The 288,358-nt window shown below is 44.3% G+C and overlaps 1 protein-coding gene and 1 non-coding gene across 6 annotated transcripts; both read left to right on the top strand.

The window, feature by feature from the left end:
- Positions 1-104,621: 104,621 nt before the first annotated feature.
- On the top strand, positions 104,622-228,387 carry npr3 (natriuretic peptide receptor 3). Of its 5 annotated transcripts, none has more exons than XM_078550751.1 (9): positions 104,622-105,287; positions 145,508-145,630; positions 149,935-150,107; positions 201,155-201,290; positions 207,043-207,137; positions 210,284-210,413; positions 210,823-210,907; positions 222,265-222,320; positions 225,484-228,387. In XM_078550751.1, exons 1-9 carry the CDS (start codon positions 104,639-104,641, stop codon positions 225,570-225,572), a joined length of 1,536 nt encoding a protein of 511 aa, XP_078406877.1. In that variant the 5' UTR covers positions 104,622-104,638; the 3' UTR covers positions 225,573-228,387. The 5 variants fall into 5 exon arrangements, with proteins under 5 accessions (XP_078406877.1, XP_078406868.1, XP_078406904.1 ...); XM_078550742.1 differs by having other exon boundaries at positions 210,284-210,422; XM_078550778.1 differs by lacking the exon at positions 225,484-228,387 and adding an exon at positions 224,218-225,079 and having other exon boundaries at positions 210,284-210,422.
- Positions 140,016-140,265, top strand: LOC144688909 (small nucleolar RNA SNORA53). Its single transcript, XR_013578506.1, has one exon. It is a non-coding gene; the product is annotated as a small nucleolar RNA SNORA53 (small nucleolar RNA).
- Positions 228,388-288,358: the final 59,971 nt, after the last annotated feature.

Genomic DNA, 288,358 nt, shown 5'->3' with positions numbered 1-288,358 from the left:
ATCATATTGGCTATTGGCATTGTTTTAAATTTCACTGATTGTAATTCTTGTAGTAGTGAAAAAAAAATCTTACATAGTCATTGGTAAAAGTGCCGAAAATTGGCAGTGACAAAAGCTGAGAATTACAAAAAAAACAAACGCTTACAAAACTGTTTGAAATTTTACCTGGAGTGAACTGTATTAAACTTACTTTGCAAGAACTCTTCTAGCATCTGGGATGAAGCTCAAGTAAGGTTTTTTCCAAAGTTAGTGAGAGGGAAGTAAAAGTAGCATACATAAAACAAAACTCTCTCCAAAAGCAGCACAAAAGAATGATCACCACAAAAATGTGCCATTCGTAGCACAAGAATGTAAAATATTTTCATGAGAGATCCTTTAAAGGGAATCCACAGAAGCTGGAAAAGCTCTAGGCAAACCTGAGATATAACTTATTATGCACTTTTTCAAAAAAATCACAAATGGTCTTTTGTGGATTTCCACTTTGATTAGAGTGTTCATCTATCCATCACAGACAGCGGAGGTTCTTTCACTGCAATGCCATTCAACTGACTCTGAATTATGCAAAAAGTCAAAAGCCAATGAGATGTGGTTAAATGTAGAATAATATAGCAAATTTATTCACCGCAATAACTCAAGAGAAAATCTAATATCTTAGGAGCTCTCGTAAATTGCTCGTAAATGTGGCGCTCGTCTGTCTCTGTGAAAAAATGAGAAACATGTGAGAAATAAGAAAAAGATTCAGTTAGCTGTTTTCAATTTGTCCCCGGTGGAAAATCTAGGCTTTGTAAAATGTGTATCTTTCCAAGTCATCAAATACAATTTTGATATTCTACATGTGTTGATGCAGATATTATTCAGCATATTTGGAATATCACTGTTAGTGGCTTTTTTCAGCACACATTCAAACATCTTAACAGCTATGCATTTCATGCAGTCCTCCACACTCCTAGATAGAAATATCACTGGACTGGAGTCTCCTCCCATGGTGGGTTAGTGTCAGGGCAGTCCTAATACCTGTCAATGTGACTGTTATGAACTGCTACATAACCTCTGCGCTCCCAAGTGTCGGATTTGGGGGGGTACCTGAAAGATGCACTGGGGAATCCCTCTGGCAAATTCCCAGGTAAGGGTTTGCATGGCAAATGCCGAGAAGTGCACACCTCCTCTGGACAATTGTGCTGCGCTGGGAACCATCCAAAAATGTGACTTAAATTGCAAACTTCGGATGGTTCCAACAGGGTTATATCAATAGTTGCCCAGAAAAAGTTAGGAGAATTAAAACCTCTTCTAACTTCTGAGTAACTATTGCAAAGGCCCAAAATGACCCCACGGGACTCCCCCACACTACCGACTATGCCCTGTCCCCCAACCCCACCCCCAACATCAGAGTTCTTTAGTGCAGCCAAGACAAATGGAGTGCAGCTGAGCTAACTGAGTGAAGACTTGGAGTTTGGTGAGAAGTTTGGTGAATATCTGATAAGTGGGTAAGTTCTATTCTATCCCTAAGGTTTAAAATAGTACACAACTTAGTGGTAAAGTTAATAAAATATATCAGAAAGAAATAAGAACTGGAGTAGTCATATAAATACTGTTGCTAAAAGAGCAGGTCAGAGGCTAGGAATCCTACGATGAGTAACGCATCTCCTGACTCCCCGAAGCCTGTCCACCATCTACAAGGTATAAGTCAGGAATGTGATGGCCAAGGTATGTCCTGTACACAAAAAGCAGACAAATCTAACTCAGTCACTTTCCAAACCCACGACCACTATCATCTAGAAAGACAAAGATAGCAGATACATGGGAACACCACCACCTGGAAGCTCCCCTCCAAACCACTCACCATCCTGGCTTGGAAATATATCGCCGTTCCTTCACTGTCACAGGGTCAAAATCCTGGAACTCCCTCCCTAACAACACTGTGGGTGTACCTACACCACATGGACTGCAGCGGCTCAAGAAGGCAGCTCACCATCACCTTCTCAAAGGCAACTATGGATGGGCAATAAGTGCTTGCCCTGCCAGTGAAGCCCATATCCCATGAATGAAAAAACTTTGGCTCCGTGTCATTGAGCTGGAGACTGAGCTGCAGACTCTGCGACACATTAGGGGAGGGGGAAAGTTACCTGGATGCTTTATACCAGGAGGCAGTCACACCACTTAGGATAGGGCCTTCTGGTTTGGTCAGTGGTCAGGGACAGGAGGGTGTGACTGCGAGTGAGGCAGGAGTGCAGGAGTGTGAGCCTTTGCAATTGTCCAATAGGGTTGAGGTTCTCTCAGCTAATTTGGATGAGTGTGGGAGCTCCAGGGTGCATGAGCAAACTGACCATGGCACCCTGGTACAGGAAGCCATTCAAGTTGGGGGAGCAAAAAGGAATGTAGCGGTAGTAGAGAACAGTATAGTGAGGGGAATTGACACTGTTCTCTGTAGCAAAGTATGAGAGTCCAGACAGCTGTGTTGACTGCCTGGTGCCAGGGTTCCAGACATCTGCTCAGGGCTGGAGAGAAACTTGCAGTGGGAGGGGGAGGATCCAGTGGTTGTGGTCCATATAGGTACCAATGACATAGGCAAGATGAGGAAGGAGGCTTTGCATAGTCAACATGAGGAGCTAGGCACTAAATTAGGAAGCAGAACCTCAAAGGTAATAATTTCTGGATTATTATTTGAGCCATGTGCAATTTGGCATTGGACAAATAAGATTAGGAAAATGAATACAAGCTCAAAGACTGGTGTGGGAGAAGTGGGTTGCGGTTTGTGGGGCACTGGCACCAATATTGGGGAAAGTGGGATCTATACCGTTGGGACAGTCTACACCTGAACCATGCTGGAGCTGGTGTCCTCGCAAGCCACACAACTAGGGAAGTACAGAGAGTTTTAAACTGAATAGTGGGACAAGGGATCAAAATTGGGAAGATGTGGTAAACCAAAGAATAGAGAGAGGGCAAGAGAGACAGGTATTAATATGGGAAATGATAAACAGACTGTGACAGGAAGGGACAGAGAGTACAAATCTAAGAGTAAATCAGCAGATAAGGCTAGACATTACAAAAATAATAAAGGGACAAAACTAAAGGCTCTGTACCTAAACACACGTAGCATTCGAAACAAACAGATGAACTGACAGCGCAAATAGAAATAAATTAGTATGATCTGATAGCCATGACAGAGACATGGCTACAGGGTGACATAGATTGGGACCTGAATATTGAAGGGTATACGACATTTAGGAAGGACAGGAAGTTAGGAAAAGGTGGAGGGGTGGCTCTGTTAATTAATGATGGTAATAGCATATTAGAGAGGGATGATCTAAGTTCAGGAAACCAGGATGTAGAAGTGGTTTGGGTTGAAATGAGAAATGGTAAGGGCATGGGGTCACTTGTGGAAGTGGTGTACAGGGCCCCCAATTGTAACTACATGGTAGGACACAGTATAAAAGAAGAGGTAATAGGAGCTTGTCAGAAAGGTACAGCAATAATAATTTAACCTACATTTAGACTGGAAAAATCAGATGGGCAAAGGTAGCATAAATAAAGAGTTCATAGAATGTTTTCAGGATAGTTTCTTAAAACAGCATGTTCTGGAGCCAACCAGAGATCAGGTTATACTAAATTTAGTATTGAACAACGAGATAGGATTAATTGATAACCTCATAGTGAAGGCACCCCTGGGTAGCAGCGATCCTAATATGATTGAATTTTACATTCAATTTGAGAGAGAAACGAGTGCCTCCAAAATTAGTATTTTAAACTTAAATAAGGGCAATTATGAGAGCATGAAATCAGAGCTAGCTAAAGTGAACTGGCAAATATGGTTAAGGGATATGTCAATAGATGTTCATTGACAGACATTTTAAGGTACATCTCAAAATACACAGAATATATATATCCCAATGAGAAAGAAAAATTCCAAGGGGAGGGCCCACTATCTGTGGTTAGCTAAGAAAGTTAAAGACAGTATCAAACCTAAAGAAAAACATGTAATTACACAAAGGCGGGTTGCTGGTCAGAAGATTGGAAGGAATATAAAGAGCAGCAAAGAATGACAAAAAGATTAATAAGGAGAGGAAATTAGAGGACGAGAGAAAGCTAACTAGTAATATAAAGATGGATAGGAAGAGTTTTGATAGATGTTTAAAAAGAAAAGAGTTAACAAAATGAATGTTGGTCCTATAGAAAGTGCATCTTGGGAATTGATAATGGAAAGTAGGGAGATAACAGATGAATTAAACAGGTATTTTGCTGCAGTCTTCACAAGTAACATCCTGGAAATAGCTCTTTTTTATTCATTCACCAGATGTGGGCTTCGCTGGCTGGGCCAGCATTTATTGCCCATCCCTAGTTGACCTTGAGAAGGTGATGGTGAGCTGCCTCCTTGGACCACTGCAGTCCAGGTGGTGTAGGTACACCCACAGTGCAGTTAGGGAGGGAGTTCCAGGATTTTGGCCCAGTGACAGTGAAGGAACGGCGATATATTTCCAAGTCAGGATGGTGAGTGACTTGGAAATCAGGAAATGGAAGGGAGGGAGGAACTTGAGAAAATTACAATCGCCAGAAAAGTGGTATTGAGCAAATTGTTGGTGCTGCGGATGGATCTTGAAAGAAGTGGTTAGTGAGATAGTTGTTGTAATGGTTTTAATTTTCCAAAATTCCCTAGATTCTGGAAAGGTTCCATTAGATGGGAAAATAGCAAATGTAATTCCTTTATTCAAAAAGGGAGAGAGACAGAAAGCAGGGAACTATAGGCCAGTTAGCCTAACATCTGTCATAGGGAAAATGTTAGAAGCTATTGTTAAAGATGTTATAGCAGGGCACTTAGAAAAATTCAAGGCAATCAGGCAGAGTCAACATGGTTTTATGAATGGGAAATCATGTTTAATTAATTTACTGGAATTCTTTGAAGGAATCACATGTGCTGTGGATAAAGGTGAACCGGCGGATGTACTGTACTTAGATTTCCAGAAGGCATTTGATAAAGTGCTACATCACAGGTTATTGCAGAAAATAAAAGCTCATGTTGTGGGGGGGTAACATATTGGCATGGATAGGAGATTGGCTAGCTAACAGGAAACAGAGGGTTGGCATAAATGGGTCTTTTTCTGGTTGGCAATATGTGGTGAGTGGTGTGCCACAGGGATCAGTGCTGGGGCCTCAACGTTTTACAATTTGTATAAATGACTTGGATAAAAGGACCAAAGGAATGGTTGCTAAATTTGCTGATGACACAAAGTTAGGTATGAAACTAAATTGTGAAAAGGACATAAGGAGGCTACAAAGTGACGTAGGTGGGTTAAGTGAGTGGGCAAAGATCTGGCAAATGGAGTATAATGTGGGAAAATGTGAAATTGTTCATTTTTGCAGGAAGGATAAAAAGGAAGCTTATTATCTAAATGGTGAGCGATTGCAGAGCTCTGAGATTCAGAGGGATCTGGGTGTAGTGGATGAATCGCAAAAGGCTAGCATGCAGGTACATTAAGCAATTAAGAAAGCTAATAGAATGTTATCGTTTATTGTGAGGGGAATTGATTACAAAAGTATGGAGGTTATGCTTCAGTTGTACAGGGCATTGGTGAGACCACATCTGGAGTATTATGTATAGTATTGATCTCCTTATTTAAGGAAAAAAGTAAATGCATTTGGAGCAGTTCAGAGAAGGTTTACTGGACTAATACCAGGAATGGCTGTGTTGTTATATGACGAAAGGCTGGACAGCTTAGGACTGCATCCACTGGAGTTTAGAAGAGTAAGAGGTGACTTGATTGAAACCTTTAAGATCCTGAGACGCCTTGACAGGATGGATGTGAGGAGGAGGTTTACTTTTGTGGGAGAATCTAGAACTAGGGATCACTGTTTAAAAATAAGGGGTCGCTCTTTTAAGACAGAGATGAGGAGAATTTTTTTTCTCTCAGAGGGTTGTGAATCTTTGGAACTCTCTTTCTCAAAAGGTGGCTCAATAACCTTTCACCCCCTTGTTAATCCAGAATCTACCAAGCTCTGCCTTAAAAATATTTAAAAACTCTGAGCATAGACAGGAATGTGGGGTTGAGGTTACATTCAGATCAGTATCATCTTATTGAATGGCGGAGCAGGCTCGAGGGGCCGAGTTCCCTACTTCTGCTCCTAATTCGTATGTTTGTAAGTTTGTATGTTCGTTATGGTCATGTATGAGCCAACTAACCTTTTTTGTCTTTAAGAAACTGCTTTTCTATGGGCCAGAGAACAGAAGAAGGAGAGACGCCCAAGAAGCAGGACTCCTGAAAGTGTACACTCTCTCCCTCTCTCCACCTACCTTGCAAGTGCAAGACCTGCCTGTTACTGGACTATCCACTTGCCACAGGCAGTGTTTTAAAAATCAGTCCAGCAGCTGCTGTCTCCAGAGGAACAGATAAATCATCCATCAACGTCTTCAAATTGTCTCCATGCTGAATCCTGAGGGACCATTGAGCCAAACATAACACCATCCACTAATGTACAAGATCCATATATGACTAACTTTTACTAGGCTTGAAAAAAAATTACTTAATCTATCCTCTCACTTTGTAACTTATCTTTGTGTGTGTATGTGAGCTCTTGATGCACGAGTGTGAGAGTTGGAGCATTTTTATGATTTTTATTTAGACTGGGTGTTGAGTACAATAAATACAACTCTCTTTACTTTTTAAAAACTTAAAAGGAAACTTGTCTACCTGTCTGTGTGTGTCTTTAAAGTTAAAAACTCACTGAATTGGCAAGCATATTTAAAAAAAAACCCTGTTGTGGTCAAACAAGGAGTGGAAAAAGAGGGGAGCGAGATTAGCTCTTTTCACCTGATCATAATAACAGTCTTGGCCCAAAAATGGACATAAGAGCTGATTTCCAGAAGTGAGGTAAGAGTGACTGACTCTGACATCAAAGCACCATTTGACCGAGTGTGGCATCAAGGAGCCCTAGCAAAACTGGAGTCAATAGGAATCAGGGGAAAAACTCTCCACTGGATGGACTCATACCTAGCACAAAGAAAGATAGTTGTGGTTGTTGGATGCCAATCATCTCAGTCTCAGGACATCACTGCAGGGGTTCTTCAGGATAGTGCCCTAGGCCCAACCATCTTCAGCTGCTTCATCAGAAGTGGGGATGTTCACTGATGATTGCACAATGTTCAGTGCCATTCGCAACTCCTCTGGTGCTGGAGCAGTCCATGTCCCTATGCAGCAACACCTGGACAACATTTAGGCATGTAGTTAGGTGGCAAGTGACATTTGCACCACACAAGTGCCAGACATTGACCATCTCCAACAAGGAGAATCTAACCATCTACCCTTGACACTCAATGGTATTACCATCAATGAAATCCTCACTATCAACACCCTGGGGGCTATCATTGACCAGAAACTGAACTGAACTAGCCATATAAATACTATGGCTAAAGGGCTGGTCAGAGGCTGGGAATTCTGAGGCAAACAACTCACCTCCTGACGCCCCAGAACCTGTCTACCACCTACAAGGCACAAGTCAGGAGTGTGATGGAATACACTTCAATTCCCTGGATGAGTGCAGCTCCAACAATACTCAAGAAGCTTGATATCATCCAGGGCAAAGTAGCCTACTTGATTGGCACCCCACCCACCACCACCTTAAATATTCACTCCCTCCAGCACCGGTGCAAAGCGGGAGCAGTGTATACCATCTACAAAATGCACTGCAACAACTCACGAAGCGTCCTTCAACATCACCTTCCAAGCCTGCAACTTCTACCACCTAAAAGGACAAGGGCAGCAGATGCATGTGAACACCATCACCTGCAAGGTCCCCTGCAAGCCACATACCATCCTGACTTGGAAACATATCGTAATTCCTTCACTGTTGCTAGATCAAAATCCTGGAACTCCCTTCCTAACAGCACTGTAGGTGTGCCTACACCACATGGACTGCAGCGGTTCAAGAAGGTGACTCACCACCAGCTTTTCAAGGATAAATAGGGATGGGTAATAAATGCTAACCTTGCTGGCGACGTCCACATCCCATGAAAATATGTAAAAAAAAATTACTGTGCACAAAGCCAAATAAGGTTGTCTCAGTTTTATCCTCTAGAAGAACATGGCTTCATAGGGCAGGATTTTTCGGATGGTGGGGTTTCCCGCCTACCACCCAAAAAGTTAGCAAGGAAAATGCATTCCCATCGATCTTAGAAACATAGGAACACAGGAACATAGGAGCAGCAGTAGGCCATTCGGCCTCTTGAGCCTGCTCCGCCATTCAACGAGATCATAGCTCATCTTCCACAATATCATTTTCCCGCACTATCCCCACATCCCTTGATGTCTTTAATATCCAGAAATCTATCATCATCTGTCTTGAACATACTTAAAGACTGATCCGCTACTGCCCTCTGGGGTAATGATTTCCAAAGGTTCACCACCCTCTGAGTGAAGAAATTCCTCCTCATCTCTGTCCTAAATGACCTACCTCTCCTATACTGAGACTGTGTCTCCTGGCTCTAGATCCCCCAGCCATGGGAGACATCCTTCCTGCATCTATCCTGTCGAGCCCTGTAAGAATTTTGTATGTTTCAATGAGATCATCTCACATCCTTTTAAGCTCTAGGGTATATAGACCCAGTCTCCTCAATCTCTTTTATAGGACAATCCCACCATCTTGGCAGCCCCACAGCCATCCGAAGAGAATTAATTGGCTGGAGATAGAACTCCCATTATGGCCGCTCACTTGTTTCCTTGGCTTGAGTCTTGTTTCTTTGAAAAATACATTTCTATGTATTGCTATGCCTTTGAAATCTCTCTGCGACTTCAGCCCAGATTTAATAGGAAGGTGGTTTCTGTACTGGCCTGGGGATGGGGGGTGGTGGGTGGAATTGTGTGCGGGAAACCTGGAAATCAACTAAGCCTGAATCTGTAGTCCAAACACAATTGCTCCAATTCATTTTGACTTCCTGGTTTCATGTCTCCACCTATGTGTGAAGAGTACCTGCATGGTATGATCTCAAACAAAATAAAAACAGAATTACCTGGAAAAACTCAGCAAGTCTGGCAGCATCGGTGGAGAAGAAATCAGTCAACGTTTCGAGCCCTCATGGCCCTTCAGCAGAACTGAAGCATAGTTTCAACAAGGGAGAAATATAAATTGGTTTAAGGTGGGTGGGGGGGAAGAGACACATTGAGGGTGTGGTGTGAGCAGATAATCAAAAGATGTCAGAGACAAAAGGGTCAAAGAGGTGTTGAAGGTGGTGGTCTTTGTCTGAGAAAAGTGCTAATTAAGAATGCAAGACAGGATATTCAAAGTACAGCTCTAGTGGGGGTGGGGTGGAAAGACTAAAGGTTTTAGTTTTAGATTTAAAAATAATGGAAATAGGTGGGGAAAGAAGAATCTATATAAATTATTGAAAAAAAAGGCGGGTGGGGGGGGGAAAGAAACGGGGTGGGGATGGGGGGAGGGGGAGTTTAAGATCTAAAGTTGTTGAATTCAATATTCAGCCCAGAAGGCTGTAAAGTGCCTAGTCGGAAGATGAGGTGCTGTTCCTCCAGTTTGCGTTGGGCTTCACTGGAACAATGCAGCAAGCCAAGGACAGACATGTGGGCAAGAGAACAGGGTGGAGTGTTAAAATGGCAAGCGACAGGGAGGTTTGGGTCTTTCTTGCGGACAGACCGCAGGTGTTCCGCAAAACGGTCGCCCAGTTTGCGTTTGGTCTCTCCAATGTAGAGGAGACCGCATTGGGAGCAACGAATGCAGTAGACTAAGTTAGGGGAAATGCAAGTGAAATGCTGCTTCACTTGAAAGGAGTGTTTGGGCCCTTGGACGGTGAGGAGAGAGGAAGTGAAGGGGCAGGTGTTGCATCTTCTGCGTGGGCATGGGGAGGTGCCATAAGTGGGGGTTGAGGAGTAGGGGGTGATGGAGGAGTGGACCAGGGTGTCCCGGAGGGAACGATCCCTACGGAATGCCGTCAAGGGGGGTGAAGGGAAGATGTGTTTGGTGGTGGCATCATGCTGGAGTTGGCGGAAATGGCGGAGGATGATCCTTTGAATGCGGAGGCTGGTGGGGTGATAAGTGAGGACAAGGGGGACCCTATCATGTTTCTGGGAAGGAGGAGAAGGCATGAGGGAGGATGCGCGGGATATGGGCCGGACACGGTTGAGGGCCCTGTCAACGACCGTGGATGGAAAACCTCGGTTAAGGAAGAAGGAGGACATGTCAGAGGAGCTGTTTTTGAAGGTAGCGTCATCAGAACAGATGCGACGGAGGCGAAGGAACTGAGAGAATGGGATGGAGTCTTTACAGGAAGCGGGGTGTGAGGAGCTGTAGTCGAGGTAGCTGTGGGAGTCGGTAGGCTTGTAATGGATATTGGTGGACAGTCTATCATCAGAAATTGAGACAGAGAGGTCAAGGAAGGGAAGAGAAGTGTCAGAGATGGACCATGTGAAGATGATGGAGGGGTGGAGATTGGAAGCAAAATTAATAAATTTTTCCAGGTCCCGACGAGAGCATGAAGCAGCACCGAAGTAATCAAAACTGCGCGTGCCCCCAGTTTCATTTTATTCTTCGCCTCATCCGTCGCCTCAACAAGAAACTTTTTCTCTTTCTCTCAAGTGCTAAGGAACGCAAGCTCCAACAACTCATCGACTCTAACACCCATCGGGGACCCTCCACCCCTGCTTGTCCCTCCGTCCTCACCCCATCTTCCAATCCCAGCCCCAGCCGCGTATTCACTATACCCCCTGACCTTCCCCTCTCCGATGCTGAACGTTCAGTGCTCAGCAAAGGACTTAGTTTCATACCCTTACGCCCTCATCTCAATGAATTTCGGGCTCGGCATGATGCTGAACTCTTCTTCCGCCGTCTTCGTCTCCGTGCTCACTTCTTTGGGCAGGAGTCCTCTCCCCGTTCAACGGATCCTTTTACCCACCTCCAATATTCTCCCTCCACTTGGACCCCTCCCTCTGGATTCTTACCTTCTCTTGATCTTTTCATTGAGAACTGTCGGCGTGACATTAGCCGTCTCAATTTCTCTGCTCCTCTCACCCATTCTAATCTGTCTCTCTCTGAACTCACTGCACTCCGTTCTCTCAGGTCCAACCCCAACATTGTCATCAAACCCGCTGACAAGGGTGGTACTGTTGTTGTCTGGCGCATTGACCTCTACCTCGCGGAGGCTGAGCGTCAACTCGCAGATGTTTCCTCCTACCTCTCCCTGGACCATGACCCCACCACAGAACATCAAGCCATTGTTTCCAGGACTGTCACTGACCTCATCTCCTCTGGAGATCTTCCTCCCACAGCTTCCAACTTGATAGTCGCCCAACCTCGGACGGCCCGCTTCTACCTCCTACCCAAAATCCACAAACAGAACTGTCCTGGCAGACCGATCGTGTCAGCCTGTTCCTGCCCCACGGAACTCATTTCTCGTTATCTTGACTCCCTTCTCTCTCCCCTTGTCCAGTCCCTTCCCACCTACATCCGTGATTCCTCTGACACCTTACGTCACATCAACAATTTCCAGTTCCCTGGCCCCAACCGCTTCCTCTTCACCATGGATGTCCAATCCCTCTACACCTCCATCCCCCACCAGGATGGTCTGAGGGCCCTTAGCTTCTTCCTTGAACAGAGGCCCCAACAATCCCCATCCACCACTACTCTCCTCCGTCTGGCTGAACTTGTTCTCACACTGAACAATTTCTCCTTTAACTCCTCTCACTTCCTCCAAATAAAAGATGTGGCTATGGGTACCCGCATGGGCCCCAGCTATGCCTGTCTCTTTATGGGGTATGTGGAACATTCCTTGTTCCAGTCCTACTCCGGCCCCCTCCCACAACTCTTTCTCCGGTACATCGATGATTACTTCGGTGCTGCTTCATGCTCTCGTCGGGACCTGGAAAAATTTATTAATTTTGCTTCCAATCTCCACCCCTCCATCATCTTCACATGGTCCATCTCTGACACTTCTCTTCCCTTCCTTGACCTCTCTGTCTCAATTTCTGATGATAGACTGTCCACCAATATCCATTACAAGCCTACCGACTCCCACAGCTACCTCGACTACAGCTCCTCACACCCCGCTTCCTGTAAAGACTCCATCCCATTCTCTCAGTTCCTTCGCCTCCGTCGCATCTGTTCTGATGACGCTACCTTCAAAAACAGCTCCTCTGACATGTCCTCCTTCTTCCTTAACCGAGGTTTTCCATCCACGGTCGTTGACAGGGCCCTCAACCGTGTCCGGCCCATATCCCGCGCATCCTCCCTCACGCCTTCTCCTCCTTCCCAGAAACATGATAGGGTCCCCCTTGTCCTCACTTATCACCCCACCAGCCTCCGCATTCAAAGGATCATCCTCCGCCATTTCCGCCAACTCCAGCATGATGCCACCACCAAACACATCTTCCCTTCACCCCCCTTGACGGCATTCCGTAGGGATCGTTCCCTCCGGAACACCCTGGTCCACTCCTCCATCACCCCCTACTCCTCAACCCCCACTTATGGCACCTCCCCATGCCCGCGCAGAAGATGCAACACCTGCCCCTTCACTTCCTCTCTCCTCACCGTCCAAGGGCCCAAACACTCCTTTCAAGTGAAGCAGCATTTCACTTGCATTTCCCCTAACTTAGTCTACTGCATTCGTTGCTCCCAATGCAGTCTCCTCTACATTGGAGAGACCAAACGCAAACTGGGCGACCGTTTTGCGGAACACCTGCGGTCTGTCCGCAAGAAAGACCCAAACCTCCCTGTCGCTTGCCATTTTAACACTCCACCCTGTTCTCTTGCCCACATGTCTGTCCTTGGCTTGCTGCATTGTTCCGGTGAAGCCCAACGCAAACTGGAGGAACAGCACCTCATCTTCCGACTAGGCACTTTACAGCCTTCTGGGCTGAATATTGAATTCAACAACTTTAGATCTTAAACTCCCCCTCCCCCCATCCCCACCCCGTTTCTTTCCCCCCCCCACCCGCCTTTTTTTTCAATAATTTATATAGATTCTTCTTTCCCCACCTATTTCCATTATTTTTAAATCTAAAACTAAAACCTTTAGTCTTTCCACCCCACCCCCACTAGAGCTGTACTTTGAATATCCTGTCTTGCATTCTTAATTAGCACTTTTCTCAGACAAAGACCACCACCTTCAACACCTCTTTGACCCTTTTGTCTCTGACATCTTTTGATTATCTGCTCACACCACACCCTCAATGTGTCTCTTCCCCCCCACCCACCTTAAACCAATTTATATTTCTCCCTTGTTGAAACTATGCTTCAGTTCTGCTGAAGGGCCATGAGGGCTCGAAACGTTGACTGATTTCTTCTCCACCGATGCTGCCAGACTTGCTGAGTTTTTCCAGGTAATTCTGTTTTTATTTTGTTTTGGATTTCCAGCATCCGCAGTAGCTTTTAGCTTTTTGTTTTTATCTGGTATGATCTCAGCTGTATTTAATGGAACAAATGGACATTGAAGGTGATAAGGATGGATGATGGGCATAAAGAAAAAGCAGCCCCAGTTTTAATGACGGGATCACTGCTGCAGTCAGGAGGAGGAGGGACAGACTCTTCTCAAATATTGGGAGGATGAGACCTGCAGCTCTCACCAAGAAGGCATGGTTAGAGTTAACTGAGAAGATGTGCAGCAGGAGAATTGTGCCCAGTCCATAGATGCAATATAGAAAGCAGTTTAATGACCGAACCGGGTCGGGGTGAGTACATTTCCTGATTCAACCACATCCTGTGCTTTAAGTACTCTCCCCCTTTACTTTTCTTGATAAGTGTACATAATCTCATCATTCCCCACACCCACTCAAGTTTCAGCAGCACCGAGCCCTCATTTCCTATGCACTTAATTAACTCCCCATTTATCAATCATTCGTTGACACGCACTGCAATCATTATGCAATGTGATACACATACCTCCTAAGCACCAAATGCACTGCATCTTTGGGGTGAATATTTAACTTCACTCACTAAAAGCTCTGTGTTCTTGCTCCTTGTAGGAGAAGAAAGCACAAAGCATATGGAGGAACAGGATTGGAGATAGCTCACCACAAATAGCGCAGCTCATTGATGCAGTGGAGAATGCCCTGGAGATAAGTGGCACATCTGCATCCGTCTCAGTAAGCAATGGTGAGGCAAGAAATGCACAGAAAGCTGGTGACAGAATTACATATATCTCTGACACTCATATTGACTTTATTTCATCAGTGACTGAACTATGAGATAGCCCCTATACTATTTACAATCTACCTAATGGTGCCGATTCATCTCAAAATAAACTGCCCTCTAGGCAATTCATTGACCTTGGTCGACTTGGACATACAAGCACACAAGAACAAAAAAGACAGGTAGTATGCCATATGGCTCATTGAACCTGCGATGCCATTCAGTACGATCATGGCTGATCTTGACCTTAAACTCCACTTTCTATACTGCACCCGAAATATCCCCTGATACCCTGAGAGATCAAAAATCTGTCTATCCTAGCTTTAAATATAATCACTGATGGAGGATCCACAACACTCTGGGATAGAGAATTCTGAAGATTCAAAACCCTTCAAGTGAAGAAATCTCTCAATTTTTGGTCCTAAATGATAATCCCTTTTATCATCAGGGCTGTGACCCATGTTTTAGATTAGCAGCAAATGGAAACAACTTTCACTGTCTACCATTTCAATCTCCTTCAGAATCTTTTATGTGACATACCAGAAATAAAGGATAACCTAGGAGCTAAAAAGTGAAGAAATTAATTAATAACAGCAGAGAAAAGTTTATTTTATTCTTTCATGGGATGTGGGCATTGCTGACTGTGCCAGCATTTACATTGACCATCTCTAATTGCCCTTGAGAAGTTGGTGTTGAGCTACCTTCCTGAACCGCTGCAGTCCATGTGGTATAGGTACACCCACTGTGCTGTTAGGATAGGAGTTCCAGGATTTTGGCCCAGTGACAGTGAAAGAATGATGATATATTTCCAAGACAGGATGGTGTGTGACTTGGAGGGGACTTAGCAGGTGGTGGTGTTCCCATCTATCTGCGCCCTTGTCTTTCTTGGCAATAGAGGTCAGGGGTTTGGAAGGTGCTGCTGAAGGAGTGTTGGTCAGTTGCTGCAATGTATCTTGTAGATGGTACTCGCTGCTGGCTCTGCATTGGCAGTGGAGGGAGTGAATGTTTGTGGATGGGGTGCCAATCAAGCTTTTCCCGGATGGTGTCAAGCTTCTTGAGTGTTGTGGGAGCTGCACTCATCCATGCAAATGGAGAACATTTCATCACACTCCTGACTTGTGCCTTGTAGATGGTGGATAGGCTTTGGAGAGTCAGGAGGTGAGTTACTAGGATTCCTAGGCTCCGACCTACTCTTGTAGCCACAGTATTTATATGGCTAGTCCAGTTCAGTTTCTGGTCAATGGTAACCTCCAGGATGTTGATAGTGGGGGATTCAGCGATGGTAATGCTATTGAACTTCAATGGTCAAGGTTGGATTCTCTCTTGTTGTAGATGGTCACTGCTTGGCACTCATGTGGTTTGAATGTTACTTGCCACTTGTCAGCCCAAACCTGGATATTGTCCAGGTCTTGCTGCATTTGGACATGGACTGCTTCAGTATCTGAGGAATTGCGAATGGTGCTGAACATTGTGCAATCATCAGCGAACATCCCCACTTCTTATGATGAAAGGAAGATCATTGATGAAGCAGCTGAAGATGGTTGGGCCGAACACACTATCGTGAGGAACTCCTGCAGTGATGCCCTGGAACTGAGATGACTAACGTCCAACACCCACAACTATCTTTCTTTGTGTAGGTATGACTCCAACCAGCGGAGTGTTTTCCCCCTGATTCCCATTGACTCCAGTCTTGCTAGGCCTCCTTGATGCCACACTCTCTCAAATGCTGCCTTGATGTCAAGGGCAGTCACTCTCACCTCACCTCTGGAGTTCAGTTGTCTTGTCCATGTTGAAACCAACGCTGTAATGAGGTCAGGAGCTGAGTGGCCCTGAGCTGTAATTCAGATGGGGCAATGAGAAGTATAAATATCTACCTGAACTGCTGTAAAAACTTGTCTCCGTTTCCCTTGTCAATTTGTTGAGCCCTGGGAAGCCCGTGCTGATCAAATTAAATTTGGAGGCAAGTTAGAAACAATTTACAAACAGTTCATTACCATTACCTAAGGATTAGTGTGCACTGGAGTACTGCTTTGGGCTCCGTTAGAAACATAGGCCGGGATTTTCTGCACCCACCCACCACCGCGATCTTCCGGTCCCGCTGCAAGTAAATGGACTTCAGGCAGGGGCACCGCCTCGCCCGCGTCGTGTCCCACCCGCGATGGGGCCGGAAAATCCCGGCCATAGAAACATAGAAACTAGGAGCAGGAGTAGGCCATTTGGCCCTTCGAGCCTGCTCTGCCATTCAATATGATCATGGCTGATCCTGTATCTCAACGCCATATTCCCGCTTTCTTTCCATACCCATTGATGCTCTTAATATCCAAAAATTTATCAATTTCTTTCTTGAATATACTCAGTGACCTGGTCTCCACAGCCTTCTGTGGTAGAGAATTCCACAGGTTGATCACCCTCTGAGTGAAGAAATTTTTCCTCATCTCAGTCCTAAGTGTTCTGTCCATATCCTGAGATTGTGGCCCCTGATTCTAGACTCCCCAACTAGGGGAAACATCCTCCCTGCATCTAGTCTGTCCAGCCCTGTTAGAATTTTGTACATTTCAATCAGATCCCCTCTCATTCTTCTAAACTCAAGTGAATAGAGGCCCAGTCGAACGAATCTCTCCTCATACGACAGTCCTGCCATCCCCGGTATCAGCCTAGTGAACCTTCGCTGCATTCCCTCTATGGAAAGTATATCCTCTCTTAGGTAGGGAGACCAAAACTGCATGCAATGCTCCAGGTGTGGTCTCATCAAGGCCCTGTATAACTGCAGTAAGACATCCTTACTTCTGAACTCAAATCCTCTTGCCATGAAGGCCAACATTCCATTTACCTTCCTAATTTCTTGCTGCACCTGCATGTTTACTTTCATTGACTGGTGTACAAAGAAACCCTTTGTACATCCACATTTCCCAATATAACACTATTTAAATAATACTCTGCCTTTCTTTTTTTCACACCAAAGCATATATCTTCACATTTATCCATGTTATACTGCATCTGCCATGTGTTTGCTCACACACACAACTTGTCTAATTTGCCCTGAAGCCCCCTTGCATCCTCCTCACAACTCACTACCCCGCCCAGTTTGTGTCATCAGTAAACTTGGAAATATTGCATTTGGTTCCCTCATCCAAGTCATTTATATATATCATGAATAGCTGGGGCCCAAACACTGATCCCTGCGGGACACCACTAGTCACCACCTGCCATCCAGGAAAAGACCCATTTATTCCCACTCTCCGTTTCCGGTCAGTCAACCAATTCACAATCCATGTCAGTGTATTACCCCCAATCTCGTCTGCTTTAATTTTGCCCACTAGCCTCTTATGTAGGACCTTATTAAAAGCCTTCTTGAAGTCCAAATACACCACACCCACTGGCTCTACCTTATCTATTCTATTAGTTACATCCTGAAAAAACTCCAGTAGATTAGTTAAGCATAATTTCCCTTCCATAAACCCATGCTGACTTTGTCTAATCCTGCTTCCCACGTGTTCTGTCACCATATCTTTTATAATAGACTCTAGCATTTTCCCCACTAATGATGTTAGGCTAACTGGTCTGTAATTCTCCGATTTTTCTCTCCCTCCTTTTTTAAATAGTGGGGTTACATTTGCCAGCCTCCAATCTGTAGGAACTGCTCTAGAGACCATAGAATTTTGGAAGATGACCACCAATGCATCCAATATTTCCAGGGCCACTTCCTTTAGTGCCCTGGGAGGTAGATTATCAGGCCCTGGGGATTTTTCAGCCTTTAACCCCATTAATTTCTCTATTCACAATATGTATCAGTGATTTGGATGAGGGAACCAAATGTAATATTTCCAAGTTTGCTGATGACATGAAACTTGGCGTGAATGTGAATGGTTAGGAGGGTTTTAAGAGGTTTCAAGGCAATTTAGACAGGGTTGAGTGAGTGGGCAAATAGGTGGCAAATGCAGTATAACGTGGTTAAGTGTGAAGTTATCCAATTTGGTAGGAAAAACAGAATGGCAGAATATTATTTAAATTGTGATAGATTGGAAATGTTGATGTACAAAGAGACCTGGGTATCCTTGTACACCAATCACTGAAAGCAAGCATGCAGGTGCAGAAAGCAGTTAAGAAGGCAAATGGTATGTTGGCCTTCATTGCCCGAGGACTTGAGTACAGGAGCAAGTATGTCTTACTGCAGCTGTACAGGGCCTTGGTGAGACCACACCTGGAGTATGGTGTGCAGTTTTGGTCTCCTTACCTAAGAAAGGATATACTTGCCATAGAGGGAGTGCAGCGAAGTTTCACCAGACTGATTCCTGGGATGGCAGGATTGTTGTACAAGCAGAGATTGGGCCGACTATGCCTGTATTCACGGGAGTTTAGAAGAGAAAGATCTCAATGAAACATATAAAATTCTGACAGGGATGGACAGACTGAATCACAGAATCATAGAATTTTAACGGCACAGAAGGAGGCCATTCAGCCCATCATGTCTGCACTGGCTCTCCAAATGAGCATTAAGACCTAGTGCCATTGCCTACTTTTCCCCCATAGCATTGTTTCTATTCAAATAATCATCTAATGCCCTCTTGAATGCCTCAATTGAACCACTCTCTACCACACTTCCAGGCAGTGCATTCCAGACCTAAACCACTCGTGTGAAAAAAATGTTTCTCACGTCACATTTGCTTCTTTTGCAAATCACTCATTCTTGATCCTTTTACAAGCAGGAACAGCTTCTCCCTATTCACTCTGTTCAGCCCCCTCATGATTTTGAACATCTCTGTCAAATCTCCTCTTAGCCTTCTTCTCTCCAAGGAGAACAGTCCCAACCTCTCCAATCTATCCTCATAGCTGAAGTTTCTCACCCCTAGAACCATTCTTTTAAACCTCATCTGCACTCTCTCCAAGGTGTACACATCCTTCCTATAATGTGGTGCCCAGAACTGTACACAATATTCCAGCTGAGGTCTAATGAGTGTCTTATATAAATTCTGCATAACCTGCCTGCTCTTGTACTCAATGCCCCTATTAATAAAGCCTGGGATACTATATGCTTTATTAACTGCTCTCTCTACCTGTCCTGCCACCTTCAATGATCTATGCACATATACACCCAAGTCTTTCTGCTCCTGCGCCCCCTTCAAAATTTCACCCCTTATTTTATATTGTCTGTCCATGTTCTTCTTACCAAAGTGCATCACCTCACACTTCTGCGCATTGAACTTTATCTGCCACCCATCTGCCCACTCTACCAACTTGTCTATGTCCTCTTGAAGTTCCACACCAACCTCCTCGCAGTTCACAACTCTCCTAAACTTTGTATCATCCGCAATCGTTGAAATTGTCTCCTGCGCACCAAGATCTAGATCTAGATTATTAATATATATCAGGAAAAGCAAGGGCCCCAATACTGACCCCTGGGGAACTCCATCCAAACCTTCCTCAAGCCCAAAAAATAACTATTGACCATGACTCTCTGCTTCCTATTTTTCAGCTAATTGTGTATCCACGTTGCTACTGTCCCTTTTATTCCATGAGCAATAACTTTTCTCACAAGTCTGTTGTGTGGCACTATGTCAAATACCTTTTGAAAATCCATGTACATCAAATCAACAGCATTATCCTTATTGACCTTTTCTGTTACCTCTTCAAAAAACTCCAGCAAGTTAATTAAACACAGATTCCCCTTTAGAAATCCATGCGGACTCTTCCTTATCAACCCATATTTTTCCATGTGACTACTAATTCTATCCCAAATAATCATTTCTAGAATCTTGCCCACCACTGAACTTAAACTGACTGGTCTGTAATTGCTGGGCTTATCCTTACAACCTTTTTGAACAAGGGCGTAATATTTGCAATTTTCCAGTCCTCTGGCACCACCCCCGAGTCTAGGGAAGACTGAAAGATTATGGCCAGTGCCCTGCAATTTCTACTGGATGCAGGGATGGTGTTTCCTCTGGTTGGGGTCACAGTCTTAGAATATGGGGCAGGCCATTTAGGACTCAGATGAGGAGAAACTTCTTCACTCAGAGAATGGTGAATTCTCTACTATAGAAAGCAGTGGAGGTCAAGTCACTGAATATATTAAACCCAAAGTGGGCTGTTGCAGGTGGGTTGTGATCCTATTCTTAAAATGAAAAAAAATTAACCCTACCCACTCCTAATCCACCTGTTCTCAGGCTTAAGATTCCCTCCTAAATCTCTGTCAGCTGAAATAAGTGGAGAATGCCTGGGCCTGAATTTTGTGCTCGGCTGGCGTGAGTGGATGGCGGGCCCGGGAGCGGACGGAAAACCATCCCCCGACTGCGATCGGCCCCTGACCGTGATTTCACGCTGGCTGGCCAATTAACGACCAGCCAGCATGAAACGTGCCTGAGAAAGTCTCAGCACTGCCAGTGGAGGCGGGAAGAGGGCTGGTGCCAACGTCATCGCGGGCGAGGGTGAGCGTTTCCATTGAGCTCCCTGAAGGCAGACAGATGCCTCAGGGAGCTGAAGACCTCCAGATAATAAAAGAAAGCACAAGAATGCTGTAAAAGATGCCCATGCAGCACAATCAAGCACCTGAAAGCATACCTCAAAAAAAAAAGTCTCCAGATATTTATTTTAATTTTAAATCCTAACAGAGATTTCATCCTGCCCTTGGATGAATTCCATCGAAAATGTAAAGCCTGCTTGGCCGACTGGCCTCTCCGCCAACCGTAAGGTTAGACGGGCCAGGAAAAATTGCTCATAATTGTACTGTTAACGAGCTTAATTGCTCGCTTAATTGTCGGCAGGCGCTATTTCGACTTTTGCATGCGCCCAGAGCGAAATATCGCGCGAGTGCGCGATCACGTCAGGACGCTCGCCCAACGTCATCTCGTGCAATTTTACATCCATTCGGGTCGGGCATGGGATGTAAAATTCTGGCCCTGATCTGTCTTTACTCCATGCAAAGAATCAATAATCAGACCTAAATTTCATCATCTTCTTTCACTTGAGGAAGAAATGTTTCAGCATCTCTTAAATCTTTGAATAGCATAACCAAAGCCCAGCTAAGGGATTTAATTTATCAGGCGACTTTCTTGAAATATTGCCAGTATCTTGTTCACAGACTTTCAGTAATCCTCACTCACCAACTCCTGCATCTGCTGTATTTCAGTATCAATTCTGTCAGGTTTCTCTCTTGTGGCATTTTTTTCCTGACAGTCACCAGCTGTATCATATGGTGTAGGTTTTTTCTAATCTGACCAAGATGAACCAAACACTCTACTTCTCCTCCCCTGCAACCTTTGGGTTACTAATGCAGAGGCGGTCTTTAGGATCTCTGGATAATCTGAACACACACACACACACACACGCATAAACACTGTCTAGGTCTTGTCCTGTAAAGGAACGGACTTGCATTTACATAGCTCCTTTCATGACCTTAGGGCACCCCAAAACTTCTTATGAAGTACAGACACTGTTGTAATGCAGGAGCATAGCAAGGCCTAAAAACAAGAATGTGATAATCATCAGAAAATCTATTGGTTGAGAGGTTAATACTGGCCAGGACACTGGGAGAATTCCTGCCCTTTTTCAAATAGTACCATGGGATTTTTTTTTACACCCATCAGGGATAGACAGGTCCTCAGTTTAAAATCTCATCTGAGACTTAATTTTAAGTCTCACATTACATCAGTGCTATTTTGATGTGTCAACCTAGAACTTGTGCTTAACTTATTGGAGTGGGATTTAAATCCACAACCTTCCAACGCAGAGATGAGATTTTTAGCTCTGAGCCACGGCTGAGAGATGAGTTAGCCTACAGAGGGCAGGTGCTCTAGCTTGTTGATGTATCAACGGCCACCATCAAAACTTGTAACAATAAGGTAGCAGGGTTAATAGGGGGTGAATACAGTATTTTCCTCTCCTGCCCTATGCTAAATATGATCATTACAAGTTGGCAGGCCATGTTTGGAACATGCAATGAATTCTAATGCTCTTCACATCGTGTGGTACACTATTACTTCTGCTCAAGCCACCTGATCAGATGATGGGGATTGTCCCACTTTTCATTATCTGGCAAATGTTCTGAGGAAGCACTAGTAGCAGGGAGCCTCACCTCTCAGCAGCATGCATTGGAAAGGCAGTGGTGTCCTGGCCACAAGAATGAGCTAATTTTATCAAATCATGGAACACTTCGCCTGTTGGCAAGTGTGTATCACAAAATCATGGGTGTGCCATTCAGAAAATAGGTTTTAACATGACCTATTGATAATTTGGTGCAATTACAGCTGCATAAACTGGCTCGTCAACCTCAATTTCTGCTTTGACCTGACTTCCACTTATGCATAACTCCAAACCACAAAGGCATTCGAGCCTAGTCATTGCGCCACAAAAATGTGAGTGGGAGAAATATCCTTGAGAGACATATTTACCACAAGAAAATTAAATTGCTAATAAAAGCTTATACAAGGCTTCAAATCTATAAATAAGTAGAGTCCCACTCTTTTCTGACAACAACAAAGAAAGTAGGAAGCACACAGTAGTTTGTTCAACATCAGATGAGATCGCAGTTGAAACAGGAAGGCAGTGGAATAGTGAGGTTTTGTCGGGATTTTCCGCTCCCCACAGTCGCCAGGACATTAACTCCTCACTCCTTCGCTGCTCGCTGCATACAAGTGGTGACAGAATGGAGGGGTCATTCATAAGGTCAGAAGTGGGGATGTTCACTGATGATTGCACAATGTTCAGAACCATTTCCAACTCATCAGATACTGAAGCAGTCCATGTCCAAATGCAGCAAGACCTGGACAACATTCAGCCTTTGGCTGATAAGTGAAAAGTTCACAGCACACAAGTGTCAGGTAATGACCATCTGCAACAAGAGAAAATCTAACCATTAAATGGCATTACCATCGCTGAATCCCTCACTATCAATATCCTGAGGGTTAACATTGACCAGAAACTGTACTGGACTAGCCATCTAAATACTATGGTGACAGACTTTCTTTACATTATTCTGTAATTTAAAATTTAACTGTTTAAACATAATCAAAAATAAGCAACATTAGCAACAAATGCCTCAACCAAATCACTCCAGAATCATAGAATCAAAGAATGGTTAGAGCGCAGAAGGCAGTCATTTGCCCCATTGTGTCCATGCTGGCTCTGTGCAAGAGCAATTTAGCTAGTTCCACTTCCTTGCCTTTTCCTCGTAGTCCTGCTAATCTATCCTTCAGGTGCTTATCCGATTGCCTTTTGAAAGCCACAATTGAAGCTGCCTCTGCCAGACTCTCAGGCAGTGCATTCCAGAAGCTAATCACACACTGTGTAAAAATGGCTTTCCTCGTGTCACCCTTGGTTCTTTTGTCATTCACGTTAAGTTTGTGTCCTTTGATTCCTGACCCTTCTACTAGTGGGACCAGTTTCTCACTAGTTACTCTGTCTAGATCTCCCTTGTCTTTGAAAACCTCTGTCAAATCTCTTCTCAGCCTTCTCTTCTCTAAGGAGAACAACCCCAGCTTCTCCATTCTATCCAAATTACTCATTCCTGGAACCATTTCCGTAAATCTTTTCTCCACCCACTCTAAATTATAAAAGGTCATCATAATACTGCAGCTGTTGTAATCTATGTTTCTATTTTTAAAGTCCAGGATCCGCTAGGCCTTTCAACCACTTCAGCAAACTGCTCTGCAGCTGCAATGATTTGTACACTGATATCCCCAGCTCCCTCTGCTCCTGCACCACAGATATTCAAGTTTAGGTCATTAATGCAGGTCAATTAAAGTAGTGGTCCTAATACCGACTCCTGAGGGCTACCATCGCATACCTTTCTCTGGTCCAAAAAAAACCAAACATTTACCACTACTCTCTTTTTTCCATCACTTGGTCAAATTCATATCCTGCTGCCACTGTCTCTTTTATTCCTTGGCATTCAACTTTGCTGGAAAGCCTATTATGTATAACCTTATCAAATGCATTTTGGAAGTTCTTATCAACTCTTATCATTACCTCTCTGTATTTCATCATCAAAAAAGCTCAATCAACATGATTTGCCTTCAAAAACTCTATGCTGGCTTTCCTTAATTAATCCACACTTATCCAAGTGACTTAACTTTGTCCTGGTTTATCATTCATAAAAGTTTAACTTCAGTGGTGGGAAAGCTGACTGACCTCTAGCTGTTGGGATTATCCTTATATCCTTTTTTGAACAAGGGTGCAACATTTGCAATTCCACCCTTAATTTGCTCAGCGTCCTCAAATGCATCCCATCTGGTGTTGGGATCTTAACAACTTTAAGTACAGCCAGCCTTTCTAATACCTCCTCTTTACAGTTGTATCAAACTACTGCGAAGTCCAAAAGGAGTGAAATTTGATGGACCACCTGGCATCGACCTAGACACTGGAAATGACAGCGGCAAACTCAGCCCTGTTGACCCTGCAAAGTCCTCCTTACTAACATCTGGGGTCTTGTGTCAAAATTGGGAGAGCTGTCTCACAGACTAGTCAAGCAACAGCCTGACATAGTCATCCTCACTGAATCATACCTTACAGATAATGTCCCAGACACCACCATCACCATCTCTGTGTATGTCCTGTCCCACCAGCAGGACAGATTCAGTTGAGGTGGTGGCACAGTGGTACAGTCGGGAGGGAGTTGCCCTGGGAGTCCTCAACATCGACTACAAATCCATTGGGGCAGAATATTGTCGTCGGCGTGTGGGGACGGGCCCAAGACACTGACGCGTAAAGTGACGCAAGATGACATTGGGCATGCATCCTGATGTCATTACATGTCAGTTTGATATTGCATTTGGCAGGCGCGCTCCAGAGGTGGCTGTGCGCCCACCAAACTGTCAATGGCCCATTAAGGTCATGAAGAAAGCAATTTACCCTATTAACAACGCTTCCTGTCCAATCTTAAGGTTGGTGGGCAGGCCAAGAGGCCAAACGGCCTTCGCATTTTCCAGGAAACCTCATCCACGGGCGGGATGAGGTTTCCTGAAGGTTTTATAAAATAAATAAATAAATTTTGTCAACTTCACAAACATGTCCCAGCTCATGTAACACTGTCATGAGGGGACATGTTTAAATCATTTTTTAAAAACTTTTTTTTACCCACTTAATCTCCCTGAGGCAGCTCTGTGCGTCGGGGAGATTGCTGGCCCCGACTCTCCCTCCACCCCTACACGCATAGGTAGCGCTGAGCACTACCGGCCCGCATTACACTGGGCGGGTCTTAATTGGTCCACCCATGTAAAATGGCGGTGCGTAGCCGATCATGGCCGGCGATTGGCTCTGCGCCCACCCCGTCCACTCCCGCCAGCCCGCCCACCATAAGTAAGATTCTACCCATGAAGTCTCATGGCGTCAGGTCAAACATGGGCAAGGAAACTTCCTTCTGATTACCACATACCACCACATCACCCGCCCACCACCACCTCCCCCTTCCCCCGACAGTTGATGAATCAGTGCTCCTCCATGTTGGGGAAGCACTGAGGGTAGCAAGGGCGCAGAATGTACTTTGGGTTGGGTACAAGAAAATCTGCCATCCTTACCTGGTCTGGCCGACATCTGACTCCAGACCCACAGCAATGCGGTTGACTCTCAAATGACCTCTGAAACGGCCTAGCAAGCCACTCAGTTCTCAATGGCAATTAGGGATGGGCAATAACTGCTGGCACTGCCAGTGATGCCTCCAACCCATGAGCGAATTAAAAAAAAAACCTGGTGAAGCTACAACAACAGACTACTTGCATGCCAAACAGCATAAGCAGCAAGTGATAGGTCTAAGCAAGTCCACAACCAACAGATCAGATCCAAGCTCTGCAGTCATGCCACATCCAGTCGTGAATGATTGTGGACAATTAAGGAACTCACTGGAGGAAGAGACTGAACAAATATTCCCAACCTCAATGATGGGGGAGCCCAGCACATCAGTGCAAAAGATAAGGCTGAAGCATTTGCTACAATCTTCAGCCAGAAATGCTGAGTGGATGATCCATCTCGGCCCCCTCCTGAGGTCCCAGCATCACAGGTGCCAGTCTTCAGCCAATTTAATTCACTCCACGTGATATCAAGAAATAGCTGAAGACTCTGGATACTGCAAAGGCTAAGGGCAATAGTACTGAAGACTTGTGCTCCAGAACATGCCTTGTCCCTAGCCAAGCTGTTCCAGTACAGCTACAACCGTGGCATCTACCCGGCAATGTGGAAAATTGTCCACGTATATTCTATACATAAAAAGCAGGACAAATCCAACCCAGCCAATTAACACCCCACCACTTTACTCTCCATCATCAACAAAGTAATGGAAGGGGTCATCAACAGTGCTATCAAGCAGCACTTGCTTAGCAATAAGCTGCTCACTGATGCCCAGTTTGGGTTCCGCCACGGCCACTCAGCTCCTGACCTCATTACAGCCTTTGTTCAAACGTGGAAAAAAGAGCTGAACTCCCGAGGTGAGGTGAGAGTGACTGCCCTTGACATCAAGACCGCATTTGACCAAGTGTGGCATCAAGGAAGCCTAGCAAAACTGGAGTCAATAGGAATCGGGGGGAAACTCTCCGCTGATTGGAGTCATATCTAGCACAAAGGAGGATGGTTGTGGTTGTTGGAGGTCAGTCATCTCAGTTCCAGGACATCACTTCAGGAGTTCCTCAGGGTAAGTCCTTGGCCCAACCATCTTTAGCTGCTTCATCAATGACTTTCCCTTTGCCGTAAGGTCAGAAGTGTGGATATTCGCTGATGATTGCACAATGTTCAGCACCATGCGTGACTCCTCAGATACTGAAGCAGTCTATTTCCAAATGCAGCAAGACCTGGATAATACCCAGGCTTGGGTTGATAAGTGGCAAGTAACATTCGTGCCACACAAGTGCCAGGTAATGATTTTTTCCTTTTTTACTTACCTATGGCAGCTTTTACAGTCTGATTTCATGCTTCTCGATAGTATACTTTCACATTCTATTCTCTCTTTCTTTATCAGTTTTTAGTCCCCCTTTGCTGAATTCTAAATATTCCTAATCCACAGATTTATGACTTTTTTTTTGGCAACTTTATAAGCCACCTCTTTAGATCTAATACAATGTTTAACTTCCTTTGTTAGCCATGGTTGGAGCACTTTTGCTGCTGGGTTTTTGTGCCTCAAAGTAATGTATATTTGTTGTAAACCATATATTAATTCTTTAAGTGCCTGTCTACTGTCATACTTTTTAATGTAGTTTCCCAATTCAACAGATGCATCCAACTTGCCCCTCATACCTACTTTCAAATTAAACTACATCACTTTCTGACTTAACGTAAAATTATTATGTGTTATGGTCACTCTTTCCTAAAGGCTCCTTTACATTGAGATTATTAATTATCCCTTTCTCACTTCACAATACTAGATCCAAAATAGCCTGTTCTCTAGCTGATTCCTCAACACACTGTTCTAGAAAACCATCTCATGTACATTCCAGGAATTCGTCTTCCACAGCATTAATACTAATTAGGTTTACCCAGTCTATATGTGGGTTTCAGTCCACCATAAGTACTGTTTTACCTTTGTTACATGCAACGCTCACTTCATGATTTATACCATGCCCTACACTATGGTTTGATGGTCTATAAACAACTCCCACCAATGTTTGCTGCTCCAACATACCATCCTGGAGTCATGTCTATGCAGAAATGCCTGTTTGTTCCCCTAACTAGTGAATCACCTATCACAGTTGTTATTCCACTCTACTTCCTCTTGTCCTGTGCAGCTGAGCCACCTGTGGTGCCACAGACTTAGCTGTGGCTTTACTCCTCGGAGGAACCAGTGTCCAAAAAGGAAAACCAGTTGGTGACGAGATGGACTCAAGAGACCTGTGCACTACGTGCCTGATCCTCCTAGACTGCCTGGTGGTCCCTCTGCCCACACTCTCCTAGCCTACAGTGCGACCAGCTCTTTAAATGTTCTATCCACATAGTTCTCAAATTTGAGGATGTGCTACAGTGAATCCAGCCATCATTCAAGTTTCAAAATCTCTCCAATTACTTATATTACTCCATCCCCAATATCACTCTTTATATCACTCTATCCTCAATCTCACTCTTTATATCACTCCATCCCCAATCTCACTCTTTATATCACTCCATCCTCAATCTCACTCTTTATATCACTCCATCCCCAATCTCACTCTTTCCATCACTCCAATCCCCGCTTCACTCTTGCTATTACTCCCAAACCAGCCTCACTCTTTATATCACTTGAATCTTAATCTCACCCCTTATATCAATTAAATCCTAGCCTCACTTCATATCACCCCAAACACAATCTCATCCTTTACATAACTCCATTCCCGGCCTCACTCGTATCACTCCAATCTCAATCTGATCCTTTATATCACTCTAATCCCAGCCTCACCCTTTATATCAGTCCATTCCCAGCATCACTCGTTCTATCACTCCGATCACAGTCTCACTCTTTATATCACTCCAATCTGAGACTCACTCTTTACAAGTGTCACTCAATTGATTCCTGAGATTAGGGGGTTATTTTATGAGGAAAGGTTGGACAGGTAGGGCCTGTATCCATTGGAGTTTAGAAGAATGAGAGGTGATCTTATTGAAACATATAAGATCCTGAAGGTGGATCCTGAAAGGATGTTTCCCCTTGTGGGAGAGACCAGATCCAGGAGTCACAGTTTAAAAATAAAGGGTCTCCCATTTATGATGGAGATGAAGAAAATCTTTTGCACTCAGATGGGCCCCAGAATGCAGTAAAGGCAGGTTCATTGAATATTTTTAAGGCAGAGGTAGATCAATTCTTGACTAATAAGGAAGTCAAAGGATATATGGGTAGACAGTGTTTTTATAATGATGCAGAGGCATCACTCATAAGGAATTGGGTAAACACATTGTGGTTTCATTTATTGATACTAGCCACTTGGGAACATTAACACAGAGGTATAAAATTTGATGACACCAGAAGCAGAGCTGACTGTTGTGTGCTCTACTGAAAAACAAAAGTGAAACTAAACTGGATCACATGACACACTTCCTTCTAATGATGTCTTGTTGCAATCTCTTAGAGGCATATTACAACAGGTAGGAATGAGACGTTGAGGCCATAATCAGATCAGCTATGTGTCCCATCCAGAAGATAGGGAGCAAAATATATATCGATGTCAACTGGGCTATATTATAAAATTATTAGTTTATTTGTAAAATGGACAAAGGCTTTACCCTGACATGCCTGACTAGCCATGACTCATACCAGAGGAATTTATAACCTTCAGAAATCAGCAGAGACCTTTAAAGAGGTGCTAATGCCCCCTTTGACAGCAGAAAATCAAGTTCCAAAGAAATGCACCAACACCTAAGGCAGAGCTCTGGCCAATGGAGGTTGTATGTCGTATGCAAGGATAAAAGGGACCCTGACTCTTTTATTAAGGAAAAATGCATCCTTTGTCCAACACCCAGGCAAAGAAGTTGGAGGTATGTCACATGACCTCCCCCAAGCTGCTAGAACCTGTACCATTACCATTTGGAGCCCAGGCAGTCTATCATTTTATCACCGGATAGTAGCAGAAAGAGCTCAGTCCAGGTAAATTGCCTGGCCCTCATCTACACTGTGAACTACTGGAACATCAGAACTCTTGTTTCTGGGCCTATAAGACTAATTCATCTCCATGTACCCTCTTCCATCGGGAAAGCCCTCGCTCCTGGAAAGATGGATCACCCAGCAATAGTTTCAGCCTGCTAAAGTCTGAAGGAATACAAATTGGACTTTTAATTCTGGACCCTGGACTCCTGTGAAACCATAACTCTTATTTTTATTGTGGTCTTTTCCTGTACCCCTTTCTTTCCCTTATCCCTCTTTTATTGTATGAGTGCAAAAAGGAGCAGACGTTGTGAAACCCCTTCTGGCGTTTTGTGCATATGTAAAATAAACCAGCCCTGTTACTTTACCTTATCTCAAGTTTGTCGTGGGGTTATTAATAAAGAATTAGGTCACTCCAAACCGAAGGTTTAGGAAAACTGCACATCACTTATAAAGAGGGAAATCAGAAATCAAAAGCACCTTTCTGTTTACAGACAGGTACTGAGAGGAGAAACCAGGGCTGTTTAAATTAATGCCCCTCCTATCCATAACACACGGGCCGGGATTTTCTGTGCCCGCTGGTGTTGGGCGTGTTTGGTGGCGTGAGCAGACAATATGACGTGATCGGTTTCACGACGGCATGAAACCAGTTTGCGATCGTCCTCTCAGCCCGCCGATGGATCGTTCGCCCACTTTGGCTGGAAAACACGCTGACGTGTTTCACAACAGCACAGAAGCGACATGCACCTGGCGGGCTGCGCTTTGCTCGGGACTTCAAGGTTTGTTTGTCTGCCTTGCTTCAGTCAGCACTCGCAGTCATCAGCACCAGGCTTCAGAGACAGCATCGCATCACTTTTAGAGGGCTCACGACAGGTCTCTGCGAACATACGAACAAGGAGCAGGAGTAGGCTATTCAGCCCCTCGAGCCTGCTCTGCCATTTAATGAGATCGTGGCTGACCTCATAGTAACCTGAAATCTGCATCCCACATACTGCTAATAGCCTATCACCCCTTGCTTACCAAGAATCTATCCACCCCTGCCTTAAAAATATTCAAAGAATCTGCTTCCACCACCTTCACGACCCTCTGGGTGAGAAATTTCGCCTCATCTCTGTTTCAAATGGGCGACCCCTTATTTTTAAACAGTGACCCCTACCAGAATGAGGTTCCCGACATCTGATGGTGGGAAATGCGGCCCGCCATTGGCGTGCTGAGTGGACGATCGCAAAATGGTCGAGAAAATGATTACCAGACCCCTACCAGATCAGCCATATGTGGTGGCTTTTCCATTGCTGCAGGGCAGGGGCTTGCTTGGGGCAGGGGGAGAAGTGGTCTTAGGCAAGGAAACAGGCTGCGGAATGAGAGCTGTACTGGGGAAGGAGGTTAACCCAGGGTGTGTGTGGGGGCACATGTTGATCTGTGCAAATGGCATCAAGATGGTGAGGGCTGAGGAGACAGTCTCCAGAGGAGATGAGGCCAGGTGGACATGAGGATGTGTGAGAATGGATGGTGATGTCCCTTGAGCTGGCAGTGAGTGAGATGCCATTGGATGTGCAATGGGCTTGAGTGTGTGAGTTTAGAGTGCTAGATGGTTTCCATATCCTGGGTGCACGGATAAGATCATTCATCCTTTATCTGCACTGGATGGCCAACCTCTTCTGAGCTACATTGGCATTGATCACCACTGTCACTGCCTCCCAAGCCTGGATGCCCATCCTGTGGAACAGAGGGGGTAGAGGGCATCACGGCAGGCCTCCACAGTGTCCAAAAAGTGTTCCAGTGACGTGTCATTAAACCTGGGGCTGCAGTCTTTTTGCATTTCATGGACATCTTCCCTGCTGTAGTCATGGGCTGGGAGCATTGAGATGTGTGCGTGTGTCTGGACTGTAAATATGGTGCCCGGAGTGATGAAGCGGCAAGGTGATGGCGTGGTGGGCGAATGACAGCCCGTCCACCATCAAAGCAGCGTGTTTCCTGGGATTGCATAATTAATATGACGGGTTTGGGACAATATGGTGTGAAAACCTGCCATTGCGGCCAACTGGTAAAACGTCATTTTACTCATCCACTACTGCACTTCGTGCAAATCTGGGATGTTTCCGCCCATGATCTTATTGAATAGTGGAGCAGGCTCAAGGGGCAAAATGGACTACTCCTGCACCTAATTCATATGTTTGCATGCTCATATGTTATATCACTCCCACCAGAGCCTCAGACTTTATACCACCCTGATCCAAGCAGTGCTCTTTATATCACTCCGGTTCCAGTCTCAGGGCAGAATCATCTGTGCCCACTGGTGTTGGGCATGTTTGGTGGGGTGGGTGGACAATATGGTGAGAAGGCCAAAATTTGCGATGGTCCGTTCAGCAGGTCAATGGCGGACCGTGTCTCCCACCATTGGACGTCGGGAACCTCATTATAATACATCAACGTATCATCATAAGGCTAGCCCGCTGTGCTCATCCCCACCCCACCCCCGTGGATCGTCCTCCCATTTGCCGACGTATTTCACAACAGCATATAAAAGGCGTGTACTTGGCGGGCTGCATTTTGAGGGGAACTCGGAGGTGAGTGTCGAGTAATGTTGCGGAGCGCTCATGAGGGGTGCCTGTTGAACTCCAAGGTTGAGGCGCATTGGGGCGGGGGCACAAAGGTTGCCCTGCAGTTGCTTTGTTGGGGGGGGTGCCAAGGCAAAGGCTGTCCTGCGCTTGAGACGACTTTGCGGAGGGGGGCTGGTTGGTGGGGGGAGCAGAAGCTGCCCTATGGTTGAGGTAACTTTGGGGTGGAGGGGGGTGCGAATGCAGCCCTGTGGTTGAACATAACGCACAAACATGTGCAAGGTTGGGGGGGGGGGCGGTGGGCGAGGGAAGCGGCCACACATTAAGGACACCTTGTATAAAGTGATCATTCCTCTGTAGCTGAGGCAGTTCCAACGCAGCCACATTGACATGCTTGGAGCCGGGCCTCCAGCTTATCTGCCCACTCAAGCAAGGCAGATACATCAAAGTGCCACCAAATGCTCCAGAGCTTTTCACCCCTTGGGCACAGATTACAAACGAATGAGCATTTTAGTGGACTGCAGAACAGTTGGACAACTAGGCACATTGTACAACCTCCTTGCTAAAGCTGACTGTGGAGCAGTCAGTAATGGAGGTGCTCACAGCCCCTTGCAATGTCATCATCCCGCTTTGGACCAGTCTCCACAATGGTTCAAGCTAACAGTGCAGCCTTGCAGTGTGTGTTAGGAAAACGCCTGAGCTGAGAGCACAGCATGCAGTCCAATGGGCAAGCTGCCGTCAATCGACCAGGTGGAATGGAGTGGAGGAAGGTGGGGTTTCGGGCAGCCATGCAGGGCACCAATCTTTGGCCATCCAAGTGGTGGCCAACACTCTCTGAGATGCACTAAGGGGCTTTCAGATTTAACCAAGAATCAATGGGAATCAGGGGGAAAACTTTCCACTGCTTCAAGTCATATCTAGCACAAAGGAAGACGGTTGTGGTTGTTGGAAGTCAGTCATCTCAGCTCCAGGGCATCACTGCAGGAGTTCCTCAGGGTAGTATCCTCAGCCCAACCATCTTCAGCTGCTGCATCAATGACCTTCCTTCCCTCATAAGGTCAGAAGTGGGGATGTCCGCTGATGATTGCACAATGTTCAGCACCATTCGTGACTCCTCAGATACTGAAGCAGTCCATGTCCAAATGCAGTAAGACCTGGACAATATCCAGGCTTGGGCTGACAAATGGCAAGTAACACTTGCACGATACAAGTGCCAGGCAATGACCATCTCCAACAGAATAGAATCTAACCATCGCCCCTTGATATTCAATGGCATTACCATCACTGAATACCCCAATATCAACATCCTGGGGGTTACCATTGACCAGAAACTGAACTGGACCAGCCATATAAATACTGTGGCTATAAGAGCAGGTCAGAGGCTAGGAATGAATCCTGCGAGGAGTAACCCACTTCCTGACCCCCCAAAGCCTATCCACCATCTACAAGGCACAAGTCAGGAGTGTATTGGAATACTCTCCTCTTGCCTGGATGAGTGCCATTCCCACAACACTCAAGAAGCTCAACACCATCCAGGACAAAGCAGACCACTGGGTTGGTACCCTATCAACAAACATTGACTCCTTCCACCACTGATGCACAGTAGCAGCAGCGTGTATCATCTACAAGATGCCCTGCAGGAATTCACCAAGGCTCCTTCAACAGCACCTTCCAAACCCACAATCACTACCATCTAGAAGGACAAGGGCAGCAGATAGATGGGAACACCACCACCTGGTAGTTCCCCCCCAAGTCGCTCACCATCCTGGCTTAGAAATATATGGCCGTTCCTTCACTGTAGCTGGGTCAAAATCCTGGGACTGCCTTCCTAACAGCACTGTGGGTGTACCTACACCGCATGGAATGCAGCAGTTCAAGAAGGCAGCTCACCACCATCTTCTCAAGGGCAACTAGGGATGGACAATAAATGCTTGCCTGGCCAGCGAAGCCCACATCCCATGAACGAATTAAAAAAAAGGAAAGGTTCTTAGTATACCCAAGCTACCTCATGCATCTTTCCCTTTCATCCTGCAGAGGTAGTACATCAGGATCATGGAGCCTGGTGAACTAGCTGTACGCCTCGTGTACAGAGGCCGAAGACGATGGAGAAGAGAGTGACTGAGGTGCTTGGCTGTGCAGAGGGACGGACAGCACCCTCAGGAAGAAGAGGAGCTGGGGCTGCCACACACGCTGCCGAAGTGCCACAGCGAGTCATCGCTGGTTGGTGCCTAGCTAGACCCAGTGTCAAGAGATGCTGACTTTCATTCCTGCAGATGACCAAGAGCCAGTGTCACTGAAGACCGCGCATGTCTAGGGAACTGGTCGGTCACATCTATCAGCTACTGCCAGATTTGGCGTCATGTGGACAGGGAGGGCATCCACTGCCAGTGGCTGGGAGAGGGACCGTGGCACTCAATTTCTACACCAGTGGCTCCTTTCAGTGATCCACAGGTGACCTCAGTGGGATATCACAAGCCTCCACCCACAAATGCATCCATGAGGTCACAGAGGCAATCTTCAGGAAGGCACACAATTTTGTGCATTTCGCCCAGGACCACAACAGCCATGATGCAAGAACACTGGGATTTGCCCAGATCTCAGGGCCTCGGCCTGCTTTCGGGGTCCTGCTGTGTAGCACCGTCCTACAGCTGTGGAGCTGGAGCTACTGGGGTCACAGAGGGGATTCAGATGGGGATTCAGATGGGCTGAACATTCCCGGAGTCACCTGGGTGGATGGCCCCAGGGGGGTACACCTGCTGATACTCCTCACTATGGGTGCCCAAGGGCCCCTGGCTGACTCCTTGAGGAGAAGGGGAAACTTGAGTGAGATTGCGCTACCCCACACCCCTCTCGCATACACACTGTTGGAGGCCAACTATGGCATCAGCAACGGAGTTCAGTGGCACTGCAGTGCAGGAGCGATGTCCTGGACCAAGCCCTTCATGGCAGCCACCATCCTACTGGTGTTGACCTCGGTGTGTTGGCATGCCAGCGCTATCACCTCAGCCTGAAGGCAGACGGACTCCTCCATCGTGCCTTGCAATCTGAGGAGTGCAGTGGGCATCCCGTCCTGATGTTCCCGAGCTTGCCTTTGGAGATCCAACAACTGCGACATGACCAAGTCCAAAGGCTCGTCATCTGACTCGGACACAGCAAATTTCTGGCCTCCAGCAGTCCTCCAAGTGCCGGACGCCTGGGAAGTCCCTGCCTCTGCCTGCTGTACATCAGACAGTGCGATGTGCTCACCAGATTGTGATCCTGGGGCTGCTCTAAGCTAGGCCCCACCGAGGTGTATGTCTCTGCGCTGGTGGAGGGTGAGGGTGAACGCTGTGACGGGTCTTCAAGGAGGGGGCCTTCAGATTCCTCTTTAGCGGTTTCTTTGGGGCTCTATTGGGGGTCCTGGGTTGTGGACTCCCTCGGTTGTTTGGCAGATGCGCCTGTGAAAGCAAGGAGAGATAATTAGTGCATGGCAGTGGGCTGTGAAACAGGACACATCAGTCACAGCATGGTTGTCTGATGAATTTTGCACTGCTGGATCCTCACTTGGTAGACCAGCGCCGACCTCACTGTCAGCACAGGAATGACTCAGACCCTCACTGGCCAGCTGGATAGCTCTATTTTCAAAGTATATGAGGACCTTGATTTCAGGCATTCCTCCACCAGTCTGCATCCTCTCCCTGTTGCTGTGTGGCCGCTTGTCCTGCATGAATAGAGATGGAGAGAATGTCAGCAGGACATACAGCTGATAAGTATGCCTGGCATGTCTGGGTGGTCCCACGGACTGGATGAGGACATTGAAGGCCTGTGTCAGAGAATGAATGGTAATGTCCCTTAACTGGCAGTGAGCGAGGGCCATGTTGATGTGTGATGGGTTTGTGAGTCTGTGAGTTGAGAGTGATGAGAAGAGTGACTTATCCTGGCGGAATGGAGGAGATCATTCGCCCTTTTGTGACACTGTGTGGCTGTCCTCTTTTGTAGGGTGTTGGCACTGACCACGGCTGTCACCGCCACCCAAGCCAGGTTAGTGAGCTTGCTGCCCATCCTGCGGCCGGAGCGAGGGTAGAGGGCATCATGGCGATCCTCCACTGTATCCAAAAGGCACTCGAGGGACACATCATTGAACCTGGGGGCTGCAGTCTTTTTGCCTTTTGGGGCCATGTCTTCTTTACAGCAGTCCTGGGCTGGAAGCACTGAGAGGTGTGTGCATGGCTGCACTTTAAATATGGTGCCCGGTATGATGAAGCTGCGAGGTGATGGAGTGGTGGGCGAAAGAGAGCCCGACCACCTTGGAAGCCGCATGTTTTCCGGGAATGCATAATTAATGTGGTGGGTTTGGGATGATACGGCGTGAAAAGCCATCTTTGCGACTGACGGGTAAAGCAGTGTTTTATCCTGCCGCTACCGCACTTAGTGCAAATCAGGGACGATTCCGCCCCCAGTCTTTATATCACTTCAATCTCAGTCTCAGTCTTTATATCACTCTGATCCCAGTCTCACTCTTTATATCACTGTGATCCCAGCCTCTTTATATCACTCCAATCCCAGTCTCAGTCTTTACATCACTCCAATCTCAATTCACCCTTTATATCACTCTGATCCCTGCCTCACTCTGTATATCACTTCCACCCCAGGCTCACTCTTTATATCACTCCAATTCCAGACTCCCTCTTTACTTCACTCCAATCTGAGCCTCACTCATTTTACCGCACCACTCCCAGCCTCGCGCTTTATGGTGTGATGATGCATCAATATCAGTAATAACAGCCTCAGTGGTTTGACAGGCTGAATGGTCTTTTCTTCTGCAAGCAAAATCCAAAAGGAAGTTTTCTTTATTTCAGGCATGACTTAAATGTGGATATTTGTACAGATATTCATTCAATAATTTTCCATCAAAAATGTGCAGCTCAATTGACATTACTTTGCAGCATGCAGTGCATGTGCATGTAAAATTGTGGATTTATAATTAATCTGCTGTTATGATCCAGGAAGTAACACTAGCAGGTTTCCAACAGGATTTCCTTAAATGGCAGATTAACAGGAAATGCAAACTAGTATTTAATTAGTTTCAGTTAAAGTTTATTAAGTGACTTGAAAAATTTCAAATTGCATGTTAATGAAATGCTCATTTACACAAAGCACTTTTTCACATAGTAAACTGCGAGATAGAAATTCCCTTCAGCCAAATTTCCTGATCATTTTTACTACACTTGTATTACATTCTGCTGCACATTATTTTCGGATGGGTCTAATGTTATGATCCCAGCTGATGTTATTACTGGACAATTCAGAACCCAGAATGGAGCCTGGCATGACAGACCATAATTTTTCTTTTTTTTAAACCGTTTAGGAGTCTGCTGTTGACTTTTTAACAAAAAGATAAAACAATTATTAAGCAAGAAACATTAACTATACGACACTCGACAACAAAAAGGTTAGAAAGATTTCAACACAGGCACTAAGGAAAAAAATGATTCAAACTCACACTATCCCTTTTATCCGAGCAATACCCTTACTGACACAACACTCCAGTGAAGAGGTACCACTATTTCCACACCAAGGCTAGAGCTGGTTCAGTTGCAAAGACGTTTCTTTTCCAGTAGACTTTTGAACATTCAAGACAAGTCCTTCACTGTCTCTGGGTCAAAATCCTGAAACACTCTCCCTAACAACACTGTGGGTGTGCCTACACCACAGAGACTGCAATGGTTCAAGAAGGCAGCTCAACACCACCTTCTTAAGGGCAATTAGTGATGGGCAATAAATGCTGGTCTAGGAAGTGAAGCCCATATCCCGCAAATTAATAAAAAGAAATTGGTATCTACCTTGAGATATTCAGAAAATTCACTCCCAATTAACTATTACTTTAAATTTACAGCAATACATATGAGTTCTTAACAGCCTGGCATCATTTCCAGCTCGTGAGAGTCTTAGATCTTTTCTGTCTTCACTCTGTCGTATACCATACCAAGGGAAGCTAAAAACTGCTTTTCTTTTCTCGCCCTGTGTCTCTTTGGATCTTTCTCTGTAATCCCCTGTTGTTAGGCAACAGGACAGTTTTTCTACTTTTTTTTTGTTTTAACTTCGCTAAACTACTCATCCCATTAAAAATGCATGTATATAAACAAGCCCCCAGGTTTATCGGCTCCATCTCACGAAAACTCTAAACTGAAGCCAAACCCAAGTTTCACCTTTCTTAACACACAAATAAAAAAAGAATATGAATTAAACTTAAAGCTATACCTTGTTCCTAACACCCACAAATTTTTTTCTATTCATTCACAGGACATGGGCTTCACTGGCTGGGCCAGCATTTTATTGCCCATCCCTAGTTGCCCTTGAGAAGGTGGTGGTGAGCCGCCTTCTTGAACTGCTGCAATCCCTGTGGTGTAGGTACACCCACAGTGCTGTTAGGAAGGGAGTTCCAGGATTCTGACCCAGCGACAGTGAAGGAACGGTGATATATTTCCAAGTCAGGATGTTGAGTGACTTGGAGGGGAACTTCCAGGTGGAGGTGTTCCCATCTACCTGCTGCTCTTGTCCTTCCAGATGGTAGTGGTCGTGGGTTTGGAAGGTGCTGTTGAAGGAGCCTTGGTGAATTCCTACAGTGCATCTTGTAGATGGTACACACTGCTGCTACTGTGTGCCAGTGGTGGAGAGAGTGAATGTTTGTGGAAGTGGTGCCAATCAAGCGGGCTGCTTTGTCTTGAACGATGTCAAGCCTTTTGGGTGTTGTGGGAGCTGCACTCATCCAGGCAAGTGGGAAGTATTTCATCACACTCCTGGCTTGTGCCTTGGGGCATCAGGAGGTGAGTTACTCGTCGCAGGATTCCTAGCCTCTGACCTGCTCTTGTAGCCACAGCATTGATATGGCTAGTCCAGTTCAGTTTTTGGTCAATGGTAATCCCCAGGATGTTGATAGTGGAGGATTCATGATGATAATGCCATTGAGCATCAAGGGGCAATGGTTGGATTCTCTCTTGTTGGAGATGGTCATTGCTTAACACTTGTGTGGCATGAATGTTACTTGCCACTTGTCAGCCCAAGCCTGGATATTGTCCAGGTCTTGCTGCATTTGTACATGCTTTATTATCTGAGGAGTCGTGAATGGTGCTGAACATTATGCAATCATCAGTGAACATCCCGACTTCTGACCTTATGATGGAAGGAAGGTCATTGATGAAACAGCTGAAGGTGGTTGGGCCACCCTGAGGAACGTCTGCAGTGATGCCCTGGAACTGAGATGACTGACTGCTAACAACTACAACCATCTTCCTTTGTGCTAGTTATGACTCAAACCAGTAGACAGTTTTCCCCCTGATTCCCATTGACTCCAGTTTGCTAGGGCTCCTTAAAGCAACACTCGGTCAAATGCGGTCTTGATGTCAAGGGCAGTCATCCTCACCTCACCTCGGGAGTTCAGCTCCTTTGTCCATGTTTGAACCAAGGCTTTAATTAAGTCAGGATCTGAGTGACCCTGGCAGAACCCAAAGTGAGCGTCAGTGAGCAGATTATTGCTAAGCAAGTGATAGCACTATTGATGACCCCTTCTATTGCTTTACTGATGATCGAGAATAGACTGATGGGATGGTAATTGGCCAGGTTGGATTTGTCCTGCTTTTTGTGTACAGGACATACCTGGGCAAGTTTCCACATTACCGTACAGATGCCAGTGTTGTAGCTGTAATGGAATAGCTTGGTTAGGGGAGCGTCAAGTTCAGGAGTACAAGTCTTCAGTACTATTGCCGGAATATTGTCAGGGTCCTGAGCCTTTGCAGTGTCAAGTGCCTTCAGCCATTTCTGGATATCACACGGAGTGAATAGAATTGGCTGAAGACAGGCATCTGTGATGCTCAGGACCTCCGGAGGAGGCTGAGATGGATCATCCACTCGGTACTTCTGTCTGAAGATTGTAACAAATGCTTCAGCCTTATCATTTGCACTGATGTGCTGGGCTCCTCCATCATTGAGGATGGGGATACTTGTGGACCCTTCTGCTCCAGTGGGTTGTTTAATTGTCCACCATCATTCACGACTGGATGTGGCAGGACTGTAGAGCTTAGATCTGATCTGTTGTTGTGGGATCGCTTAGCCCTATCTATCACTTGCTGCTTATGCTGTTTGGCATGCAAGTAGTCCTGTGTTATAGCTTCACCAGGTTGACGCCACATTTTTAGGTATGCCTGGTGCTGCTCCTGGCATGCCCTCCTGCACTCTTCATTGAACCAGAGTTAATTCCTTGGCTTGGTGGTAATGGTAGAGTGGGGGATATGCTGGGCCATGAAGTTACAGATCATGTTCAAGTACAATTCTGCTGCTGCTGATGGCCCACAGCGCCTCATGGATGCCCAATCTTGTGTTGCTCGATCTGTTCAAAAACTAACCTATTTAGCACGGTGGTACTGCCACACAACACAATGGAGGGTATCCTCAATGTGAAGGTGAGACTTTGTCTCCACAATGACTGTGCAGTAGTCACTCCTACCAATACTATCATGGGCAGATGCATCTGCAGCAGGCTGGTTGGTGAGGATGAGGTCAAGTATGTTTTTCCCTCTTGTTGGTTTCCTCACCACCTGCCACAGACCCAGTCTAGCAGCTATGTCATTTAGGACTCGGCCAGCCTGATCAGTGGTGGTGCTACCGAGCCACTCTTGGTGATGGACGTTGAAGTCCCCCACAGAGTACATTCTGCTTCCTTGCCACCCTCAGTGCTTCCTCCAAGTGGTGTTCAACATGGAGGAGCACTGATTCATCAGCTGAGGGTGGACAGTACTTGGTAATCAGCAGGAGAATTGCTTGCCCACGTTTGACCTGATGCCATGAGACTTCATGGAGTCCATATTCAATGCTGAGGACTCCCAGAGCAAGTCCATCCCGACTGTACCCCACTGTGCTACCACCACTGCTGGGTCTGTCCTGCCGGTGGGATAGGACAGACCCAGGGATGGTGATGGTGACGTCTGGGACATTGCCTGTAAGATATGATTCCGTTAGGATGCCTATGTCAGGCTGTTGCTTGACTGGTCTGTGAGACAGCTCTCCCAGCGTTGACACTAGCCCCCAGATGTTAGTAAGGAGGACTTTACATGGTCGACAGGGCTGAGATTTCCATTGTCATTTCCGGTGCCTAGGTCGATGCTGGGTGGTCTGTCTGGTTTCATTCCTTTTTTGTGACTTTGTAGCAGATTGCTAGGCCATTTCAGAGGGCATTTAAGAGTCAACCACATTGCTGTGGGTCTGGAGGCACATGTAGTTTAGACCAGGCAAGGATGACAGATTTCCTTCCCTAAAGGGCATCAGCGAACCAGATGGGTTTTTACAACAATTGACAATAGTTTCATGGTCATCATTAGACTTTTAATTCCAGTTTTTTTTAATGAATTCAAATACAAACCTGGGTCCCCAGAGCATTACTCTGGGTCTCTGGATTACCAGGCCAGCGACATTACTACTACACCATCGCCTCCCCTAAATACAAATATAACTTACTTAAAACTATCTCTAGCTCCTAACACTAAACCCATGTACTTTAAATTATTTAATGTTTGCATACAAATAACATATAGTAACATGGTGTGAACTCTTGAATCATCTATGCATGAACTTCACCAGTCAACGTTCCTGTCCTTTTATATCTTGGTGGAATTAAAAATGTAATCATTTTGAATATTATAATATTACCTAGCATAACCTGGAAAGATGTTTATTTTAATCTGTTTCCCAAAGAGGTAGATTGTTTCTACACCCATTCAGAAATGACATCACTAGAAATCATGAACAAAAAAACATAAGAAATAGGTGCAGGAGTAAATACTACACCCCTCCAAGCCTGCTCCACCATTCAATACGATCATGGCTGATATTCTGCCTCACCTTCACTTTTCTCTTACTCCCCATATTCCCTGATTCCCCAAGAGATGAAAAATTCTATCTATCTCAACCTTGAAATATAATCAACAATGGAGCATCCAGATCCCTCTGGGATTGAGAATTCCAAAGGTTCACCCCAAATTTCACCCCATCTCAGCCTTAAATGATCAATCCCTTTTCCTGAGGCTATTCCCTCACATTCTATATTCCCAAGCCAAGGGAACCAACTTCTTAATGTCTAGCCTGTCCAGGCCAGAATCATGTGTCTTTCAGATAAGATCTTCATTTTTTCTAAACTTCAGAGAGTTTAGGCCATATTTGCTCAACACTGTCATCCCAGGAACCAATCTAGTGAACCTTTGCTGTATCCTCTGCAAGGCAAGTATATGCTGCCTTAGACATGAAGATGAAAACTGCACAGAGTATTACCATTAGACAATGAACTATGTTACATCAAGATTTTGAAGTTATATAATATCATTACCATTGAAAAACACACGTTAATTCACCGAGCTATAAGAAAAAAATGGATGCTGAGCCAAAGAAGGAAATGTTAAAAGGATTCACCCAGGACTTGGTTGAAGAGATGGTTTTCAAGGAAGACCTTAAAGGAGTAGACGGATGTGAAGAGGCGGAAAGGTTTTGGGATGAAATTCCAGCATGTGGTACCAAAGTGACTGAAGGAATGCTGCTAATTATAATGTGAAGGGAGTCAGGAAGCAGATATTTATGGGCACGGGAGGAGCAGAGGACTTAGTTGTAGTTCTGGAGCATGTTATAGAGATAAGAATTGGTAAGGGTCCTGGAAGCATTTAAATACAGTTACATATGAACATGGAGCAGGAGTAGGCCACTCAGCCCTTCAAGCCTGCTCCGTCATTCAAGAAGATCATGGCTGATCTGATTGTACCTTCCCACCTGTCCCTGATAACCTTTCACCCTTTTGTTAATCAAGAATTGATCTAGCTCTGCCTTAAAAATATTCAAAGACCCTGCTTCCACTGCCTTTTGAGGAAGAGAGTTGGAAAGTAGTGAGTAAAATTGTCAGGGTTGATATGTTTTTGGATCTCCCTTATAGGATTTTCTTACAGTTACATATTCCCATATAGCATTCACAATTAAATTGTGTTCTGTCTATTAAATCTGCTATAACATGGACATCATTTTTATAATAGCAAGTGCAAGGATTGCACTGACCAAATTATGCTCTAATTGTACGTTTCAATGATTTGTGTCCCTGACTGCTGAGGGAGGCAAGGGAGGAGATCGCAGGGGCTCTGACCCAAATGTTTAATTTCTCTCTGGCCACGGGGGAGGTGCCAGAGGACTGGTGAACAGCTAATGTGGTTCTGCTATTTAAGGAGGGTTGTAGAGATAAGCCAGGGAACTGCAGGCCAGTGAGCCTCACATCAGTGGTAGGGAAAATATTGGATAAAATTCTGAAGGAAACAATCTATTTCCACTTGGAGAGGCAAGGTTTGATCAGGGATAGTCAGCATGGCTTTGTCAGAGGGAGCTCATGCCTAACAAATTTAATTGACTTTTTTGAGGAGTTGACCAGGTGTGTAGATGAGGGTAGTGTAGTTGATGTAGTTTATATGGATTTCAGCAAAGCCTTTGACAAGGTCCCACATGGAAGGCTTATAAAGAAGGCAAAGGCACATGGGATACAGGATAATTTGATAAGGTGGATTCAAAATTGGCTTAGTTGTAGGAGACAGAGGGTGATGACAGAAGGATGCTTTAGTGACTGGAAGCCACATGGATCTGTGCTCGGTCTCTTATTATTTGTCATTTATATAAACGACATAGATGACTATGTGGGGTGTAGGATTAGTAAGTTTGTGGATGACACAAAGATTGGCCGGGTGGTTAACAGTGAGGTTGAGTGTCTTGGGCTACAGGGAGATATAGACAGGATGGTCAAATGGGCAGATAAGTGGCAGATGGAATTTAACCTTGAAAAGTGTGAGGTGATACACTTTGGAAGGAGTTGTTTGACAAGGAAGTATTCAATAAACGGCATTGCACTAGGAAGTTCTGAGGAACAAAGGGACCTTGACGTGTGTGTCCATTGATCCCTGAAGGCGGAGGGGCATGTTAGTGGGGTGGTGAAAAAGGCATATGGGACACTTGCCTTTATCAATCGAGGCATAGATTACATAAGTAGAGAGGTCATGTTGGAGGTGTATAGAACCTTGGTGAGGCCACAGCTGGAGTACCGTGTGCAGTTCTGGTTGCCACATTATAGGAAGGATGTGATTGTACTGGAGGGGTGCAGAGGAGATTCACCAGGATGTTGCCTGGGATGAAACATTTAAGTTATGAAGAGAGGTTGGATAGACTTGGGTTGTTTTCGTTGGAGCAGAAAAGACTGAGGGGCGACCTGATCGAGGTGTACAAGATTATGAGGGGCATGGACAGGGTGGATAGGGAGCAGCTGTTCCCCTTAGTTGATGGCTCAATAACGAGGGTACATTCGTTCAAGTTGAGGGGCAGGAAGTTTAGGGGGGATGTGAGGAAAAGCTTTTTTACCCAGAGGGTGGTGATGGTCTGGAATGCGCTGCCTGGGAGGGTGGTGGAGGCGGGTAGCCTCACATCCTTTAAAAAGTACCTGGATGAGCACTTGGCATGTCATAACATTCAAGGCTATGAGCCAAGTGCTGGTAAATGGGATTAGGTAGGTAGGTCAGATTTTTCTCACATGTCAGTGCAGACTCGATGGGCCAAAGGGCCTCTTCTGCACTGTGATTCTGTGACTCTGTGATTCAATAATTGTTCTCTGTTTAAAAGTAACCTGTTAATCTGTTCATTACCTTGACAACTCTCTTTAAATCTATGGTTTTTCTTATGGAATGATTTAATCCTTGAAGATCAAGTCATTTAAATTCTTTAATGGACCAATAGTGAATTATCAGATCCAAGACACCTAAAAGGTTGTCAATGAGAAGCGGAAATGTATGAATTAATTGGTGCTAAGTGCTGAATAGGCTATTCTTTTCACTTGCCCGGAGACAACTTTGGATTTTTCCAGCATCATTTAGTTTGCAGACTGTGATTGTGCGCCTTGTCCCACAATTCAGTTGGAGTTTAGAATCTTTTCCTTCATGAGCTAATCCTTTTGGTGCTTTTAACATTTCATTTAGCAACTTGGGAGACTGTTGTGATGTTTAGCTGTTCGTCTGGCCTGTCCCCTTAACGTCAACAATCAGATAGTCACTTAGGAGAAGTGGTCTAGATAGTTATCTCCGGAGGATAATTACAGCATAGTTGCTTTTGAGAACCTCCCTTTCTCCTCCACTTGCGATTCTCAAATCTGTTCCCAGTTTTTGCCCAATTCCACATTTGATGCCATCCAAACCGGTTTCCGCCCTTGTCACAATATTGAATGGCTCTCCTCAAAGTCACAAGTTGTATCCTATTTGACAGTGATCATGGTAAACTCTCCATCATCTTCTTCTTGATCTGTCTACAGCCTTCGACATGTTGACCACACCATGCTCTGCCAATGCCTCTTCTTCAGCTCTTCTCACCTGGTTCCGTTCTTGCCTATCCAGTCATAGCCAGAGAACCATCTGCAATAACTTCTCTTCCCACTCTCACAGCGTTACCTGTGGTGTCCACAAAGAATCTATCCTCGACCCCCCTTCCTATTTCTCATCTACGTGCTGCCCCTTGGCGACGTCATCCAAAAACACAATATCAACAGCCACATGTACACTGATTGCAGTCAGCTGCACCTCACCACCACTGCCTTCATTGTCAATGGTCCCCGCCACAAACTCCATTCCCTAACATTGGCTATTTCCACCCTTGCCTCAGCTCAGCTGCTGTTGAAACCCTCATCCATACCTCCGTTATCTCTAGCCTTGACTATTCCAATGCCCTCCTGGTCAATTTCCTATCTTCCAAGCTCCTTAAACTTGAGACCATCCAAAACTCTAATGTCTGCATCTTTACTCGCATCAAATCTCACTCACCCATTGTCCTTGTGCTCAATAATCTACACTGGTGTCCAGTTAAGCAACATCTTGATTTTACAATTCTCATCCTTGTTTACAAATCCCTCTTTGGCCTTACCGCTGCCTATCTCTGTAACCTCTTGCAGCCCCACAACCCTCTGAGATAAGGGTTCTCTTCCAATTCTGACCTCTTTCACATCCCCAATTTTAATGCGGTCCCTTTGTTGACCATGTATTCATGCTGCTGAACCTTAAGCTCTGGAATTCCCTCCCTTAATCCCGCTGCCTCTCTACCTCTCTTTTCTCCTTTAAGGTGTTCCTTAATATGTACCACTTTCATCCAGCTTTCGGTCATCTTTCCTAATATTCCTTATGCGGTTCAATGTCCAAATTTATTATAACAGCATGTCTCAATACACTTCATAGCAGCATCATTAAATAAGGCATTACACCAAGGTGGAAAAAGACTGTCTATGTGATGGCACAGATATGTGATTGGGAGTCCATTTCAAGGTCAAATATGAACCAAGATTGCGAGCAGTCTGGTTCAGCCTTTGATGTTGCCACAGAGAGGAATTGAGTCAATGGCAAAGGAGTGAAATTTTTGGCAGGGTCCAAAGACGATGGCTTCCGTCTTCCCAAAGTTTAAGTGGAGGAAATTGCTGCTCATTGGGCATGCGCTCTGATAATTTAGAGACAGTGAAGGGTTTGAGAGAGGTGACTGTGAATTAAAGCTGTGTTATCCACATGCATGTGGAAACTGACATGTTTTCAGATGATGTCGGCAAGTATATGGATGAGAACTAGGAGGGGGCCAATGTTGATCCTTGGGATACACATGAGATAACAGTGTTGGGAGCAGGAAGATAAATCATGGGAGCTAATTCTCTATGATTGGATAGATAACAATGGAGCCAGCCAAGTGCAGACCCACCCAACTGGACAATGGTGGGAAGCGTTGGAAAAGGGTGGTCAGGTCAACAATGTAAAATCTTGTTTCAATCAGTCTTATTTGATGATGTTTCTATGAAGCACCTTGGAGAGGTTTAATGTGTTGAAGGCATGAGAAAATACAAGTTTATGTCGTTGAAAGCTTCTCTACATTAACAACTACTTGTCCACTCTTTTGGTCTCTTCGGGAAAGGTCATGTTTTTATAAAGGTCAGTAAAAACACAAAATAACTAGTTGTCATACTGTTTTATAAATTTTTTTAAGATTGATAAATTGTCATTTGTTCAAGCTTTATGTCGAGCTCTGATTTGTGCTTGACTGACTTGATTGAGTTCACTGATGAAGTAATGGAGAGGACCGATAAGCGTAATGCAGTTGATGTTGTTTATATAGTCTTTCAAATGACTTTTGATAAAATACCACATGCTATACTTGTCAGCAAAATTGAAGTCCACAGGGTTAAAGGAACAATGGCTGTGTTGATAGGCAGTTGGCTAAGGGGCAGTAAGCAGAGCATAGTGGTGATAGGCAGTTGTTGTCATACTGGAGGAAGTGGTGCACACTGCCTGCAGCCCCCCCTGCCCCCCAGGGTCAGTGTTGGGATTAGTGCACTTTTTGATATATATTAATGACCCCTTCACTGCTCCCTCCCTTTCACTTCCTTTGCCCTTTCCTACTGACCTCACCCCCTTCAGTACCCCTTCTTGTTTATGCTGTTTCCTACACTTGCTGTCTCCCTTTACTTGCTCCGGCTACTCTCTGCAATCTTTCTCGTCGACATCGTTATTCATAAAAGTCATCTCTTCCTGGTCTTCCCCCAAACTTCTTGAAGCCTCCACAAATCCACATGTTGCCCATGCCCCCCCTTTGCTTACATCGCCCCTTCCTTCCACCCTTCCTCAGCCTCACACACTGCTCCATTTCACTATCCCCAAAAGCTTTTACACTTGTTGCCCTCACCCTTTAGGCTCTTATCCTTTGCTCCTCACACTTCTCCCATCACCTTTCCCCTCTCTCATCCCCTTTCCTTCCCTTATCCTCTTCATCCTTACTCCTAAATTCACATTTTCTCATACCTGCTATTTTTCCCCAGGTATTTTCCTAGCCAAGTTTGCCTGCTTTCAGTGCCTGCACTTCAATTGACCTCTTAATCATCAGGCCAGCTTCACTGATTCCTATTTATATCTATCATCTTCTGAAAGAACTGTAATATATCTGAGCCATGCCAGTGATTCCAGCTTGAGCACTAGATGGAGCTGTAGAGCCTTGCAGAGCCTGTACCTCCCTGGCTGGATCAAGGTAAATTCAAAGCAATTGCGAAATATTTACTGCTTGTTTCTTCTTTTTCTTTTAGATTTTAATTTTGAAATACATTTTAATTGCTGTTATTAAAATTATCCACAATATATATATAATCCATGATAAAATTATCGATGACAATAATAATAACTTATGACTCATAACTTTTTGGGGAGAGATAGTGGTGCAGTGGTAATGTTACCTGACTAGTAATCCAGAGGCCCACACTAATGCACTGGGGACATGGGCTTGAATCCCACCAGGCAGCTGGTGGAATTTAAATTTGTTTAATAAATGTAGAATTAAAAGCTAGTTTTGGTAATAATAACCATGAAATGATTGTCATAAAAACCCATGTGGCTAGCGGATGCCATTTAGGGAAGAAAATCTGCTGTCCTTACCTGGTCTGGCCTACATGCAATGTAGTTGCATGTGGGTGCTACTGGGTGACCGCTTTGCAGACCACCTTTGGTCTGTCCACAAGCATGACCCAGGCCTTCCTGTTGCTTGCCATTTCAACACCCCATCCTGCTCTCATGCCCACATGTCCGTCCTTGGCCTGCTGCAATGTTCCAGTGAAGCCCAACGCAAACTGGAGGAACAGTTCTGATTAGGCACTTTACAGCCTTCCGGACTTAACATTGAGTCCAACAACTTCAGATCATGAACTCTCTCCTCCACCCTCACTCCCTTTATATCCCCTTCTTTCAATATTCATTCTCATTTCTTAATTTTAATTTTTTAATGTTTTAATTTTTATTTTTTATCCACATTTTTATTTCTATTTTTATTTAAATTCATTTTTATTCATTGTTTTATTCTATTTTAAATCTTTTTTCACACCACCGTTCCCTCCCGCCACCCCACCCCCACTAAGGCCATCTTTCACTAGTACATGTTGTTCTTTTCAGAATGCTTACCCTTGTCCTGCCATTATCACATTCTGCTCTCCGACCCTAATGCCACCACCAGCACCTCCTTTAGCCAGTATCACTATCATTAACACTACTTTTTCCTTTTGTTCATGACATCTCTGGCAGACTAGTCAAGCTACAGCCTGGCATAGTCACAGAATCATAGAATCACACAGTTCAGCAGAGGCCCTTTGGCCCATTGAGTCTGCACCGACACATGAGAAACACCTGACCTACTAACCTAATCCTATTTACCACTTAGCGCATAGCCTTGAATGTTATGATGTGCCAAGTGTTGATCCAGGTACGTTTTAAAGGATGTGAGGCAACCTGCCTCCTCCACCCTCCCAGGTAAGGCATTCCAGACCGTCACCACCCAATGGGTAAAAAAGTTTTTCCTCACATCCCCCCTAAACTTCCTGCCCCTCATCTTGAACTTATGTCCCCTTGTGACTGACCCTTCAACTAAGGGGGACAGCTGCTTACTAATCCTTCAACTAAGGGGATCCACCCTGTCCATGCCCCTCATAATCTTTTACACCTCAATCAGGTCGCCCCTCAGTCTTCTCTGCTCCAACGAAAACAACCCAAGTCTATCCAACCTCTCTTCATAACTTAAATGTTTCATCCCAGGCAACATCCTGGTGAATCTCCTCTGCACCCCCTCCAGTACAATCACATCCTTCCTATAATGTGGCGATCAGAACTGTACACAGTACACCAGCTGTGGCCTCACCAAGGTTCTATACAACTCCAACATGACCTCTCTACTTTTGTAATTTATGCCTCGATTGATAAAGGCAAGTGTCCCGTATGCCTTTTTCACCACCCCACAAACATGCCCTTCTGCCTTCAGAGATCTATGGACACACACGCCAAGGTCCCTTTGTTCCTCAGAACTTCCTAGTGTCATGCCATTCATTGAATACTTCCTTGTCAAATTACTCCTTCCAAAGTGTATCACCTCAGACATTTCAGGGTTAAATTCCATCTGCCACTTATCTGCCCATCTGACCATCCCTGTCTGTAGCCCAAGACACTCAACCTCACTATTAACCACCCGGCCAATCTTTGCGTCATCCGCAAACTTACTAATCCTACCTCTTACATAGTCATCTATCTCGTTTATATAAATGATAAATAATAGGGGACCCAGCACAGATCCCTGTGGTACGCCACTGGACACTGGCTTCCAGTCACTAAAGCATCCTTCTGTCATCACCCTCTGTCTCCTACAACTAAGCCAATTTTGAATCCACCTTATCAAATTACCCTGTATCCCATGTGCCTTTGCCTTCTTTATAAGTCTCCCATGTGGGACCTTGTCAAAAGCTTTGCTGAAATCCATGTAAACTACATCAACTGCACTACCCTCATCTACACACCTGGTCACCTCCTCAAAAAATTCAATCAAATTTGTTAGGCATGACCTCGCTCTGAAAAAGCTATGCTGACTACCCCTGATCAAACCTTGCCTTTCCAAGTGGAGATAGATTGCCTCCTTCAGAATTTTCTCCAATAGTTTCCCTACCACTGACGTGAGACTCACTGGCCTGCAGTTCCCTGGCTTATCTCTACAACCCTTCTTAAATAGCGGAACCACATTAGCTGTTCTCCAGTGCCCTGGCACCTCCCCTGTGGCCAGAGAAGAATTAAAAATTTGGGTCAGAGCCCTTGCGATCTCCTCCCTTGCCTCCCTCAACAGTCTGGGACACAAATCATCTGGACCTGGAGATTTGTCCACTTTCAAACCTGCCAACACCTCCAATTCCATGTCACTCCCTATATCAATTTGCTTTAGAACCTCGCAGTCTCTCTCCCTGAGTTCGATACCTTCATCCTCATTCTCTTGGGTGAAGACGGATGTGAATTGTTCATTCAACACTCCAGCGATGTCATCTGGCTCCACCCATAGATTGCCCCCTTGGTCCCTAATGGGCCCTACTGTTTTCCTGGTTATCCTCTTCCCATTGATATACTTATATAATATCTTGGGATTTTCCCTACTTTACCAGCCAGAGCTTTCTCATATCCCCTATTTGTTCTCCTAATTGCTTTCTTAAGCTCCGCCCTGCACTGTCTGTACTCCACTAATGCCTCTGCTGATTTGCTTCCCTTGTACCTGCTAAAAGCCTCTCTTTTCCTTTTCATCGTAACCTGAATATCTCTGGTCATCCATGGTTCTCTGGGCTTGTTACTCCTTCCTATCACCCTAGAGGGAACATGTGGAGCCTGTAACCTCCCCATTTCCTTTTTGAATGCCCCCCACTGCTCCTCTGTAGATTTCCCCACAATTTGCTGTTCCCAGTCTACCTTAGGGTCAGGTCCTGCCTTATTTGACTAAAATCCGCTCTCCCCCAATCCAAAACATTTTTTTGCAACTTGTCTATTTTTTTGTCCATAACAAACTTAAACTATACCATGTTGTGGTCGCTATCGCTAAAATGCTCCCCCACCACCACCTCAGCCACCTGTCCGGCTTCATTCCCCAGAATTAGGTCCAGCACTGCACCGTCCCTTGTTGGACCCTCTACATATTGACATAAAACGTTCTCCTGTACACATTTCAATAAATCCACTCCATCCAAGCCCTTAACACTGTGTCTATCCCAATTAATGTTGGGAAAGTTGAAATCACCTAATATAATTACCCTATTGTTATTGTTTTTACACACCTCCGCAAATTATGCACATATTTGCTCCTCAATTTCCCGCTGACTATCTGGGGGATATATAATAAACACCTAACAATGTGGCTGCCCCTTTTTTATTCCTAAACTCTACCCACAAAGCTTCATTCGATGCCCCCTTCAAGATATCATCTCTCCTTACTGCAGTAACCAACTCCTTAACTAATAATGCAACGCCTCTTCCTCTTTTACCCCCTCCCCTGTCTCACCTGAAGATTCTATATCCCGGAATGTTCAGCTGCCAAACTTGCTCCTCCCTCAATCACGTCTCAGTGATGGCTACTATATCACAATTCCACATGTCAATCCTCACCCTTAGCTCATCCGTTTTACCTGTAATACTCCTGGCATTAAAGTAGAGGCCATCCAGCCTTGCCTTACTCCCTTGAAACTTAATGTAGCTGTGTTCCCTCTGACTTGATTGTTTTACTGTGTTATGACATGTCCCTATTCTGCTAACATTCTGTGTCCCCTCCCCCTGCCGAATTAGTTTAAACTCCTCCCAACAGCACGAGCAAACCCGCCTGCAAGGATGTTAGTCCCGCTCTGGTTCAGATGTAGACCGTCCCGCTTGTACAGGTCCCACCTTCCCCAGAAACGGTCCCAGTGATCCAGGAATCTAAAACCCTCCCTCCTGCACCAACTCTTAGTCATACTCATGGAATCATATCTTACAGAAAATGTCCCGGACACCACTAACATCATTCCAGCAGAGGTGGTGGCAGAGTGGTATACAGTTGGGAGATGGTTGCCCTGAGAGTCCTCAACATTGACTCTGGGCCCATGAAGTCTCAAGGCATCAGGTCAAACATGGGCAAGGAAATCTCTTGCTGATTACCACGTTCCGCCCAGCCTCAGCTGGTGAATCAGTGCTCCTCCATGTAGAACATCACTTGGTGGAAGCACAGTGGGTGCACAGAATGTATTCTGGCTGGGGGCTTCAGCGTCCACCACCAAGAGTGGCTCAGTAGCAATATTACTGACCGAGCATTCCGAGTCCTAAAGGGCATAGTGGCTAGATTGGGTCTGTGGTAGCTGATGAGGGAGCCAATGAGCGAGAAAAACATACTTGACCACGTACTCACCAGTTTACCTGTCACAGATGCATCTGTCCATGACTGCATTGGTAGGACTTCAACTGCTTCATCCACAACTTTCTTTCCATCATAATGTCAGAAGTGGGGATCTTTGCAGATGATGGCACAATGTTTAGCACTGTTCACAACTTCTCAGATAGTGAAGGAGTCCTTGCCCAAATGCAGCAAGAGCTGGACAACATTCAGGCTTGGGCTGATAAATAGCAAGTAACAGCTGCATCACACAAATGCCAGACAATTACTATCTCGAACAAGAGAGAGTCTCATCATCTCCCCTTGACATCCATTGGCATTACCATTTCAGAACCCCCCACTCTCAACATCCTGGGGGTTACCATTGATCAGAAACTGAACTGGCCTAGCCATATAAATACTGTGGCTACAAGAGCAGGCCAGAGGCTGGGGATTCTGTGGCTAGTAACTCACCTCCTGACTCCCTAAACCTGTCCACCATCTACAAGGCACAAATCAGGAGTGCGATGGAATACTCCCCACTTGCCTGGATGAGTGCAGCTCCAACAACATTCAAGAAGCTTGACACCATCCAGGACAAAGCTTCCTACTTGATTGGCACCCCATGCATCACCTTCAACATTTCACTCCATCCATCACTGACTCACAGGGGTAGCAGTGTGTACCATCAACAAGATGTACTCTCGTAACTCATCAAGGCTCCTTCAACAGCATTTCCCGAATCCACAACCTCTACCATCTAGAAGGGTAGGCGTAGCAGTTGCATGGGAACCACCTCCAAATTCCTCTCCAAGAAACTCACCATCCTGACTTGGAAATATATCGCCATTCCTTCATTGTCACTGGGTCAAAATCCTGGAACTCACTTCCTAACAGCACTGTGGGTGTTCCTACAACACGTGAGCTGCAGCGGTTCAAGAAGGTGGCTCACCACCACCTTCTCAAGGTCAGTTAGGGATGGGCAATGAATACTGGCCTGGCCAATGATGCCCACATCCCGTAAAAAAATGAAATAAACTTTGAGTTTCCCAGTTTGACTTCTAGACCTTCTGCTGCTAGACTTTCCCCATTGATTAAAAGGCTTTGAATATGAAATTGTTTTTATTTGCCTATCTTTTAATAGCTTTATCTTTACCTCATTACATTATCAATCTTATATCTTTAAATAAATTGTAAAAATAAACCCTGAGCTTGAGTTTCTGGGTCTGTCATTCATATTTACTAACTGCCATTACCCCCCTCGTACTGATAGAAACTTGGAAAAATAGAAGCAGGAGTGGGTCATTCGGCCCTTTGAGCCTGCTCTGCCATTCAATATGATCATGGGTGATCCTTTATCTCAATGCCATACCCCTTGATGTCTTTAGAGTCGAGAAATCAATCTATTTTCTTCTTAAATATATTCAGTGACTTGGCCTCCATAGCCTCCTGAGGTAGAGAATTCCATAGGTTCACCACCCTCTGAGTGAAGAAGTTTCTCCTCATCTCAGTCCTAAATGGCCTACCCTGTATCATGAGACTGTGACCCCTTGTTCTAGACCCCCGGGCCAGAGAAAACATCATCCCTTTATCCAGTCTGTCTATCCCTGTCAGAATGTTATATATTTCAATGAAATCCCCTCTCATTCTTCTAAACTCCAGTGAATACAGTCCTAGTTGGCCCAATCTCTCCTCATACAACAATCCTGCCATCCCAGGAATCAGTCTGGTGAACCTTTGCTGCACTCCATCTATGGCAAGTATATCCTTTTTTAGGTAAGGAGTCCAAAACTGCACACAATACTCCAGGTGTGGTCTCACCAAGGCCCTGCATAGCTGCAATAAGACACCCTTGCTCCTGTACTTAGGTCCTCTTGCAATGAGGGTCAAGGTTATGACACAGCAGTTGATAAAGGCCGTGTTCTCTAAATCCCAGACGGGAACTTGAACAACTGTCATAACTTATATTTTCAATTGGTATCTTTGAGATGCAGCTCTGAATTCAGGAATAAAACCACCGAGCCTCAAGAGGTTGTTTTATATTAATCTAAAGGAAACATTTATTATTTTAACAAGAAATTAAACACATGTGTCTACAAATTACTACCATAATAACTTTTAAACAAATCCCCAAATTAATCACTCCCAGGTAAACCATCACCAGGGCAACAATAACCTATAGACTTTAAACAGACACCAGGCAAAGCACATCTGACCTTATGAATTCAAAATGAGGTTCCTTTCAAATTTAGTTCCTTTGCAGACAGTTGTAGGCTTACAGGCTGGTTAGATGTTACATGCCTCTGACTCACACACACACAAACTCCTCTCGGTTTATACCTAGCTTTCCCTTTGACTGTAAATTTTCCATTGCATTACTAGTTTTTTTTAAATTTCAGCTCTTCTAACAATAAAATCCTTTTCATAGCGCCAATTTTAATAGTAAGATGAAAAAATAAACACATTGTTTGACTTCTTCTAGCTAGGTGCAAGATTTTACCTGCAGTCTTGAATGGTTTATTCAACAAATGCAAATGAACACTTTACCTTACTGTTCTCCTTACTGCTCACCCAATCTCAAAACATCTCAAAACTACTATATGTCAAAGTACCCAGACTAGCTGGCTTTAATCCAATTAAGCCACACATAGACACACATGTAGAAACACACCCTACTACAATAATAATTTTAAAATAATTTCCAATAATATTATACACATTAATATCTCTTCATGACAGCCAACATACCATTTGCCTTCTTAACTGCTTGCTGCACCTGCATGCTTACTTTCAATGATTGGCGTATAAGGACACCTAGGTCCCTTTGTACATCAACATTTCCCAATCTATCACCATTTCAATAATACTCTGCCATTCAGTTTTTCCTACCAAAGTGGACAACTTCACACTTATCCATGTTATACTGCATCTGCCATGTATTTGCCCACTTATTCAACTTATCTGAATCACCCTGAAGCCTCTTAACACCCTCCTCACCACTCACATTCCCACCTAGTTCTGTGTCGTCAGAAAATTTGGAAATATTACACTTAGTTCCCTTACCCAAGTCATTGATATATATTGTGAATAGCTGGGGCCCAAGCACTGATCCCTGTATTACCCCACTAGTCACCACCTGCCATTCCGAAAAAGACTCATTTATTCCTATTCCCCGTTTCCTGTCTGCTAACCAATTCTCAATCCATGCCAATATATTACCCTCAAGCCCATGTGCTTTAATTTTGCACACTAACTTCTTATGTGGGACTTTGTCAAAAGCTTTCTGAAAAATCCAAATACACCACATCCACTGTTTCTCCCTTATCTATTCTGCTAGCTACAAACTCAAAAAACTCCAGGAGGTTTGTGAAACATGATTTCCCTTTCATAAATCCATGTTGATGTTGTCTAATCCCATTGATATTTTTGAAGTTTCCTGTAATCACATCCTTCATAATAGAGTCTAGCATTTTTCCTGCCATTGATGTTAGGCCCTGTGGAGCAGATGGAACAGTCTGTACACAAGAGTGATCTACCTACCTTGCAGCCTATCCTGTATATTGTGTTAACAAAGTAGTTTTGAGGTAACCCACCTGAGTCAAACTCATGAGTAGGGGGAAATCTTCCCAGCATAGATTAGGTCATGACACCAAGAAAGACTAATGTCATATTTCTGTTATTCCTGGGTCTGTAATTCTCTGTTTTGTCCCTCCCTCCTTTTTTAAATAGTGGGGTTACATTTGCCACCCTCCAATCTGCCGGGACTGCTCCAGAATCTACAGAGTTTTGGAAGATGACAACCGACGCATCCACTATTTCCATGGCTACCTCCTTTAGTACCCTGGGATGTAGGTTATCAGGCCTGGGGATTTATTGGCTTTCAGTCCCTTTAGTTTCTCCAGCACTCTTTTTTAAGTATTACTAATTTCCTTCAATTCCTCCTTCTCACTAGACCTTTGGTTCCCTAGTATTTCTGGTCATAGCTCTGGAATCCTGACTTGTGCTGCTTGACATATGAATGTTTAATGAGTTCTTAAATTATGTTTCTTTAAAAAAAAATCTCTTAATCAGTAAATTCTGAACTTGTAACTGTATATATTTTTTTTAAATTTGCACCTCCCTTCCTTCCCTAACTTTCTCACTTACCCCTTTAACCTTCTGCATCTCTTATATCTTCCTTCACTCTTCCCCTGGCGATATTCTCCTCCTACCCTTTCCTAGCATCCAACATCACAGTGTTTCCTTGACTGGTTCAATTAACCTCCACCCTTTAACCATACTAGAATGAAGGACTGGATTTGGTCTTGACTTTCTGGAGGAGGTAATTTGGGCTTTGAGCAAGAGTGTAAAAGTGATAATATAAGGTCAGCTGTCCCTCATACATTGCTACTCATTTTCATTTCTACTGACTTTAATGGAATTGAAAATTGAGAGGGTTGTGTAAAGGGCAACTGATCCAATGTCACCCGTTTTACACTTTTGCCCAAGGTGAAAATTATGCTCTCTGTTTGCAAGGCTCCTGGAGATCAACTCGTGATACGTTCAAAGTTGTGAGACTGTTATCCGCTTCCTGTATCATGATCTTGTCATCCTGATTTTAGTCTAATAAGTTAATAGTTATGGTAATGAGATAATGATATGTACCATGATGTCACAGTGACATTAGTAGTCATCTTCTAGAGGATCTGTGGAGCAGATGGAACAGTTCGTACACAAGAGTGATCTACCTACCTCGCAGCCTATCCTCGATATAGTGTTAACAGAGTAGTTTTGAGGTAACCCACTTGAGTCAGACCAGAGTTACTCATGAGTAGAGGGAAACCTTCCCAGTATAGATTAGGTCATGAGACCAAGAAAGACTGATGTCATACTTCTGTTATTCGTGTGTCATGAATGCCATGTAGCCTATAGTAGGAAAGATTACCCACTGCTAGTTTAGTTATCGTTAGCTTGCCAAGAATTCATGTTTGATGCCAGAATCAGCACCGTTTTTGTTTTGTCACCTAGAAATTACATCAAAGTCCTAAGGCGGAATTTTCCATGCCTGCTGGCGGCGGACATGATAGGTGGCAGGCGCGGACAATATGGTGCAATCTGGCTAACGACGGCAGGAAGGCAGGTCACGATCGTCCGCCCAGCCCACAAAGGGCAGGCCGCATTTCCCTAAACGGTCAGGGGGGAGCTCATTGTAATACATCAGTATCTCATTAAAAGGCCATTCCGCCAGGTCCTAGGCCCACACCAGATCATCCGTCAACATCGGCGGGAAAGCACGTCAACATGCTTCACAACAGCACACAGGTGACATGTACTTGGCGGCCTTCACTTTGCGGGATCTGAGGTGAGTGAACAGCGGCGTTCTCCACAACTTGCCAGGGTCACCTGTTGCTTTGCAGTCTTCAGGGGCGCCGGGGGACCTGGGTGAAGTGCTGCCCAGCCTCGGAGGCGACTGTTTTCGGGAGCCGGGGGGGGAGGGGTGGGGGAGGGTGTTGGTGGTGGTGCCCAGGGGCAACTGTTGCCCCGCCATGGAGGTGAATGTTTTCGGCGTGGGGGGAGATGTGGGTTGGTGCCTGAGGACAACTACTGCCTGGTCCCGGAGGTGACTGTACTCAGGGTGGGGATGTCTGGGGGCAACTGCTGCCCTGGCACTGGATCCTGCGCACACACAATCGAGGTGGGGGGCAGGGTAGGCGAGGGAAGTGGCCGCGCAGTAGGGACATCTATATAAACTGACCATCCCTCTGCAACTGAGGCAGATCAGGCGCAGCTACAGTGGTATGATTGGGGTCGGGCTCCTAGCCGGCCCACCCACACAAGTGGGGTCACCAATGTGCCACCAAGCTCTCCAGACCTTACCCCCAATCATCCCAGCATAGACTACACAGCCACCTTACTGGACTGCACAGCAGTTGGACTGCATGAGCTGTACAATCTCCTCGCCAACGCTGGCCATGTAGCAGTCACTGCTGGGGGCACTCACAGCCCCTTGCAATCTCAGCATCCTGGTTTGGGCCAGTCTCCCCCATGTCGCAGGTTGACAGGGCAGCCATGCAGCACACTCACTTCTGGCCATCCGAGAGATGGCCAGCACTTCCCGGGAAATGTTAAGGGGTGGTCACACAGGGACAGGAGAGGATGCTAAGCACGCTCTTAATAACCACGTTTCTCTCTCTCTTTCATGCTGCAGGAGGACCACGTCAGGACCATGGATCCTGGTGACCTAGCTGTATGCCTGAAGGCCTACATAGAGCCAAGAAGATGGAGGAGAGAGAAACTGAGGCACCTGGCTTCACAAAGGCAGGAGCAACAACCTCAGGGAAAAGGGGCTGCTGGATTCCTGCACACACTGCCCAGGAGTGACAGCGAGCCTTGGCTGGTCGGCACCTAGCGACACCCAGGGTCTATAGACGCTGCCTGTCATTCCTGCAGATGACCCAGAACCTGTGTTGCTGAAGACTGCACATGCCTAGGGACCTGGTCGCTCATATCTGCAACTCACTGCAGGACTTAGCACCAAGGGGACATGGAGGGGATCCACTGCCAGTGGCTGTGAAAGTGCCCACGGTGCTCAATTTCTATGCCAGTGGCTCCTTTCAGGGCTCCACAGGTGACCTATGTGGGATATCACAATCCATCACCCACAAATGAATCCATGAGGTCACGGATGCCATCTTCTCCATGGCACACAACTTGTGCATTTCGTCTGGGACCGGGACAGCCAGGATGCAAGGGCCATTGAATTTGCCCAGATCTCAGGATTCCCACAGGTGCAGGGTGCAATTGACTGCACTCACATGGTGCTCAGGTCTCCATCGCTACATTCAGTGGACTTCATCAACTGCAAGGGTTTCCACTCACTGAATGTGCAGCTGGTGTGCGACCACCAGAAATGCATCCTGCAGGTATGTGCACGGTTTCCAGGGAGTGTGCATGATGCCTACATCCTCAGTCGGTCACAGATCCCTGGAGTCTTTCAGTGTCCACAGAGACTGCAGGGTTGGCTCCTCAGGGACAAGGGCTATCCGCAGAGGCCGTGGCTGATGATACCCATACGGCGGCCTCAGACTGCAACAGAGCAACGGTATAATGAAGCTCATGCTGCAGCTTGCACCTTGGTGGAGCAAACCATCGGGATGTTGAAGATGCGGTACCGGTGCCTGAACCAGCCTGGTGGAGCCCTGCAATACAGTCCACAGAGGGTGTACCACATCATCGGCACCTGCTGCGCCCTTTACAACCTGGTGCTCCAATGGGGAGAGGAGTTGTCTGAGGAGGAGATGGAGGAGCTGGAGGTCTCCTCGGATGAGGGGGACCAGAGCGGGGATGAGGGTGAGGAGGTCCTTGGTGGTGAAGATGATGGGGATGAGGCTCTCACACTGACTAGATGAGACAGGCGCATTCGGGAGGCCCTCGGCTGCCAGATTTGTGGAGGATGATGACGACATGCAGTGAGGTGACCCCATAGATCCTCACATCGCAGTTGTGAACGTTTGACTCCAGCCTGGCTTATGGCAGTGCCAATACCCTCTGAGAGAATGCTCCTGTCATGGAGACACAGCCGAAGCCCTAATAGTCGCTCGATCACAGGAGGATGATGACAACATGCAGCGAGGAAACTCCATAGATCTTCACATAGCCTCTGTGAATGTCTGACTCCTGTCTAGCCGAGGGCAGCTCACTTGCACTCCATGATGAGGGCCATTTCATAGAGATGCAGCCATGAAACTTTAGACACATCTGATGCTATGTCCGCCTTCACCACCTGAGCCCTTCAGGAGCTGGTGCACAGCATCACTGGTCACAGATGCTGGTGTGATGGGGACCAGCCCCACTTCAAAGGCGCTGAGAGCACACAGCAAGTATGAGAGAACTCTGTGGCACCTGCCCACTACATTCTAGCAGCAATGACCAGCAGGCATCAGTAATGTTTCCAGGAGTGTGAGGCTGGACCATCACTGTGACCTGAAGGCCGCACAGATCACAGGGAAGAGGCTCTGGACTGAGACGCCTGCCCTTTTATCTTGTGCAGAAAGGTTTCACATCTGAGTGACAAGAACACTGCTCATCAGAACAAGGAGCCACAGGCAGGGAGACATTCTTAAGAGTTTATTGACAATAGTGAACAGTATGTACAAGTGATCAACACCCGTGGCCAGGCTGTGCAACTACTTTTTCCTAACTTTCCTAACACTGCCACTACATCTTGGTGCTCCCCGGACATCCACAGCGGAGGTGGAGGCAGCCTGCTGACTGTGACGCCCTGTCTGTGATGACTTTGGCAGGCGCCCTCTGGCAGGCAGAGACTTGGAGGGCCCCGGCCTGTTTTCGGGGTCCTGCTGTGTGGTGGTGGCATCCTTCTCGGCTCGTGAAGCTGGAGCTGCGGAAGTGACAGGAAGAGTGGATTCGGATGGGCTGGACACCCCCAGAGTCACCTGGGTGGATAGCCTTGGGGTGTGCACATGCTGACCCTCCTCACTATGGGTGCTTGGGTGTCCCTGGCTGACTCCTTGAGGGGAAGGGATAGCTGGAGTGAGATCAAGCTGCGCAGCACCCCTCTCGTGTACAGACTGTTGGAGGTCAACTATGGCATCAGCGATGGAGTTAAGCCCGTGCAGCAGTGCAGGAGTGACATCCTGGACCAAGGTCTCCATGGTGGCTGCCATCCTGCCAGTGTTGACCTCGGTGTGTTGCAATGCAGGCTGTATAACCTCAGCCTGAAGGTGGACATCGTGCCCTGCAATCTGAGGAATGCAGCGGACATCCCTTCCTGATGTTCCCGAGCTTGCCTTTGCAGCTCCAGCAACTGTGACATAACTGAGTCCAGAGGCTCATCATCGACTTGGACTCAACAGGTTCCTGGTCTCCAGCAGTCCTCCAAATGCCGAGGACCTGGGAAGTCCCTGCCGCCACCTGCTGTGGATCAGACTGTGCACTGTGCTCACCAGTATGTGATCCTGCGCCTACTCTAGAACTCGGTCCCACCGAGGTGTGTATCTCTGCACTGGTGGAGGGTGTGGGTGAGCGCTGTGATGGAACTTCGAGGAGGATGCCTTCAGATTCCCCTTCGGAGGTTTCTTCGGGGCTTGTTTGGAGGCCCTGGGTCATGGACTCTGTCGGCTGTTTGGCAGATGTGCCTGTGAAAGCAAGGGGAGAGAATTAGTGCATGGCAGTGGACTGTGAAAGAGGACACATCACACACAGCATGATTGTCTAATGGATGTTGCACTGCTGGATGCTCGCCTGGTAGAGCAGCGCCGACCTCACCATCAGCACAGGACCGTTCCAGATCGAGGCCAACCAGCTGGATGGCTCTGTTCTCAACGTCCAGGAGGACATCGATTTCGGGCATTCCACCATCGGTCTGTGACCTCTCTCTCCCTTGTTGTTTGCCAGCTTGTCCTGCACAGATAGAGATGGAGAAAGTGTAAGCAGGATGCCTGCCAGGCTGGATGACAGATGTGCCTGGCCTGTCCATGTGGTGAGTGGTCCCATTGTCCTGGGATGGGGTCAATGACAGGTGAATGTGAGAGAGTGAATGGTGATGTCCCTTCAACTGGCAGTGAGTGAGGGCCCTGTGGATGTATGATGTGTTTGTGAGTGTGTGAGTTGAGAGTGATGAGAAGAGCGACTTACCCTGGTAGAACGGAGGAGATCATTCATCCTCTTGGGGAATGGGTGGATGTACCCTCCTAAGGGTGTTGCGCTGAGCACCGCTGCCACCGCCTCCCAAGCCGGATTGGTCACGTTGCTGCCCATCCTGCAGCCAGAGCTGGGGTACAGGACATCTTGGTGGGCCTCCACGGCATCCAGCAGTCGTTAACGAGACCTGTCATTAAACCAGGGAGGGTACTGGGCTTTTTGCCTTTGCTGGCCATGTCTCCATAGGTGGTGATGGTAGTGATGAGCTATGTGCTGGCAGCTGCCTTTTAAACATGGTGGCTAGTGTGATGCAATGGCGGAGTGATGGTGGGAGGGCAAATGAGAACCTGACCGCCATGGAAATGGTGTGTTTCCCAGGAATGCAAAAATAATGAGGCTGGTTTGGGACAATATGGCGTGAAAACCTGCCATCGTGGCTGGCGGGTAAAACATTATTTTACCCGCCCGCTATTGCACTTAGTGCAAATCTGTGAAAATGCTGCCCCTAATCATGTTATAGAGTCTGATTTGAATATTATTAACAGCCTATTATTACTTTCAGGCAGCTGCCAGGCTGCCTAATCTAATGACCCTGAAACAATGGCCCGTCAGCTTTGTCAATGGAACGAAGGATGTAATATCGTTCCCTGCAATTTTCAAAACCCTACTGCCTTCCTTCCACTGGAAAGGAGCCCTGAAAATTCAGCCTAATGCTTTAAATTTAATATGCCAATGTTTTATTAAAAGCTAATGCTATCGATCATATATTATAGTCTTTCTAGTACTTCCCTAGGGAGTCAGTGGAAAAGGATAAAGGGGAGCACTTGCAAATGCATCTGCTTCTTATTATTGGTGCCTGTATTTAATGCAAGTTGTTTCAGTATGCCAAGACATTTGATGAATCCTAAGCAAGTGATGATTGAGAGCAATGAGCAATAACTGAGCTGACAATCTTTCTGGTTTATGGGAAATGTCAACTATTTTCTTACCACAACAAAAAATCACATTGAGGTTTAGTGTTTCCAAATTGAATTTGTTCCAGGAATATTCACAAGTCATTATTCCTAAAGGGATGTAGAGATAAGCTAGAGAACTACAGGCCAGTGAGTCTCATGTCAGTGGTAGGGAAACTATTGGAGAAATTTCTGAAGGAGAGTATCTATCTCCACTTGGAGAGGCAAGATTTGATCAGGGGTTGTCAGCATGGCTTTGTCAGAGGGAGATCATACCTAACAAATTTGATTGACTTTTTTGAGGAGGTGACCAGGTGTGTAGATGAGGGTAGTGTAGTTGATGTAGTTTATATGGATTTCAGCAAAGCCTTTGACAAGGTCCCACATAGGAGACTTATAAAGAAGGCAAAGGCACATGGGATACAGGGTAATTTGATAAGGTGGATTCAAAATTGACTTAGTTGTAGGAGACAGAGGGTGATGACAGAAGGATGCTTTAGTGACTGGAAGCCAATGTCCATTGGCGTACCACAGGGATCTTTGCTTGTCATTTGTATTATTTGTCATTTATATAAATGACATAGATGACTATGTCGGGGGTAGGATTAGTAAGTTTGCGGATGACACAAAGATTGGCCGGGTGGTCAACAGTGAGGTTGAGTGTCTTGGGCTACAGGAAGATATAGACGGGATGGTCAGATGGGCAGATAAGTTTCAGATGGAATTTAACCCTGAAAAGTGTGAGGTGATACACTTTGGAAGGAGTAATTTGACAAGGAAGTATTCAATGAACGGCATGGCACCAGGAAGTTCTGAGGAACAAGAGGACCTTGGCGTGTGTGTCTATAGGTCTCTGAAGGTGGAGGGGCATGTTAGTGGGGTGGCGAAAAAGGCACATGGGACACTTGCCTTTATCAATCGAGGCATAGATTACAAAAGTAGGGAGGTCATGTTGGCGTTGTATAGAACCTTGGTGAGGCCACAGCTGGAGTACTGTGTGCAGTTCTGGTTGCCACATTATAGGAAGGAAGTGATTGCACTGGAGGGGGTGCAGAGGAGATTCACCAGGATATTCCCTGGGATGAAACATTTAAGTTATGAAGAGAGGTTGGATAGACTTGTTTTTGTTGGAGCAGAGAAGACTGAGGGGTGACCTGATCGAGGTGTACAAGATTATGAGGGGCATGGACAGGGTGGATAGGGAGCAGCTGTTCCACTTAGTTGAAGGGTTAGTCCCAAGGGGGCATAAGTTCAAGGTGAGGGGCAGGAGATTTAGGGGGGATGTGAGGAAAACCTTTTTTACCCAGAGGGTGGTGATGGTCTGGAATGCGCTGCCTGGGAGGGCGGTGGTGGCGAGTTACCTCACATCCTTTAAAAAGTACCTGGATGAGCACTTGGCATGTCATAACATTCAAGGCTATGAGCCAAGTGCTGGCAAATGGGGTTAGGTAGGTAGGTCAGGTGTTTTTCACGTGTCAGTGCAGACTCGATGGGCCGAAGGGCCTCTTCTGCACTGTGATTCTGTGATTCTGTGTGATGTGCCTACAGTGGGAGGGTTTACTAATGGTGCATTAGACATCTGAAACTCTTCTTTCCCAGAACCACCAAGATACATATGGCAGTTATTTGTTAAACAGTGAGATGTCAGGAGATCCTGCAAAGAACTAGTCAGTTTATTTAGTGAGTAGATGAGCCATATACAAGTTTGATGCACAATTCTCAACTGGAGTGGTGATGTTTGTGCTGCATTATAGGTTCTCCTAGGTTAGGAAAAGAATTTTTTCTGCTCATGGTCACTATCACTACTGCTGCACACCTGGACATCAACTGAAGACAGGATCAGTCTTGGACGATAACCGCTGTGGTTGAACAGTTTTCTGACATTCACTGTCATGGCTCATATTTGAGTAATGACAACCTGTGCTCAATACTAGCAGCAGAGTCATGGGAACACCACATGCACACAACATCCTGGCTTGGAAATACATTGCCAATCCTTCACCGTCACTGGATCAAAATCCTGGAACCTCCTCACAGAAGCATCTCCACCAAATGGAGTACAGCAGCTCAAGGAGGCAGCTCACCACCACCTTCTCAAGAACAATTAGTCATGGGCAATAACTTCTGGCATTGCTAGTAATGCCTATAGCTCAAGAATGAATAACAAATGATGTGACTGAATAATTGTGATATGAAAACATGGAAACATCAACTTTGAATGTAATATATCAACTGGCATATTCTTTCTCAGGCATACAAATTTGCTGCGGCATTTCCCTACAAAAACATTTCTAAAGTAATTTCTGTAGTGCTTTGGGATGCCTTGATAAAGTGGCATATAAACATGAGTTATTTTTTCCTTTGCATTTTTTCAATAATCATATGATTTTTATTTATTAATTAATCTTGAATAGTAACCAACATTCTTTAAAATTTCAATAGTTCAACAGTAAAGGCAAAACATAAGAAAAAGAGCTGTTCTGTGATTAATAGTATATACTTCAATCCAAGCAGCCTAATGAATAAGACAGATGATCTGAATGCACAAATAGGTGCTTGGAAGAATGATAGCTATCAATTAAATGTCACTTAAAGAACAGCAGCAATGGCAGCTCAACATTCCTGGTTACAAGGTTTTCAGATGCGATAGGGAGGAAGATAAGAAAGGGCTGGGGGGGTGGGGGGTGGTGGGGGTGGTGGGGGGGTGGGGGGGGGGGTTGGCGTTGGTGGTGGCGGTCGAAGTGTTGGTTGAAGAAACAATCACAACTGTGCAGAGGAATGATTTGTTAGACAAAGCATCATATGAAGTCATATGGGCTGTTGAACTGAGGAATGAAAAAGGGCAATCACACTGTTGGGAGTGTACCATTTGCCCCCAAACAGTCAAAGGGAGATAGAAGAGCAAATACCTGGTTAAACTGTTGAAATGTCTGGAAACAAAACGGTCATAATAGTTGGGGATTTCAACTATCCAAATATTACCTGGGGTAAATTCAATGTGAAAGGTATAGAGGTGCAAAGTTCTTAAAATGTTTTTAGGAGAACACTTTTAATATGGAGCAAGCCAAGCAGAGAAGGGGCAGATATATATTTAGCTTTAGGAAATGGATCTAGGCAGGCGGAAGGGGTATCAGTGGGGAAGCATTTTAGTGGTAGTGATCATAATTCAATAGATATGCAGTAGTTATGGAAAAGGAAACATAGCCCAAGAGCAAAGGTTTTAACTGGGGGAAGGCCAATTTACTAAGCTGAGATGTGATTTGACAAAAGTGGATGGAAACAGCTACTTGAAGATAAATCCATGTCAGAGCAGTGGGTGGCATTCAAGGTGGAGATAGTGAGGGTTCGAAACAAATGTGTTCACACTAACCTAGAACCCCCCCAACTCCCCTTGCTGGATGTCAAAGAACGCACTGAGTAAGATAAAGCAAAAAAGAAAGCTTATGCCAGATGTCAAGAATTCAGGATTGCAGAAAGCCTGGAGGAGTGTAGAACGCACAGGGGTGAAACTAAAAGGGAAATTGGGAGATCAAAAATCAAGTATGAAAAAGTATTGTCAATTAAGATCAAGGGAAACTTAAAGATGTTTTATAAATAAAGAAGATAATTAAGGAAGAGTAGGGCCAATTAGAAATCAAAATGGCAACTTGTGCGTGGAGGTGCAAAATGTGGGCATGGTTCTTAATGAACACTTTGCAACTGTTTTGACAAACGAGGATGAAGCAGACAATGTAGTTAAGGAGGAGGGGTGTGAAATATTTATAAACACAGTGAGGGAGGAAAAATCGAGGAGTTTAGCATCTTTGAAAGTGGATAAACCACAAGGTCCAGATGAAATATATACCAATTGCTACGTGAAGTATGGAAAAAAATAACGAAAGCTCTGAATATCATTTTCCAATCCTCTTTGGCCAGAGGCATGGTGCCAGAGGACTTGAAGACTGCTAATGTTGTACCATTGTTTAAAAAAGGAGGAAGGGATAGTCTGAATAACTACAGGCCAGTCAGCCTAACGTCAAAAATGTGTAAATTATTGGAAAAATTCTAACAGTATAAATTGTCATTTAGAGAAGCACATGAATCAAGGACAGTCAGCATGGGTTTGTAAAGGAAGGTTGTGTCTTACTAAGTTGATTGAGATTGTTTAAGAGCTAACAAGGAGGGTCAATGAGGGTAGCACGCTTAATGAAGTTTGAATGGATTTTAGCAAGGCTTTTGACAAGGTCCTGGAATCCCACTGGAAACAGCCTTCCAGTCACAAAACATGTGTTGACCATAACCTTTGTTTCTTGCCACTGAGCCAATTTTGGATCCGACATGCCACTTGCCCTTAGATCCCATAAGCTTTTAATTTACTGAGCAGTCTGCCATGTGTAGGGCTCAGTACTGGGTCCCTTGCTGGACTTGATATATATCAATGAGTTAGACTTGTTTATAGAGGACTTGATAAAGGCACTTGATGATATGAAAATTAGCCATCTAGTTGATAGTGAGAAAGAAAGTTCAGGTGGGCAGAAAAGTGGCAAATGGAATTCAATCCAGAGAAGTGTGAGGTAATGCATTTGGGGAGGAGAAACAAGGCAAAGGAAATACACAATAAATGATAGGATTCTAAGAAGTGTAGAGGAACAAAGGGACCTTAGAGAGTGTGTCTATAGATCCCTAAGGTGGCATGATAGGAAGATAAGGTGGTCAAGAAGGCAGATGGGATTCTTTCCTATATTGACTGAGGTCTAGAGTACAAGAGCAGGAGAGGTTATGCTAGAACTGTATAAAACATTAGTTAGGCAGCAGCTAGATTGCTACGTACAGTTCTGGTCATCATATTACAGGAAGGATGTAATCACAATAGAGAGGGTACAGAAGAGATTTATGAGGATGTTCCCAGAAATAGAGAATTTTAGCTGTAAGGAAAGATTTGATATGCTGGGTTTGTTCCCTTTGGAACAGAGGAGGCTGAGGGAAGATTTAATCGAGGTGCATAAAATTATGAGGAGCTGAGATAAAATGGATAGGAAGGATCTATTTTCATGAGCTGAGAGATCAATAACTAGGGGGCATAGATTTAAAGTAATTTAAAGGTGGAAGGATTGGAGGGGAGTTGAGGAGAATGTTTTTCACCCAGAGGGTGGTGGGGATTTGGAACTCCCTGCCTGAAATGGTGGGAGAAGCAGGAACCCTCAGTGCATTTAAAAACACTTAGATATGCACGTGGAATCCTGTAACCTACAGGGCTACACACCAAGTGCTGGAAGATGGGATTAGACTGGATTTCTCCTTTTGAGGCAGCATGGATACAATGGGAAGAGGAAGTTTTCACACATTTAGAACCATTAGGAAATACAGGCCAGAATTTTACAGTTGGCGTGCGGGCTCAGCGGGAGCAGGCGGGGGCAGTTGGGAAGTCGCCCGCCGCCCACGATCGGCTCCGCATTGCCATTTTACGTGGGTGGGCCAATTAAGGCCCACCCAGCATAAGACGCAACAGTGGGAACAGGGAGAAGGGCCGGGTGGGGGGGCGGGAGCTCAATGTCCACCGGCTCCAATGGCGACTCGGCAGCTGATTCAAAAGCGGCCGCAGCAGCTACACGAAGGCTCTCAGTGAAACAGGCGCACCTCATCATGGAGATCGTAAGTGCTGAACACGGCAGGCCCCACGTTTTTCTGATGAGTGTCTCGCTGCCCTCCTGGAGGAGGTGGCAGCACTAGGAGAGATCCTTGTCCGCAGGGATGGGGGAAGGAGCCCCCCCCGCCTCCACCCACACCCAGCCAAAATTGCCTGGGAGGAGGTGGCACCCAGGGTGAGCTCCCATGATGTGGTTCAATGATCTCCTACAATCGGGAAGGGTGAGTAACGTATTGGCATAGGTCACTTAGCAGAGCAGTAAGGAGCCCCCCCCCACCCCGGACTTCAGAATTAACATAGAAACATAGAAACTAGGAGCAGGGGTAGGCCATTCGGCCCTTCGAGCCTGCTCTGCCATTCATTATGATCATGGCTGATCATCCAACTCAATAGCCTGCTCCCCATACCCTTTGATCCCTTTCGCTCCAAGAGTTATATCTAACTCCTTCTTGAAAACATACAATGTTTTGGTCTCAACTACTTTCTGTGGTAGCGAATTCCACAGGCTCACCACTCTCTGGGTGGAGAAATTTCTCCTTATTTCAGTCCTAAATGGTCTACCCCATATCCTCAGACTGTGACCCCTGGTTCTGGACTCCCCCACCATCGGGAACATCCTTCCTGTATCTACCCTGTCTCGTCCTGTTAGATTTTATAGGTTTCTGTGAGATCCCCCCTCATTCTTCTGAACTCCAGTGAATATAATCCTAATCGACTCAATTTCTCCTCATATGTCAGTCCCGCCATCCCAGGAATCAGTCGAGTAAACCTTAGAGTGTGAGTGAATAGCAAATGTCAATGAGGCATCATCTGGGCAAGGGGGTGAGCCCTGGCTGCTTTGAATGAGTGTCTTGCGGCTCCAGGGTCACGAATCGGCTGAGACCTGTGAGGTGTCCCTCAGGTGGGGTTGGCTAGGATGCAATGGCAATGCAGGTACAGGGTGGACTAATCAATGCTCCTCTGTCCTTTCCGGAGAAGACATCTCACAACAATGCTGAAAGATTGCGGACTGGCAGAAGACCGGCCCACCTTCTAATCTTGTCCAGATATGAACAGGAGGCACTAGAGCTGGAGAGGCACCACACGCCAAGGTCATCCGGCCGCTGTGAGGTTGGGGTGCCACAGGGAGGTAAGAGTGCAGTGCACTGAGGACAGAATGTCTGTAAGAGCAACCATTCCATTGCTGTCTCTATATTGATGTGAGCCTCGAACATGGAATCTCCATTGATAATAGAAAGATGAGGGCACCCTGATCCAGGTGCCAGGCATGCACAATAATAGTGTAATGACTTCAACTAATGACATGTCCTTGTTCTTCCTTTCAGGCTCACCAGAAGCCAATCGGAGTGAGGAGCCTGAAGGCCCACCGCTGACCCCCAGGGGACAGCAACCATGGAAACGCACCTGTGTCACACTGTCTCAGTCAAGCAGGCATGAGTGCAGACACCAGCACCTTGGTGGGCATTAGATCGATGGATAGTATCCCGGTGCACAATGGTGAAGGCACTTCACACTCATTTGAGGTGCAAGCGGAAGCAGAGTGAGTCCTTGGTGCTGACAGTTGGAGGACTGCTGGGGACCAGGAACATGCTCAGTTGGTGGCTGATGATGAGCCTCTGAAGTCGTCCCTGAGGCAGCAGATGCTGGAAGTCCAGCAGGGTGTGCGGGAGGATCTGGTGGAGATACATGAGGGAATGCGTGCCATGGCCTCCGTTGTGGAGGAGTCCCTGCGGAGCATCAGCAATGCAATGACCCTCATGGCCGAGCGCACTGCCTCCTCCGTGGAAAGAGTGGCGACTCTCATGGAGAGGCTCCTCCAGGAGCTGAATCAGGGATTCATGGGGATGCGCTCGGACTTGCAAACCCTCAGACCAGCAATGACCTCAGGTGGTCACCTGGTATCCCAGCTAGGCGCCCATCCATCAATGGTGAGCAGGGAGGTTCAAAGCAACCTGACGTTGGCGCATGAGCTGCTTGTTGTCTCTGCGGCCTCCTCTCAGGGCGCTCTGGATGACGGCAGCAGCTCCTCCGCCCCTCTGCCAGTGACCGTGGCATCCGATAAGGCTGTGGCAACTAGAGAGATGCCAGCCATGCCACCGGCCGCTCTCTCCCAGGCGGGGCCAGCACAGACTCCACGGACCAGGGAACGGCCACCAAGGTCATCAAGGCCAAGAGGACAGCAGAATGGGCAGACTGTCTCCAATGCCAGTGCCAACGAGGGGGAAGCACCTAGATGCAGCACCCGCAAGTGAAAACTTAAAGCACCCTAAGCACAATACGGACTTATCACTGGTGATATTTTTTTTTCCCCAGTTTTACATTAAATGTTATTTGACGTGATGGATAACACCTTTCAATTTAGTTTGTTTTATGTACGCCAGTCACCACAGCATTAAATGTGTTTGTGGTCAACAAGCCTCTGAGTGCTTCATTAGTTCTGCAGGTGCAGGGCAACCCAGGATGTTATGAGTGACTTGTTTGTCATTGAACTTTATTGGAATGGCACATAGTTCATGTTGTTCACCAAGCAAATGTTCCTGTCATGTATCGAGTATGGAGCCTGCAGCCTTGGCATGTGGTGGTGGTTCTTATTTGGTAGACTGGCTGAAAGAGTGTTGGATCAAAGCCTCCCGGGTATCCCTGCCTCCCTGGAGGTTGCCCAGGTCAGCGTCTATCCCCTCAGTGTTCTCTTGAGCGTGCCCGTCCTCAGACTCACCGCTGGACTCATCGTCTGTTGCCAGAGCAGCTGCGTCAACATCTTATTCCTCCACTGGGTCCCCCCCTTTCCAGCACCAGATATTGAAGAGCGCAGCATGCAACCACTATCAGTGACACGCGATCTGGGGGGGTATTTGAGTACGCCCCTGAATGATCCAGGCATCGGAAGTGCATCTTGAGAAGACCTATGGCTCTCTCTACCACCGCCCTTGTGGAGGCGTGGTTCCTGTTGTACCACTGCTCAGCCTCTGTTCTTGGATGGTGGAGAGGCGTCATGAGCCACCTTTTGAGGGGATAGCCCGAGTAACCTAGCAGCCATCCATCCAGCCGGGCTGGAGCACTGAAGATCCCCGGCACCTGGGAGTGTCTGAGGATGTAAGCGTCATGGGAGCTGCCTGGGTACCTTGCACAGACTTGTAAAATCTGCATCCTGTGGTCACACACTATCTGCACATTCAGGGAGTGGAATCCCTTCCTGTTGACGAAGGCTCCCAGCTCACCCGTTAGGGCCTTGATGGCCACATCAAGATTGCACCCTGGATGAGGAGGAACCCAGCAATCACGGCAAAGCCTCTGGCTCACTCGTCCGTGCAATAGCGAATGAAAGTTAATGCACGCCTGAACAGAGCATCTGTCACCAGCTTGACACAACTGTGGACAGCTGATTGGGAGACTCCACAAAGATCACCCACCAACCCCTGGCAAGAGCCGGAGGCATAGAAGCTGAGGGCCATTGTGACCTTCAGTGCTACTGGCATGGGGTGTCCACCCGCACAGTCACAGCTGATCTCAGGGCCGATCATCTGACAGAAGGAGGTCACTGTCTCCCTTGGGAGGAGGAGCCTCCTTCGGCATTGCACCTCAGGCATATTGAGGTAGCTGCATCGCCGCCTGTAAAACCTGGCAGCAGGATAGTGGCATCTTCTGCTGCGCCTTCTGCCTTGGACTTCCTGTTGGCCCTGCGCCCTTTGTGCCTGCGCCTCTCCTCCCACAGGTCCCTCTCCTGGAGGCTGACTGGGGACACCTGGCCTCCTCCCTCTTCTGGCCCTCTCTTCCTCCACAGAGGAAGAGGCCAGCGGAGACCACAATCCCCATTCCCAGGGTGAGGGAAGGCTGTCTGATACCTGGGAGGCCCTAAATGGTATGACCCCTCCGGAGTCCTGAACTGAAGCCTCTTATTTCTGTCAAAGCAGCTCTGAAGCGAAATGAAATTGTCCTGTTCACATAAGCAAGCAGCAGCAAGTTATAATATAAAGTACAAACAACTCGCATTAGCGAGCCCACTCACCCCTCTTATCCCACCTATGGATGAGGTTTTTGAAAATGTGGCCTACCCGTTGTGCCCATGCAATGCCTGAAAATCGCACGGGCTGCATAAAATCACAGACAATTGGTGCCTCAGGGGCCTTAACTGGCCCGTTAATTAATGGCGGGCTCACCTCCATTTTCATCGTGCACCCACCTAGCGAAATATCACAACGGCGCGCGGTGATGTCATGCGCACGACCAACATCATCGCGCATCATATTATGTTCCGCATCGTACACCTAAAGTAAAATTCTGGCCACAGTCATTTTATTTATGGGCAGGATTTTTCAGTCAGCGTGTGGGGGTGGGCCCGACACGCTGACACATAAAATGATGCGCTTGTCGGGCGTGCGTCCTGACGTTATCGTGCAGTCCCGCGATATATCGCACGGCAGGCATGCACCGGAGCCGGCTGCGTGCCCACTGTAATGTAAACGGCCTAATAAGGCTATTAACAAAGTAATTATTGTCATTGTTAACGCTGCCTGTCCAACCTTAAGGTTGGTGGGCAGGCGAAAAGCCCAAGCGGCCTTCGCGTTTTTTAGGAAACCTCATCCATGAGCGGGATGAGTTCTCCTAAAGCTTTTATTAAATAAATACAAAAGTTTTCATACGTATAAAAACATGTCCCATCTCATGTGACACAGTCACATGAGGGGACATATTTAAATAAATTTTTAAACCTTTCATTTAATTTTTTGAACATCGATTCAATCTCCCTGAGGCAGCTCCATGCCTCAGGGAGATTGAAGCGCTCTTTCGCGCACACTCGCGAAAAAGTGCTGGTCCCGACTCTTCCTCCTCCTCCTGCCCACAGGTAGCGCTGAGCATTACGGCACATGTATTACGATGGGCGGGAATAATTGGCCTGCCCATGTAGAATGGCGGCACGGAGCTGATCGCGGGTGGCAATCAGCTCCGCAACCGCCCCCGCCCACTCTCGCCAAGCCCGCCCGCCATATGAAAAATTTTGCCCTATATATTTGTGAGAAGTGGTTGGAACTTCAAACTTGTCTGATGATATTGATTAAGCTGTTATTTTTTTAAAAGGGAAATGGTTTCCCCAAACGTTCCCTAAATGTCAATTGCGACCAGTGGCTAATCAATGCTCAGATAATGCACTGTTTAAATATATTGTCAATAACCTAATATACTGCACTGGCACCTAAATCACTTTTAAGTTCCAAAGCTACTATTTTTATATTTTAAATTACTTGTATAATATCCCTTAAGGTAGCATGATAGGAAGATAAGGTGGTCAAGACGGCATATAGGGTTCGTTCCTTTATTGACTGAGGTTTAGAGTGCAAGAGCAGAGAGGTAAAATACTAGTTAGGCAGGAGCTAGGGAAGGATGTTATCACACTAGAGGGGTTACAGAAGAGATTTATGAGGATGTTGCCAGAAATTGAGAATTTTAGCTATAGGGAAAGATTGACTAGGCTGGGGTTTGTTTTCTTTGGAACAAAGGAGGCTGATGGGAGATTTAATTGCGGTGTATAAGATTATGAGGGGCTGAGGTAGAATGGATAGGAAGGATACTAACACCATCATAAAACTCAGAGTCTGATATCCATGTTACGCAAATACATTTTGTTAAATTGCTAAGCGTGGTTAAAATTCAAGTTAAGCACTATGGCTTCATTTGTTCTCAAATTATCCAAATAAAAATATGTTCAATGGAAGGGGTGATATCTCAAGATGAGAAACAGGGTAACTGGGGAGTCTGGAGCCAGACCTGTCCTTTTAAATCTGCAGGCAAGGATATGTATTCCTTTTGTTCTGGAAAAGGATGGAGGACTTGACCTTGCCCAGTTATCATTTATTTTATTTGTTCATGGGATGTGGGCATCGCTGGCTAGGCCAACATTTATTGCCCATCCCAAATTGCTCTTGAGAAGGTGGTGGTGAGCTGCCTTCTTCAACCGCTGCAGTCCATGTGATGTAGGTACACCCACAGTGCTGTTAGCAACAATATTCCATGATTTTGACCCAGTGACAATGAAGGAACGGCAATATATTTCCAAGGCAGAGTGGTAAGTGGCTTGGGGGGGGGGGGGGGGGGGGTGGGGTTACTTACAGGTGGTGGTGCACCCATGTGCCTGCTGCCCTTGTCCTTCTAGGTGGTAGTGGTCGTGGGATTGGAAGATGCTGTTGAAGGAGGCTTGGTGAGTTCCTGCAGTGCATCTTGTAGATGGTACTAACTACTGCCACTGTGCATCGGTGGTGGAGGAGTGAATGTTTGTGGATGGGGTGCCAAGCAAATGGGCTGCTTTGTTCTCAATAGTGTCAAGCTTCTTGAGTATTGTTGGACTGCAGTCATCCAGGCAAGTGAAGGATATGCACTCACATTCCTGTGCCTTATAGATGGTGGACAGGGTGGGGAAGTCTGGAGGTGAGTTACTCCCCACAGGATTCCTAGACTCTGACCTGCTTTTGTAGCCACGGTATTTATATGGCTAGTCCAGTTCAGTTTCTGGTCAATGGTAATCCCTCAGGATGTTGATAGTGGGGAATTCAGAGGTGGTAATGCCATTGAATATCAAGGGGCGATGGTTAGATTCTCTCTTGTTGGAGATGGCAATTGCCAGGCTCTTGCCATTTATCAGCCCAAGCCTGGATATTATCCAGGCCTTACTGCATTTGCACATGGACTGCGTCAGTATCTGAGGAAGTGCGCATGGTGCTGAACATTGTGCAACCATCAACAAACATCCGCACTTCTGACCTTATGATGGAGGGAAGGTCATTGATGAAGCAGCTGAAGATGGTTAGGCCTAGGACACTACCCTGAGGAACTCCTGCAGTGATGTCCTGGAACTGAGATGATTAATGTTCAACAACCACAACCATCTTCCTTTGTGCTAGGTATGACTCCAACGAGCAGAGAGTTTTCCCCCTGATTCTCATTGATCCCAGTTTTGCTAGGGTTCCTTGCCACAAGCTGCCACACTTGGTCAAATGCTGCCTTCATGTCAAGGGAAGTCACTCTTACCTCACCTCTGGAGTTCAGCTCTTTTGTCCACGCTTGAATTGAGGTTATAATGAGTTCAGAAGCTGAGTAGCCCTAGCGGAACCCAAACTGAGCATCAATTAGCAGATTATTGCTAAGCAAGTGCTACTTGATAGCACTGTTGATGACCCCTTGCATCGCTTTACTGATTATCAAGAGTAGACTGATGGGGTGGTAATTGGCCGTGTTGGATTTGTCCAGATTTTTGTTTACAGGACATACCTGGGCAATTTTCCACATAGCTGGGTAGATGCCAGTGTTGCAGCTGTACTTGAACAACTTGGCTAAGAGCGCAGCATGTTCTGGAGCACATGTCTTCAGCGCTTTGCCAGAATATTGTCAGGGCCCATAGCCTTTGCAGTATCCAGTGGCTTCAGCTGTTTCTTGATTTCATGTGGAGTCAATCGAATTGACTGAAGACTGGAATCTGTGATGCTGGGGACTTCTGGAAGAGGCCAAGATGGATCATCCACTCGGCACTTCTAGCTGGAGATGGTTGCAAGTGCTTCAGCCTTATTTTTTGCACTGATATGTTGTGCTCTCCCATAATTGAGAATGGGGATATTTGTGAAGCCTCCTCCTCCAATGAGTTGTTTAATCGTCCACGACTAATCACGACTGGTTGTGGCAGGACTGTAAAATTTAGATCTGATCTGTTGGTTGTGGAATTGGTTAGCCCTGTCTATCACTTGCTGCTTATGCTGTTTGGCAGAATCACCAGGTTGACACCATTTTTAGGTGTGCCTGGTGCTGCTCCTGGCATCCCCTCCTGCACTCTTCATTGAACCAGGGTTCATCCCCTGCCTTGGTGGTAATGGTAGAGTGGGGGATTTGCCAGGCCATGAGGTTACAGACTATGGTTTAGTGCAATTCTGCTGCTGCTGATGGTCCACAGTGCCTCATGGTTGTCCAGTCTTGAGTTGCTAGATCTGTTCAAAATCTATCCCTTTTAGCACACTGATAGTGCCACACAACATGTTGGAAGGTATCCTCAATGTGAAGGCTGGGCTTGGTCTCCACAATGATTATGCGGTGGTCACTCCTATCGATACTGTCATGGACAAATGCATCTGCGGCAGACAGGTTGGTGAGGATGAGGTCAAGTATGATTTCCCTCTTGTTGGTTCCCTCACCACCTGTCACAGACACAGTCTAGCAGCTATGTCCATTAGGACCCGGTTAGCTCGGTCTGTAGCTGTGTTACCGGGCCAGTCCTGGTGATGAATATTGGAGTGCCCCACCCAGAGTATATTCTGCATCCTTGCCACCCTCAGTGATTCTGACAAGTGGTGTTTAACATGGAGGAGCACTGACTCATCCGCTGAAGTGGGGCTGGGCGGGGAGGGGGGAGTGGCGATGGTACGTGGTAAACAGCAGGAGGTTTTCTTGGCCATGTTTTACATGATGCCATTAGACTTCATGGGGTCTGGATTCGATGTTGGGGGATCCCAGGGCAACTCTCTCCTGATTGTATACCACTGTGCTGCCACCTCTGCAGGGTCTTTCCTGCCAGTGGGACAGAATGTACCCAGGGATGGTGATGGTGGTGTCTGGGAAAATGTCCCTAAGGTATGATTCCATGATTATGATTATGTCAGGCTGTTGCTTGACTAGTCTGTGGGACAGCTCTCCCAATTTTGGCACAAGCCCCCAGACGTTAGTAAGGAGGACTTTGCAGGGTCAACAGGGCTGAGTTTGCTGTTGTCATTTCGAGTGCCTAGGTCGATGCCGGGTGGTCCATCTGGCTTCATTCCTTTTAGGCTTTGTAGAGGTTTGATACAACTGAGTGGCTTGCTGGGGCACTTCAGAGGGCATTTAAGAGTGGAACCACAGTGGTATGGGTCTGGAGTTACATGTAGGCCAGACCAGGTAAGGATGGCAGATTTCCTTCCCTAAAGGACTTTAGTGAACCAGGTGGGTTTTTACAACAATCGACAATGGTTTCATGGTCATCATCAGGCTTTTAATTTCAGATTTTTATTGAATTCAGTTTCCCTGAGTATCACTCTGGGTCTCTGGATTATTAGTGCAGTGACAATACCACCACCCCACCGCCTCCCCATATCTCAGTGCAGGAGGTCCCATACTGTATCTGTCTTGCAGAAAGATTTGAAAAGCTGTTCCAAGCCCAATCAGAGATATGTTGTGGACTGTTTCCTTCAGATCATTGTTTTTTTTTATATACAATTGCACCTCACCCAAAAGAGAGGTGGTGCATCAAGACCTTGAGCATAAAATTCAACTTCAGCAGGGGCATGGCAGATTAGCTTCCCATTATGCATGCTGCCTGATTTTCCATTCCATTGACAAAGCTAAATCTGATGGAGTGCACAACCAGCAGCTGATGTATTATTGCTCATATAGTTAAATTTTCCTCCTGTGTGTTGTGTAGATAAGACCTTACATATAATTGTTAGCTTATGGATATTCATTCAGGCTTACGGTTATTAATAGAGTTAGTAAAGCATCATGTCTCTTGATTTTTTTGAGTCTGAGGAGGGAGCATGTGACTCTAAGAATTATATATGCTGCATGTGTGGTTCATTGTTTCCCCTTAACTGTTACTGTTGGGATGGAATGTTTATTCTTCTGCTATCCAAAGTGCAGGAGAGCTTACAAGAGATCTTTTATCGCATCTGTGATCTAAGTGCAGTAGCAAGGGTTTCTGTTTGATGCCACAATACCAAATATCATGCATAGAAAGTCTCATTTTATTTCCGAGAGTGTGTTCATTTAATGGAGTGATCCTTGACACTGAGCATAAGCAATATCCGAATGAGTCTAAAAATGTACCGACTTAGTGGGCAGAATTTTCTATTGTGGGAGGGAGATTGGGTACGGGCGCAGGCCTGATTGGCGCCCATGATCGGGTCTGCGCTGCCATTTTACACAGGCGGGCCAATTAAGGCCTGCCCCGCGTATTTGCTGACTCCCGTGGATAGTGGGAATGTGCGGGCAGCGACAGGCGTGCACAGACCGCCGGTTCCAATGGTGACCCGGCAGTCTGTTTAAAAGGAGGCCTGGCAGCCTCCTGTAGGCTGCTCGCAATGGCCAGCTGGAGATCCAACCACAGGGGGTCTGGAGGGCAGCAGGGCAATCTGGAGGGAAGGACAGGCTGCAGGGTCTGCCACAGGAGCAGGGCAGGCTGCAGGGTAGGCCAGCGGGAGGCCAATGCACCCCTCGCTTTTCAGATGATTGCCTTGCTGCCCTCCTCAAGGTGGTGGCAGCATGGCGGGTGGTGTTGGTCCCCCAGGGCAGGAGGAGGAGGCCCCTCCACATGATCAAACATGCCTGGGAGGAGGTGGCGGAGGTGGTGAGCTCCCGCGACGCGGTGCGGTGCACCTGGATCCAGTGCCATAAGCGCTTTAACAATTTGTTGCGCTCTGGAAGGGTGAGTACCATGTTGGCATTGAACATTTAACCCAGTAGGTAGCCTTAGCCTTTGAGGCTCCCCCCCCCCGCCCAAGATCTTACTGTCGTGACTGCATTGAACCATGTTGGGCATTTTCCTATGCTGGGTGGGCAAGCAGATAGTGCCCATGCTTACATCAGCCTGAGTGGTTCATGAGGAGATGGGTTCTCCCCAGCACCATGTGTTGCTCTTAGTCGCACATGACTAGTCTGGGGACAGCCTGCAGGAGATGCAGCTAGGCGCATACTCAAAACTCCAACACATGTCCTATTCACGGTGGTGAGATGGTGGAAGATGAGCCTCGAGGTGTCATGGCAAACAACCATCTGCTGCCATCAATGCTGCACATGGTTGCGTTTCCTTGCTATGGGAGCAAAGGCCATGTGGTTCCTAAAGTGATGTATGCAGCATGTGTCCAAGATGGCCGTTGGGGGGTGTTGGAAGTAGGCATACTATCTTTGTGTGAGTGACCAGCAGTAGCGGGGAGAGGAGGCACTGGAGGCCTGAGATGGGCCACTGTGTTTGGGGTGTACGTGCAGATGATATAGATGATATAGATGGGCTGGTCAGATGAGCTGATGAATGCCAAATGGAATGTTATGTGGAGCTGCAGATGCCCCCTCTCACACCTGAGGGGCCTGAATTGTCACCTGCATCATTTCTGCCAGGCAGGCACCAGCGCAGAGACTAGCACCTCGGTGGGCATTGCAACATCGGCTAGTGTCCCAGGGCACAGTGGAGAGGGCACTTCACAGTCGCTGGAGGAGCTGGCAGAGACAGAGAGTTCCGATGGCGCCAGCAACCAGAGGACTGCAGGGGACCAGGCACATGCTCAGTCGGTGCGTGATGATGTGCCTCTGGAGTCGTCCGCAACGCAGCAGCTGCAGGAAATGCGGCCGGGTTTGCGGGAGCATCTGGGAGTGTTACATGAGACTATGCTTCGCTTGGTGTCTGTGGTGGAGGAGTCCACACAGAGCATCAGTGATGCAATGAGCCTCATGGCCGAGCGCCATGCTTCCTCCATGGAGACAGTGGCGACTCTCGTGGAGAGGCTGCTCCAGGAGAACAATCAGATCCTCCTGGTGTTACGCTCAGACCTGCAAGCCCTCACAGCGCCAGTGACCACAGCTGGTCAGTGCCAATGTGGGAGATGGTGTGGGCTTCAAGCTTCCCAGTTCATTGCCCATCCATCCACGGTCCGAGGCGACCTCACGTCGGCGCAGCAGCTGCCTGTCGTATTTGCGGGCCCCTCTCAGGCGCTCCAGATGACGGCACCAGCTCCTCTGCCCCTCTCCCAGTGACCGCTTCGTCCGGTGAGGCTGCGATGACTGGGGAGATGCCAGCTGTGGAACTGGCAGATCCCTCCCAGGCGGGCCCAGCGCATCTGCACAGGCCAGAGGATGACCGCCAAGGTCATCGAGGCCAACAGGACAGCAGAGTCAGCAGGCTGTCTCAGATGCCACTCTGAGCGATGGGGCAGCACCAAGACGTAGCACCTGGAAATGGAAATGTAAGGCACATTAGGCAGACCATGGGTTTATCAATGGTGCTTTTCTGTTGGCCCGAGATTAGGCCCTTAGAATTTATTTTTGCTTGCTTACAGTATTGTTTTGCAATTGGGAGAACATCTGATGTTGAAATTAAAATTCAGATGTGAGACCATGGCTGAGGGCAGCTCATTTGTTCTGCATGTGTATGTGTAAGAAAAATGTCATGAGTGTTTGTTTGGACATTCAAATTTATTTACAAAGCCCTTAGTTTCTGCTGATGACCTGGCAGATTTTGCACTTAAGTGCCAAGTATGGATGTGCCAGGCAAGGCTGGTCCTGCTGATCCACTTGTGTTGTGCTAGCTGAAGGTTCGTTGGATTAAAGTCTCCTGGGTGTCGCTGCCTCCCTGGAGTATGCCCAGGTCAGCGTCTACCCCCTCAGCATTTCCCTGTGCGTGCTCATCCTTGGACTCACTGCTGGATTCATCGTATTCAGCCGCAGCCACTGCGTCGATGTCTTCATCGTCCACCGCGTCCCCACTTTCCAGCGCAAGATTGTGCAGAGCGCAGCATGCAACCACTATCACCGACACATGATCTGGGGGGGTACTGGAGTGCACTGCCTGAGTGGTCCAGGCATCGGAAGCGCATCTTGAGAAGACCGATGGCTCTCTTTACCACAGCCCTTGTGGAGGCATGGCTTCTATTGTACTGCCGCTCAGCTTCTGATATTGGATGGCGGAGAGGCGTCATGAGCCACCTTCTGAAGTGTCACCCAGCAACCATCCATCCAGCCGGGCTGGAGCACTGAGGGAGACTCGGCACCTGGGAGTGTCTGAGGATGTAGGCGTCATGGGAGCTGCCTGGGTACCTTGCACAGACTTGCAGAATCTGCATCCTGTGGTCACACACTATCTGCACGTTCATGGAGTGGAAGCCCTTCCTGTTGATGAAGGCACCGGGCTCACCTGCTGGCGCCTTGATGGCCACGTGTGCAGTCTATAGCACCCTGGATGTGGGGGAAGCCAGCAATGGCCGCAAAGCCTCTGGCTCACTGTGTCTGGCTTGCCTGGTCCCAGCGGAATTGGATGAAAGTCAATGCCCGCCTGAACAGAGCGCCTATGACCTGCTTGACACAAGTGTGGACAGCTGATTGGGAGACACCGCAAAGATCACCCACTGAGCCCTGGAAGGAGCCAGAGGCATAGAGGTTGAGGGCAGCTGTGACCTTCAGAGCTGCTGGCATGGGGTGTCCACCCACACAGTTAGGAGGGAATCTCAGGGCCAATCATCTGACAGATATAGTTGACTGTTTCCCTTGACAGTTGGAGCCTCCTTCGGCACAGTGCCTCAGACATATTGAGGTAGCTGCTTCACCGCCTGTATACCCTGGCAGCAGGATAGTGGCGTCTTCTGCGGCCCCTTCCACCTTGGACAACCTCTTGGCCCTGCGCCCCTTGTGCCTGCACCTGTCCTCCCAAACGTGACTCCCCTGGATGCTCAATGTGCACTCCTGGCCTCCTCCTTATTCTAGCCCTCCCTTCCTCCTCAGAGGAGCTGCCTCCAGTGGACATGTCACATCCCATAACCAGGAGGCTTCCGGAAAGCTACAGGCCCGCTAAAGATTCCTGACTGCAGAGTGCTGACCTGAAGGTTCAAAGTACAGAGAAAGCTATTGGAATGTGTTCTGAACTACTGCAGATCACACAGGCAAGCTTAAAATACTTTCTCCAATAAATACTCCACAAAGCAGATTGACAACCCCACTGAGCCCTCTTATCCCGCCCGTGGATGAGGTTCACAGAAAGGTTTCTCACCCGCCTGCCCGTTGCACCTGTGCACTGACCCGAAGATTGCACTGGCGCCTAAAAATCGCTGTCGATTGAAGACTAAAGGGCCTTAACTGGCCCATTAATTAATGGCGGGCGCGCGTCGGATTTTATTGCGCGCCCGCCCAGCGAAATATTGCGATGGAGCAGGTCGGGATGCTCGCCCGACATCACCGTCATTTTACACACGGACGTGCAGGGCCCATCCCCTGCACGTCGAACTGAAAATTCTGCCCAACGTGCCACAGCAGTTTGCTGTTAAACTCAGAGACAAACAAGTTCATGTGGTAAGCACCTAAAGCTGTAAACTGCTTAGAATTCAAGCTTTGAATAGTTTAAAATACAGGCAGAGGCAAAGAATAAAGGTCTAATAAAATGTGGCATTCATTTTCAAAAAACTTTGTCACTTTGGAAAGGCCTTTTGCAAGTTCATAATTTTTACATAACTGCCACCTTGTTAAAAGTTTGTGATGGTAGTGCACTTTTAGCAATTGTTTCCAAGATTAACAAAGAGTTACATTAAGCTGGATTGTTTTTCCATGCTATTTTGCAATTTAGGTGAGCATAGTGACACAGTGACAACCTAGAGATCATGGCTTCAATATTTACCAGGAGCATGAGTTTTCAGAAGAGGCCAAAAACTGCCAAAGAACCTCATTAACATATTTTTGTTCCATTTCTCATCTGGCAACCACCCAAACTATCAGCCTGGCTGGTGGATGGGAGGGAACATGAGTGGTGGGAGGACATAGCAGGGGACCCTTGGAGATGGTCCAGGCAGTCAGGAGGGGGAGAGGTTGTTGATTGGAGATAGGTGGGGGGAGGCTGGCCAACAGGAGGAGGTGGAAATTGGCAATTGCAAAAGGGGAGAAAGGTTGACAATTGGCAGAGCTGGCGACCAGGACTGGAGTGACTGAAAGCTTCTTTAAGGGGAGGGGAAGCAGTCCTGCTCTTCTCCTGGTCCACAAGAAGTGTTGAAAAAGGCACTTACCTTGTGGAGCCAACAGCTTCTGCCTCCCTTTCACTGCCAACCACTGGGAAACCCTGCAGCTGCAGCGATCTACTTAACAGACTAAAGTGTCCCAAGGTGCTTACCACTTGTGACCTTACCACCAAAGTACAAGAGTAGTAATATTGCAGGAAATTAATTTCTTCCACGTTTCCTTCAAAGTCACAAACACTATCCTGACTTGGACATATATTATCCTTCCGTTATTGCTGCTGAGTCTGAATTCTGGAATTCCCTACATAACACCATTGTGTGAGCACCATCAACATGAAGCCTGTTGTGAAGTCCATCTTCTGTGACAATTATTGATGAGCAATTTATGTGATCTTGCCAGCATTGCCTGCATTCCAAGAACAAATAATTCAAATGAAATAATTTTTATTTAAGTCATAGATTTTCAGAAAAATAACTTGCAAATGTGACTGTCAATTAAACAGATGTGGTTTTAGTTTGTTACCTGTATATAGCTTTTGAATAAATGTTTGATAAGCGGTCAACACAAAGCCAATGAGATGAACTCTGGTATCCTGCAGTTAATTTAACTGCTGCTGCCCTCTTCGAAGTCACAGATTATTTTCAAGTACCAAGAGAATAATGTAGGGCTGTCATCTAAAGCTGACCACATTAGTTAAATAATCGCAGCATTGGCCATAAGGGCCATTCCTGATAACACATTTGCCAGTACCCACCCTGAGAGCAAAGCAAATATAAGATTTCTGCCTAGGGACATTGTCCCAATATTTTGGGAGTGATAAATTAGAGATGTGCATGACTCTAGACTCCGATGTTTTACCTCGGAGCAGACAGGAAGAATGATTTATAATTTCGTCAAAATGTCCGTGGAATCTGTAATTGGTCATACAAATGTTTGAAAAGGACTTTTAAGAGTTTGCACAATTGTAAAGGGATCAATTGTAATTTTCTTGGATATTAAGAAATACTGGCCCATGTGACCTGGTGACCCTTGACCTTGAAGCAATACCAACAGGTAGGATGTTAAGGCACAGATACTGTGTGGTAAGAGACAAAGAAGAGCTGCAGCAAGGGAAGAACAGAGAAGGCACATTTACAAGGACCTGTGTGTCTAATACAGTTAGCGAGGACAGAAAGCTGAAGCCAGGGTTAGAGCATAGAATGCAAATTGGACAATTCTATGGCTATGCTTCAGCTTTGCCAGGCCATTTGATGAGGTTTATTAAAGCATTCAGATAAAGGAATCTCTGGGGAGCTTGTGCTATGAACACACTGTCATGTACCAGCTAAAGAGGTTCTGCAGGAAGGTGCTGTTTGGGTGATGACTGTGTCTGGGGGACTCAGATGGAAAACGGCTGGCGATGAACATGACTCGAGCGACAAATTGATTGAGTAGAAAAAATGAGGGATCCTACATTCTGGAGACCAATTGAGATTGCACATGGTGCCACATTTGTGCAAGGAGTGATATGGATGCTTGTAATCTCGTGAGATAGTCTTTATTGTTTCAGCTAGTCCATGCATAATTTATAGTTCATAGTGACTGTAATTTGCATGTTAATTCATGTTTAATTTACATGAATTCTGATTTGTGTTAAAATAAAAGCTACAAAAGTAGAATCTTGTTGGTAATTTCTTCATTTGGGGGTTCTTTGTTAAATTTGTTTATTTTGGATTATGGTTTCCTCAAGGGGATCTTAACAAGTCACAATCAGAAATCAATGTTTCGACTCCTGAATACGCTTTGGCTGCGACTGATGCTTCTGTGCTTTCATGGTGTCAATAAAATTGCACATCAGGTATCAATTTCCTGTTCAGGATTTCTATGAAATCAAGCCTTCCTGGCAGGCTTGATTTCTGTGTCAAGGCTTGGTCTGCTGTTGTTGACATGATGTTTTTGCCAAGTCATGTTTTTTTTTGCTACAGAAGTTTAACTTTATTTTCCTACAGCAGCCTAAGTATTTATCATGTGTGATTAAGAAAGAAGAAAGATGAGGGAATTGCAGGGTTTAGGCAGGACATTGAGAGAATGTTGCTTAGGTGGCTGATGGCATAACTGCTAATAGTGGGGTGTCAGAGGGATGCTGAGTTCAGGAAGCAGTGAAGATTAGTGCTGGAGGAGAAGTGAGGTTCAGCAGTTCTGATGAAGGAACCTTGGACTAGTTGAGTCTGGAGATGATAAAGGTATGAATGAGGCCTTCAGTGGAATATGGGCTGAGCTCTGGGTGGAGGTAGGTGAAGTTAAGGAGTTGTAAATAGCCAGTTATTGTGATAGGGAGGAACAGAGTTTAGCAGCTCCAACAAAACTCAAGAATCTCGACACCATCCAGGTCAAACAGCCTGCTTGATTTGCACCCCAAATACCATCTTAAACATTCATTCTCTCCACCACCAAGGTAGATGGGAACACCACCACCTGGAAGTTCCCTTCCAAGCCACTCAGCATCCTGACTTGGAACTAAATCACCATTCTTTCACACTTACTGGGTCAAAATCCAGGAACTCCCTTCCTAACAACATTGTGGGTGTAACTACACCACATGGACTTCAATGGTTCAAGAAGGTGGCTCACCACCACCTTTCTCAAGGGTAATTCGCAGAATCACAGAATTGTTACAGTGTAGAAGGAGGCCTTTCAGCCCATTATGTCTGCAAGGGATCTCTGAGCATTTTAACAGTGCCAATCTCCTGCCTTTTCCCCATAATCCTGCACATTGTTTCCATTTAGATAATTATCCAATGCTCTCTTGAATGCCTCAATTGAACCTGCCTCCACCGCACTTCCAGGCAGTGCATTCCAAACCCTAACTACTCGCTGTGTGAAAAAGTTTTTTCTCACCTCACATTTGCTTCTTTTGCAAAACACTTTAAAACTGTGCCCTCTGGTTTTCAATTTGTTTACGAGCAGGAACTTTTTCTCCCTATCTATTCTGTCCAGACCCCTCATGATTTTGAAACTTCTATCAAGTCTCCTCTCAGCCTTCTTCTCTCCAAGGAAAACAGTCCCAACTTCTCCAATCTTTCCTCATAACTGAGGTGTCTCATCCCTGCAACCATTCTTATAAGCCTCTTCTGCACTCTCTCCAATGCGTTCACATGCTTCCTATAGTGTGGTGCCCAGAACTGTACGCAATACTCCAGCTGAGGTCTAACCAGTGTCTTATATAAGTTCACCATAACCTCCCTACTCTTGTACTTTATGGCCCTATTAATGAAGTCTGGAATACTGTATTGTTTAGAAACCGCTCTCTACCTGTCCTGCCACCTTTAATGACTTATGTATATATACACCCAGGTCCCTCTGCTCCTGCACACCCTTTAAAATAGTATCCTTTATTTTATACTGTCTCTTCAAAGTGCATCACCTCATGCTTCTCCGCATTGAACTTCATCTGCCACCTATCTGCCCACTCCACCAATGTGTCTATGTCCTTTTGAAGTTCTACACTGTCCTCACAGTTTACAATTCTCCCAAGTTTTGTGTCATCCGCAAACTTTGAAATTGTCCCCTGCTCACCAGGATCTAGATCATTTATATATATCAGGAAGAACAAGGGTCCCAATATCGACCCCTGGGGAACTCCACTACAAATCTTCTTCCAGCCCGAAAAATACCCACTAATATCCATTAGCGATGGGCAATAAGTGCTGGTCTAGCCAGCAACACTCAGACCCTGTGAAAGATTAAATAAAAAGGAAGTTCCACGATTTTAACATTATCAGTTAAAATTCTCCCTTTTCTTCTTGCAGTATGGTAACAAACTCCACTAAATATATATTGTTAATTTGCCTCCTTTAAACAGAGTGCACTATTCTTTCACTGAATCAATCTTTATGAGGAGGACATGAACCTGGGCCTTGGTTTGCTTTGATATTATAGCATCCGAAGAGGACCTGAGAAAGTTTTGATTGAAATTACTTCTAATTTTACTTAAAAAGTTTGCCTAAATTTTATGAACGTTCACAGAAGCTTTAATTTTGAAAATCAACTAATGTAGTTGCATAAAATTGCTTTTCTAATTGGTTGAAATAAATATTTCATTTAAACAAGTTCGCAAATGTTTATCTTGGAAAGGCAAACACAGAACTATGAGTCGCACATAAGATACAGAGGATATTAATGTGGCAGAGAATTGCACCTATTTAGGATCAAATCAAATTTTTAGCTTTGCTCAATTTAAAATGTTGGTGTCAATTTACAATTAATCATTTCAAACAAGCTTGGATTGGTGCCATTATTTCTGGATCAAAGAAAAATAAATCATACCAGGAGAAAACAAAAAGTGCACCAGAACTACATCAAAGGTTACTAGGTAAAATAAGAGCTCAATGTGTAGGGGATAAAATATAAGCATGAATAAAGGATTGGTTAGCTAACAGGAAGCAGAGAGTAGGGATAAATGGGACATTTTCAGGTTGGCAAAATATGACGATTGGGGTCCCACAAGGTTCAGTGCTGGGGCCTCAACTGTTTACAATCTATATCAATGACTTGGATGAAGGGACTGAAGGTATGGTTGCTAAATTTTCACAAAGATAGATAGGAAAATAAGTTACAAAAAGGGCATAGGAATCTGCAAAGGGACATTGATAGATTAAGTGAGTGGACAAAAATTTGTCAGGAGTATAACATGGGAAAATGTGAACTTGTTCACTTCAGCAGCAAGAATAGAAAAGCAGCATTTTACTTTAAATGGAGAGAGGTTGCAGAACTCTGAGGTGCAGAGGGATCTGGGTGTCCTTTCTTTATTCATTCATGGGATGTGGGTGTTGCTGGCTCGGCCAGTATTTATTGTCCATCCCTAATTGTCCTTCAGAAGGTGGTGGTGAGTTGCCTTCTTGAACTGCTGCAGTCCATGTGGTGTAGGTACACCCACAGTGCTGTTAGGGAGGGAGTTACAGGATTTTGCAGCGACAGTGAAGGAACGGCGATATATTTCCAAGTCAGGATGGTGAGTGACTTGGAGGAGAATTCCAGGGCCATAATTATGTGTCCCGCAGGCTGGCGGGTGGCCCAACCCACCCAGCCGCAAAATAGCTCAAGATGACATCAGACGAGTGTCCTGACATCATCATGCACTCGTGCGATAGCTCGCTCGGTGGGCACATGCAGCAGTCAAAAGCGCACCCTCCGACAATTAAGCAGGCAATTAAGCCCATAAAGGGGACAATTGAATGTGATTTCTCGTGGCCTGTCCACTTTTACAGTTGGTGGATGGGCCAATTGGCCAGGCAGCCTTTACATTTTTGCTCAAACCTGGATCCAGGGCGGGATGAAATCTCCGTGGGGAATAAAACAAAAAGAGATACCTGGGAATTGGCTTTTTTATGAGATATGCTTTCAGGTGCCTGACTGTGCTGCATGGACATATTTTGCAGTATTTTTGTTGTTTTGTTTATTCTGTGGAGTCTACACTCCCTGAGGCAGCTGTCTGCCTTCAGGGAGCTCACTGGAAGCGCTCAGCAGCATCTGCGGTGACGTTGGCGCCTGCTCTCTTCCTGCCCCCACCAGCAGTGCTGAGCCTTTCTCAGTGCGCGTTTCACGCTGGCTGGCCATTAATTGGCCAGCCAGCATGAAATCGCGGTCAGAGGCCGATCGCAGTCATGGGCCCATTTCCGGTCCGCTCCCGGGCTTGCCGATTGCACAGGCCCAACGAGCGAAAAATTCAGGCCCAAGTGGTGATACAAGAATCAGTCAAAGTTAGTATGCGGGTACAGCAAGTGATTAGGAAGGCAATGGACTGTTGTCATTCATTGCAAGGGGAATAGAATAAAGAAGTAGGGATGTTTTGCTGCAGTTGCACAAGGCATTGTTGAGACCACATCTGGAGTACTGTGTACAGTTTTGGTCTCCTTGTTTGAGAAAGGATATAAATGCATTAGAAACAGTTCAGAGAAGGTTCACTCGACTGATACCTGGGAAGGGTACCATTGACTAGAAACTGAACGGGACTAACTGTATAAATGCTGTGGCGGCAACCTCCTGACTCCCCAAAGCCTGTCCACTATCTCCAAAGCACAAGTCAGGAGTGTGATGGAATACTCTCCCATGCCTGGATAAGTGCAGCTCCAACAACATTCAAGAAGCATGACACTGTGCAGGACAAAGCAGCCCATTTGATTGGCACCTTTTCCACAAACATTCACTCCCTCCACCACTGATGAGCAGTGAAGCAGTGTGTACCATCTACAGGATGCACTGCAGGAACTCACCAAGGCTCCTGAGACAGCACCTTCTAAGCCCATGACTACTACCATCTAGAAACACAAGGGCAGCAGATATATGGAAACACCACAATGTAGAAGGTTCTCTCCAAGCCACTCACCATCCTGACTTGGGAGATATATTACCATTCCTTCACTGTCGCTGGGTCAAAATCCTGGAACTCACTCCCTAAAAGTGCTGTGGATGTATCTACACCACATGGACTGTAGCAGTTCAAGAAGGCAGCTCACCACCACCTTCTCAAGGGCAATAAGAAATGGTCAATAAATGCTGGCCTAGCCAGTGAAGCCCACATCCCATAAAATGAATGGAAAAAAGGGGAGGAGGGTATCTTATGAGGAGAGGTTGGACAGCTGGGCCTATATCCATTAGAGTTTAGAAGATTGAGAGGTGATTGAAACATATAAGATCCTGAGGGGACTTGACAGGGTGGATGCTGAAAGGATATTTCCCCTTGTGGGTGAGACTTGGGGACACAGTTTAAAAATAAGAGTTCTCTCTTTTAAGATGGGGACGAAGAGACATTTTTTCTCTCAGATGGTCATAAGTCTTGGAATTCTTGCCCACAGACAGCGATGGAGGCAGGGTCATTGAATATTTTTAAGGCAGAGGTAGATAGATTCTTGACTAACAAGGAAGTGAAAGGTTATCGGGGGTGGGCAGAATGTGGGGTTTAGGCCACAATTAGATCAGCCAAGATTTTATTGAATGGTGGAGCAGGCTCGAGGGACCGAATGGCCTACTCCTGCTCATGGTCATATGCTCATATGTAGAAAAAAATACTATTAAGGTTGTAAATGCAATAATTAAAAAATATATATAAATAAAAACTAATTATTGCTGTTAAAATTGAAAAAAAGCAGTATGTTCTTTCGTCACAAATGCATCTTCGAGTCTTACTCATTGTCATATTACATCAATACCATCTTATTTCAATTAAGCAAAAACGAAAACAGCTCCATAGTTCTGGGTGGTCAGTTAGCAAGTATTGTATGAGGAAAGTAATTAAAACAGGAAAAAAAAAGAAATGAGAATATGAATAACATGCATCATTGCCAATTTTGCATCCTTTGCTCCAATCCAGGTCACCGTGGATGAAGTTAAATAGCTCCGGCAGTTTTTACACTGTTTATTCCGAGTAAAGAAAACATTCCGGAAAAGTTTTATGACTCCCAGTAATACTTTCACATGTGAAAGAAAATGCAATGCATTTTGATTCTGAGGTATACAATAAATTTAGAAACTGAGCTGTCTGTTCCTGCTGATGACGTTGATAACAGGCTTTTTTTAATCTACGCTTCCCTGACAGGGCAATATGATTGACAGCTTTGGGAACGTAGAGCACTTCCTGAAGGAAACCAGTCTATAAACGTACCTCCAGCCCAAGGCATCCTAAAACACATGACAGTAATTTTTAATAATAACACAATAGAATGAATCGTGATTGACTATCTGGGAATTGTATGCCTGTAGCCAGAAAGTCTAATTTATTTAATTGGTATTAAGTGCCTGAAATGAAAGAGGGGAATAAAAGCCTGGCAGTTCAACTGTTTGACATGTGGCATCTATTAAGCATGCCAATTTATAAATTTTACCCGACTAAACTCACAGGGGTGAGATTTTATTAATAAAGCAAAGGAAAAACAAGCACGATGCTGAGATGTTTGTTAAATCATTAGCCAGTCAGGAGCTTAATGAAAAGCAGCTGTCAGACTCTACTTAGTGTACATGGCTGCCAATTCTTTTGGGCAATGACATTAAAATATGCTTTGCAGTTCTTTGCTATATATATATATATGTATATATGACTAAAAAGTGTCAGTAAACAAACAAAAATGATTCTGCCTTTTCCCTCTGTGGAGAAATGTTAATTGAAGAAAAATAGGCTAGCAAAAGCAAGTTTTTATTCTTTTCCTTAGCTGTAATGTACAATCCAATATATTAAACATTAATATCTCAAAAATGTGCTTGATTACAATAAAGCATATTGATATTTTTATACCTAAATGGTGCAGAGCTCGAGTACTTTGAGATAATGCCTTGGGGGTGATTGGATTCTGTTAGCTTTTACACTGTCATCTGGCTTTATGTAGGCATCTAAGCCCAAAGTTGACTTGCTTTATTTTGTTGGTGTGTGATCAAAACTGCTTGACATTAAAGATTTGCAGAATCATGAAAATGTTCTGAATGTTCAGTCCAACAAGCCTGTCGCAATCATTTTTAAATACCTCAATAAAATGTTAAATACAATTTCATAAGGTTCAGGATATTATCCATTTATTTTCTCCACATTTAAAATGCTTGCTTTTACCTCACGCTTTAATTTCTGATAGGTCACCGGTGCCTGCTAGTACTAATGATTCTCAGCTGCACATAAACTTTCTTTCACTGATTTTATAAGTGACCTCCTGCAGTTTCTTAAAATATTTCGTTTCTGCAGCTTTGAAAAAAGTGGATTCCATCTTGTCGTGATAATGGGGCAAGGAAACAGAGGGCCTGGCTAATGCCACGCTGAAAGGCTTCAAAAAATTTCACATATGGAAATCTGGCTCCAACTGTACCCAAAGTAAAGGTGATAATTAAATGCAATAAGTAATTACATAGATTTGGAAATTCAACACTAATATTGAATGTCCAGTACTTTTGGTAACACCTTTGTACACTTGTTCAGGCCTTTGGTTCTTTCGATAACACAAATACTGTACCACAACTTCTCTCTGCCTGATGGCTCCAGATCTACATAATATTTGCAGATGTCACATGGGTTGATCTAACCATATCTGTACAGGAGACCGCAAAAAATATTGACACATTCCTCTCAATCCCTTGGCCTAAAAGGTGCCGTGCCAAAGGAGTTGCAATTTCAGATGATGGGGTTGTGGTATTTGTTGCAGGAAAATGCTCTGGGGACCTGGATTCAAATCCCACCATGGCAGATGTTGGAATTTGAATTCAATTAAAATCTGGAATTAAAGGTCTAATGATGACCATGAAACCATTGTTGTAAAAACCCATCTGGTTTATTAATGTCTTTTAGGGAAGGAAATCTGCTGTCCTTACATGGTCTGGTCCATATGTGACTCCAGACCCACAGCGATGTGGTTGACTTTTAAATGCCTTCTGAACAAGGGCAATTAGGGATGGACAATAAATGCTGGCCTAGCCAGCGATGCCCGCATCCCACAGATGAATAAAAAAAAAGCTTTTGACCTGATGCGTTCTAGTAGTGTTTTTTTTAATTTTTACTTGTATCTAGAGTGGAATTAAAACTACAGCAATGTATACCAATTATTTGTTAAATTAATAAAATTGATGCCTCCAGTTTGTGCCCTTTGATTTATTGTAAATTTAGCAGGACTGTATACAGAACTGTTTGTGTACAGCTCACTACCACTTTCTCAGGGGCAATTAGGAATGGGCAATAAATGCTGGCCCAGCCAGAGAAGCCCACATCCCATTATTAATTACTAATTTAAAAAATATGAATTAAAAATATATCTTTATGAAATCAAAGAAAGCTTAAGTGGAATTCACTTAATATAACAATGAAGGTGCCTAGAGTATAATTAAAATGCTTCAAACCTTCTGATGTCAAATCCAAGACTGTTTTATTAGAGTGTGCAACTTAAGGGGTGGAATTTTACAGTCCCGCCAAAATCAATGGAGTTTGGAATGGCTCGCCACATTTTGCGGCCCCGTTCCTGCCACGATGGGACCATTAAATTCCGGCCAAGGTATAAGGCTCTGATTATGTTTGACAAAGGAATTGGAAAATAAATGTGCTGCTATGTGATTGGAGGCTCTTGTCTGAACAGCTTGGGTCTAGTCCTTGAGCCCAACCCATGAAAATGCGTTGTCAGGTCAACAGATTATTTCATCCTTGAAGGAACTTTCAAAACACTTTATTAAATTCACTGCCACCTTCATGGTGCATCTTGCTCAGTATGCCTTTTTTCTTTGTCTTATCTCTGGAGTTCCTGCTGCAACAGAACATGAAGCAACTACCACCTCATGGACCCACTGGGAAACATGGCAGGACTCCAAGGTAGCCACTAGCTTCGGTCTGAGTGCCATTAATTATTCTGTCAACAATAGTCCATTTTAGTATGTTTCACACATACTTTTTATGCTCCTTTCATTTTACCCCTGCTCTGTTCCAACCAAGATGTATCTAATCTTGAGAAAGGGTCACTGGAAACATTAACCTGTCCATTTTTCAGTCCACAGATGCTGTGCTGTCTGACCTGTTGAGGGTTTCTAGCATTTCCTGTGTTTATTTCTGATTTCCAGCATCTACAGCATTTTGCTTTTAGTATCAAGTTCAGACTGTCTGGAACTTCAAATCATGGAGGTAGGGCTCTGTGGATGCCTATGAACACAATTCCTCTTCCAGTGGTTACAATTTTAATGTTAGGGGATAAGGTGGAAGTGCTGCACTTGTAAATATTTAAATTAATTTACATACTGCAACTTCAGCATTAACTGTGAAACAGAAACCACTAAAGGTTATATTATAAGCAAATTCAATTAATTAAATAGACTCAATATAAAAAAGTCTGAGCCAATTCCTAACATCTTTATTTTTTTCTCTAACATATGAAAAGGATAACAGGGAAAGACCATTCAAATCATCAAGCATGCCCCACTCCATTACAGTGCAGCCATGCATACCACCCAACTGCTCCCAAGTCTCAACCCATCTTCTGGAAGAAGCAAAAACGCAACGAAGAACAAATTAAGGGCCATTTATAATTAATTATGACAATCCCTTTTTGACTCCCTAAAATAATTAGGTGAGCTCCAGAGACCATAACCTCAGGAATTTCACTGTTCTCAGTTATCCCACAATTCACTCTCTTTACTGGAAATGTTTTCCTCTCTGGGGTCCATTTTGACTTTGGAATACCAGCCTGTAGCTTGTCATGGCTGGCCGTACATACTCATGGCTAAGAGACAGTTTGATTTTGAGGCACTGGCCTCATCTACATTGGGCTGATGAGTATGGGGTGCTCCAAATTAAGGCTGATCAATATGGAACTATTTTAGCTACCATCAAGGTAAATATGGTGGGAGGATGTTGTGATCACAGACGGTAGGTGTCTTAGGGCAGGCAGCAGCAGCCCTGATTATTTTTTAAATACATAATGGCCTGGATTTTACTATACTATTAACAGTCTGCTGTGTGCATTTGTGCTTATCACATGGTAAAACTGACAGCAACTTCTGGCAATGCAAATGTGCAGCTAAATGTAGAAATCGGATAGTTTCTATCAGTGATACTCTCTTCTTCCAGGCCCTGCACCATTGCATTTTTCATAGAACCATAGAACCGTTACAGTACAGAAGGAGGCCATTCGGCCCATCTTTTCCATGCCAGCCCAAGGCACCCAGGTGCCCTTTCTAATCCCACCTTCCTGCACCCGGCCCATAGCCCTGCAGCTATGGATGGAATCTACACAGAAATCAATGTTATGGTGTGAACTTTGATTAGTTGCCCACTACTCTTGCTTTAAAGACAAATGGAAAAACTAGAGCTTGTGGAATCAGGGTTAACTGAGTTTTTAATGGCATAATAGCTGATATATGCTATTCAATACCCAATCTAGACCTGAAAATTTATTTTTGCAAGTGTGGAATCTCATTCTGTTAGAAGAAAATTAATTTTTGATGTATCTTAAAAAGTAAAAATAAAAATAGGTTAAAAAATAAGCTCATAATTACTGCTGAAAAACTGCCCTAGCCCTAAAAATCTAATTTAATGTGAAAGTTCACATTATGATTTTAAAATCCACATATTTTTAAATAACTTTTCAGAAGAAATGTTATGATATTTCAGCCTTTATCTTCATCCCAGGCACCTGTCCCTACCATTCATTTTGCTCTATGTAAAATTCAATTAAAAATTAAGGATAATCAGTGTATTTTTCTTCCTGGTTTACTAGCTCCAAGAATACTTCAACTTGCTTGTACCTTGCTTGATGGCATCAGTGTTACTCGGCCCTAGAGATCCTCATGATTTAGTACAAGATTCAAACTAATGTTGGGAAAGGGGAGATTCAAGCCACATTAATCGTTAGTGTGAAGGAATGTAATACTTCCCTTACTTTTAAACTGGCAGTTCGAGGTCGGAACTTAGGGCCTTCTGCACATGAGTTAGCTGGGAAATGACCGCAGGTGCGCAGTTGGTGTCTTTTACTGTCTCTAGGCCGGTAAGATCCGAGGAAGCAGCTGAGGCAGTTGAGCCCTTACTGCGGGCTTTTTGGAGCAGTGGTGTTCTGCTTGGCATGCCCAAATATCTGAAAGTGTGCTTGGAAGATGAAGCATGAACCAGGGGAAAGGAATCTTGGAAGGTGGGATTGAAACTCTGGAGATGGATCCTTGGTGAAGCCGTTCGACTGGGAGTGACGTTTGGAGAGAATTCCAAGGTGAGTTCTTCAAACGTGCAGATTGGAAACTCTTGTGAGAAAGTCAGAGGGCAGAACTGTCCCAGGTTTGCAATAAGTGCGGCAGCAGGTGGGTAAAATGATGTTTTACCCGGCCGGCCGCAATGGTGGCTCTTCACGTCGTATCGTCCCAAACCCGTCACATTATTTATGCATTCCCGGATTACACACCGTTTCCATGGCGGGCGGGCTCCGATTCGCCTGCCACGCCGTCACCTCGCCGCTTCATCAAGCCAGGCACCACATTTAAAGTACAGCCATGCTCAGTGCTTCTAGCCTAGGACTGCAGCAAAGAACACATGGCCCTGAAAGACAAGGGGCAGCACTTTCCTGTCGGCGAGCTGGCGGGGGGGGGGAGGGGGCGCTCGCCAACGCGTAAAATGACGTGCAGTGACTTTGGGCGGGAGTCCCGACCTCACTGCGTGTCATTTACATTTTCAGTTCGGCGGGCGCACAGCCGAGTCAGCTGCATGCCAGCCGAACTGTCAAAGGCCTGTTAAAAACTAATTAAAACAATTAAACGAGCAGCCTGCCCAACCTTAAGGTTGGCGGGCAGGCGAAGAGACCAGGCGGCCTTCACATATTTCATGGGACCTCATCCACAGGCGGGATGAGGTTTCATGAAGTGTTTAAAAAATCAGTAAAATTTTTTACAGAATTTCATTAACATGTCCCAGCTCATGTGACACTGTCACACAGAATCACAATGCAGAAGAGGCCCTTCGCGTCTGCACCAGCACGTGATAAACACATGAGGGGACATGTTTCAAAAGTTTAAAAACCCTTTATTTAAAAGTTTAACATTGAAAAAAAATCTCCCTGAGGCACCTCCGTGCCTCATGGAGATCTCTGAGCTCTTTCGCGCACATGTGTGAAAGAGTGCAGGGATCCACTCAGGGAATCCCCTCCCGCCCACACAGGGAGCGCTCAGCGCTTCTGGGAGCGTGTCATGATGGGTGGGCCAATTAAGGCCCGCCCAAGTAAAAGGCGGCGCAGACCTGATTGCGGGCGCTGATTGGGTTTGCGCCCGCCCCTGAACAGCACCCCCTGATGGGGGGAAATTTCTGGCCAAGAAGACTACAGCCCTCGAGCTCCCTTTGGACATTGTGGAGGTGCACTGTGATGTCCTCTAACCCGCTCTGGCCTCAGGAAGGGCAGCAACATTACCACTGTGGCTTGGTGGACGATGGCAGTGGTGATCAGTGCCAATGCTGCACAGAAGAGGTTGGCAATCCAATGCAGATAGAGGATTAATGATCTCATCCGAGCAGCCAGGGTAAGACAACCATCTCATCACTCTAAATTCACACTCAAGCCCATCACATATTCATTGGCATCTCACTCACTGCCAGCTCAAGGGACATCACCACCCATTCACACACACATACCCCCACATGTCCATCTGGTCTCGTCTCCACTGGAGACTGCCTCTTCAGGCATCAACATCTTGAGGTCACTTCACAGATCAACATGTGTCCTCTTGGGATAACCTCCTTCCACAGTAAAGCCCTCGTCCTGCAGCCTCTTCACTGGCCTGAGGCCACTTCTCCCACTTCGCCAAGTACGCTCTAGCCTTGCAACCATCGAAAAGCCACCCACATATGACTGATCAGGTAGTTAGAGATCTGCCATGAGGCCCCAAACAGGTTGGCTGGCCTAATAATGATATGCTGATGTATTACAATGAGGTTCCCAACGTTTGATGGCGGAGCACGCGGGCCACAATCAGTAGGTTGAGCGGACGATCGCAAACTGGTTTCACGCCATCATGAAACCGATCGCGTCAAGTGTCCGCTCACGCCATCAAACATGCCTGACGCTAGCGGGCATGGAAAATCCCGGCCAGAGTTTCAGTGAGACTAGTTGGCTCACAGGGTGATGAAAGCCTGGATGGATTGTTGAGGAATCCATGGAATCTGTTTGGGTTGCATCTGTCATCTACTTTGGAGTTGATGTGTCTGACCACATTTCGCCTGTTAATTCACCATATACTTGCCCTGAACATTAGCGTATAAGACAGATATGGCAAATTATTTTATCTTTCTGAATTTGTATGTGTCTGTAAAGATATAGCTGGGGTAAAGGAACAGAGAATATTTGAATCATTTTCTTGCGATTGTATTGAAATCTTTCCAATCTTTTTGATCTGGTGTAATGTTGTTCATTTTTCTTGTTTAATAAATATTTATCCATTGTGTTAAAAGTTCATCAACAGACTCCTGTGAATTTGTTCAGTAGTTTTCCTCCTTGGCTTCAAAAAAATGTTAGGATCTATCAAGCCAGGTTTCACCCTGGGATCTGACTTGTTCAGCATTGACATCAGCTGGGATTGTAACACTAAACTTTTGTGAGAAATTTTCTTTGGGGTCATCAGCGAGCGCCGTCATTTTGTCGCTGACCATAAAATCCGGTGAATCCGCTCTGACCCTGGTTTAGTAGCACAGTTAATTTCTCACTCAGTGGAATTATAGAGACAAACAGACACACAGAAAACTCCAGGTTGCAAAATATAAATACATTAATCATTAGAAAGAAGAACTCAAGTCTGTTACTTGGTCTGCTTGACACAGTCAGCCATTGTCTGGACTTAAGATTTCTTTGCTAGAGAGCTGCGTTCACTTTGAAGATAATCTCAAACAGATGCACTTTGGTGTCCTCCTTTCATTTACTCGGCCACAAAGAAATCTGTCAGAAAGAACTTTAAAAATGACAAATGGTTATTTAGTCACAAAACTGACAGTCGTCAGATAAAAAAAAAACTGCCAAGAACTGAACAGGAAAGGCTTCACATCCAGCACTAAATGGGGCTGCACACATTCCAGCATCTGTCGATTGGGTTCCTGGCACATCCAATTATTTCTGGACATTATACTTCCACTTTTATTTTAACTCAACTTCCATTGGGTTCATAGATTAGAGGAATCTAGCAACATTAACTGCCTGATATTAGAATTGGCACATCATCACTCCACACATGTATGAATGACACCAACATTATTATTCTGAAAACAAAAACTCAGTGTGTTTGTCAGTTGATAGGAGATTGTGCCTACAGTCAGTGTGCATCTGTCTCCCATAGAGGGCAGTCGGGGCGTTTGCAAAGAAGTGATTCTCATTTTATCCACCACTGCAAGACTTTCCTTTGGGTGAAGAGCATTCAGGACTTTATTGTTGACAAAATGACTCACAAAACTGGAATCCTTTTTTCAATTCTGTAAATGCAACGGTACATATACACGCACACAGGCTCTCATTTAGTTTGTTGTGATAAAATTCCTCAGAGACAGTGTATTCATTTTAGGAACTCTGATTCCACTCTTTATGTTTTACCTCTTTATTACTTGACACATTAAATGTTTCAAGAAAATGTTAATCAAAAATGCTATATATTAAAAATTATACCCTTTATTATCTTATCAAATAAAACCAAACAAATTGGGCCAGAACCACATCAAATGTAACTATGCAAAGGTTCCTGGACAACTTCTCAAGGCGCTGAAAATTATTGGGAATGTAAAGGTGCATTTCATACTGATGCCATGCCATTTGCCTTTGTATCAAAGCTGCAATCTGTAAACATGGTCTGAATCCGGCATCAGGGCTTGAATCACAGTAGCTGTATGTGAAGTGAGCTTGCTTAAATTGGGGTGAGTGGTGTGGGGGCAGGTTGTTTCCTTCAGCTTCCCTCCAATGTCAATCTGAGCCTTGTCAACGATTTACACTCCAAGTATAGCATTGGTATGTTGACACTAAAATTCTGGAGTGCGAAGGCGCCCTTAGGGTGTCCAACTGTAGTGTCAATTGCAAACAGATTCTACTTGGCACCCTTGTTAAAGTTGTAGTATAAATCCAGAGATGAGGCCACACACAAACACACACACACACGCACAAATCTGGATACTGCCGCCTACACTATCTAAATAATTAACATGTAATATTGAGAGATACTGAAACCTGAGCAGCCATAGGTTGCAAGTTCTTGAAATCTCCAATCATATTTAAATTCCTTGTTGATCTTGTTTAAATGTATAGGTTCAGCAAAAAATAAAAATATGATGATTGACAAGGAATAGTGGACTAGATTTTCCTCTATCTGCAAAATGTGATCATAGAATCATATAGGGCTGCATCTTCCGGTTGGTGAGCGGGTGCGTGGCCTGCTTGTCGACGCGTAAAATGACACGGGGTGATGTTGGGCGTGCATCCCGACGTCACCCTACGTCATTTAGATTTTCCTCGGTTGTGCGCCCGCCGAACTGTCAATGGCCACTTAAGGCCTTTAAAAAAGTAATTAAGCTAATTAATGGACCTGCCCATCCAATGTTAAGGTTGGCGGGCAGGCGAAGAGCCCAGGCGGCCTTCAGAAAAAACATGAAACCTCATCAACGGGTGGGATTGGGTTTCATGAGGGATTTAAAATGTGTTTAAAATGTTGAAATAAAAGAAATTGACATGATCCAGCTCATGTGACAGTGCTACATGAGGGGGCATGTCAGGAATTTTTCTTGTGCACTTCCAAAAATTTTTACAACTTCCACTGATCTCCCTGAGGCAGCACTTTGCCTCAGGGAGATCTGTGAGCTCTTTCGCGCGCATGCTATGGTTCATGGTAGAGAATTCTCCAGTCTACCTACACTCCATGTTAAGGAGCTTCACTAAACTTTAATACCTTTTGTGACTCTTAAATTTGTAATAGCTCATTACTATCTTGTTCTTTACCATTTCCTAGCCTTGAAAATCTCAACCAGATTACTCCCCAACCTTTTGCGTTCTAGTGATAATATTCTTAATTTTTTCAGTCCATCTAACAAAAGCCTTGAAGAAATTCAACACTACCTCTTTATTTTCATACACTATGCCTCTGGATACAAAATAAAGGGACCCATTTTCCTTTTTGTGCCCTTAACTACTTGTACTGGAGGCCAGGTCATTGAGTGTATTTAAGACCGAAATAGATAGGTTCTTGATTGGTAAGGGGATCAAAGGTTACGGGGAGAAGGTGGGAGAATGGGGTTGAGAAATTTATCAGCCATGATTGAATGGTGGAGCAGACTTGATGGGCCGATTGGCCTAATTTCTGCTCCAATGTCTTTTGGTCTTATTGTACTGCCATTTTATTGACCTTTGTGTCTGCACACCTTAGTCCCTCTGCTTCTTTACTCCATACTAAATCTATTGTTTAAGAAAATGATGAAGTAGGTAAGTGTAGAAATAATAGCAAGATTTGTGGTGAGTGAAATAGGACCAAAGGTAAATTTTCTAACAAGGGCACTAAGAGTCATCCACATCCAGCAGCCTACAGTGGTAACTTGTTCCGGTGCTAGCTCACAAATGACCAGACTGATGGGGTTCAATTTTACCATTTGCCATGATGGGGATTTGAACTCACAACCACCATGATTCAAGCTGCTGGACCCAATTCTATTGCTGCTTGGTGCCTTGCTCTTATTGTAAATGAGATAAAATGCCATTTACCAGAAATTCCTGCTAAGAGTTTATTAAGGACTGTGAACACATTATAGAAAAAAATCATAATAAGATCATGTTGCCCAAAAAGGAATTGATATGCAAATTGAGACTTGAACTCACTTAAAAAAAAAGTCATGTGGAAGAAACCCAAGGTTTGGGTAACTAGAAATTAATCATAAAAAAGGATTAGTAGTAGATTAAAAGAAAATGCTGCAACATCCTGTTTATTAACCGGATCCTGTCGACAGTTCTATTTTGACCGTATATGATCATCCTCTCTATATTAGGAGTGCCTGACATATAAGCTCCACATTTGCTCAGTTAAATGTGTGAGTTCCCAGCAGGGGTCAAACTGAGTCAGCACTGGCAGCTGGATTCCCTCTTGTTAAGTGAGAGTTGTCAGTGGAAGTTGGGTTAGGCACCAATACAGACTGGACCATCATTCACTCTAGACAAACTACATAACAAGACCTCTCAGTCTGTAAACGAGGATTAAAAATTACTATTTAAAAAAAAAAATCAAAATATTGAAGATGCTGGCTATCTGAAATAAAAGCAGAACATGTTGGAAATAAGCAGCAGATCAGGGAGCATCTCTGAAGAGGTAATTAGAGTTAATGCTCCAGGTCTATGACCAGCAGTTCTTATCGAAGGTCTTCGAACTGAAAGATTAACTCTGGTCCTCTCTTTACAGATGCTGCCTGGTCTTCCTGAGTGTTTCCATAGTTTTCTGATTTTATCTCTTTGGGCAATTACAATAACCTTGTGCAGCCCACAGCCGGATGAACAAACCGTTTGGCTGGTCTTGTATCTGGAAGAATGTGAAATGTGCATGATTACAGCTGTGGCAGTTTATTCCCATTTCCATTTTGCAATACATGTTGGATGAAGCTGGTTGAAATAAAATTGAAAATACTTATGCTTTTAACTAGGTCCAATTAAAAAATAAGTAAAAGAGGAAAATGTGCCCAAACCATTTAAAAAGCTTTGATAATCGATGATTTTATATTTGGACATATCATTAACCTTAACAATTTTGTCAGAACCTAATGCAGTTTCTTAGATGCCCCCACAACGCGAGTTTATTCCACGTCAGTTTTAGCCTGCTTTCAACCAGTGTACATAAATGTTCTATATAATTGCAATACGGAAGCTGACCATTCAGCCCAACCAGTCAGTTATGTGTTAAAATTCCATGCAAGTAATTGGTCTTAATCTTCTTTTAATCACAATCTTCCCGCATCCCTGTAATCTCTTATCTTTCATCCACCTACCCGATCTAATCCTGAATGTTTACATAGAGGGTGAATTTCCTACTCCTTCCCCTTATTTTGAAGGAAGAGCCACGGAAACCCAGAAAAAAATAAAGTAAACACTATACAACTTTTTCTGGGATTTCCACGGTCCTTCCGCAGAATTTCATACAGAAAAAATTCCTCCCCCGCCCCCCTCATAGTACCTGCCTCAACTACCTTCCCTGGCAGGGAATTCCAAAGTTTCACAGCTAATTTAAAATCTACCTTTAGTTTTCCGACAACTTTATGTAGTGCCTTTAACGTGGGAAAAGGGAAACAACGTATCTGTTTGAGAAAGTTATAAGTTCTAATATTATTTCAAGTCACCTTTCTATAGCAACCGATGGCGGGAGTAGCAGTTTGAGCTCTGATGCATTTATATAAACCTGGACAGCACGTGTCTGCAGTCGTACATAATTTACACAAAAACATGGCTAAGAATTTCTTTCACCTTTTCCGATGGCACGCTTTGAGCTCAATGCACTTTAAAAATATTAACCCTTATGGAAGGCGAATAGCAGCAGATACACAATCACGCCTGGCGAAGTAGCAAATTCAATCTGCTTGCAGGAGTTGGGATGTGAAACCAGGAAATGCAGGTCGCCTGAGGGAATCCTTGCATCGAGCTGTGGTGACTGACACCCAGTGCCACCCACATCGACAGATGGTGTGTTTCTGAATCTATGGAGACTATAGCCCGCCAATAATACTGGACCGGTTAAATCGGCGACTGATTAACGTCATAAAATATTCAGAACTCTTGCAACTTTTCTGAAGAAGTTTTTCATTAATGAAACATTTTTATCTCTGAAACAAGAACAATATGACATTAATTTTAATTGCATTGGGGGAAAATGCAACTTTCCCTCTTTCAGGCGTTTAACAGCAAACGTTCTGATTGTCGAAGATTGTCCTACAACTGCCCACGGGTGAGAAATGATGGTGGAAAAGATACCGAACGGAGAGATGAAGCAGGACTGACTTGGTAAGGAACCAATTGGAAGATCAAGCCCTCCTCCCTGTGGCTCTCTGTGGTACAGTCTTGGCTAACACACTATTTAAACGGCAGCTTTACAGGCTTCAACATTCAAAGCAATCAGCCTTTGCAGATTGAGCGATCGCCTTCAGAGACCAGCCACCCTCCTGTTAACTTTTGCAAAGTTCTCCCCCTAAACTTTTTGTTTTGTTTTGGTTTTTCTGTTCTCTCCCCATCCTGCCCTTGAGAAAGCAACAGCCTCCCCCACCACCCCCTAAACCCCAACCCCCCCACCCCCTCCAAAGAAAAAGAAACTGCTGGCCAAGATGCGATGTATTTCAGCTGGTCGTGTTTGCTTGTACTCCCCGCTGCTTTTCCTGGCTCTTGGGAGCACGGTGGATATCAGCGTGCTGGTGCTGCTGCCGGTGGAGAGCTCCTACCTGTTCTCCATGAACAGAATCAAGCCAGCCATCGACTACGCCATCCAGAACCTGGGTCAGAGCAGGCTGAACTTCAGTGTGCAGTACGTGGACTCGGAGTGTGGCAACAAGGCGCTCTTTAACCTGGTGGACATCAGTATGCTGCAGAAACCCGATCTGATCGTGGGGCCAGTGTGTGACTATGCGGCTGCCCCAGTCGCCAGGCTGGCGTCCCACTGGAACATCCCCATGCTCTCAGCCGGACCTTTAGCCTCGGGGTTCGCCCACAAAGTCCCCGAGTATTCATACCTCACGCGGGTCTCCCCGTCCTATTCCAAGATGGGCGAGATGTTCTTGGCCATGTTCCAGCGCTACAGGTGGAAGAGGGTGGCCCTGGTGTATGCCGAAGATTTCGAGGAGAGGACCTGCTTCTTCACTATGGAGGGGGTCCATGTCGCCTTTGTTGGGGAAGGCTTTCAGATGCAGTCATTTATTATCTATGGTGGGGAGGACCAGTTCGACCATATCGTGCAGCAAATCCAGGACCATGCCAGGAGTGAGTGCACTTTTTACCAACCACTTTGCAAAATCCATGTGCTGTTTATTGTTTCTTTTGTTGCTTTTATATTTCCCACCGTTCCTTTAGAAGAGGAAGATGACTTTGGGTAAAAGTGCGCTTTCTGGACACAGGCTAAAACCCAACTTTAGATACTTTGAGACATAACGTAACAAACACACAGATATATAAAATCGAATCAGTCCGTTTACACTGTTCCACTATAGAAAACTGAAGGGACTAAATGAAAGGGCAGAGTAGGTACAAGTATACGGGCGTGTACATGAGTAGCACGAATGAAACAGGGAATAGCAAACACATGGATTTAACAGGTAGCCAGAAAGAACCATCAGATTAAACAGGCGCAAAATCTACAGAGAATTTCTGAAAAGCCCGGCAGATAAGGGAATGTGGGTCCGCCAAACTTTTGCTCGAACTCTGAGATGTAATGTTACAGGGGGCAGATTAGATAAGGGTGAGAGGGAGCCGGTGCTGCAAACTTCAACATCAGTTGGGCAGAATTAGTCAGACGGTCCCAAACCTGCAGAGCAAATAGATGCCATGCAAAGTAAATGAAGTTTTGACTCGTTTGTTTAATGTAATGAATGTCTGGGATGCCATAAAAGAGCATGGGAGAAGAAATAAGACTTTGTTGAGATTGCCTACTCCAAGTGAACCTGTGTATATCTCGTTTTAAATACACTTTATCTGTCATTGGGATGAGACGTTCAGCCGAGGTGCCGTCTGCCCTCTCAGGTGGTCATAAAGGATCCCATGGCACTGTTTGGAAGAAGTGTATGAGAATTATCCCTGTGTCCTAGCTAATATTTATCCCTCACTCAACATCACAAAAACAAATTATCTGATCATTTTTACATTGCTGCTTGTGGAATCTTGCTGTGCACACATGGACTGTGTTGCCTTCAAAAGTACTTTATTGGCTGCAAAATGTTTTGAGATGTCTAGTGGTCATGAAAGGTGCTATATAAACGCATCCTTTTCTTTACGTAAATAGAAACATTAACGGTTGCTAACAGTGGACTATTTTGATATGTTGGGCTACATCTTATTCCAGATAAACGTTATGTATCAGTATTTATTTATCGAATAATTTCAGCTGTGCATTAATTGGAATATACACTTTGTGTTTAGGGATTCAAGTCGCATTTCCTCACCAAAAATGTACCTTATAAAACTCAGCACCTAACCTTTGAAAGGTGTTTAGTTGCAGGTTACAGTATGTACAGTATTGTCACAGAATGTACAGTATTGTCACAGAGGCTAGGAATCATGCGACGAGTAACTCACCTCCTGACTCCCCAAAGCCTGTCCACCCTTTACAAGGCACAAGTCAAGAGTGTGATGGAATACTCCCCTCTTGCCTGGATGAGTGCAACTCCCAAAACACTCAAGAAGCTTGACACTGTCCAGGACAAAGCAGCCTGCTTGATTGGTATCACATCCACAAACATTCACACCCTCCACCACCGACACACAATAGCAACAGTGTGTACCATCTACATGATGCACTGCAAAACTGACCAAGGCTCCTTAGACAGCACCTTCCAAACCTACGACTGCTACCATCTAGAAGGACAGAGCAGCAGATAGATTGGAACACCACCACTTGGGATTTCCCCTCCAAGTAACTCACCATCCCTTCACAGTGGATGGGTCAAAATCTTGGAACTCCCTTCCTAACAGCTCTGTGGGTGTACCTACACCACATGGACTGCAGCGGTTCAAGAAGGCAGCTCACCACTACCTTCTCAAGGGCAGCTAGTGATGGGCAACAAATGCTGGCCCAGCCGGGGAAGCCCACATCCTGTGAATGAATTTTTAAAAATCCAAGATAACATTAGAAGCTAGCCTCGCATTGTAAATCAAAATTGACAATGCATTTAACCAGCCTGATAGGTGTAGTTAGATACATATTCAGAAATTCATTGATATTAAGGCAATTCATTCACTATAATAACCTACATGACTCCATGGCTTGATCAAAATTGCTTGCCAAAACTATTGCAGGTAGGTGTAGTAAGTGATTGGGTTCTCCTGGATCCACGTCACTGGAGTGGGACTGACCCTACCATGTATTATATCTGATTTAAAACAAACTCAAACGTTTAATCTTGGCTCCTATTTCTGGGTCCTTTAATACTCACAACACATCAGGCTGATCAGAATCGACAGTGCAGTCTGAATTGGAAAGTAAAAAAAAAATAGAAGCAAGGTGAGAGATGTGAGGTTGAAAAGCAGGATTCAAAATATCAGCTGAGTAAAGAATAATGACCACAAGGCTAGGAAGTGTTCAGATTGCGTGTATAGGCCAGAGAAAATGTGTACTGGGGTAATACAACAGTGTGTGTCAGACTATTTACTACACTATTAACATTATCAGTATTTCCCCATTTTTACAGAACAGCAACTAAACATCACCAGAGCTTCTTGAGGGACCTCTCTCCTGCATTAAGCAAATGAACTAAATTCATCAAAAGCTACATCCCTATCATATTGCTTCATTTTAGCTCTTCCTTTGTAATGAACTCTGCACTAAGTAATGCAATTCATAGTACTCAGACCTCCACCTGTACTGATATTGTCCTATTGTGTAGAGATGTATCAACACTGGGACTGTGTATCATTCAACCTCAATATCCAGTAATCTAATCTTGAAAATTTATATTTCCCAGCTGAGACAAGTATGAAATCATGATTTTTGCTGTGTTAAATTGTTTCATCTAGTCCAAATATTGTTAATTTCTTAAGCATTAAATATCTTCTGGCCAGCCTCCCATTTTGAATTCACCCATAACCCTGCTACTTGAAGTGTGATTAACCCATGTCCATTCCTTCCGACACAAACTTCATATTGTCTGTTCAGTACATGATTACAGTGTTCAACCAGCACTAAGTACGCTGCTGCATTGCTCCTCACCTCAGCAGGGGATGGAAAATCATGAAAGGTTAGCACCAATTACAGCTAATCTGCACTACTTAAAGTCAGGCTGCATCTCTTCAAGGGGATGTGCATTCTAGCTGCAGCAGGTGATGGAAGTGGCTGGAAAAGGCATTCTGAGCTGCAAAAGCAGTGAAAGGTGTTGTTTGTGCAGGAGGTGGACAGGCAGAGAGAAGTCTTCTATCTGCAGAGAACCAGAAGGCATGCGCCAGAAGCTGCTGGGATTTTTAAAATTCATTCACGGGATGTGGGCTTCGCTGGCTGGGCCAGCATTTATTTCCCATCCCTAGTTGCCCTTGAGAAGGTGGTGGTGAGCTGTCCTCTTGAACCGCTGCAGTCCATGTGGTTTAGGTACACCCGCAGTGCTATTAGGAAGGGAGTTCCAAGATTTTGACCCAGCGACAGTGAAGGAATGGTGATATATTTCCAAGTCAGGAACTTTCAGGTGGTGGTGTTTCCATCTATCTGCTGCCCTTGTCCTTCTAGATGATAGTGATTGAAATTGCTGTCTAAGGAGCCTTGGTGAATTTCTGCAGTGCATCTTGTAGATGGTACACACTGCTGCCACTGTGTGTCGGTGGTATAGGGAGTGAATGTTTGTGGATGTGGTGCCATTGTGGCTTTCTCCTTTAAGATACTCAAGAACCGCAACCTGACCAGGCAGTGACTGAAGAGCAAAAAATGGAAGAGGAACAAGAGACTCATGAAGAAATACTGTCACTCACTCTCACATTTGCTGACATTGTGTGTACTTTAGAGGGTAGCCTAGAGTTGGAATTGGGACCTGGAGAGACACTGGGTACAAGTGTCCTTCAGCCAGGCCAGGGGGAAAGTGTAATGCAGCTCTTTAGAGGGTGAGGTCACACATGCATTCTGCTGCAGAGTACTCAGTTAAGATCTTCGTTGGACAGGACACAGGAAAAGGCTGATGTCCAAACAGACAGAAATGCTTGGTAGAGTGACAGGCCTGCCAGAAAGCCAACGGTCACTGTCAAGGAGCTTGGAGGAATCCGACAGCTATGCATGGAGCTTTGGAGTACATTCTTTCCTGCGTGGAAGTGGTGACCAATGACGTTACCATATTTGTGGTCCCAAACATAATGCAGTGTCTGATGCCTCAGCTTCTATTGCAGTACAAGCAGAAGCATAACAACACTTGAGAGCTGCAGTGCAAGGTCAGACTGAAGGCATGCAACTGCAGCTTGCTGCAATGTGCACTCTGATGGCTACAATCTCAGCTTTGGATACCAGTGTTCAAAAGGGCTTGCAGAGTATCACAGCAATTTGTCCTCCCTGGGGCAGTGGTAGTGGACTATGAACCCACTGTTCTCTCACAGGGGGTGAAATTTGCCTATCACCACTGCCAATCTACTACTTCCCTTGCCTGTCACTCAGCCAGCCAACCCAGACTGCTGCCACTCATGTCAAGGTGGCACAGTCCAAAGCCAGAGGGCTAAAGCTGCACAAAGCTATCATCTAAGGGCATCTGCAGTCTCCTCCATTTAAAGTCAGTAGATTTCCAACAACCATACTGCAGCCAATGGGATGGCTATGTACGAGCACTGGAACAGGAAAAAGCACATGGAAGACAGACACTAAGGGAATGCTTATGGATAACTAATTGACTTTTGTATGGAACATTGCTTGGTTTGATTGATAAATTTGGTTTGGAATATTTGTTTTGTATTGATTGTATTTTAGTAGTGTGGCAAAGGGGGAAATGAAGTTATTGAACTGTTGCTGAATGAGGAATTAGGGTTCTGCTCACTGGTACTGCAGCTGGAAGAGCTGATCACATGCAGCCTTGCTGGAAAGGGGATGTTTTGGTTGCTTCCTCCACCTCCTCAGCTGCCTGGGTGCTGTATATGTGATTTTTATGACACACACTAATTTGTCATCTCCATCATGAGTCACAAACGGAAGGCAGTGCAATAATATGAAACAATTGTTTATTAAATGGTTTATTGAAGGTATGTTGTATTGTTCCATGTTGTTTGGAAGGCAGTCTCCAGGAAGGTTATTCAGTTAGAGCTACAGCGATCTTCTTGCTAATATGAAGAGAGTAAATTTAGAGATGTTTATTTCAGTGCTCTCCTGGTTGGCCTTCTACCTTACATCCTGCATAAATGAAAGCACATTTAAATCTCTGCTATGCATATCTTACCTTACACCAAGCCCTGTTCGCCCATTACCTCTGTGCTCACTGACCTACATGGGCATCTGGTCCAATACTGCTTCAGTTTTAAAATTCTCATCCTTGATTTCAAATCTCCTAAGGCTTTTCTTCTCCCTATCTTTGTAACCTGCCCCAGCCCTAAAACTGATTGAGATATCTGCGCTCCTCCAATTCTGGCCTCTAGTGCATCCCCAATTTTAGCTGTCCCATCATTGTTGCTTGTACTTTCTGCTCTGGAATTCCATCTCTATAAGTCTCCACCTCTCTATCTCCAATTCCACTTTCAAAAGATTCCCTAAAACTTGACTCTTTGAACAAACTTTTGGTCACCTGTCCTCATATGAATAATTAGGAGCAGGAGTAGGCCACTCGGCCCCTTGAGCCTTTTCTGCCATTCAACAAGATCATGGCTGATCTGATTGTAACCTGAACTCCAGATTCCCACCTATCCCCGATAACCTTTCACCCCCATGCTTATCAAGAATCTACCTAGCTCTGCCTTAAAAATATTCAAATACTCTGATTCCACTGCCTTTTGAGGAAGAGTTCCAAAGACTCATGACCTCCTGAGGGAAAAAATTCTTCTCATCTCTGCCTTAAATGGGCGGCCCTTATTTTTAAACAGTGACCCCCTAGTTCTAGATTCTCCCACAAGAGGAAACATCCTCTCCACATCTGTCCTGTCAAGACCCCTCACGATCTTATATATTTCAATCAAGTCACCCCTTACTCTTCTAAACTCCAGCAGACGCAAGCCTAACCTGCCCAACCTTTCCTCATAAGACAGCCCTCCAATTCCAGGTATTAGCCTTGTAAACCTGAAACAAAAACAGAACATGCTGGAAAAACTCAGCAGGCCTAACAGCGTCTGCGGAGAGAAAAAACAGCGTTAACGTTTTGAGTCTGTATGACTCTTCTTCAGAGCTTTTCCTTTGTTTTTAGCTTGATAAACCTTCTCTGCTTCCAACGCACTTAGGTCCTTCCTTAAATAAGGAGACCAATACTGTACACAGTACTCCAGATGTGGTCTTACTAGTGCCCTGTATAACTGAAGCCTAATCTCTCTACTTTTGTATTCAGTTCCCCTCACAATTAGTTGCTGTACCAGCATTTTGTGATTCATGTCATTAATTCCCTAAGGTCCTTTAGGGAAGGAAATCTGCTGTCCTTACCTGGTCTGACCTACATGTGACTTCAGACCCACAGCAATGTGGTTGACTCTTAAGTGCCCTCTGAACAAGGGCAATTCAGTTTGAGCAATAAATGCTTGCCTAACCAGCGATGCCCACATCCCATGAATGACACAAAAAAAATGCACTAGGACACCCAGATCCCCTGCATCTCAGAGCTCTGCAATCTCTCACCAATTAGATAATATGTTTCCTTTTTATTCTTCCTGCAAAAATGGACAATTTACATTTTCCCACATTATACTCCATTTGCCAATCACCTAACCTATCTATATCCCTTTGTAGCCTCCTTATATCCTCTTCACAACTGACTTTCCGATCTATCTTTATATCATCAGCAAATTTAGCAAACTTACCTTCGGTCCGTTCATCCAAGTAATTTCTATAAATTGTAAAAAGGTGAGGTTCCAGCACTGATCCCTGTGGCATACCACTCATTACATCTTGCCAATCAGGAATTGACCCATTTATGCCTATTCTCTGTTTTCTGTTAGCTGCCAATCTTCTATCCATGCCAATATATTACCATCTACACCATTAACTTTTATTTTCCGCAATAACCTTTGATGTGGCACCTTATCAAATGCCTTCTGGAAATCTTAAGTACAGTACATCCACCGGTTCCCCTTTATTCACAGCACATGTTACTGCTTGAAAGAACTCCAATAAATTGGTTAAACATAATTTCCCTCTCACAAAACCATGTTGTCCCTGCCTGATTGCCTTGAGTTTTTCTAAGTGCCCTGCCATAACAACTTTAATAGCTTCTAACATTTTCCCTATGTCAGATGTTAAGCTAACTGGCCTGTAGTTTCCTGCTTTTGGTCTCCCTCTCTTTTTGAATAAAGGAGTTACATTCTCTATTTTGCAATCTAATGGAATGTTCCCAGAAGCTAGGGAATTTTGGAAAATTAAAACCAACGCATCAGCTATATTTCCATCCATTTCTTTTAAGACCCTAGGATGAAATCCATCAGAACCCAGGGACTTGTCAGCTGCAGCTCCAACAATTTGCTCAGTACCAATTTCCCGTTGATTGTAATTTTCTAGAGTTCCTCCCTCCCTTCCATTCCCTGATTTATAGCTATTTCTGGGATGTTATTCTATCCTCTATAGTGAAGACTGATGCAAAATACCTGTTCAATTCACCTGCCATTTCCTTATTTCCATTATTAGTTCCCCAGACTCACTTTCTACAGGATCAATGCTATAGAAACTCTTATTATCTCAATTTTTCCCTCGCTATTATCTTTTAGCCATTCTTTACTGGTTTTTATATTCCATCCAATTTTTTGAACTGCCACCCATCTTGCACAATTATATGGTTTTTTTTAGCTCAATGATGACTGCAGGAGGGCCTGCCTGGAGCAGCATCAGGCATACTTAAAAATGAGGTGTCAACCTGGTGAAGCTACAACACAGGACTACTTGCATGCCAAGCAGCAAGTGAGTGACAGAGCTAAGTGATCCCACAACCAATGGATCAGATCCAAGCTCTGCAGTCCTGCCACATCCAGTCGTGAATGGTGGTGCACAATTAAACAACTTACTGGAGGAGGAGAGTCCTCAAATATCCCCATCTTCAATAGTGGAGGAGCCCAGCACATCAGTGCAAAAGATAGCTCTAAAGCATTTGCTACAATCTTCAGCCAGAAGTGCTGAGTGGATGATCTATCTCGGCCTCTTCCGGAGGTTGCCAGCATCAGAGATGCTAGTCTTCAGCCAATTTGAATCATTCCACATGATATCAAGAAATGGCTGAGGGCAGTGGATAGTGCAAAGGCAATGGGCCCTGAATATTCCGGCAATAGTACTGACGACTTGTGCTCCAGAACCTGCTACGCCCCTAGCCAAGTTTTTCCAGTACAACTACAACACTGGCATCTACCTGGCTGTGTAGAAAATTGCCCAGGTAAAAAGCAGGACAAATCCAACCCAGCCAATTACTGCCCCATTAGTCTACCCTCGATCATCAGTAAAGTAATGGAAAGGGTCATCAACAGTGCTATCAAGCGACAATTGCTTAGCAATAACCTGCTCAGTTTGGTTTCCGTTAGGGCCACACAGCTCCTGACCTCATTACAGCATTGGTTCAAACATGGACAAAAGAGCTGAACTCCCGAGGTGAGGTGAGAGCGACTGCCCTTGCCATCAAGGCCGCATTTGACTGAGTGTGGCATCCAAGGATCCCTAGCAAAACTGGAGTCAATGGGAATCAGGGGGAAAACTCTCCACTAGTTGGAGTCACACCCAGCACAAAGGAAGATGGTTGTGGTTGTTGAGGTGATGTATCAGTCATCACAGCTCCAGGACATCACTGCAGGAGTTCCTCAGGGTAGTGTCCTCAGCCCAACCATCTTCAGCTGCTTCATCATTGACCTTCTTTCCATCATTAGGTCAGAATTGGGGATGTTCGCTGATGATTGCACAATGTTCAGCACCATTCGCGACTCCTCAGATACGGAAGTAGTCCATGTCCAAATGCAGCAAGACCTGGACAATATCCAGGATTGGACTGAGAAGTGGCAAGTAACATTCGTGCCACACAAGTGCCAGACAATGACCATCTGCACAAGAGAGAATCTAACTATTGCCCCCTGATGTTCAATGGCATTACCATCACTGAATCAGTCACTATCAACATCCTGGGGGTTACCACTTAGTAGAAACTGAACTGGACTAGCTATATAAATACTGTGGCTACTAGAGCAGGTCAGAGGCTAGAAATTCTGCAATGAGTAACTCACCTCCTGACTCCCCAAAGTCGGCCCACCCTAACAGCACTGTGAGTGTACCTATACCACATGGACTGCAGCAGTCCAAGAAGGTAGCTCACCAGCACTGTCTCAAGGGCAACAAGGCACAAGTCAGGAGTCTGATGGAATGCTGCCCAAATTCCTGGGCGAGTGCAGCTCCCACAACACTCAAGAAGCTCAACATTGTCTAGGTCAAAGCAGCCCACTTGATTGGCACCACATCCACAAACATTCACTCCCTCCACCACCAAGACACTGTAGCAGCACCATCTACAAGATGCACTGCAAGAATTCACCAAAGCTCCTTAGGCAGCACCTTCCAAACCCACGACCACTACCATCTAGAAGGACAAGGGCAGCAGATAGATGGGAACACCACCACCTGGGATTTCCCCTCCAAGTCACTAACCATCCTGACTTGGAAATATATCGCCGTTCCTTCATTGTGGCTGGGTGAAAATCCTAGAACTCCTTCCCTAACAGCACTGTGGGTGTACCTACACCACATGGACTGCAGCAGTCCAAGAAGGTAACTCACCAGCACTGTCTCAAGGGCAACTAGGGATGGGAAATAAATGCTGGCCCAGCCAGAGAAGCCCACATCCCGTGAATGAATTAAAAATGGTGGATCCTCCCCTTAGAACTTTGCTTTCTCTTTGGAATGTATCCATTCTGTGTATTCTGAAATATCCCTTTAAATGCCTGCCACTGCATCTCTATTAACCCATACCTTAACCTAATTTGCCAGTTCACTTTAGCTAGCACTGCTTTCATGCCCTCATAATTGCCCTTATTTAAGTTTAACATACTAGTCTTGGACCCACTCTTCTCTTCCTTAAGCTGAATGTAAAATTCAACCATATTATAATTGCTGCTACCTAGGGGCACCTTCACTATGACATTATTAATTAATCCTATTTCGTTGAACAATAATGTTTCTTTGTGTTTTGGTGAGAAATCTTGTGTTAGTTGCCACTTTGAATTGCCATGGGCATTTTATTATGATATGGCATTTTACAATGATAAAGTAGCTAAATGAACATAAGCTGTTATTGTTTTCATTGTCATCTTCATTTATTTTATTGTTTGGTGAAAAGTTGTGTGTAATTTCTTTTTGACACCTAAATAAATTCAAGAAGATCTAACCGCATGCTTCTGTTTTCACTACTCACCCATGGAAAGTTGCTTTCTACAGATGACTTTTTCTTGGTCCCAGGGGTACTGAAAATACCATAATTGATCGAGTATTTGATTATTTTTAACTGTATCTCAAACAAATTACACATACCCCTCAATGCAAGATTTATGGGGCCTGAGGGAATGAAGTTGTTAAAAGAAGGTCTTTATTTGATGGTGAATACTACATCTGAGAGAAGGAATCCTCTCAGTTTTGTTTTCTCATTCTCCTCCATCTATTTTGTGCCCCACTAGTATACACCGAGTGTACACCTCCATGGTACAGATGGATTTTCTTGGCTGAAGTTCCTAAAAGAATGTTTTTGCTTAGGCCCAGGCTAAACCTACTGAACATCAATGCTTTGGAAGCTGACAAAACTGTGTACATTGCCAAACATTATTAGTATAACAAATATCCTTCAGGAAATCCAGCTGAAGACCCTCACTAAAATATAATAGACCTACTTTGATAGACTTTATTAAAATTATTAAGAATTCTGTTGCTCTGATTTACAATTTATAACTTTGTATTGCTGCTATCTGTTGGAATGACTTAGAAAAGTGAAATAATGGAAAATGCTTTCTGAATGTTTACACTCTTAAATCTATGTGTTATATCTCAGTCGAGACCAGTAACCTTTAAAAAGAAACTCAAACCCCCAGTTATTAACTGAAAGAATTATGCCACAAGATTTCACATTTTAAATATAACTTTACTGTACAAGAGTTAAACAAGCAAGTACTCTTAACTTAACACCCTGGCTGAGATTTTCTGGCCCTGTTGTGGCGGGACCTGCTGCAGGAGATTTGGCAGTCCAGCAGGACTGGACGATCCTGGCGGTGGGCGAGGCCAGAAAATTCTGCCCTATATTTCATAAACACATGCTTTAAATCTGAAAATCGACAGGGGCTCGCCCTCCTACTTTTATTTCCACCCAAGAGTTCCTTTATACTTCACAGGATCTTGAGGGTTTCTTCACTTTTCCTGGGACCAAACCAAGGTGTGTCCCATCTCTTAGGAATTCACTTTGCTTCCCCTCAGTGTTCCCGCTATTCTCCAAGGTATGAGATGTCTTGGGGTCCTCCCACTAGTATCCGGCAGGTCGAGCATCAGCCTCACTGTATTTTTGCTATTTGACTCCAAATCAAAAACATCCCTGGTTTCTGATAGCCCTTTGCTACTGGTCCACAGTTCCTGGCAGATTTTCTCTCTGGCTCCTCCAAACTCCTGCAGACTCAGACTTCAATCACACAGATAAATTCCAAAACCAAAAAAGAACTTGCAATCTATCCCTACAGCAATGTGGCACCCCTGGATAGAGATAGAGATAGAGATTTAAACTAATTTTTTCCAATTCCCAAATCTTCGCTTTGTCCTGGGAAACAATGTGAATATTTTAAGCCCCTTATTGAGACAGGTGTAGACATCCCATCTTCACCAAGAAGCTCAAAGAGGTAGCCCATTGTTTAGTTTCCAATACTTCCCATTACGTTCTTACAAAATAAACATAGACCATCATTTGATTTGCAATTACTTTAAGTCTGTTTTCCAGCTTCTCAAACCAAGTGTATTCATTTAATCTTACATTTAAAAGTTTCAATTCCCAAACCAAAAGTTATACTTCTAAAACATATAGATGACCATAAAGTTAAATATTCATAACATATGGTTTATATTCAGTGCACAATCAGCCAAAAAAAAACTGCATGTATCTATGGATTTTGGAGAGTAGTAGAGATTGGAAAACAGCACTATTTTTAAATAACCAGAGGTAAGGACAGGTAATCACAAAAAGCTACAGATTACCAATTAAACCTCCAAGACCACAACCATCTACACAATTGTCTTTAAAATATACAGATCACATACAATCACAGGCAGATATGGCAGTCATGTATGAACCATGCAAAGCTAAACATCAGCTTCCATTATGACCCAAAAATAGGATCCCAACTGCCTAATCATTTTCATAGCAAAATAGGTAAAGAACGCAAGAAGATCCAGAGCTAGAAAATGCTATTCAGCCTAACAAGCCTGTTCTGCCCATTCCCCGTGTACGATTATTCTATCGTGGACCTCTCAAAAATCACCTGCCCCTTGCTTTAGAGAGCATTAATCTCCTTCCTCAACACCAGAAAGAAAAGGAACAATGTTGATAATTATTTCTATTATCCTTAATCCAGTCACTCAAATGTTGATTCAGCTCTTTTTCAAAAAAGTGCCAAACCATCGACTGGAATTAACTTCACATTTTGACTATCTCTCAGAATTTTTTCTAATATCTAAATTTGATTGATGCTTCTGAATGTTGTTCTGGTGTCTTCTAGTTCCACACTCATTGCCCAAGATAAGTAACTTGTTTAGTTCCACCTTACATTAACTGTAAATTGTTTTAAACTTTTATTATTTTAAAAATTTGTATCATACCTTCCCTCATTCATTTCTCAAGAAAAATATACTTAGCTTCTTGGACCTTTCTTTATAAATTAGCCTCATATTTTCTGGAATCACTTAACCCCTTTTCTAAAAAGCTTTTAGCTTTTTGTTTTTAACCCCTTTTCTAATGCATTCATATCCTGTTAATCTGCAGTGTCAATATAATTTGTCCTTACTGCTCATGCAATGCCTTCCAGACCCACCCCTATAGTTTTCCTCTGGCTTTCTAACTTGCTTTGTGAGTGCGATTAATGATTACTCCCAAATCTTTTTTCTTTTTCAGCCTCTTCCGAGAAAGGTATAAATATAAAATACACCTGTGAGCCTTGGCTATAATGTAGTGCTCAGGAGTCAGGTACATGTTACAGTAATAATTTCATCAGAAGCTGGCAACAAGAAATGTAATTAGTACAGGAGGTGGGTGGGGGTTTGGAAGAGCTGTCAATGTAAAGTCAATGTGGATGCATTAACAGAGCATCACAGAGTAAAATAAATCTGTTGATTAAAAATAAGTGACAGTGCATGCATTAACTTTTGAACATGAAAATAAATCAGTGTAAAATTGTTGGGATGACATAAAATCAAGACAGATCCTATATTGGAGGTGAAAGAAAAGTAAATTAGCACTATGAATGACAGCCTGTAGTTGAAACGTCACATTCACATATGTAGTACAAACACTTATAATGCTAATTCACGTTTGGGCATAGTTTCGCCTTGCTTCATGAATAATGATAAAAGGTCAAAATGAATATTTTGGATTTACCATCAGGGCTGGTCCATAGCTAAGAAAGCATTGTAGCCAACATTCCTTTTCATTTTTTTTGTCGATCATATATACTTAAGTGCCCGAGTCCTTCAGATTTTTTGTGCAGCTGCACACGCGCAGTAACTTAATAGGGCAGAACTGTGCTCAGCCCCACAGCTTAGAGGGAACATTGATTCTGTCTGTGATTATTACAGGAATGCATTACATCTGTAAGTGTTATTACATAGAATTACATTTAACACACAGCACAGAAAGAGGCCAATCAGCTCAACTAGGGTATGTTGGTGTTTATACTGCGTACGGGTCTCCTCCCCGTCCTTCAACCTCATATGAGCCTTTTATCATATCTTTCTATTCTGTTTTCTCCCATGCCCTCAACTAGTTTCCTTTTGAAAGCATCTAAGCTAATTTCCTCAACCACTTTCTGTGGTAGCAAGTTCCATATTCTAAGCAGTCTTTGAATAAAGACATTTCCCCTTGTTTCCTCTTTTGAATTTATTAGTAACTACCTTGTATATATATAGCTCCTAGTTTTGGATTCTCCCTCAAGTGGGCAGCGCTGGCTAGGCCAGCATTTAGAGCCCATCCCTAATTGCCCTTGAGAAGGTGGTGGTGAGCTGCCTTCTTGACCCATTGCAGTCAGTCTAAAGAGAAGCTTTTTTGTTAGTAGCTGCTTTTGACTCAGTCACCTTTTGAGTCAATAAGTAGGTTCTCTGATTTACTGGCAACCTTCCTGATGTGCCCTTGACAATATTTGTGAGCTCCAGGATCAGCTTCCACATGTATGCCTTTGACGCCCAGTCAATCTGTGTGTCTAATCGAGATCTCACGGTCATTGTTACAATCTCCTATCTGACCATCTGAAGATGGGTACTGATAATTTCACCAACCAACTGTCAGAAAAACAAGAGGCATTCTCTCATTCCTCTAGCACCTTCCACATAGCTCTGGTGCTTACTGCATAAACTTTACTGGCTGTCATTTAAGTCAAGAGGTGTGGAATAGTAGCATACTGTTTGATCCCAACTCGAGTTTCTTCCCCACATGTGGTCTGTTACTAAGACTTCCTTCAGCCTCTAAAACTAAAGCCTAACTCATCATAGATCCAGGAATTAAACTGTTAAAGGTCCTGTACTTCATATGAGACATTGAACCAAAGCTTTATCTGCCTTTCACGTTGGCATTAGCTATCATGTGGCACAATTTGAAACTATTATGGGAGTTTAAAAAAAATTAACTTGTTTGGAGAAGAGCATTTGCACATGTGGTTTGCCATAAGCTTGCCATAGTCATGTTACCTCTAATGTCATCCTTTGTGCATAAAAGCTTGAGAGCAGAAGCCATCTCATTAAATGTTTGGGGTATGGTGTCAGAAATGTGCAACTGAAATTGTGTGGATTTTGCTGGTGTAGGAGAACCAGCAGCTGTAAGAAACAGCAGAGAATAATTAAAACCTCAGTCTTCAACTTTGTATGGGACATTGACAGCTGGGTAAGTCAGTAGAGCTTTGAATATTCCAACACATGCTCCTGTAGGAATGATGGGAGATTTGAGAATGAATTGGAAATTCTTCCAGTCTCAATGGCAGAACCATGAAATCACCACAGAGTTAAACAAGAAACCTGAACAAATAGGAATAACAACTCTGTTATCAGTGCTGGGGAAAGGGTACTACGATTTCTATTCCACCCTAGATCTCACTGAGGAGCAGAATAGCCAGCCTTGTGAAATTTTGGAGGCCTTGAAAACTCACATTGAACCCTCTACTAATGTTATTTATAAATACTATGGGCAGAATTTAGCCCTCGATGGGCGGACAGGCCCCACCGGCTCTGCGGCAGGCGGGCAGCCGAGCTCCGCTGCCGAAACGGGCCCCTCGCCATTTTGAGTGGGCGGGCCAATTAAGGCCCCCCCAGCGGGCTGCCCGATGGGAAGCGCTATGCGCTTCCTGTGCGGGGATGGAGGGATTCCCCAACTGTCAAAGTGCGCAGAGCGCACTGCTCCCTGAGACTAAGTGTTGTCTCAGGGAGATTGGTGAAGGTTTAAAAAACATCAAAAATAGCAAAATAAAAAAATTATTAACATGTACCCCTCATGTGACAATGTCACACGAGATGGGACATGTTAATAAATATTACATAAACTTTATTAAAGGTTTTTTAAACAGACATGAAACCTATCCTGCCCGTGGATGAGGTTTCATCTTTTTTCTCCTTCCCGCCGGGGCTCCTGGCCTGCCCACCAGCCTTAAGGTTGGACGGGCAGGGCCTTTAATTAGCTTAATTATCCTGTCAATGGCCTCAATTGGCCATTGACAGGAAGGCGGGCGGACAGCTGATTTCGCTGTCCGCCCGCCTTCCTGAATATTTAAATGGGACGGGATGACGTTGGGGGTTCCTCCCGATGTCATCCTGCGTCATTTTCCCATCGGCAAGTGGGCCCTGCCCCCAAATCGCCGACAGAAAAATTCTGGCCTATGTGTTTAACATCAGAACTCGAGAACTGCACTGACACATCTAGCTGAAACTTGCTATGAAGGATGATCTGATCAGATATAGGATTGTCTTAGGAACAAGAGATCCTACTGTGAGAGCACATGTGGTGAGAGAAGAAAAACTTATTCTGTAGAAAGCTTCTGACATTTGCAGAAGCTCTAAGGTTGTTAATCATCAGCTGAGTATATTAATGGAGAACTGATTAGGTTTTACACTATCCTGAGAGGCAGTCCAGCAAGATAATGAAGAAAAGGAAGAAAAATTTACAGAAGGGCCAGCAAAGAGAATGTGGGATGTAAGTACTGTGGAGGACACTATGTCAAAGGAAAAGAAACATGTCCAGTGTGGGCAAAGCAGTGCTCTAACTGTAAGAAGCTGGATCACTTTGCACACATGTGCTTTGCTGTTAAGAAGGAAATCAAGCTGATTAAGATGGTTTCTGAGAGGTATTGGGCGATGATTCTGATGAATCAATCCACACTCGAACCGTCAAGTCTCAAGGTAAAAAATGGTTTGTGATTATTGGGATGATGACTGCAGAAGGAGAGTTTCAGGTTAATGTGAAGTGTCAGATAGATACTGATGCTCCTTGCAACATCATGAGCTTTGCTGACCTGTGTGAAGTTGCTCAAGATGGTGACATGAAAATGAAGGTGTCGAAGGTAAAATTAAGGCTAGATGGTGGAACAATGCTCACCTCAAGAAAACAAACTAAGTTGAGGGCTCAATGCAATGGGAAGAAAGAATATTTGAAGATCCAAAAAGTAGACACTATGCAAAATCCACTCATCTCAGCTGAAACAAGTCAAAAGCTTGGACTGGTAACCCTCCATGTACCAGAAGAGATTTGCAGTACTTCGCATGGCACAAAACCATTGACTGCTGAACAAATTTTAAAGTACAAAAATGTTTTCACAGGTCTTGGATGTCTTCTTGGTGAATATCATACTGAAATAGATGAGAGTGTAAGACCAACTCTGCATCTTTCGAGGAGGGTTCCAGCTGCCCTCATGTCCAGCCTGAAAGACAAGATAGAGGAACTTCAAAAAGATGGGAGTAATCAAGAAAGTGACAACTCATACAGACTAGATTAGCAGCATGGTAGCAGTGAAACAACCTGGAAAGCTTTGAGTTTGCACAGATCCATAGATCTGTAAAGATTTGAAGAGATCGCTCTATCCGATACCAACCTTTGAAGAAATTTTGGCTCAACTTGTCAAGGCTAAGCTTTTCACTACCCTAGATGCAAAGGATGGATAAGGGCCAATGAAGTTGGATAAAAGCAGCAGTGTCCTGACTATGTTCAGCATGCCATTTGGGAAGTGTAGATGGTTGCGCATGCCATTTGGCATTTTACTGCTCTGGAAGAGTTTCAACACAGACAGCATGAGTTAGTCAATGACCTTCCAGGAGTGGAAACAAACATAGATGATTTGCAAGTCCCTGGATGTGGAGATAAGATGGAAGAAGCTATCGCAGACTATGATCAGAATCTAGTGAGACTGCTGTAGAGAGCACCTGTTGAACCTGAAGCTGAACAAGAAAAAATTGCAACTGAAGATGACTGAAGTCAAGTATATAGGTCATGTACTGAGCACAAAAGTAGTTCACCCTGATCCTGATGAGGTGAGATCTGTAGCAGCGATGCAGCAACCAATAGGTGGTTCAATGATTTAGTAGGATTTGTGATTTTTAAAAAATTCTTTCATGGGATGTAGGCGTTGCTGGCAAGGCCAGTATTAATTGCCCACCCCTAATTGCCCTTGCTGGATCATTTCAGAGAGGAGTTAAGGGTCAACCACATTGCTGTGGGACAGGAGTTGCATGTAATCCAGACCAGTGAAGGTGGCAGATTTCCTTCCTAAAAGGACATTAGCAAACCAGATGGGTTTTTACAACAACCAATGATAGTTTCACAGTCACCATACTGAGACTAGGGGCAGAATTTTTCCGTCAGCGATTTGGGGGTGGGGCCCGCTTGCCAACACGAAAATGTTGTGGGATGACGTTGGGGGAATCCCAGATGTCACCTCACCCCATTTAAATATTCAGGAAGGCGGGGGGACAGCGCGATCAGCTGTCCACCCGCCGACCTGTCAATGGCCAATTGAGGCCATTGACAGGATAATTAAAACAATTAAAGGCCCTGCCCATCCAACCTTAAGGCCGGTTGGCAGGCCAGGAGCCCCAGCGGGCTTCTGAAAAAACATGGAACCTCATCCACCGGCGGGATGAGGTTTCATGTCTGTTTTTAAAAACTTTAATAAAGTTTATCTGAGAATTATTAACATGTCCCATCTCGTGTGACATTGTCACATGAGGGGGACATGTTAATAATTTTTTTCTTTTTCCTTTTTTCAACTTACAAAAACTGTCAGCGCTCTCCCTGAAGCAGCACTCTGACAGTTGGGGAATCCCTCCCCTCCCCCAACACAGGAAGCGCATTGCGCTTCCCGTCGGGCGGCCCGCCCACTCAAAATGGCGGCGGGGCCCGTTTCGATGGCGGCGATCGGCTGCCTGTCCGCTGCTGAGCCGGTGGGGCCCGCCCGCCCATCAAGGGCAAAATTCTGCCCTAGCTTTATATTCCAGATTTATTAACTGAATTCAAATCCTACCAGCTGCTGTGGCTCTCTGGATTACCAGTCCAGCAACGTTACCGATACGCCACCATCTCCCCCAAGTCCCCTTCAAGTTCTTGCCCAATTTGTCATCAGAGTGTGAACCTCTATCCAAGCTCATTGCAAAGGATTTTCAGTTGTGTTGGTGCCCAGAACAGGATGCCGCTTTCACTCGAATCAAATAACTAGAGGCGACAGTGCCAGTGCTGAGGTACTATGATGTCAATGGCAAAGCCACCCTGTGATGCCAGTGTGACAGGACTTGGAGCAATTCTCATGCAGCGAGGACAACCAGTTCCCTTTGCATCCAGAGTGTTAACGCAAATTGAACAACGCTATGCGCAGACTAAGAAAGCGTGCCTGGCTCTTGTCTTAGCTCTTGGAAGAGTAATTCACAAGCAAGAAAAACTAAAGCCAGAAGTGGTAACATGAATGAATGAGAAAATCATAGTAAAATACCAGAAAGCCAAATTTCACTTTGATAAATCTGCCAAATCATTGCCAGAGCTGGGGGTTGGAGAGTAGGTCATAGTGTAAACATTCAACGCACTCAAAAGTCAGCCCACATAGCAACTTGGAACCTGTGTTGAGAAGTTTTCGCATCAATCGTACACAGTGAAAGCGAATGACCAGAGTTTTGGTTGCAACCGCAGACACATATGTGCAACTGGAGAAACTGCTTCTTCTCTGCGGACGGCTGATGAGGAAGATTAAATTTCACCAACTGCACAAGGAACTGAATGACCATGAACCTCAGAGGTTAACCATTCCCCAGCAAATGCAATGGATCAGCAGCAACAATTACCACAGCAAAAACATTTCCTGGAGAAGCAACGTTACCCTAGGAATGAGCGAACACCTGACGAGCAGCCAGTAACAACCCGCATGCATTCTATTGGAAGATCTGAACACTTTAAAGTGTGTGCAATGCTTGTATAGGAACAGATGAAAGAAGTACAGACTTGAATGAGCAAACAGTTTTCTGTACATGTGTGATTTTCATTTGTAGACGTGTATGTGTGTGACTTGCATCTGTCAATAATAGTGAATGCAGGTCCTTTAATAAAAAGGAGAAAGTTTGGAGAAGTGCCTTTTGTGCATGGGGCTTGCCATAGCCATGTCACCTCTGTCATACTTTGTGTATAAAACTTGAGAGCTGAAGCCATTTCACCCACCACTTGGAACAAAACCAGTGATTTATCTCAAGGCTATTTGTTAGATTTTTTTATGCATCATGGCTGCAGTGATAGGCTATGTATTAATAGTGAATACGCCTCAAAGTAATACATTGTATATGTCATGTTTTGTGATAACCTGAGATGCAGTAAGGTGTTGCTATGTAAAAATTAAGAAAGAACTTGCAGTTATTAAGATTCTTGTGTCCTCAGTTATTTCACTACTAAATTAATTCTTTTGGTTGTGTGGTCACTGCCAGGCCAACTGATGTGCATGCAACTGAGTCCCAAAAACATCAATCAAACATAAATGACAAGATAATGGGGTAGAAATTCATCTCGGTGCAAAATGGATGATATCGGATCAGCCACCTGATGCAGCACCTGATATACAGCGCCATTGCAGAATGAAATGCTGCATATAATGGATGGCTGCTTTGAAATTGTTTGCACCACTCTCCAAGAGTAATTTCTGCCTGTTGGTTGAAGGATAGATGTTGGCTAAAACAACACAAGAGCTGCCCCACTCTTACTGTTTGTCTACTTGTGAGGTCAAATGACACATGAGTTAAATGCCTCATCTGACAGTGCAGCACACCCTATGCAAATTCTTATGAAGAAATTTCTGCCTTTTGTTTTTGTCATTAACCTGGACAATTGCACTGGGGGCAAATAGAGTGACAGTGAATCACAGTTTATTTTAATGAAAAAGAAATTCAGGCAGAGGTGCAACAGGTACAAATTCACCATCATCTGTTTCGCTTTCCTGTCCAAGGAAAAATTTCACCCCCTCACTGTAGTTATCCCTGCTTTATTATCCTATGTTGCCTCTTAAAGATTAAATATTTGCAATCAGCCATATATAATATCCAGGTACAATTTGTACTTTTAAGGCATAGGGTTTCATTTGCTCCTGGTTAATCAGTGCCATATTGCTAGAAGAGATGACATTACATGGCTACATTTTGCGTGTGCCACTGCTACAAGCAGAGGGATAGTAGGAGCACTGGTCTTGGAAAGGTTCTCTATCTTTCCTGCAGCATTGTATTTAACATCTGTGGTTTGATGAGTAGACATGTAAGAATCATAAATAAGAACAAGATCTAAGGGGCAGAATATTAAGCTCGGCGGGCATGCGCCCACCCTGCCAAGTGTAAAATGACAAGGGATGACGTCAGGCGAGCGTCCTGACGTCATCGTGCAGTCCCGCGATATTTTGTTCAGCATGCGCGCGCTGGAGTCGGCATGTAACAGAGGTACATGAAGGGACATATTTTATGAGATTTTTTATTTTATTTTATTTTTTAAACAGCACTTCATCTCCCTGAGGCAGTTCTGTGCCTCTGGAAGATTATGGAGCGCTCACTTGCGCGCATGCGCAAAGTTTGCGCTCGACCCATTCGCCCTCCTCCCCCGCCCGCACAGGTAGTGCTGCCGCTCGCGTTTCACGCTGTGCGGGCCTTAGTTTGCCCGCCAGCGTGAAATTGTGGTGTGGTGCCGATCGTAGGCAGCTTCCAGACCGCCCACACCGAGCCTGCACGCCAAAGGCAAAACTCTGCCCAAGGGTCCAGGAGTACTGGAAACTTGGGGAGGATAACCTTTAAAACATTTTAAAACCATGACTGTGCTCTAATTTATATTGTTGTAATATATTTCTCTTTTTAATGGCTAAACCTTTTTTCCTGATGAACTTTCATGTCCTTGAAGGGAAAAGTTCTCCCTCGATTTAATGTTGTGACTCCCTCATACTGTTAGTCTGGAGTAAAAATGTAGCTGAATAAAACCATAAATGAGAAGGTGGTTACACCAAATCAAATAGAAAAGAAATGTATTTTTCTTGGTTCCCAGGACTGAACCAGTATATCCATAGAACAGGCTATGAAAACAAACTGTATGGGATTGGCAAATCGATTGTTAGCAATCAGCTGAACTAATAAATAGCAATGACGTGCATAAGTAACCATGTGGTATGGCAAATGATTGTGACAGGAGACGCATGTGTTTTGTGACTGAAGATCAGTAAAGGAAGAAAGAACTTATATTAATGTAGCACCTTTCACATACTCAGAACATCAAAATGCATTTCGTTGATCAGGCTATGTAACATATGACCAATGATATTAGTCACGTGCGACACTGCTAGGATTTCGGGACCCTTTAAGCTATTCATATTGAAGGATTTTTAGAATTGAATGGAATCTTTCTAGATTGCAACCAACATGTGTTTGCAGATCATTTGGATAGACAGCTGAATTAAACCACTGGTATTTAATGTAATCATTCAATACAGTAAACCTCTTTTAGTTTTACCTGATAAAAATCACCTGAAATGATTTGGACATTTAATTTACGGAAGGAATGACATTGGAATTTTATTCCATCAATATCAGTACTGATTTAACAGACCTATTCTTGAGTAATAGCAAGAAATTTGACGATTGTCTAAGTTATGGTACATTGGAAAGATTGTGTAATAAATGTAGAAAAAGGTATTGTTATTGTTTATTCTTTGCATTTTTAATTTATATCATTGCATTAGAGGGGAGAGAAGCAGTTTGTTGTGTTTTACCTGTAGTTGTACTATTTCTCAATATTAAGGCTATATTTCATTAGCCTGCTTGTGGCCTGGCTCTTTTGGCTCTCCATGCTGCCATGACAAAACTTCAGGATTCTAAGTATCACTTCCGAATACAAACATAGCCTTGTTCTAGCCTATCTTAGTGCTTTGCATTTGATCAAGTGTGACACCAAGGAACCTTAGAAAAATGGAAGTCAATGGGAATCGGGGGCAATACTCTCTTCTGGCTTGAGTCATACCCAGCACAAAGGAAGATGATTGTGAGTCAATCATCTAAGTCCCAGGACAGCACTGCAGGAGTTCCTCATGGGTATCGCCCTAAATCCAATAATCTTCAGCTGCTTCTTCAATGACCTTCCCTCTACTAGTCGGGATGTTCATTGATGATTGCATAGTGTTCAGTCCTGTTCATAACTCCTCAGATAATGAAGCTGTTTCTTCCTGCATGTAGCAAGACCTGGACAACATTCAGACTTGGGCTGATAATTGGCAAGTAACATTCACACCACACAAGTTCAGGCAATGACCATCTCCAGCAAGAGAGAATCGAACCATCGCCCCTTGATGTTCAATGGTATTTTCAGCACTGTATCCCCCACTATCAACATCCTGGGGGTTACCATTGACCAGAAACTGAACTGGACTAGCCATATAAATACTGTGGCTACAAGAGCAAGTCAGAGGCTAGGAATCCTGCGGCGAGTAACTCACCTGACTCCCCAAGGCCTGCCCACCATCTATAAAGCACAAGTCAGGCGTGTGATGGAATACTCCCCACTTGCCTGGATGAGTGCAGCTCCCACAACACTCAAGAAGCTCGACAGCATCCAGGACAAAGCAGACCACTTGATTGGCACCACATTCACCCCCTCCACCACCGATGCACAGTAGCAGCAGTGTGCACCATCTACAAGAGGCACTGCAGGAATTCATGAAGCTTCTTTAGACAGCACCTTCCAATCCCATGACCACTACCATCTAGAAGAACAAGGGCAGCAGATAAATTGGGAACACCACCACCTGGAAGTTCCCTCCAAGTCACTCACCATCCTGACTTGGAAATATATCGCCGTTCCTTCACTGTCGCTGGGTCAAAATCCTAGAACTCCCTCCCTAACAGCACTGTGGGTGTACCTACAACACATGGACTGCAGCGGTTTAAGAAGGCAGCTTACCACCACCTTCTCAAGGGCAACTAGGGATGGGCAATAAATGCTGGCCCAGCCAGCGAAGCCCACATCCCCTGAATACATTTAAAAAAGATTTTGCAGCACATAACTCACCTCCTGACTCCCCAAAGCCTGTCCAGCAGCCACTAGACACAAGTCAGGAGTTTGATGGAATACTCCCCACTTGCCTGGTTGACTATAGCTCCAACACAGTCAAGAAGCTCTACACCATCCAGGACAAAGCAGACCACTTGATTGGCATCCCGTCCATCACCTTAAACATTCACTCACTGTACCACTGGCACACAGCAGCAATGTGTACCATCTACAAGATACACAGCAGCAAGACTCCTTCGACAACACCTTCCAGAACCATGACCTCTATCACTAAGATGAACAAATACAGCAGACACATGGGAACACCACCAGCTACAAGTTCTCCTCCAAGCCACACAGCAGCCTGACTTCTCTGTTGCTGTCTCAAAATCCTGGAACTCCCTCCCTAATAGCCCTGTGGGTGTACCTACACCAGATGGACTGCAGTGGTTCAAAAAGGTGGCTCACCACCATGTTCTCAAGTAAAATAAAGGATGGTCAATAAATGCTGGCCTGGCCAATGATGCGCACGTCCTATGGACGAATAAAAAAAAAATGCCTTCAGCCTTATGATCCCTGCTTTCCCATTTTGCTCCACTGACAATGATATTCTCATCGTCCGTTTATCTCTACTGTTAGCAATTGCACTGTTAGCCGTCTGTTGCCTGCCTTCTGAAACTCCTTCCCAAAATGGTTCAACTTTACCTTCCCTCTCCTTGCTGTAATAATTCTGTGAAATCACCTAAGGAGGCCATTTAGCCCATCATGTTTGAACATAAGGATTAGGAGCAGGAGTATGCCATTCAGCCCCTTGAGCCTGCTCCACCATCAATAAGATCATGGCTGATCTGATTGCAGCCTCAACTCCACATTCGCCTACCCCCGACAACCTTTGACTCCCTTGTTAGTCAAGAATCTATCTACCTCTGCCTTAAAAATATTCAGCGACCCTGTCTCCATTGCATTCCAGGAAAGAGAAATTTCTTCTCATCTCCGTCTTATTTTTAAACGGTGCCCCCTAGTGTCTCTCCCACAAGGGGGAACATCCTTTCAGCGTCCACTCTATCAAGAGCCATCAGGAACTTGTATGTTTCAACAAGATCACCTCTCAATTTTCTAAACTCCAATGGATACAGCCCCAACCTGTCCAACATTTCCTCATAATATAATCATCCCCACATCCCAGGTATCAGTCAAGTGAACCTTCTCTGAACTGCTTCTAATGCATTTATACCCTTTCTTAAATAAGGAGACCAAAACTGTACACAGTACTCCAGATGTGATCTCACCAAAGCCCCGTACAACTGCAGCAAAACGTCCCTACTTTTATATTCCATTCCTCTTTCAATAAATGACGACACTCCACTTGTTGTACCTGCATACTAACTTTTCCTGATTCTTGTATCAGGACATCCACATCCCTCTGTACCTCACATTTCTGCAGTTTCTCTCCATTTAAATAATATACTGCTATTCTATTCTTGCCAAAGTGGACAAGTTCACATTTTCTCACATTATGCTCCATCTACCAATTTTTTTCCCACTCACTTGATCTATCAATGTCCCTTTTCAGACTCCTTATGTCCTCTTCACAACTTACTTTCTTACCTATCTTTTGTAATAAGTAAGTAAATTTAGCAAGCATACATTCGATCCCTTCATCCAAGTCATTGCTATAAATCATAAATAGTTGGGGCCCCAGCACTGATCCCTGTAGCACTCCACTCGTCACATCTTCCCAACCTGAAAATGGCCCATTTATGCCTACTCTCTGTTTTCTGTTAGCTAACCAACAAACCTTTATCCATGCAAATATCTTACCCCATACACTATGAACTCTTATTTTGCACAGTAACCTTTGATGTGACACCTTGGCAAATGCCTTCTGGAAATCTAAGTGCAGCACATCACAGGTTCCCTTTTATCCATGTTGCATGTTAATTCAAAGGACTCCAATAAATTAGTCAAACATAATTTCCCTTTCATAACAGCATGTTGACTGCCTTATCAGATTGTGATTTTCTAAATGACCTACTATTACCCCTTAATGATGGATTCCAGCATTTTTCCTATGACAGACATTAGGCTAATTAGGCTAGTTTCCTGCTTTCTCTCCCCCTCCTTTCTTGAATAAAGGTGATACATTAGTGATTTTTCCAATCTGCTGGGACCTTTCCTGAACCTAGGGAATTTTGGGAGGTTAAAAGCAAGGCATCTACTATCTCAGCAGCCACTTCTTTTAGGGCTCTAGGATGAAGTCCATCTGGTGCTGGGGACTTGTCAGCTTTTAGTTCTAATATTCTCAGTACCCTTTTCCTGGTGATTATAATTGTTTTAAGTTCCTCCCTTTCACCCCCTGATTCAAAATTATTTCTGGGATTTTTTTGTATCCTCTACAGTGAAGACAGATGCAAAATATTCGTTCAATTCATCCGCCATTTCCTTATTTTCCATTATTAATTCCCCATTCTTACTCTGTGGCGGACCAACTTTCACTTTACTTACTCTTATCCTTTCTACACACCTGTAGAAACTCTTACTATCTGTTTTTATATTTCTAGCTAGCTTTCTCTCGTACTCTATTAATCTTATTAAATAGATTGCAGAACTCTGAGCTAGAGAGGGATCTGGGTGTCCTGATACATGAATCAGGAGAGGTTAGTATGCAGGTACAGCAAGTGATTAGGAAAGTGCATGGAATGTTGTCGTTTATTGCAAGGGAAGGGAATATATAAGTAGGGTTGTTTTGCTACAGTTATGGAGTGCGCTAGTGCGACCACATCTAGAGTACTGCGTATAGTTTTGGTCTCCTTATTAATATTTTAGTCATTCTTTGCTGTTCTTCATATTCTGTCCAATCTTCTGTCCGGCCACTCATATTTGCAGAATTATACATTTTTTCTTTAAAATTAGTACTATCTTTAACTTCTTTAGTTAGCCATGGATGGTGTGTCCATTGCTTAGAGTCTTTCTACCTCATTGGAATGTATCTTTTCTGAGTATTCTGAAATAGCTCCTTAAATGTCTCCCACTGCATCTCTACTGGCCTACCCCTGAATGTAATCTCCCAGTTCACTTTAGCCAGCTCAGGCTTCATGCCTTCATAATTACCCTTATTTAAGTTTAAACACTAGTCCTAGATCCATTCCTCTCCCCATCAAACTGAATGTAAAATTCAATCACTTTATGATCACTGTTACATAAAGGGTACCTTCTCTATTAATTTTAGTTCCGTCTCATTGCAGATCTGGTATAGCCGGCTCTCTGGTTGGTGCTAAAATGTGCTGCTCTAAGGAACTGTCCCAAAAACACTCTACGAACTCACCATCCAGGCTACCTTTGCCAATCTGATTTGTCCAATCTATATATAGGCTAAAATCACCCATGATTATCACCATACGTTTTTCACAAGCCCCTATATTTCTTCCTGTATGCCCTGCCACACGATGTTGTTACTGTTAGGGGACCTATAAACCACTCCCGCAAGTGATTTCTTCACCTTTACTATTTCTCATCTCTACCCAAACTGATTCTACATCTTGATTTCCAGAACTAAGGTCATCTCTCTTTATTGTGCCAATGCCATCCTTAATTAACAGAGTTACCCTGCCACCATTTCCTAGCTTCCTGTCTTCACCAAATGTCATGTACCACTGAATATTCAGGTCCCAGTCTTTGTCATTCTGCAGTCATGTCTCTGTAATGGTTATCAGATTATACATATTTATTTCTATTGTGCTATCAATTCATCTGTTTTGTTATGATTGCTACATGCATTCTGATATAGAGCCTTTAGTTCTGAATTTTTACTTCTTTTGTAATCTCTAACCTTACCTGCTGGTGCGCTCTTAGGTTTGTACATTCTGTCCCTTCCTGCCATGCTCTGACCATCATTTTCCCTTATTCTTACCTTGCTCTTTTGCCTTGGTTTCTCTATTTAATTTACCACACCTTCCCAAACTTGATTCCTTGCCCCCAGTGTTTAGTGTAAATCCCTCTCTACTGTCCTTGTTATATAACTAGCCAGAACACTCGTCCCAGCTTGGTTCAGGTGAAGACCGTCCCAACGGTAAAACTCCCACTTTGCCCAGTACTGGTGCCAGTGACCCATGAATCAAAGCCCATTTCTCCCACCTCAATCTTTGAGCCACGTGTTTAACTCTCTAGTCTGATTTACCCTCTGCCAATTTGCTTGTGGCTCAGGCAGTAATCCAGAGATCATTACCTTTGAGGTTCTACCTTTTAATTTAGTCCCTAGCTGCTCATACTCCCTCAGCAGAACCTCCTTCCTCGTTCTACTCATGTCGGTGGTATCTATATGGAGCACCAACAGATCCCCTCCCCCACTGATAGTTCCTCTCCAGCCCTGAGCAGATGTCCTGAACGCTGGCACTGGGCAGGCAACAGCCATATGGACCCACGCTCTCAGCTGCAGCAAACTGTGTATATCTCCCTGAATATGCTGTCCCCTACTACCCCTATGTTCCTATTAACTCCCCCTGCTTGAATGGCTTCCTGTACCATGGTTCCATGGTCAGATTGCTCATTCACCCTGCAGCCACAACTTTCATACATACAGGCTCCAATAACCTCAAACTTGTTTGGCAATTGCAAAGGCTGAGGCTCCTTCATTTCTACCTTCTGGGTCCCTCTACCTGCCTCACTCGCAGTCACACCATCTTGTTCCTGACCACTGATCAAATCAGAAGACCCTATCCTAAGGGTTGTTATTGCATCTTTGTACAAAGTTTCAAGATAACTTACCCTCTCCCTGATACATCAGTGTCTGCAGCTCGGCCTCCAGCTCAATGACTCTGAGCCTAAGTTCTCAAACCACAGGCACTAACTGCAGATGTGTTTACCCTGGATCTCCCTGGTGTCCAGGAACTCCCAAGTTCTCCGGTCGCAACACATCACTGCTCTGCCGTCTTTATTATGTGTTAGTTAATTTATTTTTTAACTTAATTTATAATTAATAAAGAGTGCTGCTGCTAATAACCTTTACTACTTCTAGCAGACCCTACTACAACTAATAAACCCTTAAAATTACTAATAAATTACACAGGTTTTGAAGATAAGTGAGCAAAATGTTCGGCAACCAATCACTTGTGTGTTTTCCTGTGATGTCACACTTTGATTTCTCTCAGAATGTGGCCACTCCATTCAGGAGCTACAGACTGGATTGGATTGGATAGCTCTTCAAGATGGTGGTGACTACGTCTGGCCCTCTTTTCACCTGCTCTTCAAGATGGTGGTTACTGCGTCTGGCCCTCTTTTCGCCTGCTCTTCTAGGTGGTGGTTACTGCGTCTGGCCCTCTTTTCACCTGCTCTCCTAGATGGTGGTTACTGCGTCTGGCTCTCTTTTCACTTGCTCTCCTAGATGGTAGTTACTGCGTCTGGCCCTCTTTTCGCCTGCTCTTCTAGGTGGTGGTTACTGCGTCTGTCCCTCTTTTCACCTGCTCTCCTAGATGGTAGTTACTGCGTCTGGCCCTCTTTTCACCTGCTCTTCTAGGTGGTGGTTACTGCGTCTGTCCCTCTTTTCACCTGCTCTCCTAGATGGCAGTTACTGCGTCTGGCCCTCTCTTCGCGTGCTCTTCTAGATGGTGGTTACTCCGTCTGGCTCTCTTTCTCCCCATAATCCTGTCCTTGAGGGAAAGAAATCTGCCATCCGTACCTGGTCTAGCCTACATGTGCCTCCAGGCCACAGTAATGTGGTTGACTCTTAAATGCCCTCTGAACATGGGCAATTAGGGATGGGAATAAATGCTTGCCTAGCCCGCGGTGCCCACATCCCATCAACAAATGTAAAAAACACCTCTTCCTTTTCAGATAACTGTACAATTCCCTTTCGAAAGTCTCGATTGAATCTGCCTCCACCACAGTCTCAGGCAGTGCATTCCAGACCTTAACTACTCACTACGTGAAAAAGCTTATTTTCTAATGACTTTAAATATTGCCCACTCGTTTTCAATCCTTTCATGAGTGGGAACAGTTTCTCCCTACTTACTCTGTCCAGATCACTCGTGATTTTGAATGCTTCAATCATACTTTCGCTCAGACTTCATTTCTCCAAGGAAAACAGCCCTAATTTAGACCATAAGACGTAGGAGCAGAAGTAGGCCATTCAGCCCATCGAGTCTGCTCCGCCATTCAATGACATCATGGCTGATCTGATAATCCTCAACTCCACTTTCCTGCCTTTTCCCCATAACCCTTGATTCCCTCACTGATTAAAAATCTGCCCATCTCAACCTTGAATATACTAAACGACCCAACTTCTGCAACCCTCTATGGTAAAGAATTCCACAGGGACTCACTATGCTCTGAGGGAAGAAATTTCTCCTCATCTCTGTTTTAAATGGGCGTCCCCTTACTCTGAGATTATGTCCTCTGGTCCTAAACTCTCCCACAAGGGGAAACAACCTCTCAGCATCTACCCTGTCAAGCCCCTTAAGAATTTTTTATATTTCAATAAGGTCGCCTCTCATTCTTCTAAACTCCAATTAGTACAGGTCCAACCTACTCAACCTCTCCTCATAAGAAAATCCCTCCATACCCGTGATCAACCTAGTGAACCTTCTCTGGACTGCCTCCAATGCCGTATATCTTTCCTTAGGTAAGGGGACCAAAACTGTTCACAGTATTCTAGGTGTGGTCTAACTATGCCTTGTATAGTTTTAGCAAGACTACCCTATTTTTATACTCCATTCCCTTTGAAATAAAGGTCAATGTTCCATTTGCCTTCCTATTACCTGTTGAACATTTATGTGTTATGGCACAGAAGATGGTAAGTGCTAAGCTGCTCAAATCCCAGAGGGAAACTTGAAGCACCTGCCACAACTACTTGGAATTTGTATTTATTTCGAGATGCGGGCTTTGAATTCAGTAAAAAGAAGGCCACTGAGGCTTAGAGGTTTTTACAAAACTAAACTAAACCTTTATTAATTAAAGAAAATGATTTTAAGCACATGGACAGGTTTATAAATTATTACTATGATAACTTCGAGCTCCCCGAGTTACTCTAACTCCCAGTTACATCTCCATTAAGGCAACAGTAAAAACACACAGATTTTAAAAGACCCAGGCAAAGTAACACGATACCCTGAACAATCAAATTCAAAGTGAGTTTTCTTAACTTCAGTTCTTGCAGGCAGCAGTTTGGGCACAGAGGCTAGAGGCTTTTCACACTTGTTAGGTCTGTTCAAAATCTATCCCATTTAGCATGGTGTTAGTGTGGGGTTTAATGGAATTAGAGACAGCTAGTCTGTTGTTAGATCTTAGAATGTCTTCCCTTGCACACAATCTTCTCTCCTTTTATACATATTTTTCCCTTTGAATGCAAATTCCCATTGTTTAACTATGTCTTTGGACTTTACCTCTCTAATAACAAAAGCCTATCATAGTACCAACTTTACGTAATCTTTGGAAAAAGTAAACACATTGTTTCTTTCCTTCTCCTGGCCAGGTGAAACATTTCACCCCCTCTTTTGAATTCAAGCTAGTCTGGTTCATTCAAACATGCAAATGTTCCCTTTATACCTCACATTCTAAAACTTCCCCCCTTGTTTATCTAATTAGCATTTCAAACCTAGCTTCTCTTCTTGATACATCAAAGCCTTCAGAGTAGCTGTCTCAAATTCAATTAAGTCCCACACTACCACTGTGCTAAATGGGATAGATTTCGAACAGATCTAGACGCGAACAAGACTGGGCATCCATGAGGTGCTGTGGGCCATCTGCAACAACAGAATTGTACTTCTGCCCCTGAGCAGGTGACCCTTACTAGGCCTCGGGCCACCAGAGGACGTCCACTAAGGTTATCACAGACATCAGGACGGAGCGGCCAGCAGGCTGCCTCCACCTCCGCTGCAGATATTGGGCTGCACCCGGGTGTAGAGGTATAGTTAGGGAAGTTAAGAAAAATCAGTGACCCTTTTGGGTCACGGATGTGCTATAACTGTAAATAAATTGCACTATTGTGAATACATTTGACGGTTATCTGAATATTTTGGTTAACTGAAGGCGTTGTAAATTTGTACATTGGAACCTTCTTATTTTGAGGTTTAGCCATCCTCCCACTCATTGATAGTATCCCCCTGTGGGATTCACATTCCTGTGATGTCATTCTCAGTTGAACTAGTCTCTGCTCCCTTGTGTGATGTCAGGGAGATGTGGTTAAACCTTTATTTGAAGTGTGTGATGTAAGCGTTTCTAACCCTTCTTCCTTAAGGAACACTATAGAGTGAGAGCAGCTCATCAGCACTGATATTCTAGCGGCATTTGTGTCTCCTCAGTGGTAATGGCAGAAGAAAAGACATGCATGGGAGGAGATCCCTAGGCATGTCCACATCTCAGTCGCAGCAGTGTTTGCATCATTAGATGGCGGCAAAGGCTTGAAGTCTTCTCTCGCATCGCTCTTGTTCCTAAGTGGACTCTCAGTTCCAAGAGTAAGTTCACTCGCAGGGCCCCATGGGCCACAACAGAGATCATGGCCTGGCGATTCATGAGGCTAGAATGTGCAGGTGTGAATGCAGGGCTTGTTCTCACTGCAAGTGGTTGGACATCCCCTGAGATGAAAGGGAATGGCATTGAGGGCTAGGGGAAATGTGGCCATATTCCCTCACTTAATTTTACTCTTCCTGGAACCTGTCAGCAATTAAAGTATCACTGGCACTTCTCCCATGTCTTCCTTCCTCCATGGCGTGATCGCATTCATACTGACCTTCAGCAGCCTCCTTAGATTCCTGGGCCTCTGGACCTTAATCCTCCAATGAGCTCCCATCTTGCTCGAGGTCATCCTCTGGCTGGGCTTCACCTCTTAAGGGGAAGGAACCTTTGGAGGGATGTCAAGGTGCCATGTTTCCCTCTCACATTGCTAGTGCAGGAACTCACCCATGGCTACTGCGATGGAGTGCAGATCGGCAGCATCTCTGCGTTCTGCTGGACCAGGGTCTCCATGACATCCGTCACCTTTCCCTCTATATGCACACATGTGGGCACCCTTTCATCAGAGAGCAGGCTCTGAGGGCTCCCAACAGCTCTGCATGATCCCACGCCTTTTGCTGACTCTCCAGAATGAGTTGGATAGCCAAATCCAGAGGCTCGTCATGTGACTTTGACCTGACAGATGCCTCTTCCCCAGCAGTCCTCTGAGTGCCGGGGAGCTTGGCTGAACCTTCTGCTGACATGTGTCCGTGCAGTGACCATCAGATTGTGAACCCGAGCCTGCTCTAGACCCAGGTCCCACCGAGGTGTGTGTCTCTGCGCTGGTGCAGGGTGTGGGTAAGCACTGTGATGGGTCTTCTAGGCTGCTTATTTCCAGCTTTTCAATGGAGGAGATATTCTCTTGGCTGGAGGTGAGGGTGTGGATGGAGCTGAACGATTGGCTGGCTGAGGGTGTCGGTCGCTTGGCAGAGCTCCCTGTGTATTAGTGCAAGGCAGCAGAGTCAAAAGCAGGAGAGAGCACTCACAGTTGCGTCGACAGAGGGATGATGTGGTGTAGGATCCTCACGTGTGTGTTTGCTGCCAGCCTCATCATTGCCACAGGCCGGCCACATCCTCACCAGTCACCGCGATGGCACGCTCCTCAAAGTGAGTGAGGGGCAGAAAATAGGCCACTCTACCCCCCAGTCTGGGACCTCTCTCTGCTGTTGTGAGCCAGCTTCTCCTGTATGGAAACAGATGGAGAGAGTGTGAGCGGGACACATGGCACTGCATGGAATGTTTGTGTGGTGAATGGAGCCATGGACGGGACGAGGACGTGAGCTCCAGAGGATATGAGCCTGATGGAAATGTGAAGGTGTGTGTGAGAGTTAGTAGTGTTGTCCCTTGAGGTGTGAGATTCTTGTGGATGTGTGATGGGTTTGTGAGTGTGAGAATTGAGAGTGATGAGATGGTTGACTTACCCTGGCAGCATGGATGAGATCATTCATCCTCTTTCTGCACCGGCTGGCTGACCTCTTGTGGGCAGCGTTGGCACTGACTACTGCTGCCACCACCTCCCAAGCTGGATTGGTGATGCTGGCGCCCCTCCTGCAACAGAGCGGGGATAGAGGACATCACGGCGGGCCTCCGCGGCGTCCAAAAGGCATTTCAGGGACACGTCACTGAATAAACCGGCTGCAGTCTTCTTGCCTTTTGGGGCCATGTTTCCTGTTCAGGAGTCCTGGACTTGAAGCATGGAGAGTTATGTGCGCGGCTGCACTTTAAATATGGTACCAGGCTTGAGAAATTGGCGAGGTGACAGTGTGGCGGGCGAATCGGAGGCTGCCCACCAGTGCAATGGCATGTTTTCTGGGAATGTATGAGTAATGAAGCGGCATTTGGACAACACGACATGAAAAGCTATCATTGTGGCCGGTGGGTAAAATGCCTTTTTTCCTGCCTGCTACCTCACTTAGTGCAAATCTGGGATGATTCTGCCCTAGGTCTGGCGATTTGCCTCTGTTGTCTGGGTCTCTCCTCCTGACCCTCCTGTTTATGCCCTGGCTACCCTTGACCATGTCCCTCTGGCATGGCCTCCTGCTGGAGCTGCGTGTGGTGTCGCCCCTCCCTTCTACACCTCCTCCATTGTATTAGGACTCTGACAAAGGCAGCATTGAGCCCTGGGTCCATATGTCTTTTTGCTTTCTCTCTGAAAGGAAACATTGATGACATTAATGGTTCAAGGGGCAAGAAAGTGAAGCTCAGGAGATGAAACGTATGGAAACTGTAAGGGTCCATAATTTTTCCTGCCCTACTTGCATGGTGGCTGATGCCACCTTGTCCCTGATACTCTAGCGCACACACAGGTGAGCAAGACAGCATCGCAGATATGGAACTCCAATTCTGAATAAAGAACAATGACCCAAGTTTTAGACGTGTAACTTATAATTAGATTATCTGAAGGGTCTATTTCATGACTATTTAAACATAGTTGAGTTTAAAACAAATCATTTCATTCTTGAAATTCACTATTGGTAAAGAGCTAAACACCGATACTGCTGTTTGTATCACCACACCTTATCACTCTGACCAGCAAATACAAAATGTTTAAAGCTTCTTATAGATGTTAGCGATTGTGCCTAAATTATTTGAGTTTGTAAATTTGAATGCTAGTAATTGGAGACTTGTTTGGGACAGTTTTTAAAGAAAACACATGCTCCTTAGATCCACCTTTGGGATGTATATGTTCTGCCTTGCTGGTAGATCTCTGCACCCTGGTGTTGGGTTCTCCAGTGGGCTGGCAGGTGACATTCATCAACTTGTGGTTGTACAGCCAAAGGTGCTTGAATCATTGGCATGTTAAAGTAATATAACTGCACGGTAGCCCCTCAGTTCTGATATGAACAACCTGTTACTCCAGGCTGTTTCTGCCATCAGGACTATGCTGCTGTGTGGACATGTTTATCAAAATCCATCTGGTTTAAATATAGCAATGAAGAGAGCCCTGTGTAGGATGCTAAGGTTTCATTGAGATGAGTGACCTGACTTAGCTCTGTGCTCCTGTCTCTGATGTGGCATATTAATGACCAATCAGTTGTTCATGGTCAATGAGTGGATGCCCTTTGTCCCATTAGGAATGTGACAGGCCTTCATTGATGGAATGCCATATATGATGCAGCTGTGCCTCCTTCACTATTGCCTGCATTCCCAAATTCTACATTCCTATGTGTTACTCTTGAGATGCAGTGACTGTGATGTGAAGTCACTGAGTTCTGAGTAGCCCTTTAACAGTGCTAATAAAGCTATTGGCTTTCAGTGGCTATCACCCCAAGGAGGCCTTCCTTCTTTCTCTGTAAGCAGACTCCTATTCACTCTTGCGGCAACAAGAAGTTAGATGGTGACCCCAGAAAGGCCCACTTGTGTTTGCCCTTCCCCCTCACAGCTATTCCACAGCCTTCCTTCCCTATTGCCCACCTTTACTTCATCATCCCCACCCTCACCTCACACCCTACCCCTGGTCAAAGTGCTAGTTTCTGAAAGTGGAGTTCTGCCTCACTACCACTGCACAGTGATGTCCTTGTAGACAACAGTCTCAGCTACCGGGAGTAGATGACCCCTGCACTCCCCAACACCGGCCACAGTACGGGTCACTGTCTGAAAGTGGAGGCCTGCATGAGTACTGCAGAACAGCAGTATTTTCGGGACAATGTAGGCAAAGAGCATGAGCAGGCTAACCCTACAGCCCAGCAGTGTGGCATTCATTGTAACAAGGCAGCTTTATGGCGGGTAGGCTATGGATGTTGCACTCGCCTCGAAGTTATGAGCGAACTGAGGTCGGCTTGTGCACGCCACTCCTTTTCAAACGGGTTTGGCGCCGACTTAATTTCCTGCTGGCAAGATTGGAAGGCGTGACAAGATTCCGGTGAGCAGCTATTTTAATGAGCATTCATGAGATGTTAATGAATGCAAGTGGCATTCATGTCACTAATCGACGGGATAACTGGCCTGCCATTAATCGGCCACCGGGAGAATTGCCAGCTGTTTTTCGCCAGTTGATTTCCAACTTATTTTCTGCTGCTGGATTCTCCACTCCCACCCGCAGTGAACCCTTTGCGGGCAGGATGGGAAAATTCCGCCCATTGTTTTTAGAAGTATCTTTCCACCAAAGTTAAACTGAATGGCCTTGTTGGACTTATCTTTAAATCTTTTTTTGAACAAGGCTGTAATGTTTGTTTCAAAGGACGAATGGATTTGTTTTCAACTTCTTTTGTAGCTTTATCTCTTAAATCCATTCTATTTTCTGTCTTTCCACTCAATTGAAGTGTTCAGCATAGGAGACAAATCGTCCTTTTGTGAATTTGTCCCTGCTAACTTTGCTCCAATTTGCACTCATTTGATGTATATAAAATCATTTAGGGTATCTTTTATATGCTAAAGGCGCTGTTTAAATGTCAGTTGCTGTTCTTGTCCTTTGTTTCCATAATTATAGAGATTATTCAAGTTTAAATTAAAATTGGGAAGACAAGAAAAGGGCCAGCCCAGCAGTGTTTCAATCGTGTTGTGTTAAAGTAAAGAACTTGCATTAATCTACTATCTTTCTTGGCTTCAGGACATACCAAAATGCACTGCAGCTGATGATGTACTTCCTGAAGTCTAGTCACTATGGCTATTTTATACAATGTGCTATGTTTCATATTTCCAAGGAAAATGATGGCACAGTGGTAACGTCACTGGAGTAGTAATCCAGAGACACAGGGCAGCTGGTGGAATTTAAATTCAATTAATATGGAATATAAAGCTAGTAACCATGAAACTATTACTGATTGTCGTAAAGACCCATCTGGTTCACTAATGACTGTTAGGGAAGGAAATCTGCCATCCTTACCCGGTCTGGCCTGCTTGTGACTCCAGACCCACAGCAATGTGGTTGTCTCAGTAACTGTCCTCTGAATAACTTAAAGTACAGAAAATATATGCTTTCTTTTTGAGAATAATGCACACTCATTGTACAAGATCCTGATATCAGCTCCATTCCTGAACATGCACAGTTTATTTTTCAGGGATGTGGACTTTGTTGGCTGGGCCAGCATTTATTGCCTTTCCCTAATTGCCCTTGAGAAGGTGGTGGTGAGCTGCCTTCTTGAACTGCTGCAGTAGATACACCCACAGTGCTGTTAGGAAGGGAGCTCCAGGATTTTGATCCAGCGACAGTGAAGGAACGGCAATGTATTCCAAGTTAGGATGGTGTGTGGCTTGGAGGGGAGCTTGCGGGTGGTGGTGTTCCCATCTATCTGCTGCCTTGTTCTTCTAGATGGTATTGCTCGCAGGTTTGGAAGGTGCTGTTGAAGGAGGCTTGGTGAGTTGCTGCTGTGTATCTTGTAGATTGTTACCACTGTGTATCGATGGTGGAGAGAGTGAGTGTTAAATCGGTGAATGGGATACCATTCACACAGACTGCTATGTCCTGGATGGTGTTGAGCTTCTTGAGTGTTTTTGGAGCTGCACTCATCCAAGCAAGTTGAGAGTATTCCATCACACTCCTGACATGTGCCTTGTAGATGGTGGACAGGCTTTGAGGAGCCACAGAATTTCCAGCCTCTGACCCCTTATAGCCACAGTATTTATATGGTTAGTCCAATTCAGTTTCTGGTCAATGGTAAACCTCAGGATGTTGATAGTGCGGAATTCAGTGGTGGTAATGCCATTGAATGTCAAGGGGAGATGGTTGGATTCTCTCTTGTTAGAGATGTTCTTTGCCTGGCCCTGTATGAAAATAATTTTATTTCACATCATTTGAAATGATCACATGTTTTAGGATTTAGTTCAAAGGTTGTCTGAAGGACAGCAGAAGTAATGGATCAAGGAATTATGAGGATATCCATGTTATCCTAGCGTGTTATGAAATTTTTCTTGATTATCCTCAGGCATCAGGGAGTATTTACATTGGGTCTTTCCTTAGTAGCCCAGAATATGAAATAGGTTGTACTTAGTCTGTGGAAGGGTCAGGTATGATGAGTCAAAAAACCTGTCCTTGTTTATTGGCTTCATACATTCTTATATATTATCGGAAACAAAGCATTGGTGAATAGCCTTTCCATAAAGAGTTCTTTCATTGAGGTGTCTGCATCCCTGAAAAGGCTGCTTTTGAATTCACATACCAAAATTGCTAAATTATTCACAAGACATGTACAGATTGTTGGTCTTGTTATGAAACTTTATTTAAAATTGAGTGTGGATGAGAAATCAGGAAAAAGGCAGAGCATGTGCTTTAAAGTGATTTTAGTATCCTGTCCTGATTTGATAAATGCAGAACCTAGTATGATACATAATGTTCGATTTGGGGCTAGTACCATTCATGAGAATGTTGTAAGAATTCCTTATCATGCAAATTTAAGAGAATATGGAATTCTTTGCCAAAAGTCAATTGATGTTGAAGCATGTCAATCAAAACATTTTAATGGTTATTTGAAAGTACACACCTGGCTGGCCTCTCACCTGTAAGCTTGAGATCATGCAAACTCAGTTGCCCCTGTGCTCAATGAGTCACAATGGCTCCTGGTTAAGCAAAGTGTTTTTTTAACATTTCTCACCCTTGTGTTCAAATTCCTCCATGGCCTGCCTCTCCCTGTCTCTTTTAGCTTCATCCAGTCCTATGGTCTCTGAACTATTCCTGCTCTTGTCTCCTCTGTGTGTCTGATCGCTGCATTATTAGCGGTTTGGCCTTCAGCTACCAAGGCCCTCAGCTCTGGAATTCTCTCCCTAAACCTCTCTGCCTCTCTACCACTCTTTCTTACTTTAATGCACTCCTTTGAAACCTATTTCTTTGGCCAAGCTTTTGGCTGTCTGCCCTAATATCTCCTTATGTGGTTTGGTGTCAGATTTTGTTTTATAATTCTTCTGTGGTGTGCCTTGGTTTTGCTACAGTACAAATTGTTTTATTGGAAAACATTCGAGAAAAAAAATTAGAAAATACAATGGGAAAATGGGATTAGAGTAAGTAGTACCAAAGTAAAGCTAGCACATGCACAATGGGCTGAACATCCTCCTTTTGTGCTGAAGTTTCATTGATTTTGAGCAATATGGAACAAGCATTTGAGGTTCAAGCCCTAACCTCTGCAATGTTTATCTTAACTGGGCTGCCATTTAACCACAGTGTGTACATGGAATGAATTTTTTAGTGACGGGCTGGGGGACTAGTGGAAGTGTCACATCGCCTCCATTGGGGGCCCCCCCACAAGAATTAAGTGCCCATCAGGCACTTAACTGGCCGGAATCTGGCCTTCTCATGAATTAAGGACTTGAGGGCAGGTCAAGTTCCACCATCCACCCCCCTCACCCCCCCAGCCCCTGAGAGCTGCCATCCAATCAGAAGCCGGTAGTTCCCCATTGCCGTCACTGCCACTGTTGAAGCCGTGACAGCTGCTGGCAATGCACCCGCCAGAGGCCCAGGGTCAAAGAGTAAGGCTACAGGTGAGTGAGGGCAGAATGGGGGGGTCACAGGATTGGGGCTGTGGGAGATAGGTGGGAGGGGGTTTGAAGGCAAGGGGAGATTGGTAGCTTTCAGCAGGACCCCCTTTTCCAATGCTGGGTCCTTCGATCAGGCACTGAGTGGCTTTTGGATTTGCTTTTCGGGATCCCACGTGGCAACTTTCCTGCCCACTACTGGTTGAATACCCGGTAGTGCCTGGGCAGGAAGGCCGTCCATGAGCCTTCCCACCTCAGACTTAATCGGGCAGAGACGAGGCAAGAAGGTGGCAGGGTCCCCATCCTGCACCCTCCTGCCTGATTAAATGCCTCCTCCCATCTCCAAACTCTCCGACAGGATGGCATTAAATCCTGCCCTGCATTTTTTAAGTTAAGGGGAAAAAAAGTTAGGTTTCTTGCTCTGGCTGTCAGTCATCATCAGTTATCCAGTGACCATTACTGAAAAGTGCACATGCACAGACATTAGAGGGGAACAAAACCAAGCTTGGTTATGATGACTGCCTTTGTTGGATAGCTTGCCACCACCACCTGTCAATACTTTCATTTGAAAAAAGGTTACTTGGGAGAGCACCTGTGTAACTGCACCCCAGCATGAGTTAGTATTATCAGCAGAGAATGGGGAAGATGTTAGTTTATCAGATGCTTGTTTGGAAGATGCGTCAGTGTTAACTTTATGCTTTTCCTTGTCTAAAGAGGTGCTTTGCTTTTTATCTTCAGTTGTGATAATGTGTGCGAGTAGTCACGCCATACGGAAAATCATGCTTGCAGCACACCGACAGGGAATGACCAACGGAGACTATGTATTCTTCAACATCGAACTCTTCAACAGCAGCCTATATGGTAATTATATATTTATTTCCAAGAATTCCACTGTTTTATAGTGTTAATGATTTCCAGTAGTATTTCAACTCTGGTTATTCTTGTTATTGTGATATAATAGAGTTCACAAAGATAAGCAGCTCATGTTAAAATTTTTTTTACAGTGAACGTTTTATTTTATTCCGTCTAGTCTTCTTCTCTACACATCTGAAGACTATGGGCGGGATTTTCCGCACCCGCCCGCTGCTGGGATCCTCCGGTCCCGCCGCAAGTCAATGGACTTCAGGCTGGGGCACCGCCTTGCCCGCAGCAGGTCCTGCCCGTGATGGGGCCGGAAAATCCTGGCCATTGACTCGTACTTAGGTGTGAGAGCTGCTTTCGAGCACATCGACCAGTTGGCCTTTCTTTATGCATGGATCTGAATTTCATCTACATTTTCCCCTCAAACAATTACCCATTTTGTGGTGATAAATGGAGTAGAATGGGCTCTTTGAGGCCACTGTCTCAAACCCACTGCAATAAATCTGCACCTTTATTATACAAAAGAAAGTACTAGTGTCCTTTAGTGTCCACTGGAAGCCCAATCCATCTCATGTAAATGAGGTCAAGAGGATATGGCTAACCCCTCCAGTATATTTCCATTAATTTTAGACTCAGGCTGACCCAGCTAATTACTAACTCCTAAAAAATGTGGCAGAAGTTACAGCAAGCTGTGGCTGAGGCACTTAGCACATTGGGGAGCTTATTTTGTCTGATGCTGCTAATGGCTGGTGTTGCATTGGCTGTGTTTCAATTTATTTAGTAATTTGGAGTTTCAATGAGGAATTTTATTGCTATTTCTTTATATCTCTGCTCACAGTTCTGATCCAAATTGGGGAAGTGGATATTTGCTGATGACACCAAGATTTGTAGGAAACTGAGTTATCAAGAGGAGCTAAAGAGTCTACAAAGGGATATAGATAGGTTAAGTGAGTGGGCAAAAATTTGACAGGTGGAGTATAATGTGGGAAAATGTGAACTTGTCCACTTTGGTAGGAAGAATAGAAAAATAGAATACAATTTAAATGGAGAAAGATTGCAGAACTCGCTGGTACAGAAGGATCTGGGTGTCCTGGTACAATGAATCACAAAAAAGTCAGGATGCAGGTACAGCAAGTGATTAGGAAGGCAAATAGAATGTTGGTGTTTATTGCAAGGGAAATAGAGTATAAAGGTTGGGAAGTTCTACTGCAGCTGTACAGGGCCTTACTGAGACCAGGGGCTGGATTTTATCTGTCCCAGCTGGATGAGCTTTCACAGGGAGGGCATGTAGAATAGGGTGGGTGCCAACCACACCAGCTTCCTGCCCACCCCCAAGCTTGCCCCTATAATACGAGGGGTGGGCAGGTGCTGAAATCGGCAGCCCGCCAGCTATATGTAAATAAATAATCAAGGGTCAGGTGATGGTGTAGTGACATTGTCATTGGACAGATAATCCAGAGATCCAGGGTAATGCACAGCAGAAGGTAGAATTTGAATTCAATACAAATCTGGAATTAAAAGTCTAATGATGACCATAAAACCATTGTCAATTGTCGTAAAAACCCATCCGGCTCACTAATGCCCTTTAGGGAAGGACATCAACTATCCTTACCTGGTCTGGCCTACATGTGACTCCAGACCCACATCAATGTTGTTGACTCTTAAATGCCCTCTGAACAGTTAGGGATGGGCAATAAATGCTGGCCTAGTCAGCAACGCCTACATCCCATGGACAAATAAAAAAAAAATATGCTGCCCATGACAAAATATTGTTGGAGTGGACAGGCTGGGTGGGAACGAAAGGGGGTATTGTCTTCTGGGGGTGCCCTTTGCGCTTCAAGGGGCAACCCCCCTAAGATGGCACCCTTTCTTGCTTCCTACCAACCTGTTCTACAAAACACACCACCCTGCCTCCGCCTAAGACCGCAGACTTACTTAGCTCCAGGATCCATGGGCCGCCTTGGGCCTGCTTGCAGTCCCAGCGGTGCCAAGAGTGCATTAGTGGGCACTGCCAGGACTGCTGGATTTGCCGGACAATCCGATTTCCTCGCAGCTCTTGAGGGTGGGATTTCCTCCCCAGTGAGAGGTGGAAGTCCCATTGGCAGCCCATTTAGCCTGGCTGCAGTGCGGCTGGTGTCCCGCGAATTGGCTCCATGCCAAGTTTGCTTCCAGTTGGCGGGGGGGGAGTGGGAAGATGTCCACCCCCTGCTCTAATATGCTGCCGCAGAGCTGGAGTACTGTGTACAGTTTTGGTCTCCTTATTTGAAAGAGCAATTGCATTGGAGGCAATTCAGAGATGGTTCACTCAACTCATTCCTGAGGTGAAAGGCTTATTTTATGAAGAAAGCTTAATCAGGTTGGACCTTTACCCATTGGAGTTTAGAAGAATGAAAGGTGATCTGAATGAAACATACAGGGTCCTGAGGGGACTTGTTAGGGTGGATGCCAGGAATATATTTCCTCTTGTGGGGGAGACCAGAACTAGGGGACACAATTCAAAACTAAGAGGTCTCCCTTTTAAGACAGAAAAGCGTTTTTTTTTCTGTTGAATTCTCTTCTCCACAAAGTATTGGAGACTGGGTCACTGAATTTATTTAAGGCTGAGTTAGATGTTTGATAGACAAAGGGAATCGAGAGTTATTGAGGGCAGATGGGAAAGTAGAGTTGAGACCACAACTAGATCAGCCATGATCTTATTGAATGGTGGAGCAGACTTGAAGGGCCTAATAGCCTACTCCTGCTCCTAAGTCTTATATTTCTATTAATGGGAATAGTCATATTGGTATGTTATGAAGATGAGAATGAAAATATGGAAGAGGCTAGATTTGAGGCTTTGAATCAGCATTCATTGAAAGTATTTCTTCCCTATGTGCTCATGCCCACTCTCTTGGTTTACAGACCAGGAAGGTTTTAATGAGACCTTTCTGCCTGATGGTGCCTGGAGATTATTGGGGAATGTGCCAAGAGCTGGCTGAATAAGTTCCACTCGGAGAAATAGCATGGTTAAGGCACACTGCCTTGAATTTCTATGTAACTCTTTCGAGTTATCAACAGATCGCATGTAACTCTTTCGAGTACATTCACAGTTCTTGGTTTCCGGGAGTGGGACATGAACCCACAACCTTCTGATTCAAAGACGAGGGTGCTATGAACTGAGCCATAGCTGACACCTCTGAATTTCTATGTACCAGCACCTATTAGCCAGGAACATGTGACCTTTGTCACATTAGTGAGGATCTCCCGCTGCTGCCCCACCCAGCAGCTTCTCCTGAAGATGCTGACTCATGCTGGAGTATGTTTCCACAGATTCTCCCCAGTGTAGCAAGTAGATCACCAATGCACTGTTCTGAAAGACTGTGCATTTGCTATTCTTCCCAATCAGAAGAGTGAGAGTCATCCAGTTCCACAGGCTGGCAGGATTCCTATTGGTCCAAGAAGCAATTGATGAAATTCAGGAGACACTCAAAGCTCAATATAACTTCCCCTTCAAAAAGGCTTTCATTTCTGAAACTTCAGCTAGTGTGTGATATTGATCATATCATCCTTCAATGGAATTGTCAGATACCCAAGAAACTGACGTGATGTTTTCATCAGAGTAGATATTGGTATGCATTCCTCCCATATCTTGGGCATAAGTTTAGCAATGGGACAGTCTATGCCCAATCTGCACAGGCATTGGTCACACTGCTAAATTCATTCGGCCCTTATTATAGATATCCCAGGTAGACAACTAAAACAGTCGTTAGGTCTCGTAAACATGATAATAAGGCACCTAACTCTTATTGTAGGAAGCCTTTGAGAAATTCATAAATGATTTGGGGATGTTGGGCAGTTGTCGAGGCCTGTCTTGTTCAGGATTAACAGCTCCTGTGGCTGCCAACTCCAAGTAGCTAGTATTTTGCAAAAGAAAAATGATCCTGTGGAGCCAGGAGGAGTAGGACTCCTCTAAAAACAGGCCCATGACATGCTCATTGGCATTTTTACAGACCCTTTGCCCAACTTCTTAGAAGCAGTTACAACATTCCCTTATGAGGACCTTTCGAAGCAGTTGTGTGTAAGTAAGAAAGAAAAACAGCTATTCAAATTTGAACTTGTTGAAACATGATTGCATTATTGTAATCTGTTAACCAACATAAAATCTTTTATAATATAAAAGCAAAATACTGCAAATGCTGCAAATCTGACACAAAAACAGAAAATGCTGGAAAAACTCAGCAGGTCTGGCAGCATCTGTGGAGAGAGAAACAGAGCTAACGTTTCGAGTCCGTATGACCCTTCTTCAAAATCTTTTCTTTTATTCTTAGGAAATGGCTCATGGAAGCAAGGAGATAAATTTGACCCTGAGGCCAAAGAAGCATACCAGTCACTTCAAACCGTGACTCTACTGAGGTCAGCAAAGCCAGAGTTTTACAAGTTTGCCGCTGACATGAGAAATAGATCGCGTCATCATTATGATTTGACCTCTGAAGATGATAATGTACGTAAGTCTGCTATAGAATTTAAAAAGAACCACTTAACATTTGTAAATTCAGATCAGGCACACTTCAATCTGGGAGGTGGAGATGAAGGAAAGGATTGGCTGAAGGTTGGCTTACATAATTCCCAATGAAAGAGTACGACAACAAATTAGAAAAATGATCAGCTTTCTACATTAAACAACTTTTGTTAGCAAGTTACTTTGTCACTCCAGCCTTGACAATTTAGGACAATTTACTTAGCTCACAAATGGCCCACTCAGTAAAATTAAATGTGACATAGAGTGTGCGGTAGCTGAGGAAACAACATTGATTGATATCGATTGATTAATTATTGTTGAAAAAGGAGACAAGCTGTCGAAGCATTTCGTCTTGCACTCATCAGGACAGACGCAAGAATACTAAGGCTGGGATTTTCCGGCCTTGTCGTGGGCGGGACCTGCTGCGGGTGGGGCAGTGCCCCAGCCAGAAGTCCATTAACTTATGGTGGGACCGGAAGATCCTGGCAGTGGGTGGTTGCGGAAAATTCTGCCCTAAATCTCAAAGGAAAGAGCAATTTATACAGCTTGAGAAGAAAATGCTGTTTGGTTGACAAGTGGATTCTGATTGGTACAGGCGTTGCCATGGAGAATGTACCAGGGAACAGTTAACTGCCAAATATTTTTTTAAATTCAAATCAGGCAAGTCGACTCTGGTCAAGGCATTGCCCTGGGGAATGAAGCAGGGAATGGCTGTACCTCAAGCTTTCGTTTAATTGAAAAAGGTGTAATATATGGACATTTTTGTTTGCAAAGGACAGGGCCCTGTGAGTGAAAAAGTGTAGCTTCTAGCATGCGTAAGTGAGCCACACTGCAAGCCAAACTGATAATCATGAATTGATTGTTGGTGTATCTCTTATCACAGTCTGGATTATTTAGTTTGTTTAATCATAGAATCATACCTAATGTTGGACATTATTTTCTGAGTTTTTCAAGCATGGGCTGGTTGAGTATGGTCAGTACTTTGCCTATTGCGAACAGCCGAAGGGATGTGCTGTTTGATACGATCCACCAGTCTTTGGGACATATGGCCTCACATCTAACATCACACCAGCCTATGTAATGCAACGTGACCTTGTTATAGCCAAAGCCCAGCATAAAATAGCGATAGATATTGTTGAGAAAATAAGGTTGAAAGTGTAAGACAAAGTGTTTTGGTCCAATTACATCTACAGTAGAGTTTAAGAGATGAGATCCAACTGAAATAAATGCCTGGCACATAATCTTTCTTGTTGCATTAGTGATACCACTGCTAGTTCTTTTTGGAGTGAAGTTATGGAGAATGCAGCAGATGAAAATTCTGGAAACCCAGCTGGTGGGGTGCGGGGGAGTGGAAGGGCAGGGGAGGCAAGACTTCAACACTGTTCTCAATCAGTCTGAACATTTGAAGTACTGCTCTGAACTGCTTCTAATGCAGTTATATCCTTTTTTAAATAACGAGACTAAAACTGTACACAGTACTCCAGATACGGTCTAACTAATGGCCTGGACAGCTGCAGCAATATTTCCCTACTTTTATGCTCGATTCCCCTTGCAATAAATGCAACATCCCATTTGTCTTCCTAATCACTTGCTGCACTTGCATACAAACTTTTTGAGATTCATGTACCAGGACACCCAGACCCCTCTGTACCTCAGAGTTCTGCAATCTCTCTCCATTTAAATAATATGCTGCTTTTCTATCCTTCTTGCCAAAGCGGACAAGTATACATTTTCCCACATTGTACTCCACCTGCCAAATTTTTACCCACTCACTTAACCTACCTAAATCTCTCAGTAGACTCATTTCCTCTGGACAATTTACATTACTACCTATCTTTGTGTCATCAGCAAATTTAGCAACCAGCCATTCAGTCCCTTAATCCAAGTCATTGATATAGATTATAAATAGTTAAAGCTCCCACAATGTCATCTGTGGCATTCCACTAGTAACAGCTTGCCAGCCTGAAAATGACTCATTTATCCCTACTCTCTGCTTTCCGTTAGCTAAACAATCCTCTGTCCATGCCAATATGTTACAAACCACACCATGAGCTTTTATTTGGTATAGTAACCTCTGGTGTGGCACCTTATCAAATGCCTTTTGGAAATCCAAGTACACCACATCTACAGGTTCCCTTTTACGGACCTTGCTTCTTGGTTCCTCGAAGAACTCCAATAAATTAGTAAAAATGATTTCCCTTTCACAAAACCATGTTGACTCTGCCTGATTGTGTTATGATTTCCTAAATATCCCACTATTACCTGCTTAATAATGGATTTTATCATTTTCCCAATGACAGACATTAGGTTAACTGACTGCTTTCTCTCCCTCCTTTCTTGAATAAAGATTAGCGATATATTAACGATTTTCCAATTCGCTGGGACCTTCCCAGAATCCATGGAATTTTGGAAGAATACAACTGATGTATCTACTATCTCTGCAGCCACTTCTTTTAAGATCCTAGGATGGAGAGCATCAGGTCTAGGGGAACTTGTCAGCCTTTAGTTCTGATAGTTTTCCCAGTACCTTTTCCCCAGTGATTGTGATTGTTTTAAGTTCCTCCCTCCTTTTTATGTCTTGATTTTCAAGTACTCTGCATGTTTTTGTGTCTTCTACAATTAAGACAGACACAAAATACCTGTTGAATGCTTCCACCGTTTCCTTGTTTCCCATTATTAATTCCCCATTCCCACCATCTAAGGGACCAACGTTCACTTTATTTACTCTTTTCCTTTTTTAAATACTTGTAGAAACCCTTACCATCAGTTTTTACGTTTCTAGCTAGCTCTCATACTTTAATTCATCCCTCATTTTTTTTAGTCATTGTTTGCTGATTTCTAAAATCTGCCCAATCTTCTGACCCACCACTAATCTTTACAGTATTGTATACTTTGTTTTTGAATTTGATACTTTCCTTAACTTACTTGGTCAACCACAGATGATCCTCCTTGTGTAGTCTTTCTTTCTCAATGGGATATATCTTTGCTGAGAGTTTTAGAATGTCTCTTTAAATGTCTGCCACTCCTCATCTACTGTCCTACTTTTTTTAACCTACTTTTCTAGTTCACTTTAACCACCTCTGCTCTCATACCTTTGGAATTGCCTTTATTGAAGTTAAAGAAATTAGTCGTAGACCCACACTTCTCACCCTAAATCTGAATCTGAAATGCTTTCATGTTCTAACCACTGTCTACAAGCTCTTTTACTATATGATCATTAATTAATCCTGCCTCGTTGCACATTGCCAGGTCTAAAATAACCTGTTCCCTGGTTGGCATTAGAACACACTGCTCTAAGAAATTGTCCTGAATGCACTCTATGAATTCATCTTCCAGCTATCTGTGCCAATCTGATTTGTCTGATCTATATGAAGGTTAAAAATACCCATGATTATTGCAGTACTCTTCTTACAAGTCCCCATTATTCCTTTCAGAATACCCTGTCCTACAGTGCATACTATTAAGGGGCTTTTAAACTACTCCCACAAGAGAATTCTTACCTTTGTTATTTCTTATCTCTATCCAAACTCATACTGCATATTGACTTTTAGAAATAAGGTCATCTTTCACTATTGTATTAATGCTATCCTTACTTAACAGAGATACCCCACCACCTTTTTCTAGCTACTTGTCCTTTCAAAATGTCAACCAGCCCTGAATATTTAGGTCCCAGCCTTGGTCACTTAAGTAGTGCAATTTTTCATGGTTTTACTGGTTTATGACATATTTGGCATACAAGTTAATTTTGACAAAAATAATTATCGAACAATCCAGAGGGTAAATGGAGATCTTTACTCTCTCAGCGATTTGTTCCATGATCTGAAAACCACTGCTTGATGAGGTAGCGGAAACAGATTCAATAGTAAATTTCAAAAGGGAGTTGAAACAGACATTTGAAGGACCGGGAGTGGGACTAATCTTTCAAAGAGCCAACAAACTGGGCCGAATAGTGTTTGTCTTAGTGTTTGTCCAGCTTGGATCTCCTATCTTTTTGGTATTAACTCATAAGGTAATCTGAGACTCAGTTGGAAGAATGTCAGCTCCCAATCACTGGTCTATCCCTTCAAGGCCCATTAAAGAGTTAGCCTGCTTGGTTAATAATCTCCTTCTTCCACTGTCTTGGAGTACTGCACACCTGCTTAGATTAGATATCAGATTACCCAGTCTGCCACAAAACATTACCAGAATTGTATTACATATAATTACACAGAATACACAGCACTGAAACAGACCATTTGGCCCCGCTGGCCTACAATGGTGTTCATGCTCCACACAAACTTCCTCCCATCCTTCTTCGTGTAACCCTGTCACTATAGCCTTCTATTTAATTTTTCCTCATATACTTATCTGATTTCCACTTAAATGGAGTTCAATTGCTTATGAACTTCTGTCACCATGAGTGCCATGTTAGAGAAATCACAAGCCCAAACACAGTTTAAAAAACCATAATGCTCGTCTCCTGCAATGTGTTTTTTTTATATTTGTTCATGGCATGGGTGTCACAGGCAAGACCAACATTTATTGCCCATCCTTAGTGCCCTTGAGAAGGTGGTGGTGGGCTGTCTCCCTAATTGCTGCAGTCCATGTGGTGTAGGTTCACCAACAGTGTTGTTAGGGAGGGAATTCCAGGGGTTTGACTCAGTGACAGTCAAGGAAAGGTGATATAGGCTGGGATTTTCTATGCCAGCTGGCATTGGGTGTGTTTGGTAGCATGAGTGGACAATATAGCACGACCAGTTTTACAACAGCGTGAAACCAGTTTGCGATCGCTGATGGCGGGCAGCGTTCCCCGTCATCAGACATCGGGAAACTCATTGTAATACATCAGCATATCATTATAAGGCCAGCCCACTGGAATCGTTTCCCCCTGGATTGTCCGCCCACGTCGGCGGGAAAGCACAGCGACATGTTTCACAAAAGCATATATGAGGCGTGCAATTGGCGGGCTGCACTTCGCTTGGGACTTCAAGGATTCTTTGCCTACCTTGTTTCGGTCAGCACTCACAGCCATCAACGCCAGGCTTCACAGACCACGCCACTTTTAGGGGGACTCACAGGCAGGTCTCTGCCTACCAGATCAGCCATATGTGGGTGGCTTTGCAATGTTGCAGGGAAGGGGGAGAAGTGGCCTCAGATAAGGTAAGAGGCTGCAGGGTGAGAACTGTACTGCGGAAGGAGTGTATCCCAGGGTGTGTGTGTGGGCAAATGTTGATCTGTGTGAGTGGCCTCAAGATGGTGAGGGCTGAGGAGGCAGTCTCCAGAGGAGATGAGGCCAAATGGAGATGTGAGGGTGTGTGTGAGCGAGTGAGAGGTGATATCCCTTGAGCTGGCAGTGAGTGAGATGCCAATGAATGTGTAATGGGCTTGAGAGTATGAGCTTAGAGTGATTAAATGGTTGTCAAACCCTGGTGGCACAGATGAGATCATTCATCCTCTATCTGCATTGGATGGCCAACCTCTTCTGTGCAATATTAGCACTGATCACCACTACCATCGCCTACCAAGCCGGAGTGGTGATATTGCAGCCCCTCCTGCGGCCGGAGCTGGGGTAGAGGACATCACAGCGGGCCTCCACAGCTTCCAAAAGGCTCTCAAGGGCTCTCAAGCGCTGAAGTCTTCTTGCCTGGGTAACCCCCAGGATGTTGATGGTGGGGGTTTCAGTGGTGATACTGCCATTGAATGCCAAGGGGTGATGATTAGATTCTCTTTTATTGGAGATGATCATTGCCTGGCACTTGTGTGGCATGAATGTTACTTGCCATTTATCAGCCCAAACCTGAATGTTGTCCAGGTCTTGCTGCATGTGGCCACAAACAACTTCAGTACCTGAGGAGTCATAAATGGTGCTGAACATTGTGCAATCATCAGTGAACACCCCACTTCTGACCTTATGATGGAAGGAAGGTCATTGACGGAGCAGCTGAAGATGATCGGGCCTAAGGCGCTACCCTGAGGAACTCCTGCAGTGATGCCCTGAGGCAAAGCTGATTGTCCTCCTGCATACAAAACCATCTTCCTTTGTGTTAGGTATGACTCCAACCAGCGGAGAGCTTTCCGCCTGATTCCCATTGATCTCAGTTTTGCCAGGGCTCCTTGAGGCCACACTCGGTCCAATGCTACCTCAGCAATTACTCTTGAGTTCAGCTCTTTTGCCTATGTTTGAACCAGGTATGTAATGAGGAACCAAATGATCCTGGCAGAACTGAAACTAAGCGTCAATGAGTAAGTTATTGCTGAGCAAGTGCTGTTTGGTAGCATTGTCGACGACACTTTCTATCGCTTTGCTGATGATAGAGCGTAGATTGTTGGGATGGTAGTTGGTCTGATTGCATTTGTTCTGCTTTAACTGGGCATTTTTCCATATTGTTGGGTAGATACTAGTGTTGTAGCTACACTGGAACAGCTTGGCTAAGGGTGCAGCTAATTCGGGAGCACAAGTCTTCAGTGCTATTGCCAGAATTTTGTCAGGGCCCATAACTTTTGTGTAACTAGTACATTCAGCCATTTCTTGATATCACGTGGAATGTATAGAATGGCCTGAAGACTGGCATCTGTGATACTGGGTACCTCAGGAGAAAGCCGAGATAGATCATCCACTTGGCACTTCTAGCTGAAGATGACTTTAGTGCTTCAGCCTTGTCTTTGGCTCTGACGTGCTGAGCTCTGTCATCATTGCGGATTGGGATGTTTGTGGAGCTTCCTCCTCCAATTAGTTTTGAATTGTTCACCACAATTCTTGACTGGATGTTGCAGGACTGTAGAGCTGCAATTTGATTGGTTTGTTGCAGGATCACTTAGCTCTGTCTATAACTTGCTGCTTTTATTTTTTAGTATGCATATAGCTCTGTAGCCCTCTCTTGACAACATGCACAGCTTGACGGCACCACTTCTGACAGCTTCAGGTTGAAGAATGGAATGAAACAGGACTGTGTCCTAGCCCCCAATTTGTTTGATATTTTCTTCTTCGTGATCCTGACCTTTGCCTTCCGTGCAAATATAGAAGGAGTTTATTTGCAAACTAAGTCAGACAGCAAGCCCTACAATCTGTCCAGACTGAAAGTGAGAACAAAAATATAGCACACCTTGGTCGGAGAACTCCCCTAATGATGAGGCTGTGCTAGTTGCTCACATGGAAATTCAGCCACAAAGATTCATGGACTGCCCAATCCCTATAATTTGTTCACCTTTACTATAAGCGTCAAGAAAAACATGGTTATGAGACAGGGTGTCACATTTCCATTCTTGATCAGTCTAAATATCACCCTGCTGAAAGTGGTTGGCAGATTTGGTTACCTTGGATCCACGGTGACAGACAATCTGTTTCATGATGCCGAAGTCGAGAGACGCATAGGGAAAGCAGCTCCCACTTTTGGCTGACTCATGAAACATGTATGGAAAAACATCAAGCTGCCTCTTAGGGCCAAGGTGATGGCTTTCGAGGCCTGTGTTCTTGGCACCTTGTTGTATGGCTGTGACACATGGATGACTTTCAGATATCAAGAAAGGAAACTCAACAACTTTCACCTATGCTGTTTGTGGTGCATTCTGGATGTCTCATGGAAGGGGAAAATCCAGAATGCAGCTGTCCTCTCGAAGGCAAACCTCCCAAGTATGTTGGCACCCATCAAGCAGAGGGGACTTCACTGGCTCAGCCCCATTTGCAGAATGGGAGGCAGATGTGTACCCAAGGATTTTCTGTAGGACAAGGTAGCCAGAGCCAGATGACCAGTGGGACACTCAAAACTCCACTTTAAGGACACGTGCAAGTGTGACATGATGGCCGTAAGCATCAATTTTCCTACCTGGGAGACACTAGCCAATGACAGAGGAAAATGGTGACATCTTCTGTGGCTGGTGTGCACCACCATGACGATCAGTGCAGCAGGCACCAATGCTGAATACAACCCACAACCACACCTGAGCACCAGTTCATATGCAGCACCTGTGGCACGGACTCTGTCACAGATTGGTCATTTCAGCCAGCAGCAAAAGTGCTCGATATGAGGCTACCCCATCCCCCTAATGGATTTGATTTGCCAACACAGATACAACAGATCGAAAGGCCTTCTTCTGTGCTGTAACACTTCTGTGATATGTCCATCATCCTGTGTGGATAGAAGAATGTTAACAACATAGAGTCCTGTGCTGTAGCTTCACCCAATTGGAATCTCATTTTTAGGTATCCATGTTGCTACTCCTGATGTATTCTCCTACACTCGTTGAATCAAGGTTGTTTCCCCTGATTGATGATAATGGTAGAGTAGGGCATATGCTGGACCATGAGGTTACAGATTGTAGTTGAATACTGATGGGAGGCAGATGTGTACCCAAGGATTTTCTGTAGGGCAAGCTGATGGCCCACAGTGCCTCGTGGATGCCCAGCTTTGAGCAGTTAAATCAGTTCTGCATCTACCACATCTGGCATAGTGGTACTACACAACACAATGGGCGGTATCCTCAGTGGGCTGGCTGGTGCTGGGATCACTGGGGGAGACCTCCTTTTGGAGTCTCCTGTGCCCATTGGAGGCACCTCCCACTTCCCCTCAGGTCATACCCTCCCTCACTGCCTCTGAAGTCCAGCCCCAACACCCTCACCCCACTTACTGGGGCCTGCCAACCAGACCCTGCCAATATCCCCGACTTACCTTCAGTGCAGCCTCCATGAGCTTCTCTTCATCGGAGACAGGTTGTAGTGTCAGCGGTGGCCATTGCTCGCACCTGGCACCACAGATTGGCCAGCAGCTTTATAAGGCCTCCCCAGATTGGGGGCAGAAGTATCACCCTTAATCAGTTAACCCCCACTGAGCATAAAATGGCTGTGCGGCAGCTGGAAGCTGGGTAGCTTCCTGATCGATCTTTTAGTTGGGGGTAGGGAACATAGCGCTCCGTAAAATCCAGCCTATGATCTTACGATCTTATGATCTCCAATTAAAGAAAGGCTCCAAAACAAATTCATTTTATGATGCTACCTCATAAGTACAGTGGTGGATTAAGGTAACGTAACAGTAAAGTTAACACTGTGAAATACAAATAGGCCAGAATCTTCTGTCCGGTGAGTGGGGCAGGTCCTTCTTGCCGATGCGTAAAATGATGCATGGTGATGTTGGGCATCCATCCCAACGTCACTGCGCGTCATTCAAATCCTCAGTTCGGCGGACGCGTAGCAGAGTCGACTGTGTACCCGCTGAACTGTCAAAGGCCTATTAAGGACACTGTCACATTAGGGGACATCTTAAATTTTTTTTTTCTTCATTAAAATTTTTTAAAAATCAAACTAATCTCCCTGAGGCAGCTCTGTGCCTCAGAGAGATTTCTGCGCTCTTTTGCGTGCATGTGCAAAAGAGCACAGGCCCTGACTCAGCCTCTCCTTGCCCGCACAGTGAGTGCTCAGCGCTTCCGGGTGCGCGTCACGCTGGGCAGGCCTTAATTGGTCCCACCCATGCAAAATGGCGGAATACAGTAACTGGGCTTGAACTACCTCAGTAGCATCCACAGGAGTAACAACAGCATTGTAGCTCGTTTGACCAAACTGAAAGGTTCAAAGGACTTTACCACTCAGTAAAATAAACAGAACAAATTACTCATTCATTCTGTGAACTGACCTAACATCCCAGCGCTGTGCCTCAGTGCTTTGCTGTAGCCGCAAGGCCGAGCAGAGACATTTGATTTGTAACTTTGTGTTAATTCAACAAATTCAGTACAGAAGTAAATGTATGAAAGAAAACAATATGCCAAGAATCAATTAAGACCATTTAAACTGTGCATTCAGATTACACTGTAGATTAATAAAAAGTGCTGCAGTTTAACTGCTGCTTCCAGCCATTTCATTTCAATTAGATTTAAATACATTTAAAAACCAGATGGAGGGAGCCTGTGACTGCCTCCAGCTCTGCAGCTGACGCATGATGATTACATTTACATCAGAATTATTAAATATAACCTCCACTTACCTAACATCCCACAGATGTCACGAAGCAATTTTCTTCCTGATACACATGTAGGAGTTAAAATATTCAAAATGCTTCTCTTTCTGCCCCGTGTTATGAAGAAATTAAGTGTTTCAGAAATCGATTTCAGTCTGTTTCAAGAGATTCAAGAGCTTGATTGGAATTTTTTTTTAAATAGAGAAGGAACTGAGGAATATAGGGTTTGATTTTCAAATCGGGGTTGGGCACGCGTTCCTGGACAGTTTCCAGGTCTTGATGCTGTGATGCTACAATGCCCTAATTGGGCCAGGGACGAGCTTGGTGCCCAATGAGTGATGCTGAGTTTTAGGAGGAGGTTGGCCCACTTACCTGTACTCTCGGCGTCCAGCATTGCTTCTGGCCCCACTCCTGCTGCAGTCCCAGCAGTGTCCTCTGCTCCCAGTGGTACTGCTGTGGCTGAAGAGCTGCCAGCCATCTGATTGGTCAGCAGCTCTTAGAGGCTGGATTTTCATCCTGAAGGCCCTGGGAACCCCAGTAGCACACAGTTAACTGCCTGATAGAGATTTAATCCCATCAGGGCTCCCAGAAATGGTCACGGCAGGGTTGCCACTGGCTTTCCGGCTGGTGGATGGGGCAATGGCCCATCATGTCTAATCAGTGCAGAGCAACGAACCAACAAATGCTGAACTGCCTAACTAAATAGTAGGATACAAGTCAGAGGAAATTGTTATCAAATTGTATGGTGTCCTCTGCAAACCACACATTGAGTATCAGACCCAGTTCTGGTGACTGAAAAGCAAAGGAAACTCATCTTTAACCTTCAATTCTGTGCCTGGAAAATGGGTAGCTGGAAGCTGAAAATTGTGGTGGTGGGGCGGGGGGGGCGGGGTGAGAAGGGGGGGGAATGAGTGTGAGGGATGTACCTTGGCCTGTCCATTGATGCCATGGCATTCAAGTTAGCCTGCAAATGGATGAGCAGCCTGTCTGGTGAAAGATGAGAGAAACATGGGCTATTGACCTAAAAACCTAAGCATCCGAGATGTGAGAAATGTATGATGGTAAATTATATAAAAAACTGAATCCAGAATATTATTTCAAATCGAATTAATTGTAAGAGTAAAACAGGGGATAGCTGATATGATGCAAACTAAATATTAAAGTACCACAGAGACTAACTTCAGGTACATTCAGGGTTTGAATTAGATAGAGAGGAAGCTGCTACAAGGAGCAGAATGTTGTTCAGGTGTCGGAGGTCTCGCCTGCCAGCTGGAAAGCCTCTTTTTGGGAAGGATTCCGAACCACAAGCCAACCAGACAATGGCAACGGGCCTTCCCCTGACATCAAGACCCTTGGGGGGGGGGATTCGCCTACTGAGAGGCTCTTGTGCTCAGCACCACGCTGAGGTGGTTGGCTGAAGAAGAAGCATCTACCAGAGTCCCAGGATCACGGAGCAACCCAGAACATAGGTAAGTAATGGGATGGGGGTCGTGGGGTGAAGGGTGCAGGGGAGTTGGCAGTAAGCGTAGGGGAATAGGCCGCAGGGGCACCCCTGAGTGCCTTTGATCGAGGGACTCCCCGCCCAGAGGTGACAAGCTGGCTGCACGGTTTTAGCTGATGTGCATGTCAAAAGGCCCACTCATGATGGCAGGATGAGGCCGTTAAATGATCATTAATTGTCCACTTAAGGGCCTCAATTAGTGGCGGTGCGGGAAGGTTGACCATGGGCCATCCTGCCTAGAACTTAATTCTGGTGGAAGCTGGAAGGTGGAAAGGTTCAGGTATGTCTTATGACCGGTTGCCCCCGGGCGAGGTCCCACAATTTGTTAACTTCCCAAACTGGACCCCAATTTTGTTATGCTCCCGGGTGAGGAAGAATGAGCTAGCTCGCCTTCTTTATTCAACCCCCTTGGTTGATCACATAAGAACATAAGAACTAGGAGCAGGAGTAGTCAATTCAGCCCCTCGGGCCTGCCCTGTCATTCATTATGATCATGGCTGATCTCATTTCGGCCTCAACTCCAATTTCCCGCCCTCTCCCCCATAACCTTTCAACCCATTACTAATTAGAAATCTGACTATCTCTTCCTTAATTTTATTCAGCTTCCGGCATCCACTGCACTCTGAGGTAGTGAATTCCACAGATTCATGACCCTTTGAGAAAAGTAATCACAACAAGGTTAATTTAAAAGGGATCCCTTCCCCCGTGGATACCTTTCCCCATCCAATGTATTTATTTTTTTAGAAGGAGCCAATTTAACCAGGCTTCCTTGAGTCAAAGAAAGTTTATTAGTTACTAAGCCCAAGGAAAATAATAAAAATGCAACACACATACACATAGGTCAGAAATGAGAAGCTAACAGTCCAAATAAAAGTTTTTAAAACACGATTAAGTCTTTGGCTTGCCTGTGAGGCGTAGATGGTGGTATGTTGCAGCCGTTACGTTGGGTGATTCCGAAAGAGGTGACTTTGGTAGTCGCGCAGTTAGTTTGGAGACACTGGGTTCTGCAGGTTGGCTGAAGAGGCTGTCCTATTTCCTTTAGATTGTGGCTTCTGCTGAGCTTTGCTTCCAGCAACTGAGAGAGAGAGATCACCTGCAAGCTGCAGTGGGGTGACTAGCTTGTTCTTCTGCTTGCTGTCCATCAGCACACCAGCTTTTTAAATGATTTTTCCATTTGTATTTGGGAAGGGAAAAAAACTATGACTCAAACCCAGAATCCGTGTTTTTTTCATCTCAGACCATTTACAAATTCTGAGATATAAATTAGCAGGAGATAGATTTCGGATGTCTGCTGAGACGTGGTAATCGGTCTTTTGTCTCTGCAACCACAGGAGATTAAAGTTTAGTCTTTTGCAACTTTCCTATCTCTCTTTCAACTGTCTCTGCTTGAAGAAGGCCATGACACCTTTTTAGGTGCGACGTTCCATGTTCTCTCAGGGCAGGTATGTCAGCGTAGTCCACATCGGAATTTTCCAGAAAATGGTGACTTTACATTAGCAGCCAAATTTTGTTCAGTATCTTTACTTATACATCTCTAAAAAAAACATAGGTCGTCCTGAAAAAGTTCAAATTGCCCATAGGGTAATTGTCACCATTAGTCCACTGTCATAACATACACCACCATTTGACTAATGACATGACCCTCCCACCTCTCAGCTCACCACCAGAGAGAGCAGGAGATTCTGCCCAAGCTTTCTCTCCCTCCCTCAGAGACTTTGACATTGTCAACGCAGCCCAGGAACTAATGCTAGCCTTCACTTGGTAGTTTCGGGATCAGCAAGAACAGCAAGAAGGGAGAAAAATAGTCACCCGGATGACATTTGCATAGGCAAGGTAAGGAACGATGTGACCAGTGATAATCTGACAGAAATGAGATTGTGGGAAACTCAGGCTGGGGCAGGGAGGTGCTGCAGCCTTATTTTTGCCCAATTTTGCTACTTTGCACTTCACTGGTACCTAGCTTCTGTCAGGTACTGGAGCATCCACCACTGGTTCAACTGTACCCAGCTTGTTTTCAGCAGAGGAAAGAGGAAAACTAATTGCTCAGTTGAGTCACTTGTGATAATCATGAATCAGTTTCAGCTGCAGTCGCTACTGCTGAGTGAAAAAATAATTGCCAGCCAATGCAAAAGGCTAGAAGCAAGTACCAATAATCTATTAATAATTTACAGTTTTCAATGCACAGAGTGCTATGAGCCTAATGCCTTCTATCACATAAACCAATGCCTGGATTCTAACAAGTGGTGTTGCCATGGTAAACTATGCAACACTTCATACAGCTCATATACAGAAAAGACCACAGTCACATGACGGAATGGCATTATATTGTCAACTGCATTTGACATTACAATTCACGCATATGTAAATATATGTATTGTATGCGTGTATGATACAAACACATATGTACACATATGTGTGACTTAGAAAGACACTAAAGAGTGCTAAAGCCTAGGAAATCTAGAGAGTGAGGAAGAAGCAGTGTTTGTTTAAACACTTAACTAGGTGAGTCGTTGATCTTAGTCATGCTGAAATTTTTGAAACTCAAGAGAAGGTCGATTGCTTTCTGACAGGAAGGGAGGAAATGTCAGAGGGCCAATCAATCTTGCGCCGTTCTGGCATGTCTCCCAGTTGCTATGACAGAGGCCTGAATATAGATCTGCAGCTCATCCACTTTGACAGAGAAGGTACATATTGGAAGAGAGTGTGAAAGAAAATTTAAATTAGAAAAATAAACGCGTTAACAACAGAAGCGTAATATAATAACATTTCTTGTTGCACCAAGAGTAAGGGTTAGTTTCACGTAACTCTACTCCTTGCACAGATGCTTGTCCTCCTGTGAGTGTATATCAGAAATTGCAGCATGCATCCCCAACAATTCTCCATCCGTTCATTTTATTTCTCAACTGTCTGACCTGCCCACCCTTCAAATGTGTTCCATGTTAGGAGCATTGATTCAGCAATTTGAATAAGGGCAGGAAGTTCCCTTGTCTGACTAACATTCCTTCTTTGATCCACTCTACTGAAAGTAGATGAAGTGCTCTTTCATTCCATTGCTGTCTGTGGGATTTTGCCATGATCAAAATGGCTGCCATTACTGCATTTTGCTGCAAAACAACAGTCACTGCACTTCAAAGCAATTCATTGCTTGTAAAGTTTTTTTCTCTTTAGCAATGCTGCATTTAATGGGAAGGTGATAGTAATGGTTGTGAACTGAGTGGCTAGGTAGGGAGGTTCAGAGGGCATCAACATGTCAACCACATGGTTTTGGGCTGTAGTCACATGTAGACTGGAACAGACAGAGGTGGCAGGTTTCATTAGTGAACCAGCAGCTCTCATGGCCATTATTTCCAGTACTAGTTAGATAAAATTACAAAATTACTCAACTCAGTTTCATACCTTCTGGTTATGAGATTTGAACTCAAGGGACAGGATTTTGAGGTCGTCGGGCGGGCGCGGTGGGCGGGCCCGGGAGCGGCTGTGAAGCAGTCCGCCGCATGCGATCATATGATTTCACGCTGGCGGGCCAATTAAGGCCCACCCAGTGTGAACCGCGGCTCCGCACTGGCCAGGAAGGGCCAAGCGGGGGCAGTGGCCTGTCGGCTGCCGGGTCTATTGGCGACCCGGCAGCCAGCTTAAAAACGGCCCAGGAAGGACGCCTCCTGTACATTCGCAATGGAGTCAAGTGTGGCTGGACACGAGTGGTTTGGGTCTGGAATGCACTGCCTGGAAGTGTGGTGGAGGCAGGTTCAATCGAGGCATTCAAGAGGGCATTAGATGATTATTTGAATAGAAACAATGTGGAAAGGTACGGGGAAAAGGCAGGGCAAGGCACTAAGTCATAATTCTCATTTGGATACCTGGTGCAGACATGATTGGCTGAATGGCCTCTTTCTGTGCCATTAAAACTTGGTGATTCTGTGACACGGCAGGTGGGGTGGGGGGGTGGAGGAAGGTCAGGTGGGCACTCAGCTCCGCTACCCCCCTTTTCTGATGAATGCCTCGCCGTCCTTCTGGAGGAGGTGGCTGCCAGGAGGGACAACCTTGTCCCCAAGGATGGGAGGAGGAGACTACCCCACCTCACCAAGAGGGCATGGGAGGAGGTGGCAGCAATGATGAGCAGCCATGTTGTGGTGCGGTGCACCTGGGTCCAGTGCTGGAAGTGCTTCAATGACCGGCTGTGCTCAGGAAGGGATAAAACCATGTTGGCATGGGTCAGTGTGCAGAAGTGTTAAGGTGCGGCCGTCCCGCCCGTGGACCTCGGGCTAGAGTCTGAGCGCCAACTGTAAATCATGCCAGAGCTGGCCAAGGAGGTGAGGCCTGTCTGCTTGGACTGAGTGCCTTGCAGCTCGAGGCCCATGACTCGGGTGTGCCTTGCCAGGTGCTCCTCAGATGGGGTTGGCCATGCTGCAATGGCGCTGCAGGTGCAGAGTGAACTAATCAATGCTCCTCTGATGTTCCAGGAGGCGATGGCCCACAACAATATTGAAATATCATGGACTGGTGGAGGCCCCGGTAGCCTTCTAATCCTTTCCAGACACAAGCAAGACGCCCTGGAGCTTAAGAGCCCGAACACACCCCAAGCAACTGGGCATGGAGAGGCGGGCGTGCTAGATGAAGGTAAGAGCGCAGTGCACAGAAGTGAGACTTTCAGTTTGTACTACCATTCTAGTGTAGACTCTTCATTGATGGGAGCCTCGAACCTGGAGTCTCCATTGATTATTGAAAGACAGATGCAGATCTCTGTGGTCTTACCAGGCATGCACAGTGATAGTGTGATGACTTTAATGACATGTCCTTGTTCTCCATTTTAGGTTCACCAGCAGGCATGCACTCTGCGGATCCCAAAGGGCCACCCCTAACACCGGAGGACCACCGAGCTTCTGTTGCACCTGCGTCACACCCGCACTCTGAAGCAGGCACCAACACAGATACCAGCACCTCGGTGGGCATTATATCGGCGGCTAGTATCTCGGTGCACATTGGCAAGGGCACTTTACACTCGCTTGAGGTGTAGACGGAGGCAGAGAGTGCCCAGGGTGTCGGCAGTCGGAGGACTGCTGGGGACCAGGATGATGCTCAGTCGAAAGCAGATGAGGAGCCTCTGGTGTCGTCCATTAGGCAGCAGATGCTGGATGTCCAGCGAGATGTGCAGGAGGATCTGGCAGAGATCCATGAGGGCCTACGTGCCATGGTCTCCGTGATGGAGGAGTCCATGCGAATATCAATACTGCATTGACTGTCATGGCTGAGCACACTGCCTCCTCCACTGAGAGGGTGGTGACTTTCATGGAGAGGCAGCTCCAGCAACAGAATTAGGGGTTCCTGGGGCTGTGCTCGGATCTGCAAGCCTTCACACAGGCACTGACCTCAGGTGGTCAGTGTCTGTGTGGGAGATAGATGAAGCACCTGGTACCCCAGCTAGGTGCCCATACATTAATGGTGAGAAGGTAAGTACAGAGCGACCTCACGTGGGTGCATGAGCTTCCTGTCATCTCTGCGGGCTCTTCTCAGGGCACCCAGCATTATGGCAGCAGCTCCTCCGCCCTGTCTGCCAGTGACCATGGCATCTGATGAGGCTGCAGTGACCGGGGAAATGCCAGCCATGGCACTGGCTGCTCCCTCCCAGACGGGGCCAGCACAGGCTCCACTGGCCACAGGACGACTACCAAGGTCATCAAGGCCAACAGGACAGCAGAGTCAGCAGGCTGGCTCCAATGCCGGTGCCAGCGAGAGCGTGCACCAAGATGTAGCACTCACAAATGTAACTTAAAGGCACCATGAGCATAAGAGGGACAGGTCACAGGTGATTTTATGCTCATTTATGTTCACTTTATGTATACTGGCCTGAGATTGAAGGCCAAAAACGTTTATGCATATATTATTGAACTGTCAGTGAGATAAATTGTGTTTTTGTCATCATGATCTAAGTATGCTTCACCTTTTTATTTCATTGGTACGGGGAATGCCAGTATGTAATGCTGGACGTAGGTGGCTCTGAACTTTATTGCACAGGCATTGAGTGTTCTGTATGTTCAAATGAAAGGGTCCTTTCAGACATCGGGATGGAGGCAGCAGCCCTAGCATAAGGTTGAAGCTGATCTTTGGTAGCTTAGCTGAAGGAGCATTGGATCAGGCCTCCCTGATGTCCCTACCTCCCTGCAGATTACCGAGGCCCTCAGCATTCTCCTCACCATGCTCATCTTCAGACTTACTACTGGACTCATCATCTGTGGCCTGTGCAGCTGCCTCAAGATCCTCTTCCTCCAGTGGGTCTCCCCTTGCCAGTGCCAGATTGTGGAGAGCACAGCATGCAACAACGATCAGTGACACCCGCTTTGGGGGGTATTGTAATGCTCCCCCTGAATGGTCCGGGCATCGGAACCGCATCTTGAGAAGACCAATGGTCCTCTCTTGTGGAGGCATACCTCATATTATAAAGCTTCTCTGCCTCTGTTCTTGGGTGGCAGAGAGGCGTTCTGAGCTACCACTTCAACGGATAGCCCTTATCACCCAGCAGCCATCCATCCATCCAGTCAGGCTACGGCACTGAAGAGCTTCAGCATCTGGGAGTGTCTGAGGATGTAAGCGTCATGGGAGCTGCCTGGGTGCCTTGCACAGACTTGCAGAATCTGCATCCTGTGATCACACACGATCTGCACGTTCATGGAGTGGAAGCCCTTCCTGTTGATGAAGGCACCGGGCTCACCTGCTGGTGCCTTGATGGTCACATGTAAGCAGTCTATTGCACCCTGCATGCGGGGGAACCCAGCAATCACTGGAAAGCCTCTGGCTCGCTCAGTCTGGCTGGCTTCATCTGTACAGTAAAGAACAAAGGTCAGTACCTACCTGAACAGAGCTTCTGTCACCAGCTTGATGCAACTGTGGACAGCTGATTGGGAGACTCCACACAGATCCCCCACTGACCCCTGGAAAGAGACAGTCATAGACGTTGAGGGCCACTGTGACCTTCAGAGCCACTGGCATGGGGTGTCCACCCACACAGTTGGAGCTGATCTCAGGCCCAATCATCTGGCAAATGAAGATTACAGTCTCCAATGAGAGGCGGAGCCCCCTTCGGCATTGCACCTCAGACATATTGAGGTAGCTGCATTGCTGCCTTTTAAACACTGGTAGCAGGGTAATGATGTATGCTGCGGCCCCTTCCGCTTTGGACTTCCTGCTGGCCCTGTGCCCCTTGTGCCTGCACCTCTCCTCCCACAGGTCCCTCCCCTGGAAGCTGCACTGGGACACCTGGCCTCCTCTCCCTTCTGCCCCTCTCTTCCTCCTCAGAGGAGGTGTCTCCAGCAGAGACCACAATCCCCACGACCAGGGTAAGGGAAGGCTGTCTGATACCTGGAAGTGTCCACACGGTCTGAGTCCTCCAGGCGCCTTGCAAACAGCAATAAGTCCTGAAATGAAGCCTGGAAATGCTAAGAATGAAAGCCTGAACAGAGATGAGGCTGCCAAGTACCAATAAGCAACTAGCAGCAAACTATCTCCAAAACACCTCACTGACAATGATGCTGATCCTTTTTATCCCGTCTGTGGATGAGGTTTTTGAAAATGTCGGTTGGCCGCTTCCCCATTTTGCCCGTGTGACGAGTGCGAAATCGCACAGGTAAGGAAAAATTGCAGTCAATTGGAGTGTTAAGGGCCTTAAGTAGCCTGTTAATTAATGGCGGGCACAGCTCTGGCACCAGCGCGCTCTGACCAAGATATCACGTGAGTGCGCAATGACATTGGGATGCTCACCCAAAGTCATCGCGTGCAATTTTACGCCCGATCGGGTCGGGCATGCGCCCACCCACAGGATGTAAAATAACTTTACCTCTATTACCATATGCTTAGAGAAATGATAATATCCATGCCTTTTTGGCTTGATAATAAATGCTTAATAAACACAATTAAAATTTCTAGGGGCAGAATCAACCCTGTGGAGGTGGAAGTGGCTGTGAGACCAGGAGCAAGATTTGAAAATGGAGCATTAGGTTGGCCCCCCAATGTGCTCTATGCTCCAAATGATCTTACTGAAGGCGGGGTCATTGTGGCAACCTCTACCCGCCCAGCAGTGGTGGATAGCCAATTAGGCTAATGAAAGGATCAACTGGGGCAAGTTGCTGACATCGCCAGGATCTTCCCTACATCAGAATGGCCACTGCTGATGCTGGAAGTGGCCCCCTGGCGGCAGGCCAGAGGATCATTGTCACCATCTGTCAAATCCCCCACCACAGAATTTCTGTTATGAGAAGTCAGAGCCGTGGCCACAAGCAATCCTGTGAGAGGAACTCCCTCCACAATGAGCCTGACAGCTGGGGCCATTCTTTATTCATAAATTATCTGAAAGCTTTAGAGAGCACCTCCAATTTGAGGCACCCTCGTGGTCTCCTGCCTGCCTCAGCAGTGTCCACGAAGAAACAAAGTAGAAACAAAATGTAAAGCATACCAGAAGCAACTGGTGCAAACAAGGGTGAACACATATCAAATTAACTTTTTTTTTAACAGTGAATGCATCTTATGAGGTGAGTTAGAACATGCTATCATTCAGCACTAGAACTTCCTGGAATCTGTGGAAAACATTACATCATGCTGATCTCTTAGATGTCATGTATGATAAATGGGAACTTTAGGTGTGCTAATAAATTACAAACTCATTTGTAACTAATTTGTTGCAAATAATGCAGAAACATTTTGAATCATAAATGCCTGACTTGTTCTTTAATGTACATAGCCAAGCACCGACTACTGATAGACAGGCCTTTGTGTCTCCTGCAGTCCTAAGAATATACAAGAAATGCTTCAGTATGACACTGAATAATTTGTCACAATGAATGGCTCTATTCAGTAGTCAGAGTACTTTTGAAGGAACAGTATACTAAATAAAATGAACAAAGTACAGTCCTGACTAAAACTGTGAATTTCTGAGAACATATTCAAGGCTTATTATTCTCATGCTTTCAGCCATAACACTCCAAGAACACTGAGTTAAGCATTCACATTCAACCCAATTAGTCCCGACTTCTTGAAGATTTGACTTAATGTATTCTTGACTGAATAGTACAAAGGCGCAAGCACAGAAAAATGTCTTGTCAATTGTAGCCTACTCATGTTCAAAAAATATATTATAATTTCTTTTTACCCTTGTGCGACAAAATAATTTCACTGAAACAAATTTATAACAGACTCCTATCAACAGTAAGAACAGCAACTTCTATTTCTCATTTACATGTTGCCCCTCAGTGACACTAAACTTGGATGAAGGGACCAAATGCATGATTGCTAAATTTGCTGATGACACAAAGATAGGTAAGAGAGCAAGTTGTGAAGAGGACTTAAGAGTCTGCAAAGGAACGTAGATAGGTTAAGTAAGTCGGTAAAAAAATTGGCAGATGGAGTATAATGTGGGAAAATGTGAACTTGTTCACTTTGGCAAGAAGAATAGAAAAGCAGCATATTATTTAAATGGAGAGAGATTGCAGAACTCTGCAGTACAGAGGGATCTTAGTGTCCCGGTACATAAACCACAAAAGTATGCAGGTACAGCAAGTGATTAGGAAGGCAAATGGAATGCTGTTGTTTATTGCAAGTGGAATGGAATATAAAAGTAGGGATGTTTTGCTACAGTTGTATAGGGCTTTGGTGAGACCACATCTGGATTACTGTGTACAGTTTTGGTCTCCTTACTTAAGAAAGGGTATAATTGCATTGGAATCAGTTCAGAGAAAGTTTATTCGACTGATTCCTGGGACGAAGGGGTTATCTTATGACGAAAAGTCAGACAGGTTGGGCCGGTATCCATTGGAGTTTTGAAGAATGAAAGGTGACCTTATTGAAACATATAGGATCCAGAGGGGTTGTGACAGGGTGATGCTGAGAGGATGTTTCCCCTTGTGGGACAGACTAGAGCTAGGGAACAGATTTAAAAATAACAGGTCTCCCGTTTAAGATGGAGGTGAGGAGAAATTTTCGTCAGAGGGTCGTTAGGAATTCTTGTCCCCAGAGAGCAGTGGTGGCTGTGTCATTGAATATTTTTAAGGCTGTGTTAGATACTTGATTAACAAGGGAGTCAAAGTTTATAGGGGGTAGACAGGAAGATAGAGTTGAGCCCACAATCCGATCAGCTATGATCTTATCAAATGGCAGAGCAGGTTAGTGGGGCCGAATGGCATACTCTTTCTCCCAATTCATCTGTTTGTACTTATGTATCATGCGAAAACACAATGTCAAGTTCCACATGTATGTTGGTGACATTCCGCTATCTTTAATTTTTCACACTGCTTGTCCGACCATCCAGTACTGGATGAGCAGAAATACCTTTCTACTAAATTGTTCTGTTGGAATTCTGTTCTCCCGACTTTCAAGGCGGGCTAAAGATAGGTCAAGCTTCCTGATGAACAATGTTGGGAACTCCATTTGCATACATTAGCATCTCATGCATGCTCATTAAAAGGCCAACTTGCTGGAATTAGGTTCATTCTCCAAATTAAGTTCCCCGCCAGCGCAAATTTAGAACATTACGTTTTATGACTGTATATAAGTGGCGTGCACCTGGCGAGCTTCACCTCTTCCACCACTTTGAAGTCCATAGATGGTGTCTTCTCCTTTGTGGGAACCTCACATAACTTCGTTCGTGTGTCATTAGCAAACGCCGCGCCAAGGCTGTACAAGGGAGGCAGACAGAGGCTGGGAATTGGGGGTGAGGGTAGGGTGGAAGGGTGGAGTGAAGGCTGGACAGGGGAGGCAGGCTTATGGGAGAGGGTGAGGAGAGTGTCCGGGGAAGGCGAGGGGAATGTCCAGGGAAGGGCAAGGTGGAGTGTCTTAGAGGATGGGGTCAGTGGTGTCAATGATGGGGTCCTAGGGGGGGAGAATTCAGGGTACTGGTGATAGCAGGGAACAATCATAGTCGGAGGGTGGAGGGGGGATGTGGTAGGATGGCAGATTCAGGGTGAGAGTCTGGTAGGTGAAGGCCCCATCAGGGGAGTGTCACGGAGGAGGATAAAACAGTTGTCTCGGATAATGGGAGGGGGTAGGGTTAAGGTGGGCATAGGGACGGTAACGGGTATCAGCTCTGATGGGAGGAAAGGCAGGTGGAGGTGGATCATGATGGGATCCAGAGCATCGGGAAGTTTCAAGGATGACAGAGGGGAGAGGAATGATGACATTGGGTGGGTCTGTGGTGATAGGTGAAGTTGGTGGGTGACAGGAGGAGGGTAGAAAGTGGTGCAGCGAGTTTGGAAGGTAACATGCACTATTTTTCCAAATTGACCTTGACCATATAGTTAGTTGGTCAGTGAGATCTCGAGAAGTGGGAGGAGGGTCCTTGCGGGAGGCTCGATTCAGTATAAGTGGCCAGCTAAAGGAACACCCTAATAATTATGAGGCAGCTGGATGTCAAAGACGCTCAGTTGTGTTCACCTCTCAATGGTGAAGCCCACATTGCAGCAGGTTTGTGTCTGACTCATGGGACTCATAACATTGGCGAGGTGTGGAGCTGCCATTCATTCTGTGCCATCGCTGCTTCTGGACTTTTTCCTTTGCAGATTGGTCGGAATATTATTGGTGTGGTAGCTAACTGTGATCCATGGTGTTACACTGAGATGTATTTATGTCACCCGGTCTGCCCTTTGTTAGCTTATATCAGCACTTTGCATGTTACATTTGGCTAAACTCATCAGGATATGGATTCTTGCTGGGATACTTGTTCCTAATCATCATCCAGTGACCCCTGCTGGAAAAAGTGCATTTGTGGACTGGCTTAATTTTGTCTCTTGTTGCCTACCATAGTCAAAAAGCCTGCCAGTGCTTACTGTCTAGGCTCAGACTTTAGGGATGCAGTTATGGACCTTTTGGGATTGTACAATAGTCACTGTCTTCAGGAAAGAAGAAAAAAATTCTCTACTCTTCTACATAAGTTTTTAGACCTCTTGCTTCCTTTTATGCTCTCTCTCTACTGCAGGCCCATGTCTTGGTAGAGAGAGGAGGGAATTGTGACAGGACAAAAATCACTCCCAAGCCACTGCCTAGTCAGTTATTAAGCTAGGCCTCAAGGAGCAGCTCTTAAGCACTTTACCTATTGTCCGATCTAACGAGTGCCTGCCCAATTCTCAGTGGGGAGAATTTTCTCCCCACTGGGGGGTTGGACGGGAGTGGGCACGGGCGAGTGCGCGCCCGCTGAACTGAATACCTGAATAACGCGCGGTGATGTCGGGTCGCATGCCTGATGTCACCGTGTGTCATTTTACGCGTCGGCAAGTGCGTCCCGCCCCCACTCGCCGACCTGAAGATCCTGCCCAGTGTCTTACCCAGTGCTGCCAGAGGCAGGGAGGGAGGGAGGTGGATTCCTCCAAGAGGCACAGCTGGTGGAGGGCAGCCAACTCCTGACTCCAAACCCCTGCCCTCTCAGGTGAATGGTCATGTCTGACAAGAGATCATGTGGTTAGTCCTTCTATGCTGCCAAGGCAATGGTCTCTCTATAGCGTTTCAAGAGTGGTGGAGACAAGTGGAAAATTGTTTGCGTGAGGCTTCTTGCACGTGACTCTCATCACCCTGGTCAAAGAGCAATGTCTCCATCCACAGTCATATATGAACAGGAGGAACACTCATCTCTGGTCCCCCAGGATGTCCTTTACCTGGAAAGGGTGGGGTGGGGATGCTGTGTCTAGACGGAGGCCAGGTGAAGGGCTTAGCACTGGCCTGCTGGCTTTGAGTAGGAGGGAAATCTGCAAACGACATGCTCATATATCCACTGAGGTGTCGATGATGTAGGCTGCAGGCAACCCTGCCTTGGTAATGGCTCTCATCCAGATCAGGAGGAGGGCCCATCGCAGATTAGCACAGGGTCTAGAGGAGCAAGGGGCAGTGGATCCTCAAGAAGTTCAAGATGCTGGCAAAGAGGGTATACTGTAACGGTAAGCATTGGCCAGACCACAGGTGTAATGCAGGCTGTGTTCTTATGTAGAGATGAGTGAAAGGCAATGCTGGAGGCATCCCCCGATGTGATTGCTCACATCTGCCAGCTTCTCCAGTTTGAGCTGCAGCTGCAAGGGCTCTGAATGAGTAGTGCAAAGCTGCTGGTCTGCAATGAGTGATTGTCTGTTCGGGTGCCGTTTAAATATGGTGCCAGGATCTTCAACCCCATGAAGTAACAGCAGGACGGGTGACTTCCTGCTAGCCCCACCATGAGATTTGCCGAACTCCTCCCTGACACATAATTAATAAGCTGAAGATCACACGTATTCAACCATCCTGCCTTCCTGTGGGAATCAGGCCAACTTTCCCACTCCACACAGGACTCAGATTCCAGAACAGAAGATTCCACCCATTGTCCTTGTCCAAGCCTCACACACCTGTTCCCTTGTCATCGATCCCATCCCTCTCCTTGGCAGTAGTCTGAGGCTAAGCCAGGCTATTAACAACCTTAGTGTTGTACATGACAGTTGGAATCCAATATTAAGGATTAATGGGGCATTTGGAAAATCAAAATGCAATCCATCAGAGTCAGCATGGTTTTATGAAGAGTAAATCATGTTTGTCTAATTTGCTAGAGTCCTTTGAAGATGTGACAAGCAAAGTGGATAATCGGGATCCTGTAGATGTAGTATATCTGGACTTCCAGAAGGCCTTTGATAAGGTGCCGCACAAAAGATTAATACACAATATAAGATTACACAGAGTTAGGGGTAATATATTAGCTTGGATAGAGGATTGGCTAACCAACAGAAAGCAGAGGGTTGAGATAAAGGGGTCTTTTTCTGGATGGCGAGCTGTAACTAGTGGGGTGCCACAGGGTTCGGTCGTTGGGCCCCAACTATTTACAATCTATATTAATGACTTCGATTCAGGGATAGAAGGTATTACAGCTAAATTTGCAGATGACACCAAAATAGGTGGGAAAGTAAGTTGCAAGGAAGAAATAAGAAATTTACAAATGTATATGGACAGGTTAGGTGAATGTGCCAAAATTTGGCAGATGGAGTTTAACGTGGATAAGTGTGAGGTTATCCATTTTGGTCGGAAGAATAAAAGGCGACTTATTATTTAAACGGAGAGAAACTTCAGAATGCTTCAGTGCAGAGGGATCTGGGTGTTCTCGTGCATGAATCGCTGAAGGTTATTATGCGGTACAGCAGATAATAAGGAAGGCAAATGGAATTTTGGCATTTATTGCTAAAGGTATAGAGTCTAAAAATAGGGAAGTGTTGTGGCAACTACAAGGCATTGGTGAGACCGCGCCTGGAGTACTGTGCACAGTTTTTGTCCCCTTACTTGAGGAAGGATGTAGTTGCATTGGAGGCGGTTCAGAGGAGGTTCACTAGATCGATTCCAGAGATGCGGGGCTTGTCTTATGAGGAGAGATTGAGCAGTTTAGGCCTATACTCACTAGAGTTTAGAAGGATGAGAGGAGATTTAATTGAGGTATATAAGATGCAAAAGGGGATAGACAAAGTAGACGTGGAGCGTATGTTTCCCCTTGTGGGGCATTCTAGAACAAGTGGTCATAGTTTTAGACTAAGGGGTGGTAGATTTAAATCAGAGATGAGGAGGAATTATTTTCTCAAAGGGGTGTGAATCTGTGTAATTCACTACCTCAGAGTGCAGTGGATGTCGGGACGCTGAATAAATTTAAGGAGGAGATAGATAAATTTTTAACTAGTAATTGGTTGAAAGGTTATGAGGAGAGGGCGGGAAATTGGAGTTGAGGCAGAAATGAGATCAGCCATGATCGTAATAAATGGCGGGGGCAGGCTGGAGGGGCTGAATTGCCTACTCCTGCTCTTCGTTCTTATGTTTTTATAACTCTGAGATGCCCTTCTGACTACATATCCACTCCATCATCAAGACTGCCTACTTCCACCCACATAACATGGTCCAACATTGCCACTGCCTCAGTTCATTTGTTGCTGACACTCTTACCCATGCCTTTGTTCACTCGAGACTTGACTTTTCCAAGACTGTCCTGGGTGGCCTCCCATCTTTCACCTTTCATAAACAGAGGGCAAAAGTTTCACTCATCCCAAAACTCTGCTGCCCACATTATAACTCGCACAAACTCCCATTCACCCATTCAGCCATCACCCCTGTTCATGCTTACATACATTAGCTCTGGGTCGGCAAAATCTCAATTTTAAAATCCTCATCTCTGTTTCACATCACTCAGTAGCCTCACTCGTTTGAAACTGGTTATTTTAACTTGGGAAAATAAGTTATTTCCCAATTGTTTTTCAAAATAATGCTCCACTTGCATGCATTAAATCCAATTTCTTCACACTGTTTAAGGGTCATTAAGGTTAGGTGGAAGAGATGGGCTGAAGGGCCTGTTTCTGTGCTGTATGACTCTGAGATTGAGTGTGATTGATTATGTACCAAGTAGTAATTGTCTATAACTTCATTCCATCTGACCTGCAGTGGCTTCTGTCCCCTAAACTATTCCACTCCACCATTAATGGCATACTCTTCAGCCAGCTTGAAACCAAACTCTCAAAAACCCTCCATAAATTCCTCCACGTTTACACTTCCTCCTCCTTTAGTAGCCTTCTAAGCAGCCATCTTTTCAATCTGGTTTTCAGTCACTACTCCTCACCTCTCCTCCTGTGGTTCATGGATTCCCAATAGGTTATATTTTAAATTCTTCTGTGGAAGAATGAGGGTTCATGACAAGGACAAAAGATACCTAAAAACCTCCCTTTATTTTGGTGAAAAATGCTTAATCCTTATATTTCTCACATAGCTCAGATCCCCTAATGACTTAGCTGGCAAATGTAGTATCCAGTAAGTTGCTAACACATAAGGTTCAGGAATGTGCCGGGTTTGATCCCCAGTCAGTGTTGAATTTGATGATTGGTGATGGCTGGAGGGTTGACATTAAGCAAGGTAAAACATCAGCTTTTTCACTTATGATTGCTATCCACTAACAATGTTGGAATGAAAGTGTGCGTGAGGACATTAGTCAAGGACAGGCTCATGCTTGGCAGTGATATTCCTAATAGCTATCAGCTTGCTGACATTAATTTTCCACATTCCCATGTGGAGAATGGACTTTTAGCAGGCTGTGGAAGGTGGCTGCATCTGTTGACCCTTACACAAGCACGAGAAAGGAGGTTTTATTTTACATATATCTGATGGGCCATAGAACAAGAGCAGGAAAAGGGACAGAGCATTAATAAGAAACTGAAAAAAATGTGACCTTTCGTGATTGATCTTTATAATTTTTAAACAAAGCAATTTCCCACAGGGCAGAATTTTACGCTGATTGGGCGGGCGCGTGCCCGACCCAATCGGATGTGAAATCGTGTGAGATGGTGCTCACGCAACGTTTCGGGACACAAGAAGAAGAAGGATCATGCAGACTTGAAATGTCAGACCTACTGAGTTTTTCCAGCATTTTCTGTTTTTTTGTAAGGTGATGTTAGGTTAGATAATCAAAAGTATGGTCCTAGAGATGGGCTTTAAGGAGAGTCTTAAAGAAGGAAAGTGAGGTAGAGGGGCGGAGAGGTGTAGGGAGGGAATTCGAGAGCTTAGGGTCTCGACAACTGAAGGCGCGGCCACCAATGGTGGAGCGATTAAAATCGGGGATGCTCAAGAGACTAGAATTCGATGAGCACAGATATATCAGAGGGTTGTGGGGCTGGAGTTAGATTGCATTGGTCGAGAGGACCAAGGCGTTGAAGGAATTTGAAAACAAGGATGGGAATTTTAAAATCGAGATATTGTTTGACAGCCAATGACGAGAGTGGTGATAGGTGAACAGGACATGGTACAAGTTAAGACTTGTACCATGAGTCTTGGCATGAACTCAAGTTTATGGAGGGTAGAATTTGGGAGAAAAAATTGTCTTGTGTTCATGGTACAGAAGTGCAGGTTTTTAAGCAGATCATAAAACCCAAAATCTGCACCTGTATACATGACTACATCTTGGTTAGTTATTGGGCTCGCTTTATCCGCTAGCCTCTAGTCATGGTATATTGATCAGTGTAGAATATGTAACTTGCTTACAATGTGAGGCTGTCCCTTCCAAAACATGGCAAAATACAATGCCAATGTTTGGCCATATTTATTTACAGATTAATTAATATATCTAAAAAAATACATCTGAATGATGTATTTAAATGTAATTGCCTGTAATGTTTTCAAAGGTTCTCTGGTGGGAGATGGCAAAATCTGCTATAAATGGTCATTTACGCAATTTCCTCAGGATTTCCACAGATCAGTCGATGAAATCATGGCATGAACTTGGAAGAACCTTGTGAAAATCCTGGACCAATGAAATTATAGTCCGTCCATAAGGTGTTAACATCCCCGTTTTACAATGGCCTGAATTTTCCCGTCGGCGATTTGGGGGTGGGGCCCGCTCACTGACTGGAAAATGACGCGGGATGATGTCGGGAGGAACCCCCGATATCATCCCGGTCCCTTTAAATTTTTCGGAAGGCGGACGGACAGTAAAATCAGTTGTCCGCCCGCCGATCTGTCAATGGCCAATTAAGGCCATTGACAGGCTAATTAAGATTGTTAAAGACCTGCCCATCCAACCTTAAGGCTGGCGGGCAGGCCAGGAGCCTCAGCGGGCTTCTGATAATACATGAAAGCTCATCCACTGGCGGGATGAGGTTTCATGTCCGTTTTAAAAAACTTTAATTCATTTTATGTGATATTTATTAACATGTCCCATCTCGTGTGACATGTTAATAAATTTTTAATTTTTCTATTTTTAAAGTTTTCTGGACTGTCAGTAATCTCCCTGAGACAGGACTTTGTCTCAGAGCGCACTTTGACAGATGGGGAATCCCTTCACCCCCCGCACAGGAAGCGCATAGCGCATCCCGTCGGGCAGGCTGCTGGGTGGGCCTTAATTGGCCCGCCCACTCAAAATGGCGGCGGGCCCCGTTTCGGTGGCGGGGGTCGGCTGTCTGCCCGCTGCCAAGCTGGTGGGGCCCGCACGCCCACCAAGGGCAAAATTCTGCCCAATATGTTTGCACAGATGCACTTCTGACAAGCAACCACGTTTGGATGAAGAAGATTTGCATCTGGGTAGACTTTCTACATGTACGGGCGGAATTTTCCCCTCCACCCTACAGCAGGAATCCTAACGGCTGAGACCAGAAAATTCGGAGAGGCCAAAAATCGGATCCCCGCCAGCGGGAAAACAGTTTGGAATTTTCCCCTCACCTCTTTCACGGTGGGTTGGCTTTCCCGCTGATCTATGGCAGGAACACATGCATTACCGCGTCATGAATGCACATTAAAAACGTTACTTGCCGGAATCATGTAGCCCCTCCCAATCCAGTGTGACACCAGCAGGAAGTTAGATTGGCCTGAAACATGTTTTGATATAAAGGCATGCAGCTGTCGGCCCTCACTTCATTCGTGACTTTGAGGTGAGTGCAATACTCAAAGCCTGCCTGCAACAGTGCCTCTCTGAATTCTCACCAATGCCAATGGAGGGGCAGGGCTTCCTCCATTCTCCGGGAGGGTGTCTTCTGCGGGGCTCAGGCAGGGCTGCAGGCGAGACAGAGACCAGCATTGTGACTGGGAGCTGGGGGCAGGGCATGGTGCGGGGGGTGGGTGGTGGTTGGGAAGGAAGATGGAGACACAGGGACAACGGGTAGTGGTGAGCTTGGAGTGGGTTGGGTGGGGAGACAATGACAGGCAGAGGGGAGACCGAGGGTGGGGAAACTGGAACCCAACATGAAAGACTGGAACACAGACAAAGTAGGGGGTGGAATGGGAACAGAACTGAACAAATTGGACGGGATGCACGCAGACTCCGGAATACAAGGAGGGGCGTCTGGTTGTGTGAGTGTGGCAGAAGAAGGATGGTTTGCACAGAGACTCATGGATGTGGAGGAGGGCAAAGGCTTACACCTGAGGGTCAGGTTGCACAGAGACTCATGGGGGGGCGGGGGGAGGTAGGGGGAAGGAGCACTGTGTTGTCAGCAGTAAAGAAGGAATGGGAGAGCTCATTGAAAGACAGTCATAGTCCTTGGTCTGGGGTCAAGTAGTCATGGTGAGAGATTAAAGGCAGTCCTGTGGCTGAGTGCACCTCATAGTCACAGTGAGAGATTAAAAGCAGTCCTGGGGCTTTCCAGGCCATGCTACAGGGCTATGCATGGCATGCACGTCATGCTCCTACTCCAGGGAGGGGCAAGGACTGTGTGCTCAATTGGGATAAGGCACAGTTTGGTATGCAAGGCATGGTCATGGTCTTGTCTGGCTTGGTACTGGACTGCAGATGGGACGGTGAGGGTGAGGGGAGGTATCTGCAGCCTGTAAAAGGGGAAATGTAATACAGAGAGGGGTATTGGAAACTTTCCTGGGGGGTAGGGGATCTCCTCTGGACGTGAGCATGCACACAGCCTTGAGATGGGGAGGGGTGAGATCCACATGTGGCATGTGGGCATCAGCAATGATGGGTTCAGGCAGGAAGGTTGGAATGTCGATCACAATGACAATGCGATCCAAGGTTACTGGGGGAGGCTGGAAAATAATGGGATGGAGCTCTACGTGCACATTGTAGGTTCCAGGAAGATAGGAGGGACCCAAACACTGACAGAGGGAGGGTTGAAGCTGGTCCCAAAATAAAATGTTAACACCACCATCTTGCCAACATGAAGTTATGGTGCAGAAACAAATCAAAAGTGGGAAAGAATCTGGACAGGAGGGGCGTGAGTCAGTGTGGGAGCAGCCCAGGGCTGGACTCAGGGGCCCATTTCAGGGGGCACCCTCAAACTGCTTGAACTGAAAACATTGAAGTAGAGTCACAGCTGATAGAAAAGAGGAAGATTTCTTTGAGAAGGATTCATTGGAATCATTGCCTTTTTGCGTGCTTTAATGAGAGACTGCAGCAGTCATCAGCGAAACGCTATTAGCGCAAATGCAGGTCTGGGGCATGACAATAACTTTTTGTGTGTGAGTGGGAGGTCTACTATATCTGCCCAGTGTTCATTAATCTGGATCTACCATTCCCCAGGGAGAAGGAGGATTGAATAATAGAGCCTGTGCTCAATGTTGCCTTCTTGATGGCAGTAATCCAATTGAGGAGGACAGGGGCCCAGCACCGCCTAGCCCGGCTTTGAGAGGAGGCCTGGCCTGAGGTCCATGGTCCAGGGGAGCCCAGCAAGAACCAGGGGATGAGAAGGTTAGACCCATCCCACAGAGGCCACTCGCATGAGCAAGGATCTACCAAAGAAGACTCTCCTATCTGGAGATGAGTGACAGACAATGCTGTGCCCGCCTACACTTGTCCAGAGATGTGGTGGGTCATACCTATCACATTCTGCGGGAGGATCTAATGCCCCATGGACTGGATGGACATCCCGTGCCATTAGCCCTGAAGGTCACTGCCGCACTCAATGTTTTTGCCTGCAGATTGTTCCAGGGATCCACAGGAGAACTATGCTGTATCTCACAGTCCTCAGCACATAAATGTATCAAGGAGGTGATAGATGCCCTCTACCATAAGGCTCATCATTATGTAAACTTCACATCAAGCTAGCCAGGCTGCTAGATTTCGGGGGGCTTACAAGTATCACAGGCTTCCCTACAGTACAGGGGGCAGTTGATTGCATACGTGGAGCATGGAGAGCTCAATGGCACTAGTCCCTGATTTTCATTAACAGAAAAGGGTCCCTGAACATTCAGCTGGTATGTGATCATCAGAAGCACATCATGCACGTTTGTGCCAGGTACCCTGGGAGTTCCCATAACTCCTACATCCTGAGTCACTCCCAGTTGCCACACATATTCGAAGGGCCTCAGCGGGGAGCATGGATCACCCTCGCAATAAGAGGGCACATAGATGCACATGCACAACACTTTCCAAATGATGAGACCATTCTTATGAACTGCAAATGCATTTAAACAGATGCATTATATTAACAATGATTGAACACCCATGACCCTGAGTGATTTCAAAGCTTCTTAGTTTTTCTAACCTTACCGCTAGGCCTTGGCACCTTTCCGATATCTGCAGCAGAGTTGAAGACAGCCTGCTGACTGCTACGTCCTGTTGACTTTGACTTTTGCGGGCATCCTGTAGAGGCTTGAGGGTCATGGGTATTCAATCATTGTTAATATAATGCATCTGTTTAAACGCATTTGTAGTTCATGAGAATGGTCTCATCATTTGGAAAGTGTCGTGCATGTGCATCTGTGTGTCCTCTTATTGCGAGGGTGATCCATGCTCTCACTCAGGGTTCACCTCCCTTTCTGAGCCTCACATGTGATGTATAGCTGACTCGTGATAGTTACTTTACCTCCTCTAGAGGCCCAAGGGCCCCGGCCTGATTTGGGTCTCCTGCTGTGGTGCAGTTGCACTCCCCTCAGCCTGTGCAGCTGGAGGTGACAAGATCACAGGCAGAGGGGATTGGGATCGGCTGGTTCTCCTCCCTGAGGGTCCCCAAGGGTCTCGGCTTGATTCTAGGAGGAGAAGGGGCACCTGGAGGGAGGTCATGGTGCCCAGCCCCCCTCTTGCTTAGCCACTGATTGATCCCACCAATGCCTATAGCAATGAAGTGCAGGTCCGAGCGCAAATCCAACCGAACCTGCAGTACCAAGATCTCTGAGGCAGCCTCTAGCCTTCCTGTGGGGACTGAGACGCTCACATGTTGGAGTCATGACATCAGACAGAATGTGGATGGGCTCCTCCATCCTTTGCTCTAGTCTGTTGACTGCCTCTCGCAACTCTGCCTGATTTTCTGCTGCCTATCGTTGCGTCTGCAGCATGTGTGACATGGCCATTTCCAGATGCTCCTCAACAGGCTTGGACTTAGTAGGTGCCTGATCTCCAGCAGCCCTTCGAGCTCTGGAGACCTGGGCTGTCACTGCCTGCGACTGCTGTGGAGACATGTCTGTGAGGTGTTTCCCAGAGTGTTACCCCGAGTTTAATCTATAAATATGACCCACCGGGGTGAGTGTATCTGTGCTGGTGGATGGTGCAGGTGAATGCAGTGATGGGTCTTCTTCAAATGGCTCCTCAGCTTCCTCGTCTGAGGTAGCCTGGGGGCTGGGGCTTATGTTGGGCCTAGAGGTGTGTGTGGACCTGCTGATGCCTGTAAGAGAGAGCAGATGTATTAGGTTCATGAACAGACTGAATACAACATTGAAAATCACTCACTGAGTATGTCAGGGTATGATCAACATATGGAGGGTTCATCCATACTGGCTTCTGGGAGAGGCCGATCTCACCTTCTCCACATGAGCGGTCCCTCTCCTCGCCCGCAAACTCGGCGGCATCCCCCTCAAATTTGGAAAGCTCCTGGATGTTGACCCTCTCTTCTCCAGTCTGGGATTTCTCCCTTTTGTTGTGGGCAAGCTTGGCCAGGATGAAGACAGATAGCTGGAACATGATGAGAAGAGATGGAGGAGAGGTTGGGAAGTATGCATGCCCGCTGTGTGTGCAGAGCCCTCCACAGTGAGGGCTGAGGATGGAGTTTGTGCAACATCATAGATGAGATGCTGGTGATGTTAAAGTGTCTGTGAGACAATCGGTGCTGATGTTTCCTCTGCTCATGTTGTGTGAGATCCCTGAGCAGTGTAACCCTTTGAGTGCATGATGCCATGATGAGAGTGTGAGATTGAAGTGAGCTGAAGGTTGACTTACCCTAGTGGAGCAGATGAGATCATTCATCCTCTTTCTACAATGGATGGCATTTCTCAGACAGTTGCTCAATGTGCTGACCATCCTTGCAATGGCCTCCCAGGCTGGCGAGGTGATGTTGGTGGGTGTCCAGGTGCCATCCCTGGGACAGAGGACATTTGGTGTTGCAGCACACCATTGATGAGGCCCTCCAAGGAGTCATTATTGAACTTTGGGGTAGCTCTCTTTGACACAGCCACCTGGAAATGTCTTCTTCTCAAAGCTGGGCTGGAGAGAGTGAGGGCGGTGTTTAAATATGGCGCCTGGACCTTCGAGCCCATTGGGTGATGGGGTGGGTGAATCATATCCTGACCCGCCACGTGATTTGGAGAGAAACTCGTCTATGCATAATTAATGAGCCTCCAAGCGCAAAAGAGGGCGCAATTTCCTGCCATGCCGCCCAGCGGGAAAAGCGCCACGGAACCTGCCCACCATGCCACTTAGTCTTAAAGATTCTAAATTAAAAATGGAAAATTCTGCTTGTAATGTTGTATGCAAGTGATATGACCCTCAACTCGTATCAATATCGGCTGGCCAAAATGTGGAGGACCATCGCACTGCTGACCTCCACTCCTGATACTAATGGAGCACCTGGAGTCAGGCAAATGTTGGGTAAAAACTTGGGCCATTGAAGTCCACTCCAGGAGAAAATTTGGGAAAAGCAGTATTGGCAAGTGATTCATTGAAACACTTTGGCACCATCAGCTCAGAAAATGTTTAACTTTCTGCCCAACAGGTCCCTTTATCATTTCTTTTGCACCTCTGTGTCCAGATTACTGGGTGTCAAAGAGCCTTGGGCTGATGATAGCATGAGCTTTATAAATCCTTTCCCTGCTCCTTCTCATACCTTAGATCCTGTTTGGACAGAAACTCTACCTGCCCCAGACCCTGTTAGATTTTGCTTGCAGAACTCTAATGAATCCCATCTCCATTAGGCCTCCTGCACCTGATTCCCATCTCACGTCCCACCATTAACCTTAAGGATTGTCAGGCCCTGAATATTTTGTGCAGAATTAAAGATTATGGGATAATGTAGTTTTTAACTACATTAATTTTAACTTAGTTAAAAGGCCTTTGAATCATAATTATCAAATATCTGTGATCAACAACATAATGATAGTATTGAGTACACAGCATTCCAATAGGCATTTACCCATTATCCAAGTACTGACAACAATCATGTAGAATTCAGTTTGAAGCCAGAGCAAAATTGCAATACCCTGATCAATTAATCTGGCCTAGCCCCATTAACTTTCTATCTGAAATAGGGTGAAGCAGCACAGCTTTTGTTCTAACCATTTCACACCTGTATGTAATGACAGCAGAAGTTGATCCATTGTTGCAGCATAAATATTCCCTGTAAATCAGGAATTCATTATTCTCCATTCATTAAATTTGGAAAGTGGCTTATCCAAATCAAGTTAACCAGTGGAATAAACACCAAAACTTGACAGACATATTCAGATGCCATCTGCCTGACCACAGCTATTAATACTTATAAGCAAGGCATACTATAGTTCCATTCTAACAACTCTCACCTGTCTCTGTGTAATGCTTAGGGTTCTATAATTTTTGCAACGGTACTAAATGTATTGACTGTCACCATTAACCACTGGTCATTTTTTTGCACAGTTTTGAAATTAAAACAATTGCAATTTTAATGTCCAGGTGCTAGTTGTGCATGCTAGTTCCAATTGTACCACACAATGCACAGCCTAACAACAGCCCTTAAAACTGTTCAGGTAAAAGGAAGTTTATTTTGTTTTTTAAGAAGACTTTTTGTGGGGTCAGGAGAAGCACCTTCTGGCCTGCTGCAGCCCATTATCGCCACCACCACCCCCCCCACCCCTCCCCCACCACCAAGGTATCTGCTCTGCTCACCTCCCAACAGGCTTTTCCTGACAACCAACTCTGAGCAGAAGCCGGCAATCTTTACATCATCAGCAATTGCAGAGCTGCATCTGAGTGCCCATTTGGTGCCCACAGCTCACCGATCAAATTCAAATGAGGCCCAACTTGATGCCCCGTTTTGGGCCAAAGTTCAAACTCCCTATCCCTATGTATCATCAGCATTTAGGATGCCAACTTTCAGTCACTACCCAAGTAGCTAAATCAGATATAAATTAGACCTCAGAGGGAGGAACTAAATTTACATCTCATGATAAACTTCTCTCTTGCTGGCTGATATGAAACAACATTGATTTTGAAGCCCTAGGATCAGGAGTAGTCGCTGACTCATTCCTACTCTGCCCGTCGTTGGTTGAATAAAATGGGGTGTTGAGGAGAAACTAAGAGAGAAGGGCAGTATTTGTGCAAGACCATGGATAGAAATTTGTGTCAGGCAGTGACAAAAAACAGGCCATGTTGGTTCAGCTGCCCACTCCAATGGATTGACTGCAATATCAGGCACTGTGTATAACAGGCAGCCAATCCAATATTACCCGTTACGCACCATTGCCGAAGATACATTTCCACCTTTTTATTATTCCAATACACACTGCTACATTTTTCTTTTTATTTGATAAACATGTGCCAAAGCAAAATACAATATTGTAGACGGCAGTAAAAATTAGAAGTTTTGTGTTTTCCTCTGTTAGAGACCTCAGGTTTGAATTTGGCACGAAAATTGCACAAATGCGGAGACCGTGTTGAAGGAATGTGCGCAATGTCTTTATGGACATTAGACATAATTGCTAAGACCCAGACTTATTGTACAGTGGCTTCCATGCTGGCCATTCTTTTATGCAATTTGTGATTAGAATTGGCATTACAAGCAGCCGGGGAATTAAAAGTATTCAATTAATTTCCAAGAATGAGAGACTTGCTCCTTAAAACAGAATGCATTCTCTCAGGCTATAAATATTAATTTTAAAACATTGGAATACAGCCTGACTTCACCAATTTAAAAAAAAAACTGCCTCAGTGCCATTAAAATAATTCTTGGATTCTTTGCTCTGTATTTTCAGACCATGCTTGGTGGTACCTTTTCAACGTGTTACTGATCCTCATTAGTGTTTGACTGATATTTCAGAGGCTGATATCATTCAGATATCACTCACACGAGCCATAATCCTGACTGACTTGCTTTTGTGTCTTATTGTCAACTAATTTATTTTTCATTTAACTAATTTATTTTACTCCTGATACTAATGGGATACCTGGAGTCAAGGCAAAATGTTGGGTGGGAACTTGGGCCATTAAGAGTCCATACCGGATACCCATTACAGGAGAAAATTTGGGAAAAGCAGTGTTGGTAAGCAATTCATTGAAACACTTTGACACCGTCAGCTCAGAGAATGTTTAACTTTCTGTCCAACAGGTCCCTTTATCATTCCCTTTACACCCCTGTGTCCAGGCTGAATTCACTGCCCCCTCAGCTAAAAAGTACATTTCCTTGTTACCATTATTTCCATAAGATCTTTTGTCTCCACCTGCTGTATCTTAGAGAGTGTCCAGTTTCGTTCAGCTTACAAACTTTTCTATGAAAACTGGCAATGGAATTTCAGAACGAAATGAAAGGAGAAACACTTGTAGCACGTTAGGAATGTTTTTTCTCCACTTTTCACTCCCCCTGAAGTATACATCACAAGTTCAGAAGATAATTAATACCATAGTAATTAATCAGTCCAGGGAGATCCTAATTTCTTCCCTCTTATGTTGCAATGTATAATTAGGTAATTAGCCATGGTTCATAAATGACCATGGACATAATAAGAACATAAGAACTAGGAGCAGGAGTAGGCAATTCACGCCCTCGAGCCTGCCCCACCATTCGTTACGATCATGGCTGATCTCATTTTGGCCTCAACTCCAATTTCTCACTTTCTCTCCATAACCTTTCAACCCATTACTAATTAAAAATCTGTCTATCTCCCCCTTAAATTTATTCAGCGTCCCGGCATCCACTGCACTCTGAGGTATGAATTCCACAGATTCGCGACCCTTTGAAAAAAGTAATTCCTCCTCATCTCTGATTTAAATCTACCACCCCTTAGCCTAAAACTATGGCCTCTCATTCCAGAATGCCCCAGAAGGGGAAACATTTCTCCAGGACTACTTTGTCTATCCCTTTAGCATCTTATATACCTCAATTAGATCTCCTGTCATCCTTCTAAACCATAGCGAGTATAGGCCTAAACTGCTCAATCTCTCCTCATAAGACAAGCTCTGCATCTCTGGAATCAATCTAGTGAACCTCCTCTGAACCACCTCCATTGCAACTGCATCCTTCCTCAAATAAGGGGACCAAAACTGTGCACAGTACTCCAGGTGCGGTCTCACCAATGCCTTGTGTAGTTGCAACAACACTTCCCTATTTTTATACTCTATTCCTTTACCAATAAATGCAAAAATTCCATTTGCCTTCCTTATTACCTGCTGTACCTGCATACTAACTTTCAGTGATTCATGCCCTCTGTTAGAGAGAAAAAATTGGTCATATATAGCTTGAGGAACATCACTCCGCAAGCATGGGGCAAAGTGAGAAGGCAGGCCTCCATGAACCTCCACAGCTGGGACAGGAATTAAATCTGCGCCATTGCCATAATTCTGTAGTCAACTGAGCTGACTGACCCCCAATTTATAACTGTTTGGTGAATTATTCTGAGGGTTTTTTTTGCCATGACTATCGAATTATCACATTGATCACTCTTTGTGTGAGGAAAAAAATCCTTCTAACAGTCCAAACATTACCTTTTACTAGTTTGAACATATTCCCCCTTGATCTACTCCCACAGTTTAACAAAACATAATATTTTGGTTCACATTTTCTATAGCCTTAATGGTCTTCTTTAATTCCATATGGCCATCTCTTAGGCATCTCTTTTCCAGACTGAAAAGTCTTTGTTTCGCACACCTTTCCTCATAACTCAGACCCCTAACGCTAGGGGTCGGCCTTGTGACTTTTTCCTACAAAGCTTCCAGTGATGGATAGGAACATAGGGATAGGAGAAGGCCATTCAGCCGCTCAAAACTGCAATTCAGCTGGATTAAGGCTGATTTGTACCTCACCTATTTTCTTCAATATAACTTTATACCCTTACCCAACAAAAATCTATCTCAGTCTTCAACATTTCAATTAACCCAGCATCCACAGCCTTCTGAGGGAGCAAGCTCCAGATTTTTATTACTGTTGGTGTGAGGAAGTGTTTGCTGATTTCACTTCTATATCTAGCTAAGGATTGCGCCTCTTGTTGTGGGCACGCCTGCCAGAATAAATAATATATATCTATTCCCTTTAGAATTTTAAAGGCAGTAAATTAGACCACTACTCAACTGCGTAAACTCAAGGGAGTACAAGCAATCTTTATCCAACCTGTTCTCATAAGATAACCCTATTAGCCCTGATATCATTCTAGTGAATTTGTGCTGTACTCTTTCCAAGTCCAACATATCTTTCCTGGGGTTCTGTGCCTAAAATTGAACACATTTATCCAGAAGCAGTCTAAGGCTCTGCACAGCTGAAGCATCATTCCTCACTTTCGCATTGAATCGCTCTTGAGATAAAGGACAAGATTTCATTAGCCTTATTCATACCTCTTGCACCTTGGTTTCCCTTGATTCTTGATGACCCAAGTTGGGCGTAATTCAAAGTGCTACAAAGACTGATCATTTACATCCTCTGGCTTATACTAATTTGGCTAACTAATTCTGCATTCCATTGACTGTTAGGACATGTTTCGCATTGATCTTTTGAACCTTCACCCATAGCTATTTCAACACCTTCATGGAGTGCAAATGCTACTTATTTTCCCTTCTATATAGGAACATAGGAAATAGGAGCAGGAGAAGGCCTTTCGACCCCTCGATCCTGCTTTGGCAGTCAAATAGACCCTTGCTGATCTTCTGCCCCAAGGCCATTTTCTGGCACTATCCCCAAATCCCTTGATATTTTTAATATCTAGAAACCTTTTAATCTCTGTCTTGAATATGCTCAATGACTGAGCCTCCAAAGCCCCCCAGGGTAGAGAATTTCAAAGATTCACCATCCTCTGAGTGAAGAAATTCCTGCTTAACTCAGTCCTAAATGACCTACTTCTTATTCTGAGACTGTGTGCCCTGGGTCTAGACCCTCCCAGGCATGGGAAACATCCTTCCTGTGTTTACCCTGTCAAGCCCTACAAGAATTTTGTATGCCTCAATGAGATCACCTTTCATACTTTTAAACTGTAGAGAATATAGACCCAGTCTCCTCCATCTCTTCTCATGGGCCAAAATTGCCATCCCAGGCATCAGTCTGGTGAACCTTGCTTGCACTCCCTCTATGACAAGTATATCCTTCCTTAGGTAAGGAGACCAAAGCTGCACACAATACTCCAGGTGTGGTTTCACCAAGGGTCAATACAATTGGAGCAAGACTTCTCTACTCTTGTACTCAAATCGTCCTGCAATAAAAGCCAACATACTATTTGCCTTCCTAATTGCTTGCTGCACCTGCATGTTAGCTTTCAATGACTTATGAATAAGGACACTGTGGTCTTTTTGGACATCAGCACTTCCTAATCTCTCCCCATTTAAGAAATACTCTGCATTTCTGTTTTTCCTACCAAAGTGGATATCTTCACATTGTTCCACATTACATTCCATCTGTCATGTTCTTGCCCACTCATTTAGCCTGTCTAAATTCCCTTGAAGCCTCTTTGCATCTTCCTCACAATTTACGTTATCACCTAGTTTTGTGTCATCAGCAAACTTGGAAATATTGCATTTAGGCCCCATATCCATACCATTGATATAGACCATGTATAGCTTGGGCCCAAGCACTGATCCTTGTGGTACCCCACTAGTCGCAGCCTGCCAACCTGAGAATGACCCGTTTATTACTACTCTCCATTTTCTGTCCGTTAACCAATTTGCAATTAATGCCAGAATATTCCTACCAATCCCATGTGCTCTAATTGTGCTTACTAACCTCCTGTGTGGGATCATACCCAAAGCCTTTGAAAAATCAAAAGATGCCACATCCACTGGTTCCCCTTTATCTTTTCTGCTAGTTCTAGATTCTAGCATTTTCCCTAATGCTGATGTCAGGGTAACAGGTCTGTAGTTTCCCCATTTTATCTCTCCCTCCTTTCCTGAATAGTGAATACATTTGCTCCCTTCTAATCTGCAGGAATCATTCCAAAATCTATAGAACCAACGCATTCACAGCCACCTTTTTCAACACTCTGGGATATGGATCATCAGGCCCAGGGATTTATCAACATTTTGTCCCATTAATTTCTCCAGCACTACTTTTTTACTGATACTATTTTCTTTCAGTTCCTCATTCTCGCTAGCCCCTTGGTTCTCTGGTACTTCTGAGAGGTTTTTTGTAACTTCCTCCACGAAGACAGACACAAAGGCCTGAATCTTGCGCTCATTGGACGCGTTCGATCAGCAGGCCCAGGAACGAACGGGAAACCGTCCCTCGACTGCAATCAGCCTCTGACTGCGATTTCACGCTGGCTGGCCAATTAACGGGGACGGGGAGAGGGTGGGCGCCGACGTCACCGCAGGTGCTAGTAAGCATTTCCACTGAGCTCCCTGAAGGCAAACAGTTGCCTCAGGGAGCTGCAGACCTCCAGATAATAAAAGAAAACACAAAAATGCTGCAAAAGATGTCCATGCAGCACAATCGAGCACCTGAAAGCGTACCTCATTAAAAAAACAGCCCCCAGATACTTATTTTTTATTTTATTTCCTAACGGAGATTTCATCTCGCCCTTGGATGAGGTTTCATTATAAATGTAAAGCCCGCCTGGCCGATTTGCCTGTCCGCCAACCGTAAGGCTAGATGGGCCACGAAAAATCGCTTACAATTGGGCCGTTAATGAGCTTAATTGCCTGCTTAATTGTCAGCGGGCGCTTTTCTGACTTTTGTGCGCACCTGCCAAGCGAAATATCGCGGGAGCGCGAGATGACGTCGGGACGCTCACCCAATGTTATCTTGCATGATTTTATGCCCGTTTGGGTCGGGCGCATGCCCACCTGCAGGACGTAAAATTCCGGCCAAAGTACTTACTTAGTCTCTCTCTCATTTCCTTAATCCCCATTAAAAGTTCTCCTGTCTCTGCCTGTACTTGGCCCACATTTGTTAATCTTTCCTTTTTTGCAAAATAGTAAGAGCTTTTAAAGTTGTTTTTATGTTTCTTGCTAATTTACTTTCATGTTCTATTTTCTCTTCCTTAATCAGTTTCTTAGGCCTCCTTTGATGAATTCTAAAGAGCTCCCAATCCCTAATCTTACTACATTTTTTGGCAACTTTATAAGCCTTTTCCTTTGATCTAATATAATCTTCAGTGTCACTTGTTAGCCATTGTTGGATCACCTTTCCTGTTGGGTTTTTGTACCTCAAAGGAATGTAAATTTGTTGTAAACCGTGTATTAATTCTTTAAATGCTAGCCAATGTCTGTCTCCCATCATACCTTTTAATGTAGTTTCCGACCTACCACAGTCACTTTGCCTTCATAGTTTCCTTTGTTTAGAGTTAAGACCTTAGTTCCAGATTGAACTACATCACTTTCAAACTTAATGTAAAATTCTGTTGTATTATGGTCACTATTTCCCAGAGCTCCTTTACAACAAGATTATGATTTAGCCCTTTCTCATTGCACAAAACTAGATCTAAAATACCTCATTCTCTTGTTGGTTCCTCAACATACTGTTCTAGAAAACCATTTCTTATACATTCCAGGAATTTGTCTTCCACAGCATTAGTGCTAATTAGGTTTATCCAGTCTATTTGCAGATTGCAGTCCATCATGATTACTGTATTATCCTTGTTACAGGCACCTCTAATTTCCTGATTTATACTGTGCCCTACATTACCACTACTGTTTGGTGGCCTATAAACAACTACCAATATTTGCTGCTCTTTACCATTTCTTAGTTCCACCCAAACTGTACATCTACATCTTGATCTTCTGATCTAAGATCCCCTCTCACTAATATATTGATCTTGTCCTTTATTAACAACACTACCCCATCTCCTTTTCCTTTTTGCCTATCCTTCATAACTGTCGAACGACCTTGAACATTCAGTTTTCAACCTTGGTCACTTTTTTTATTCATTCATGGGATGTGGGCATTGCTGGCTAGGTCAGCATTTATTGCCCATACCTAATTGCCCTTGAGAAGATGGTGGTGAGCTGCTTTTTTGAACCAATGCTGTCCGTGTGGTGTAGGTACACCCAGAGTGCTGTCAGGGAGGGAGTTCTAGGATTTTGACCCAGCGACAGTGAAGGAACGGCAATATACTTCCAAATCAAGATGATGTGTGACTTGGAGGGGAAAATCCAGGTGGTGGTATTCCCTTGTATATGCTGTCCTTGTCCTTCTAGCTGGTCACAGTCGTAGGTTTGGAAGGTGCTGTCCAAGGACCCTTGGTGAATTCCTGCAGTGCATCTTGTAGATGATATACACTGCTGCTACTGTGCATCGGTGGTGGAGGGAGTGAACATTTGTGGATGGGGTGCCAATCAAGTGGGCTGCTTGGTCCTGGATGGTGTCAATCTTTTTGAGTGTTGTTGGAGCTGCACTCATCCAGGCGAGTGGAGAGTATTCCATCACACTGCTGACTTGTGCCTTGTAGATGGTGGACAGGCTTTGCGGAGTCAGGAAGTGAGTTACTTGCCACAGGATTCCTAGCCTCTGACCTGCTCTTGTAGCCACAGTATTTATATAGCTAGTTCAGTTCAGTTTCTGGTCAATGGTAACCCTCAGGATGTTGATAATGGGGATTCCTAGCCTCTGACCTGCTCTTGTAGCCACAGTATTTGTATAGCTAGTTCAGTTCAGTTTCTGGTCAATGGTAATCTCCAGGATGTTGATAATGGGGGATTCAGTGATGGTAATGCCATTGAATGTCAAAAGGCGATGGTTAGATTCTGTCTTGTTGGAGATGGTTACTTGCCACGTGTCAGCCCAAGCCTGGATATTGTCCAGGTCTTGCTGCATTTGGACATGGCCTGCTTCATTATCTGAGGAGGGTGCTGAACATAGTGCAGTCATTAGCGAACTTCCCCACTGCTGACATTATGATGGAAAGAAGGCTACGTCTCTGTAATGGCAATTAGATCATACCAGTTTACTTCCATTTGTGCCATCAATTCATCTACTTTCTTATGAATACTGTATGCATTCATGTATAGTGTCTTTAATTCTGTCTTTTTATTATTTTCACAACCCTACTCTTATTTGCTGGTGTACTCTTAAGTTTGTACGCTCTGTCCCTTCCTGCCACACTCAAATTATGATTTCCCTTTTTGCAACCTTGCTCTCTTGCCTTGTGTACTCTCTTTAATTTATCACATTTTCCTCCACTTGATGCCTCATCCCCACTATTTCATTTAAATCCCTCTCTACCACCCTAGTTAACTCTACAACACTTCTGTGCTAAATTTCATTTGCCTGCTTACATATTTTGTCTTGACTCATTCTGTAATTCTTCGCTGCCTCAGTGACTCCACTAAGTAAATTAGAAATGAGACAAATAGTCCCATTGAGGTCTGAATAAACAGTTGTTTAAAAAGGGCTTTGATGCTTGAAAGAAAATCTTCAAAGTGTGGAGTCCTCTGATGGTCACATTTTATAAGATCAAGTGTACAACGGTTGTCTAAAAGGCTGAGAAAAATATACTTATTGATCTCATTCAAATAACTCAATAGGTTAAAAGAGGGTTTACATTTTAGGAATAGATCATGTTATCATATGTACCATTATGATAACATATTCTAAACATTTGAAACTTATCTTAATCTTAGATCATTGCTGGTTATATGATATACTGATATGAGGCATATGGCAGGAAATTATCAGTGCTGTTGTTATTCAAATTCGTAACACACACAAGTTGGATTTTTCTCTGTGTTACTTTAATACAGTTATTAACTCATTTAAAGGGGGGGATCATGATTTCTATCTCACAGTTTAAAGTAAGAAACCATTTTAACTTGGTTGTGAATCATTCGGTTGAGGTGAGTGGCAAACCTTCCATATGTTGGCAATGTGAGGCCTGGGAGAGTTTGGGAGGGATTTTATCTTAGCTTTCTTGGTGGAAAGTGAGAAGGTCACTTGCTTCTTTTACATGCGGCCTGATGTTGATTTCCATTGACTTCAAGTTGGTGTTAAATGGGCAACCGATCTGATCGTCTCACTTTGCAATCAGGTATGTTATAATTAGCCTTTAACTCCTATGCACCCCAGTCAGCCAGCCATCCAAAGGTGGCACTTAGGTGGGAACACAATGCCTGGGGGCAGGAGGTTACCGTTGGGGACTGAAGGAATGGCACTTTGCAGTGAGAGAGGTTTGGGTAGGCCCTTATGGTCAGGGTAGGGGAAGAAGCCTAGGGTCCTGGAGGCCTGAATTTGTGGGGGCCGCAGAGAAGGGTATCATCTTCACACTGAAGAACCCTCCATTGTGTTTTGTGGCACAACCACCATGCTAATTGGGATAGATTTCGAAAAGATCTAGCAACTCAAAACTGGGCATCCAAAAGGTGCTGTGGACCATCAGCAGCAACAGAATTGTACTCGAACACAATCTGTAACCTCATGGTCCGGCATATCCCCTACTTTCCCATTATCACCACACCAGCAGATCAGCCCTGGTTCAATGAAGAGTGCAGAAGGGCATGCCATGAGCAGCACCAGGCATACCTAAAAATGAGGTATCAACCTGGTGAAGCAATAACATAGGACTACTTTCATGCCAAACAACAGAAGCAGAATGTGATAGACAGAACTAAGCAATCCCACAACCAGCGGATCAGATCTAAGCTCTGCAGTCCTGCCACATCCAGTCGCGAATGTTGGTGGACAATTAAACAACTAACTGGAGGAGGAGGCTCCACAAATATCCCCATGCTCAAAGATGGGGGAGCTTAGCACATCAGTGCAAAAGATGAGGCTGAAGCATTTGCAACCATCTTCAGCTAGAAGTGCTGAGCGAATGATCCATCTCAGTCTCCAGTCTTAAGCCAATTTGATCACTCCACGTGATATCAAGAAACAGCTGAAGGCACTGGACACTGCAAAGGGTATGGACCCTGACAATATCCTGGCAACAGTACAGAAGATTTGTGCCCCAGAACTAGCCACGCCCCTAGCCAAGCTGTTCCAGTACAGCTACAACACTGGCATCTACCCAGCAATGTGGAAAATTGCCCAGGTATGTCCTGTCCACAAAAACAGGACAAATTCACCCCAACCCATCAGTCTACTCTCAAGCATCAGCAAAGTGATAGAAGGTGTTGTCAATAGTGCTATCGAGCAGCGCTTACTCAGCAATAACCTGTTCACTGACACTCAGTTTGGGTTCTGCCAGGGCCACTCAACTCCTGACCTCATTACAGCCTGGGTCCAAAGATGGACACAAGAGCTGAATTCAAGAAGTGAGGTGGGAGCCCTTGACACCAAGGCAGAATCTGAGTGTGGCATCAAGGAGCCCTTGCAAAACTGGAGTCAATGGAAATCAGGGGAAAATACTCCACTGGTTGGAGTCAAGCCTGGCACAAAGGAAGATGGTTGTGGCTGTTGGAGGTTAGTCATGTCAGTCCTGCGACATCGCTGCAGCAGTTCCTCAGGGTAGTGCCTTCGCCCAAACCATCTTCAGCTGCTTCATCAATGACGTCCCGTTCATCATAAGGTCAGAAGTGGGGACGTTCGCTGATGATTGCACAATGTTCAGCACCATTCGTGACTCCTCAGATACTGAAGCAATCCATGAACATATGCAGTTTGACCTGGACAATATTTAGGCTTGAGTTGATAAGTGGCAAGTAACATGCACACCACACAAGTAGCAGGCAATGACCATCTTCAACAGGGACGTGGGAATGCCACCACTTGCAAGTTTTCCCTCCATCATCCTGACTTGGAAATATATCGCTGATCCTTCACTGTTGCTGGGTCAAAATCCTGGAACTCTCTTCCTAAGTGTGGGTGTACCTACACCACATGGACTGCAGCAGTTCAAGAAGGCAGCTCACCATCAGCTTCTCAAAGGCAGCTCACCACCAGCTTCTCAAGGGCAATTAGGGATGTGCAAAAATGCTGGCCTAGCCAGTGACGCCTAAATGTCAAAAGACTTGCCTCTTTGGGCCTCTTCTGACCCCAGCTGCTCTTCCTGCTAGTATGGCCTGCTGGTTAAAAGAAAAATTGAGCACTATGACATAATTAGGCCCTGATATGGGTCCCCTGCCTCACCTACTCAGAAGAGCAGGAAAGCCGGTTAAAATGGGAACTTGTGGGAGCTCAGGAAGGGACAATGGCGGGTGAGTTTCTTTGGCCAGTCACCCAATTGGTTTCTGCTAAGGGCGCAGGTTTAAATTTGACCTCAGGAATCACATGTTCAATTTTCATTATTCAAATATATAACTCAGGTTGCTAAAATTGAATAAAAGTCAGAGTAGTTATAATATTCTACCTTGTAGAGGAAAATTAATGCAATTTTCAAAAGAGGTTCATGCAGTTTAACCGTTGGCACTGGAGACAAGAGCTGATTCTAACTTTTTGTGTAGCTGATTGATGGATACTCAGCAATCTGTCCATCCTTGCAGTAGAGGGGCCACTTTAAGTCCTGGTCCTCATTTAAGTAGATCCCTCGTGCTGAGGGTACCAATTGGCATCCTGATGTAGAATGCTAGATCCAGGCCATATATAATACCAGGCAGGACAGATATTGCCGTCCTGGCAACGGGGTAAGTCTGGGGGTAGTGGGAGTCGCAGCTACAGGGAATGGCAGCAATGCAGGTCACTTTTGTAGGATCTGAAGGAACATTCCTGTCCCAGTTGCCTCGCAATGTTACGTCGGGGATGGTGGAGTGCACGAATTATCAAGCCCCACTACTCCGCAGGCCGTACCATTAATTTAAATGTTTAATTTTCTTACTGAAATGGCCAATTGCGTATCTATAATTCTGGTACCCAGAAGAAAAGAGACTCTGACCAGGCTTCTTTCAAAAAACCCAGAATGATTAATTTATTTGTAAAACAAAACTTAAGTTGCAAGTACTGGTTAACGCACAATTGTAATTGGAAAGTATAACTATCTATCCCTTCCTAAAGAATTCCTCCAGCACACATACAGGCAATCAAAGGACAAACAGATAAAGTCTCTCTGCAGAGATGGGCTTTGGAAGATGAGCTTTATAAAATAAAGGATAAAGTCCGTCAGGTCTCGATACTTTTGACCTGGAGTTCTCCTGTGTGAAGACAGGCCGCTTATCCTGGTGGATGCCTGGAAGTCCTCACCACTGGTCTCAGCTTTGCAGGCCCAAATGCAGACTCACGCTCAGATGAGGTTCTCTGGCTACAGGTTGATAGCCATGCACACGTTCAGGCAAGGTAGTGAGAGGGAGCCAGTTAAGGTAGTTTTCCTTCCTCAGCTTGTTCCCCAGCAGGACTGAAAGCAAAACTGCAGGTTCAAACTTAAGGTTTGCCTCTGCCATGTGATTGCCTTTTTGTCTCCCAGCTTTTCATTAATTAAAGCACTTTGTAGTTCAAAACAAACAAACAACTTCTTCTCAAGTACCATATGGTCAGGTGATTTCTTGGAAGAGTCCTGCTTGTTGACAGTCTGAAGGTGAACTCATGACCTTTCGAAAAAAATCCCAGGTTAGCATCCAAATGTACCGTTAATGCCAAGTTTTTCCATTTTGTAAAGGAAAAATTCAGCCTCGAGAGTTATGATTCCAACAACAAAATAATTTAAAACTTATCTGGTAAGGATCTCTTCGGCTTTATCGACAATGAAACAAGTCAGAATGTGCATGATGCATATTTCTATCCTAAAACGGCAATGGCTGTCCTATGCAAGTCATTGAGTCCATGGAAAATTAATTTGGACCATGTGTAAAATAGGTGGGCAACCTGATTGTCAGTTGCCCACTGGATAGATTAGGTTAAAATGTCCTTCTAAGTATTTATAATGTAGGGAGTTGGTAGCATAATGGCAATGTTACTGGGCCAGTAAATAAGAGGCCCTGGCTAATGCCCTGAGGACATGAGTTCAAATCCCACCAGGGCAGGGTGGTGAAATTTAAATTCAATTAATAATTCTAGAATATAAACTTGGTTTCAGTCATGGTGACCATGGCAACTATCATTGATTGAAACCATCTGATTCACTAATGCCCTTTTGTATTCATATATCCTTCTAATGTCTGGCCTACATGTGACTCCGGACTCAGCAATGTAGCTGACTACATGTCCAACAAGCCACTCAGTTCAAGGGAAACAAGGGATGGGCAACAAATGTTGACCTTGCCAGCGATGCCCACATCCCGTAAAAGAATGAAGAAAAGTTACCCAGCTCTGAATCTTTTCTGGAGCCACTTATATCTCCCACAGTATAATGTGAGAATCTACTTGCAAGTGTTACCTGTAGTTATTCATCTGGATCATGCAAGGAAATAATTTAGGAGTGAATATAATGCAAGTTATACATTATCTACTAGGAGTGGGATTGATGAACTGAGTATTCTGTCCTTGGTTTTTTTTATATATTCTTATATCCTTCTAATGTTTACTGATAGCACTTCAATTCTGAAGCAAGCTAATTATATCTATTTGGCTATCTTTCAGGATGTGCCTCATTAAAGCACTTCCTTACAGGGAGTAGAATAGAACGTGAGTGTAAAGGGAGGGTCCTGGTTGACAGATTCATCTCAATTGCAGGCAGCTTTCTGCAAAGAAATATTAGCAAATAGCAAGATGTAAACCTTGAGATAAAAACAAAAAACTACTGCGGATGCTGGAAATCCAAAACAAAAACAGAATTACCTGGAAAAACTCAGCAGGTCTGGCAGCATCGGCGGAGAAGAAAAGAGTTGACGTTTCGAGTCCTCATGACCCTGTTCTGCCAAAGGGTCATGAGGACTTGAAACGTCAACTCTTTTCTTCTCCGCCGATGCTGCCAGACCTGCTGAGTTTTTCCAGGTAATTCTGTTTTTGTTTAAGATGTAAACATTCTCTGACTTACTGAATTACAAGATTACATACTAGGGAAGGAATTGGCCTGCATCATGCTTGATATTTGGGCAAAAATAGGCAGGGGTGGTGGGAGCGGGGGGGGACCAATTTAATGGTGCAACCTCCCAGGTATCTCCTCCACCACTAGCCCCCACACTCCCCCCACCCCACCCTCCTACTTTCCTGCTAGTGTGCTAATGTAGCTTGTGGTGCCCACCTGAAACAGGTGTTAGGCTGCTTGGATAGGGCCTAATATCTATTTTAGGACCTCTTACCCAAAATCAACATAAATTGTGCCACACATGCTCCACTCACTTTTTCCAGGTCTACACCAGCAACCTGTTAAACAATCTGGTGTCCACTGATGAACAGGTAAATTGCTCTGACTCCATAGTAAAACAGCAAGTTGCTGCCATTCTGCACATGCCCCATTTTAATTGGCTCCCGCCCCTCCTACCCCCAACCCAAGGATCTACCTGTGGATCTGCTCAATATTCAAGTGGCTAATTTGAAGAAAGCTCAGACTAGTGAATAGAATTATGGTGTTTGATTGCTATCTACAGTTCATCACCATTAAGTAAATAATGTATGCCCCATTTTCCAGCAAGCCTCAGGTCTTCACCTTCAGACAAGTGTTGCAGGGGCACCACACACTTCATGCTTGAAACTAATGAGCTGGTTAGGGGAATAAAAATTGACCCCATTATATTAGTAAAAGAAAAGATTTGAGAGTTAGAAACTGCTGAGGGTATCTAACTTTAATAGTTTGCGAATTTTTAAAATAAAATTCTGGGCCATTAAACAATGAGAGAAAAACTGACAAGTGTAACTTCTGATGTATAATATTGTGTTTAAACATACTTTAGGCGCAATAGTAACACATGGAATGCAGCTTTGAAATGGCTCAGAGGATAGGAGAGAGTTCTGAACTTTTATTTGCAAATGATTATTGTATTTGATCTTGTAAAAGCTGTACCTATTTCCTGCTTTTCTATTTGCACAAACTGCTTGTGTCTTCCACAGGTAAACATGTTTGTTGAGGGGTTTCATGATGCCATTGTACTTTATGCAAAAGCACTCCAAGAAGTCCTGAAGCGAGGGTACAGTAAAACCAATGGATCAAAAATTGTACAGAAGATGTGGAATACAACCTTTGAAGGTAATGAAATATCCAATTATAAAGTAAAAGCAAAATACTGCAGATGCTGGAAATCGGAAATATAAACAGAAAATGCTGGAATAACTCAACAGGTCTGACAGCATCTGTGGAGAGAGAAACAGAGTTAACATTTTGAGTCCATGTGACCCTTTTTCAGAGTTGAAGAAGGGTCACATGGACTCGAAATGTTAATTCTGTTTCTCTCTCCACAGATGCTGTCAGACCTGCTGAGTTTTTCCAGCATTTTCTGTTTTTAATCCAATCATAAGGACTTACTTCTATCTCGTACTATGTGACATGATTCCAAAGCTATTACATTCTGTTTAAAACCATCTCTGAATATAAACATTAGTAGAAACCGCTTGACAATCTGACAGAGTGAGACATGAAAGCTAATGCAAATGTATGAAGAGTGAATTTTGATAGAAATCAGGGAACTAAAAGAGGTTGAATTCAGATCAGTAATAATGAGCTTTGGAATAATTTATGAATGCAAATTAAATCAGGCCAGTTCAAATATGTTCAGATTTTCATTCTCCAGTGTGCATTTTTGGTGCACATTGGTCCCAAGCATGTGCAGTAAAAGGCATGTGAAGAGATAACATTGAAAATAGCTAAAAAGCCAATTGCAAAAATAGTAGGGAGAATTTTACTGGCTTGCATGAGGCAAGTTCATGGGGGCAGGGCAGTATTAAAATCGAGAGAAGGGTGTCAAAATCAGGTTGGGGGGAGCAGTGGCCGATCATGACCATGCCCCACTGTGAGGAAATTTTACCAACGGCAGGAATGGCTTCTGACAGGCTTCCCACCACAAGGAGGCAGGAACAAATTTAACTATTCAAATGGCCCACAAAGGAGGAACAATTTTACCATTTTAGCAGGCCATTGGCATTTTGCTGAAGGCAGTTTAACCATCCCTGTCAGATGGAGGATCCAACATCACCTCTCAGCGACAACCTGGTGGGGGATGTATTTTTTTTATTCAAAGAGTGGGCTGCGGGCAGGGAAAGCAGCCCCCGCGGCCTCAGTGATTAGCTCAGGGGGTTTTCCCCTCCATCAATATAACTTCTAAGTTTTTTCAAAGCTTCTTTGGCCTAATTGGTGTGGGGCCCAGGGCCGCACTTCTACCTCAGCAGTGGTCACCGTTCCTCGTAGCACTGCTGAGCTGGTGGGCCTACAGCTCGAGGGTCTTGCACAGAGTAGCAAACCTGTTGACAGCTTATTTTAATGAGCTGCCACCCATAAAAGCAAGGGGTGAGACCCAACGGCCAGTCAAGTGTGTTGCCAACACACATTTTTGGCCGCTATCAAAATTCTGCCCAATAAATCTCAGTCTGCAGTAATGAGCTTGCATCACCACAATATGGTGAATGTAAAAAAAAAGTGCACAACTAAAGATTTAAAATATTCAGCCCATTAGGATATACAATGGTGAGTAATATGTGCATTAGATTGGCAGAATGTTAATTGCATAGGAATATTTTTAATTGAGAAATGACAATGACAATGTCCATTTTACTCGATCATTATAAGTGTGTTCCAGATATCAATGGTCTTTAGACCTTTCATGAGTCAACTCTGCACCAGAAGAGCTGAATAACTCAAATTGTTTGTGATTGAATTGTGGGAGGGATTTTTCTGTGCACCAGAGCAATCCTGGGGGAAGATTTCCTTTGTGTATTATGGGTAACAAAATCATCTTTAGGAAAAAGTTTAAAAATTCACTCCATGTAACACATAAAGGAAATCCCTCAGTATCCACCCCATCAAGCCCCCTCATTATCTTATATGCTTCAATAAGATCACCGCTCATTTTTCTAAACTCCAATAAGTATAGGCTCAACCTGCTCAACTTTTCCACATAAACCAACTCCTTCATCCCAGGAATCAACCTCCAGTGCAAGTATAAATTTTAGGTGTGGTCTCACCAATGCCTTGTCCAGCTGTGGCAAGACCTCCCCACTTTTTTACTCCATGCCCCCTTGCAATAAAGGCCAGCGTTCCACATCTTTTCCTAATTACTTGCTGTATCACCATGCTAACTTTTTGGGCAGGTTTTTCCGGTCAGGGGCGGGGCACGCTCGCCAACGCGTAAGATGAAGCGGGGATATGTCGGGCGTGCATCCCATAGAAGAATAGAAACATAGAAACTAGCAGCAGGAGTAGATCATTCAGCCCATCGAGCCTGCTCTGCCATTCACTTTGATCATGGCTGATCATCCAACTCAATAGCCTGCTCCCACTTTATCCCCATACCCTTTGATCCCTTTCACCCCAAGAGCTATATCTAACTCCTTCTTGAAAACATACAATGTTTTGGCCTCAACTACTTTCTGTGGTAGCGAATTCCACAGGCTCACCACTCTCTGGGTGAAGAAATTTCTCCTCATCTCAGTCCTAAATGGTCTACCCCATATCCTCAGACTGTGACCCCTGGTTCTGGACTCCCCCACCATTGGGAACATCCTTCCTGCATCTACCCTGTCTAGCCCTGTTAGAATTTTATAGGTTTCTATTAGATCCCCTCTCATTCTTCTGAACTCCAGCAAATATAATCCTAACCGATTCAATCTCTCCTCATATGTCAGTCCCACCATCCCAGGAATCAGTTTGGGAAACCTTCGCTGCACTCCCTCTATAGCAAGAACATCCTTCCTCAGATAAGGAGACCAAAACTGCACACAATATTCCAAGTGTGGTCTCACCAAGGCCCTGTATAATTGCAGCAAGGCATCACTGCTCCTGTACTCGAATCCTCTCGCTATGAAGGCCATTTGCCTTCTTTACCGCCTGCTGCACCTCCATGCTTTCCTTCAATGACTGGTATACGAGGACACCCAGGTCTCATTGCACATTCCCCTCTCTCAATTTATAGCCATTCAGATAATAATCTGCCTTCCTGTTTTTGCTACCAAAGTGGATAACCTCACATTTATCCACATTATATTGCATTTGCCCACTCACTCAGCTTGTCTAAATCACCTGAAGCATCTCTGCATCCTCCTCACAGCACACCCTCCCACCCAGCTTTGTGTCATCTGCAAATTTGGAGATATTACATTTAGCTCCCTCATCTAAATCATTAATATATATTGTGAATAACTGGGCTCCCAGCACCAATCCCTGTGGTACCCAACTAGTCACTGCCTGCCATTCGGAAAAAGACCCGTTTATTCCGACTCTTTGTTTCCTGTCTGCCAACCAGTTTTCTATCCATCTCAATACACTACCCCCAATCCCATGTGCTTTAATTTTACATGCTAATCTCTTAAGTGGGACTTTGTTGAAAGCCTTCTGAAAGTCCAAATAAACCACATCCACTGACCACCGCCCCCCCCTCATCAACTCTACTAGTTACATTCTCGAAAAATTCCAGTAGATTTGTCAAGCATGATTTCCCTTTCATAAACCCATGCCGACTTTATCTAATCCCGTTAATGCTTTCCAAGTGTTCTGTTACCACGTCTTTTATAATAGACTCTAGCATTTTCCCCACTACTGATGTTACTCTAACTGGTCTGTAATTCTCTGTTTCTTCTCTCCCTCCCTTTTTAAATAGTGGGGTTACATTAGCTACCCTCCAATCTGTAGGAACTGCTCCAGAGTCTATAGAATATCGGAAGATGACCACCAATGCATCCATTATTTCTAGGGCCACTTCCTTAAGTACTCTGGGATGTAGATTATCAGGCCCTGGGGATTTATCGGCCTTCAATCCCATCAATTTCTCCAACGCCATTCCCCTACTAATACTGATTTCTTTCAGTTCCTCCCTCTCACTAAACCCTGTGTTCCCCAACATTTCTGGTATGTTATTTGTATCCTCCTTTGTGAAGACAGAACCAAAATATGTATTTAGTTGGTCAGCCATTTCTTTGTTCCCCATTATAAATTCCCCTGTTTCAGACTGTAAGGGACCTACATTTGTCTTCACCAATCTTTTTCTCTTCACATACCTATAGAAACTTTTACAGTCAGTTTTTAAGTTCCCCACAAGCTTTCTCTCGTATTCTATTTTCCCCTTCTTAATCAATCCCTTGGTCCTCCTTTGCTGAATTCTAAAGTAGTTCCAATCTTCAGGTCTGTTGTTTTTTCTGGCCAATTTATATTCCTTTTCCTTGAATCTAATACTATCTCTTATTTCCCTTGTAAGCCATGGTTTGGCCAGCTTTCCTATTTTACTTTTACGCCATCCCTGGTTACCCTGCAGCCATGTCTCCATAAACCCAACTATATCACACCTGTTTACATCTATTTGCACACACACCATCCTGACTTGGAAACATGTTGTTCCATCATTATGGGCTGTGTCAAAAGCCTCGAACTCCCTACCTAACAGCACTGTGGGTGTACCTACAGCACATGACTCGCCACCAACTTCTCAAGGGCAATTCGGTTTGGGCAATTAATGCTGGCCTTACCAGCTATGTCCATATCCTATGAAAGAATAATAAAAATGATTTTAAATTTCATTACTATAAGTTCACAGCAGCAAGATTACTGGGTCAGGTTTATTGCATATTGATCTACTTTCATTCCAAAGATACTTATTAATGGGGATATTTAAGCAGGTGTATAAGGCTGGTTCATTTCTAATTGAACTTTCTTAGATATCTTATCAGATGAAATGTCAGCCAAAGATATTGAAGTACAGTGCAGATTCATCAGAAAGATATTGGGCCATAGAAGGCTAAATTATGAGGACACATCACATAAACTTGGCTTGTATTCCTTTGAGTATACAAGATGTAGGGGTAACCTGATCAAGGTGTTTAAAATAGTCAAAGAATTCAATATGTACAGAGAAGCTTTTTCTTCAAGACAGGAGGACATAATCTTACAGTTAGAGCTAGGCCATTCAGGGGCAAAATCAGGAAGCATTTTTTCACCCAAAGGACAGTAGAAATCTGGGACTATCTCCTCTGAAAGGCTGTGGAAGCTGAAACAATTGGAGCTTGCAAGATGGAGATGGATTTTTGTTAGGGAAGGATATTGAGTGATCAGGAGAAAAAGTAGGTAAAGAGTGTTGAAGTGCAAATCAGCCATGATCAAGTTGAATTGCCTGCATCTTTTCCTAAAGTTCCTATGTGGCTGCCTGTGAACCAGATTCTTCTCACAACAAAGGCTGGTAAATTTCTATCGAGTTAATGTGTTATTGATATATTATGATGGTGGGTTATTGTCACTTAGGGCATACCTGGGCATATGTGATATCATCCAAGTGGTCTGCCTATCTAGGAGTAGGCAAATTGTTGAGTTGTCCTTTACAGTTTTTGGTGAACTCTTCAACAATTGAACTTTGGAAGGGACACAGTTCATGGCCTGTTTGAGAAACACATCACAGTAGACCAGAGGGAGTGTGGTGGAATTTTCTCTGTCTGTCCAAACATATTTCAGACAAATCTGTATTTGAATTGGCGTCTATTCAGAATCCCTATTCCTAAAAGAAAACAATGGCAAAATAGTTTTAATGCTAATTATCGTTCAAAAAAAAAGGCATGTATTCTAATAGCTGGAATTATCTAGTGTTCCGTTAGCAAAATTAGAAAAAAGTATGGTATCTGGAATGAATGCAGACTTTAGGAAAAAAATGACAATTTCTTTGGGAACGCCAACAAAAATTTTGGAAGAAGAATGGGATTTCCTGTTGTATATTTCTTCATGAATTTGTTGAATCATCTCTTGTTTCATTTGGAATTGAAGAACCTATGTAACTAATTAATTTAATCATTTGGTGCATTCCATTTATCAGGCATAGCAGGCCAGGTGTCAATTGATGCCAATGGGGACAGATATGGAGATTTCTCTGTGATAGCAATGACCGAACCTAGAACAGGAACGCAAGAGGTAACTAAAGTCACTTTTCTGTGTCGTTCATGTGATGTGCATCAAAAACTAGGAGAAATATTTGCTGAAGAATGGTTTGCTATAAAAATTAGATTGCTGTATACACAATTCACTACAGTTGCCAGAAAAATCCAATTTCTTGCTAATTGGAGTATTCAATTGATTGTTTACATTTGCAGATGATTTCATTTAAATAATTGCAAAGAAAACTTGTTGCAAAATAAATGTTGCTGGAAATGTCATTTCCTGCATTCCCATTTTTAAAGGTTGGCAACAGCATTTTGGGTTTTAGACAGATATGTTAACTTGGTTGATGATTCAATGACTTTTTTTTAACTCAGATAATGGGTATTTGTGTACATTTTCTTTTTAAGTTCTCTAATGCTAGTAATATAGATGGGGGAAAGATTTTAACGTGGGTGAGTGGGTGGAGTTGGGCACAGGTAGGGGTTAAAGCAGAAAATTTCCCAGCACAGAATGAACCTGACTTAAACTTGCTGATTTTAGAGTTTTACTGAGGCAGGCCAAGGGGTGTTCAGATAGACTACTCTCTGGAAGCAGATTGGCATTTTAAATGTTAATAGGGCTGGAAACCTTGAATTTAACTTACTCCAGGTGGTTTCCTGGCCCCCTGTAAACTTGGCACCTGCAGCAAAGCAAGGACAACCTCAGGGAGATGGCAAGGACCAGAAGAAGTTGAAATGCTTCCCCCTGGCACCGCAAGCTCTTCCTCTCTCCCCCCCAATCACCTTCCCCCATTAGATTGTTTCCCCATTCAAGCTCTTCCATCCTCCTAAGATCACACCTCCCTCCATCTACCTCCCCGCCTCATACCACTCTCCACCCACCCCAGGTCACAGATTAGACTTATCTTGTCCTACAGTCTCCTCCATAGTGCTCCCTACCCAACAGGAAGCCAAGTCTGTCTATCCAACTGACATCCGTGGAAACCTGTCACTCATTGTGGAGCTAAAACTTCTTCAGCTTTTCTGTGATGGCCAGAGAGTTTACAGATTGTGTTTGCTTACATAAGGTTAATGCATTGTAACTGCCAGTATTTGTTAGGTAACAAGGTCAACTCACATGTTACCAAAAACACTGACTACTTTGCAACATTATTCATTGTTTGCTATCAGGTGGATTTTATTTCCCATGTTCTGGTGCATATCCCGGGGTTATAGGGAATATACCCTATAATCATAGTTGCCAACTCTTCATCATGAGCATCATCATTGTAGTAGAATCAATTGTTATTTTTTGTTTACCCAGGGTTGCTTGTCCAGCTGCGAGCCCAGACCAGTAAAACATTTGTTCAGCAAGGCCTTCTGTTTTGACAACTGAAGTGAATTGTTGACTTTGCTTGATTGATTGACATCACTAAGTGGTTATAATAAATTGTTCTTTTTGTAGTCTCGTTTGTCAATGTCTCAATATTTATTTGGACAAGATCAAGAGGTGTGAAGTGTTTCAAGCTTCTGTTATTGATACTTTAATGGTCTGTCTAACATACTTTTATAGAGTTGTAGGAACAGCATTTTCTCAAAGAACATTTCTGAATCGGTGTTTTGTTTTTCTCAACAGTTCCACATTTGCTGTATGGTTCATTGATTATGTACATGATGCATACTGGGTGAATGGGCATGGAAGGGACATGAGTTGGCATGGACAGTATAAGGGGTCAGAGGGGGTGTTGATTGGGGAAACAATCTAATGGGGGAGGGTGATGGGGGGAGAGCTTGCAGTGCCAGGGGGAAGCATTTCAACTACTTCTGGTCCTTGCCATTTCCCTGACGTTGTCCTTGCTTTGCTGCAGTTGCCAAGTTTACAGGGGGCCAGGAAACCAGCTGAAGTAAGTTAAATTCAAGGTTTCCATGGGAACATATAAGGGGCCATGGAGGTGGGTTGGGGATTAGGGGGTGCGAGGGGTGAGGGATGGAGGGCCTTACTGCTTTTATTACAACCTAGCCGAAGCGTCAGAGAACCAAGGTGGCCTTCTAACCAGTCCACCTTGGCACTCACTGCCCCAGTGGTCATCTAGGATCCTTTTCTGGTGTCGGCAGGTCCAACTCCAACCAATACTTGCTTTCCCCGGAGTGTAAGTGTGTGACTAGGTACTTTAAACTGAAGTGGGATTGCCGAGTGAGTATGTCTCCTGATTCACCTTGGTAGTGAAAATCCAGCCCTGTGAGCCTCTGATGCAGAGCTAGTAATGACATAGGTTCAATGTGTCAAATGATGTCCACCTTTGTAATTGTCTGTGATTATTCTTTCAGAGGTCAATGAAAGCACTTATTTGCCAGAAATCAATTAAAAACACTTAGCTCATTTATTTCCTAAACTTCTTTCTAACCACATTCAGCACGATGTACACCCTTCCCCATCCCAGCCTCTCTCCCCACACCAACATTGCATACCAGCCACAGTGAGCAATGGTGTGTTTTAAAAAAGAAAGACTTGCATTTATGTAGCGCCTTTCATGACCATATGACAACCCAAAGTGCTTTACAGCCAGCGAAGTGCTTTTGAAGTGTAGTTCTTGATGTAATATCGGAAATGCAGCAGCCAATTTGCTTACAGCAAACTCTCACAAACAGTTATCTGATAATAACCAGGTGATCTGTTTTTGTGATATTTATTGAGGGAGAAATATTAGCCAGGATACCAGGGCTAACTCCTCTGCTTTTCTTCGAAATAGTGCCACAGGATCCTTTGCATCCACCTGAGAAGATAGACAGATCCTCCATTTAACATTTGACCTGCAAGATGGCACATCTGACCATGCAACACTCCCTCAGCACTGTACTGGAGTGTCAGCTTTGATTTTTGGGCTCAAGTCCTGGAGTGGGACTTGAACCTAGAAACCTGCTGACTCAGAGACAAGAGTGCAACCAACTGAGTCACAGCTGATAAAAAAATTAGTTGTTTCAAGTAATTGTTGTGGTTGTTTGTGGGAGTGAAAATTATTAAGTGGTCTTTCAGCTAAATTTCAAGCAATAAACTGAAATGAGCAGAGAGAAAAATAAACAAAAGATATTGTAGGAGACCATAGATGTGGCGAAATGCATGACATAAATGTAGATTTTAACATAGTGAAAGGAATTTTAATTACCCAAATTCTTAAAGTTTCTGTGTTTCTATGATTATAGGTAATAGCTGACTATTATGGCTTGAATGGAACCTTTGAACTCAGGCCAAATGTGAGGCTTCCCTGGGCGAATGGAATGCCACCTCCAGATGAACCTAGCTGTGGTTTTACAAAGGATCATACTGCTACCTGTAAATCATGTAATTTCTCTTCAAACATTAAACATTTTCTCCCATTTCATAATGATTTGGGGGACTGTATTGTACAATGCATTTTTTCTCAAAGCAGAATCTCAGCGTAACATGTTTTAAGAGTGCTATTAGATTACCTCAGACAGACTGGAATCAATCTGCAGTGACGTTTTTAACTTGCGTTGAGTTCATACGATATGTTCATTGCAGAGTAGCATTTTTAATTCAAATTAGAGTGCAATAACATTTGAAATGGATCAACCAAAACCAGTAATTATGAAAAAATGTTACTTACTTAATATGTTAACAAAGAATAGTTACTAGAGAAATGCATTTCTTCAATGGCAGTATTATTTTATCTGAACAAATATTTGATGTGAACAGTAACTACTTGTCTTGTTCTGCATAGGTGGGCTTGGAGAGTCTGCAGTCACAGGCATTGTAGTCGGCTCATTGTTGGGATGTGCGTTGCTGCTGGCATTTTACTTGTTCAGGTAGGAAGTGCCATTTGGGACTGGAGCCTGGGGGAGGGAAGCAAAACAAAACATTTGATTTTCTTTTATTAACAAATGTATGCATAGAATTATTATTCTACTTAAAGATCAAGGACAGCTTAAGGAGGGAGCACATTGGGTCCAAAGTGCTGCTCTCTTTGTATTTTTTTTAAAAAACTATGTTGGTGAAATTGTGCCATGGCATTTTGTTAAATGTCATATTTCTTATGACAATGAATATAGAGACCCTAACTGCATAGTATTTTCCTGAGCGCAGAAGGTTCTGGGTGTACCTCTAGACTAATTTGAATGAATGAATGACACTGCTGTAGAATACAATAGGAACCTCCAAATCAGTGATGTCATCAAACAGTTGCCATGCCAGGCATCTGCTGAGGTAAAAAATGTGATGATTCTGAAATAAATGTAAAGATATACTTTTAGAAATCATGCATTTATCACTATATATAACAATATATATGAAGTTTACAATAGAGGACTGTACAGCACTCCCTGGACTTTATTTTCTTTGTAGTAAGTTATTTTGTCTGTTTTATTTTGAGCTAAACTAGCAGAAGGAATAAATGGAAACATCCTTTAAAGATCATTTCCTGTCATCTTCCAAGGAACTGGTGTTTGAAGTAAAATGACTTGGGTTGACGTTATCATTTCGTCTCCCCAGTGGATACCACACTCCAGTGTTAATGGTTAAAGGTAAACTGCAATGGAATGCAGTGTTACTGATGGAGGTCAGAGTGCTACAGCCTGAGGCAGGGTTCTATAATTTGTGGGCAAAAGTGCAACACAAGGGCAGCACAAAAGGCAATGGTTTCCTATTCCCATTTTTCAGCACCACTTCATAAGCTTTCTGTGTCTTTCTTCTTCCTTTATTAACGTAGGCGTCATATAATCGACCATGTCTATAGGAAGTAGGGGCCCATGTCTCCAAACCAAATCAGCAAATGTAGGGAAGTTTAATTTAGTGCAGCAATCCTTAATTAAATGCGGTCTCCAAATCTGTCTGCCGAATCTGTCTCGGTGAAGTTAATGAATGGACACTATTAGAATACATCTCCACAAAGTTGCCAAAGGCTATTCTAGATTGAACTAATCAGACTTTCTTGCACTATTTCATGCTGCTGGCATTGTAATGTACTTCCCAGCAACTTGAATAGTACAGGAAAGGCAAGAAGGGGAAGTGCAGGGGGAAAGATTTAATTATCACAAAGGCATGAATATTTTTTCAGTGTAGAATTTCAAAATAGGAGGTTGAATACATTATATCCTCAAATAGGGGTTAGTGTAATTTAGTCAGAGTTAAAGAAACTACCAATCCTGTTTTCCAAATAAGAGTGGTCTGGAGGACTTACTAAGATAGAACAGTAGCCACAAGTTCAACAACTACAATGATGTTGTAAGGGTATGCTTTGATCTCCAGATGTGCTTAAAAGTTAGAGATTAAAGGTGTAATTATTGGATTTTGCAGGCAATCTCACCCTCTGAGAACAGAAAGTTTGAAAATTGTCTTAGAAGTGTATGTTCCTTTATTCTTAGAAGAAGGCCTATTTAGATTCTTCAAAGTATCCAAAGGATCCCTATAAGGAATTCATTGACTGCAAAGGTTTTAGGTGAATTAAGCCATTGAAGTGTCTGGGAGGTGGCGTATAGTTCAGTATTTTTACATGTTCTGACTGGCCAGATGGACTGCAGTGGGCTATTCTGATCCTATACTTCACTTTCATAGAATCATAGTTTGATACTGTGCAGAAGGAGGCCTTTCATCCCATCCTGCCTATCCTAGTTTTTTGATTGGTCGATCCAATTCCATTACTGCTCTTTCCTGTAGCCCAGTAAACCTTTTCCCTTCTCTTCTGAAAGTTATTATTGAACCTGCTTCCATTACTCTTTCAGGAAGAGCATTCCAGGTCCTAACAACTTACTGTGTAAAAAAAATGTTTCCTCTTGCCACCTCCGGTGCTTGTACCTATCACCTTAAATCTGTGTCCTCTGGTTACTTACCCTTCTGTTACTGGGAGCAGTTTTCCCTTATGTATTCTATGACTTATGACAGAGATGAGGAGGAATTTTTTTCTCTTAGAGAGTCATGAGTCTTTGGAACTCTCTTCCTCAAAGAATGGTGGAGACTGGGTCATTGAATAATTTTAAGGCAGAGGTAGATAGATTCTTGACTAACAAAGGAATCAAATGGTATTGGAGGTAGGCTGGAAAGTGGAGTTGGGGCCACAATCAGATCAACCATGATCTTATCAAATTGTGGAGCAGGCTCGAGAGGCCGAAGGCTCTACTCCTACTCTGAATTTGTATGTTTGTATGTACTATTAAAGCCCTTCATTTATGGAGCATCTCTATCAAATCTCCTCTTAGCCTTATGTGCTCTAAGGAGAACAACCCCAACTTCTCTAGTCTGTCAATGTAACTGAAGTCCCTCATACTTGGTACCATTGCAGTAAACCTCTTTTGCACCCTCTTCAAGGGTTTGACATCTTTGCTGAGGTGCAATGCCTAAAATTGGACACAGTACTCTAAATGAGGCCCAACTAGTGATTGAGAAAGGTTTAGCATAGCCTCCTCGCTTTTGTACTCAGTGCCTATCAATAAAGCAAAGGATCCCATATGCTTTTTCAACAGCCTTTTCAACTTTTCCTGCCACCTTTGAAGATATGTGTACATATATCCCCAGTTCTCTCAGTTCCTGCAACTCCTTTTAAAATTGTATCATTTAATTATATTGCCTCTCTTCATTCTTCCCATCGAAATGCATCACTTCACGCTCCTCTGTGTTAAATTTCAACTGCCAAGTGTCCACCAATTTCACCGGTCTGACTATGTCCTCCTGAAGTGTGTTACAATCCTTCTCACTGTTTAGTACATTTCCAAGTTTTGTGTCATCTATAAGTTTATGCCCTGAATACCTACCTCCAGGTTATTAACATATATCAAAAAGAGAGTAATCCTAATAATGACCCCTGGGATACACCATGGTGTACTTTCCTTTAGTCTGAAAAACAACTTTTAATCCCATAAGCTTCAATTTTGTTAACACGTCCAATAAGTGGTAATTTGTCAGACACCTTTTGAAAGTCCATATACAGAAAATCAAATGCACTACCTCCATTAACTTTTTTTGCTACTTTATCAAAGAACTCAATCAACTATCAACATCCTGGGGGTTACCATTGGCCAGAAACTGAACTGGACTAGTCATATAAATACTGCGGCTACAAGAGCAGGTCAAAGGCTAGGAATCCTGTGGCGAGTAACTCACCTCCTGACTCCCTGAAGCCTGTCTGTCTTCTGCAAGGCACAAGTCAGGAGTGTGATAGAATACTCTTCACTTGTTGGATGAGTGCAGCTCCCACAACACTCAAGAAGCTTGACAGCATCCAGGACAAAGCAGCCCGCTTGATTGGCATCCCATCCATGAAAAACATTCATTCCCTCCACCAACGAACAGTGGCAGCAGAATGTACCATCTACAAGATGCACTGCAGCAATTCACCAAGGCTCCTTAGGCAGCACCTTTCAAACCCATGACCACTGCCATCTAGAAAGACAAAGGCAGCAGATACATAGGAACACCATCACCTGGAGGTTCTGCACCGAGCCACTCACTATCCCGACTTGGAAATATATCACCATTCCTTCACTGTCACTGAGTCAAAACCCTGGAACTCCCTCCCTAACAGCACTGTGGGTGTACCTGCAGCACATTGACTGCAGCAATTCAAGAAGGCAGCTCACCACCACCTTCTCAAGGGCAATTTGAGATGGGCAATAAATGCTGGCTTAGCCAGCGACACCCACATCCCATGAATGAATTGAAAAAAAAGTTTGTCAAGCATGATTTGTCTTTAACAAATTTCTGCTGACTTTCACTCATTACCCATACTTTTCCAATTTAATTTTGTTCCAGATTACTGTCTCTAAAATTTTCTCCACCACTAACATAAATCGGACCGGCCTGTAGTTGCCTCTTCCCTTTTTTTAACTGCAATTGCTTGTCAGATTTAGACCTTACAAGCTTCAATATTTACTACTGTTTTGCTGCTTGGAGTCTCTAGTGGTTTTGGGCACCCAATTTCTCACCTCCAGATTGGTGAGCTGTCTATTGGGGAGCACGTTTTGCATTGGAAGCTTGACAATAGTTATAATGAGGAGCCCGAACCAAATGGCTCCCATTCATAGTTCCAATGTGAAACCTTCTATGTTGGGTGCATGTGCCAGATCTTATTACTGTCTGAAACTTACAATCTTGGCATGTTAAGCTTCATGCCAGGAGCTCTAGTTCATAAAATCTACCAACCTTAAAAGCAGTGTGTTGTTAGAGATTAAATACTGAAATTACATAGGGATGCTTAACAAAATTACCATATATTTTTCCTACAAAAAGTTTTCCTACTTCCTTGCTGGGATTTTTGGTAGGATATTGCATGGAATTCATGGGGATGGAAATATCACGTTTGAAAAACCATGAGGAATCACTTTTATATATCTCCTGCATTTGGTTACAGAACAATTTTAGCAGAGGGCTGAGATTAGCAGATTAGCAACGTTTCTCTCTGGTCTGGCATGGTGCATCCAATCTAAAGGAGGATTTGATGAAGAGAGGCCTGTTATAAATGATTTTTTGGACTATTTGGTATTTCTGCAAAAATCATAAGCACCTTCCAAAAGGACGTGCTTAGGATTCTGTTAGGAACATTGAACCGAACAAATCTTCATGAAAGCATTTAGCAATGTTGTGACACATTACGATCAGGGGAGCTCTTAGTGAAGGGTAAAGGGGGAATTTTCTTCTGGTTTTTATTAATCTTTATTTGAAATGTCAATAAATACTTCATTTCATTAAAGAGTTCAAATGAGTATTCTGTTGAGCGTCAAGGGGTAATTTTCCAACTGTGCACTTGTGATGGGCAACCTTACCCATCCCATATAGCAAAATCACAGGCAGCATTTTTGATATGTGCTGGTGGCAGGTTCCCTGCTGCCAGTCTACACTGGAAAATTACCCCTATTATGTAAAAAATGCAAAAAGAAACACATAATTTGAGACATCTATATAAATTAAGAATGTCCTGTAGCATGCTTTGTTGATTTTGGAAATATTCTAGTAAAGAAACCCAGCACATCGGAAACAACCGCTGTCAAATATTTGTCCAGGAATGTGCTCTGAAGTCATTTCAAATTCAGATTGATCTGAAATGAAGCCAGTTTGGATCTGTTAAGAATTATCCCAATTTGTCCAGTATGGACCTGTTACAATTTTAGGCACAGTTCACTGTCTGGTTCAGTTAAATGCAGCTTCAGATTTTGTAGCACAGATGTTAGGCTCAAACAGTCTGAAGCTGATTCCAGAAAGCTGGTCAAAACACCTGCATTCAAATTTGAACTCAGAAACTTTTCAGCAGCTTTACAAATGGAATTCAAAGGATCCTTCCGTTCAAATGCTCAATCATTGAAGAAGCTATAGGGGAATATTTTCCGCTGCATATCAGGTGGAAAAAACAAGATTCTTTTTTCAATTTTAACTCCCATCGTTATATACAAATATGCACTTTACAGCCTTAATACATCCTGAATTTATATCTGTCAAATTGTCTCTTTAGTTGCTTGAAAAACATCAAAAGGTGGTTATTATGGATGTCATTTGTTTGGCTAATTTTTGTTAATTCCGACTATTGAAATTGCCCTCATAAGTCTTTGTGCTACAGTATTATTGTTTGCTGGGTATAAATATCTTTGAAATAAAGGAAAATCCCAGTTGTCTCTCTTCCTGTTTGTCAGCTTCCTTAGGGAAGCTAATGAACAATTGTCACCTCGTCAACAGTTCATCAGTGACCTGCACACATCAAGCTAACTAACTGTTTTTGATGTCACTGGAAACAGTTTGGAAGCAGCCAGAGACACAAACGTTAAGTGCCATGCTGACCTTTACTGCCAGAGACAGTACGGGGGACATGTCCTTGTTTTTTGTCTCCAAGTCTCTCCAACAAGCGGCACTTGTAAAATTTTTAAAATTCAATTACAGGATGTGGGCGCCGCTGGCTAGGCTAACATTTATTGCCCATCTCTAATTGCCCTTGAGAAGGCGGTGGTGAGCTGCCTTCTTGAACCACTGCAGTCTTTGTGCTGTGGGTACACCCACAGTGCTGTTAGGAAGGGAGTTCCATAATTTTGACCCAGTGGCAATGAAGGAACAGTGATATATTTCCAAGTCAGGATGGCGAGTGACTTGGAGGGGAACTTCTAGCTGGTGGTGTTCCCATCTATCTGCTGCCCTTGTCCTTTTAGATTGTTGCAGTCGTGGGTTTGGAAGGTGCTGTCGAAGGAGTCTTGGTGATTTTCTGTTGTGCATCTTGTAGACACTGCTGCTACTGTGCGTTGGTGGTGGAGGGAGTGAATGTTTGTGGATGGGGTGCCAATCAAGCGGGCTGCTTTGTCCTGGATTGTGTCAAGTTTCTTGAGTGTTGTTGGAGCTGCATTCATCCAGGCAAGTGGGGAGTATTCCATCACACTCCTGATTTGTGTCTTGTAGATGGGGCAACAGGCTTTGGGGAGTCAGGAGGTGAGTTACTTGCAGGATTCCCAGCATCTCACCTGCTCTTGTAGCCACAGTATTTATATGGCTAGCCTAGTTCAGTTTCAGGTGAATTGTAACCCCTTGGATGTTGATAGTGGGGGATTCAGTGAAGATAATGCCATTGCATGTCAAGGGGCAATGGTTAGATTCTCTTCTTGGTGATGGTTATTGTCTGGCACTTGTGTGGTGTGAATGTTACTTGCCACTTGTCAGCCCAAGCCTGGATCTTGTCCAGGTCTTGCTGCATTTGGTCAATGCTTCAGTATCTGAGGAGTCATGAATGGTGCTGAACATTGTGCAATCATCAGCGAACATCCCCACTTCTGACCTTATGATGAAAGGAGGTCATTGACGAAGCAGCTGAAGATGGTTGGGCCTAGGACACTACCCTGAGGAACTCCTGCAGTGATGCCCTGGAGCTGAGACGATTGACCTCCAACCACAAACATCTTCCTTTGTGCTAGGTATGACTCCAGACAGTGGAGAGTTTTCCTCCTGATTTCCATTGATTCAAGTTTTGCTAGGGCTCCTTGATGCCACACTCAGTCAAATGTGGCCTTGATATCAAGGACAGTCACTCTCACCCCACTCCTGGAGTTCAGTTCTTTCGTCTATGTTTGAATCAAGGCTGTAATGAGGTCAGAAGCTAAATGACCCTGGCGGAATCCAAACTCAGCATCAATGAGCAGGTTATTGCTAAGCAAGTGCCGCTTGATAGCAGTGTTGATGACCGTTTCCAGCACTTCAGTGATGGAGAGTAGACTGATGAGGTGGTAATTAACCGGGTTGGATTTGTCCTGCTTGTTGTGTACAGGACATACCTGGGCAGTTTTCCACATTGCCGGGTAGAAGCCGTTGTTGTAGTTGTACTGGAACTGTAATTGCCTCCCTGTTGAAACACAGCTAGCTCCCTTGTCCAGATAAGATGTGATGTTTTAATTCTGTAAAGGCATGTGTTGTAAGGTTGTGTGCACCTTCTTCTTGCCGCTTCTGGTGTTCCCCTTCCTGATTTGGAAGCTTCAGGACAAACCCAGAATCATTTTCATGTGAAACCACTTAGAATAAGCAAAACCTGCAAAAGAGTTCAGGACCTCGACAAACTCTTTCCTGTAAACCATAGATAAAGTAGCCATAAATATGGCCCAAATGATGTCTGAATTTGTTTCAGGGTGCCAACCGGAATTCCTAGTGAGCACCCAAACTAAGTGCTGGGCACACTTCCATGTCTCTTTGCCCAATGGCATAGGCAGGACAAGGGAGGAGGGTCTGCATAAGCACTATGAGGAGCTAGGCACCAAGTTAAGAAGCAGAATCTCAAAGGTAATAATCTCTGGATTCTTACCTGAGCCATGTGCAAATTTGCATAGGGCAAATAAGATTAGAGAAATGAATGCATTACTCAAAGACTGGCGTGGGAGCAGTAGATTCCGGTTTTTGGGCACTGGCACCAGTATTGAGGAAAGTGCGGGCTGTATCATTGTCCTGAACCGTGCTAGGACTGATGTTCTAGTGAGCCGCATAAAGGGAGTTGGAGAGGGCTTTCAACAAAATAGTGGTGGCAAGAGATCAAATTTGGGAAGATGTGGTGAATGAAAAAATAGGGACAGGCAAGGGAGAAAGGTATTAATATGAGGAATGATAAGCAGAGCATGACAGGAAGGGACAGAGAGTACAAATCTAAGAGCAAATGGACAGGTAAGGCCAGATATTACAAAAATAATAAAAGGACAAAACTAAAGGCTCTGTATTTAAATGCACATAGCATTCAAAACAAAACACATGAACTGATAGCGCAAATGCCAATAAATAAGTATGATCTGCTAGCCATTACAGGGACATGGCTGCAGGATGACATAGATTGGGCCTTGAATGTTGAAAGGTATGTGACATTTAAGAAGGATAGGAAGCTTGGAAAAGGTTGGGGGGTGGGGTGGCTCTGTTAATTAATGATGGTATTAGAGAGGGATGACCTAAGTTCAGGAAACCAGAATGTAGAAGCAGTTTGGATTGAGATGAGAAACAATAAAGGCAAAAAGTCACTTGTGGCCCCCTAATTGCAACTGCGTGGTAGGGCAGAGTATAAAGGAAGAGATCATGGGAGCTTGTCAAAAAAGGTATATAGAGATAATCATGGGGAATTTTCATCTACAAATAGATTGAAAAAATCAGATAGGCAAAGGTAGCATGGATGAGTTCATAGAATGTTTTTGGGGCAGTTTTTTGGAACTGTTTTGGAATGTTCTGGAGCCAATCAGAGAGCAGGCTATACTAGTCCTGGTATAGTGCAACAATATGGGTTTAACTGATAACATCATAGTGAAGGTACCCCTAGTTGGAAGTAATCATAACATGATTGAATTTTACATTCACTTTGAGGGAAAGAAGAGTGGGTCCAAGACTTGTATTTTAACCTTAAATGAGGGCAAATTTTGAGGGCATGAAAGCAGAGCTATCTAGAGTGAACTGGCAAATGAGATTAAGGGATAATTCCACAGAGATGCAGTGGCGGACATTAAAGGGATATTTCAGTATTAAACTTAAAGAAATTAATTGCACAAAGATGAGTGGCAGGTCAGAAGATTGGAAAGAATATAAAGAACAGCAAAGGATGACAAAAAAGTGAATAAGGAGGGAGAAATTAGAGTATGAGAGAAAGCCAGCTGGAAATATAAAGGTGGATAGCAAGAGTTTCTATAGATATTTAAATAAGATAAGAGTTAACAAAGTGAGTGTTGATCCTACAGAAAGTGAGTCTGGGTAATTAATAATGGAAAGTAAGGAGATGGCAGATGAATTGAACAGGTATTTTGTTTTGGTCTTCACTATAGAGGAGACAAGTAACATTCCAGAAATAGCTGTAAATCAGGAAATAAAAGGGAGGAAGGGAAGAACTCAAGAAAATTACGATCACCGGGGAAATGGTACTGAGCAAATTGTTGGAGCTGCAGGCTGACAAGTCCCTGAGCCCTCATGGACCTCATCCTAGGGTCTTAAAAGAAGTGGCTAGAATAATAGTTGATGCATTGGTTTTAATTTTCCAAAATTCACTTGCATCGAGGAAGGTTCCATTAGATAGGAAAATAGAGAATGTAACTCCTTTATTCAAAAAGGGAGGGAGACAAAAAACAGGAAACTACAGGCCAGTTCGCTTAACATCTGACATAGGGAAAATGTTAGAAGCTATTATTAAAGATGTTATGGCAGGGCACCTAGAAATGTTTATGGCAATCAGGCAGATTCATCATGGTTTTGTGAAAGGAAAATCATGTTTAACCAATTTATTGGAGTTCTTTGAAAGAGTCACATGTGCTGTGGATAGAGGGGAACCGGTCGATGTACTGTACTTAGATTTCCAGAAGGCATTTGACAAGGCGCTACATCAAAAGTTATTGAGCAAATAAAAACTCATGATGTAGGGGATGACATATTGGCATGGATAGAAGATTGGCTAGCTAACAGAGGGTAGCCATAAATGGGTCTTTTTCTGGTTGGTGGGATGTAACCAATGGTGGGCTGCAGTGATCAATGCTGGGGCTTCAACATTTTACAATTTATATAAATGACTTGGATGAAGGGATTGAAGGAATGGTTGCTAAATTTGCTGTCAACACAAAGATAGATGGGAAAGTAAGTTGTGAAGAGGTTGTAAGGAGGCTATAAAGTGACATAGATAGGTTAAGTGAGTGGGCAAAGACCTGGCAAATGGAGTATAATGTGATTGACAGGAAGAATAAAAAATATGCTTATTATCCAAATGGTGAGAGATTGCAGAGCTCTTAAGATTCCGAGGGATCTGGGTGTCCTAATGCATGAATCACAGAAGGCTAGAATGCAGGTACAGCAAGTAATTAGGAAAGCTAATAGAATATTATCATTTACTGCAAGAGGAATTGAATACAAAAGTAGTGAGGTTATGCTTCAGTTGTATAGGGCACTGGTAGGGCCACATCTGGAGTACTGTGTATAGCATTGGTCTCCTTATTTAAGGAAAGATGTAAATGTGTTAGAAACAGTTCTGAGATGGTTTACTAGGCTAACACCAGGAATCAGTGGGTTGTCTTATGAGGAAAGGTTGGAAGGCTAGGCTTTCGTCCATTGGAGTTTAGAAGAGCAAGAGGTGACTTAACCAAAACTTTTATGATGCTGAGGGGTCTTGACAGAGTGGATGTGGAAAGGATGTCCCTCTTGTGAGAGAATCTAGAACTAGGGATCACCATTTTAAAATAAAGGGTTGCTTATTTAAGACAGAGATCAGAAGAAATTCTTTCTCTCAGAGGGTCGTGAGTCTTTGGAATTCTCTTCCTGAAAAGGCAGTGGAAGCAAAGTCTGAATATTTTTAAGGTAGAGCTAGATAGGTTCTTGATTAGCAAGGGGGTGAACGGTTATTGGAGGTAGGCAGGAGGTTACTTTCAGATGAGCCATATTCTTATTGAATGGCGGAGCAGGCTCGAGGGGCTGAGTGGTCTACCCCTGCTCCTAGTTTGTTTGTTCATATCAGAAATAATACAAAACTTGACCTAAAAATTTGGCATTTGTTTTGGACCTTTTTTTTGCAAAAAATTGTTTTTAAAAATTTCATGATCTCTGGATATCTGAAATAAAAACAAAATTAGTGCTAGAATCAAACAGGTGGCCCATCGACATCTGAAAGAGAGTAGTTTAGCATTCCACCTGTGACCCTGAATCTTTATATATTTTTTCAAATATGGAATGAATTGGTTAAAATAAACCTTTTGGTATTATCTTTTTTTCCTAGGAAGAAATACAGGATAACCATTGAGAGACGTGCACAACTGCATGAAGCTGACAATGGTAAGCATCACCACTTGCGAGAAGACTCTGTCCGATCCAATCTGTCGACAGCTTAAGCTGTAGAACTGAATCTTCCTTTTTATAAACTTTCAATTTTTAGGGGGATTTACCAAAGGTGTCACTGCAAACAAAGGCTGATAAGAAATGCATTTTTTTGAAGTCTAGGCTATTAATTTGTCATAGTTTTTTGTTTTTGAAAACTCAGGAAAGATTCACTTATTACACTGCACCACTGTACTGGAAGATTCATCTCAGTGAAGATGATAAAATGTGATTCAGCTTGTTTCATAGAGGCCAGCAATGCCTTGCACTGGCAACTAAAGGAAATCTTCAAACAAAAATATTTCTTAGGCGGTTGTTTACCGCAATATATGTTACATGGGAAGTGTTCAGTATCCATCTTTAAAATTTATTGAATAAAATTGATCTTAGAACCAAGTCAATATATCTTAGTAAGGTTCTTAAATTCACAATTCATACATCACAGATGTAAATTTTAAAATAGTGTTAGCTTCAAAGCTTCTATAGGGTAAAAATTACTTTTGGAGATGTTGTTGTAAGAATGCTTAATGCACTCAAATTTCTGGGTTGACAGTTACAACCGAGGTGTTAGCCTGTTTATTTCAAGTAGGTCTATGTCTTCAGCAAAATAGCAGAAAGAGTATTTGGGACAAGCATTAAGCATTCATACAGTAATATAGATGACAGAAATTTTATCTCTCTACAGCTTGAAAAAAATTCTTCAGTGCATTCATCTGTGTGAATATATGTTTCCTATTTTATACATAAAGCACTGCAATTCATACTTTGCAGTTATTGCGTATGCCAGAGAATGCTCACTGGAACTGGGCTGCTGATTGTTGTGTCATAAAAGTAACTTGGTTTATCTGACATGATTGTAAAAGCTTCAGTAATAAATAAATGGCAACAATAACTTGCATTTATATAGTGCTTTTAATGTACAAACTGGCTCAAGGTGCTGTACCATTATTAACCCAGTAAGCTTTATTGCTCTGTCATGTTTGTAAGACTGAAAGCAGTGGCTAAATCACTGGCAGCTAAGGATCATTTTTTTTACACAATAGTTGTTGGCTTTATTTACCAAGGATTGTAATCACTATTATTTTGAAAATGATGGTGCAGTGTTAGGATTTAGTCATACATCTCATACTAACCTATATGGACTGTACAATTCAACTTTGACAATAAACATTATATACCTTTGAATAATTTGGGAATACTGTTTTAAAGGGGTATACAGCAAATAAGTCAATATTTTTAGATTATAATAAGAAAAATATTAAGTAATTCCTAGTATTTTCAACAGTATGCTAAACAATATTTTGTACATATTAAATAATATGGAAACTCTTGCACAATGCTAGGTCAGATGAGCCTTTCATGCCTGTTTTAGAAAGGTTCTTGAACATAATATTCTATTATTATGCAAGGTGATTTATTTAGATGCTAGTATTAGTATGTTAGTGGGCAATGAGAATATAAATCCTGCAAAGTTCTTATTGTGGAAAACAGGGAAATTGGTTACATATGTTGACAAATTTATATATATATATATTTATATATACTTGTCACAGTGGAAAAGTTGTTGAAGATTATGAGTTAATTGTGCTTTGTAATGTCCTCAATAGATTCTAACTGCAGCAGGAAGATTTGAGCAAGTTGTAACATTTTAATATGTGTTGTGAGCTGTATATAAACATTTACTTCCACAGTACAGTGGTTCATTTTGCTCATTTAGTTCATTTATGTGTTTCTAAAAGCAAATGATACTGTGTTTGCCCAAGGAATACACTTTGTGCAAGTGTAAATAGTGTACATCTGACTTGAGTGTTTTTAGCAAATGTCTGATGGATTTTGTAATGGATTATGCCATCAGATAATGCCTGCGAGTTTATCACATAACCTTCAACTCAACTCCAACAGAATCAAAACCGGCTTTTAAAAAATGGAAACTCATTAACCAAAAAAACCAAACAGAAAAAAATGCCCTTCTTAAATGTATTTGAACTAAATGTGGAGTACTGAAGTTGAATTGCAAATTAGGTATGAACGCTCGCATCAGGCTCTCTTCAAATGAAATCATTGTTTTGAAATGAAAGAGCCTTGCATCTGAATTCAGAAGAAAAACAGTTTATTTACTGAAGTAAAGATTTTATGAGTTTTTATATATTTTTGTCACTTCTAGCATGTACCACTAGAAACAATGTTAGCAACTGTTGCTATGAAATGGACAATTGTGCATTTGCTGGTGCTGTCAATGTTCAGATTGTGAGCTGCTGTTTTTAATATGTAATTAAAAATGGAAAGAATGTGTATTAAAGTTTAGCAATTTGAGAATACTGGGAAAAAAGAAATTATTTGAGTGCTGATAGGCATGGATGTTTTAAGTGCAAATGCAAGGTGCCATAGAGTATAACAATAATATACTGGCCTAAGTAGAAATATCTGCATATAATGTGATATTTATTTAAAAGTTGTGTAGAATTTAATATTCATAACTGTAGATAGAGTTTTTTTAAAATTACTATTGTGTTATATATTCATTCAAGATGTGTTGGTCAATTTTAGATTACCTATACGCTGTATTGTTCCATTTTCGGTGTTGATGGAACTTAATGAAGTGTAAATGTCTTTGTAAACTATTTTATTTTCTGTAAACCAATACGTGGTATATTCTCCACAGAATATTAAAGCAAAGCAGATATTGGCAATAAAATAATGTATAAGTGAAAACCTTTGCTCCTTTGTCTGTGTAATTCTGTGTAATGACGTACATGATGCACACACTATTGTCTGAAAAATGCTTAGCATGCTGTAGCTGCTGTGTTTGTAAACTCTTTAGCTAAATGATTGCTGTAATGCACCTGGTCAAGTAATATTTAAACACCACTGCAGGTTTACCTGTTCCGATTGTGTACTCAGGGGTAGCTATGTCATTGGTGTTATCTACATAAATCACTTTTAACTGCATGAATGAGAATGCTGTTTTGTCTTTGCTAACTTACAGCTACATGTTATACAGAAATTAACAATCTTGTCATCATTTTTTTAACTTCCTTACTGGTGACCCACTTTCTAGTAGAAATGTACTATTTACAATATTTGTCACTTGCAGTAAATGCTTCCCATTTTATCCCCTTAGGTCCCCACTGCTGCCACCCACTGCTATGCCTCCTTCAGCTGAGAGCACGGGATGATCTGGGTCACAATCTACTCCATAGCCACCATTAATGTCAGCACTGTAATTGGTCAACAGGAGGTGCACGTCTGCAGGGCGGGACAGTTCCTGCCAGTTCTTCCTCAAGCTGAGATGGAGTGTTCCATTGCCTCCAGGCCTCGTCCTGGTCAAACTTGCCCATGACTTACAGCTTTCATAAGTATTTAACTTTCATGTGGAATATTTGCCTGAGAGAAGTTTCAAAATTCCCATGCATTAAGATTTGCTGTGGATTCCTACTTTCCAAAATATCATACCAACTGCATTACACCAAAGAAACTTTGCCCCCAGGTAGCACCTTAAATATATCTCACAATGTTAGGTTGAACCAAAAGATCTTTGAACAATATCAAAAGATTTTCTGAACTCACATCTTGGTTCTGCCCTTTCCCAAGGGAGATTTTGCCTACATCATCGTTCTATCGCTTAACATTCTGGAGTGTCATCTCGCTGAGTTTTGGTAAACACTAAAGTTCTCCTATTTCTAAAATTCCATTTCAATTCCTTTAATAAATTAGAAATTCCCTGAGTCTTGTCTGAAATGCAGCCATTGTCAGTGACATGTAGCAGATCAATAGTACACTATACAAAAACTGGTTTTTGATGTATCTATGATCACTGACGTAAGTTTCAGAATTAAATTATTTAAATCTGAATCTTAAATTTCTGATGCCTTATCTTGGGACTATCAAACGTAGTTCTAGGATCTCCAACTAGGGGAAGTAGCCTCTCAGCATTTAGCCTCTCTAGCCCTTGAAGAAATGTATGCATTTCATTAAGATTACCTCTTATTCTTCTAAAATTCGGAGAATATAATATTCTACTCATTCGCCTCTAGGTCAACCCTCTCATTCCAGTAATCCATCTAGTGAACTTTGTTGAACCCTTCACTAAGGCAAGTATATTCTTCCTTAGTTAAAGAGTACAAAATTATACAGTAGTTCAAGGGGCTCAGAGGGTTGTGAATCTTTAGAATTCTCAAATCCAAAGTGCTGTTGAAGCTCAGTTGATGAATATATTCCTGACTGAGATTGATAGTTTCTTGGGCACTAAGGAAATCAAGAGATATGGGAGTAGGGTGTGGATTTATGTAGAAGTTCAGCTATGATCTTATTGAATGGCAAAGTAGTCTTGAGGGGCCATATGACCTACTTCTGCTCATGTTTCTTATATTGCTTAAGAAATAGGAGCAGGAGTAGACTATATAGTCCCTCAAGCCTGCCCCACCATTTAATAGAAGCTTGACTGACCTTCTGCCATAACTCCACTTTTCTGTCCACTCCTCATATCTCTTGATTCCTTGAGAGACCAAAGATCCCTCTATCTTAGCTTTGAATATACTCAACGATTCAGTATCCACAGCTGGGGTAGAGAATTGTAAAGATTCACAAGCCTTTGACTGAAGAAATTTCTTCTCCTCTCAATCTTAAATGATAGCCCTCTTATCCTGAACCTGTGCCCCCATGTTCCAGTTTCCTCAGCTGAGGTAAACAACGTCTCAGTGACTACCCTGTCCTTAAAGCACAGATGTGATGGATGAATGGAACTTGATATGAGTTAGGATACAGGCAGCGTAGTTTTGGATGAGCTCGAGTTTACAGATGATGCAAGATGGGAGGCCAGCCAGGAGAGCATTGGAACAATCAAGTCTAGAGGTAAAAAACCCATGAATAAGCAACAGTTGAGTTGATGCAAGAGGGATGATGTTACAGAGATGCAAGTAGGTGATCTTGGTGAGGATATGAAGTTGAAAACTCAGCTCAAGGTGAACTAGGACACCAAGGTTGTGAACAGTCTTATTCAGCTTCAGAAAGTGATTAGGAAGAGGGATGGAGGTGGAGGCTAGGAAACAGAGTTTATGGTGAGCGCAGAAGATAATGCTTCAGCCTTCCATGTATTTAATGGGGGGAAATTTCTGCTCATCCAATAATCTAGTATTGGATGTTATATAAAAATGTCACAAATCAGAGGTAGTTGAACGGTCGAGAGAGCTGGTGGTGAAGTAGTGTTGGGTGTCGTCAGCGTACATGTGGAGCTTTGTTGTTGTGTTTCCGCTGATTTGCCAAGGGGCAAAATGCAATTCAAGGGCTGAGTATTCTATATCCACTACTACTTGTTTCTAGAAAACACACTGCACTAGTTTTGACAACCTCCGGAATAAGATTGCTATTGCTATTTATATTGAACTCCTAAAACATTTCAGAATGTTGGACAGCATTTCCCTTGATGCGCCTGTGTAGAAATGAAAGGCTGCACTTCACATACATTTTGTCCAGAATTCAATCATTCATTCTGATGGAGCTGTTCTCTTCCTCTAGTTTCTCTCCTCATGCCCTCTCTGAGATCATCATGTCCATGAGATATACTTCCCCCCCCTCCTTGATCTTATTCACACTCAAGTGCCAACAATGCAAACTTCCCTTCCTGGCTCCCATGTTAGCTAATATTGTTAATGGTTCTTGGTCTTCAAGCACTATCCAACTCTCCTTCAAAATTGCTGCCATCCTCGCAAATAGCTGCCCATCTCCAATTTCCTTTTCTTTTTCAAAGTCCTTCAATGTGCGGTTGCCTCCCAAATGCATGCCCAACTTTCCTAGAACTCTATGGGCAGAATGTTACAGCCCTATTTCAGTGGAGATGGGCCCATAAAATGCGACGAGCCATTATAAATCCCATTGACGACAGCGGGAACGTAAAATCTCACTGTCGTAAAATTCTGCCCTATTTTTGAATCTCTCCAATCAGGTTTGCTTCCACTCCTGCCACTATACCAAAATGGCTATTATCAGTGAATGCTATCCTTTATTACGAGAGGGATTGAACATAAAAGTAAGGATATTATGCTTCAGATAGACGGGGTATTGGTGAGACTGCACCTCGAATACTGTGTGCAGTTTTGGTCTCCTTATTTAAGGAAAGATGTAAATGCATTGGAGGCAGTTCAAAGGAGGTTTATGAGATTGATACCTGGAATAAGTGGATTGTCTTATGAGGAAAGGCTGGACAGACTGGGCTTGTTTCCACTGGAGTTTAGAAGAATGAGGGGTGATTTGATTGAAGTATACAAGATCCTGAAGGGCCTTGACAAGGTGGATGTTGAAAGGATGTTTCCTCTTGTGGGTGAGTCCAGAACTAGGGGGCACTGTTTTAAAATTTGGGGTCGCTTTTTTAGGACAGAGATGAGAATTTTTTTCTCTCAGAGGGTTGTGCGACTTTGGAATTCTCTGCCTCAGAAGGTGGTGGAGGTGGGGTCATTGAATATTTTTAAGGCAGAGATAGATAGATTATTGTTAGGTAAGTGAATCAGAGGTTATTGGGGTTAGATGGGAATGTGGAAATCGAAACACAAGAAGATCAGCCATGATCTTATTAAATGGCGGAGCAGGCTCGAGGGGCCGAATGGTCTACTCCTGTTCTTATTTCTTATGTTCTTAACCATACCAATCCCCCAACCCCACTCCACCATCATCCAACTGGATGGGTGTGCATTCCATTCTTATTTGTCCCATCATATCATCTGCAATGCCTTTCTTCCTGATCCTGCACTGCTAGCTCTTCTGTCCTCCAAGAATATGTTTCTGGACCCCTCCTCCAGCATGGATATAAAGTTGGCTGATTGACAGGAAACAGAAAGTAGTGGCAAATTGTTGTTTTTCAGCCTGGAAGAAGCACCTGAAAGTCAGCTGCTCCAGGGATCGGAATTAGGACCATTGCTTTTCATAAATTATATTAATGACCTAGATCAGACACTACTTCAAAATTTGTGGATGATACAAAACTTGGACGTATTATGACCTGTGAGGAGGATAGTAATAGACTTCAAAAGGACGTAGACAGGTTGGTGGAATGGGCAGACATGTGGCAGATGAAATTTAATGCAGAGAAGTATGAAGTAATTACAGTTTAGTAGGAAGAATGAGGAGTGGCAATATAAAATAAAGGATAACCATCCTAAAAAGGGTGCAAGGGCAGAGGGACCTGGGGTTATATGTGCACAAATTGTTCAGTGGATGAAAGGGCAGGTTGTAAAAATGGTTAAAAAGGCATAAGGGATCCTGTGTTTTATAAATAAAGGCATAGAGTATAAAAGCAAGGAAATTATGGTGAAGCTTTATGAAGCACTGGTTTGGCCTCAACCAGAGTAATGCCTTCAGTTCTGAACACTACACTTCAGGGAGGCGTTAGAGGGTGCTGAAAAGATTTACGAGAGTGGTTCCAAAGATGATGGACCTCAGTTACATGGATAGATTGGAGTAGCTGTGTTGTTCTCCTTATAGAAAAGAGAAGGTTGAGAGGAGAATTGTTAGAGGTGTTCAAATAATCAAGGATCTGGACTGAGTCGATAAAGAGAAACTGTTCTCATTGGATTTAGGCTTAAGAACCAATGGACAGAGAGCTAAGGTGATTGGCAAAAGAGCCAAAGGCAACATGAGGGAACACATTTTTTACACAGTGAGTGATTACGACCGGGAATGAACTGAGATGTGGTGGACATAAATTCAATTGCAGCTTTCAAAAGGGAATCTGAAGAGAATTAAGTTGCAGGGCTACAGAGAAAGGGTAGGTGAAAAGGGACTAACAGAGCTGCTTTTGCAGAGTGCTGACATAGACATGAAGGGTTGTGACCATTCTATGATTCTATGGCTCTAATTGTCTGAAACTGAACCAGATTGTTTGCAATTTTGGTGTCATATTTGACCCCACGATGAGCTTCTGACTACACATTTGTACCATCACTAACATCACCTATTTCCACCTCTGTATCATTGCCAAACTGCGCCCCTGCCTCAGCTCAACTGCGACTGAAGCCCTCATCCATGCCTTTGTTGCATCTAGATTTGACTATTCCATGCTACCCTGGTTGGCCTCCCATCTTCCACCCTTAATAAACTTAAGATCATCCAAAACCTTTGCTGCCCGTATCCTATCTCACATAAAGTCTTGTTCCCCTATCACCCCTGTAATCACTGACCTACATTGGTTTCCTTTAAAGCAGTGTCTCAATTTTAAAATTTGGATCCTTGTTTTCAAATCCTTCCATGGCATCGTCCTTCACTATCTTTGTAGCCTCCTGCAGCCCTATAACCCCCCTGAGATACCTCCTCCTATTCTAGCCTCAAGGACATCTCCAATTTCAATCCCTTCACCATTGGCAGCCATACCTTCAGCTGCTGAGGCCCTAAGCTCTGGAATAGTCTCCCCAAACCTCCACACCTCTTCTTCCTCCTTTAAGACACTCCTTAACCTCTACCTCTTTGACCAAACCTTTGGTCCTCTGCCCTAAACTCCGATAGGTCAGTGTCAAATTTTGTTCGATAACATTTCGTTGAAACATCATGGAAGGTTTTTCTATGTCAAAGGCACATTATAAATACAAGCTGCTGTTATTGTTTCATTCTTATTCCAAATCTACCAGGTACATTTTAAAGTAAGTTTCCATTTCCAGCTCTCCCTGTTTTGCAACTCCACGATTACCTGAATCTATCCAGAGTTCATTTTACTTTCATTTAAAATCATTCAAAAGAAAATAAATAATGTAGGAAAAGACTAATGTTTTATGGTAAATGTATATGTTTGAATTTTAATAGCCGCAATAGTCAATAATCCTCCAGTAATGCTAATCTAGTACTGTACTGCTTCATCCAGGTTGCTTTAAGTAGTTCAGAGCTGGAATAGAGTCGGTTTAGGTAAGAAGTCACATTAAGCTAAATGTAAATAATAATGGAAACCTACCTTATCCAGACCAGCCACGCTGAAAACAGTTTGACACGAACTTGCTTTTAAATCAGATGAAATCGTAGAATTTGGCACTGACCTGTGAAAATGTTTGTCTGGAGCTCATGAAATGATGCTGCAATGTTTTCTTGATGAGACTAAATAGAAGTGAAATAATGGGCTACACACAAAAAGAAAAACAGTAATACACAGCAGGCCAGCCAATATCTGTTAGGAAAACCAACAGACTATTGCTTTGAGAGTGCATCTCTTCATCAGAAATGAAAGTGGCATTACGTATGCGTTTTGTTCAAAAGCTAATCATGTAATGCACTTTGGAACTTCAGAAAAGAAGGTGAAAATTAAATGAATTTGATTTAACAGGGACAAAATATAGTTCTAGTCTAATGGAGCAAAAACCTATTAGTGGAACCGCATACCTATCTCTCACATCACTGACAAAAGCACACTTTCTGATCTAACTAACTCAGATACCGATCTAACTAAACAGTACATGAAGAAGAAAAATAATACTGTATGTGGAAGTTGTGATTCTCAGTTTGACAACGAATTGCTCTAGGGTCATACTTTTGAGATCGTTCAGAGCTTGCAACTCAATGGCATCACAACATCATGGTACTTCCCACTGAAGTAAATGATAAATAGACTTTTAATTCTGTTGGTCTCAGTTTTGGAAACAAGAATCGAGGTGAAGCATAGCTTTATCCCCTGTTAGTGTTATCAGGTGTCTGGACATCTGAATAATCACCAAAAGGTCTGTTTCGAGCTGCCTCAACCATTATTAAGAATGAGATCTGAGGGCAAACTGGTTAAGTTCAAAATCTGAAATGGAAGCATGATGAAAATGAAGAGCTGCTCAATTACTTACCTTTCTCTTCACAGATGTTGATCAACCTGCTGTGTGTATATTAGAAACATGATAATCTAAAACATAATCAAAGGCTGTTAAAATGGACCATTTTCCTTATGTTTTAAGTATTTCCAAACATTAAAAAAGATTCTTTCCTGATATGCCATGCCTTTTGCACATAAAATACAGGAGCAGATTTTTTCTTCTTTGCACTGAGCATCCACAGGATAATATGAAGGCAGGACCACATATAAATAATGGAGATGGATTCATTTTCAGGCCATTTCTGATTCTGGACTCAAGATGGGAAGCCATTCCACCAGAGGCTGTAATCTGAAATGCTACCTGCAGACAAAGCTTACACCCTTGCATGACTCATGCTTGGTAACAGTAGAAATCCTGACACAAGTTTAGAAATTGCTTTCTCGATGGACTTCTAAGGGAATAATGACTGGATAATCAGAATTTGGAGAGAAACACAGATCCACCAGATTGTCCATCCATTAAAACTACTGAAGAAACCTGACATATTGCCAGTGGTAGGCATCTGAACAGTGCAACTGCACCACTATTGTGTCTGAGAAAGAATCACTTCCCGCCTCTGTGGGCATTTTGCCCGCATTGTGAGGGCCCCCACCACATGGGAAGGCTGATACTTAAACCCTGGCAGCCTCCCAGCGGGTTCCGAGGGGCACACCCCTCCCCTCCTCCCCCCACAATGGGTGTTTATGGCCCAGGAAAGGGCATCCTAGCTGCAAGAGCTAACCTCAGAGCAAAAACGTTCCCGATATGCAACAAATATGTTCCTCGCTGCACCCCACCACCTCCCTACCTCCTAATTGCTGAGGCCTGCCTGTTGGCCCCTGCTTGCTGAAAATAGCTTACCCTATCTTAGAGGGCACCTCAACATGGAGGCATCTTCCTCATCTTGCGGTCTCAGCAGTGGCCACAATGAATGACGGTGCTGCCAAGCTGACTGGACAGGGAACTTTTGAAGGTGAACTGCAATCCTAACTTTGATGTCAGTCCTGGAAGTGCCCTATTGATTGGCTTTCCCTACTAAAATGACTCTCCTGGGTCCCAATGCATGCCAACTCAAGGCCAGCTCCCGCTTTCAGCCCCAACGCAGGCCTTGACCACCAGTGAAGTAGTTCAGCCCATTATATTTGTGATACAACCTGGAAGACTTGCTCTGAAGTCATTCCTGTTACAGATTGCAGCAGTTCAAGAAGGCAGCTCACCACCACCTTCTGAAGGGAAATTAGGGATGGGCAATAAATGCTGGCCTAGCCAGCGATGCTCACATCTCGTAAATGAGTAAAAATTGACAGGCAAGGGGGTTAATTTAAAAACCCTGATTTCCCCTCACCACCCATCCATAAACAGATGTTTTGATTTGTTTCCCCCTTTATAAGCAATGGCACATTTCTCAACCCCTCAGTTTTGGTGTGATTCAAGTTTTATTAATAACCCCACAGCAAACTCATGATAGGATGAACTTAACGTGTTAGTTTATTCGAGCATAGTTAAACGTGGGAGGTGGATTACAACATAGCCTCCTTTGCACTTATACAGTGAAAGAGAGATAGAGAAAAGAAAGATTTACAAGGTAAACACCACAAGAAAAGAATCATTGTTTCACGAGTCCAGAATCAAAGCCCAATGAGGCATCCCTTCACAGATGCCTGCAGGCTGAAACCCGATGCCGTATAATTCACTTTTCCAGTAAAGTTGACTTCACACAAAGAGATGGACATGCAGAGATGAAGCAGTCTTATAGGCGATAGTACAGAAGTTCCAGTAGAAACAGTGCAGATGGGGCCAGGTATTCAATCTGGGCAAAGCCCTTTTCTGTGCTGCTGCTTGTAGATGTTAAAATGGCAGACTAATGGTTTCAGTACAGCAAGGCAATATTACTGGTTACACAAGCTAGAGGATTCCATGTCACCTGACTCCCATCTATTCACAGTGTCTTTGACAAAGGATCTATATCCCTTTGGCTCGCCGAGATTGTTAAATGTTCCAACCATTAAGTCTTGAAAGGAAGGTTGTGGGGCCGTTTGTCCTAGTAGACGAATAGTTTCCGGTTGGGCGACCTGGGTTAGGAAATGCAAATGGCCTTTGCATAGTTCTCTTTGAGTTTGGTCTGTACAGCCCACAAGGGGTTATTAGCATCTCTTCAGAGATAACGAGGTGCATATTTCTGCGATACTGCTATGGTAGTTTATTTTGTTTGAGGGTCAAAGATGGACATAACTTCAGCCATTTTAAAAGTTCTTTGTCCAGATTTTAAAATTTTAGAAAGTAGCCATGAGGATATCCAAATATATTTTATAAAAATATAGAGTGTGAGGTCTTAGTCCCCTGACGTTTCTACTACATTTTGTTACAATTTGTTTTATGAATAAACATTTTCATTATAGCTCCAATACCTACAGTGCAAACCAAGACACTTTAAAATGTTGTAATTCATTAATTGCAAATATATTGCGGCAACATATTTTTGGTCCTGTTAGAACAATATTTTATCATCAATGTTTATAGCATATTAAATAATAAAGAATGCCATTCAACTTTTGACATGATACTGTAAATTTATCAAATTCTCTCTTTCCTCACATAAAATACTTAATGATGGCCTTCTTTTTCAACTTTGGTTTTAAAGTTTAAAACTTGGCTTTACTCAGTTGCAGTTACTCCAGTCCCAGACTGACGCCAGTCCAGCTGCAGTCATACTGTGATTCTTGCACCACTGTGAAAAAGAAACTGCTTCTGAATGACACTAAATGTTAGCAACTGCGCTATAAGCATCGCAGGACTTTGTTTAGGCGTGCTTTTTTTTTGCTAGAGCATTAGGTCATTTAGTTAAACAAAATTAAGTTGAACACCAGTTTACTTTCTTTGTCATGAAGCCAACTGATGCCAAAGGGACATAGTGTTTAGTATTACATGCATTTTTGATTTTGGTTTTCTGTTTCTTCAGAAGATTACAAAAATTGTTTTAGTTGGAGAAAAGTTATTACCTTTATTTGCTTGAAATGGGCATAAGGATTAGCTTAACCCTGGCAAACTGACGCTAATTAATTATGGGGAAAAGTTCCAAGAATGCTGAAATGAAACATAAGAACACAAGCTAAACTAATTTGGCATGGGTGTGGGAACCAGGAGGAAATATCGGAGAGGAATACCAAGGTGCATAGAGTATTGGGAGAGATAGATAGTACTGGAATAGGGAATAGTGAGTTAGTGGTAGGATCAGGGTAAGAGAGAAAGTAACACAGTCAAAATCTAGGTTAATGTGCATATGTGTAAATGCACAGAATGTGGTTAATAAGAGTGGCCCGTTACAGGCACAGTTTGACATGTAGAAATATGATGCTGTGGTTATAACAGAGACCTGGCACAAAGATGGGCAGGGCTGGGTGTTAAATATTCCTGGAGACAAGGTGTTCAGGAAAGGTAATTTCCTTGCAAGGAAATTACAGAGAAGTGCAAGAAGTATAGAGTAGTTATAATGTGGACTTTAATTATCCAAATATAGACTGGGATAGCAGTAGTGTAAAGGGCAGAGAGGGGCAACAATGTGTAAAGAAATTTTTCTACAGCAAGGCGTTTCCAGTCCAATGAGAAAGGAGGCACTGCTAGACCTGGCTCTTGGAAATGAGGTGGGCGTGGATCAAGTATCTGTAGAATATTTAGAGAACAGTGATTATTGTATCACAAAGTATAGTTGTCTATGAAAAAGGGCAAAGAGCATCCAGAGTAAGAATAATTAGATAGGGAAAATCCAACTTCAATGGGTGAGCATGGGTCTGAGCCGAATAAATTGGAATCAAAGGTTGGCAAGAAAGACAATACCGGAACAATGGGTTACTGTTAAAGAAGAAACAGTTCAGGCACTGTCAAGGTAAATTCCCTTAAAGGGGAAAGGTAGGGCGAACAAATCCAGAGCTTACAGGGTGACAAAAGAGTTAGAGAATAAGATGAAGAAGAAAAAGTGTGTTTATGAGAGGTGTCAGGTGGATAATACAATGGAGAACCAGCCTGAATATAGAAGGTTCAGAGATGAAGTGACAAAGCAAATAAGAGAAGCAAAGAGAGGGTATGAAGAGAGACCGGCAGCTAACATGGAAGGGAATGCCAAGGTCTTCTGCAGGCATATAAATAGTAAAATGATGATAAAAGGGGGAAAAGGGCCAGTTAGGGTACAAAAAGGGGATTTACGCATGAAAACAGGGGACATAGCTGAAGTATTAAAAAAATACTTTGCATCTGTCTTTACCAAGAAAGAAGATGTTACTCAGGCTACAGTGAAAGAGGAGGTAATTAATATACTAAGATGATTTAAAATTGTAGAGGAAGAGATATTGGATAGGCTGCCTGTAATTAAAGTTGAGAAGGCACCAGGACCCAATGAGATGTATCCAAAGATACCAAGGGAAGTGAGAGTGGAAATTTCAGAGGCACTGACCATAATTTCGCAATATTTCTTTGACGGAGGGGTGGTTCCAGAGGACTGAAGGATTGAAAATGTTACATCCTTGTTCATACGAGGGTGTAAGGATAAGCCCAGCAGCTACAGGCCAGTCAGTTTAACATTGATGGTGGGCAAACTTCTAGAAACAATAATTCGATGTAAAATTAATAGTCACATGGGATAATGTGAGTTAATTGAGAAAAGCAGGCATGGATATCTTAACGGAGAAACATGTTTTACTAACTTGATCGAGTTTCTTGATGGGGTAACAGAGAGGATTGATGAGGGCAATGCTGTTGATGTGGCGTACATGGACTTCCAAAAATCACAGAATAACAGGGCAGAATTTTCCCCCTATTAGGGGGGAAGTTGATGGGCTGGCGCGTGCAGGCGCGCTTCCGATCGGCACCCCTGATCGGAGGCGCGGCACCATTTTACGTGGGCGGGCCAATTAAGGCCCGCTCAGCGTGACGTCGCAGGTAAGAGCTATGCACTCCCTGTGCGGGTGGGGGGGAAATGCCTAAAATCAAGAGTGCGTTCTTTCGCGCATGTGCATGAAAGAGCGCACTCATCTCACTGAGGCTAAGTACTGCCTCAGGGAGATCGCCTCTACTTTCAACAATATTAAAAATAGAAAAAAAAAATTCCCTTACACGTCTCCTCGTGTGACAATGTCACATGAATTGGGACATGTCCATAATTTCCATAACAACTTTATTGAAATTTTTAAAACCCTACATGAAACCTCATCCCGCTGGTGGATGAGGTTTCATGTTTTTTCTAGTTGCCGCCAGGGTTCCTAGCCTGCCTGCCAACATTAAGGTTGGATGAGCAGGTCCTTTAATTGCTTAATTGATCCTGTCGATAGCCTCAATTGGCCGTTGACAGGTTGGCGGGCACGCAGCTGATTTTGCTGCACCCCTGCCTTCCTGAAAATTTAAGTGCAGCGGGGTGACGTCAGGAGTTCTGCCTGACGTCGTCCCGCGTCATTTTACGCGTCGGCAAGTGGGGCCCGCGCCTGCTCACTGATGGTAAAATCCTGCCCACAGCGTTGTTACGGTGTAGAAGGAGGCCATTTGGCCCATCGTGTTGGTAACAGCTCTCTGAGCATTTTAACTTAGTGCCATTCTCCTGCCTTTTCCCCGTAACCCTGCACATTGTTTCTATTTAAATAATCATCCAATGCCCTCTTGAATGCCTCAATTTATATTTGATCATTTGATACAGTGCTGCACAACAGACTTGTGAGCAAAGTTATAGCTCATGGAATAAAAGGGAAAGTAGCAACATGGATACAAAATTGGCTGATTGACAGGAAACAGAGAATAGTGGTTAATTGATGTTTTCTGGGCTGCAGGAAAATTTGTAGCAGAGTTCCCCAGGTGTCAGTATTGGGAACCTTTTTCCTGATCTATATTAATGCCCTAGATTTTGGTGTACATGGTACAATTTCAAAATCTGCAGATGATACAAAACTTGGAAGCATTGTGAATTGTGAGGATGGTAGGGTAGAACTTAGACAAGTTATTGGAATGGGCAGACAAGTGGCAAATGAAGTTCAAATTGGAGAAATGTGATTCATTTTGGTAGGAAGAACATGAAGAGACAATATAAATTAAATAGTGCAACTCTAAGGATGGTGCAGGAGCAGAGGGACCTGGGTGTATATGTGTATAAGTCATTGAAGGTGGCAGGGCAGGTTGAGAGCGCAGTTAAAAAAAGCATTCAATATCTTAGTCTTTATTAATAGGGGCATAAAGTACATGATCAAGGAGGTTATATTGAACTTGTATAGGACACTAGTTTGGCCTCAGCTGGAGTCTTCCGTCCATTTCTGGGTATCGCACTTGGAGAAGTTGGGATTGCTCCTTGGAGAAGAGAAGGCTGAGTGCGGATTTGGGAAAGATATTCAAAATCATGAGGGGTCTGGACAGAGTCAATAGGGAGAGACTATTCCCCCACTTGTGAAAGAATCAAGAACAAGGGGCAACAGAGTTAAAGTAATTTGCAAAAGAAGCAAAAGTGACATGAAGAAAAGCTTTTTCATACAGGTGAGTGGTTAGTGTTTGGAATGCACTGCCTGAGAATGTGATGGAGGCAGGTTCAGTTGAAGCACTCAAAAAGGAATTCGATTGCTATCTGAAAAGGAAGAATGTGTAAGGTTACGGGGAGAGGGTGGGGGAATGACACTAGGTGAATTGCTCATTTGGAGAGCTGGTGCAGACATGCGGACTGCATGGCCTACTTCTGCACTGTAACAATTCTGTGATTCTGTGATAAGGAATAGAAGCAGGAGTAGACCATCCAACTCCTCAAGCATTCTCCACCGTTAAATACGATCACAACTGATCTTCTGCTTTAACTTTACTTACCCACCTGCACCCCATATTCTTTGATTCCCTGAGAGACTAAAAATGTTTATATCAGCCATGAATATACTCAATGATGGAGCATTCACAATCTTATTGGGAGAAGAATTCCAAAGATTCACAACCCACTGAAATAAGTTTCCCTACATCTCAGTCCTAAATGATCAACCCCTTGTCCTGAGACTGTGCCCCTTCCCCCACCCCCTTTTATATTCCTCATCCTGAGGAAACAACTTCTCAGTATCTTTCATCCTTCCCTAGATGAGGGCTGGAGAATTGCAAACATTACACCCTTGTTCAAAAAAGTTTGTAAGGATAAGCCGAGCAATTACAGCCCAGTCAGTTTAACTTCAGTGATGGAGAAACTTCTAGAAACAATTATTTGGGATAGAATTAGTAGTCACATGGAAAAATGTGTGGGTTGATTAGGAAGGGTCAGCATGGATTTCTAAAGGAGAAATCACGTTTAACTAACATGCTGGAGTTTTTTGAAGAGGTAACAGAGAGGGTAGATGAGGATAATGCTGCTGATGTGTACATGGGCTTTCAAAAGTCATTTGATACAGTGCCTTACAACAGACTTATGAGAAAAGTTATAGCTCATGGAATGAAAGGAACAATAACACCATGGATACAAAATTGGCTGAGTAATAAGAAACAATGAGTAATAGTCAATGGATATTTTTCGAGCTTGAGGTAGGTTTGTAGTGGAGTTCCCCAGGGGTTGATATTGGAACCCTTACTGTTTCTGATATATATTAATGATCTAGATCTTGGTGTGCAGGGGACAATTTCAAAGTTTGCAGATAATACAAAACTTAGAAGCATTGTAAACTGTGAGGAGGACAGTGTAGAACTTCAAAAGGGCATAGACAAGTTGGTGGAGTGGGCATATCGGTGGCAGATGAAGTTCAATGTGGAGAAGTGTGAGGTGATGCATTTTGGTAGGAGGAAAATGGAGAAACAATATAAAATAAGGGCTACAATTTTTAGAGGGGTGCAGGAGCGGACAGACCGGGGTGTATATGTGTATAGATCATTGAAGGTGACAGGACAGGTGAAGAGCGGTTAATAATGCATACATTATCCTGGGCTTTATTAATATGGGCATAGAGTACAAGAGCAGAGAGATTATGCTGAGTTTATATAAGACACTAATTAGATCTCAGCTGGAGTATTGTGTACAGTTCTGGGTGCCACACTATAGGAAGGATTTGAACGTATGGGAGAGAGTGCAGAAGAGGCTTACAAGAATGGTTCCAGGGATGAGAAACTTCAATTATGAAGATAGATTGGAGAAGTTGGGGCTATTCTCCTTGGAGAGGAGAAAGCTGAAAGGAGATTTGATAGAAATGCTCAAAATCATGAGGGGTTTGGATAGAGTAGATAGGGAGAAACTGTTTCACTCATAAAAGGACCGAGAACGAGAGGATACAGATTTAAAGAACTGGGGGTCACTGTTTGAAATCTAGAACTAGTGGTCACTGTTTAAAAATAAGGCATTGTTCATTTAAGATAGAGATGAGGAGAATTTTTTTCTCTCAGAGGGCAGTGAGTCTTTGGAACTCTCTTCCTCAAAAGGTAGTTGAAGCAGAGTCTTTGAATATTTTTAAGGCAGAGATAGATAGGTTCTTGGTTAACAAAGGGGTGAAAGGTTATCAGGGGTAGGCAAGAATGTGGAGTTGAGGTTACAATCAGATCAGCTATGATCTTATTGAATAGCAGAGCAGGATCGAGGGGCCAAGTGTCCTACTGCTGCTCCTAATTAGTATGTTCATTTGTTCATGTATAAAGTGGTTTGCAAAAGAAGCAAATGCGATGTGAGAAAAATCTTTTTCACACAATGAGTGGTTTGAGTCTGGAATGCAATGCCTGGAAGTGTGGTGGATAGGTTCAACTGAGGCACTCAAGAGAGTATTAGATTATTATTTAAATAGAAACAATGTGCAGGGCTACGGGGAAAAGACAGGAGATTGGCACTAAGTCATGATGCTCATTTGGAGAACCATTGCAGACACAATAGGCTGAATGGCCTCCTTCTGCACTGTAACAATTCTGTGATTCTGAGTATCTACCCTCTTAAGCCCCTTCAGAATCTTATATGTTTCAATGAGATCACCTTTCATTTTTCCAAACTCGAGGGAATTTACTCAGCCTCTCATCATAAGATAACATCATCACACAAATCAATGTAGTGAACCTTCACTTTACCACCATCAAGGCAAATATATCGTTCCTTAGATATGGAAGCGAAAACCACACACAGGTGTGATCTCACCAAAGCCTATATAATTGTAGCAAGACTTATTTATTCTTCACTCCAATCCTCTTGTAATAAAGGCCAACACGCCATTTGCCATCAGAGTTGCTTGTTATACCTGCATGATAACTTTCTGTGTTCCCTATATGAGTACACTCAAGTCTCTCTGAACATCAACGTTTAAAAGTTTTAAATTTTAAAAAAATATTCTACTTCCTATTCTTACTACCAAAGTGAATAACCTTACACTTCCCCACATTATACTTCATCTGACACTTGCTATCCACTTACTATGAGTGAAGCAGTATGGGGGTCCAGAAGGTAGCAATGGAGGAGCCTCAGCCCCTGCAATCATCCAACAGGCCGAGTTTCTTGCCAATTGTGTGGATGGAATCAGGGACTGCAGGGAGCTTGAGCAAACTGACTATGGCACAGTGGTACAGGGAACAATTCAAATGGGGGGGAGTAAAAAGGATTGTAATTGTAGTAGAGGAAATTATAGTTAGAGAGATAGATACTGTTCTCTGCAGCCAAGACCATTAATCTCAAAGGCTGTGTTAGCTCCCTGGGAACAGGGTTAAGGACATCTCCTCAGAGCTGGAGAGAGGAATTTGGGAGTGGGAAGGGAATGATCCCATTGTCATGGTCCACGTAGGTACCAATGATATAGGTAGGACTAAGAAAGAAGTTCTGCTGAGGGTGTATGAATAAGCAGCTTGGGGCTAAATTAAAAAGCAGAACCGTAAAGGTAATAACTTTTAGTTTACTACCTGAGCTGTGAGCAAATTGACATAGGGTAAATAAGATTAGAGAATTGAATGTGTAGCTCAAACACTGGTGTGGGAAAAATGGGTTTCGATTCATGGGGCACTGGCACAAGTACAAGAGGGAGCTGTACTGTTGGGATGGCCTTCACCTGAACTCCAATGAGTCCAGTATCCTGGCGAATCATATAACTAGGACTGTAAATAGGGCTTTAAACTAAATAGTGGGGGAGGGTTCACATGAGAGGAGATTTGGAAAGTTAAAGAGAAAGGACAAAGCTAGTGCAGGGTATTGACATGGGTAATACTAACTAGAATATGAAAGGAAGGGTCAGGGCAGACAAACGTAAGAATGCACCAGTGAATAAAGTCAGATTAGGGAATAATGGTAAAAAGACAGAACTAAAGACCCTTTATCTGAGTGCTTGCAGCATTTGTAACAAGATGGATGAATTGATAGCAGAAATAGAATTAAATGAGCATGATAAGATAGCCATTACAGAGACCTGGTTGCAAAGTGACCATGGGTATGATTTTGAGTTCGCATGAGGGTGCAGTTAGCGGGCCCAGGAGTGGGCGGGAAACGGCCCGGCGCCAGTGATCGGCCCCTGACTGCAGTTTCACACTGGCAGGCCATTTAAGGCCCACTGAACATAAACAGCAGCTCCCTAATGGTCGGGAAGGGGCAGGTGGGGACAGAGGCCTGTTGGCTGCCAGGTCCAATGGTGAACCGGCAGCCGGTTTAAAACCGGCACAGTAAGTCCCTGGAATGCTGCTGGCGATGAAGACATCTTCGGTGTTGTCAGCAGGGGATTAAAAATTATGGATTCAAATGCGGCTGCAGACGCCAGGCAGGAGGGCAGGTCGGGTGGGCTCTCAGCCCCCTGGTTTTCTGATGAGTGCCTCACGGTCCTCCTGGTGGAGGTGTCTGCCAGGAGGGACACCCTTATCCCCAGGGATGGAAAGAGGAGGCCGCAGCACCTTACAAAAAGAGCTTGGGAGGAGGTGGCAGCACTGGTCAGCAGCCATTATGTATTGCGGCGCACCTGGGTCCAGTGCTGCAAGAGGTCTAACAACCTGCTGTGCTCAGGAAGGGGTGTACTATGTTGGCATGGATCAGTGTGTTGAAGTGTTAAGGGCCGGCCATCCCCCCATGGATCTCAAGGGTGTTAGAGTCTAAGTGCCAATTGTCAATGATGCTGGAGCTGGCCAATGGGGTGAGCCTGACGGCTTGGACTGAATGCCTTGCAGCTCGAGGCCCACAACTCGGATGTGCCCTGCAAGGTGTTCCTCAGATTGGGTTGGCCAGGCTGCAATGGCACTGCAGGTACAGAGTGGACTAATCCATGCTCCTCTGTCCTTTCAGGGGATGACGGCCCATAACAATATTGAAGGGTTGCGGACTGGTGGAGGCCCTGCTAGCCTCCTAATCCTAACCAGATACGAGCAGGACACCTTGGAGCTGGAGAGGCGCCACACACCTCGGTCAATCAGCCGCGGTGAGGCTGGGATGTCAGACGAGGGTAAGACCGCAGTGCACAGAGGTGAGAGTTTCAGGTGGTGCAAATATTCTTGTGTAGTCTCATCATTGATGGAAGCCTCAAAACTGGATTCCCCATTGATCATTGAAAGATGATGGCACCATGATGCAGATCTCCATTGCCTCACCAGGGTGCCTGGCATGGACAGTGACAGTGTGATAACTTAAACTAATTACATGTTATTGTTTTCCCTTAGGTTTACCACCACTCACTGAATCACAGGACCCCGAAGACCCACCCTTGATGCCAGAGGACTGCCAGGCTCAGTCACACCTGCTCTCTGAACCAAACATCAGCGCAGTTACCAGCACCTCGGTGGGCGTTAGATCATCGGCTAGAATGTCGGTGCACAGTGGTGAGGGCGCTTCACACTCGTTTGAGGTATAGGCGGAAGCAGAGAGTGCCCAGGGCGCCAGCAGTCAGGGGACTGCTGGTGACCAGGACGATGCTAGGTTGAAAGCAGATGATGAGCCTCTGGGAGTCATCCATTAGGCGGCAGATGCTGGATGTCCAACGAGATGTGCGGGAAGATCTGGCAGAGATAAGGGTATGCATGCCATGGTCTCCATTATGGAGGGCTCCGTGCAGATCATCAACACTGCATTGACCCTCATGGCTGAGCGCACTGCCTCCTCCATTGAGACAGTGGTGACTCTCATGGACAGGCAGCTCCAGGGACAGAATCAGGGGTTCCTGGGGATGCACTCGGACCTGCAAGCCCCCACACAGGCACTGAGCTCAGGTGGTCAGTGTAAGTGTGGGAGATGGATGAAGCACCCAGTATCTCAGCGAGGTGCCCGTCCATCAGTGGAAGTCCAGAGCGACCTCACACTGGCGCAAGAGCTGCCTGTCGTCTCTGCGAGGTCCTTTCAGAGCTCTCTGGATGCTGGCAGCAGCTGCTCCACCTCTCGGCCAGTGACCATGGCATCTGATGAGGCGGCGATGACTGCGATGCCAGCCGTGCCACTGGCTGCTCCCTCCCAGGCGGGGCCAGCACAGGCTCTACTGGCCAGAGGATGACTGCCAAAGTCATCAAGGCCAACAAGACAGCAGTCAGCATGTTGTTTCCAATGCCAGTGCCAGCGAGGAGGGAGAACCAAGATGTATGACTGGCAAATGTAAGTTTAAGGTACCATGAGCACAAGAGGGAATGCCTATGGGTGATCTTCTGTTGTACAATCATTTGTTTATTTTAACTTGTCTGGGGTTGAAGACCAGAGAAGGTTCTGTTAGTTTGTTTTGACTGTCAACATGAGATAAATTTTCTTTTGTCATAATGGGGATGATACAAAGAGTCTACAGGGAGATATAGACAGGTTAAGTGAATGGGCAAAAACTTGGCAGATGGAATACAATGCGGGAAAATGTGAGGTTTTGCACTTTGACAGGAAGAATAGAGGAGCTGAATATTACTTAAGTGGAAAAAGACTGCAGAAAATTGCAGCACAGAGGGATTTGGGGATCCTCGTGCATGAATCCCAAAAAGCTAGCATACAAGTTCAACAAGTAATAGGGAAGGCAAATGGAATGTTGGCCTTTGTTTCAAAGGGAATGGGGTACAAAAATAGGGAAGTCTTGCTAAAACTATATAAGGCATTAGTTAGACTATACCTAGAACACCGTGAACAGTTTTGGTCCCCTTATCTAAGGAAAGATATACTGGCATTGGAGGCAGTCCAGAAAAGGTTCACTAGGTTGATCCCAGGTAAGGAGGGATTTTCTTATGAGGAGAGGTTGAGTAGGTTGGGCCTGTACTCATTGGAGTTTAGAAGAATGAAAGACGACCTTATTGAAACATATAAGATTCTTAGGGGGCTTGACAGGGTAGATGCTGAGAAGTTGTTTCTCCTTGTGAGAGAGTCTAGGACCAGAGGGCGTAATCTCAGAGTAAGGGGGTTCCCATTTAAGACAGAGGTGTGGAGGAATTTCTTGTCTCAGGAGGTTGTTAATCTGTGGAACTCTTTACTGCAGAGGGCTGTAGAAGCTGGGTCGTTAAGTATATTCAAGGCTGGGATAGACAGATTTTTAATCAGTAAGGGAATTAAGGGTTATGGGGAAAAGGCAGAAAAGTGGAATTGAGAATTATCAGATCAGCCATGATCTCATTGAATGGCACAGCAGACTTGAAGGGCCAAATGGCCTACTTCTGCTCCCACATTTTATGGTCTTATGGTCTTATAGTCTGAGTGTGCTTCACCTTTTCTGTTTAATATGCTGCCCTTATGTAATGCCGGATGTGGGTGGCTCGAAGCTTCATTGTGCAGGCACTAAGTGGACTTTGGGGTCAAAGAAAAGGTCATTTCAGGCATCTGGGATGGAGGCGGCATCCCTGGCATGAGGTGGTAGAGCTTATTTGGCAGCCTAGCTGAAGGAGCATTAGATCAAAGAGTTTACAGAGGTCTGCCTCCACGCCCTCAGCGTTTTCCTCACTGTGCTCCTCTTCTGACTCACCACTTGATTCATCATCTGTGGCCTGTGCAACTATGTCAACATCCTCTTCCTCCATTGGACCCCCCTTGCCAGTGCCAGATTGTGGAGAGCGCAGCATGCAACCACGATCAGTGATACCCGTTCTGGGGGGCATTGTAGTTCTGCCCCTCTACGGTCCAGGCATCAGAAGTGAATCTTCAGAAGACCTATGGTTCTCTCTATCACCGCTCTTGTGGAGGCATGACTCCCGTTATACTACAGCTTTGCCTCTGTTCTTGGGTGGCGGAGAGGCATCATAAGCCACCTTTTCAAGAGATAGTCCTTGTCACCCAGCAGCCATCCATCCAGTCGGGCTGGAGAACTGAACAGCACTGAAGAGTGCCTCAGGATGTACCTGTCATGGGAGTTGCCAGGGTACCTTGCACAGACTTGCAGAATCTGCATCCTGTGGTCACACACTATCTGCACGTTCATGGAATGGAAGCCCTTCCTGTTGACAAAGGCACCCAGCTGACCCGCTGGTACCTTGATGGCCACATGTGTGCAGTTGATTGCACCCGGGATGCGGGGGAACCCAGCAATCACTGCAAAGCCTGTAGCTTGCTCAGCCTGGATGGCTTCATCTGTACGGAAATGAATGAAAGTGAATTTCCGCCTTTTTTTTCATTCATTCACAGGATGTGGGCTTTGCTGGCTAAGCCGTCATTTATTGCCCATCCCTGATTGCCCTTGAGAAGGTGGCAGTGAGATGCCTTCTTGAACTGCTGCAGTCCATGTGGTGTGGGTACACCCACAGTGCTCTTAGGAAGGGAGTTCCAGGATTTTGACCCAGCGACAGTGAAGGAACAGCAATATATTTCCAAGCCAGGATGATGAGTGGCTTGGAGGGGAACGTCCAGATGTTGATGTTCCCATCTATCTGCTGCCCTTGTCCTTCTAGATGGTAGTGGTCATGGGTTTGGAAGGTGCTGTCGAAGGAGCCTTGGTGAATTCCTGCAGTGCATCTTGTAGATGGTACACACTGCTGCTACTGATTGAATGTTTGTGGATGTGGTGCCAATCATGCGGGCTGCTTTGTCCTGGATGCTGTCAAGCTTCTTGAGTGTTGTTGGAGCTGCATTCATCCAGGCAAGTGGGGACTATTCCATCACACTCCTGACTTGTGCCGTGTAGATGGTGGACAGGTTTGGGGAGTCAGGAGATGAGTTACCCACCACAGGATTCCTAGCCTCTGACCTGCTCTTGTAGCCACAGTATTTATATGGCTAGTCCAGTTCAGTTTATGGTCAATGGTAATCCCCAGGATTTTTATAATGGGGGATTCATGGATGGTAATGCTATTGTACGTCAAAGGGTGATGGTTTGATTCTCTCTTGTTGGGGATGGTCATTGCCTGACACTTGTGTGGTGTGAACGTTACTTGCCACTTGTTAGCCCAAGCCTGGATATTGTCCAGGTCTTGCTGTATTTGGATGTAGACTGCTTCAGAGCCTGAACAGAGATTCTGTCACCATTTGGCGCCGCTATAGGCAGCTGATTGGGAGACTCCACACAGATCCCCCACTGACTCCTGGAAAGAGCCGGCTGCATAGACGTTGAGGGCCACTGTGACCTTCAGAGCCACTAGTATGGGGTGTCCACCCATACAGTCAGAGCTGATCTCAGGCTCAATCATCTGACAAATGGAGGTTACTGTCTCCCTTGAGAGGCAGAGCCTCCTTCAGCACTTTACCTTGGACATACTGAGGTAGCTGCATCACTGCCTGTAAACGCTGGCAGCAGGATAGTGGCATCTTCTGCGGCCCCTAACACATTGGACTTCCTTCTGGCCCTGCACCCCTTGTGCCTGCGTCTCTCCTCCCACAGGTCTCTCCCTTGGAAGCTGCATTGGGATACCTGGCCTCCTCTCCCTTCTGCCCTTCTCTTCATCCTCAAAGGAGGTGCCACCAGGGAGACCACAATCCCCATTACCAAGGTAACAGAAGGTTGTCTGATACCTGGAAGGGTCCACATGGTCTGAATTCTCCAGAGTCCTTGGATACACCAAGGAGTCCTGAAGTGAAACCTGGAAATGCTAACAATGAAGCCCCGAACACAAGCTGCCATATACCAATAAGTCACTAAACTTAAATAGAGCAAACTATCTACCAAATACCAATAAAGCAAACTATCTACCAAACTCCTCACTACCCACACTGGCAATGCTGCTGACCTTTTATATCCTGCCCATGAATGAGGTTTTTGAAATTGTCAGCTGACCGCCTGCCTATTTTGGCCTTGTGACAAGCGTAAAATTGCACGGGCTATGAAAAATCAGAGTCAATTGACTTTTTAATGGCCTTAACTGGCCTCTTAATTAATGGCAGGCATGGCTCTGGCACCCATGCATGCCAGCTAACTGAAATATCCTGCAAGTGCACGCTGATGTTGGGACACTCAACCGATGTCATCATGCGCTATTTTACGCTCGAGCATGTCGGGTGTGCACCCACACACCAAGCGAAAAATTCTGCCCCATAGCTGGGATCTGAATATTCAAGGATATTTGACATTTTTGGAAGAGAGGAAAAGGAGATGTGGTGGCTCTGTTAATAAAGGATGAGATCAGTATAGTAGAGAGGAATGATCTTGGTTTAGAGAGTCAAAATGTAGAATTAGTTTTGGTGGAGGTAAGAAATAGCAAAGGAAACAAGTCACTGGTGTGAGAAGTTTATATATATTCTCCCCCAAACCCCCCCCCCCCCCCCCACACCCCACTCAACCTCGACAGTAGCTAGCTACAATGTTGGACAGAGTATAAATCAAAAATTCACGAGTATTCAGGATAGTTTATTGGACCAATATGTTCTGGAACCAAGTAGGGAACAGGCTATTTTAGGCCTGATAATGTGTAATAAGACAGATTAATAAATAACCTCATAGTAAAGGATCCTCTAGGTAAGAGTGATCATAACATGATAGAAATTCACATTCAGTTTGAGGGTGAGAACTTTGGGTTTGAAGCTAGTGTCTGAAACTTAAATAAAGGCAATTACAAGGTTATGAAGACAAAGTTGGTTAAAGTGGAATGGGAAAATAGATTAAAATGTAAGATGGTAGAGAAGCACTTGCAGACATTTAAGGAGATATGTCATAACTTTCAACAATATGGGATTGAGAGAGAAAGTCATGATGAGCAGGAAGCATCTGTGGCTAACTAAAGAAATTAAGGTGGTATCAAATTGAAAGATAAGATGTACAATGCTGCAAAGAAAATTGGGAAGATTTTAGAAACCAGCAAAGGATGACTAAAGATAAAAAGAAACTGGAGAATGAGAGAAAGCTAGGGAGGAATATAAAAGCAGGCTGTCAAAGCTTCTACAAGCAAAAAAAAAAGTAAGAAAGTAGCTAAAATAAGCATTTTTCCCTTAGAGGGTGACACAGGAGAATTAATATTAAGAAACAAGGAAATGACAGACTCAGAACAGGTATTTTGTATTTATCTTCATCGTAGAAGCTATAGAAACATCCCAAGAAAGTGGGAAATTAAGAGGTAAAAAGTGGGGAGGAACATAAAATAATCGTGATCACTAGAGAAAAAATACAATAAGTCCTCGCTTTAAAGCTGTTTATTCTTTAGGGCCTGTTTCTCCAATTTGCATCGCCATTTTTATTTTTACGTCATTTGTGTGCATTGTCAATGTTATGGTTGCATGTCAGTGTTGGAGTTGCATGTCAGCGTTAGATTATATAGACAACTGAAATAATCTATATTGTTATCAATTTATGTGCAGATCACATAAGATTAAAAAAAACATTCAAAATATGTCATAGTTCTGATCAATCTAACTTTCAGTAAGGATGTGAAATTGTGTTTTTAAGATTAAGCAACCCAAGTGCAGAACACAGCTGCTACACATTGGATGGAAAATAAGACTGTTTTATAGTCCAGAAATTATTACCACTGCAACTTGTAAGTCCATGAGGAATGCTTAAGCAATTTTTGTAGAGTCTGGCATACCAGTCCTAACAGAGCAGAGCCTGTATACCAGAGAAATCTCTTGTCCAAAGAATGAACTCTTCCACTATATTTCCACTATATATTGTTTGCACAGTAGCTGATACTCATATTAATATTAATTATTAACAACATTTTCATCAATTCTGGACCTTGTCTTTAGCGATTGATGTTTACCGCTATAATGTGGATGGCATAAGCAATACATTTTAAAAACTATTTACAAAATAGTTTCAGAGCTAAGCCCTCTTTGATTCCTGCCCTGGGGGTGGTTAAGATTAATTGGGAGTGATTTTGACTAGGGGCAATAATGTAAAATAAGCGAGATTGATTTAGCTGTCCATCACAAATCTCTCCCAATTTTCATTGCCATTGGCTTCAGGAGGATTATATCACTCTTAGTTTTCTTCATTCTTTCACAAGATGTGGGTATCGTTAGCTGGGCCAGCATTTATTGCCCATCCCTAATTGCCCTTGAGAAGGTGGCGATGAGCTGCCTTCTTGAACTGCTGCAGTCCATGTGCTGTAGGTAACCCACAGTGCTGTTAGGGAGGCAGTTCCAGGATTTTGACCCAGTGACAGTGATGGGTCAAGTCAGAATGGTGAGTGGCTTGGAGGGGAACTTCCAGGTGGTGGTGTTCCCATCTATCTGCTGCCCTTGTCCTTCTAGATGGTAGTGGTCATGGGTTTGGAAGGTGCTGTCTTGGTGAGTTTCTGCAGTGCATCTTGTAAATGGTACACACTGCTGCCAGTGTGGTGGAAGGAGTGAATGTTTGTGGAAGGGGTGCCAATCAAGCAAGCTACTTTGTCTTGGATGGTGTCAAGCTTCTTGAGTGTTGTTGGGGCTGCATTATCACACTCCTGACTTGTACCTTGTAGATGGTGGACATGCTTTGGGGAGTCAGGAACCGAGTTACTCGTTGCAGGATTCCTGGTCTCTGAACTGCTCTTGTAGCCACAGTATTTATATGGCTAGTCCACTTCAGTTTCTGGTCAATGGTAACCCCCAGGATGTTGATAGTGGGGGATTCAGCGATAGTAATGCCATTGAATGTCAAGGGGCAATGGTTAGGTTCTCTCTTAGTGGAGAGGATCATTTCCTGGCACTTGTCTGGCGCGAATGTTACTTGCTACTTGTCAGCCCAAGCCTGGATACTGCCCAGGTCTTGCTGCATTTGGACATGGATTGCATTTTGAACATGGACATGATCGATACAAAACAAGATAGAATAAAAATTACCCCCATTGCATGAGAAATTTTGCATTATCAGCCATCCTAACCACCCAAACAATGCACTTTTTCATATGTAACTTAACAGCTTACAATAGACTAATGAATCTAATTATTAAATAGACTTAGTTGAAAATGTACTGAACTTGGAATATTTAAAGAGGCTAGGCTGACCCTCACAGTTCAAATTTCAACAAAAATGAATAGATTTGCTAAAATATCATTTCCAGCAATGAAAGGGGTATAGAGCTATCCATGCTACAGGATGCAGGCTATATAAGCATGTTATTATGGTAGTTCTGGGCTATGGTGAGTAGAAAAAATCAGTTAGGAGCATACAGGCAGTGAACAGAGAGGACTGTCATTGTATTAGTTAAAACTCATCTCTTTATTACTCAACACTGAATAATAGGAGTGCTTTACACCAGCTGCTGCACCTATATTGGCAAGTTGCTGACCTCACATCACCATGTCGCATCAGATAATTTAAACATAGGTGTCAAGTACATGATGAGTTGCGAGTGTCATTAGAGTTGGCGGGAGTGGAGGAGGCTGGTGAATGGCAGGAGATTATTGAACAGCAGTGACTATTAAAGGGCTACAGGTTGCCCCTAAAAGTTGTGCCAGATTTTAAGGGGCAAAAATTTCTTGAAGCAAAAAGCAGAATCAGCTTCTAGAAGCCAAGCAACAGGAAAACTAATAGTGAAAGACAGAGGAGAAGGCCACTCAGATCAAAGACAACACCTCTTGAAGCAAGTGCTGAGCAGCTGATGCACTGTTAAGCTCCCGCAATCACATCATCGGAAAATCCCTTTATTTACATGAAATCCAAAGCTTTAATAAGTCAGCACATAGGGTCAATGATGAGGTCCGTATGGTTGTTGGGCTGCTAAGTAGGCCTTCTGCTTAGTAATCTAAAAGCCTGTCACTCAGAGTGTAGGTGTGCTTTAGCTCTTAATATCAAATGCTATCACCTCGAAATTCAGATGCATAGCGTCTGTTGTTTAATGCTATGGGTGGCCTTAGAGGTCCAAAATGGCATTTGCGGCAGATGCGCACACTTTTGGTGGAAGTCGCACTGGATATCATATTGCTGAGCCTGTTAGCATGAGCACAGTGAGCTCTGGCTGGAAGTATGCAAAGTTGCCAAATCATGCCGTCTTTCAGCACAACACACTGATTTGATGCCAGCGCTGCCATTTTAGAGCTTAATTCTTTAGCTACTGCCCTCTCTTAATCAAGCATGGCTAAACACATGTTCAGCAGCAGGAAGTACTCACCCACTCATGCTGTTTAAAGTGATCCCCAACTACTTTCAGGTGAGTTGCCGATTTGATTTCTACTGGCTGTTGGCATGATTACACCAGCCTTTGGTGATTTCGAGAGTTCTTTAAAATTGCTAAAGTCTATAGGGAGAGGGTAGCAAGTGTTGAAGGACTTGGTTCTGACTTCAAGGCTTCTGCACAAACCAGATGCCCCAGACATGGGTACAGTAGTATGCATTCCCCTTGGAATACAGTATGGCTGGGAGAATGGACAGTGGACACACACAGCAGGACAAACTACTAAAAGGAGGTGTGGAGGAGGGCTCTCATGTGGGGGCCATATTCACTCAGGGTGTTCAGGGAGCAATTTTCCAATGTAAACCTCAGTGAGGATCAATGGATGGAATCATTCCAGATTTGCACAGAGTGCACTAGCAAGCGGGAGAAAAGTCATTTTGCCCGCTGGCCACAATGGCGGGTTTTCACGCCGTATTGTCCCGTTCCCACCTCATTAATTATGCAGCCACAGGAAACACTGCGTCTCACTGGCGGGCAGCCTCTGATTTGCCCACCATGCCATTACCTAACCGCTTCCTCACGCGGGGCACTATATTTAAACTGCAGCCGCACACACACTTCTCGATGCACACAGCTCAGGACTGCCCTGGTGAAGACATGGCCCCCAAAGCCAAGAAGGATGCAGCCCCCCGATTCAGTGTCCTCTACTCCTGTTCTGGCCACAGGGGGCCCATCAGTCTCACCACTTCGCTTGGGAGGCAGTGGCAGAGGTGGTCAGTGCCAATGCTGCACACAAGAGGTTAGCCATCTAGTGCAGAAAACAAATGAATGATCTCATCCTTGCAGCCAGGGTAAGGCAACCATCTTATCTCTCTAACTGACACACTCACAAGGCCATCACACATTCACTGTCATCTCACTCACTGCCAGCTCAAGGGACATCATCACTCACTCTCTCAAACACACCCTCACATTTCCATTTGGCCTCATCTCCTCTGGAGATTGCCTCCTCAGCCCTCACCAACTTGAGGCCACTTGCGCAGATCAAAATGTGCCCCCACGCATCCCCTGAGATACCCCCCTTCCCCAGTACAGCCCTCATCCTGCAGCCCCTTCCTTTGTCTGAGACCACTTCTCCCCTTCCCCAAACAAGCCCTAGCCCTGCAGCCACTGAAAAGCCACCCCTACCTTATGGCTGGTCTGGTCACTAGAAACCTGCCCATATGCCACCTATAAGTGATGTGGTGCTGCCTGTGAAGCCTGATGACCACGAGTGCTGCCTGAAGCAAGGTAGGGAAACAAACCTCGAAGTCCCGGGCGCAGTGCAGCTCACCAGGTACACATCGCTTATGTACAGTTGCGAAACATGTTGGCGTGCCTGGATGAACCATCATGGCGGGATGATTCCAGTGAGCAGCGCTTATAATGCGATGCTAAAGTATTGAAATTAGGTTCCCAACATGCGGTGGCGGAAAATGCCACCACCCCATTGGCGGGTGGAGTGGACGATCGCAAACTGATTTCATAACAGCATGAAACCGATTTCTGACCTCCAGATTGTTCTCCTCCCCTGTCCGACATGACGCCAATGGGACCAGAAAATTCCGGGCACTGTGAGATATCTCTGCTTTAGTAAGGGCCACCTCACTGAAATCTACCCTTGTTATAGCCACAAATGTAACCTTAGTTGGACAAGAGCCACGTTGCCAGTGGCTGTGAAAGTGACCTTGGCAATGATCCTTTGAGCAGATTTGTCCGGTCCCGTGGGCGGCTGGCATCATGGCAGGCGGGAGGGAAGAATTCGGTGTAAGGGGCAGAAATCAGCTTCACATTGGTATGAAAGCACAGCAGGATCATCTGATGGTGCCTGCCATGGCGGAATGCCAATCCTGCTGGAGGCCGCGTGAACCCATTTTGCATCCCGCTAATGGGATGCAAAATAAGGCCCAACTGGAATCGTCACCCATGCCCGATTTACCATTACACCAGCGGGAAAACATGCTGGCTCAGAACACGTCTGGACAAGTGTGACGTTCAGAAGCCAGGGCTTACCATTAGGGCCTTGCTCAGATCGCGGATATCCGAGGGAATGAAGATGCTAGAGCCGTACAGCTACCGGACCCTGGAGGAACATGTGCATTGCATGCTGGGTGGATCCTCGTGGATATAGCTCCGCCATGAAGCAGCTCTTGGATGTTGGGAGGTCTCTGTTGATGCTTCGGGCCTGCTTTGGAACAACATGGTCTTAGCCATGGGCTGCGCAGAATGATCGGTGTAGGGGTCAGAGAGGAAGGTCTAGGTGCGAGTGGGAGAGGAAAGGGGGGATGGGGTTGGGAGTGGGGGTGAACGATGTTGCTGGGAGGATAAGGTTAGGAAGGGGAAGGAAGGTGTAACGGGGAGAATGCTGCAAGTGGTGAGGTAGGCGAAAGTGGGGGGGAAGGAAGGTGTAAGAGAGGGAGTTTGGAGAGGGGAAGGTGTCTAGGGGAGAAGAGGGAGTTCGGAGAGGGGAAGGTGGCCAGAGGGAGGAGGTAGTAAGTGTAGAGGAGAGAGTAAGGGTGGAGGAGAGAATAAAGGGGGGATGTCCAGGTGAATGTGCAAGGGAGGGGTCTGTGGAGTCAATGACTGCCTCCTGGGTGGTAGGAGGGAATGGTGAGTATGAGAGCAGGCAGAGGGAACCAGTAGGGTGGGAGGGTGAGAGTGCGTTGGTAACTGTAGAACGGACGGTAAGGATGGCTGGTGAGGACTTGGAGGCAGACACGGACCGTGGGGGTGGGAAGAAGGAGATTGGGGAGGCCAATACGGATTGGGGTGGGATTTTCTGGAAGGTGCATGTTCACCTGAACACCCTGGAACGACAAGAATTCAGGTTGGAGAGTAATAATGGGGAGGAGGAAGGTGATTCCAGGGGGGTCCACAGCGATGGGCAAAAGGACATGGGTGACTGGGGGAGGGGAGAGGAAGGGAACCTTACAAGAAACTTGACAACTACCATTTTACAGAAATCAAAAGTGAGCGGAGCCTTGTGTTGGATGGGCAGAAGTACTGCATTGAACTGCAATCAGTGGGTGGGCGGAGATGCTGGTCAGCTCAGATGTGCAACTGAAAGAGACCCCAGCAGGCCACATTGAAAATGCTCAGGACATTGCATTGAGTGTGATGGAGGAAAGCTCCACTTCTGTGGGGCAGTGCTTGCATGCATTTCCGAAAGGACCCGCCACACGCAGACTTCTCTCTCCAGAATCACTCACGGTTCAGCTGTGTGCCACTGAACTGCTAGCGGGGGTTGGGGGGTGGTGGGGGGGGTGGGGGGGCGGGGTGTGTGTGTGTGTGGTGGGGGAATGCAGTGGGAGGACTTGTGAAGCTGAACGTCAACATTACACTTTATTCAGTGAAAGTGAATATATTTTCAGATTATAAAGTGATAAAATGCGTTCACCCTTGCAACAACTTGTGATCAAAATTTCTTAACTTTTCTGAGTCTACTGTGCTCTGATGCACTTTAAATATGGTGCCTGGAGCGAGGGAGTGCTGTGGTTGCGGCATGGTAGGCAAATCCAAACTCACCTGCGGGCGATCCGGAGTGTTTCCCGCGAATGCATTATTAGTGAGACGTGACATGCCGGGAAGGGGACGGTGCGGCGTGAAAACCTGCCATTGTAGCCGGCGAGTAAAACATCTTTTCTCACACCTGCTACCGCACTTAGAGCAAATCTGGGACAATTCCCTCCTTTCTGTGTTGGGTTCCTTCCAGCCTGTAGCTGGAGATATTTGCAACATCTTACAGTTTGCAGTCCACTATTGGGTAATGGAAGTCATTGAGGCTCTCCAGTGAAAGAAAGCTGAATACATTTCATTCTCTGTTTCCAGTAAGGATGACCTCAACCAGCTCTGAGTCTGGGAATCCTGGCTTCAGACTACACCATCGCAACATGGGTGGCAGAAGTCTGGGTTGGCTGGCTAAGAGGCAACAACAAGGGCACTGTTGGAGCAGTTGTAGTGGGAGGACAAATGGTGTCCTCCTGAGAGAGAATTCTTCTCTTGGGACAGTGCCTCAGCTTCCTAGTAACCCATTAGTGAACAGGTTTCTGAACTGCTGTGAGATCCTGCAAGACCTATTTGAATACTGGTATCTCCAGCCATAATAGCAGCATGAGCTTGAATGGCAGAAAGCTGAGCTTGCTTGACAGAAATCTAAGCTTCCACTGCAGCACACAGACATTGGGTAGTTTCTGCCTGCACTGCAATGAAAGCTGAAACATCAGTTATCAGACGCTGCACAATAGTTGGGTCCACAAGTGCACTAATGGAGTTGGTCGTTATTTCCATGTTGGAAAGGATGAATCCTAAGCTCTGCTCAAAGCTCTGTATAAAGTTGGGACCAGACTCCCCATGCACTTTGACATTCTGTACTCAATTTCTAGCAGGCCTGCCAATGCACCAAGCATTGCATTGTGCATACCCATTAGGCTTCTCCTGTACATCACGCCATCAAAGTGCTCATCTGAGTCCTCTGTGGCAGAACTTGTGTGCAATCTCGCCATCTGTGGAGCTTGCACCCAGGCTACTCTTGCCCCCTGCTCTGGCTGCAGCCCACATATGCCCAGTGTCTTATCACCTGCAGATCTGCCCCTAAGCTACCTTCTAAATTACATGCAGTGTCAGTATGTGAGCTAGTGGTTGAGGCTATGAACACGAACACAGATAAGAACATACAAATTAGGAGGAGTAGACCATTCGGCCCCTCAAACCTGGTCCCCCATTCAATAAGATCATGGCTGATCTGAATGTCGCCTCGATTCCATTTTTCTACCTGCACCCCCCTCCTCCCACCTTGACCCTTGACTCTCTTGTCAATGAAAAACCTATCTAACTCAGCCTTGAATATATTGACCCAGCCGCCACTACTCTCTGGGGAAGAGATTTCCACAGACTAACGACCCTCTGAGAGAAAAAAGAAAATCTAATTTCAGTCTTAAACTATGTCCCCTGGTTCTAGACTTCACCAAGAGGGGAAATACCTTCTCAGCATCTACCCTGTCAAGCCCCCTCAGGATCGTATATGTTTCAATAAGATCACCTCTCAATCTTCTAAACTCAAAAGAGTATAGGCCCAACCTGCTCAACCTTTCCTCATAAGACAATTCCTTCATCTCAGGAATCAGGTGAATGAACCTTCTCTAAACTGCTTCAATAGTAATTATATCCTTTCTTAAGTACGGAGACCAGAACTGTAGACAGTACTCCAGATGCAGTCTAACTAAGGCCCTGTACATTTACAGCAACACTTCCCTACTTTTTTTACTTGATTCCCCTTGCAATAAATATCAACATTCCATTTATCTTCCTAATCACCTGCAGTATCTGCATACTAACATTTTGTAATCCATGTACTTGGACACCCGGGTCCCACTGTACTGCAAAGTTCTGCAGTCTCCATTTAACTATACACTGTTTTTCTATTTTTCCTGCCAAAGTGGACAATTTCACATTTCCCACATTATATTCCAACTGCCATTTTTTTACCCATTTATTTATTTTATCTAAATGGTTTTGTAGGCTCTTTATGTCCACTTGAAAACTTACTTTCCTATGTATCATTGTGTCATCAGCAAATTTAGCTAACATACATTCAGTCCCTTTTTCCAAGTCATTAATATTGACCATAAATAATTGAGGCCCTAAAACAGATCCCTGCGGCACTCCTCTAGTTACAGCTTGCCAGCCTGAAAATGACCCATATATCCCTACTCTCTGCTCCTGTTAGCTAAACAATCCTCTATCCATGCTAATATTTTACCACTTACATCATGAGCTCTTATTTTCTGAAGTAACTTTATCAAATGCCTTTTGGAAATCCAAGTATACCTCAAGTACAATTCCCCTTTATCCACCTTGATTGTTACACCCTCAAAGAAACCAAATAAGTTAGTTAAAAATGATTTCCCATTCACAAAACCATGTTGATTCTGCCTGATTGTATTTTAATTTTCCAAATGTCCTGCTATTACTTCCTTATTGGATTCTAGCATTTTCTCAATGTTAAATGTTAGGCTAGCTGGCCTATAGTTTCCTACTTTCTATCTCCCTTCTTTCTTGAATAGACGTGTCACATATGTGATTTTCCAATCTGCTGGGATCTTTCCAGAATCCAGGGAATTTTGGAAGATCACAACCAATACACCCATCTCTACAGCCACTTCCTTTAAGAATCTAGGATGCAGAGAATCAGATTCAGGGGACTTGCCAGCCTTTAGTTCTGATAGTATTACTAGAACCTCTTTCCCAGTGATTGTGATTGTTTTAAGTTCCTCCTTCCCTTTTATCTCTTGATTTTCAAGTATTTCTGGGATGACAGTTGTGTTTTCTACAATGAAGACAGACACAAATTACCTGTCCAATGCTTCTTCTATTTCATTATTTCCCATTATTAAATCCCCACTCTCACCCTCTAAACAAATAATGCTCACTTTAGCTACTCTTTTCCTTTTAAAACGCTTGTAGTAATTCTTACTATCTGCTCTTATATTTCTAGCTAGCTTTCTCTCATACTCTAATTTCTTCCTCATTTTTTTTTGGTCATTCTTTGCTGGCTTCTAAAATCTGTCCAATCTTCTCACTTATCACTAATCTTTGCAGTATTGTACACTTTTTCTTTCAATTTGATACTATTCTTAACTTCCTTAGTTAGCCACGGATGGTGCATCCTTCTCACGGAGTCTTTCTTTCTTATTGGAATAAATCTTTGCTGAGAGCGAATGATGGTGTTTCTTCATCAGCACTGTCTTCCTATTCTTGCACGTGTTGTCCTGGCCAGGTTGCAATTCTTGCTAACTTGAAAAAGACGTGCACAATGAAATGGTTGTGATGCTGAGGGGAATTCGGGGTGGTGGCAGGGAAAAGCAGGGGATGCATGCTTACACCATCTGGCGCTTTAAATTGAGAAGAAATTGTTGCATAAGGGGGAGGTGAGATGTGAGAAGGAGGATTAGATATGAGTATATGATCAGATTCTACTGTTTCACACCTGCGCTGGTCAGGGCCTCAGCAATGGCCACTCCAATGCTGGCCAACAGTGTCTCCTCCATGGGGATAAGGAGGTGCAAACATTTGTGCACCATCCTCTCTAGCAAGATAGCGGGAAGTATGTTAGTGAAAGTGGTACAATGTGTTTGGCTGATATGTCTACATTGATTGAATAGCAGTATAGGTAGGCAAGCTGTGAGGTCTTTATTTGTTGCTTGAAACTGTTAAATGTATAAGGGTGAGGTGAAGTTGTGGAGTGTTAGGTATGAGTCCTGACTGATACAGATCTTTGGTGGGTGAGTGATGGGAGTGTGGTGCATTGAGCAGTTACTGAGGATAGTGGTAGCAGTTAGTAGGATATGGCATTTGAAATCACTCATTGATCATGACCACTTGTGTGAGGTCATTAAACTTATTGCCGCGCTGCTTCCAGGTCCTTGGGTCTCTACTCTTGCATTGCCTGTCACAGCTATCTTGTCCCACTGCCTTTTGTCTGGAAGATCTTCTATCCCTCTGTGGATAAAGCAATTCCCAGCACCTGCTATAGCCACAATGTTCTTCCCTTCTAAGTGGTACAGATTGATTTTAAGCAGTGCAGTGTAGCTCTAACTAGTGCTAGCTCTTCACAATTTAGGGCCTGCTGCAAAGGCACACTGCTGTACAATAGCATGATTAGTGCTGGCTGCATGTGGAAATCATGTTATTTAGCAGGCAGCGTGAAATCTGCATGCTGCCTGCATTGATAGCAATGGGTGCGTATTAATTGCATATCATGATCCCTGTGTCCGTTTTTGGTGTCCAATGATTCTGATAAATCTGAAATTGATGATAAAAACCTACAATATTGCAGGTTTAGGGAAGGTAATGAGATGACACTGCTAAAGGCTTAAAAACAAAAAGCTAAAAGCTACTGCGGATGCTGGAAATCCAAAACAAAAACAGAATTACCTGGAAAAACTCAGCAGGTCTGGCAGCATCGGCGGAGAAGAAATCAGTTAACGTTTCGAGCCTTTATGGCCCTTCGGCAGAACTGAAGCATAGTTAGAAGAAGGGAGAAATATAAATTGGTTTAAGGTGGGTGGGGAGGGGGGGGGAGAGACACATTGAGGGTGTGGTGATTGTGGAGATGAGCAGATAATCAAAAGATGTCACAGACAAAAGGGTCAAAGAGGTGTCGAAGGTGGTGACATTTGTCTGAGAAAAGTGCTAATTAAGAATGGAAGACAGGATATTCAAAGTACAGCTCTAGTGGGGGTGGGGTGGAAAGACTAACAAGGTTTTAGTTTAGATTTAAAAATAATGGAAATAGGTGGGGAAAGAAGAATCTATATAAATTATTGAAAAAAACGGGGGTGGGGGGGGGGAAAGAAATGGGGTGGGGATGGGGGGAGGGGGAGTTTAAGATCTAAAGTTGTTGAATTCAATATTCAGCCCAGAAGGCTGTAAAGTGCCTAGTCGGAAGATGAGTTGCTGTTCCTCCAGTTTGCGTTGGGCTTCACTGGAACAATGCAGCAAGCCAAGGACAGACATGTGGGCAAGAGAACAGGGTGGAGTGTTAAAATGGCAAGCGACAGGGAGGTTTGGGTCTTTCTTGCGGACAGACCGCAGGTGTTCCGCAAAACGATCGCCCAGTTTGCGTTTGGTCTCTCCAATGTAGAGGAGACCGCATTGGGAGCAACGAATGCAGTAGACTAAGTTAGGGGAAATGCAAGTGAAATGCTGCTTCACTTGAAAGGAGTGTTTGGGCCCTTGGACGGTGAGGAGAGAGGAAGTGAAGGGGCAGGTGTTGCATCTTCTGCGTGGGCATGGGGAGGTGCCATAAGTGGGGGTTGAGGAGTAGGGGGTGATGGAGGAGTGGACCAGGGTGTCCCGGAGGGAACGATCCCTATGGAATGCCGTCGGGGGGGTGAAGGGAAGATGTGTTTGGTGGTGGCATCATGCTGGAGTTGGCGGAAATGGCGGAGGATGATCCTTTGAATGCGCCATTTCCGCCAACTCCAGCATGATGCCACCACCAAACACATCTTCCCTTCACCCCCCCTGACGGCATTCCGTAGGGATCGTTCCCTCCGGGACACCCTGGTCCACTCCTCCATCACCCCCTACTCCTCAACCCCCACTTATGGCACCTCCCCATGCCCACGCAGAAGATGCAACACCTGCCCCTTCACTTCCTCTCTCCTCACCGTCCAAGGGCCCAAACACTCCTTTCAAGTGAAGCAGCATTTCACTTGCATTTCCCCTAACTTAGTCTACTGCATTCGTTGCTCCCAATGCGGTCTCCTCTACATTGGAGAGACCAAACGCAAACTGGGCGACCGTTTTGCGGAACACCTGCGGTCTGTCCGCAAGAAAGACCCAAACCTCCCTGTCGCTTGCCATTTTAACACTCCACCCTGTTCTCTTGCCCACATGTCTGTCCTTGGCTTGCTGCATTGTTCCAGTGAAGCCCAACGCAAACTGGAGGAACAGCACCTCATCTTCCGACTAGGCACTTTACAGCCTTCTGGGCTGAATATTGAATTCAACAACTTTAGATCTTAAACTCCCCTTCCCCCCATCCCCACCTCGTTTCTTTCCCCCCCCCACCCCCGTTTTTTTCAATAATTTATATAGATTCTTCTTTCCCCACCTATTTCCATTATTTTTAAATCTAAACTAAAACCTTGTTAGTCTTTCCACCCCACCCTCACTAGAGCTGTACTTTGAATATCCTGTCTTCCATTCTTAATTAGCACTTTTCTCAGACAAATGTCACCACCTTCGACACCTCTTTGACCCTTTTGTCTGTGACATCTTTTGATTATCTGCTCATCTCCACAATCACCACGCCCTCAATGTGTCTCTCTCCCCCCCCCCCCCACCCACCTTAAACCAATTTATATTTCTCCCTTCTTCTAACTATGCTTCAGTTCTGCCGAAGGGCCATGAAGGCTCGAAACGTTAACTGATTTCTTCTCCGCCGATGCTGCCAGACCTGCTGAGTTTTTCCAGGTAATTCTGTTTTTGTTCTGCTAAAGACTTGTTGGGTTTAAGGAAACCTAAGTGTCGCTGATTAGAAAAGTTTACATTAATCTCATTGTGTGATTGTGTGTTTTGTTTTAAAAGTTTATAGATTTTCTAGGATACTATCACAAACAGATGGCAGTACCTGGTATCAATATTATTACTTCTTGATCAATGGAAAATAGACTCAATAAGAGTCTAAAACCTACATGATAAATAACTGATTGGTACACAGCAATAACAAATGCTAATACTAATTAGAACAAAGGGGGAAAGCATTGGTTCAGTAACAGTACAGAACTGAACTGTTTTTTTCATATTTTTGTCATCTTACAATAAGATATATTTTCACAGTTTTTTAAGCAGTTGCATCAAAGATCAAAAGTAATTCTAGTATTACTTCAACCATTGACCCACATCTGGTCACCATTTCTCTAGCCAGCAGGGAGAAAGACTGATAATAATCTGCTCAATCTCTGTTCTTTATTTTTGGTTTCTGCCTTCAATAAATACCCTTGGAAGAGAGAATGCAGAGTGCACAAGTCATTAAATATCATTGTAATCTTTCAAGCATGAAATTAATTTGTCTAAATTATAAATCAAAGCTTGAGTTATCGAAATATCTACAACTGGATGATCAATGAGCAGTCGTGAAATCTGTTTCCTTTAATAAAAAAGGCTCGAGCAAAACAAATTGAGTTAATCGGATGACTATGAATCAGATTCATTGGGGTAATTGAAAATAACTGTAAACATTATTTCAGGAGAATATAATTGTTGACCATGAGACTATGTTGTAGAAATTCTGATGGAATTAATGCACGAATGATTAGTACAAAAAGATTAATGCTTTTATGGAAATAGCACATACAATAGAACTAAATATACACACTGCCCTTATAAGAGGGGAGGTGATGGCATAGTGGCAATATCACTGGACTGATAATCTACCAACCCAAGGTGATGCTCTGGGGGCATGGGTTCCAATCCTACCACATCAGCTGGTGGAATTTATATTCAATTTATATTAATTGCATTGAAAGCTAATCTCAGTAATGACCATAGTGACCATGAAGCGGTTGTTGTAAAACCTATCTACTCCAGTAATGTCCTTCAGGGAAGGAAGTTTGCTGTCCTTACCTGTACAACATGTGACTCCAGAACCCAGCAATGTGGTTGACTCTTAACTGCCCTCTGCAATGGCTTAGCAAGCCACTTGGTTATATCAAATTGCTACAAGGTCTAAAAGGAATGAAACCAGATGACCACCCAGCATCGACCTAGGCATTGGAAATGACAATGGCAAACTCAGTCCTGTTGATTCTGCAGAGTGCTCCTTACTAACATGTGAGGAGCTTGTGCAAAACTTGAGAGAGCTGTCCCACAGATTAGTCAAGCAACAACCTAACATAGCCATATTCATTAAGTTATACCTGACATGACTTTACAATGTCCCATCACCATCCCTGGGTATGTCCTGTCTCACCAGCTGGGTCTTTTTTTTCACAAGGGGTGTGGGCAACACTGGCTAGGCCAGCATCTATTTTTGTTATATTTATTCATGGAATGTGCCTGTCATTGGCTAGACCATTTATTGTCCATCCCTAATTGCCAACCACATTGTTGTGGGTCTGGAGCTGCATGTAGGCCAGATCAGCTAAGGATAGTAGGTTTCCTTCCCTAAGCTATATTATTGAACCAGATGAGTGTTTATGGCTTACTGAGACTTCAAATTTCAGCATCTGCTATGGTGGGATTATGAACTTAGGTCCCCCAGGTATTTGGAGTACTTGTCTAGTGACCGTACCATTACACCACCGTCGCCCTCAGTCTTTATTGCTTATTACTAATTGCCCTTGAGAAGGTGGTGATGAGCTGACTTATTGAGCTGTTTCAATGCCCCTCTTTTATAACAATTTTCAAGTTTCAATATTCGTTATATCTCCAAATTTGTTTTAATTTCAATATTAACAGTTCTTCTTTAAATCTGGTACAAATGTTTTGAAAAGCTCAAATTGGATTTCTGCTAAACTCATTCAAGATTTCAGGCTTGTCTTTATATTTTGATAACAAACTGGCCTTTTCACAGCTGCTTGATTGCATTTAAACCCTTTTTTAAAAAAGAAATTTATTTTCTCAATACAGGAACTCACAGCATTTTAAATTACTGATAATTGTTTCCAAACTTATTAGCTTCTTTTTCAAATCCAATTTTTTGAATGTTTGATGTTTGTGAACACCCTGCTTTAACAATGAGATAAAAGCAAAAAACTGCGGATGCTGGAAATCCAAAACAAAAATAAAAATACCTGGAAAAACTCAGCAGGTCTGGCAGCATCTGCGGAGAGGAACACAGTTAACGTTTCGAGTCCGTATGACTCTTCAACAGAACTAAGTAAAAATAGAAAAGAGGTGAAATATAAGCTGGTTTAAGGGGGGTGGGGTGGGGTGTGCAGGTAGAGCTGGATAGAGGGCCAGTGACATCTTTTGGCTATCTCCACCTATCACTGGCCCTCTATCCAGTTCTACCTGTCCCACCCACCCCTTAAATCAGTTTATATTTCACCTCTTTTCTATTTTTACTTAGTTCTCCTGAAGAGCCATACGGACTCGAAACGTTAACTGTGTTCCTCTCTGCAGATGCTGCCAGACCTGCTGAGTTTTTCCAGGTATTTTTGTTTTTGTTCTGCTTTAACAGTGACTTGATTTGAATGTAAGGTATACTCTCAGCTGGGTAAAGTTACTCCTTCTTAGGGTTGGGGTAAAGATCATGCATGATTACAGTGGAGGAGTCAGATCTCTCTGTGAATAATGCTCACCACCAGGGCAACTAGGGATGGGCAATAAATGCAGGCCCAGCCAGCAAAGCCCACATCCCGTCAATGAGTTTTTAAAAATGCACTCTATTTGTGTGCCTCTTGTTCCCAGCATAACTGATTGAACGGGTCAACCCCTTTTGTAACTTATTGACCTGTTCCCTTAACTTCTTGTACTTTTTATTCAGCTGTAAGGCAACACAAGTGCACCGTAGATCAACTTATCCTGGACTTTTTTCAACTCAATCTTTTCTTTCTGAACCCTTTTAGAAAGCCTAACAACCCCCTGTATCTCTCTCACTGCAGGTTTGCTTGTTTTCTCAGTCAAACTCTCTATCATTTGTTCCCCAGTGTATGCCACTCTGACTCCTGCCCTCACTTCATCACGACTCCACGTGTTTAACTACAATCTAAGACCGTTGCTTCTCAAATTCCAAGCCAATAATACCTCGACCACTCTGGACCCCATTGACACCAACCTGCATGGCTTTTGGATTCGGGGCCATAGATACCTATGGCAGTCGATTATTCATAAGTAATTTTAAGATAGTTTATTAAGTTTATTAAGAAGCAACAGTTTAGATATGATGCATTAATTAATTAGACTCATGAGAGTTGAGAGGGGTTTATTGATCCCAGAGGATAAACAGACAGTTGGCACAAGGTCTGCTGATCTCAGTGGCTTGTGGTAGCAGCATTCTTCTCTCAGCCTTCCTTCTCCTTCTCTTCTTCCTCTTCCCCTTCTGAAGGCAGCGGCTGCTTGATGAGCACCGCCCCCTCACCAGCTCTGCCCCCTGTCCCTGAGCACTTATTAATATACCCTTTTTCTGGGGTCTGGTAGCTTACCCAGTGCCATTCATCTATTCAAACTCTTCTGACCAATGAAAACAGGACAGATACCCAAAATGTCGGGGTGGTTACCTCCTCCCCTATTTATCACCCTGATCGAGGTCTGCTTTTTAGTTTACATCATGCTAAGGGTCATTTCCTGGCCCTTTCTAAACACTTGCATAGATAAGGGGGTACACAAGACACCATCCTACTAACTTAGGAGCAGCACCAGCCCTACCTAAAAAAGAGGCACCAACCTGGTGAAGCTAGAGCTCAGGACTACTTGCATGCTAAAAAGCAGAAGCAACACGCGATAGTTAAACAATCACATAACTAACAGATCAGACCTAAGCTCTGCAGCACTGTCACATCCAGTCACAAATAATGGTGAATAATTAAGGGTAGATGGTGTTGCAGAGGTCATGTCATTGGGCTAGTGATCCAAAAGCCCAGACTAATGATCTGGGGACTTGGGTTCAAACCCCACCATGGCAGCTGGTGGAATTTAAATTCAATGAATGAATGTGGAACTAAAGCTAATCTCAATAATTGTGGCCATGAAATGTTTGTTGTTTAAAAACCCATCTGGTTCACTAATGCCCCTTTAGGGAAGGAAATCTGCTGGCCTGGTCTACATGTGACTCCAGGCCCTCAGCAATGTGGTTGACTCTTAAGTGGTCTGGCAACTCACTCAGTTGAAGGGCAATCCCATGAAAGAATAACGAGAAAAAAGCAAATAACCAGAGGAAGAGGATCCAAAACTATCCCCATCCTCCATAGGAGTAGGCCATTTGGCCCCTTGAACCTGTTCCACCAGTCAGTAAAATTATGGCTGATTTGGTTGTGGTCTCATGTCACTTTCCTGTCTGTCCCATAACCCTTGGCCCCCTTGCCTAACAAAACTCTGTCTAATTCTGCTTTTTCAAAGACCGAGCCTCCGCAATTATCTGGGGCAAAGAATTCCACACCCCAACATTAGGAGAAAAAGTTTTTTCTCATCTCTGCCTTAAATGGATGACCTCTTATTTTTAAACTATGTCTCCTAGTTCTAGACTCCCCCACAAGAGGAAACATCCTCTGCATATCCACCCTATCAAGTCCCTCAGGATCTTACATGTTTCAAAAAGACCACCTCTCATTCTTCTAAACTCCACTGGGTATTGGCCCAACCTGTTCAACCTTTTTCTTCATACGACAACCCCTTCATACCAGGAATGAGTCCCGTGAACCTTCGCTAAGCGGTTTCTAAAGTGATAATATTTTTTTCAAATAAGAAGGCCAAAACTGCACACAGTGCTCAAGTGGTCACAGTGGTCTCACCAAAGCCCTGTAGAGCTGTAGAAAATCATCCCGACTTTCATATTCAATTCCTCTTGCAATAACTGCCAATCAGTTACTGTACCTGCATACTAACTTCAGGTGATTCATCTACCAGGACACCCAGATCCCTCTGTACCCCCGTGCTCTGCAATCTTTCTCCATTTAAATAGTATACTACTTTTCTACCCTTCCTGCTCAATGATGGGGGATCTTAGCGCATCAGTGAAAAATACAAGGCTGTAGCAATTATAACCATCTTCAGCCAGAAATGCCAAGTGGATGACCCATCTCTGTTTCCTTCTGAGGTCCTCAGCATCTTGGATGCCAGTCTTCAGCTAACTCAATTCACTCACATGAAATCAAGAAATGGCTGAAAGCACTGGATATTGCAAAGGCTATGGGCCAAGACAACATTTGGGAATTGTACTGAGACTTGTGTTCCAGAACTAGCTGCACCCCTAGCCAAGCTGTTCCACTACAGCTACAACACCGGCATCTGCCCAGCAAATGGAAAATTGCCCAGGTATGTCCTGTGCACACAAGGTAGGACATATCCAATCCGGCCAATTACTGCCCCATCAGTCTACTCAGTCTACTTAGATCATCAGCCAAGTGATGGAAAGGATTGTCGACCGTGCTATGAATAACCTGCTTATCGATGTTCAGTTTGGGTTTTGCCAGGGCCACTCAGCTCTTAACTTCAATACAGCCTTGGTCCAAACATGGACAAAAGAGTTGAACTCAAGAGGAGGGGTGTGAGCAACTGCCCTTGACATCAAGGCAGCATTTGACCAAGTATGGCATCTTATATGCATTCCATAATTTTATGATCAAGGTGCCCTAGAAAAGCTGAAGTCAATGGGAATCAGTGGAAAACTCTTCACTGGTTGGAGTCATGCTGAGCACAAAGGAAGATTGTTGTGGCTTTTGGAGGTCAATCATATCAGTCCCAGAACATCACTGCAGGAGTTCCTCATGGTAGTTTCCTCGGCCCAACCCCTTAAGCTGCTTCATCAATGACCTTCCCTCCATCATAAGGTCAGAAGTGAGGATGTTTGCACAAGGATTGCACAATGTTCAGCACCATTCATGATTCCTCAGATAGTGAAACTGTCCCTGTCCATGTACAGCAGATGTAGACAACATTCAGGCTTGGGCTGATAAGCAGCAAGTAACATTTGCATTACACAAGTGCCAGGCAAGGACCATCTCCAACAAGAGAAATTCCAACCATCACCCCTTGACACTCACATGGCATTACCATCACTGAATCCTGGACTATTAACATCCTGGGCGTTGACTTTGACCAGAAAATGAACCGGAACAGCCCTATAAGTACTATGGCTGCAACAGCAGGTCAAAGGCTGGGAATTCTGCAGCTAGTAGCTCACATCCTGACTCCCCAAAGCCTGTCCAAAGGCACAAGTCAGGAGTGTGATGGAACACTCCGCAATTGCCTGGCTGAGTGCAGATCCAACAACACTCAAGAAGCTTGACACCATCCAAGACAAAGCAGCCCACTTGATTGGCACCCCATCCACCACCTTAAACATTCACTCCCTCTACTACTGATGAACAGTGGCAGCAGTGTGTACCATCTGCAAGATGCACTGCAGAAACTCACAACGGCTCTTAAGACAGCACCTTCCAAACCCACAACCTCTATCATCTAGAAGGACAAAGGCAGCAGATAGATGGGAACACCATCACTTGGAAGTTCCCCTCCAAGCCATTCACCATCCTGACTCGGAAATATATCGCTGTTCCTTCACTGTTGCTGGGTCAAAATCCTGGAACTCCCTCCCTAACAGCCCTGTGGGTGTACCTACACCACAGGGACTTCCGCAGTTCAAGACAGCAGCTCATCACCTGCTTCTCAAGGGAAATAGATGCTGTCCTAGCCAGCGACACCCACAACCTGTGAATGAATATTTTTTTAAACAAGCTGGAGACTAGTCTCTCACACTGTTTGCCCCCCTGTTGTGTGTGCAGATGACAATGTAGATCAGAAATCATAGAAATGAGGAGGCAGCTCAAAGGTGCTGTCTGCCACAATGGAAATTAATGTGAGCATTCAATCGCAGATCCCTGGCCCAAAACAAGCTGTAACGAATTTTCCCTGCCAATGACTGTTACTTTTGTTTTATTGAACTGCTTTAACATTTGATTTTTTTGCATTTCAGTAGATGTGTTAAAACATTAAGGAGTTATTTTGGCCACAAAGTGAAAACAAGTGCAAAAGTGTGAATGAGATATACCTGTTAGAAAATGTGGATGATTGTAAAAATAAAATACTGCAGATGCTGGAGATCTGAAATAAAAACAGAAAGCGCTGAAGTGCTGTAAGTGCTGAAAACAGAAAGTTTGTGGTGAGAGAAATAAAGTTAACGTTTCCAGCCCAATATGGCTTGAATGGGTTTCCAAAGAAGAATCATATTGAACTCGAAACATTAACTCTGCTTCTCTCTTCACAGATGCTGCCAGGCCTGCTGAGTTTTCCCAGCACTTTCTTTAATTGATGATTATCATGGTTTAGTCATAACTGTAGGTGCTAAAACTGAGAACTGCAGGTTTAGCACCCAGGCACTGATCCAACACAATTCTGCTGGAGCTATATATATAACACGCACTTGCCTGCTTCCGCTGAAACTGTAGGCCTGCTGACTGGGGGCAAAGCCAACATGGAAGGATATCTCAGGGACCTGCTGAATGGGAGCTCAGGTTCGCAGATGCAGCAATGGAGGTTCGATGGATGAGACCAAGAGGAAGCAGTCCACCTTGTCCATCCTCCTCACCCACCTCCCTTTGCCCGTGTACCCTCCATATCAACTAATCCAGTAGCCACCATAGTCAGGCATCAGGTCCCATGATGAGATAGGTATTTATTGATGAATTCACTATTTTAGAAAAAAGTCTGGGGTCCCCCCGGGTTCCCGCCTGCCCCGACATCAGAAAAGTTTTACGCTGGGGCGGGCAGGGCCTCAGATGGGAAGTCTATTCCTGCCCCAATTAAGGCCCTTAATTGGCCACTTAATGGCTGGTGGGTAGATGACAGCTCGGGGCGGGAAAGCCGGAAATAAAGATAATTCAATCTTGGGTAGGAAGGCAGGGGGTTGCCTCCATCAGATGCATACTTTTGACTGGGGGTGCACTCCCCTTAAGGCCCGGTGACCTCCAGACTTCCCTTCCCATGCCAGCCTATTCCCTGAGACTCTGATTGCACCCCTCGTGAGCACCCCCCCACCCCCCCCACCCCCACCAGGCATCCCCTAACCCCACTACCCCCCCACACCCCACCCTGTGGCCCTGGGACCCTGCCACTTACTTTGTCCTCCGGGTCCCAGGACTTAATGCAAGGGAGCTCCCTGTAGTCCCTCTTCCAGCTACTGCAGCACTGTGCCTGGAGGGACTGGAGAGCTGCTAGCCAATCTGATTGGCCGTCAGCTCTCCAAAGCAGGACATCCTACCGAGTGAGGGGTTTTATGCCAATCAATGCTCATTAGAGCATAATATGGCATCGGGGCTGCTGGACTTGTCGGGGATGTGTTCCCCACTGACTCTTCGGATGGTGGGGGCCAAATCCCCACCATCCTGAAAATTCATGCCCATATCTATTTTCAACAATCCCAAAGGGCATCTGGCCTCTTCCACAGGTGCCCTGGGACCATATGCAAAAGGGTACCTTACCTCTTCAAAAGCGTACCCTAGCTCTTCGAAGAACTCCAGTAGACCTTCTACCAGGCCTAAAGGGCACAAGTCCTATTTCCCACTCCCTCCTTGTGAAAATCAAATCAGACTGAAAGCTTTAACATGTGCAGCTGCCACTGTGAACTACTGATGTCCAAAGTTTGACCTGCCCCCATTCCACCACCACCACCATCCCCCACCCCCCACTCATCCCTAGAAAACTGTATTTGGGAGCAGGACTTCCGGATTCAGGCCTCTGACTCCATTTTTTCAAAGGCGGAGAATCTCTTCATCTGTGAGAAAATTCAGGCCAAAGAATCTGCAAAAGGATTATAGATAAGTTAATTGAGAGGGCAAAAATTTGGCAGATGGTGTATAATGTGGCAAAATGTGAGGTTGTCCACTTTTGCAGGAAGAATAGAAAAGCAGAATATTATTTATGCAAAATGCTGCAGTACAGAGGGATGTTGGTGACCTTGTACATGAATCACAAAAAGTTAGCATGCAGTTACAGCAACCAATTGAGAAGGCAAATGGAATGTTGTCCTTTATTGCAAGGGAGCTAGGGTATCAAAGTAGGTAAGTCTTGATACAACTGTACAAGGCGTTGATGAGACTGCATCTGGTGTACTGTGTACAGTTTTGGTCGCCTTACTTAAGGTAGGTGTCAGACCCAGTAAAGGCATTTCATGTTCATAATTTTTAAAATATAAACTTTATTCAGTGTAGAATCTTTTGGAACTGATTTTTCTTTTAAAATAGAAAAGTGTGCTGCAAACAATGGCCACCATGGGCCATTTGATCTTGTCTGTGAATTCAGAACTGCCACACTGTCTTGTAAGGACAAAAGGATCCATTCCAGACTGTTCATCTCCTGACTTGAATGGGTCTTTCTGAAACAAAGACAGTGATTCTCTCAACCCATCCCAGGATGAAAGTCTTCAAACAAAACCTAGGTGTGACTATTTAACATAAGGCCAAAACAATATTGGTAAAGGAACTGTGAGAAACCACATGGTAGGGCAGTCATGTGTGTATCCTCTTGATCTTTAAGTGCTAACTACAGAAAGACACAGCAGCAGCAGAAAGGGCAGGTAATAAGAATTGGAGACCGTAACACCATAAGGTCTCCAAGCTTTTTTCTTTTTGAGTCCACCAATATGGCAAACTGACCTCCTGGTAACAAGACTATCAGTAACTAACTTTGTGACCTGAAGAAAGTCCATCTCAAGAGAATCCTGAAATGACTATGGTATATGACTTTGGCTATCAAATTGACCTAAACTGCATTCATGAGTGAAGACGCCTTCTTCATCATATGGATTATGAGCTATTCCTTTTGTTTCTGACTTGTAAAAGTGCACTGTTCTCTTTAACTGTACTTTCCTTCAATGTGTTTGTGTGTGTAACTGTGTGAGTGAATGTCGTAAATTTTCTGAGTGAGCCCATGAATAAACAATCCTATTTATTTAAATCCACAAAAATGCTTACTGCTGGTTATTCAAATTGTCCACACACTCAGGGGTTAAAAACACTCACACACATCTTCCTCTCAAAGGCTTACCATTACAGACAATAGGAAAGGTACAGGGATTGCAGTAGTTCTCTCTCCTTCTGTCTGTAACAAAAGATATACTTACATTGGAAGTACCATAGAGAAGGTTCACCAGGCTGATTCCTGAGATAAAGGGGTTATCTTACCAGGAAAAGTTGAGCGGGATGGGCCTATACTTATTGGAGTTTAGAAGATTGAGAAATTATCTTATTGAAATACATAAGATTCTGAGGCTACAATCAGATCAACGATGATCTCATTGAATGGTGGAGCAGGATAGAGAAGCCGAATAGCTTACTTGGGCTCCTACTTCTTATGTTCTTATGCTCTAGGGTGTTTTGACAAAGTGTTCCAGAAAGTCTCTTTATTTGTTTCAGAAGTCCTATTCAAATGTCCAGCAGCAAATGAATAGTAAAAGGTGATATCTTTAAGTAGCACTCAAAACTCTTTGCACTATTAGTTTACTCCCAATCAGCTGGTTACTGTCAGGAGAGGACATTAGTTCAAATATTAGGCACCAAAATAGTTTGCAATCTCATTAATGAAGCCCGACAGAAGATTAAATGACAACCGATGGTGATAGTGCTGGGGTGTGGGGGAGGGTGGTGTAGGTGGGTATGGGGATGTTTCTACTGCATGCTTTGAACCCTTTACCAAGATGGTGGCTTGCACTAAATGTGGGCTAAACTAGTGTTTTAGCTTAAGACCCCATCTTAATAACTTCAGAGGCTCTTTAGCACTCAAAGTATGCGGGGAAAACACCCTTGTCCTTTATCGATTGCATAGTGAGCCAGTCATTACACAGCCACATTCATTAATATAAAGTACAACTTGACTAAGCGTGCTGAAGAGGCACTAAACCCCTGAAATAGCCTATGTAAGTCCGGATGAGCTGAGCAGAAATTTCCCCCAATTAAAAATTGGAAAGATTGAAGATATTGCTTTCAGTTCCAGCTTCAAACTTTGTTCCCTATCTGCTGACTCCATTCCTATCCCTGGCAGCAGTCTGAGAATAAGCCAGTCTGTTTGCAACTGTGTTGTCACGTTTGACCCTGAGATGAGCTTCCAGCCGTATATTCGTATCAGCGCTAAGACTGCCAATTTCCGACTCCGTGCCATCATCTAATGTTGCCCTTGTCTCAGCTCATCTGCTGCTGAAACCCTTATTCATGCTTTTGTTACTTCTGGGCTTGACTATTTCAATGCACTCCTTGTTGGTCTCCCACATTCACAGAATCACAGAATTGTAATGGCTCAGATAGAGGCCATTCGGCCCATCATGTCTGCACCGGCTCTCCAATGAGCATTATGACCTAGTGCCATTGCCCTGCCTTTTCCCTGTACCCCTGCACCTTGTTCCTATTCAAATAATCATTTAATGCCCTCTTGAATGCCTTGTTTGAACCTGCCTCCATCACACTTCCAGGCAGTGCATTCCAGACCCAAACCATTTGTTATGTGAAAAAGTTTTTTCTCATGTCACACTTGCTTCTTTTGCAAATCACTTTAAACCTGTGCCCTCTCGTTCTTGATCCTTTTATGAGTAGGAACAGCTTCTCCCTATCTACTTTGCCCAGCCCACTCATGATTTTGAAAACTTCTATCAAATCTCCTCTTAGCCTTCTCCTCTCCATGGAGAACAGTCCCAGCTTCTCCAATCTATCCTTATAGCTGAAGTTTCTCATCCCTGGAACCATTCTTGTAAACCACTTCTGCACTCTCTCCAATGTGTTCACATCCTTCTTATAGTGTGGTGCCCAAAACTGTACACAATACTCCAGCTGAGGCCTAACGAATGTCTTATATAAATTCAGCATAACCCCCCTGCTCTTGTACTCAATGCCCCTATTAATAAAGCCCAGGATACTATATGCTTTATTAATTGCTCGCTCCACCTGTCCTGCCACCTTCAATGATCTATGCACATATATACCCAAGTCTTTCTGCTCTTGCACCCCCTTCAAAATTCCACCCCTTATTTTACATTGTCTGTCCATGTTCTTCCTACCAAAATGCATCACTTCACACTTTTCCGCAATGAATTTCATCTGTCACCTATCTGCCCACTCCACCAACTTGTCTATGTCCTCTTGAAGTTCCACACCATCCTCCTCACAGTTCACAAATCTCCCAAACTTCGTATCATCCACAAACTTTGAAATTGTCCCCTGCGCACCAAGATCTAGATCATTTATATATATCAGAAAAAGCAAGGGTCACAATACCAATCCCTGGGGAACTCCACTACAAACCTTCTTCCAGCCCGAAAAACATCCATTGACCATTATTCCTATTTTTCAGCTAATTTTGTATCCGCATTGCTACTGTCCCTTTTATTCCATGAGCGATAACTTTTCTCACAAGTCTGTTGTGTGGTACCGTGTCAAGTGCCTTTGAAAGCCCATGTACACCAAATCAACAGCATTACCCTTATCAACCTTTTCTGTTACCTCTTCAAAAAACTCCAGCAAGTCAGTTAAACATGAGCTCCCCTTTAGAAATCCAAGCTGGATCTTCCTTATCAACCCATATTTTTCCATGTGACTACTAAATTGATCCCGAATAATTATTTCTAGAATCTTGCCCACCACTGAAGTTGAACCGACTGGTCATAATTGCTGGGCTTATCTTTACAACCATTTTTGAATAAGGGTATAATGTTTGCAATTCTCCAGTCCCCTGGCACCACCCCTGAGTCCAGGGAAGACTGAAAGATTATGGTCAGTGCCCCTGCAATTTCTACTCTCGCTTCCTTCAATATCCTTGGATGCATCTCATCTGGTCCCGGTGCCTTGACAACTTTAAGTAAAGACAGTCTATTCAACACTTCCTCCTTATCAACTTTGAACCCTTCTGGTGAAGAGTTTCCTCATCTGTCACCATGGCCTGAGTAGCATCTACCTCTTTGGTAAAGATGCAAAGTATTCATTTAATACCTCAGCCATGGCCCCTTCATCCAAGTGTAAATTCCCTCTTAGGTCCCTAATCGGCCCTACTCCTCCTTTTACTACCTTTTTACTATTTATATGCCTATAGAAGACTTTGGGATTCACTTTTATGTTGGCTGCCAGTCTTTTCTCATAATCCCTCTTTGCTTCTCTAATATGTTTTTTCACCTCCCCTCTGAGCCTTCTGTATTCCTCTTGGTTCTCAATTTTATTTTCTACCTGACGCCTGTCATAAAAACACTTTTTCTTCTTTATCTTAATTTTGATCTCCTTTTCCATTCAAGGAACTCTGGACTTGTTTGCCCTATCTTTCCCTTTCGATGGAATATACCTTGACTGTGTCTGAACCAATTCTTTTTTGAAGGTAGCCCATTGCTCAGCCACAGTTCATCCCACTCTATCTGGCCTAGCTCCGTTCTTCCCCCGTCGAAGTCAGCTCTTGTCCAGTTAATTATTTTTACTCTGAATTGCCTATCGTCCTTTTCTGTCATCATCCTAAAACGTACAATAAAATGATCACTGTTTCCTAAATGGTCCCCCCCTGACACTTGGGCCTGAATCTTTGGCTCAGCGAGCGGGGCTCGCTCGCCAAGGTGTAAAATGATGCACGGTAACGTCGAGTGGGTGTCCCAACATCACTGCCCGTCATTTAGATTTTCAGTTTGAACTGTCAAAAGCCTATTAAGGCCATTTAAATGTCAATTAAACTAATAAACTGAGCTGCCCATCCAACCTTAAGTTTGGCAGGTGGCCGAAGAGCCCAGGCGGCCTTTGCATTTTTCATGGAACCGTGAATCCACGGGTGAGATGAGGTTTCATGAAGTGTTTATAAATTGAATAAAAATTTTTATAAAAATTCATTGTCATGTCCCAGCTCATGTGACACTGTCACATGAGGGGACATGTCTTAACATTTTTTCTTTTCTTTATTAAAATTTTGGGAACTTAAACTAATCCCCTGGAGGCAGCTCTATGCCTCAGGGAGATTTCTGATGCTGGCGAAAGAGCGCAGGCCCTGACTCAGGGAACCCTTCCCCTGCCTGCACAGGGAGTGCTCAGTGCTTCTGGGCACACGTTACGCTGGGCAGGCCTTAATTGGCCAGCCCACGTAAAATGGCAGCGCGGACCTGATCGGGGGCACTGATCGGGTCCACGCCCGCCCCTGCCCCTGCCTTCCCCCGCACAACTCCCCCGACAGAGGCAAAATTCTCCTCTTGATCTACTTGGCCCACTTCATTTCCAAGAACCATGTCCAACAGCGCGTCTTCTCTTGTTGGATTGGACACATACTGCTGTAGAAAATTCTCCTGAACACAATGTAGGAACTTCTGCCCCTCTCCGCCCTTTACACTACCACAGTCTACATTCGGGTAATTAAATTCCCCCATTATAACTATTCTATAATGCCTGCATCTCTCTGTAATTTCCAGCAAACCTGTTCTTCTATGTCCTTCTCACTAACTGGCAGTATAGATTACACCGAGCAATGTAATTGCATTATTTTTGTTCCTTAGCTCTAGCCAAATTGAATATATCCTTGAATCTTTGAGGACATCCTCTTCTACCTTCTGTAAACTTGAGGTAATTCAAAACTCTGCTGTAGCTGTCTTACCTCGCACAAACTTGCAGTTCCCTATTAGCCCTGTGCTTGCTGACCTACATTGGCTCCTGGACAAGTAGCTGTTTGATTTTAGAATTCTCGCCCTTGTTTTCAATCCCTCCATGGCCTCACCCCTCCTGAACTTTGTAATCTCCTCCAGTTCCACAATCCTCTGTATATCTGCGCTATTCTAATTCTGGCCTCTTATGCACTCTCAATTTAAATTGCTCCACCATTGGTGGCCGCTCCTTCAACTACCTAGGCCCCAAGCTTTGGAATATCCTCCCTACATCTCTCAACTTCTCCACTTAGCTTTCCTGCTTTAAGTTACTCCTTAAAACCCACCTCTGATCAAGCTTTTGGTCATCTGACCTGATATCTCCTTATGTGGCTTGGTGCCATACTTTGTTTTAGGAAGCTTCGTCAAAGTGCCTTGGATGTTTAATTACGTTAAAGGCGCAATGTAGGTATAAATTGTTGTTGTTGTTATTGATAAGGCCATGGAATCCCTGTTTGAAGTAATGAGGGCAAGGAAGAACACACTATTCCCCATGATGTGGCAGTTATACTCTACTTTTCAGGCCACTGGCTGTCCTGTCCCACAGCCTTTCCTTCCTGTGTACCCTTCTCATGCTTTGGGAAGGGAAGCCCTTCCAACCCCCTTTTCATCATGGATGGTGTTAATTGTTAGAATCCACAAATGTCTTCATTACAATATGGCAAACATAACAGCATGTAATGGTTCTTATGACTCTCACTGTGCTGTTTTGCAGGGCCTCATCAGATTTATTCAGGCACCTAAAAAAGGACTTCAAAATGTCTATTGTCTGATCTATGAAACTTCTTGTAGTCGCATGGGCCTTATTATTTCCCCCTCCTTTCAGAAACCTTGCTGGTGGTGCAATGGTTGCAGGGGATAAAACTGATCACCAATCAACTGCCCTAATACCTCACTTCAGCCCTGAGGCTTGTGATGGTGCTAAGCATTGATAAGGAGGATAACATAATTTTCATCACACTGTAGAAAGCTTTACCTTTTGATGAAATCGAGAGGTTGCCATATCGGCCTTTGTGTGTAACACGAGTTCTGTCAAGGAGAGGAGAATATTTTTCATTCAGTAAGTTGTCGGGATCTGGAATGCTTTACCTGAAATGGTGATGGAAGTTGATTCGATAAATAAGTTTAAACGGGAGTTGGATAGGATTTAAAGATGAGGAACTTACAGGGTTGTTGCAAAAGATGGAGGTTTGGTGTTAAGTATGAAAGCTCTTTCAAAGAAACAGAACGAGCACCATAAACCAAATGGTCTTCTGTTCTGTAAATTTCTAGGAATCTATAAATTGCTCCTGAAACCTGTGATAACCCTGCTGGTCCATGGAAATGGTGAACTTTTTCTCTTTGTTTTTCTATTTCTATTTGGAAGGATTTAAATTGTAAAATTCTCCTGAAAGGAGCATCTGGAATCCACAGTGAGTAGGTGCTTGACTATTACGAAAAAGATCACCTGATGCGGCCTGAAAACAAAGAAAATTAAGACACTGGGTAACGGGTAACGATCATACTGTGTTCCTGGTGGAAGTGGGCTGTGGGTCTTTAGAAATCTGTTAACATATTCCCCCAGGAGAGAAACACTGCCCTTTGAAGTCAGAATGATGTACAAAGATCTTCTTCATCTGTGGATATTGATCATAGGAATGTGCATAGGGAAGATGCCTCTTGTGTGAAGCCTGACTCTAAGGGCCTCAAGCCTGCAGCCTCTTCTACTTCCTCACCATCATCCTCCTCATAGAATGAGTATAAAGGATTACCACTGAGGAATCCATGCCCCCGCCCTGTGTAAAATGGTAGTTTAAGCAGAACTAGCAGCAGAAGTCTCGACTGAAACTCCAAAGTACTAAAGAGAGTGATATGTAGGAATTAATAGGAATCCTTTAGCTCATTGTCTGTGGAACTCACATATCATAAGTTATTGTTGTTCGTCCTTCGAGGCAAAGATAACCAGATCCATCACGTGGGATGTTTACTAGGGCTCTGGTGGGTAGACGGCTGACTGTTAAAAGTAATTAATTGGTTGTGAAACAACTTCAAACATGTTCAGGATATGAAAATGCAGCTGTTTCCTTTACTTTGTAGTTACAAAATTCGAAAGGACGTATTTGAAAGTAAATGCTACAGCTTGCAAATTTATTCCATTGAAACATTCTGGCAGTAACTTCTGAGCTCCAGGGCAGTGTAACTGGTGGGGGGTGGGGTATCCCAAACATGCACTGATGAACCCCCAGCTCCACCACCAAAGTTCCCAGGTAAGGTTTGCATGACAGTTGCCTAGAAAGCGCAAACTTTTCTTGGGCAATTGCCCTGTACTGGGAACCATCCGAAAATGCAATTTAAACCACAAACATCAGATGGTTCTGATTGTATTGCATCAATAGTTACCCAGACAAAGTTAGAAGAATTGAAAACACTTCTAACTTCTGGGTAACTATTGTACAGACCCACACTGACCTCCCCAAGGGACTCCTCCCAAATCCCCAAGTACCCTCGCCCCCCCAGCTACTCCGCCCCCATGGGGACTCCCCACCGCCATGAAGTTTCCCCACCCCCACAGGAATCCCCCTGCCCCCGCCACGATGGAACTAACCCCCTACGGAGCTCCCCTCCTACAGGATTCACCCATCCACGGGATTCCCCTCCCTCAGGACTCTTCCCCCCACATCAGGACTCCCCCGTTAAGGCCCAACTCTCAACTTTCACTGCCCCCACCCAGGGCCCGACCCGACCCGACCTGGCTCCCCCAATGTTCAACCCAATCACCCCCACCCCTCCCACAGGCCAATCTCACCCATCCTCTGAGACCCAACCCGACCCCCACTCCGAGGCCTAGCCCAATCCAACCCTTAACTCCGAAGCCCAACCTGACCCCACAAGGCCAGGCCCAATCCCCCTGAGGCTGACCTGGCTCAACTCCCCCGCCACCAAATCCTATCCACTTACCTTATACACTTAACTTCTCTCTGGCCTGTCAAGGACTATTAAACTTGGCTGGACATTTAACTTACCTGCTTTACAGCAGCTAGTGCTGTAAAAAAGAGGGCTAAATCCTTCCTACATCTGACTGAGCAATTTTTTTTTTTATTCATTCCTGGGATGTGGGCTTCACTGGCTGGGCCAGCATTTATTGCCCATTCCTAGTTGCCCCTGAGAAGGTTGTGGTGAGCTTCCTTTTTGAAATGCTGCAGTCCATGTGGTGTAGGTACACCCACAGTGCTGTTAGGAAGGCAGTTCCAGGACTTTGACCCAGCGACAGTGAAGGAACAGTGATATATATTCAAGTCAGGATAGTGAGTGACTTGGAGGGGAACTTCCAGGTGGTGGTGTTCCCGTCTATCTGCTGCCCTTGTCCTTCCAGGTGTCAGTGGTCGTGGGTTTGGAAGGTGCTGTCGAAGGAGCCTTGATAAATTCCTGCAGTGCACTTTGTAGATGGTGCACACTGCCGCTATTGTGCGTCGGTGGTGAAAGGAGTGAATGTTTCTGGATGTGGTGCCAATCAAGCAGGCTGCTTTGTCCTGGGTGGTGTCAAGTGTCTTGAATGTTACGGGAGCTGCATTCATCCAGGCAAGTGGGGAGTATTCCATCTTGTAGGTGGTGGACAGGCTTTGGGGAGTCAAGAGGTGAGTTACTCGTCACAGGAGTCCTAACCTCTGACCTGCTCTTGTAACCACAGTATTTATATGGCTAGTTCAGTTCAGTTTCTGGCCAATGGTAACCCCAATGATGTTGATAGTGGGGGATTCAGTGATGGTAATGCCATTGAATATCAAGGGGTGATGGTTAGATTCTCTTTTGTTGGAGATGGTCATTACCTGGCACTTGTATGACGCGAATGTTACTTGCCACTTGTCAGCCCAAGCCTGGATATTGTCCAGTTCTTGTTGCATTTGGACATGGACTGCTCCAGTATCTGAGGAGTCACGAATGGTGCTGAACATTATGCAATCATCAGCGAATATCCCCACTTCTGACCTTATGATGGAAGGAAGGTCATTGATGAAGCAGCTGAAGGTGGTTGGGCCGAGTACACTACCCTGAGGAACTCCTGCAGTGATGTCCTGGAGCTGAGATGACTGACCTCCAATGATCACGACCATCTTCCTTTGTGCTAGGTATGACTCCAACCAGTGGAGTGTTTTCCCTCTGATTCCCTTGACTCCAGTTTTGCTAGGGCCCCTTGATGCCACGCATGGTCAAATGCAGCCTTGATGTCAGGGTCAGTCACTCTCACCTCACCGCAGCAGTTCAGCTCTTTTATCCATCTTTGAATCAAAGCTGTAATGAGGGTGTCAGTGGGCAGGTTATTGCTAAGCAAGTGCTGCTTGATAGCACCGTTGATGACTCCTTCCATAACTTTACTGATGATGGAGAGTAGACTGATGGGGCGGTAATTGGCCAGGTTGTATTTGTCCTACTTTTTGTGTACAGGACGTACCTGGGCAATTTTCCACATAGCCGGGTGGATGCCAGTGTTGTAGCTGTGCTGGAACAGATTGGCTAGCGGTATGGCAAGTTCTTGTGCACAAGTCTTCAGTACTATTGCCAGAATATTGTCAGGGCCCATAGCCTTTGCAGTATCCAGTGTCTTCAGCCATTTCTTGAAATCATGTGGAGTGAATTGAATTGGCTGAAGACCGGCATCTGCGATATTGGGGACCTCCAGAGGAGTCTGGGATGGATCATCCACTCGGCACTCCTGGCTGATGATTGTTGCAAATACTTCAGCCTTATCTTTTGCACTGATGCGCTGCGCTCCCCCATTATTGAGGATGGGGATATTTGTGGAGCCTCCTCCTCCACTGAGTTGTTTAATGGAGGAGGCCCTCGAATGAATGGCCCTTGACGCTAGGCCCTGGAATGTTTGTATCTTACCCGGCCTGGGTAAGAAGATTGGGCAAGATAGGATCGAAAGAAATTTCAGTTCAGAAAATAGAAGAGGTGTGGCAATCCAACTCTGATTGCCACTTGTGGAAATTCAGGCCCATTATATTTTTAAGCTTTATTTAGTTTCAGTTACTGGTATCATAATTTTCAGTATCTTTCAGAAACTAATTAACTGCATAGTGAAAACTTGCTAATTTAAATCAATTGCTGGTTGCCTTTGACCATATGTTTTACTTATAAAACTAGGGAATTATTTTGATCTCTGGCTATTTTACTTTAGTGGGGATAGACGATAACCAACAGGGAACAGTAATACATCAAAAGATCATAGCTATTGTTGCTCCTTATGGCCTTTGAGTTGCCAGTGTCACTTTGGTTTCGGAGGAGATGAGCATCGGTTTGCTGTGTTGTGTGATGAAGCCATTGTTCGGTTCAGATTTGACTTTTAAATGGAATGTGACAACAATGAAAATAGAACAGAACTCAAGTTCTGAGATCAAATTCTTTCCTAAGGTGGACGCTGATATTTTTATTAATCAAGGTGTTATGCGCTGATGTTTTCTGTTGGCTTTTATATTGAGGGATCAGTAATACATGTCAGAGGACACTTGTGTAACAGTTTTTTGGAAAGGGTGGGCAGTTATATTTTGACATCCTCTACTAATACTTTGCTATATCCTTTCCCAGATGGGAAATTTGAGCTAGATTAACCTTGTTTTGATATCTGTTGAAGTATCCTGTAGGGGGCACTGTTTTATTGTTCCAGATTTACCAATATCGGCAGTTAGCTCTGAGCAGATTGATTGATGACATGGTGGCATACCACATTCAAGCGCTGTGAAATAATGGTTCCCCAGTCTACTTAGTGCAGATCAACTGATTCCCCACAGAGGTAGAGGAAAAATCAGAAGAATTGTCATTCACAAGTCACTCTTGCACATTACCCAGCAGTAAGCCAAAGGGTAGATTGGGAGCAAGTTATCTACTTATGCTCACACCTGCAGTGGGCATATGGCCTCAGAGACCAGAACAAGGGAAATGGATGGTTTTATTGTTTAAATTCTAAACCCTTCTTAAACCTTGAAGTTACATTATTAAAGTTTTTAATCAAGTAACCATGCTTTGGACTCAACATCGAGTTCAACAAATTCAGACCATGAACTCTGTCCTCCATTTTGTATTTTCCCCCCTAGTGCCAGTCTGTATCTTGTTCTCATGTTTTGCTTTCAAACAATGCTGACCTTTATTCTGCTATTACTATTACACTGGAGCAATGCTTTGTCCCTTTACTACTACCATTTCTACCCTCTTTGCCTCATGTTCCTTAACACCTTGGTCACTTAATTTCCCTGCCCTTTAACCTGTCCCTGACCTTCACTTTTTGCTCCACCTGCACCCGCCCCCCCGCCCCCCACCCCACCCCCACTCCACCACCATTTCACAACAGCATGAAACTCATCATATTTCTGCCTCTCTTCAGTTGCGAAGAAGAGTTATATTGGACTTGAAACGTTAAAACTGTTTCTCTACCCACAGGCCTGCTGAGTTTTTCCAGCACATTTTGATTTTATTTCAGATCGCCAGCATTCGCAGTAATTTGTGTTTATTGTAACCATGGTTTAACACTTGACTCCCTTACAGCAGCTCTGGATATCTCTCTGAAATGAGGGCCCAATTTGGACTAATTATTTTCCCAGTCAATGCATGTTGTGCTTTTTGAAGCCCATTACTAACAATCAATACTCCAGGGATAAGAGACCAAAAAAAAAACAATAATACTACGGTGACAATTAACTATTTTCACCTGTCAACAAAGCACTTTGCTGCCTCTCTGATAGTTCAATTGATTAATGACATTTACACTAGACAGCAGCAGTTGAAATTGATGAATTTTTCTTCTAATGCATTATTGTTGCCCATTCTTCCTGTACAAAATACAATGGTCTCAGCCTCAACTATCCCCATGGCAAAGCATTCCCCTCCAACAACCTGCTGCATAAATTTATTTCTCCCAATCACTCTCTATGCTTCTTTAATGACATGTGCCAGTTTATACAATTTCACCACATGAGGATAGGGAGATATTAGGCCAATTATTACTGAGGAAGTGACACCAGGTCATTCACAGGGCCATTGTAGCTGAGGAACAGGCAACCACCTCTCGCGATAGTGTCTAGGAGAAAAAATAAGAGAAAGAAAGGGAAGAAATGATCAAAGATTTTGATGGTTTTTCTTCTTCTTTGATTTGCTGGTATTAAAAGAAAGGTGCATTTATTTTGAGTCCAGTAATTTATAAAGCCTGGCACAGCCATATAGGTTCTAAATAGTCTGATGTGCGGTGAGGTTCTCGGATGGGTACAAGGAATCCAAACTATGGGCAGAAGTTTTCGCTCAGCGGGCGGGCGCACGACCGTGTATGTGTTTTTATGCATGTATGTGTTTGTGTGCATGTACTTCCCACAGAAGTGGGAAATGGGTGAGAAGATGTCCTTATTAACGGGCCAAACTATTATGTGTAAATAGAATCAGAAAGACATCCAACATCATATTGGTTTGGCTGCTGGGAAGCTTGTGGATGGTGGGCAATGTCAGGCAAGGTTTAAACTCCATGGTTCAAACAAAGAACTCAATGCTCCATTGGATAATTTATATTACATAAGACTTTTACTGGACAGCAAGGTCCTGTTGGTGTAACATCCTGTCTGCTATTGTAAAAAAGGTATAAAAAGGGTTGTTAAAGGAATCCCGATTGCTGCAGTCAGAGGGAATAATGGCAAGGTCAGTCATTGAAGAGTCTACAGCCGGGATTTTGACCCATCAGCGGAGGGATAGAAAATTTGGAGAGGGGGGCCAAACGTCCATTGACTTTGGACAGGAATGAAAATCCCAGCCTATAATCAAGGTAAAGTAACCACTTTTGGGTGATTACATGCATCGGTTCTTGTGCCATCTTTGAACATTTTATTGTAGGTGCTTTGTAGTCCATTGTAGAGCACGGTCTTGTATGATTTTGATGCCTTGGTAACCTAATACCTAACTCACATATTCTCCTAACTCTTGGGTGTGAGCAAAAGCGAATAGACTCAAGTATTCCGTGTCTATTCCTGTTTCCTTTCCCCAGACCCTTTTAATTGTTTTCTTTTCAGTTATTTTTACACTTTACTTTAAAAAGTTATTATGGATTCTGCTTTCACTGTTGTTTCTGATAGATCCTTCCAAGTCTAAACAATCATATTTGCAAAAATATCTCCTAACATCTGTCTTCATTCGTTTGATGGTGTTCTGAAACTTATGAACGCAAAAACTCTTGGTGCCTTGCTCTGCTACGGGAAATGTGGCAGGGCAAGACTTTCACCTACCTGTCTGCCCTGGTCCTAGCCACATCCCAAATCAGGAGAATGAGGTTATTTGCATAATAGTGGTGCGTGTCCATACCATTTGAGGTAGTATGAGGGTCAACCAGTTAACATTGGAATTCCATAACAGCCATAATAACTTGCATTTATATAGCACCTTTGGTGTAGTATAAGGTCACAAGCCAGAGCATCACCTTCCCACACTGTCAGGGAGGAGGGGAAATGTGAATTATCAGCCGCAATTTGCTTCACCTGCACATGAAACATTTCCGGTTTTTTTGAAACTCTGCCCCTTGCACACAATAGGCCAAATAATAAATTAACCATCAACAGCTAAGTCAAGCTGCAGAATAGGGCATTAGACAAAGAGAGAACCCTGGTTTCACTATTGATTGCTTGGTATAATATCTTGCTATCTTTTTGTGCTCCTGGCAACCACCAGAAGCAAGGACAACACATCTGTCTTCATTGCAGATCTTTGTGCAATTTATTTTTACCATATGAAGTGCAAAGTGAATTTGTGGGATTTAGATAAATTGCATCCCCAAAGATAAAAGCTGTTTTCTCAAATAATACCTGTTTAGAAAGAAAAATAAAACGCTTATTTGGCTAATTCCATTAAGAATCAAAGGCACATAATCAAGTTTGATGGAAACCACATAGGATCCATTAAATTGCCAGAAATGGGGCACATTTAACTGGAATATTGAGCTTACATTACAAAAAAATGCATGTACCTTTGTTGCCATGGCTGCAGGCACAGATAACAGCTGCTTACCTCCCATGCATTATGATAGCAGACAAGTACATCAGAATAGAGGAAATAATAGCAACCAAAACACAAAGCACTGCAATTGGGCAAAATGTGTGTATTTACCTGAACTGGATCGATTTAAGTCACTTTCTTTCTGAAGTTCAGTTCCTCACTGTCTCTGACAGTTGTATTTAAAATTTGATTGAAGTAAATGACAATGTATAAATGCTTTCACTATTCAAATTATCCTTTGAAGTTACTTAGAAACCTTCAGAAGATAATTCATTTAATCCTGCATTTTATTATTAAATTCAACACAATTTTTTGGAACAGACAATTAACTGGCACACATCTCACCTTGGGACTTCTAAAAATCCGATACTTATAAATTCAAATGTGAAATGGGATAGATTCAGAACAGGTCTAGCAGCTCAGAACTGGGCTGTCATGTGGCACTGTAGACCATCAGGAGCAGTAGAACAGTCTTCCACAACAATCTGTAACCTCATGGCCCAGCATATCCTCTGATTCTGCAATAAGAAGTGTAAAAGAGCATGCCAGGAACAGTACCAGGAATACCTAAAAATGAGGTGCCAACCCGATGAAGCTCAAGCACAGAACTACCATACGTTGAAAAGCGGAAACAACCCAAACTAGCTAGAGTTAAGCAATCCGATGACCAATGGATCAGGTCAATGGTCTGCAGTCCTGCCATATCTAGTCATGAAGGGCGGTGGACGATTAAAGTGCTAACAGGAGGAGGAGGCTTCATGAACATCTCCATCTCAATGATGCCATAGACCAGCACATCAGTGAAAAAGACAAAGTTGAAGGGTTTCCAACCATCTTTAGCCACAAGTGCCAAGTGGATGATCTATCTCAGCTTCCTCCTGATGTCTCCAACATTACAGGTGCCAGTCTTCAGCTAATTCAATTCGCTTCACATGATATCAAGAAACTGGTGGATGAAGTGAATCCAACAAAGGCTTTAGGCCCTGATAACATCTGGGCAGTAGCACTGAACACTCCTGCTCCAGGAATACATGATTCTGGTCAAGCTGTTTCAGTATAACTGCACTATTGTCAACTACCTAACAATTTGAAGAAGAGCCCAGTTATGTTCTATCCATAAAAAGCAGGACGAATCCAATCCAACCAACTACTTCCCCATCTACACCCAATCATCATCAAAGTGATGGAAGGTGTCATCGACAGTGGTAGTTACTCACCAATAGCCTGCTCACTGATGCTCATTTTGAGTTCTGCCAAGACCACTTGGATCAAGATCTCAATACAGCCTTACGAGGGATATGACAGCCTAGTGGTTATGTTACTGGGCTGGTAAGCTAAAGGCCTGGACTAATGATCTGGGTCCAAATCCCACCATGGCAGCAGGGAAATTTAAATTCAATTAATTAAATAAACCTGGAATTAAAAAGCTAGTCTCAGTAATAATGGCCAAAAAGCTACTGTATTGACATTAAAAGAAATACCCATCTGGTTCACTAATGCTCTTTAGGGGAAAAAAAACTGCTGTCCTTAACCAGTCTTGCCTATATGTGACTCCAGTCTCACAGCAATGCCGTTACCTCTTAACTTCCTTCTGAAATGGCCTAGCTAGCCAGCCAGTTGTATTCAAGAAGGCGAATCACCTGTTCAACATATTTCAGGATGGACAAAAACTATTGGCCTTGCCAGTGATGCCCACATCCTGTGAATGAACATAAAAAGAAAACAGCCTTGGTCCAAAAATGAACAAAAAAGTTGAATTTCTGAAGACTAATGTGCATGTCTGCCCTTGACATCAAGGCAACATTTGACTGCGTGTGGCATCAAGGGACGCTAGTCAAATTGTAGTCAATGAGCATAAAGGGGGAAGCTCTACATTGGTTGAAGTCGGAGCTGGGTGTGGTGGTTGGAGGCCAATCATCTCATCCCAGGAAATTGCTGCAAGAGTTCCTTAGGGTAATATCCTATGCACATCTATCTTCAGCTCCTTTATCAATGACCTCCCATCCATCATAAGGTCA

This window comes from Cetorhinus maximus, chromosome 1 (assembly GCF_964194155.1).
Source record: "Cetorhinus maximus chromosome 1, sCetMax3.hap1.1, whole genome shotgun sequence".
Lineage (NCBI taxonomy): Eukaryota > Metazoa > Chordata > Chondrichthyes > Lamniformes > Cetorhinidae > Cetorhinus > Cetorhinus maximus.
Note: the sequence above shows the minus strand (reverse complement) of the source record. Positions and strands in the feature narration are given on the sequence as shown.

Bases quoted from the DNA above. Each gene is read 5' to 3' on its own strand.
- npr3 (XM_078550742.1), top strand. From the start codon at position 104,639: ATGCGATGTATTTCAGCTGGTCGTGTTTGCTTGTACTCCCCGCTGCTT. The intron at 145,631-149,934 runs GTAATTATATAT...TTTTATTCTTAG, and splicing joins CTTCAACAGCAGCCTATATG to GAAATGGCTCATGGAAGCAA. The intron at 210,423-210,822 runs GTAATTTCTCTT...TGTTCTGCATAG, and splicing joins TACTGCTACCTGTAAATCAT to GTGGGCTTGGAGAGTCTGCA.